This window comes from Ursus americanus, chromosome 26 (genome assembly GCF_024610735.1).
Source record: "Ursus americanus isolate L20-20 chromosome 26, mUrsAme1.1.p, whole genome shotgun sequence".
Classification (NCBI taxonomy): Eukaryota; Metazoa; Chordata; class Mammalia; order Carnivora; family Ursidae; genus Ursus; species Ursus americanus.
In genome coordinates, this window is record NC_142152.1 from 9,061,305 (window position 1) to 9,349,662 (window position 288,358).

The window sequence follows — 288,358 nt, forward strand, 5'->3', positions numbered from 1 at the left end:
GTTTAAGAAAAAGCTGAAAGCAGAGCAGCTTAAAAAATTGAAAGCATTAAAATCAATATTTAAGAGGTTCATTTAACCATAACAAAAACACCTTAGCAACAGACTTTTTTATAGTGCTTTGCAAGGGAAGTGGGGCTCTCTGAGCTAGGATTGGCCTCTCAGTGCAGTGAACCCATGAAAAAGGACTCGATGTTCCATTGAACTGGAAGCAAATTATGTTGCCAGGGAAACCAGTCCCTCTGTGCTTCTCAGGTGAAAGGATGTTTGATCTTTAAAACAACAGAAACAGGAGTTTACATGATGAATATTATCTGTATTGTCCAAAAAGTGCAGTTAGGGGGAAATAAGTGTATTATTGCTGCAATTTACTAAATGATTACAGAGGCAGAAAATTGTTGCAAAGTCATGTACGTACCTTACAAGGGATGCTGGCAAAAATTCAACTGCAAATTCATTAATCTCTGAATATTTTCAGTATGATGATGAGAGTAGTGTGTCTTCAGCCTTAATGATATTTTATAAGTAATCTTTCTCAACCAGACAGTATTTGGTGTTATTTCTCTGGGTGCATGATCCATCCTGGGAGACTGATTCATCAAACCTTGCCTCTAATTTGGAAAGATTTCTCTAAGTACTAAGAAACACAGAATTACATATGAAAAAGGGGGAATAGGTGGACTCTTGAAATTTGGGAATTGGATAGAATTACTAAACTCATTTTCCTTTTGCTTTTGACATCTGGATACTCTTGTCACCCTGACAGTGTCACACAAGTATGACATTGTGTGTACTTATGACCAATGAGTCACTTCTTGGGTGCAATTTTAAGAGTCAGTTTGCATTACCCAGTGCTTGGGAGCTGTTTGAATTATTGAGTTAAGACAAGGTTTATGGCCTTTATATTTGCTGTCTAGCAAAGAGTGTTGAATAATGAACTACATTTTTAATCAAAGATTTCCTTTTACTCGAATCCCTTATTTCCCAGTAGGCCTAACCTGATTTATTATGCTGAGTTCTCTAGGAGGAGTGTGTGTAACTTTGGCTTTCTTCTGAGAGAAGATGAACATTGGGGAAGCAGCAAGGGAACTAATAGTTTTGACTCTTGGAAGTACTTGAGTTTTGGGCTAGCCATCCATTTATCCATCTATTCATCTCTCCATCAGAAGCTTTATACTCCAAAATACAAAGCCCTCAAGGAGCTACAAAGACCTAGTTCTCATCATAGTAATGTCTTGGTAGGGACAGACAGAAACACGATAAGCTAAAGCTGCTATAGAGTTCCAGCAGTAGTGCCTGGGGTGTGGTAGGCACTCAATAAATTGTCAGGAGAATAGAGATATAAAGTGCAATACTAATGAATCATCGAACTTTACATCAAAAACCAGGGATGTACTGTATGGTGACTAACATAATATGATAAAAAATATTTAAAAAAAATAAAGTGCAATAGAAACATGAAATAAGGAGTGATGAATTCTACTGGGGAATCTGGAGTGTTGGTTCTTCCTCATTTCATTCTGGTCTTGGCTCAAATGTGACATCCTTTTAATACTCTCTCCCTGTTGCCACTGTAGATAGCTCAAATCTATTTTTTTTTCTTTACCTCACTATACTTTTCTTCTTATTACTTGTCACTACTTGAAGATATGATGTACATTGGTTTGTTAGTTTTCTATTACTACCACTGGACGGTGAACGGTTGAGTATGGGGATGTTGTCTGGCTTGCTGCTGTATCCCAAGCCTTAGTGCCCAGCACATAGTACATGCTTACCACATATGTGTTGAAAGGGTAAGTTAATGAATGGATGATGGATTCTGGGAATACAATTTACCACCCTGGAAAGATGAGAACTCACTGATTTTATACTTCTGTCTCCAAAGACATAGTCAGTGGTCTTGAGGAGATTAGTGGGCTGGCAAAAAATTTCTTTTTCTTTTAAAATATTGCCATTAAGAAAAACAAATAATGTCACATAGTTAAGAGTAGAGTGGCATGGAATGCTGATATATACTATTAGGTATTATGCAACTACTGCCATTTTTCATGTCTTGAAACAAAACAATTTCCTGTTGTTGGTAATTAAAGAAAATATACTTTCCTGTTATGATTATGGACACTGGACTTGATTTACACTTGATTTAGCCTCAACTGAAGATGACAGAAGAAAATCAGATTATCCTTTTTTTGGGTGGCACCTTTTTTTGTCCAAAGAAAGCTTCCTTACCATGGACTGAAGGGAAGATCTTACATCTGTACACATTGAAAATACCCCAGGCAAAAAAACCAGAAACAAATCTATAAATACAGAGAACAAACTGATGGTTGCTACAGGGGAGGTGCATGGGGGGATGGGCAAATTGAGTGAACAGGAGTGGGAGGTAGAGGCTTCCAGTTATGGAATGAATAAGTCACAAGGATAAAAGTCACAACATAGGGAATATAATCAATGGTATTGTAATAGTGTTGTATGGCGATGGATGGTAGCTACACTTGTCGTGAACATAGCATAACATATAGGGTTGTTGAGTCATTAAGTTGTACACCTGAAACTAATGTAACATTGTCAATTATACTTCAATTAAAAAAACATACAAAGGCAAAATGGATCTTTGTTATGAGAAGAGGGCAAAACTTGGATTTATCCAACATAATAGCTTTGTTTACAAACTTGCTTATTGCAGTGGCAAGGAAAGGAAGCCACACACAATTGGAGAAGTTTCAGATTTACTGGCAAGTCTAATATTTTGAAGCAGCCCTTGGAAAAATCTGTTAGGTCACATCTCTTTAGCATACAAATGGATGAAATTACTCAGATCTCTTGGGATAACCTCTCCTACTTTCCTATTTTGGGCACCTTTTTGGGGCAACTTTATGAGCTATTGATATCTTTGAGACAGTGTAGGGAATTTTGTTCAGTTTGGGAGAGCATTAATCTCTTTGTAATTTTTTTTTGTATCACTTCAGTGTTGGAAAAGCCTCATGACCTCTGAAGCTCAGGCCCAAGCAAAGTTTCTTTGCCAGGCAAAACTCCAGCTGGAAGGAAAAGCTTGGCCTCTGAACCCAGATGAAGCAAGATGAAACACATCTATTTTTGTTGTTTTGATGAAGCAAAAGCTTCACGTATGGTGTTGTTGCTGAATCATGCTGTCTTGTGAAGGCATTTCATTCAGTCCCATGCATACTATTTCAGCACTCTCTTAAGACTCCCCATTTATATCTCCAGTCTTGCCTTGAAATCCAGACTCATTTATCCAAGTGACATCCTCACTAGGATGTCCAGTAAGTATCTCTGATTGAATGTGTGTAAGACAGACTCTTTTTTAAAATTTAAATTCAATTAGCCAACATATACATCATTAGTTTCAGATGCAGTGTTCAACAATTCATCAGTTGCACACAACAGCCAGTGCTCATCACATCACGTGCCCTCCCTAATGCCGATTACCCAGTTGCCCCATCCTCCCACCCACCTCCTCTTCCGCAATCCTCAACCCGTTTCCCAGAGTCAAGAGTCTCTCATGCTTTGTCTCCCTCTCTGATTTCTTCCCATTCAGTTTTTCCCTCCCTTCCCCTATGATCTTCTGCACTATTTCTTATATTCCACATATGAGTGAAACCATATGAAAATTGTCTTTCTCAGATTGACATATTTCACTTAGCATAATACCCTCCAGTTCCATCCACATTGATGGAAATGGTAGATATTCATCCTTTCTGATGGCTGAGTAATATTCCATTGTCTATATGTACCACATCTTCTTTATCCATTGATCTGTCGAGGAACATCTTGGCTCCTTCTACAGTTTGGCTATTGTGGACATTGCTGCTGTGAACTTTGGGGTGCAGGTGCCCCTTCATTTCACTACATGTGTATCTTTGAGGTAAATACTCAGTAGTGCAATTGCTGGGTTATAGGGTAGCTCTATTTTTATTTTTATTTATTTATTTTTTAAAGATTTTATTTATTTATTTATTTGAGAGAGATTGAGAGAGAGAGAGAGCATGAGAAGGGGGAAGGGGCAGAGGGAGAGAGAGAGAAGTAGGCTCCCCACTGAGCAGGGAGCCTGATGTGGGACACAATCCCAGGACCTTCTTGAGGGACCTCTATACTGTTTTCCAGAGTGGCTGTACCAGCTTGCATTCCCACCAACAGTGTAAGGGGATTCCCCTTTCTCCGTATCCTCACCAACATTTGTTGTTTCCTGTCTTGTTAATTTTAGCCTAACTGATGTAGGGTGGTAACTCATGGTAGTTTTGATTTGTATTTCCCTGATGATGAGTGATGTTGAGCATTTTTTCATGTGTCTGTTCACCATTTATATGTCTTCTTTGGAAAAATGTCTGTTCATGTCTTCTGCCCATTTCTTGACTGGATTATTTGTTTTTTTGGGTGTTGAGTTTGATAAGTTCTTTATAGATTTTGGATACTAGCCCTTTATCTGATAGGTTATTTGCAAATATCTTCTCCCATTCCGTAAGTTGCCTCCCATTCTGTAGGCTGACTATTTCCTTTGCTGTGCAGAAGGTTTTTAACCTGATGAAGTCCCAATAGTTCATTTTTGCTTTTATTTCCCTTGCCTTTAAAGACGTGTCTTGTAAGAAATTTCTGTGGCCGAGGTCACAGAGGTTGCTGTATGTATCCTCGACAAGGATTTTGATGGATTCCTGTCTCACATTTAGGTTTTTCATCCATTTTGAGTTTATCTTTGTGTATGGTGTAAGAGAATGGTCCAGTTTCATTCTGGATTAGTTGACCATAGAGTTGAGGGTCCATTTCTGGGTTCTCTATTCTATTCCATTGATCTATGTGTCTGTTTTTGTGCCAGTACCATGCTGTAAGACAGACTCTTGATTCATCTTCACCACCTGTTTCTCCTAAAGTTTTTCCAAGTTGTATAAATGACACCATTTGGTTGCTGGGGCCAAGAACTTGGAGATGTCCTTGACTCTTCCATTTTCTTCACACAGCTCCAATGTACCAGCTGTTTATTTTGGCTTGGCTCCATTTTCAAAAATGTATCTACCTCCGGTGTTGTCACCCAGGTACAAGCCACCATTCTTTCTTTTGAACTACTGAGGGAGCCTGCTAACTAATCTCCCTTTTCCCAAACTTGCCCCTTCTAGCCTCTTCTCTACACAACAGTAAAATGAGCCTGTTAAACTATAAATCTGGCCTTGTTACACTTTGGCTCAAATTCTCTGATGGCTTCCATCATATCTAGAATCAGATCCAAATTCTTACCATTGCCCAGAGGGTCATACATGATCTGACCTAACCTTATTTCCTCCTGTTCTTCTTGCTGTGTTCCTGATAACTTAGTCTGGAGAAAAACCCCTTCACTCTCTATGCCTAAACTTTAATTTTTCTTCATAGATTTGTGGTTTGGGGGAGTTATTAAACAATACTTCTTTTTTTTTAAAGATTTTATTTATTCATTCAACAGAGATAGAGACAGCCAGCAAGAGAGGGAACACAAGCAGGGGGAGTGGGAGAGGAAGAAGCAGGCTCCTAGCGGAGGAGCCTGATGTGGGGCTCGATCCCACAATGCCGGGATCACACCCTGAGCTGAAGGCAGACGCTTAACCGCTGTGCCACCCAGGCGCCCCAATACTTCTTTTTCTTGTCAAGTTCTGAATTTTATAAATAGGACACAAAGGACAGTGAGATGGTGGACAAAATATATACCTTTTTCATGAGAAAACTGGTGGATGAACATGGCTTTAGATCTTTGACCAAGAGGGATATGGCAGTAATGAAAACAAAGACCCTGTTTTCATGTAACTTATATATATCCATATATATATGGATATATATATGTATATCTTTGTTTCATATAACTATGAAATAGCCATGAAATAGGACTACAACATGAAATTCTCTACTACTAGAAATTCAAAGAATTTCTTGACATCAAATTTCTGAAGCACCTGATAGGTACAAATTTAAACTAATGCATTTTGAGAGAAATAAGAAACCGGCTTGGAACCTTTTGTCAAGGAGGAGTTAATTCTTTATTGTTTTTGTAAATGTGTGTGTGTGTATGCACATACACATATATAATGATTAGGTATATATTTTTATTTCCAAGCTCAGCATGATGGATGATTATTTTTGATCAGGTTGCCACTGTAAAGGAAGAAGATACCTATATAAATTCCAGTGCTGGAAAATTGCTCCTATGTCATGGAGTCCAGTGTGACTGTGCCCTGTCAGTTGATCTTCCTATGGGCAGAAATGTACATACCTCTGGGAACACTGTAAAATTTGTTTGAAGGTTGCTTCTAGTTGGAAGGCCTTTATATTAAAGCATGGATTATTAATCCTTTCCATGCTGACATCAGTGCATCAATGACACAGCCTTTGCCAAAGATGATCTCATGGATTTGAGGACAAAGGAAATGGTACAACATGAATTCTTCCAAATCTTTAAGCATTCTTCCTTGAAACAAGCCTGTTTGTCTGTCAAGGTGAAAGATGGGTGCTTTGATTCTTGGCTGCTGCGTGTCATTAATTTTTGTAGGACTAGGTGCTATCAAAATGAAAAGTTGCTTAAATATTATAGATGGCTTGAGTTCTATTTCAAAATCATTTCATAATTTCAAATTCTTATTTAAGTCAAACAATTTCTTTTTTTTTTTTTTTTTTTATTAATAATGATTTTTTATTATATTATGTTAGTCACCATACAGTACATCCCCGGTTTTCGATGTAAGGCTCGATGATTCATTAGTTGTGTATAACACCCAGTGCACCATGCAATATGTGCCCTCCTTACTACCCATCACCGGTCTATCCCATTCCCCCACCCCCCTCCCCTCTGTAGCCCTCAGTTTGTTTCTCATAGTCCATAGTCTCTCATGTTTCATTCCCCCTTCTGATTACCCCCCCTTTCTTTATCCCTTTCTTCCCCTACTGATCATTCTAGTTCTTATGTTCCATAGATGAGAGAAATCATATGATAGTTGTCTTTCTCTGCTTGACTTATTTCACTAAGCATTATCTCCTCCAGTGCTGTCCATGTTGTAGCAAATGTTGAGAACTCATTCTTTCTGATTGCTGAGTAATATTCCATTGTATATATGGACCACAACTTCTTAATCCAGTCATCTGTTGCAGGGCATCTCGGCTCCTTCCACGATTTAGCTATTGTGGACATTGCTGCTATGAACATTGGGGTGCATATGGCCCTTCTCTTCACTACGTCTGTATCTTTGGGGTAAACACCCAGTAGTGCAATGGCTGGATCATAGGGTAGCTCAATTTTTAACTTTTTAAGGGACCTCCACACGGTCTTCCAGAGTGGCTGTACCAACTTGCATTCCCACCAACAATGTAGGAGGGATCCCCTTTCTCCACATCCTCTCCAACAATTGTTGTTTCTTGCCTTGTCTATTTTTGCCATTCTAACTGGCGTAAGGTGGTATCTCAGTGTGGTTTTGATTTGAATTTCCTTGATGGCTAATGATTTTGAACATTTTTTCATGTGTCTGTTAGCCATTTGTATGTCTTCATTGGAAAAGTGTCTGTTCATATCTTCTGCCCATTTTTTGATTTGTTTATTTGTTTCTCGTGTATTGAGTTTGAGAAGTTCTTTGTAGATCTTGGATACCAGTCCTTTATCTGTAGTGTCATTTGCAAATATATTCTCCCATTCCGTGGGCTGCCTCTTAGTTTTTCTGACTGTTTCCTTGGATGTGCAGAAACTTTTAATCTTGATGAAGTCCCATAAATTCATTTTATCTTTTGTTTCTCTTGCCTTTGGGGATGTGTCATGAAAAAGGTTGCTTTGGCCGATGTCGTAGAGGTTGCTGCCTATGTTCTCCTCTAGAATTTTGATGGATTCCTGTCTCACATCGAGGTCTTTCATCCATTTGGAGTTTATTTTTGTGTATGGTGTGAGATAGTGATCAAGTTTCATTCTTTTGCATGTAGCTGTCCAATTTTCTCAGCACCATTTATTGAAGAGACTGTCTTTTTCCCACCGGATGTTTTTTCCTGCTTTATCAAATATTAGTTGCCCAAAGAGCTGAGGGTCCATTTCTGGGCTCTCTATTCTGTTCCATTGGTCTATGTGTCTGTTTTTGTGCCAGTACCATGCTGTCTTTGTGATCACAGCTTTGTAGTACAGCTCGAAATCCGGCATTGTGATGCCTCCAGCTTTGTTTTTCCTTTTCAACAGTTCCTTGGAGATTCGGGGTCTTTTCTGGTTCCATACAAATTTAAGGACTATTTGTTCCAGTTCTTTGAAAAACGTTCTCGGTATTTTGATCGGGATAGCATTGAAAGTGTAGATTGCTCTGGGTAGCATGGACATTTTAACTATGTTAATTCTTCCGATCCATGAGCATGGAATATCTTTCCATCTTTTTATGTCTTCCTCAATGTCTTTTAAGAGTGATTTATAGTTTCTAGAATAAAGGTCCTTTACGTCTCTGGTTAAGTTAATTCCAAGGTAACGTATGGTTTTTGGTGCTATTGTAAATGGGATGGATTCCCTGATTTCTCTTTCTTCGTTCTCGTTATTCGTGTACAGAAATGCGACTGACTTCTGAGCATTGATTTTGTATCCCGCCACATTACTGAATTGCTCTATAACTTCTAATAGTTTGGGAGTGGCTTCTTTTGGGTTTTCCATATAGAGTATCATGTCGTCTGCGAAGAGAGACATTTTGACTTCTTCTTTGCCGATTTGAATACCTTTGATCCCTTTTTGTTGTCTGATTGCTGTTGCAAGGACTTCTAGTACTATGTTGAATAATAGTGGCGAGAGTGGGCATCCTTGTCGTGTTCCTGATCTTAAGGGAAAGGCTTCCAGCTTTTCCCCATTGAGAATAATATTTGCAGTAGGCTTTTCATAGATGGCTTTTATGAGATTGAGAAATGTACCTTCTATTCCTACACTCTGAAGGGTTTTAATCAGGAAAGGATGCTGTATTTTGTCAAATGCTTTTTCGGCATCGATTGAGAGGATCATATGGTTCTTGAGTCTTTTCTTGTTGATATGATGTATCACGCTGATTGATTTGCGAATATTGAACCACGCTTGCATCCCAGGTATGAATCCCACTTGATCGTGGTGGATAATCCTTTTAATGAACTGTTGGATTCTATTAGCAAGTATCTTGTTGAGGATTTTGGCGTCCATATTCATTAGGGAAATCGGTCTGTAATTCTCCTTTTTGAGGGGGTCTTTGCCTGGTTTGGGGATCAAGGTAATATTGGCCTCATAGAATGAGTTTGGTAGCTTTCCTTCTGTTTCTATTTTTTGAAATAGCTTTAGGAGAATAGGTATTATTTCTTCTTTGAATGTTTGGTAGAATTCCCCAGGAAAACCGTCCGGGCCTGGAGTTTTGTTATTTGGAAGGTTGTTTATCACTGACTCAATTTCTTCATAATTAATTGGCCTGTTTAAGAAATCAATTTCTTCCTTTTTCAATCTTGGTAGTTTATAGGTTTCCAGGAAGGATTCCATCTCTTCCAGATTGCTTAGTTTATTGGCATATAGCTGTTGATAAAAATTTCTAATAATCCTTCCAATTTCAATGGTGTTCGTCGTGACCTCTCCTTTTTCATTCATAATTTTAATAATCTGGGTCCTTTCTCTTTTCTTTTGGATAAGTCTTGCCAGTGGTCTGTCAATTTTATTGATTCTCTCCAAGAACCAGCTTCTAGTCCTGTTGATCTGCTCTACTGTACTTCTGGTTTCTGCTTGATTGATTTCAGCTCTAATTTTGGTCAACTGCTTCCTTGTGCGTGGATTAGGCCTGTCCCTCTGTTGCTGTTCCAGCTTCTTGAGGTGAGAATATAAAAACTGCATTTTAGATTTTTCTATTCTTTTGAGTGAGGCTTGGATGGCTATGTATTTCCCCCTTAGGACTGCCTTTGCAGTATCCCATAGGTTTTGGACTGTTGTATTTTCATTCTCATTGGTCTCCATAAATTGTTTAATTTGATTTTTGATTTCCTGGTTTATCGAGTCATTCCTGAGCAGGATGGTTCTTAGTCTCCAAGTGTTTGAGTTTCTTCCAAATTTTTCCTTGTGGTTGAGTTCCAATTTCAGAGCGTTGTGGTCTGAGAATATGCAGGGGATAATTTCAATCTTTTGGTATCGGCTGAGACCTGTTTTGTGTCCCAGAACATGGTCTATTCTTGAAAATGTTCCATGGGCATTAGAATAGAATGAGTATTCTTTGGTTCTGGGGTGCAGTGTTCTATATATATCTAAGAGGTCCAACTCGTCGAGTATGGCATTCAAAGCCTTTGATTCTTTGCTTAGTTTTTGCCAGGGTGTTCTGTCTATTTCTGAGAGTGGAGTGTTGAGGTCCCCTACTATTAATGTATTTTTATCTATATGTCTCTTTATTCTGGTTAAGAGTTGGCTTGTGTATCTTGCTGCTCCCCTGTTGGGGGCATATATATTTATAATTGTCATATCCACTTGTTGAATACTTCCTTTAAGAATAATATAGTGCCCTTCTGCATCTCTAACTATAGTCTGTAGTTTAAAATCCAATTTATCTGATATGAGAATTGCTACCCCAGCTTTCTTTTGAGGTCCATTTGCGTGAAAGATGGTACTCCATCCCCTTACTCTCAGTCTGAATGCATCTTTGGGTTCGAAATGAGTCTCTTGTAGACAGCAAATGGATGGGTCATTTCTTTTTATCCAATCTGCAACCCTGTGGCGTTTGAAACCAGAATTTAAACCATTAATGTTCAGGCTGAGTACTGAGAGATATGCTTTTAATTCTGCCATGTTGTCAGTAAAGTCTTTGTTTGTATTGGCTGTGACTTTCTGTTTTGTATCACTCTTGGGGCCTTTTTACTTTTATAGAACCCCCCGTAATACCTCCTGTAGGGCTGGTTTCGTGGTTACGAAATTGGCTAGTGACTGTCGATTCTGAAATGTCTTTATTTCTCCATCAATTCTGAATGATAGCCTTGCTGGATAAAGGATCCTTGGCTGCATGTTTTTCTCTGAAAGAGCTTTAAAAATGCTCCCCCAACCCTTTCTCTCATTCCAGGTCTGTGTAGACAGGTCTGATGTAATTCTGATGCCTTTGCCTTGGTACGTGAGAAATTTCTTTGCCCTGGCCGCTTTCAATACTGTTTCCTTGGATCTCATATTTGCGAAATGCACTATGACGTGACGTGGTGTAGGTCTGTCATGGTTGAGCTTGGGAGGGGTCCTCTCTGCCTCTTGGACACGAATTTTTGTTTCCCTTGCTAGATTAGGGAAGTTTTCAGCTACAATTTGTTCAAATATCTCTTCTAGACCTCTGTTTTTCTCCACCCCCTCGGGGATGCCGATGATTCTAACATTGGATCGTTTCGTTGAGTCAGTAATCTCCCGTAGCCAACATTCGTGGGCGTGGATTTTTTTAAGACCATCTTCTATTTTTATTTTTTCCTCTATTAACCCATCCTCCAATTCACTAACCCTTTCCTCCGCTTCCGTGACCCTGGCCGTCAGAGCCTCTAGTTTTGCCTGCATTTGGCTCATAGAATTTTTAATTTCTGTCAAATTCGCTCTCATTTCCGCCCTTAGGGATTGTATATTCTCAGTAATATTTTCCTGAATACTTTTTTCAAGTCTACTCATTATCTTGACCATTGTTACTCTGAATTCCATTTCTGATAATTTGGTTACATCCATATCCGTTACTTCTGTGGCAGAGGCCACTGATTCACTGTCTTTTCTTTGCTGGGGGGGGCTTCTCCTTCTTGTCATTCTGATGAAGAGAGGTTGCGGGCTTTCCAGAGCCCAAAATTATTGACTGGGTCCCAGGCCGTGCCCCTTGTTTTATAGGGATCTTAGAGATGTGGGCTTCTTCTTTAAAGATTTTATTTATTTACTTATCTGAGAGAGGGAGACAGACAGTCAGCAAGAACGAAACAGAAGCAGGGGAGTGAGAGAGGAAGAAGCAGGCTCCCAGCGGAGGAGCCCGATGAGGGACTCCTTTCCGGAACGCCGGGATCACGCCCTAAGCCGAAGACAGGCGCTCAATGACTGCGCCACCCAGGCGCCTCCGGTTGTGGGCTTCTTGATTTTTCAGCCTGCCTTCTGTGTTCTGGGGGAGGGGCCTGCCGCGCCGATACTCAGGCAGCCCTGTTTGGGTAGAGTCTCCGTGTCCCCTGCGAGGGAGGATGGGGATGGGCACTCTCTGAGCCGGTATTTCCAGGCTTTTGTTCTCTGGCGGCTTTCCCTGGCGGCCGGCTATGCCTCTTCTGAGGGTCAGAGCAGCAGAGGCTGCATTGTCACAGAACAGAGGGATTGCGGCCCGTTCTCCACTGATGTTCTGGCCACTTTAACTCTGTTACTGTTGGTGCTGCTCAACCCTGCGGCCGTCCCGGGATGTGCGCACCAACTCGGCGACCCTGCCCTCACTTCCAGGGCCGGCGCGTCTCTGTCCTTTGTGTTTCTAATGCCGCCAGCCACCGGCTGCGTCTCTGTCCTTTGTGTTTCTAATGCCTCCAGCCACCGGCTGCCCCGCGCGCTCCCGGGTCTCCCGGTCTCAGTCTATGCCCGGTGAGCACACCTCGATTCCGGAGTTTCGTGAGAAGCCTGGTGGCGCGCGCACCCGGTTCAGGGTCTCAGTCTGCTGTTTCGCGGGTGCCGACCGCGAGTCCGCCCGCTCCCCCGTGCAGGTGGCCCGCCAGCCGCCAGCCGCCCCGCGCGCGCTCCGGGAGTTCCCGGTCTCAGTCTGGATCCCGTGAGCACACCGGGATTCCGGTGTTCCGGGAGATGCCTGGTGGCGCGCGCGTTCACGGCTCACGGTCTCAGTCCGCTCTCTCGCGGGTGCCCTCTGTGTGTCCGCCCGCTCCCCCGTGCAGGTGGCTGCCGCTTCCCGGTGCCCAAACGCGGCGGCTCCCTCCCCCTTCCGTTTATCTTCCGATATCCGTGCACGGTTTACAGCTCCCCTCTTCGTACCTCAATACTCAGCGCTGGAGATGTTCATTTGTAGAGATCCAGATGCATCATCCTGCGTCTCAGGCTGATTCCGTGGTTATATAGGCTGGTCTGGTACCTATCCAGCTCGACTCAGGGGACCGGCTGAAAAAGGGGTCCCCTATTCCTCCGCCATCTTAACTCCCCAGAGATCTAAGTCAAACAATTTCTACCTTCATGGTGAAATTTATGTTTGGACAGATTTTTGGGGGGAGACAAAATTTGGATTTATTTCAATCATTGCTCAGAAAATACCTATTAATTTTTGCATGAAAATGAGAAACATAACTCTATGTAAGCCTGCTTGTATATTCTACCTTTGTGAAGGAAATAAATATCCAGCACACAAATGCATCGTGTCCTAATGTTTGTTTGTGTGTGCTTTTGCTCATTTTCCTCCACAGAGAGCTTAGATTCTCAAAGAGGTTTGTGACCCCAAAAAGTTAAGGTCACTGTCCTAGAGAGTTCTGTTCTTGCATGGAAGTTTATTGTATTGCTTACACAGCATCCATTTACCTCCTTCTGGTAATTGTACCTAATGTTTTTGACCATACTTAGTACATAGTATGGGAAGCCTGTGATTGAGCTCTAATTAAGTCAATGAGCCTAACCATCCCTTTTTTTTTTTTAGATTTTATTTATTTATTTGACAGAGATAGAGACAGCCAGCGAGAGAGGGAACACAAGCAGGGGGAGTGGGAGGGGAAGAAGCAGGCTCACAGCAGAGGAGCCTGATGTGGGGCTCGATCCCATAACGCCGGGATCACGCCCTGAGCCGAAGGCAGACGCTTTAACTGCTGTGCCACCCAGGCGCCCCAAGCCTAACCATCCCTTAAGCCACAGGGACAAATAAATGATCCTAGTGGTCCAATCAGAGACAGTTCCAAGATTTTTTTTTTTTGAGATGTTGAGAAAGAAGCAATCTTCTACTGGACTTGGAATTATAATGATCAGAACCTTGAAGTGCTGCTGTCACTGTAGGGGGAACACCTTTCAATCTGAAAGTAAGGCCAGCACAACTGACAACAGAGACAAGAGTTTGAGAAGGACAGCTTCTTGGTACTGTCTGCGCATCTGGATCTGATAATATCTGATTTTAAGTTATGTGAAACAACTTATTTTTCCACCTAAAGCTACCTGAGTTGACTTTGTCACTTGAAAATAAGAGTCAGGACTACCATGTAGCAAGGTTCTCCTAATTAAAAATAAACACAGAGCTATAAACTATAAGCAATAAAAAAGTCGGGAATTTTGTAGTCTTAGTAACCAAAACTTTGGCACTGAGGAATGTTCAGACTGATATATGTCACTGGTTATTATTAACATTATTGACAAAGGCTGTATTTGTTGTTCTGCTTTAAATACACTTTTGCCTCCATGTTACCTAATCATCCTGGTAAGTCCAGGAGATCTGAGTAGTCAGAAGGGGCAAATATGGCAGCTACCCAGAGCAGTTGTCAGAGTAGAAGCCGTATACTGCAGCAAGGTTAACCTAAGACAACCAGTGGTGATGTCTGATAACACCTGGGTGAAAAGAAGAGGTGGGAACACAGAAGATAGGGTGTAAAGAAAAAACAAAACCAAATGTCCAGTGATAAGGGGATGAGAAAATAATGGCATATTCTTGTGTTGAACTGCCTAGTATCCTTTATAATTATATTTCAAGTATTTGTTTATATTCATAGAAAGATTCATGATATACTGCAAGAAATGCATGAAATTTTATTTTTTAAGTCTATTTTAAAAATTGTAATTCTAGTATAGTTAACATATAGTGTTATATTAATTGCAGGTGTACACTATAATGATTCAATAGTTCTATACATTACTCAGTGCTCATTATGATAAGCATGCTCTTAATCCCCTTCACCTACTTCACCTATCCCCCCTATCCACCTTTCTTCTGGTAACCATCAGTTTGTTCTCTATAGTTAAGAGTCTATTTTTTGGTTTGTCTCTTTTTTCTTTGTTTGTATGTTTTGTTTTTTAAATTTTACATATGAGTGAGATCATATGGTATTTGTCTTTCTCTGACTTGCTTAGCATTATACCCTTCCATGTTGTTGCAAATGGCAAGATTTCATTCTTTTTTATGTAATATTCATATATATATATATATATATATATATCATATCTTCTTTGTCCATTCATCTATCAGTGGACACTTGGGCTACTTCCATAATTTGACTATTGTAAATAATACTGCAATAAACATAGGGATGCATATGTTTTTTAAATTACTGTTTTCATAATCTTTGAGTAAATACTCAGTAGCGGAATTACTGGATTGTATGGTAATTTAATTTTTAATTTTTTGATGAACCTCTACACTATTTTCCACAGTGACTGCACCGGTTTGCATTCCCACCAACAGTGCTTGAGGGTTCCTTTTTGTCCACATCCTTGTCAACACTTGTACCTGTGCTTTTGTCTCTAGCCATCCTGAGAGATGAGAGGTGATATCTCATTGTGGTTATTATTTGCATTTCCTGATGATGAGTAATGTTGAGTATCTCTTCATGTATTTGTTGGCCACCTGTATGTCTTCTTTGGAGAAATGTCTGCTCTTGTCTTCTGTCCATTTTTTAAAATTGAATTATTATTATTATTATTATTATTATTATTATTATTATTATTTGGTTTTGAGTTGTATAAGATCTTTATATATTTTGGATACTAACCCCTTATCATATATATCATTTGTAAATACCTTCTTCCATTCATTAGGTTGTCTTTTAGTTTTGTTGATTGTTTCTTTTGCTGTGCAGAAGCCTTTTTTTTTTATGTATAAATAAGATAGTTTATTTTTGCTTTTATTTCCCTTGCCTTAGGAGACATATCTAGAAAAATGTTGCTATGGCATATGTCAAAAATTATTGCCTGTGCTCTCTTCAAGGACTTTTTTATGGTTGCAGGTCTCACATTTAGGTCTTTAATCCATGAGTTTATTTTTGTGTATGGTGTAAGAAAGTGGTCCAGTTTCATTCTTTTGCATGTAGCTGACCATTTCTCCCAACACCAATTGGTGAAGAGACTCTTTCTCTCATTGCATATTCTTCTCTCCTTTGTTGAAGATTTATTGACCGTATAATTGTGGAAGCATGACATTTTAAAAGAGTATGTTTCCTTTAAAAAAGATTTCTTTTTTTACAAAATACATGAATGTGTATAAATATTAAAACATTTTCAAATATACTTCTGAAAATGCAAAAAATGATTTTCTCAAGGGGGTGGGATTAGAATGATTTACCTTTTTGTCTTCTGCTTTTTTGTGTTCTAAAATGAATATGAATTCCTTGCATTAAAAAAAAGAAGCAGAAGGTAGCTCCTGAGAGATAAAATTACTAGTATTGCAAGCACGTAGGCAAGGAATTTTTAGATGTCAGAGAAATGTAGAGGAGAGAATCAAAAGTTATAAAAAACATTTTTCTAACTTTTGGAAATAATACAAAACCACAACATATGGGGAGGATTCATAGAAGAAAAGGCAGATCTTGGAATGTGGTCTTATAGGTTCAGCATGACTATGGGTGATCACTATTTTAAACTTCCTTTGGTAGTTTCCAATTCAGTTAGGTAAGTTTTTCTTCAGTGGGGGTATATCTTAACTTTGATGAAGTACACATGTTCCATGAAGAGACCTACCTGTCCATCTAATAGAGATGTGTTGATAATAAGAGGTAAGATGTTCAGAGAAGCACCACTCTCTTTCCCACCTTCTTCCTAATTTCTTTAAGACCTTCATCATCTGTCCTCTGCACTAATGCAACAGCTTCCAGTGGTTTTCAGATTTCAATGTTTTTACCTTTCAAGGATATTGTATTACTTTCTTATTGCTGCTTTAACAATTTACCACAAACTCAGTGTCTTAAAAGCACACAAATTTATCATTCACTTCTGTGGTTTAGAAGTCTGAAATGCATGTCACTGGGATAAAATCAAGGTGTAAGCAGGACTAAATTTTTTTCTGGAGGCTTTAAGGGAGAATTTGGGGGGGGGATTTTCCAGGTTCTAGAGGCTATCCACTGTCCACATCCCTTTGTTTGTGGCCCTTTTCCTCCATCTTCAAAGCTAACAACAGTGGGTTGGGTTCTTATGCTACCATCTCTCTGGTTTTCTCTTCTGATTCTTTCACCTTAAAGGACCCTTGTGATTACACTGGACTTGTCTGAAAATTTGGGATAATCTCCCTATTTTAAGGTCATCTGATTAGCAACCTCAATTCCACCTGCAACCTTGATGCCCCTTTGCCACTAACATTCACAGATTTTATGCTAACTAACATTCAGAGATTTTAAGGATTAGGACAAAGGCATCTTTAGGGGGCTATTATTCTGCCTCCCCTAGATGTTATCCACATAGCTATCAGAAAAAGCTCTCTGGTATGCACACCTGGCCAGACCTCTGTCCTGGTTAAAACCTCTTTGAGCCTCTGAATCATCCAAAGTCCTTGACTTCACATAAAAGGTTTGTCACCCTCTGACTTTGCTTTTATCTGTCTTCCATCTTCCCATTGCCTCCCAGTTTATGCTCAGGTGGTACTGAACTCATAGTAATCTGCACTCCCCTCCCAACCTTGCATATGCACACATTGCCATTTCACACTCCTGTGCTTTAGCTGGTGCTGGTCCCTTTGCCTTCATCTGGTTACTGCACCTGATTTTTCACCTACCACCCTATTTCCTTTTGCTGGCTCTTCTTCCTTTCTTGATTTCTTAATGTTGATCTATTCAGAACTTGGTTATAACCTTCCTTTTGGTCCTCTCTCTTTTCTTGAATGATCTCATCCATTTTCATGACTTCAACAACCTGATGATTCTCAAATTTTTATCTCCAGCACCAGATCTGTCTTTAGACTTGCATGTAAAACTGCGTACACCACTAAAAACCTTTACTTGTATGTCCCATAGGCATTGTAGACATTTGACATTCAAAAAAGGCTTCTTCTTGATTTCCCTCACCCCTCCAATTGTTGAATCTGTTCACTTGTTTGTTAAATGAATGTTCATTATTTCATTCAGCAATACAATTAGGTAACTTTTATTGTTTACTGCATATGCCAGACTCTTTTCTAAATTTTGATCTTTTAGACATCCTCATGAAGTGGATACTATTCTTATTTCCATTTTACGGATGAAGAAATTGATGCCCAGAAAGTAGTCTGCCTAATTTACAGAGCAGTGAGGTAGAACCTTTAGAGTCTGACTGAAGATCTTGTACTCTCAGCTACCAGGTTAAACAGCTAAACAGCCCCAGGCTTGTTTCCAGTAAACTCTCCTCAAACCCCCTTGCTGACTTAGGAGCACCTCCTCTGTGTTCCCTCAGTCCTCTGTGCTCATTCGAGCTTTATAATTAACATGTGATGGTTAAATCTGTGTTGGCCTCTTGTCTCCCCCTGGAGAATGTTCACTGCCTAATTCGTCTTTGTTCCCTCAGCATCTAGCACAGAGCCTTGCACAGCAAGCAGTGAACAACTACTTTGTTGAACAAAATAGATGTTCCCATGTTGCTTCATCATTATCACACAACTCACGTTCCTGTAGCAGTGGGTTGTCTTAGAACCTTCTCCTTCTGCTGATTTTGCCCCTTGACTCAGGTCCAGCACCATTGCCCTTTATTACAAAGGTCACAAGACTGCACCTGAAATTCTCCTCTGAGAAGCCATCTGTAACTAATCACAATGAGGAGGCAGTTTTCCTAGTCCCATTCTCTCTACAGGAAACTTCTGTGTTCCTGTTGTATTCATAACCTTTGCTCTGAGGGCTATGTCAATATTTAGTTTTGTGTCAGCCCTATTTATATATCCATTCTTAATTCTTTTCTAGGCAGTCTGCATTCCATATTGAGTTCTGTCACCTGAGGTTATCAGCTGCTTCCCTGAGCCCTAGTAGTTTTATTGACGAGAGTAAGGGGCTCAGAGCCATAGAAGAACCATTTTGCTTGGCCTCTTCCTGTTTCAATATTGTCTAACCCCAACCAGCTACTCTGCAGGTTGTTATTAGTCACATGGGGGGCCCAGCAAGAGAGATACCTGTCTGTCACCTGCGGGGCAACAGCCTCAAAGCACATGTCGTATTGGAAGTGAGATGAAACCGTCAGCACAGTGGTTAAGAAAAAGGACTTCAGAGAAAACAGACCTGGTTTCACATCTTAGCTTCAGTGAAACACTATTTTACCCAAAGCAGGTACTTCTATGAGTTTTTTTCCTTGGCTTTAAAGTGGGCCCAGGGTTCTTATGTCTAAAATGAGACTATCTAGCATGTATTTAATAGGCAGTGCATGGTTTCAAAAGAAAGAGCACACTTAGGACTCAACCCAGTGCTGGGGGAAGAAGTAAAGAAATACTTCATAAATTCTTATTGGTGGTGACAAAACTAACATTAGAAAGAGGTAAAGTGATTGTTTGTTTTCCATTCTTTCAGCTATTCTGACATGCTGGGAGAAAACGGCCCCTGTGATTTTTTAAATTATTTAGAAAGTTATTAGGGTAGCGAAAGAATATTCCAACTAGTTGGGCCAGAAATTATGGGAACTATAGTACAAACTCATCCGTAGGAAGCATAGCAGTAAAATCAACCAGGTACCTCTTTAATCTTTTTCTTTTTAAAAAATGCCATGTGGCTGGAACAGCACTGATCTTGGTGATAAGTTATATTGATTTCTACTGCTCTGGTTTATTGCACAAAGTCAAACAATCATTTCAGGTATCCCAAACCTCTCTTCCCCAAATTTCTTACTTTCTCACCTTACCACTAGATGAGAAACCATTCCTGTGTTTTAGCCAATGAACGAGGGCAAACACTTCAACTTAACTGTTGTGTAGTTGTTTACTATTAGGTGTCCTAGTAAGATCTGAAGGAAAACTTCATTTATATCCTCCGATCATCCTAATGCAATTGTTGGGATGCAGTACAATTAATTATCTATGCCAGACTAATGGAAATGAATTTTCAGCTTAAGTGTTTGACTGTCACAACTTAATTATCTAGTATTTAGTATGTTTTCTAAAGTTCTTGAAAATCATACTATCAATTTTTTTAAACGATTTTATTTATTTTTTCAAGAGAAAGAGCAAGCACGAGCGGGGGTGGGGAGGGGCAGAAGGAGAAGCAGACTCCCTGCTGGCAGGGAGCCTAATGCAGGACTTGATCACAGGACCCTGGGATCATGACCTGAGCTGAAGGCAGATGCTTAACTGACTGAGCCACCCAGATGCCCCACACTGTCATTTCTTTATAAAGATCCAAAATCAACACGTCATTAATAGGAATTTGATCTTCCTTAAAATCCATGTTGACAAAAATGATTGTAAGATCCCATTCATCATTAAGACTACAATTAATATATTTTGAGACTGCTGTCAGACTTTAAAGAAAATATTTTTTTGGTTTGGAGAAATGAAAAGTTTCTCTCAAAAGTTAAATCTCAATCAAGCAAAGTTAATACTTATATACTGTTGTATATGAAAAACCACTCTCCATGCTTAATCAGGGTGCAAGGAAAGGGACATAAAGACATTGAAAGTATTTTGACATTAAAGTTGAAGTAGTGATCTGTGCTTATTATACAATTCCTTCAAATGACTTTTTTTTGATGCCCTTAGTTATATCTATCACTGTGCTTAAGGACCATGGAGAGAGAAAAAGGAAGAATAAAGAAAGAAGATAGAGGGTGGGGTCATTTGGGTGAAGCTTATTTATTGAGATGGTTAAACAAAAGCACCATAAGACCCCTAATAATTTGTGGGTCTTTGAGAATATTTGAGGGTATTTGAGACCTTTAAGCCAAGATAATGTCTGGGTGCCACCATATATATTCTATGTAAAAAGCTTCTTTGACACTCTAGTTAATGCTGGTATGTGTCTTTTGCACCAAGGTGTGCTGTTTGCTTCTCATGTTACCACATTTTCTTTTCATGTATTGTATTCTCTTGCTTATGAGGGACCTAGCAAAAATGTTCTTCAGTTTATTATGGTGCAAAATGGTAATGACCATACCTGCCTAATAGAAATATTGCATGGATTAAATAAGTTTGCCATATGCTAAATTCAGTTATAAGAGACAGGAAACCCCAAATTATGGTGCCTTAAACAAGTTAGAAGTTTATTTCTCTCTCACCTAAACACAGTCCACAGGTAGTTTAGTTTTGTACCATTGTGTTGGCTTCTTGATTATCAGGGACCCATGCTCCTTCTGTCTTCCTGCTTCACCATCCTCAACGCATCTCAAAGTTGATCTTAAGACTTGTGTTTGTATCTCCTTCGCCAGCTCTTAGTCATATGACCTTATGTGCCCTTTGGGGGTGCTGAGAAATGTTGTCTTTATTCTGGGACAGCCATTCTCTCAGTTGCTAATTGGTGGCTCTATTCCTAAGGAAGAAAGAGAGAATAGGTATTGGGGGTAAGTAGCAGTCTCTGGCATGGCAGTCTAGGGTAGTGTCTGATGTGAAATATTCTTCAATTGCTTGTTCTCTTCTCTTCCTCCTTTTCTCTTCTCTCAGCTATTTACACCTGGGATGAGTCTTCTGTGTAGGTTGGAAAGTGTTAAGCCTGAGAAGAGCTTTTTGGCAGTAAAGAAGGAATTCCTGTGGCCAGTTTCAGTTAATTTGTGATTGTGGAAGGAAATCTTGGCATAGATTAGTATCAAATCATGTGTTGTGCAAAGAGTGTTCACTGTGGACATAAACTGATGTATTAGCATTTGCATTTAAGTAGCTAATTATATTCTCAGCATTTAAAATTGTAGAAAACAAACACTTTCCAGAATTACTTCAGAAACTATTTAGCACTGCATAGACCCATTGTAATTAATAGATGAAAAAGAAAGAATTCTTCTGCAGGATTTTTAGGAGCATATAATTATAGTTTTCCTATGCACAGTTTTCCTATGTGTTCTCTTCTTAGGATAATTTCAAGGTTAGGCTTTATGGTGGCTGTCTTTCATGTTTTTGCTTTATTTTCCTCTAATGGTCTATGATGCAATGATTATGTTCCTCTCACTCTTCGCTTGAAGCGAATGAGTCAGAATTTCTCACTTTGAAGGTGAAGTCCTAAAAGAATTATCGGAAGGATCTATGAGGGCTTGCATACAATTGGTGTTTTATCCTCAAGGAAAAGGAGTTGTTTTATTCTCCATTCTTGTGGATATTTCCCAAGAATGGAAAATTAAAGAAACACTTGGAAATTCTAGGACTGGAGTCATGGCTCAAGTTGTGTGAGACCATTGTATATATTTTATGAGGGCAGAAATTTTTCTGCCTCAATATTGACTGTATCTGTAGAATGTGTAGAATATGTCTGATATACTGTAGGCTATCAATAAAAGCATATTGCCCGGGTGAACAAATCGAATAAATGGATCATCAACAGTGGTAGGTGATGTAACTTAGCAGCACATGAGTGAAAGAGATAGGGGTTTTAATTGACTTAGAACTCACTAGGAGTTAAGTTGTGACTTCCAAAAAAATGAGACATTAGATGCTAGAGGGAATTTGCTTACTTGGGGTAAAATAATGTTGATCCTGCCCAAATCAATGTGCACAATCAAAGTAGAATACGTGCTGTGTCTGGTCGAACTTCATGGGAAGCATAGCATTTAGTCTGTAGTGCCACCCTGTGAAAGCCACGGGCAGATAGGCATTGAAGTACAACTTAGTCATGAAATCTCAGATTGGAGTGGACTTCAGAGGTATTTTTTCCAGTTCCTGTTTTGATTCTCAGATCTTCTCTGCCACATCGCTAACAAGTAAGAGTCCATTCTCTGTACCTTCCCAGTGGTGGGCAACTCAATTCAGTTTGAGACATACCATTTCATTTTCCAGAACATTCTGCATCTATGCTTTGGGAAAAGATGAGTGTGACCAGGAAAATAAGGGAGTGTAAAATTAATGTCTGGTGAAGGTCATTTGGAAGGAGAGCATCTTCCACTCTTGAAGAGCTGCAATGTGGAAGAGGAGTGTGTGTGTGTGTGTGTGTGTGTGTGTGTGTGTGTGTGTGTGTGTGTTGGCTTAATAGAAGAAGCAGACTGAGGCATGGGCCAGATATTACCTCTGAAACAAAAATTCTTAACATGGAGTTTGAGGACCTCAGAGGTCTTCATGGGGCTGGATCTTAAGGGAGTGTCAATACATTCTGTAAGTGGATTTACAGAATTTTGCTTGTGTATGTTTATCTTCTGGGAGAGGGTTCAGAGCCTTCATTAATTTCAGAGGGGGTTCTTAGCCCCAGAGATGTGAACCACTGTGGTGAGGTTTCTAACTTTGACTGTCTATGCTTTTTTAAAAAGTATGTATGAAAATAAAATGCCAGTTCTATCATACATAGGGAAAACAGACTAATTAGACATTCTGGAACAGTTTCTTAGCTGTATTTATATGACTCCTCTTGTATGAAGGAGGAATATTTAAAATATGCTACAACTCAGCAATAATGGCCTTTCATGCCACACAACTTGACATTTCTAGTTTTCACGGAGTAACAGCTCAGTTACTGCTCCTGGCTTCAGTTTTGCCTATGACCTTCTGTGACCCTCCAGGTTTTTGTTTTGTTGTTTTGTTTTGTTTTTTTAAAGATTTTTTTTATTTATTTGACAGAGAGAGAGCCAGTGAGAGGGGGAACACAGGCAGGGGGAGTGGGAGAGGAAGAAGCAGGCTCCCAGCGGAGGAGCCTGATGTGGGGCTCCATCCCAGGACTCTGGGATCACGCCCTGAGCCGAAAGGCAGACGCTTAATGACTGAGCCACCCAGGCGCCCCAACCCTCCAGGTTTTAAATTCCAGGAACTGTGGCTTTATCTCAGCCTGAAGCTCTAAGGGCTATTCAGTGAAGAAATGAGTGATTAATATTTGGGAAATAATGTATTTTGATTCCATTGTCTTCATCAAAAATCCCAGCTGTGGTCTTGAACTTGCTTTTCATTGTAGGGGCTGCAGGCACAAATAAGAGGAACAAAGCACTCTTATGATTAACCAAAATATTTATGGCCAGAGTCTGAGTTTAGCTAGGGCAGCAAATTGCATCTGTCCCCTAAAGGGAATAATTACTTACCGTTCAATAGCAAATGAATAAAAATTTGGAGTAAATTTATCAGGAAGATAATTTTGCCCGTAAAGAGAGAACTAATAATGCCACTGAACAGGTGGTTATAGAGTCGAGAAAGAATTATTAAATGATTCAGGCAGAAGGTTCCAATAGCTATCATGGTGAGTCAGACCAGTTTCTCTACCTCCTCTTTAGCAAACATTCCTTTGGTGATTCTCACACTCAAATAAGCAACTAGCTTTCCTTTACCCCTTCTAGATGGGAGCTGCAGTTTTGTGCCGTTGGAGTGTACATGATTGACTCCAAGGAGGGCAAAAAGGCGCTAAGACCTAGAATTAGGAAAAAAATCAATAACCTAGAGTTAGAAGAAAGGGATTTCAAGGAATATTTAGGTAGCCTCGAAGCAGTTACTGAATCAACTCTTTCTCAGGGAAATGCCAGGCCTGGTTTCACCTGCTTTGCAGTTGTGAATGTTCCCCAGAGCCAGGTGAGTTGTTGTGAACAATTCTTGGGCTGACATTGGTGTTCTAAGGGAAGGGGACAGTTTTCTTTGAAAATAGTAGAAGAGCCATAAGATGTATGAAATTGATATTTAATCTATTAAAGTTTTGTCTAATTTTAAATTAATTTGGGAATCTTTCAGGGCTGGGGGTTTGACCCCTGGTAGATCTGTGTCATGTTACTTCATCTGACTGTGGTAAGAAATGGAGAGAGGTTAGGAGTTGGAGCTAGACAGAGGCTGGAGATGGAGGTGTGCCTGAAAAGGAGAGAAGGCAGGTTTGCCTTTGCTTTTCCCTCTCATCACTAGAGATAGGAATGGACATTCAGGGCCCCTGAGGGAAGTAGGTGTTAGAAAATTGTTTGCTGTGCAGAAATTGGCAGGAAAATAGTGTATAGCCAAAATTTCACATCTATGCTTTTGTCAAGTTTCAAGCTAGTTTTGCACTTCGGCATAGCCTATGTACAATCTCCTTTCTGTGTGTCTAAATACCTAGCCAGGTGGGGTTGTATAGGAGGACTAGTGATCTACAGTCTTCAGAAATCCCATGACAACACAGCTTGGCATGTGCGGACACCTGATTCTTTTCCATCTAGGTGAGAAGGCCAATCTTTTGGGGATTGGCAGGAGCAGGTGGTAGCTATCACATTTTGTTCTCATTTGCAGAGCTTGTTTCTTTGCTGTAAGATTGGCTCATGTTTGCAGATACTGGCCACTCCTCCATTCAAAGGTACACTGGGGGCGTCTGTTTATTTTTTAATAACCTGGGTTAAGAACGGAGCATTGCTTCCCTCGGGGGCTAGAGCATAGATAGCACACGGCTTGTTATCAGGAACATGATAATGAGGATAAGTACATAAATAAGGATGAAAGCACATCTCAAAGCACCGTCTCTTGCAGGAATAAAGGTGATTTAATAGACATAAGCCCGACACTTCCTGTGTGCACAGTCCTTACCCACAGCCTGCGAGTGTGGGGAAGTATTTTGTACTGTGGAACGAGGACATTGTTCGATGTCTATGAGACATCCTCACGCTAACCACATTTTTGCCGCTTTGCCTCTTCAGCAGTGGCTTACTGTTGCTTTTCTATCCATTCTGAGGCCCAAAGAACAGTGATCCAGGGACGACTAGTGAAGAAACTTCTGGTTATTATTTATGTAGCCATTTCTCCCAGCGATGCTCAGCATCTCTCCGTAAGAACTGGCGGAGCAGAATCCATGAAGTTTGCAAGTCAAGCCTGCTCACTAACCTCTCAGGGCGGACAGACCAGAGAAACATTGGTGGAGTCCCTGGAGGTTTGAGTGGCGGGTATGAAATGAGGAAGCAAAAGTCTAGGTATCGACAGTATCATACAGTGAGATGGACCAGCGCAGATAAAATGTGTGTGTTGTATGTAGAAGAGAATGTGGACTGGGCGGGCGAAGAGGACAGATTCAGAAAGGGCCACGTGAGGAAAACGAGCCTGGGGGTTGGGCCATCGGGTAAAGTGGTAAAGTGGCCGTGGGCAAGTCCTTAATTCTCTGTTCCTCAGTGGCCTCCTACTGAAGAGGTGGCTGAAGTCACCCTTAGGGTGCCTCTGGATCTAAATACTACCCACTTTCTGGACTTAAATGTTTCAGGGGAGAATATTTGCTTCAGTCATAATTGGACAAAACCCAAACTGACACAAACAATACCTTTTTTCTTTTTTTTTTAAACACTTTTTTTTTCCCCTTTTCCCTTTGGTCCCCGAATTTACAGTGAAGGCACATATGAAATAGATTAGATTTCTGTTAGTACTGCATTGCTAGAGCATTTCTGTCCCTGGACAATATGCGTTATGAGAAGCTTGAATGTGACTTTGGGTGGTCAAATGGGTTTTCTTAGTTTTCTCCGTGAGTGCTTCTAAAATGCATTCCCCAAATTAGCTGTAAGAGTGATTTAAAACTTCTGGTAGCTTAAATGTTTTCAAATGTTGTTTAATTGCCTTTCTTTTCTTTTTTTTTTTTTTTAACTGAGAGAATAGTTAAGACTGCTGGAAATTGTAGAACTCAGTTCACCAGCTTGAATTATATATAAAGCAGTTATGTGGTGCCATTAACTTAAGGGAGTACTTTAGAATTTCTGGAAACAAAAGGCACTTTTTCCTATGGATTTAAATGAGAAAGGGGACAGCTTGGTTAATCCACCTTGGGGATAATCCTAGCCCCGTGTAGCGCTCACCTCTCACATTCTCAGTGTGTGGAAGCTGAGTACAAAATGAGGAGATCCATAAAGAACGGTTTTTCTCTTCTTTCCACGTGATTCGTGCTAGAGCAGACAGCTTGGCCTGCTTGTCTCCTTTGCTTCATCTGGGAGTTTTCTGCGCTGCTGTATCTCACTTCTTTTTATCCAGTCCAGACCTCCTTCCAGACCATCTGCTCACAGAGCCAAACGCTACTGGGAATGTCGACTCACAGTCTCACGAGCCCCCCTCAAGGACCACATGAATCCACATGGCTATCTTTCTCTCTCAGCTGGTCCCTTGCTGTGTTTCCTCTCTCTGTGAGTGGTAACAGCTCCCATCTGCCACTTAGGCTCCAACTCGCTCCCCGTTTCTGATTGGCCACCAAACCCTAGCGGTTTCAACCTCCTATCTCCTGAACTGCCTTCTCCACCCTATCTGCATTGCTGTCGCCAGCCTTGAGGCTTTCATTTGGATCAATGTCATGATTTTTTAATTGGCTTAGTAGGTAGAATAATGCCCGCCTCTCCCCAAGAGGTTCACATCCTAATAATCCCCAGAACCTGTGAGTACGTTAGGTTCCGCGACAAAGGGTAAGTAAAGTTGCTAACCAACTGACCTTAAAATAGACAGAGTAGCCTGGATTATGCCGGTGGGACCAATATAATCATGAGCCTGCACGCAAGTAGAAGAGGGAAGCAGAAGAGGAACTCAGAGTGATGTGACTGGAGGACTTGACCTGCGCTTGCTGGCTCTGCAGGTTCGGGCGCCCACCAAGGAATCTGAGTTGCTTCTGCAAGCAGAAGGCAAGGCAATGAATTCTCCCCTAGAGCCTCCGGAAAGGAAGGCAGCCCTGTTGACACCTTGGTCTTAGCCCAGAGAGACTCGTTATGGACTTCTGACCTACAGAACCAGAAGATATTAATTTGTGTTGTTTTAAGTCACTAAGTTTGTGATACCTTGTTAAAGCAGCAATAGGAAGCTAACACCCTGACCTTTCTACTTCTCTTTTGCCCCCATCTCAATCTATTTGCAGACCTCATGTGACCCCCTTGTCTTTAAAACCATTCGATGGTTGCCCCACCCCCTCATTGTCTTTGTTTACTCAGTGTTTCAACACTTTACACATATGAAGCAATGAATCAATGTTTAATGAATACATGGAAACAGCCCATTTTCAGCATCTTGGTCCAATTCATGATTTTTAATTTGCAGAGATAAAAATAAGGTAACCAACTGATTTTTAGTTTTATATATCCCTTTCTGGGGACAGGATGAAGTAAAAATAAATACTGTCTTTTCTTCTTTTTTAATCTTCTATTGGTTTTAAATTACATGGTAGCATTCTGTTATAGCCAGTTTGATAAATTTTTAAAAATCCACAATGAGGCCACTCAGAGAGGACCACTGTGATTATTTCGATGTGTAGCTTCCTAGTTATTTATACATATGTATCTATTATTTTTTAAAAAGGGTATTTTCAGGGCGCCTGGGTGGCACAGCGGTTAAGCATCTGCCTTCGGCTCAGGGCGTGATCCCCGCGTTATGGGATCGAGCCCCACATCAGGCTCCTCCGCTATGAGCCTGCTTCTCCCTCTCCCACTCCCCCTGCTTGTGTTCCCTCTCTCGCTGGCTCTCTCTCTGTCAAATAAATAAAATCTTTAAAAAATAAAAAATAAAAAAATAAAAAGGGTATTTTATATATTTTAAAACTCTTGACTTAGTGTAGTCTGAACATTTTTCTCTCGACCTCTTAGTGGCTGCACAGAACTCCTTTGTGTGGCTGCACTAAACTTCATTTAACACCTTTCTCATGTTATTGAACTTGGTTTGCAATTCTTCTTGTTTATGGACAGCACTGCAGCTAATACCTTTGCGCTGCCTTCATGCATGTCTGTGATTATTTCCTTGGGATAAATTCCTCAAGAGTAATACCTGGGTCAGAGACTCTGGAATTCTTACGGTATTTGATATGTATCACAAAACTGCCCTCCAGGAAAATTACACCAGTTCTCACTCCCACCAGCGGTGTTCTTTCATCTAGTTGACTTTTGTGCTCTTGCCATCTTTTGGATATATGGCAGGGCTACAGAGTGTGACATCGAAGGTGACAAGATGATAATTTTACATTGAAAGTGAACATTGCTTTAACCAGTTGAACACAGACTGGGTGCTGTGGTCAGCAACCAGCACACCCAGCTCCTTCATACCTGAGATATCCTCCTGTCCTCTCTCCAGAGGACTGGTACCATTGCTAGTTGGAAAAGTGTGTGGGTTGGCCTCTCTTCTCTGCACATCAGCTGCCAGAAACCAAGGATGGAATCATGGCCCCCACTCGTTTGTATAGCCTTCTAGTTTCTGGCAGGAGTCTGTAAAGGAAACTTGCTGTGGGGCATACAGTCCCTCTTGTCTCCCTGAGCTCCCCCGTCCCATCTTTACTCCAGACCTCCTTTGCTCATGAACTCGAGCTACTATCACTCATGTATACAATTGCTGCATGTTATGTAGTATGGAACTCTCCTTATGTGGTGAAATGTGAGTCCCGTAGACGTCTGCTGAGTGGACCAGCCTGACATCTCTGCTCACTCAACATGAACAACAAAAGCCTGCTGCTAGACTTTTCAGCCCAGGCAATTTTGACATGATTGGTAGTTGGCCTTGGCTGTGGCTGTTTCTGGAAACACTGATCTGGCACGTATAGAAGCATTAATAAAATATCAAGTTTATTAGTTGCATTTTCTTTTTTAGTAGTTTTTCCCTGTGAGTTTAGGAAAGCTAGTCTAGTTGCTATGGCAACACAAAAGCTTTCAGTCCCTTGTTTGTTTGTTATATTCCCTCTTCGGTTTATGGAGTGGTCTGTGGAGCCTCTTGAAAGCTGTGCTGCCTGGTGTTTGACAGTTAAATCCCCACGCTGCCTGACAGAGATGAGAGCTGGGTGAAGGTGAAGGGACAAGCCACGAAGCTCCTTTCTCACTGTCTGCTTTCACAAAGATTGTGGCTTTGGAAAGAGGGCACCTGAATCTGGAGCAAGGACTATCATTCAGTGTCCCTGAAATTACAAAGGAAAATCATTGAACGTTGGAAGCATCAAACCTGTCTTTTCCACCCTGTTTTTCCACCTTTCTACCCCCATCCCTAGATGTGGGGACAGATAGTGCAATTACTATCTCTTGAAAGTCTAAGGGGTGAAGACTCTTCCAGCCCGCTTGTGCGCCCTGAAACAAAGGAGATGCTGGGAAAAACAAAGCAAAGTTGGCCTTTTCAGGTGGAAGGTCCCACCATTGCCCTCCTGCCTGTGCTCTGAGGAGGGTGCGTGCTCACAGTGTGGTCCTTCCCCGGCGAAAGCTTCCTCTCCTGTGGAGGGGTCAGCAGTTCCTCAGACTCTGGGGGCCTGGGCTTCTTCCGTGTGGGTGGGCTCTGTGCAGATAGTGAGAGTTAGATGACCAGACACATCTAGGATTGCCTATATGGCCAATCATTTGAGCATTAGAAAAAACTATTTTCAACTTGAGATAAAAGTAAATTTCTATAGTAGAAAAATTATAAAAATACAAAATAAAGGGAAAATTAGAAAAATCACCTATATTTCACACCCTCAACCCCCAAATTAACATTTTGGTACCAATTTTGTGTGTGGTATATACGTGTGTTCACATATGTGTATGTGTATGTCCATTTATATGTGTATGAATAGATGTGCATGCATTCATATGTGTGCATTGCTATTGTTTTTGTAGAAACATGCACTTTTGCATATACTTTCTGTGTATACTTTGTATACATTTTGCATATATTCTGTATAAATTTTTCATTCAACCACGTATCATGAGGTAATTCCGTGCCAATAACTTTAATGATTGTGTAATCTTTTTAAAAATCATATAGATATTATGGGTTTTTTTTAAATAATTTTTATTTTGTTATATTAGTCACCATACAGTACATCCCCAGTTTTTGATGCAATGTTCCATGATTCATTATTTGCATATAACACCCAGTGCACCATGCAATATGTGCCCTCCTTAATACCCATCACCGGCCTATCCCAATCCCCCACCCCCCTCCCCTCTGAAGCCCTCAGTTTGTTTCCCAGAGTCCACAGTCTCTCATGGTTCATTCCCCCTTCTGTTTACCCCTCCCTTCCTTCTTCCCTTCCTTTTCCTACCAATCTTCCTATTTCTTATGATATTATGGTTTGATTCAACCTTTCTTTCAATATTTGACATTAGATAATTCCTGATTTTCTATTTCTTTAAATAATTCTGGGCTTGCCTTCTCATGTACCTGTATGTAAATAGCTTTAAAAAGTACCCAGAAAAGGGGTGCCTGGGTGGCTCAGTCTTTAAGCGTCTGCCTTTGGCTCAGGGCATGATCCCAGCATTCTGGGATCGAGCCCCGCATCAGGCTCCTCCGCTGGGAGCCTGCTTCTTCCTGTCCCACTCCCCCTGCTTGTGTTCCCTCTCTGGCTGGCTGTCTCTCTCTCAAATAAAAAAAAAAATTTTTTTTTTAAACTGGTGAATGAGCCTGAGAAAAACTCTCTAATGACTGAAAACATGGAGTGTTTTATGAACGTTTAAATCCTCAAGCTGCCATGTTAGCTCCGGAATTGAAGCCTGACTATGCGAAGGCACCTTCAGGGAGGGATAGGGTTTGGGACTTCACTGCTGGAGGAATGCCCTGTGGGATGCATTGAGTTGCTTTACACCTGATGCCAAGGAGATGACCCTGCAGCATGTGAAACAGCATCAGGGACGGGGGTCAGCCCGGGACTGGGGCGAGCTCAGTCTTCCTGGTTCTGCCGCTAATTTTTGCTTGTGGAAACGTGTACGGTATTCTCAGTTTCCTTATCTGTAAAGTGATAGAATTGTTCTAATTCATCTCTGAGGTTCCTTTCCGATCTACAACTCAGTGGTTTGAAGCTGACTCTGCTCAATTTAATTCACTGGTGACTAACAGAATGGACTTTCCAATATATCTACTAGAGTTTAAAATTGGGTGGCCTGGGCAAATTACTACAATTTTAAGTGTAGTGAACGCTAATACTGTTTAGTGAAAGAACATTTTTTTAAAGATTTGTATTTATTTATTAGAGAGGGAGAGCGAGCACATATGAGCATGAGTAGGGGGAGGGGCAGACAGAGAGGGACAAGCAAACTCCCTACTGAAAAGAGAGCCTGACACCGGCTTGATCCCAGGACCCTGAGATCATGACCTGAGCTGAAGGCAGCCACTTAATTGACTGAGCCACCCTGGCACTCCAGTGAAAGAGTATTTTTGCTTTCCCACTGTCCATTCCTTCTTTCCTCTGAATTTTGCCCCGGGGGAGTTACCACTCCCCACTGCAGGCAGTTCAGGTGGTACTTCGTATCAGGCAGCAGCTCCAGCTAAGAGGTCTGCCTGCCCCTCCAGCAGACACTCAGGGCCCTGCAATAATCAAAGCTAATTTGTGTTGATAGTAGCTCCCACTCATTGCTCCTGTCCAAACTGCCCTCATTCTGTCTTTCCATCTTATTGTTCCTTTTTCTTTGTAATCTGTGGACTTCACATATCTTTTCATCAAATTCTGGTTTTACCTTTTAACCAGAGTTAGGATTACATTGTTGGATAGAGAAAAACCCTACCCCTTCATTGCTGGTGCTGGCCCAGTGCTGCTTGTCCAGCTGACCAGGGCTTTGTGACCAGCAGGCAGGTCATTCCATCTAAGCCTATGTGTCATGATCTGCGTCACTGATGGTAAGAAAACCAATCTACTAAGGTTGTTGGGGGGGAGGTCAGGTGGAACTGACCATGGGACCCTGTAAGTACTGGGTCGGCACATGTTAGGAGCATGGTGGTTGTTAGTTTCTCTTCAACATGGAGTTTCATTGGGAAGGTGCTTGGCCTGTGAATTTGAAACTTTCCCCTGAATATTTCACATGTGGACCCTAAATCAACAGACTCAGAAGGATGTTTCTGATAATAATTTTGCTTAGTTTATTCTTACTCTTTCTTTGCATTTTGGTAAGCACATAGTAGGTGCTTTCAAATACAAATTCTTTGGAGTGTCTTTTAAAACCCATTAAACAAGGACATAGGAAAAAATTTGTTCTACACATTCTTAGTGTTACACTTTTCATAATCACCAATGTTTTAATAAATTGAGCAAAGGGCACAAATATTCTGACCCTTTGGCCAGAGCTTGGAAACATTTTCGGTGGGAGAGCCTTTATTTAACTCTATTGCTTTAATGGGGTTTGAGATGTACAGGAACGTTTTAATTATCAGAATGTTCCTTAGAAAAAGCCTCTGAGATTTGAGATAAGTTTACATATTATTATATGAATCACAATTTGCTTTAAGAGCTTATCTAAATCCCATCTGTTTGATTGGAAAAGGGAACTCGGAATGAATCCATCTAATTTTCAGTTTTCTTCCTTGGAGAGAATCGTGATGGAAAGTCAGAATGGGGTTATGTGCTGCCTTTTTTGATGGTTTCTAGTGGAAGTTTTAGGGTTGCCATAGTAATGCATGAAGAGTCATCATATTCTGTCATGATTTCCTAGCAAACAGAAGAGCATTGGTATCTATGGTTTAGTAGAAGTGAAAAACTTGACAGCAGATCATTCTAAATTGTTCCGGCTGTTCAGGGACGGGTAGGGCAGAGCATTGTGCTTTCAGCCAAAGGTGACTGACTCCCAGCTCCACAAGGCAGATAATGTGTTTCCTGTTCATCCAGTGGCAATGTCAGAGAAAACGAGGTATTTTGACTAGGCGTGAGATGGGTGGGGTCCTGCCATACTGCCGCTGTGATTCACTGGAGAGTTTGCATTTGAGGAAATCTCTGATGTTGCTGTTCCTCTGTCTTCTCCTTTCCCCTCTCTCTCTCCCTCTCCCTTTCTTCTCTCCCCCTCCCCAACTCCCTCCCACCACCACCCCCAGGCCTTCCCCTCTGCTTCCTGTCCCACCCCTTCCCCTTTCTCTGTTTTGTGGCTGTTCCTGCAGCCACGGTTTCAGCTGTTCAGAAGGCAGAGGACAGTGGCACGGGATGTAGCTGAGTCCCTTGGAGAGTGGGGTCCCCCGTCTGGCCACTGTCTCTGGCACCTTTCCATCACCCTCAGGCTGCTGGGCCTGGCATGTTCCCTTCCTCTCACAGTTTGGGCTGTGTTCAGGTGTCCTAAAAATAGCAGCATTTTACCTCATGTCACAAGGTGTACACGCACGTCTTTGTTTTGTTCAGTCTGAACGAAGTGTTTCCATTGGTGAATTTGGAGGCACTAAAGCCTCCTCAGCAGCTGTCCAGCCGCAGTGGGGATTTGTCTTCGAGACAACAAAGCCGGCAGAAATGAATGTGCCAGGAGCAATGTTTTCACCCACCCTGGTGGTAGTTAGGTGGGATTTCCCAGTGGGCCATGATGTCTCTGAAGAGCTTCGAAGTTTACCTTTGCTTTCACCTAATTTTGCTTTGAAATAGAATTCCCTCATGATTTTCAAAGTTGGTTTTCATTCAGAACCGCTGGGGCCAGCACAGTGTTAATGGTGACCCTATCTGGCAATACGTAGCTTTTTTTCTCTGCTTAGTTAACACAGTTAAGTGATTTAATAAGTTCTAGAAAAGCCAAGGTGATCCTTTACCTCAGGAGAAGACTAACTTCCTTATCTTGCCATTCATGAAAGTCCCCCGAAAGTAAGAGACTTGAGAGCTGTTAAGACTTACATGTTTTTATTTTTTTTATTTATTTTTTTACATAGTAGTAGTGACTTATTTATTAAAATTATATTTTTAAATATTTTTAAAATATTTTTTATTATATTATGTTAGTTAGATTTGATTTAAAAGTTGTCAACTCCTACCTATGCTTTGCCTCTCTTGCTCTTTTGGTTAAAACCACTGAAGCATTTCTTGACGAAGTTGCTGACGACCTCAGGCCTGGTTAAGGTAATTGTCTTGGCACACGGCTACTTTCGATGGTCAGGAAGCCCTCTCTTCCCTTTCATGAGGACTGGGAGACTATTGGCAGAGTTTCCGGTAGAAGTATTGTTCTTTAGATGGCAGACGTGGAGGTTCAGATGAGGTACCAGACTTCCCACATGTGATATGGCTTTCGGTTTTGTTGGTTCAGAGAACCGGAGGATAAAGGAAGAATGGAAACTTCTCCTTGCTGTGACACTGGGAAACTCCAGAATCACATTTATGGGCAAACTTAGAATCCATCTGCTCATGTGACTCCATCCATCACCAGCTTGCACGGGTAGTGGGGTGGGTAAGTGTGACACGTGAGTGTTCGCCTTTGGGAACGTTGCTGTACAGCGAGGAATACCCACTCATATTTTCATCTGATGCCTCTTTTGAGCCTCCTTGCATCCCAGCTACACACACACACACACACACACACACACACACACACACACACACGGTATTAGAGGGAATAAACTTGAAGAGGTCACACACATCTAGCCTATAAGTTTAGTTTAAACTCTCAATTATCTAAAGATAAAGAAGCTTTTAAGAAATAAGAAAATAAGAGTAGGACTGCTACAGACTCTTTACACATTTTCCTCTTACCCCCTTCCCTGGTGTTTAGTGAATGGTACTGTACCCAAACACCATGACAGATGCCTTATGAGACTGGGGGTGGGGCAGGGTACAAGGACTATTAGACATTTACCCTCAAGGTCTTCACAGTGCGGAAACACTTTAGCTGTACAAAGCCACCCAGCTTGCCTCGTACTAAATGTTCATGCAGGTAGGTGGTGTGGAAATGTTATATAGTTCACCTTCATAGTTGGCTGGGAGGAGACGGGTAAAAGAGGACTTGGAGTAGGAAGACATTCTTGCGGAGAGACTGGATTATGGGACCAGGGGCCTAGAAGTGGACAAGCACTGCTCTGCCCAGAGGCCATGAGTTAAGGATGCTAATTTTGTTGAATGATGAGTTTCCCCTGGGGGTCCAGTGGGATAAGCTTGGGGAGACTGCTTGGAGTTAGACCACGTTTGGCCTTAAGAGGAATGTGGGCTTTATCTTGTCACACATGAGTGACCATTAACACCAGTTGAGTAAGAGTGACATGGTACAAATGGTATTTGGTGAGGATGAATTTGGTGTAGTGCCAAGGATGAATTTAGGGGACCACGGGAACATGGAAATAGAATCTAAAGGGACTTCATAGTAGTTCATAAGGGGTATACAAAGGACATGAACTGAGGGGTCCTGGAGCTTGGAAGCGTGGCTGCAGAAGCCTGCAGGACTTCAATCATTTTCTCCTTTGTCCCCACTAGATACACAATCCCCTCCCGGCACTAACGGTCAGTCTATTTTAGGGTCAGTAACAGAAACATGTTTATTCAGTGGGACAGCTAATAGTTCTCTTATGTACACGTGTGGTTCAAGGGAAGACACCTGTATCAGTCTCCTCTGGCTGCCACAAATACCACACACGGGGTTGGCTTCAACAGTGGAAATGTCTTGTCACACAGATCCAGAGGCTGGAAGTCCTGAGCGAGGTGTGTGCAGAGTTGGTTTCATTCTGAGGCATCTGCCCTTGGCTTCTAGATGATTATCTTCTCCCTTTGTCTTCACCTGTTTTTTTCTTTGTGCACACACATGCCTGTGTTCAAATTTTCTGCTCTTATAAGGACTTCAGGGGCTTAGGGGCCAGTCAAAAGACATCATGTTAACTTAATGACCTCTTTAAAGACCCTGTCTCTGAATAATGTCACAGTCTGAGGTACTGGGGGTTAGGACTTCAACATATGAATGTTGGGGGGACACAATGCAATCTATAACAACACCTAAGGAGGAAGAAGTTGAGGAGCAGCAGGAGGACCAAGGCCAAACATCTTCCGTGACCCCTCATCCAGGCTTTTGGCTCCCTGTTCCTTGTGGTAAAATGGCCATCTCCAAACAGAAGTTCCCAAGCCAGCTTTCTGTCATCCTTTTCTAGGACAATGTAGGCTGATGTCATCTGGGGGATTTTCAACTCCCAATTTTAGGATTAGCAGCCTTTCTCCTTTTTTTTTTCTTTTTCCTTTTAACTTCTCTGGCAATGTTAGTTTCTTACCATATTTATTGCAGTCGTCTGTTTATGTGCATGATAATTTTTATAATGGTGGCAGGGAATCTCTGAAGATAAATGGAATGTATAGAATAAACAGATGCACGAAGTTACAGCTACATGGTTTTCGTGAGTGTCCTCCTTTTGGGGCTAGCTCTTGTTTCCGTCTTCACTCACCTCTACCCCTGAGATGACCTCCTCTTTATTTCTAACGTTTTCTCTTCCCATCAGCTGGCTGAGGCTGAGGCCTCAGTCCCTATGTCTTTGCTTCTTTTTTTTTTTTTTAAGATTTAATTTATTTATTTGAGAGAGAGTGAGAAAGACAGAGCATGAGCGGGGGTGGGGGAGCAGAGGGAAAAGCAGGCTCCCCACTGAGCAAGGAGCCCAATGTGGGGTTTGACCCCAGGACCCCGAGATCACAACCTAAGCCAAAGGCAGACGCCCAACCAACTGGGCCACCCAGGTGCCCCATGTATGTCTTTGTTTCTAAATTCTTGTTCCACTCGGGACTTTGGGCCCAGACTGCTTTCTTCACAGTCACCTGAGCCGCTGCTGGGAGTGTTGACTGCGTTCTAGCTGCAGAAAAGCCGTGATGAAGCAGCATGGTGGAGTGATTAAAACTGGGAACTCCAGCCAGACTGCCAGGTTCAAATCCTGGCTCTGACACTTACTCCTCTGCAACTTGGGATAAGTTACTCCCCAAACCTCAGTTCTTCTGTCATCTGTTAAGTGAGGATAATAATAGTCCCAGCCTCAGAGGACTGCGAGTTTTAAATGTGAGTATAAAGTGCCTGGCACATAGTCAATGCTATGTGAGTGTAAACTATAATAATTATTATTTTGCTTGCCTTTGTTCTGAGTAGCTTCCCTGGAGATTCAGAACTTGCTTGGCTCCTTCTGCATTTCCCCCCTACCAGGCTTCCCTTTTGTAACCCATGTGGGAGTAGGCAGGCTGCCCTGGAATCCTCCTCAGACCAGTTGTCTGTTTATTAGACTGATGACTAAAAGCAGTTGACAAGGTCTATAAGTTGTGTTTGTTTTGGGGACAGTTCTGCTGGAACAGTCCCAGACTGCGTGAGCCTTTGCCTTCCACTCAGGCCAGTGCCTGCAGAGCAGTTCCCTACCCAGCCAGCCACCGTGGACCCTTGAAGTTTCCACAGAAAGGAGGGGCTGCTCAGGCTTCAGCAGAGATATTTGCCACTTTCTCTTGCAGAAGTACCACCTTTTTGAGCCGGGAGACTTCAATGATCCAAGAGAAAATTTGGAATGGCCTGTCACAATAGGAAGGGGTAGGACCTCTTCTTGTTCTCTTAGTTGGGACCTATAGGACAAATACATCTCTGTCGGTGTTAAGATAAGGGTCTCTGCCTTCCTAAGTTTAGATGGGCTTCTGCATGGTCACGGTCATGCCATACATACATCAGTTCTTCTTCCTGTACCTGTGGCCTGCCTTGGGCTGGTCACTGCTGGGGACCTTATAAATCCTTAAATCGCCCCTAGTGGGCCCCTTGTGAGACACTCCATCATCACAGGATCCCCAAGAGCTCCGAGATCCACAGCTTCACCATCAAGGCACCAACTCATGTACAAATCAGTACTAATTCAGCTCTATACCGGTGTCTTCATTCTTCAGGTTATTCTTTGCCTTGGGCAAAGGGTGACAGTTTTTGTTTTGTTTTGTTTTGCTTTTAATCTTTGAAATCTGCATTCCTCACCCTGTTCTTTCCTGCAATCTGGGGTTCTTTTGTAATCCTTAGTGACTTTTTGAGAAGTTCTTGATCCTTCTCCCTTCCTCCAGCATGCTCCTGCTTCCACGAGATAGAGCCTCCTGCTTGGCACCTCTCGTTGTATCCTCTCTTGCTCTAGCCTGTAGCTTCCCCCTTACCTACATAAATAGAATCCCTTCTTTCTTCTTAGCTCTTTGGCTCATTTAGTGCGCCCTTCCCAGTCTTCATCTCTTCCCCAGGTAGAGGACACCATTACCAAGGCTATAAATGTGCCCCTTTCCCCGCAGCAAGTGCTGATGCATCTATCTCAATGAAGCATGGGGCAGGCCCTTAATTTCTAGTTTAGACAATTGAAATGATTTATCTTAAAGATAGTATCTAACGACAAGTCAACAAGCATTTCAGAAAATATCTGGAGCCAGATGAAATTCATCCAAGGGCAGAAGAGGTTCCTTGCCTTTGCCAGCCAATGCTTCTTTGGCCATATATACAAAAATATTACTCATCAATCAAACTGATTTGTTTACCAATATTAAAGATGTTCCAAAAATTGGCAGAGCATACTACCTTACTCTAATTTGACAAGGTATATTACGTAAACTACACGTTTCAGATATCAGTCTTATTTTTTATTTTAGAACTGTTAATAAGATAAGGTATTGCTTATAGATGTAGAAAATGGGATGTTTTAAAATCAAGTTGCTGGAGTGTTTCTAGCTAAGTCACTCAACCTCCTTTAAATTTTTTCTCATTTTACAACAATTGGTCTTTATATCCCCTTCTTCAAGTCTTGTTTTGAGCGAAATAAAATTTCCATCTGTGAAGCCTTCCTTGAAAATCTTTATTAAACTTCTTGGAGTTTGGAATCCTGTGCAGTCATGAGTGGGTGCACAGTAAACAGGTTGGTTTTCCATGCGGGAGAACAGGCTCTATTCAATCTTTACTCTCTTCAGTGGAGATATTAGTGGTGTTATCAAAATGGGACTCCACTAGGTTTAAATAATGAAAGTTTAGCTGGGAGAGATGTTAGATAAGCTGAGATATAAATTTCTTCTTCTGTTTTCTACTCACAGTAGGATTCTGAAACAGAATCTCTACAGGAGTTAGGTAGTTGCAATCTTATCAAAGATATGTACAGAATATTTTTGGCTTTGAATTGATATTTCGGTAACTGCTTTCTTAAACTTGGGATGGGAGTTGAAAGGAGAAAAATAGGAGAGAATGTCTGGAAATGTTTAAATGCATTCTGAGATGTTTTCGTCTGATTTGCTTGTGTTCTAGGATAATGGGGACCTAAAGTTTTTTTTCCTAGATACTTGCATAATGCTTATAGTTTATCCTCCTTATGACTCTTCCAAATACAAACTGGTTCGAAGATAGAACATTTTCAGGTTATGTTTTTTGTGGATGGGTCCTGCATATTACTTGTTCAGACATTGTGTAGATCTGAAGGAAATGACAATTTTTGCACTGAGAAAAATAGAGATACAGGCATCAAAGGACATTTTTTCTTTTTTCTTTAATTTTTAATTAATTAATTTTTAATTATGTTCGATTAGCCAGCATATAGTACATCATTAGTTTTTGATGTAGTGTTCAACAATTCATTAGTTGCCTATAACACTCTGTGCTCATCACCACATCTGCCCTCTTAATGCCCACCACCCGGTTACCTGATCCCCCCAATCCCTCCCTTCTGTAACCCTCAGTTTGGTTCCCAGAGTCCAGAGTCTGTCATGGTTTGTCTTCAAAGAACATTTTTTTTCAAAGGCTTTATTTCTGTTCTCTTTCCAAAACCCAAAGCTCTTTAGGGCTAGGTCATATTCTGTGGGGGAAGAAGGCAACAAGTAAAATGGTGAACTCACAACCCTATGTTTCAAGGAATGGTTGAAGAAACTTACAGTTCTTTAGGTTAGAGGAACAGCTGGGGAGGTATAAGTGCTGTCTTCAGCTATTGGCAGGGTCGATACTTGCTTTCTCTGCAAAGAAGAATATCTACCCAGAAGATATGGACAAAGAAGGAATGGGTGGCTTGGCAGAGTATGAGCTTCCCAGCCACGAGAAGTGTTCAAACAGATGCTGCTGGCTGTCACTCAGGGTCATTATATACTGGATTCCTTCACTGAGTGAGATGTAGGAGGTTCTTGGTGGGGAGAAGGGCACTACTGCAAAGGTGCTGTGATCCTACAAGAGGCAGCAGAGAGAGGTGAGATTAGAACTGTCAGAATGCATGGGTAAACCTGGGCTCTGGTCTCAGCTCTGCCACCATATTTTTGGGTGTTTGGGATAGATCTCTTGGCCTTTTTGGACTTTAGCCTTTATTTTTGTAAAATGAAGGTTTGAACTGGTATCCTTCAGGGTTCCTTCTAAATCAACAGTTTTCAGATAATTGTTTTCCCAGCCTGCATACTTGCTAGTTAGTGTACTGCAGGTCCCAAAACACTGATGGGCCTAAACCATAATCAAAGAGTGGCAGAACAATGTGTTTGCTGGAGCCCATAGATCATACCATACACAGAATTTGTTTTTGTAAGGAATCTTCCAGAGACTTACCTCATTCCATACGCTCATTCAGTGATAGTTTATATGCAATAAACCCATCAGTAATTTAATATAAAACATAATCTTGGATGTTACACTTGTTAATTTCATTAACCTAGCATGCATTATGGATCTATTATGAGTGAGGCATCAAGAATATAAAGATGAAAAAGAAGACACCATTTCTGGCTTCAGTAAATTTGCAGTCTAGTGGGGAATCACAGCTGGAATAAACAAACAATGGTGCAACATCCTGAGTTAGATGTAAAGATACGAACACTGTGCAAAGGACACAGTCATATAGTTTGCCTGGTGGGACACGGATGGGCTTTGCAGAGGAGTTGTCTTCCCAGTGGGTGCTTACAAGATGGCCAAGACTTTGCCTGTTGGAAAAGGTCGTTCCAGGGAGAGTGATTACTCTGAGGAAACACACAGAAATTTGAAAGTACAGGACAGGTTTAGAGAACAGTTGAGTATCTATCTGGTAAGGCCAAACATGGTATACCCGGGAGGTATGCTTGGTAACCAGACTGGAAAGGTGGTTTTGGGCTGACTTGGAAGGGGTATCAAATGTTATGATAATAGTTTGAGCTTTAATCTTTAGGTAGTTGAGAGTCCTAGAAAATTTAAGCATGACTGTAGGTCTGTGGTTCATAGGGCTAACTCTGTTAGGGGTTATAGAATGGGTGCTGTGTGGACCCTGGCAGTATCCATCCTAGGTGTGCGTGTGTGTGTAATAATCAGTGTTCAACCATGTTCACGAAATGACCTCAATCTGAACCTCACTATCCTGTAAGTTTAATATTAAAGTAGCTTAGCCCAGGGGTGCCTGGGTGGCTCAGTTAGTTAAGCATCTGCCTTTGGCTCAGGTCACAATCCCAGGGTCCTGGGATCGAGCCCCACATCGAGCCCTGCGTCAGGCTCCCTGCTCATCAGGGAGCCTGCTTTTCCCTCTCCTCCCCCTTGTGCTCTCTGTCACCATCTCTGTTTCTTTATCTCAAATAAATAAATAAATAAATAAAATCTTTAAAAAATATAAAGTAGCTTATAGCCCAGCTAAGTCTTCTTCACCAGAGATCCAAATTATATTTTTAAGAAATTAAATAGTTGAAAACTTGAATTGGGCTTTAATAAAAAATATCAGGAAGGAAGAAGGAAGGAGAGAAGGGAAAAAGGCAGGCAGACAACATCAATTTAGAATCTTTGTAGAGGTTCAGCCTGGTAAAAGTCTGACTCAAGCACTGCACTAAGAATGGAATGGTGAGGACTTTTGAGGTTTAAGAAGGCTTTTGAAAAGGCTAATGAGTTAAGTCCCAGGCTTGGTAATTTTGGGAATGCCTGCAGGACATCCCAGAAGAGATATATGTGTCAGATTAGAATTTTGGCTTATAGACACATACTTGGTAGCCCTCAGTGACAGCTGAAGCCATGTGAATATACAAAATATCTGAAGGAATGGGACACAAACACAGATTCTTGAAGAATAAAAAACACTGAGAGGTGAGCAGAGAAGTGGAGCTCCAAGAGAGTGGGTGAAATGATAAGAAGAGAAGCCTAAATCAGAAAATTCTGGTGATGACTTAAGCGTGTAGAAAGAAAAGTTGAAGAATAAGGATGTGTGATGTAGGTTCCAGTTCTGCCCAGAGGTTTGGGTATTCTGATTTTAAAGGACCATTCTGGGATCTGAGCAAGAGTGTCTTTGGGAGAAGGTACCTAAGTCATTTACCTCATTCAGGAGTGGAAATAGCCCTCAGGAAGATCCCACTTTTTATGCTCACCAGGCAACCCTTTGACCCATAATTTCATCTTACATGGAGACACCCCAGACATAAGTTTGATTATAGTTCTATAGATACAAATTGGTTCTAGTTCCTGGACCAGGAATAACCTTTCTAATAAAAAAGTTGGGGGTCCTGATTTCTCACATATCTTATTGGTGGAAAAGCACATAGATGTCACACAGTCCAGCCCTCAGGACCTCCCCTCACCGGGGTTATAGAGTTAGGTAGTACGGCGCTGGACCTGAACCTCCTAACTCAGGGCCAAAAGCTTTTTTGTACCTACTCTGCCTTTGTGCCATATAACTGGCTGATTTAATTACAATGACCTAATCCCCAAGAGTCTGAGCATCTCGTGGCAAACTTTAAATATCATATTCTTAAACCCTGGAATACCATTTGGACTGTGGTGGCCTCACCAAGATGTACCAATAATTGAGGTTCCGCTGGAACCCATCATCCTATCTCTTTCCTGTTTTATAGCATCAGAATGATCCTGGTTCACCCATGAAAGAAATTTAGCTCCCTGTGACTCTGATCTGGTCCTAAGCAAGTGTGCCTTGAGACACCTGTATCTCCAGAGGGATCATTTTCTGGTAAAAGTGATCAGTACATAGCATGCTATGAAATCAGAGCTTTGTTGCGCAAGGCTTTGCAACATGGTGCCTGCAAAGCAACGGAATAAAAGCACTAATCTTCTGGGCCTCAAAGCCCTACTTTTATACTCCTTGTTTGCTTTGCTAATTAAGAGACTTTCACAACTCCCTCTTGACCTAAATGTGTAAAATGTTGCATGTTGTTTTGGCTCTTCTAATAGCTTTTGTTTGGCACATTCTGAATTTATAAGGTCAAATGTAATTAGCTCCAGATATCCAAGCCTCCATGGGGAATAATGTCAAGGAGCAGTGCATCTCAAAATCTGCGTAAAAGTCTCTGACATTTTTTGCACCTTTCCAAAAATGTTCAAATCTCTAAATTGGCCTTGATTTTGGAAGGGTAAATGGGGAGAAGTTTAAAGGAGTAATTGGCCTGAGTTATGTCCTTCTGCTGAAGGTTGGGGATAAAGGACCCTTTCTAGACAGACCTGTCACACTTGTGTTTTAAGATCAATACTCATGCCTACCATGTGGAGCCAGACCCCTGGCTTTCATGCCTACAACAGTTTGACCCCGTGTGATCTTCCCTTGATATGCAGTAATTACCAAGTGGAATGCTTAGTGCAGATGGCCTCCCGTGCTTCAGTGCACAGCCCTTCTGGGTAGGGACGCTATGCAGCAGAGTGATGTGGGCACGTAAGTGGGTGGAAACTTTCTAATGTGTCACAATAATAACAATGCAGAATCCTTTTGCTGTTCAGCTTCCCCTAGAACTTCAGCCCACGCAGCAGCCTACTTGGTTCACAGTCCTATGTGAATGCTAGACAATTAGCAGCTGATAATGAAGAATGCCATGGGAACCAGTGGGAAAATAATAGCTTACTCCAAGGATATAATGAAATGAAATTAGCAGAGACAGTAAAACAGACAATTTATGCTGGTGGTGTTTTTTTTCTTTTTTCCTTTTTTTTTTTTTTTTTGTAGTGAAAAAAGAACCAGTAAATGCTTCTAGTAGAGAAATATGAGAATTGATTAGAATCCCATCTGTTTTGGAGGGGAGTTTTATTCAGAAATTAATTCCAGATAAATGTCTAAGTTTCTACTATGGAACTAGAATAGGTAAAAGACAGCTATTTTATTTGAATATAATGATAATTTTGTTCACTGTTGTTACCTAAATGGTTGCATGTGGTCTGAAGTTTAGACAGGGATGCTAATGCTGGATAATTGATTTTACTGTTAGAACTATACTTGATGCTCGTAGCTGAAATGTCAGTGGATTTTCAGCCTTCTCAGCAAATTCTTACTAACAGGGTGAACTTGTATCTCTGTGGATGGACAACTTTCTGAAAACACAAAAATGTATCATCTGAGAAATTGGGCATTTAAAGGACCCTTAAATCTTCTTCCTATTTCTGGATGTCCCATATGCTGCTTAGTCTCTGAGCATAAAGCTCTACCTACTACTTTTTGTGGTCAAAAGTTAAACAAACTGAGGGCTTCAGAGGGGAGGGGGGTGGGGCACTGGGATAGGCCGGTGATGGGTATTGAGGAGGGCACGTATTGCATGGTGCACTGGATATTATATGCAAGTAATGAATCATGGAACTTTACATCAAAAACTAGGGATGTACTGTATGGTGACTAACATAATATAATAAAAAAATTATTTAAAATAAATAAATAAACAAGCAAAAAGTTAAAATTTGAAGTCTTTATAATAATCTTTTAAAAAATTAACTGTACTAGACTGCAAGCAAATGGTTGGAGTTTTTTTTGTTTTGTTTTTTTGTGTTTTTTTTGAGGGTATTGAATTGGTAAAAAACATTTTTGTTAAAACTTCAGTCTCACTGTGTGGGCAGTCTTCTGTGAGCTGAAAAATAAAGAAGTTATAAACAAATCAAAATTATATTTCACTCCAAATGCTTTCCAAATGCATTTGTTTTGGAGAGTTGAAGAAAGTTGGATATCTTTCTTCCGATATTTTGTCTGTCTGAAGTAGACTTGTCTCTCAATTTCTCTCATTTATAAAAATATTCTCTTTGTGCTTGAAAGCTAAATTGCCACATTGATTCAATAACCATTCCACCAAAATGATATACATGCATATTCTCTGATGTTTCAACATGACATGCTTTAATTGGACATATGTTCTTAATTTTATCATATAATTATATTAAATTCAATAATGTTGAAGTTATAATGAGTGATATCTATGCTAACTGATTGATTTTATTTGGCAAATGACATAAATTGTACAATGCCCATAAATTACTCAGTTAAATTCAGCAAAATAAGTATGCCATTAAAAATCCAACAATCCAAAAATGTTGACTGTAGCCTTATAAATCATCATTATCTAACCACTTCTGCTTCTTTTGTATCCTCTTCCTTACCTGGGAAAATGTGGGGAAATGGAGAGGTTGGAGACAGTGGAGAATAGCTGAAATGTTCAGGGAAACTCAGATGGGAAAAGTCTCAAAGATTCCCTCCATGGACCTATGGGTGTACTTCATCCACTTTCACCATTAAATGCTGCTTCTGATCTAACCATCTGAGCACTGAGGGAAAGGAGAGCAAGATTGCTGATCATAAGGGATGTGTGTGTGTGTGTGTGTGTGTGTGTGTGTGTGTGTGTGTGTTTGTGTGTGTGTGTGTGTCTGTGTGTTACTGCTAAGGAAGAATTAACATTTTAAACATGTAAAGCAGACAGGTTAGGTTACTTAATCTCAGAAGAAGATGGACATATTTCAACACACATATATTATTATATTAAAGATAGCACCCCGTGTATACCCCCAAATGCTGTGTTCTCAACTGTTTTGAGAAATGATTGGTTGCTAGTGACTCCATATGTTGCTATGTTTTATTTTGGAACATGTTAAAATCTCACTTAGGTTTCATTAAGCCATTTTTTGAAAGGTCTATTTTTTCCTTCCAAAGAATTTGTTTGAATATGTGGTTTAACCTAGCTTGGTTAGCTATTATTGGGAAGAAAATTTAAGTGGAAATACCCATTTTTCTTTAAATATATATATTTTATATAAAATATTTTATATTTCCTAGTCTTAGAAATTTTTAGAAAAATGATTGACTATCCATGAAGGTTGTTGAGGTTATAATAACTAGCCTTAAATTTAGACACTGGAAAAACAATACGCTACGTATCAAAGGCTTTGTTCTTTATTATTATTATGTCTAGTTCTGGAAGCATTACCAAAGGAAAAAAAGGAAAATTAAAGACCTCAGTTTAAGTTGTTCTATGCGAATTTTTAAAAGTGGCTCATTTAGTTTCGTAGTTGATTGTAAAAACACAGCTAACGATATAAATGAGATAAATGAGTCTAATCGTATGGATATTTTGAATTTGCTCACCGAAGTAGCTCTGTATGGAGTTGGCACATCGGTATTCAACTCTGAAAAATTTCCCGTTCCTTACCTTCTGTTCTTTTTGGTAGTTCCAAAGAAAGTCTGAGCATAAACTATAGGTCAAAGGCCTCAACTCTTTAGTGGAGCCCAACTCAGGGTTTGAACTCACAACCCTGAGATGGAGACATGAGCTGAGATCAAGAGTTGGACACTTAATGGACTGAGCCCCCCAGGCACCCCAAGCCTTAACTCTTCATGTCCCCAAATTGCCTTTGAAGACATTTCCTTGTTTTGCCAAAGCCTCTGATATCCAACACAATAGCTTTTATGGTCACCTCCTCACCCTAGGATCCTGGCTTGGGTCCACCTGACTGGAAGACACCTGGGCTGTACTCAGCTTACCTCTGCTCTGACCTCGTTCACTGTCCTTCCTGGGAGGTTTCTCAAATCCTCAAGTGGATGGATCCCTGGAAGAGGATGCAGACATGCCTAGGCAATCCCAAATTCTTTTTTAAATTTACTTTCCTTGAGATACAAATGACATATAACACTGTGTAAGTTTAAGGTGTATAACTCATTGATTTGATACGTTTATATATTGCAATATGATTAGCACCGTACCATTGGCTAACCCATCTATCCCATCTATTATGTCAAATAATTACCATTTTTTTGTGTGGGTGGGAACAATTAAGATCTAGAGTCCTAGCAGCTTTGCAGGTTATTAGTAGTACTGTATTGTCTGTAATCGCTGTGCCGTGCATTAGATTAATCCCAGAATTCTAAGGTGAACAAGCTTAGGCTCAAGTCAGGGACTTCTGCTGCGTAACCATGCTTGAGAACATCATAAAAACAATTTCAAAGTCATACTGTTTTTTACAGGGATGGACAAAATTGAAATTATATCTCTGAAAACAGGACTTACAGGTTGATGGATACTCGAAGATGGTAGGGTTGTATAAGTGAGTGAGTGAGTAGAGTTTTAGTTTTCCCTCAGGCTTTCCTCGTGTTTTTAATGCCTCAAAGTGATGCCAAGAGAGTCTATTCCTGAGAAATTATAACTTTATTTTTCAGTTATTTCTATTGCCATTGCTAATTCTGATCCCCCCTTACCATTTTGTTAAATAAAATTTCAGCTTCCTCTCATCTTATTTCTAGCTCTTGTGAATCAAATGGCTGTAATTGGTGAGCCTTTTTTTTAACCTCTTCAACAACCATGGAATGAAATTTACAAACATCTAGTGACTGTGTGACATGCAGAGACTTCCCTATTTATGTCACTGTATGCTCTGTCTTCTCCTTGAGCCATTGCTTGAAAATCAACAGATGGGGCTATCCAGTGGAAAATGAGAAACATATTTAACTTTAAGGAAGTTTTCAATAGAAACTATGTGACCGAACTTCATAGCCATCTGATTTCCAATTTAGCAATTACTGGAATAATTAGATGAGTTACTTTGCAGATGGCACTTAAGTTTCTTGACATATGTGCCCTTGTCATCTGTAGCAGATGATACATGTAATGCTTGTTCTTCACTATAGCATTTGTATATATGGGATGCAAAATGAGTTTAGGCTTCCCTGCCAAAGTCTCTAATTTTGTTTAGACCCAAATGCAGCATCAAACCCTCCTTGGCTTATACTGGTAGAGCTGTTGGCTTGCTGTGTTCAGTGTTACACGTTGAGGGTAGAGTTGTGCAGACTCCAGTTCTCATAACCTATAATATTTAAACTTTATTTTTAATTCTACATATTGAATAATAAAATTACAGAATGTTTAAACATGAAGAAAGTCACTTTCAAATCAAAGTGAAGAAAATTATTATAATTTTTTTCATATTTCCTTCCAGTCTTTATTAAAATTATAAATTTGCAATTTAAACCTTCTGAGATAAAATCCATATTCCATAAAATTCACACCCTTTTAAAGTGTAGAATTCTGTAGTTTTTAGTGTATTCACAAAGTTGCCCAACCATCATCACTATCTAATTCCAGACTAATTTCATTACCTCAAAAAGAAAACCCGTACCCATTTGTAGATACCCCTCACTTCTCCCTGTCCCCCACTTTCTGGGAACAACTAATATACTTACTGTCTCTATGGATTTGCCTATTCTGGACATTTCGTTTAATGGAATCATACAGTATGTGGCCTTTTGTGTCTGACTTCTTTCACTTAGCATGTTTTCAAGTTTCATCCATGTTGCACCAATGCTTCATTTTTCATTGCAGAATCTTTAACTGTATGGCTATATTACCTTTTGTTTATTTATCAGTTGATGGGCATTTGGGCCATGTCTACCTTTTGGCTATTATGAATAATACTGTTATGAACATTCTACGAGCACATTTTTGTGTGAACATGTATTTTCAATTCTCTTGGTTATATATCTAGAAGTGGAATTGCTAGATTATGGTTGGAATTTTAAACCACTTTTTAAAAGGACAGTTTGTGTGCAACCCCGGTAAAGCAATTGTTACAAGTCTGGGGTCACTGCCAACTTCTTAGCCATTGCTATGATACTCTACTCATATAGAAAGCACATAAGCTAACCTACAGCTTAACATAGCATTTCTCCAGCAGCCCTTCATGCACCTGTTCAGACTTTCCGCTAAGTACCCATGAACACGTAGAAAAAGATGGAATCAGAATTGATAGATTCTAGGAGGAACATGAACTCTGTTGAAATAACCAAACTTGCCAAACTAAGCTTTCTCTCCGCTTTAGCCAGATGTGTATTATTCCTAGAGTTCTCCACCATCCAGCTTGAAAGGAGGGGAAAAGACAATATCTTCCCCCCATCTGTGTGTCACTGATTCAGATACTCAGTTTACAGTAGTGAGTATGGTGTAGTGGTTAAGAGCACACTTTCAACTATTTACTTGAGTGACAATATGTAGTCTGTATTTAAGAAGATCTATCAGAACGCAGAAGAACAAAACAAAGAGGAAAAAAATTAAAGTTGGTAGTCAAAGAAATACCCAGTTTAATATAGAAACAAGAACAGTTGGAATAGAAGAAATTGCCAAAGACATAACTGAAGAAAACTCTCCCAAGCTTTACAAAAGCCATAGATATTTTGGTGGAAAATCTGCGTTCCAGGAAAAAAAAAAATCAACAAAAGATATTCACAAAAAAGACACCTTCTGGTAAAATTTTTGTGTTAAAAGATTCTAGCAACATTTTGACCAAGGCATTCTGTTGCCCATACAAAGAGTAGAAAAAAGTAAGCTGCATCTTCACACTGATTTATAAACATTAAAGATTAAAAGGTAATAGAGCAATATCAACACAGATTTTAGGAGAAAAAAATATTGACACCTACTATAGAATGTTATACCCATCCATAGTTAACTCACTGCCACCAGAATTGTTGCTAACAGAAATATTTTCATCTCCAAAAAACAAAGTTATTTTGAGAAACACAAGGGTTTATTCCCTCATTTTTTTTGCATCTTTGGAGATAATATTGAATAATTTCTTCATGTTTCCATTCTGGAATCTGTGAGTGTTTTTATATTAAATGCATTAATATCAGCATGTAAAATAGTATTTCAGTGATGATAAAGATAGGAAAAAAATTCTAAGAAAAAACAAAAGGTTAACATTGATGAGTGGTAAGATTCCATATAATTTTTTTTTACATTTTTCATTATTATCAAAATATTTTATTACATGAATGGTTTTTTCTTTAACATCTCTAAAAATAATAGAAGTTTTAATCTAATGAATATATTTTATGAACCAAAAAGGTAAAATCAAAACAGACAATTTAGTATTTTTCCAGTAGTCAAAATGACTGGAAGGAAGTACACAAAATCTTAATAATGGTTGTCTTAATTTTTTCTATATTTTGCAGATTTCATGTGATAAGCCTCATGGTTTTTCTTTTTAAGATTATATTTATTTATTTGTCAGAGAGAGAGAGAGAGAGCACAAGCACAAGCAGGGGGAGTGGCAGGCAGAGGGAGAAGCAGGCTCCCTGTTGAGCAAGGAGCCCAATGCGGGACTCGATCCCAGGACACTGGGATCATTACCTGAGCTGAAGGCAGATGCTTAACCGACTGAGCCACCCAGGCATCCCCTCATGTTGCTTTTTAATGGAAAAATATACTTTGCTCAAAAATAACAAATTAGCTTCATTAACGAATGACATTAGGTGCAAATGTTTCTGCTTATGAATGATAGATGAACTCTCCTTTTCCTAAGGCTGAATGTTATGTAAATCATATCCTGTGTTGTTTAGTGTTACTGACCCACTTGAGGTTTATCTTTTCTTTCCAGAAGTTTTCATTGATAGGTCCATTTATCAAATGTATTGAACAAAGAAGAGTTCAACATTTATTCAGGGATCAACTATTTATGGAATGCCTACCCTGTGTTAGCTGCTGAGAGTACAATGTGTGATTGAAGCACAGTCCCTGTTCTTATGAAATTACGTCTTATTTGAAAACTGTTGAAAAAGTTGTCAGGGGTGCAGTGGAGGGGAACACACAGTAGAAGCATCTAGCCTGGTCAGGAGGAGCAAGAAAGGCTTTCAGAAGTACAGTATCAGAATTAGCCAGAATAGAGGTAAGCATTTATCTCACATAGTTGAAATAGCCAAAGGTCTGGAGGTGAGTTACGTTTGGGGGACCAGAAGTAGGTGAGTCCACTGGCAATAAAAAGTTTGGTGTTGAAAAAAAAAAGTTTGAAGTTGGGGGGTGATGAGTGATAAAGACTGAAATCACTAGCTAAGTCATGAATGGCCTTGTAAAACAAGTTAATGAACTTGAATTTTGTCCTATGGGTAATGGGAAACCACCGGAGGGTATATTAGTTTCCTAGCATTACCATGACAAATTCCCAGAAACCTTATGGCTTAAAACATCAGAAATTTATTGTCTTCTAGTTTTTGATGCCAGAAGTCCAAAATCAAGATGTTAGCGGGGTTGGTTCTTCTGGAATCTCTGAGGGAGAATCTGTTCTCTGGCTCTTTCCTAGCTCCTGGTGGCTGCTGGCAGCCCTTCGTGTTCCTCAGTTAGAGGTTTCAGAACTCCAGTCTCTGCTCCTATGTTCCCATGGCTTTCTTCTCTCCATCTTTTCCTACTCTGGCTCTTGTAGGGGCACTTATCATTTAATTTAAGGCCCACCCTTATCCAGGATGATCTCATTTCAAGATTCTATCCTAATTACATCTGCAAAGACCTTTATTTCAAATGAGGTCACATTCCGAAATTTAGGTGGATGTATCTTTTGGGAGGCCACAATTCAACCCATTATAGAAGGTTTTAGGAGGGCCCTTGAGCAAATCAGACTTATATTTCAGAAAGATTTCCCTGGCAACTGTGTAGAGAAGGGCTTTGAGGGGGTAATTCTGGGGACATGGAAATTAGTGGGAGTTTGGGTAAAGGATGCTAGTGGCTTTAGAGGTAAGAAAGCAGAGATGAGTATAAGAAATACTCAGAAGATGGTTGCAAAGGAGAAAAGAGAGAAGGCTATGGTTGAGGAGCATATGGTGCTGAAGAGAGGCTTTGAAAGTTTGGGAGGTATTTGATGCCTTTTTAAAGCAGGTGAGAAAGATGTTGTATTTACAAGGGGAAGTAGCTGAAAATGCACGTATTATGGGCAAAACCAGAGAGAGATAATTGTTTTGATGAAAGGGATGGAGATAGGGTCCAGAGCACAGACTGTGAACAAAGCAGTGCATACATACCGTATTTGACTGCTGCTAGATATTTTATTTTTTATTTATTTTTTCCCTGAGTTATTTAGTACATCATATTATTTTTTTTTATTTTGCTGCTGGATATTTTAAAAAAGATTTTATTTATTTACTTGAGACAGAGAAAGAATGAGAATGAGCAGGGGAAGGGCAGAGGGACAAGAGACTCCTTCTGAACGTGGAATCCAATGTGGGGCTTGATCCCAGGACCCTGAGATCATGACCTAAGGTGAAGTCAGACATTTAACTGACTGAGTCACTCAGGCCCTCCTGCTAGCTATTTTTTTTTAAATTGAAGTTTAGTTAATGTAAATGTTATGTTAGTTTCAGGTGTACAACATTGTGATTCGACAAGTTTATACATTATGTCATGCTCACCACAAGTGTAGCTACCATCTGTCACCATACAATGCTATTATAATACCACCAAATATATTCCTCAGGGTATACCTTTCATCCCCGTGACTTATACATTCCATAACTAGAAGCCTGTACCTCTCACTCCCCTCCACCCATTTTGCCCACCCTGAGCCTCTCCCATCTGGCAACCATCAGTTTCGTCTTTGTATTTATGGGTCTGTTTCTGCTTTTTGTTTTGTTTTATTTTTTAGATTCCATGTATAAGCTGAAATCATATGGTATTTGTCTGTCTTAGTCTGACTTATTTCACTTAGCATAATATCCTTTAGGTCCATCCATGTTGCTGCAGATGCCAAGATCTCATTCTTTTTAATGGCTTAGTAATGTTCCATTGGGTATATATCCCATACCCCCTTTATTCATTTATCAATTGATAGACACTCGGGCTGCTTCCGTATCTTGGATATTGTAGATAATGCTGCAATAAGCATAGAGGTGCCTGTATCTTTTCAAATGACTGTTCCTAGATAACAGCTCTGCAAAGATGATGATGGTGATGTTGGGGAAGATGTTTATTCTTGTTTGAGAACTCACTATATGTCCGGTGACACACAAATTGTTTTCCATGTGTTACCATGTTTAATCTTTGACATAGCTCTATTTATTATTTCCTTTTGTTGCTTAGGAAACTGAAGCACCGAGAGGTTAAATAATTTGCTCAAGGCCACGCAGATAATAAGTGGTAGAGTGCGATTGTCTCTCAGGCAATATAACTGGTGAACCCATGTCCGTAAGCACTACTACCGGGAATAATCAATATGTGCATACTTTTTTTTTCATGGTATATGTTGGCTTTGATAGCAGACACTATGGTCATTTTGCAGACTACCAAGCTACTATCTCGCCTGCTATTTTTTGTTTTGTTTGTTCTTTCATTGGCTTGCCACTGGATTGGTTCTGTAAGGCAGTACCATTTATTTTCTTTATCTTTCCATGGCACTGGAACCAGTTTGATTCATCCTTTGGCCATGTATCTGAATGGTAGGGTGAAGTAAATATTATCCCTTCATATTATCAGTCTACATATTAAACCTGCCCAAGGAGTAAAGCTGCTTTTAGGAGATTCATTTTCATAGCTTTCCATGTATCCAACTCCCTTGAATAACTCTTATTGACACCTGCTCTGTAATTAATTCCTTAATCAGGTTGCTTTCTGGATTTCTTCACCGACTGTTGTCTTGGCTCAAATATCATTTCTTTAGAGGAGTCTTCCCTCAATCCTGAATTAGTTCTGGTCTCCCTGCTGTATGCACCTCATAGCTGCACTCAATGACTGGGACTCTTTCAGGAACACTGGGCAGCACGTAACCAAGGTCAGATAACGCTCAAGATATTTGGATGAGGAGGAGGTAGATGGAATTTCGCTTTCTAGAGTTCTAAAATATTAGCAGTCAAAATAGACTTCTGATTGTTCACATGGATGGCATGGATTAGGAATTTTCTTGTCACCATTGATGATGAAAACCATCATACTGCATAGCTGGATTTGCAAAACTATATCCAAGAAGTGACTTTTTCTCCAGCTGCAAATACTGATAAATGAAGATGTCTGAAAGTTTGTCTCAAGTCATTAGTTTTTAAGCTTTAGGCTTATTTACTTTTAAGGGTCTTACTTTTATAACACTGATCAACCATTTCCAGCTCAGCCCATTTGGCAGGTATCTCTCTTATAGTTTGTGTTTGAAGCTGAATATTAGGCTGAGGAGAGGAAGAAAGCACAAGTGCCTAAGTGTAGAGGTCTGTCATCGGAAGAGCCAGCCTAGCCGGATGTCGCGGGCAACAGTGTTTTTTTTTTTTTCCCTTTCTCCTGCACGCAGTCCTGGGAATGCCAGCAAGTATTAAGACTTGCAGAGCATTTGCCACTCTAATTAATAAACATAACCTTTGATCAGTTGTTAGAACTAAAAGTTGGTTTACTTTCACTGTGATGATTTTTTTTTCTTTTGTGTTCTCTTACCAGTTCCTCCTGAAGCCATTGGCTTCTTATCAGCAGTTGGGGTCTTTATTGTTCTCCTGGTCGTCCTTTTCCTCTTCATCAACAAGAAGATATATTTAGAAAAAATAGGCCTTCCGTGCCTGGAGCAACGAGGAAAAAGGAAGCACTCTAAAGACAAGACTGGGATCCATGAGGGGCTGGGTAAGCATGATGATTTACATTCTCCTGAGCTTGGCAGCTTGCTGTGGTTTGGGTCAGGGGAAGAGTGTCACTGTTCCCATTAAGAAATCACACGTGGGCTGTTTGGCCACTGCTGTGGTAGACACGATGAACTGACATTACCAAAGAATACATTAGCCTTGTGAAAGTAATGCCCTCCGTCGAGTTTGAAGAGCAGATGGGAAAAGGCTGACCGCCACTTCCTGTCGTCTTAGCTTTTTAGATGCCTGGGTTGACTTTCCCTCTGACTAATGCTTGACAAAAAATGGTTTTTCACTGACAAGAGCCTTGGTATGTTTTAATCTCATTATATTGGAGCAGTGTTGGCATTTCACTTCAGTGGCCTGTTTTTGAGATTTTCCTCATTAGGGACCACTCTGTACCTCATACGGCAATACGCACTTTTCCAAAGGGAGATTTTTACTCCTTCAGCTCACTGGGTCTACTACATCATTTACTAACTGCCCTCAATTTGTTGGAGGAAAATAACATACTTCAAGAAATAATTGGCTTCCCCTTCTTAAAGGACATACTTGATTTTCAACTGCTGAAGTGTAGAGCCGTGTGGTACAGAAGGTTACCACAGAGTGACGGTTATCATCACACAGAAGCTGGACATTTAAACATAGTGCTCTTATTGTACAGGTAACAACTTCGTTCTCTCTTTAAAAAAAAAAAAATCAGTCTAATTCTCACTTCCTCTCCCATGTCCCATATGGGACATGATGTCACTGATGGAGAAACAATCTTATTTATTTTTTTAAAGATCTTATCTGTCTGTCTCTCTATCTATTTAGGGAGCATGAGTAGGGGGAGGGGCAGAGGGAGAGAGAGAGAGAGGGAGAATTTTAAGCAGACTCTGCACTGAGCACAGAGCCTGATGTGGGGCTCAATCTCACAACCCTGAGATCATGACCTGAAATGAAAGCAGGAGTGGGATGCCCAACCGACTGAGTCACCCAGGCACCCCGGAACAATCATTTTTTTGAGCAGGGGCAAGGCCTTGAGGAATACACCCTTTACTCATCCTACCTCCTGGGTATGTTTGAGGCGAGCCTGGACCAAGGAATATATTTGGCTTATTGATATGGCAGCTTTTGTATCCATGGTTCAGCTTTATTGCTTTGTTATAAGAAAAAGCATATTTAGGGATAAATGTGTAATTAATTATTTATTGCTTCATAATAAATATCCCCCAATACAAGCGCCTAAAACAACAAATATTTATTATTTTGTAGTTTCTGAAATTCACAAATTTGGGATTGGCTTAATGGGTAATTATAGACCAGGATCTCTCATGAGGTTGCAATTAGAATGTCACCTGCGGTCATTTAAAGGCTTGACCAAGGCTGATGGACTCACTTCCAGGATGGCAGGAGCCCCAAGCTCCTATCCACACAGAACCCTCCATGGGGCTGCTGGACGATATTTATGACATGGCTGCTGGCTTCCCTGAGTAAGAGATCCAAGACAGGAGAGTAAGAAGATGCCACAGTTTCTTTTATAACTGAGTCTGGGAAGGCCTGCATTGTCACTTCCATCATATGCTAGTCATTTTCTGCTTTGTACTTACAGCCTACATTCAAGGGAAGGGAAATTATGTTCCACTTTTGAAGGGAAGAGTATCAAAGAATGTGTGTACATATTTTTAAATAATCACAGGAGATAATATAGGTGGTATAAAATGCACATCTGGTGATCTATTTGGCATTGTAGCCTTATCTTTTGGATCCTGCTTGGGACATCTGACTCATCTTCTGAAAATAGAATGGGATATTTTAAATAGAGTTTGCCAGGTGAAATCGGGGACTTTAGCCACTACTGTCCCAACTGGGACACAGGTGTGTGTGGTGGATAGGCTTCTGCTTGATCATGGGTTGGTTTGAAGGTAAAATTTATAGCGATTCCACTTCTCCCCCCCTCAAGCAGCTGGCTGTCACCAGTTGTGTGACCTTAGCAAATTATGGAACCATGCTAAACTTCAATTTCCTCGTCTGTATTTTGAGATAGTCAATACATCCTCTACAGGGTTGATCTAGATTAATGAATTACCTTTGTAAAGTTACCAGCATGATGCCTATAGTGAAAGTCCTAATAGAACCATAGCTGTGCAGCATTAACAAAATAGCAGTCACAGTAATGGCTTCTAGGAATGCCATCCCCCATGAACACGTTGTATTCAGTACTTAAATTGGGAGATTAAAGTTGGTGATGTTTTCTCCTTTGCAAACTATAATGGGTATAGAGAGCTAAGGTTAGAGCTATTTTAGATTTTTTTGTCTGGTTTGACATGTTATCTGAGTATTTTAGAGACAATTATGAATTATACTTGCAAATAAGTTGAGGTTTGAAGATAATATTGAAACAATAACAATAAAGCATGAACCAGAAGCTGTCAGCTGACGAAACGCTGAAAAATCCATGTCTCAAACTCAGAGTGGGGTCATAGAAAGGGAGCTTTAAAAAGAGTTTAATCAGGAGAATCTCCAAATTATAATGTCTAAGAACCATACACCTTCATTATGACATTTCTCCCTTTAAAAGTTTAATTATCAGTAAAAAAAAGTCTAATTATTACTGATCAAAAGTCTTTTCGAAAAATGTGCTTCTATCCCAGATTTTATCTAAGTCTTGATATTTGCCTTAATTACCATCCTCAGAGTACTGATTTCTCAGTGAAATTGGGATGTTCTTAACAGAATTTGGCAAATGTAAAGAAGTAGGGAAGGCAGCCTGATGTGGCGGAAAGAAGCACGGTGAAGACAGCCAGAGCTTAGTTTTGCCACTAATTAGCTGCGATATTTTGGGAAGCTCACTTCACCTTTTTGGGCCTCAAGTCCTCATTTTCAAAGTATTGAGTCTGGACTAGGTTTCTCCCAATTTCTCTCATGTAGTCCTCTTGGATTCTTAGGGTTACCATAGCAATTTCTTCTTTAGATCTCAGTCTATGAATGGAAGAGACCTAATAAAAATGATTAAAAGTCAACTAGAGCATGCCACTCTTAGATTGAACCATATGAAATGCCATTTTTATAGATCAAAAAAGGGCTGACTATCTGCAAGCAAATAATTATAATCTAATATATGTGAGATTCTGAAGAATAAAAGAATTCATTGGTGTGGTAATATCACAGAGGCAGGAGTGACAATCTATTTTCTGAAGCCATCATGCAAAAACTTACCTGACAAAAATACTTTGCTTTCTTTTAGGCTATAAAGTTTTCAAAGTTCAAAGAACTTACCCATATTGTTCTATTTGGAGTTGGTAAAGGGAGAAAGAAACTGCAACTCTTTCTTCCTAATAATGCAGATAGTAATAATAATTAGGCAGTGACAACTGACAGCTATCACTTATTTAGCATTTAATATTGCTATCACCTGCTAAGTATGTTATATGCATTACTTGATTTCTTTATGCAAAGTATTAGTGTTGTTTCAGGAAAGGGCAGGTACTACTTGTAACAAAGGAGGCATCGTTCAGCTTTGAGAGAAAAACCTGATTAAAAATAAAACTGCCATTGTGAGATAATAGTTTTTAAAGAAGCCTAGCTTTGTGAGAGAGAAAGAGAGAGGAATCTTTTCTGTTCTTTTTTTTCTCCCTCAAAACCTCTCTTTATACATCAAAGACAACATTTAGAAATTGGAGCAAAGACCTTCATTTTAAGAGGCACAATGTAGAAGGGATAGAGGATATGCTGTGTGGACAGTTATTCCAAGACAGGGAGGGGAAGAAGGCCCTTCCGTTGCTAGAAAGGGAAGCCCATGGCTTGGAAAGATGGCAGGGAAAGAGATACAGAGGGCTTGAGACCTTGTCTGGACTCTGAGAAGGGTGGCAGATGTGGGTGGGGTTGGAGTAGTTCTGGTGAGATCAGAAGCCAACATGGCCTGAGGAGGAGGGAGAAAGTAGAGTGCCATGTGCTTCCCATTTAGAACTGTGTCAGGAGATGGCCTCACATGTGTCCCATGTGGACCAAGGGCAGCTACAGCGGGTAGAACACATTGGTGGGAATGGAAGGTGAAAGAAATTGAAAAGACTACCCTGTATTTCTTCAGGTGAGCAGTTGACGTCGCAGGGGATTTAGAAGTTTGTGCAAGGCCCTGTGGGTGGGAGAAGACAGCAGAGAAATGAGAGTCCACGAGCCTTCCAGGGAGTTGTTGCAACTTGGGGTGAGGTGGGCCTGTAGCAAAGGCTAGGGGTGAACTACCTGGAGCCTTCTGGAACCAGGGTCTACTTCATGGGTATGCATCCATGCCTAGAAGGGACCCTGTGCTTGGTTTAATGCTCTGCTGTTGCCGTCTTAAAATTCTTAATGAGTTTTGAACTGTGGTCCCTAAGTTTTCACTTTGCATTGGGTCTTGAAAATTGTGTAGCTCGTGTAGCCAGAAATTATCACCAGGAAGTACTGCAGATAGGAACACTTCACGGGGAAAGCTGTAGGGATAGAGGCCAATTCCTGGGGAGGTCAAGGGAGCCAGAGTGGGAAATGGCACATGGCGAACAAGCTTCCACCTGCGGTCCCTGCTATATCAGAAAAAGAGGGTGAGAATGGAAATTCCAAAGACTGGCTATTTATCCAAAATGAAATTGACTGAATTCCTTTGAGTGGGCAACCTGAAGTTTAGTTTCTCAGCACTGAGCACGGGAAGGGGGGCCACGGAGAAAGAGAAGAGTGCCATGAGACAACATGAAGAAAAGCTTTTGTACGTTTAGGGGAAGCTGGTACTCAGCTAGTGCTCAGCGGGGGCTCAGAAGCAAGGTGGTTAAAATGCAGCAATTTCTCCCCATCAGGTGAAAAGAAGGCCCAGTTGACTGCTGCCTCCCCAGGACCACTCTCACCTCTTTACCTGCAGCTAAATACGTTAGCTTCTGGTCCAGCAGGGGCCTCCATTCTGTGCCATTTCCTTCTGCTCTGGCTATGATGGCTGCCATTGTCAAATATTTTTTATTTCATTTCTGTATTTAGGTCAGAATATGTTCAAATACAACTTTCCCACTAAACAATTCAATAAATAGGTCCTATTATTTCCATTTTGTAGATTAGGAAACTGGAGGTCAGGGAGACATCCCCGCCCCCCCCAACCTATAAAGTAGCAGAGCTGGGACTTACGTCCAAGAGCACCCAAAGCCAGAGGCCCAGACCTTCACACTTTTTTTCTGCCCACCGAATCTTTCCGACTCAGTCTACTACTTCATGCTTTTGAACTTCTGGGATAGGAAAAAATAAGGAAAAGGAGGTTTGGGTTCTTGTGGCTGCCATATAAAATGTCACAAATTTGGTGTCTTATAACAACGTAAATTTATTTTTGGCACAATTCTGGAGACCAGAAGTCTAAAATCAGAGTGTCAGCAGGGCCACAGTCTCTTAGCTCCAAGCTCTGCCTCCATCCTCACAATGCCTTCTCCTATGTGTGCCTATGCTCTCTGTGTCATTTGTCACTGGGTTTTGGTCATATCTTGATAATCCAGGAAGATCCCATCTCAGGATCCTTAACTATATCTGCAAAGACCCTTCCAACATTCATGGGTTCCAGGGATTAGGACATGGGCATATCTTTTTTGGGGGCCACCATTCAGCCATTACAAGGGGGAAAGGAGGTGAAACCATTACCTGGAAGTGGTTTTTAATCATTCCAAATTAGGAGAGTTGATAAAGAATTGGATGCAAAATTCTCTTTTCTCCAATTTCCTCAGTGGTATTCCACATGCCCCATCTGGGGTTAGAATGATTCTTACAAGGAGATGCAACAAAACCTTCTCAAATGTTTGCTATATGGATTGTAATCATCAGTTAACATGCTTTCCAACTGTAAGCCCAGTTGAACTACACTGGGTCTCAATTCTGGGAAACTTAAAAAACAAAACAAAAATGGTGCCCAAATCCTACTGCAAACTGATTAAATCAGAATGGAGAGTGACAGTGGCAGGACAAATCATATGCTTTACAAAGAATACTAGGTGACTTAAAGGTGTGGCCAGGGTGGAGCACCATTGATGGACGTGGGGGTAGGTTCACAGCTAATTCCCCCCTTCAGGTCAAGAACGATAGTGTGCGAACAGATTGTTAACACTGGCCAAATCCACCTTGCTTCTGCTCACAAGGTATCCGTCTGGTGGTTCCCCACATGTTTCCTTCCCTGACTAGTTCAATTCAATTCTGCCTTGGTCATCAAGCAAGCTTTTCTCTTTATGATATTTTCCCTTTCCAAAGCCCTGCACATACCGTGACACAACCAGCAGTTTACTTCTGTACAGGCATTAAAAAAATAAGATATTTAGAGAAAGTACTAAATTTATGAAATTACTCAGAGTTGCCAAATTACAACCAATTCCAATTCATATTCAAGATTCAGAGAGTTTTACAAACTTTTAGTGAATTTGACCCAAACAGAAGAATTTGGCTGTCCCATTAATAAAACTTCCAGTTTTCTGAATGATTTTGACATTATGTTTTCCTTTTATACCCAAATAAGAAAGATCAATGACAAACTTTACAAAATGGTATCAATCATGATCTGAAACAGATATATAAATAAAAATATAAAGGGTACTCACCAGCAGATAAGAATGGTTTCACTTTTTTATTTGTTTTTGGCTCCTTGAAGTGAGAGGGACATTTGGCCATGTGCTCATCTCGTTGTAAGTAACCAGCATCAACTTCTTTGTGTTTTATGTCTGGTATGATTGATGGATTAATTATAGGCAGAAAAGGGTGGGTTTTTTTTTTTTTAAGGGTACTGTAAACTCAGTAGAATCCATACTCTACTGGAAGGTTTTGGATGTCATCTTTAACACTGTATTTTATACCTGTACCCAGAGTCTAGGTTTCTTCACCTGTAGATCTGTACAACTCAGATGAGTTGTAAATGAATCAAATATTTTGGAATTAAAAAAAGTTCAATATTATCTTCCTTCCTTCCTTCCTTCCTTCCTTCCTTCCTTCCTTCCTTCCTTCCTTCCTTCCTTCCTTCCTTCCTTTCACACTCAGCATGGAGCCCAATGTGGGGCTTGAACTTATGACCCTGAGCTGAGATCAAGAGTTGGACAATTAACTGACTGAGCTATCCAGGCGATCCACCCCTATTTCTTTCTAATAGGATAACTGAAAAGTATACACGCCACTGAAATGCTTTTTATACAATTTACACACTTCTGGATTGCATGATAGTTTGTTTTAGAGTTATGGATTGGATAATTTTTAAAACTACTCCTCCATCTTTTTCCCACCTTTTTGCTCTGAAATAGTAGGATAAATGGAATAGCCCCTCTATACTTCTTATGTCATTCTTCCCCAATGAGGACTATGCAAAACAAGACCCAACTTGAAGGGTAGTACCTAGAGTGGAAGATTCAGTTTTTGATAATCTAAATTGAAAAGTAATTTCTCTTTTGAGTTTAAGGCCTTAATTTGCATAAAATATGCATTTCTCTAACTATGTGTTATATTAGGTTGAACTCTATGAAATTACTCTTTTTGTAGATTGGATGTTTCATATGATTCAACATAATACATGAGATGAATAATTGGAATTGAGGTGCTGTAAAAGTTTGAACATTAAGACAAGCCATGGTATGTCTCATTGTGTTGTCTAGGTACTTGTTTTATTGACTTGATTAAGACACAAATAGTTGAGACTACTTCTCAGTGGACCTATCAAAGTATGACTAATTGTACCTTGTTTGGTAGGTGCGAATTCCAAAGAACCCGGTTGAGAAGTTACTGGTTTGAGAGTATTCATTCATCCATTCAGTATTATTTGTTGGGAATCTGTGTTATACTACAGTGTGCTCAGTGTTAGAAATAAAATGGTGAAAAAGAAAGATGTAGTCCTTACTCCCATGGAAATTAGTTGATTAAATTTTTGGATGAAGGGAGACAAAAACAAAATTGAAATTAAAGAGACAAAATATAGATTGTTACAAATACTGTTGGGGATTAAAATAATAATTGATAAGGTGGGAAGATTTACTCTGGATAGGGTTGGACACATCTTGCTCATTGTTGGACACATCTTGCTCAACACACACACACACATGCACACATACCACATAATATTGTTTCTTTTTCTCTGGAGAATCCTTATTAATAAACTCCTAATAGCCACTACGGACTTTTTAGTTATCTTACCCTATATCTAAATTTATCTCTATTGCTACCTATCTAAACCCATACCTATGCCTATATCTAAATAGTTTATATAAATATAAACATCTTTAATAATAGAGATACAGAGCACTCTCCATTTTATGGAGATGGAGAGAAGGAGAGAGATTGAGAGAGAGGGAGAGACTATTTCAAGGAATTAGTTTATACAATTATAGAGACTGGCAAGTCCAAAATCTACAGGGTGGGCTGATAGACTAGAAACCCAGGGAGAAGCTGATGTTGCAGTTGAAATCTGAAGGTTATCTGCTGGTGAAATTCCTTCTTGCTCTTGGGAGGTCAATCTTTGTCCTGTTAAAGTCTTCAACTGATTGGATGAGGCTCACCCACATTATGGAGGGCATTCTGTTTTACACAAAGTCTACCAATTTAAATGTTACTCTCATCCACAAAAATCACCCTCACAGAAATATCCAGAGTAATGTTTGATCAAATAACTGGGCACTGTGGCTCAGTCAAGTTGACCTATGAAGTCAACCATCACAGGTGCTTTCTTAACATCTCTGTTTGTGTTCTTGTTTCCTTCAGTGTATAATGGTAAGGAGGTTGGGAAGATATCACTTTTTATTTTATTTTATTTTTATTTTTTTATTTTTATTTATTTATTTTTTTTAAAGATTTTATTTATTTATTTGACAGAGATAGAGACAGCCAGCGAGAGAGGGAACACAAGCAGGGGCAGTGGGAGAGGAAGAGGCAGGCTCATAGCAGAGGAGCCTGATGTGGGGCTCGATCCCATAACGCCAGGATCACGCCCTGAGCCGAAGGCAGACGCTTAACCGCTGTGCCACCCAGGCGCCCCAAGAGATCACTTTTTAAAAACTTTCTGTTATAGAAATTCTTAGACAGGAAAGTAGAGAAAGAATCATATAATGAACCCCACGTACCCATCACTCAATTTCAACAATTATTAACAAAGACAATTCATTTCTAAATTAAACTCTATTGTGTCCATTTCCTTGTTTTCCTTGGGAAATAGAGGGAATAGATCTGTCCCTTTAAAAGCTCTCATCCTTTACTATTTGTTTTCTTGCAACTTAGATGATGGGTTATTATCCCCTGCTCAAGAATTTGACCCAGTAAATGAACATGTTACACACTAGCTGGTTGCTAGAGATGGGAGACATTAGATTAAGGGTTCAGAGGACCTTTGACAAATCTGGGCACATTTACAATTAGAATATGGGGAGCTCTGCTTTCTGAGCTATTTATAGAAGGGTATATAATGAGTTACCTTAGAAACAGATTCTTGTGGCATTGGAGCTTCCTCTGTGATGCTAGGATATTAATAAAAACAAATCTGAAGGTCTCTGGAAGTATGCTGTGGAAATGTTTAACACCTAAGTGTGAGAACTCCCTAAACACACATCACTATTTCAGAAACTGTAGAAAATGCCTTTCATGAGTTTTCACTTTTCCAATGACTCTATAACATATGGAGGTGTGTGTGTATGTCTATATATCTAACATATATAGTCCTGAGTCTTAATTTTGGCAGAAATTCTGGAGCCTTTTTGCATTAGAAATAGCCATAGCATGGAATTTATGACAGAGTTCTAGGTAGACCTTTGTCAACCTTGGCAGTCCACATAAAGGCACCCACTAAATGTTTATTGCTTGGTGGATTGAAGTTCTTTCTCCCCTCCATCAGCACACATCCTCAGTATTGTATGAGGAGGCCTTAAACATACATCCTTTTGAATGGAGATACTGAAACTAACTCACCAACTTTATGGGTAGCTTTGAGGGATTTTGATGTAGTGGAGATGAACCTGTTACTTTCATTTATAGATCAGGAAATTGCTCGTAAGTTTAGAGCTTGTGCTTTTACAGGTGTGAAAGAATGGCATCATTAACAACAGTTGTTCTCTTTGTGACATCTTCCAGAGATACATAGTGTCTGGAGGATACCACAGGTGGTAAAAGTTACATTTATTGAAGGACATTAGGTTTTTGTGCTTCTCTTGTCAACAAGACAGCAATGCTTATTATACTTTAAAGAGACACGTGCCTTAAATAAAAAGAAAACTTCACTTGATAGGTGGGCGGGAAGGAGAAAGGATTGTTTGTGTAAAATAGTTAGTAGCACAGATCATTTTCTGCACTAAAGTGGGTGTCTGTGAGTTTATATACTTAACTAGCTATTTGAGTAATCAGTTTTTAAGCTAGTTATTGGGGTAACAGATTTAAAATATCATCATTTTCTTTGCCTGACAGATGACAGTAAAAGAAAAGACATGTCTATGGTTACACATTTCCATAAAAATATCTGCATCCCTCTAAAACCCACTTAAAGGAGCAAATACTTTATTCACAAAAAATCTCATAATAATTGCAAGTCTGTGTTATTCTAGGCTTGCTGAGTGAGGTTTAACAACAAGGCGACAGGTATTATTTGAAGTGTGTGAATTTAGGAACTCCAAAAACATTTTGAATCTTGTTGTCTTAGTTTCTATACTCTGGGTCTTCAAAACAGTTCTTAAAACTTAGGAACAATTAATGTCAGTGTTATAGAATGAAATCGCTATCTGCTTTAAAACTTTTCTTTTTTTTTGTTTTTCTCCAGCGAGCATTGACTATAGAGTGGCAATTTACAGTTGTCATCCCACATAAGTGTGGGGCACTTAATGTAAGAGGACGGTGTTGGAGAAAACCTTACCTTTAGGGCATTTGAGTATTTCTTTTAAAATTATTTTGAGCAGGATGGTTCTTAGTCTCCAAGTGTTTGAGTTTCTCCCAAATTTTTCCTTGTGGTTGAGTTCCAGTTTCAAAGCATTGTGGTCTGAGAATATGAAGGGAATAATTTCAGTCCTTTGGTATCGGTTGAGACCTGTTTTGTGACCCAGAACATGGTCTATTCCTGAGAATGTTCCATGGGCATTAGAGTAGAATGAGTATTCTTTGGTTCTGGGGCGTAGCGTTCTATATATAACTATGAGGTCCAACTCGTCTAGTGTGGCTTTCAAAGCTCTTGTTTCTTTGTTGATTTTCTGCTTAGGTGATCTATCTATTGCTGATAGTGGAGTGTTGAGGTCCCCTACTATTAATGTATTTTTATCTATATGTCTCTTTATTCTGGTTAAGAGTTGGCTTGTGTATCTTGCTGCTCCCCTGTTGGGGACATATATATTTATAATTGTCATATCTACTTGTTGGGTACATCCTTTAAGAATAATATAGTGCCCTTCTGTGTCTCTAACTATAGTCTTTAGTTTCAAATCCAATCTGTCTGATATAAGAATTGCTACCCCAGCATTCTTTTGAGGTCCATTAGCATGAAAGATGGTATTCCATCCCTTCACTTTCAGTCTGGATGTATCTTTAGGTTCAAAATGAGTCTCTTGTAGACAGCAAATGGATGGGTCATGTCTTTTTATCCAATCTGCAACCCTGTGGCGTCTTATAGGAGCATTTGCGCCATTTACATTGAGACATATGATTTTAATGATGCCATGTTGCCAGTAAAGTCTTTGTTTCTATAGATTGTGACTTTCTGTTCTGTGTCACTCTTGGGGCCTTTTTACTTTTATAGAACTCCCCTCAATATCTACTGTAGGGCTGGTTTCATGGTTACAAAATTGGTCAGTGACTGGTGATTCTGGAAGGTCTTTATCTCTCCATCAATTCTGAATGACAGCCTTGCTGGATAAAGGATCCTTGGCTGCATTTTTTCTCTGAAAGAGCTTTAAAAATGCCCCCCCCCCAACCCTTTCTCTCATTCCAAGTCTGTGTAGACAGGTCTGACGTAATTCTGATACCTTTTCCTTGGTACGTGAGAAATTTCTTTGCCCTGGCCACTTTCAATACTGTATCCTTGGATCTAATATTTGCGAATTGCATGCACTATGACGTGATGTGGCGTAGGTTTGTTGTGGTTGAGCTTGGGAGGGGTCCTCTCTGCCTCTTGGACATGAATGTTTGTTTCCCTTGCTAGATTAGGGAAGTTTTCTGCTACAATTTGTTCAAATATCTCTTCTAGACCTCTGTTTTTCTCCACCCCCTTGGGGATGCCAATGATTCTGACATTCGAACGTTTCATTGAGTCAGTAATCTCCCATAGCCTACGTTCTTGAGATTGGATTTTTTTTGAGCCAAGTTTCTGTCTTAGCTTTCTCTTCTACTAACCCATCCTCCAATTCGCCGATACGTCCTTCTGCCTCATTCACCCTGGCCGTCAGAGCCTCTAGTTTTGCCTGCATTTGATTCATAGCATTTTTAATTTCTGCCAGACTCACTCTCATTTCTGCCCTTAGAGATTCTATATTGTCATTAATATTTTCATTAATAGTTTTTTCAAGCTTACACATCATCTTGACCATTGTTACTCTGAATTCCATTTCTGATAATTTGGTTATATCCATATCCATCAGTTCTGTGGCAGAGGCCACAGACTCATTATCTTTTCTTTGCTGGGGGGGATTTCTCCTTCTTGTCATTCTGATGAGGAGAGGTTGCGGGGTTGCCCAGAGCCCAAATTATTGACCAGGACACAGGCAGTGTGCACTTGTTTTATAGGAACCTTAGGGATGTGGGCTTCTTGATTTTTCAGCCTGCCTTCTGGGGGAGGGGCCTGCCACGCTGATACTCAGGCAACCCTGTTTGGGTAGAGTCTCCATGTCCCCTGCGAGGGGGAATGGGGATGGGCATCTTGTGAGCCGGTATTTCCAGGCTTTTGTTCTCTGGAGGCTTTCCCTGGTGGTTGAAACAAAATACAAGTCATGGCATTATAAGGCACGTTGTAGAAAGTATGGTGAAATTCTCAATGTTTTACCTGAACTCTTTAGCAGAAAGTTCTCTCCCTTTTTTTAAGTTGTTTTTTTAATCTTCTCAAATCCTTTAATCACTCTTCTGCCCCTAAACAATAATGCTTACTAAAGGTATACTCAGTAGCTCATCATTCTATGTTGGAAAAATGTCAGAGTTTAAAATTTTTTTAATTTTTCTCATGGGTTGGCTTTATAGTCAAAGACCTAAACTGGTATTCATTTTAATAACATTTTAGGGCAAGAGTTCCATTTAGAATTTTCCCCAAAGCATCTCAAACTAACCAGAATGTGTATTTTGTGTGGGACTGTGTTTAGAAATGGTATACCAGTGTGAAATGTCACTTTCCATATGAGTTGGAGGATTTTTCTTTTCATTAGCTGCTCTGTACTAGGACTCACATTTATACCAGTATGCTTTTTGGAACGATAGATTCGTATTTCATTACTAGAAAGTAGAATCTCATTCATTATGGGCGATGGTAGTAAATCCTCGTTGGACTGAACTGTGCTAACAGAGGACTTCAGGGGCATTTGCTAATCCTCAGCCATCAAGCTTTCATATCTTTTAGTGAGAAATTGGAAGGATTGAAAGCGAAAGAGAAGGAAGAAGTAAAAAACAGGCATTGTTGGCTTAAAATAGAAATAAAACTAGCATTTTGATTTAACTAAATATAATCTGTGTGACTATATATAATGTTATAAAATAGGTGACACGTGTATATAGAATTAGTTAAGAACATTTGGATCACTGTTGTGCTGAGAAAGCAGGGCTCCCAGTTCTTATGTGAAATTTCCCACCAGTGGGAAGGGAAATGTGAAAGGAGTGTTTTCAAATGTTCTTTGCTTGGGACCACTTTGGCCAGGCAGGACTGAGAGACGTCATGTACCACCCACCTAACCTCCTTGTGTTTGCAACCACAAAGATCCCATTAAGTCTGCTGCTTCTGATGGGCTCCCAGGGGGAACTGATTATTAATGTTTGCCAGACACAGAAGTATTGATATTGTCATGTTATTAGCATTACTATTCTAAGAGCTGAGTCATCAAGGACCCCAGGAGACCTTATTTTGATAACCACTAATGAAGGAGATAAAATGTGTAGCAATAGTCATTTTTTTAATGAACAATTTTACTATCTGCTTAGTTTGAAGCTTATGTAAACAAATGAAGAGGGAAAACAGAAGGAAAAATACTGAGCACTTGTTAGCATTGATTTAGGTTGAGAGTTCCAACTTAAGAGTATTGATATGTTCATTCATAGACAGAAGGGGGCCAGTATAAATAAGAATATGAGGCCATGTCCTAAGACCTAGCAGAAACTATGTATAATAGATTAATACTTTGTGCTGGAATGGTTTTCTGGCTGTAAACAAAAATTTCATTAGATGTAGGATTCATATTTTCTTCATCACAAACATAGTGGGATCCAAATTAAAATGGTATAATTGTTGGTTGCAGGGTATCTTTCAGATCTCACCAGTCTGTGCTCTTCATAGCAGTGGTGGTGGTAGTGGTGAGGGATCCCTTTGACACTCTGCAAAAGGTATATTCAGATATTTACAACCATTGATTGCCTCTGCTATGGTAGTCACGCAACTAAATGCTGACAGTAGGCAAAGGCAAAACTAACCTGTTACCTGATCTCATAGAGCTTCTAGTATAATGAGGAAGACAGATGTTAAAAGAAATAATTACATAAGTTATCAATAAGCTACAATTATAAACTCTAGACTCCACAAAAAAACTACTAGAACTGATAATTGAATTCAGTAAGGTTGCAGGATACAAAATCAATATACAGAAATCTGTTGCATTCCTATACACTAATAAGGAAGAAGCAGAAAGTGAAATTAAGCAGAAAGTGAAATTAAGAAAATAATCCCATTTACAATTGCAACAAAAACAGTAAAATATCTAGGAATAAACTTAACCAAAGAGGTGAAAGGACTGTACTCTGAAAACTATAAAACACTAATGAAAGAAATTCAAGATGATGCAAAGAACTGGAAAGACAGTCCATGCTCACAAGTTGGAGGAAGAAATATTGCTAAAATGTCTATACTACCCAAAGCAATCTATAGATTTAACGCAATCCCTAACAAAATACCAACAGCATTTTTCACAGAACTGGAATAAGCAATCCTAAAGTTTGTATGGAGCTACGAAGGACTCAAATAGCCAAAGCAATCCTGAAAAAGAAAAACAAAACTGGAGGTATCACAATTCCAGATTTCAAGTCATATTACAAATGGTAGTAATTAAAACAGTATGGTGCTGGCATAAAAATAGACACATAGATCAATAGAACAGAACAGAAAACTCAGAAATAAACCCACAATTATATGGTCAATTAATCTTTGACAAAGGAGGAATGAATATACAATGGGAAAAACTCTCTTCAATAAATGGTGTTGGGGAAACTGGACAGCTACATGCAAAAAGAGGAAACTAGACCACTTTCTTTCACTGTACATAAAACTAAACTCAAAATGGATTAAAGACCTAAGTGTGAGACCTGAAACCACAAAAATCCTTGAAGAGAGCATAGGTAATAATCTCTCTGACATTGGCTGTAGCAACGTTTTTCTAGATATGTGTCCTGCAGCAAGGGAAATAAAAGCAAAAAATAAACTATTGGGACCACATCAAAATAAAAAGTTTCTGTACAGCAAAGGAAACAATTAACAAAACTGAAAGGCAACCTATAGAATGGGAAAAGATATTTGCAAATGACATATCTGATAAATGGTTAGTATCCAAAATATATAAAGAACTGATACAACTTGATATTCAAAAAACAATAATCCAATAAAGAAACAGAAGGCATGAACAGACATTTCTCTGAAGAAGACATACAGATGGCCAACAACCACATGAAAAGATGTTCAATATCACTCAACATCAGGGAAATGCAAATCAAAACTACAGTGAGATATCACCTTACACCTGTCAGAATGGCTAAAATCAAAAACACAAGAAACAACAAGTGTTGGTGAGGACGTGGAGAAAAAGCTATCATCTTGCACTCTTGGTGGGAATGCAAATTGGTGCAGCCACTGTGGAAAATGGTATGGAGGCTCCTCAAAAAATTAAAAATAGAATTACCCTATGATCCAGGAATTGCACAACTGGATATTTACCCCCAAAATATGAAATCGCTAATTCAAAGGGATACATGCACCCTTCTGTTTCTTGCAGCATTATTTATAATAGCCAAACTGTGGAAGCAGCCTGTGTCCATCAACTGATGAATAGATAAAGAAGATGTTATACACACACACACACACACACACACACACACACACACAAAATGGAATATTATTCATCCATAAAAAGAATGAAATCTTGCCATTTGCAACAACATGGGTAGAGTTAGAGAGTAAGAAAAAAAATTAAATAAAATAAAAATAGGCTTTAACAGTCAAAAAAAGAGAAAGTAAGAGAAATAAATCAGTCAGAGAAGGACAAATACCATATGATCTCATTCATATGTGGAATTTAAGAAACAAAACAAGCAAAGGGAAAAAAAAAAAGAGAAAGAGACAAACCAAGAAACAGACTCTTAACTATAGAGAACAAACTGAGGGTTACCAGAGGGGAGGTAGGTGGGGGATTAAAAAAAAACCCTACAATTACAATATAGTAAGTGTTAATAAGAAGGAATAAAAGGTGTTAAGAGAGACTATTTTAGGTGCAAATGGGTGGCTCAGTAGGTTAAGTGGCTTACTCTTGGTTTCAGCTCAGGTCCTGATCTCAGGGTCAAGTGATGGAGCCCTGTGTCAGTTTCCATGCTCAGTGCAGAGTCTGCTTATCCCTCTCCGTCCCCCTCTGCTCCTCTCCCCTCTCTCTCTCTATTAAATAAATATATAAAATAGGTTTTTTTAAAAAAGAGACTGTTTCAGGGAGACATAATTGAGTCTGAATTATGGGGAGCTGGTTGTCAGGCTGAGCCTTGAAAAGAGATGGATGGGCTTTGGGGGACAGGAAGGAAGACTGAAGGGAGGAAGACAGTCTTGGCCAGTGGAACCAGTGGGAGGAGCCTGTAGAAGTAAGTTGCTGAAGGGAGGGGGCAAGATACTGAAGAACAGAGAGCAAATAGAGAGTGGTTAAAGGTAAGAAGGGGTCAAAGCGTGCTTGGCCTCCTAAGTCCTGTGGAGGATTTTGGACTATATCTTAGAAGCAAGAAGAAGTAATTTTAAGTCATTTCAAACATGGAATGACACAATCCAATATGTGTCTTAAAAAAATCATGAAGGCCATCTACCTTGGATATAATAGATGGTCTAAAATCCTGAATAGGTTTAGGAAACTTGGAGAATATCGAAAAGGTGTCATTGTTAAAATGGAAAAAACACTGAGCAACTTAAAGCTCTGGTTGACCCAACCCTAGTCTTTTTTGAGGTTTTCATCCTCAAACACAAAGCTCTCTGTTGGATAGTTTGAAAAATATATTTTAAAATAAATCTTCCTCAACTTAGGCAGTAGTTCAGAATAATTTTTAAAAACTTCATTACAATTATTTTAGAAAAAGAATTCCAACAGTTTTCATTTTTTGAAGAGTTTCATTAGTGAAATAGGCTGAGGTGGAGTGGAAACAAAATGAGAATAGATTTTGGAGTCAGATGAACCAGGATTTGAACGTCACGTTGGCCGCTAATGAAGAAAATACCTTCATATTTTTTATTTCTAAGGTCTTCACTGTCTTATTGGCATTTTATGAAGATTTGGGTTAGTGGTTAAAGCAAGAATTTGGAAATCAAAGGAGAATTGGAATACTAGCTCCGTTCTTTATTATAGATATGAACCCTGGGGGGCAAATCCCCTGTCCTTTCTGAGCCTCAGTTTTTTTTCAACTATAAACTTGGAAGGCTAATATCTTTCATAAAGAGTTTTTATTCATATAAGTTGTCAAGAAGCATTACATGCTGTAAAGTGTTTGGCACATGTTAGCTATAATGATAGTATCATGTTTCTGGGGTCTTAGCACGTTACAAAAAAGACTACAAGAGTTTAATATGTTTTCACCTTTTAAAATGTCACAAGTTTGGGATTAGTAATGAATAACTGATATTCAGGGCCTGTTAAGTAATAGTCTCTGTTCTAGGTGCTTTAGAAACATTGTGTAATCTAATTGCCACTGTGAATTGCAAGACAGGGGTAGTGCTCCCCATATTGCAGATGAAGACATTTAGGTGCAGCCAGGTAATGTGATTTACCCCATGCTGTCCCATAACCAAGAGATTATTCAACACTGAGCTTTGTTTTGTGTGATTCCAAGGCCATTGCTACTGCTTTTCTTCACGCTGTCTCATTTTTCTCAATGTCTACTGATGAAAGTATGTTTTGATTATAAGGCAATTTCACATTTAGCTTTACACTAATTGCCTCCCTCCTCTCCCACCTGAAGCCTGCTGGTGAAGGGTCTGTTGTATTGCACATGACCTAGCAATGAAAATATGGCTGTATTGTATCCATATTGTTGACATAAATAGTCTTCAGTAGTCCGTTTTATATTTAAGATTCCAGCCTTTAGAATGTATTTTGGACAAATGCTACAAAAGATATTTCATCTCAGTGACACATATCCCTACCCACATACATAACAAATTTGCTCTTAACAGAAAACACCTGTAGTCTCTTTTGAATCATGTTAAAGATGGATTACAGCCCATTTTATAGTTCTTATTTTGACTCCGTGAGTTATTCATGTTTCTAAGCCTTCTTGTTCACACCAGGTGATACAAGATGCCTTTCTCTGAAAGGCATGATAATTGTCATAAAAATCATAGACTTAATTAGCCTTATTTTTTTTTTAATGATTTTTTATTGTATTATGTTAGTCACCATACAGTACATCCCCGGTTTCCGATGTAAGGCTCGATGATTCATTAGTTGTGTATAACACCCAGTGCACCATGCAATACGTGCCCTCCTTACTACCCATCACCGGTCTATCCCATTCCCCCACCCCCCTCCCCTCTGAAGTCCTCAGTTTGTTTCTCATAGTCCATAGTCTCTCATGTTTCATTCCCCCTTCTGATTACCCCCCCTTTCTTTATCCCTTTCTTCCCCTACTGATCATCCTAGTTCTTATGTTCCATAGATGAGAGAAATCATATGATAGTTGTCTTTCTCTGCTTGACTTATTTCACTTAGCATTATCTCCTCCAGTGCTGTCCATGTTGTAGCAAATGTTGAGAACTCATTCTTTCTGATAGCTGAGTAATATTCCATTGTATATATGGACCACAACTTCTTAATCCAGTCATCTGTAGAAGGGCATCTCGGCTCCTTCCACGATTTAGCTATTGTGGACATTGCTGCTATGAACATTGGGGTGCATATGGCCCTTCTCTTCACTACGTCTGTATCTTTGGGGTAAATACCCAGTAGTGCAATGGCTGGATCATAGGGTAGCTCAATTTTTAACTTTTTAAGGGACCTCCACACTGTTTTCCAGAGTGGCTGTACCAACTTGCATTCCCACCAACAATGTAGGAGGGATCCCCTTTCTCCACATCCTCTCCAACAATTGTTGTTTCTTGCCTTGTCTATTTTTGCCATTCTAACTGGCGTAAGGTGGTATCTCAGTGTGGTTTTGATTTGAATTTCCTTGATGGCTAATGATTTTGAACATTTTTTCATGTGTCTGTTAGCCATTTGTATGTCTTCATTGGAAAAGTGTCTGTTCATATCTTCTGCCCATTTTTTGATTTGTTTATTTGTTTCTCGTGTATTGAGTTTGAGAAGTTCTTTGTAGATCTTGGATACCAGTCCTTTATCTGTAGTGTCATTTGCAAATATATTCTCCCATTCCGTGGGCTGCCTCTTAGTTTTTCTGACTGTTTCCTTGGATGTGCAGAAACTTTTAATCTTGATGAAGTCCCATAAATTCATTTTATCTTTTGTTTCTCTTGCCTTTGGGGATGTGTCATGAAAAAGGTTGCTTTGGCCGATGTCGTAGAGGTTGTTGCCTATGTTCTCCTCTAGAATTTTGATAGATTCCTGTCTCACATTGAGGTCTTTCATCCATTTGGAGTTTATTTTTGTGTATGGTGTGAGATAGTGGTCAAGTTTCATTCTTTTGCATGTAGCTGTCCAATTTTCCCAGCACCATTTATTGAAGAGACTGTCTTTTTCCCACTGGATGTTTTTTCCTGCTTTATCAAATATTAGTTGCCCAAAGAGCCGAGGGTCCATTTCTGGGCTCTCTATTCTGTTCCATTGGTCTATGTGTCTGTTTTTGTGCCAGTACCATGCTGTCTTTGTGATCACAGCTTTGTAGTACAGCTCGAAATCCGGCATTGTGATGCCCCCAGCTTTGTTTTTCCTTTTCAACAGTTCCTTTGAGATTCGGGGCCTTTTCTGTTTCCATACAAATTTAAGGACTATTTGTTCCAGTTCTTTGAAAAATGTCCTTGGTATTTTGATCGGGATAGCATTGAAAGTGTAGATTGCTCTGGGTAGCATGGACATTTTAACTATGTTAATTCTTCCGATCCATGAGCATGGAATATCTTTCCATCTTTTTATGTCCTCCTCAATGTCTTTCAAGAGTGATTTATAGTTTCTAGAATATAGGTCCTTTACGTCTCTGGTTAAGTTAATTCCAAGGTAACGTATGGTTTTTGGTGCTATTGTAAATGGGATGGATTCCCTAATTTCTCTTTCTTCGGTCTCGTTATTCGTGTATAGAAATGCAACTGATTTCTGAGCATTTATTTTGTATCCTGCCACGTTACTGAATTGCTCTATAACTTCTAATAATTTGGGAGTGGCTTCTTTTGGGTTTTTCATATAGAGTATCATGTCATCTGCAAAGAGAGACATTTTGACTTCTTCTTTGCCAATTTGAATACCTTTGATCCCTTTTTGTCGTCTGATTGCTGTTGCAAGGACTTCTAGTACTATGTTGAATAATAGTGGCGAGAGTGGGCATCCTTGTCGAGTTCCTGATCTTAAGGGAAAGGCTTCCAGCTTTTCTCCATTGAGAATAATATTTGCAGTAGGCTTTTCATAGATGGCTTTTATGAGATTGAGAAATGTACCTTCTATTCCTACACTCTGAAGGGTTTTAATCAGGAAAGGATGCTGTATTTTGTCAAATGCTTTTTCGGCATCGATTGAGAGGATCATATGGTTCCTGAGTCTTTTCTTGTTGATATGATGTATCACGCTGATTGATTTGCGAATATTGAACCACGCTTGCATCCCAGGTATGAATCCCACTTGATCATGATAGATAATCCTTTTAATGTACTGTTGGATTCTATTAGCAAGTATCTTGTTGAGGATTTTGGCGTCCATATTCATTAGGGAAATCGGTCTGTAATTCTCCTTTTTGAGGGGGTCTTTGCCTGGTTTGGGGATCAAGGTAATATTGGCCTCATAGAATGAGTTTGGTAGCTTTCCTTCTGTTTCTATTTTTTGAAATAGCTTTAGGAGAATAGGTATTATTTCTTCTTTGAATGTTTGGTAGAATTCCCCAGGAAAACCGTCCGGGCCTGGAGTTTTGTTATTTGGAAGGTTGTTTATCACTGACTCAATTTCTTCATAATTAATTGGCCTGTTTAAGGAATCAATTTCTTCCGGTTTCAATCTTGGTAATTTATAGGTTTCCAGGAAGGATTCCATCTCTTCCAGATTGCTTAGTTTATTGGCATATAGCTGTTGATAAAAATTTCTAATAATCCTTCCAATTTCAATGGTGCTCGTCGTGACCTCTCCTTTTTCATTCATAATTTTAATAATCTGGGTCCTTTCTCTTTTCTTTTGGATAAGTCTTGCCAGTGGTCTGTCAATTTTATTGATTCTCTCAAAGAACCAGCTTCTAGTCCTGTTGATCTGCTCTACTGTACTTCTAGTTTCTGCTTGATTGATTTCAGCTCTAATTTTGGTCAACTGCTTCCTCCTGCGTGGATTAGGCCTGTCCCTCTGTTGCTGTTCCAGCTTCTTGAGGTGAGAATATAAAAACTGCATTTTAGATTTTTCTATTCTTTTGAGTGAGGCTTGGATGGCTATGTATTTCCCCCTTAGGACTGCCTTTGCAGTATCCCATAGGTTTTGGACTGTTGTATTTTCATTCTCATTGGTCTCCATAAATTGTTTAATTTGATTTTTGATTTCCTGGTTTATCGAGTCATTCCTGAGCAGGATGGTTCCTAGTCTCCAAGTGTTTGAGTTTCTTCCAAATTTTTCCTTGTGGTTGAGTTCCAATTTCAGAGCGTTGTGGTCTGAGAATATGCAGGGGATAATTTCAATCTTTTGGTATCGGTTGAGACCTGTTTTGTGTCCCAGAACATGGTCTATTCTTGAGAATGTTCCATGGGCATTAGAATAGAATGAGTATTCTTTGGTTCTGGGGTGTAGTGTTCTATATATATCTATGAGGTCCAACTCGTCGAGTATGGCATTCAAAGCCTTTGATTCTTTGCTTAGTTTTTGCCAGGGTGTTCTGTCTATTTCTGATAGTGGAGTGTTGAGGTCCCCTACTATTAATGTATTTTCATTTATATGTCTCTTTATTCTGGATAAGAGTTGGCTTGTGTATCTTGCTGCTCCCCTGTTGGGGGCATATATATTTATAATTGTCATATCCACTTGTTGAATACTTCCCTTAAGAATAATATAGTGCCCTTCTGCGTCTCTAACTATAGTCTGTAGTTTAAAATCCAATTTATCTGATATGAGAATTGCTACCCCAGCTTTCTTTTGAGGACCATTTGCGTGAAAGATGGTACTCCATCCCCTTACTCTCAGTCTGAATGCATCTTTGGGTTTGAAATGAGTCTCTTGTAGACAGCAAATGGATGGGTCATGTCTTTTTATCCAATCTGCAACCCTGTGGCGGCTTATGGGATGGTTCAAACCATTTACATTAAGACTGATTACTGATAGATATGATTTTAATGTTGCCATGTTGCCAGTAAAGTCTTTTTTTGTATTGGCTGTGACTTTCTGTTCTGTATCACTCTTGGGGCCTTTTTACTTTTATAGAACCCCCCGTAATATCTCCTGTAGGGCTGGTTTCGTGGTTACAAAATTGGTTAGTGACTGGCGATTCTGAAATGTCTTTATTTCTCCATCAATTCTGAATGACAGTCTTGCTGGATAAAGGATCCTTGGCTGCATGTTTTTCTCTGAAAGAGCTTTAAATATGCTCCCCCAACCCTTTCTCTCATTCCAGGTCTGTGTAGACAGGTCTGACGTAATTCTGATGCTTTTGCCTTGGTACGTGAGAAATTTCTTTGCCCTGGCTGCTTTCAATACTGTATCCTTGCATCTAATATTTGCGAAATGCACTATGACGTGACGTGGCGTAGGTTTGTCGTGGTTGAGCTTGGGAGGGGTCCTCTCTGCCTCTTGGACACGAATGTTTGTTTCCCTTGCTAGATTAGGGAAGTTTTCAGCTACAATTTGTTCAAATATCTCTTCTAGACCTCTGTTTTTCTCCACCCCCTCGGGGATGCCGATGATTCTAACATTGGATCGTTTCATTGAGTCAGTAATCTCCCGTAACCTACATTCGTGGGCGTGGATTTTTTTAAGACCATCTTCTATTTTCATTTTTTCCTCTATTAACCCATCCTCCAATTCACTAACCCGTTCCTCTGCTTCTGCGACCCTGGCTGTCAGAGCCTCTAGTTTTGCCTGCATTTGGCTCATAGAATTTTTAATTTCTGTCAGATTCGCTCTCATTTCTGTCCTTAGGGATTCTATATTCTCAGTAACCTTTTCGTTTATACTTTTTTCAATTCTACTCATCATTTTGACCATCGTTACTCTGAATTCCATTTCTGATAATTTGGTTACATCCATATCCATTATTTCTGTGGCAGAGGCCACAGTCTCACTGTCTTTTCTTTGCTGGGGGGGGCTTCTCCTTCTTGTCATTCTGATGAGGAGAGGTTGCGGGGTTTCCAGAGCCCAAATTATTGACTGGGTCCCAGGCCGTGCCCCTTGTTTTATAGGGATCTTAGGGATGTGGGCTTCTTCTTTAAAGATTTTATTTATTTATTTATGTGGCAGCCAACCAGCGAGAGAGGGAACAGAAGCAGGGGAGTGGGAGAGGAAGAAGCAGGCTCCCAGCGGAGGAGCCCGATGAGGGACTCCTTTCCGGAATGCCGGGATCACGCCCTAAGCCGAAGGCAGGCGCTCAATGACTGCGCCACCCAGGCGCCCGGGTTGTGGGCTTCTTGATTTTTCAGCCTGCCTTCTGGGGGAGGGGCCTGCCGCACCGATACTCAGGCAGCCCTGTTTGGGTAGAGTCTCGGTGTCCCCTGCGAGGGGGGATGGGGATGGGCACTCTCTGAGCCGGTATTTCCAGGCTTTTGTTCTCTGGCGGCTTTCCCTGGCGGTTTGCTGTGCCTCTTCTGAGAGTCAGAGCAGCAGCGGCCGAATTTCAGCCTCTGTCACGGAACAGAAGGATTGCGGCCCGTTCTCTACTAATGTTCTGGCCACTTTAACTCTGTTTCTGTTGGTGCTGCTCAACCCTGCAGCGTCCCGGGATGTGCGCCCCACACCCGGCGTCCCAGCCCTCACTTCCAGGGCCGGCGCGTCTCTGTCCTTTGTGTTTCTAACGCCGCCAGCCGCCCAGCGCCCGCTCCCGGATCTCCCGGTCTCAGTCTGGATCCAGTGAGCGCACCGGGATTCCGGGGTTCCGCGAGATGCCTGGTGGCGCGCGCACCCGGCTCACGGTCTCAGTCTGCTGTTTTGCGGGTGCCGACCGTGAGCCCCGCCCGCTCTCCCGTGCAAGTGGCTACCGCTTCCCGGCGCCCGAACGCGGCGGCTCCCTCCCCCTTCCGTTTATCTTCCGATATCTGTGCACAGTTTCATGGCTCCCCACTTCGTACCTCAATACTCAGCGCTGGAGATGTTCATTTGTAGAGATCCAGATGCGTCTTCCTGCGTCTCAGGCTGGTTCCGTGGTTGTTTAGGCTGGTCTGGTACCTATCCAGCTCGACTCGGGGGACCGGCTGAAAATGGTGTCTCCTACTCCTCCGCCATCTTAACTCCTCCCCCTTAATTAGCCTTATGACCTCTCTAAGAAGTCAGTGATAAGTTACCCACATTTAATAGATGACACAAGGAAGTTAACTGATGGCTATGAGAAGACACTTCAAATTAACCCAGTTTTCTTTTTTTAAATGACTTTTTTATTATTGAAGTATAGTTGACAAACACTGTTATATTAATTTCAGGTATACAACATAGTGATTCAACAATTCTATACATTATGAACTGCTTACCATGGTAGGTGTCATTATTTACCTACATTACCATCTGTCACCATACAACATTATTACAATATTATTGACTGTATTCCCTATGCTGTACTTCTCATCCTCGTGACTTATTCATTGCATAACTGAAAGTTTGTACCTCTTAATCCCCTTCATCTATTTCACCCATCCCCACACCCAGTATTCTTGACTTTTGCTTATGCCCGCCCTGCAGATGTTGGTAGAGAATAAGAACAGATTTTCCAAGGTGATTTCTCCTTTAAAAATTGCTAAACATTAATGCACTTCATTAGATGAACTTGTATAAGATTTTGATTTGGGGCTAGGTTACCTGGGGACCATATTACTGGAAACGTTTTCTTTTCTCTCAGAATGTGTTTGACTCTCTCCAGGAGCTCATAATCCTTTAAAAATCACACAGGCATACAGGCTTCCACTTTATCTTTCACCAAAATAACATCCATTTTTAAGGCATGTCTCCCAGAAGCCAGTATTTCTTCTTAGATGATAACTTTCTTCCCTTCCTCCAAGCATCTGTCATCAGATAGAAAATGGGGTCAGAAAGATTTAACTAACAGCCTTTAAAGGACCATGAGCATTATTATTCTGGGTATGGAACCATATCTTTTCTGTTCACAATTATACTTGGTGAGGATGATCAAAATATGTGATAAAGCATATGGCTCAGGAATTTGGTAGTTCTCCTCCCTACAGAAAAGACTCCTGAGTGTTTACTGTTTAGTCATCTCCTATGTTTAAATTGACTTTAATTGAACACTCTTACAATTAAAATAGAATTCTAATTAAAATGATATTTAAAGAAATGTAATGTAGCCCCTAGGAATATATCAATGGCATTCCTTTCATCTTTATTTGTTGGTTGTTACTAATACTTTAAAAACTTTTTTTTTGAATATAGGTGACACACAGTGTTATTTTAGTTTCAGGTGTGTAACATAGTGATTCAACTTCTCTACATGTTATGCTGTGCTCACCACAAGTGTAGCTACCATCTGTCGCTGTAAAACACTATTATGATATTATTGACTAGATTCCCTATGCTACGCCATTTACTCCTGTGACTTAATGGTTACTAATTCTTTATTAGATTGCTAGTTTATTCTCAGTACTTTGAGAGGTTGTAAACTTTCCTCAGTTGTGTTTATGGTAGGAGCTCTTATGTTAAACATACATGCACCTACCTTTTGCTTTTTTTTTTGTACTTCTTATAATAATGAAATATCATGAAATTTCATTTCAAATAGTGAGCCTTCTCAGCTACCACAGACCTTACATGTATTTTTCCTTCTAATCCAAGGACCTGGACTATCTTTTCTTTACTGTTTTTCTTTTCCTATGCGTTTTTAGAAAGTTATTATTATGATACTAGAAGCTGCTTTGTCATTTCAGCTGTAAGAAAGTTCCTGAAGAACTAGGATGCCAGGTATACCTCTGCTATTACCTTTGGCGTGCTCTACCAACGAAGCTGAAATTTATCTAAGCAACAAAGATATCTCCCTGGTTACTCTGCCAGTACTTAGCTCTTTTGGCTTTAGACTGCTTTAGTATAAAATAGAAGGTCTCCAATGTTGCTAACTAGGTAATTTTTCAGGTTCCAGCCATAGGTTGCCCTTCCTTTTTTAGTATTCTGGAATATAACAATGGGACACTGTTTCATATATAGACTGATATTTGACCTCTTTCCGAAAATTGGTCCATGCAAAGGTTATTGACAAAAGTATAGAACCAATCTGAAAAGGGAACTTAATGTTGAATATATCCAGCCTCAGTGTTACATGCTTTTTGCCCAACACTGGTAAATTCTTGGGTTTTAAACCAGAAAGAGGAGGGAGTTAAGACGGCGGAGGAGTAGGGGACCCCTTTTTCAGCCGATCCCCTGAGTCGAGCTGGATAGGTACCAGACCAGCCTGAACATCCACAGAATCAGCCTGAGACACAGGAAGATACATCTGGATCTCTACAAATGAACATCTCCAGCACTGAGTATTGAGGTACGAAGCGGGGAGCCGTGAAACCGCGCACAGATATCGGAAGATAAATGGAAGGGGAAGGGAGCCGCCACGTTCGGCCCCGGGAAGTGGTAGCCACCTGCACGGGGGAGCAGGTAGACTCGCGGACTGGCACCCATGAGAGAGCAGACTGAGACCGTGAGCCGGGGAGCGCGCGCCACCAGACTGAAAACCAGAGCTCAGGTGTGCTCACTGGAACCAGACTGAGACCGGGAGCTCCGGGAGCGCTCAAGGGTGGCTGGCGGCTGGCAGTGTTAGAAACAAAAAGGACAGAGACGCGCAGGCCCTGGAAGTGAGGGCTGGGACGCCGGGTGTGGGGCGCACATCCCGGGGACGCTGCAGGGTTGAGCAGCACCAACAGAAACAGAGTTAAAGTGGCCAGAACATCAGTGGAGAATGGTCTGCGATCCCTCTGTTCTGAGACAGAGGCTGAGATTCGGCCACTGCTGCTCTGACTCTCAGAAGAGGCACAGCAAATCGCCAGGAAAAGCCGCCAGAGAACAAAAGCCTGGAAATACCGGCTCACAGTGTGCCCATCCCCATCCCCCCTCGCAGGGGACACGGAAACTCTACCCAAACAGGGCTGCCTGAGTATCAGCGCGGCAGGCCCCTCCCCCAGAAGGCAGGCTGAAAAATCAAGAAGCCCACATCCCTAAGATCCCTATAAAACAAGGGCGCACGGCCTGGGTCCCAGTAACTAATTTGGGCTCTGGGCAACCCTGCACCCTCTCCTCATCAGAATGACAAGAAGGAGAAATCCCCCCCAGCAAAGAAAAGATAATGAGTCTGTGGCCTCTGCCACAGAACTGATGGATGTGGATATAACCAAATTACCAGAAATGGAATTCAGAGTAACAATGGTCAAGATGATGTGTAGACTTGAAAAAAGTATTAACGAAAATGTTAATGAGAATATAGAATCTCTAAGGGCTGAAATGAGAGCGAACCTGGCAGAAATTAAAAATTCTATGAGCCAAATGCAGGCAAAACTAGAGGCTCTGACGGCCAGGGTGAATGAGGCAGAAGAACGTATCAGCGAATTGGAGGATGGGTTAGTAGAAGAGAAAGCTAAAATACAATCTGGACTTAAAAAATCCACACTCAGGAATGTAGGTTACGGGAGATTACTGACTCAATGAAACGTTCCAATGTCAGTATAATTGGCATCCCTGAGGGGGTGGAGAAAAACAGAGGTCTAGAAGAGATATTTGAACAAATTGTAGCATAAAACTTCCCTAATCTAGCAAGGGAAACAAACATTCATGTCCAAGAGGCAGAGAGGACCCCTCCCAAGCTCAACCAGGACAAACCTATGCCACGTCACGTCATAGTGCAATTCGCAAATATTAGATCCAAGGATACAGTATTGAAAGTGGCCAGGGCAAAGAAATTTCTCACGTACCAAGGCAAAGGTATCAGAATTACGTCAGACCTGTCTACACAGACCTGGAATGAGAGTAAGGGTTGGGGGGGGCATTTTTAAAGCTCTTTCAGAGAAAAACATGCAGCCAAGGATCCTTTATCCAGCAAGGCTGTCATTCAGAATTGATGGAGAGATAAAGACCTTCCAGAATCGCCAATCACTGACCAATTTTGTAACCTCAAAACCAGCCCTACAGGAAATATTAAGGGGGTTCTATAAAAGTAAAAAAGCCCCAAGAGTGACACAGAACAGAAAGTCACAATCTATAGAAACAAAGACTTTACTGGCAACATGGCATCATTAAAATCATATCTCTCAATAATCAGTCTCAATGTAAATGGCCTAAATCCTCCCATAAGATGCCACAGGGTTGCAGATTGGATAAAAAGACATGACCCAACCATTTGCTGTCTACAAGAGACTCATTTTGAACCTAAAGATACATTCAGACTGAAAGTAAAGGGATGGAATACCATCTTTCACGCCAATGATCAACAGAACTAGAAGCTGGTTCTTTGAGAGAATCAATAAAATTGACAGACCACTGGCAAGACTTATCCAAAAGAATAGAGAAAGGACCCAAATTAATAAAATTATGAATGAAAAAGGAGAGGTCACAACCAACACCACTGAAATTGGAAGGATTATTAGAAGCTTTTACCAACAGCTTTATGCCAATAAATTAAGCAATCTGGAAGAGATGGAGGCCTTCCTGGAAACCTATAAACTACCAAGACTGAAACAGGAAGAAATTGATTTTTTAAACAGGCCATTTATTTATGAAGAGATTGAGCCAGTGATAAACAACCTTCCAAAAAACAAAACTCCAGGCCCGGATGGTTTTCCTAGGGAATTCTACCAAACATTCAAAGAAGAAATAATACCTATTCTCCTAAAGCTATTTCAAAAAATAGAAACAGAAGGAAAGCTACCAAACTCATTCTATGAGGCCAATATTACCTTGATCCCCAAACCAGGCAAAGACCCCATCAAAAAGGAGAATTACAGACCGATTTCCCTGATGAATATGGACGCCAAAATCCTCAACAAGATCCTGGCTAATAGAATCCAACAGTACAGTAAAAGGATTAAACATCATGACCAGTGGGATTCATCCCTGGGATGCAAGGGTGGTTCAACATTCGCAAATCGATTGGTGTCTTAGATTTTATCCAGAAAGAAAAATTCAAAAATCATATGATTCTCTCAATAGATGCAGAAAAAGCATTTGACAAAATACAGCATCCTTCCTTGATTAAAACCCTTCAGAGTGTAGGGGTAGAGGGTACATTCCTCAATCTCATAAAAACCATGTATGAAAAGCCTACAGCAAATATCATTCTGAATGGGGAAAAGCTGGAAGCCTTTCCTTTAAGATCAGGAACACGACAAGGATGCCCACTCTTGCCACTATTATTCAACATAGTACTAGAAGTCCTTGCGACAGCAATCAGACAACAAGAAGGGATAAGAGGTATCCAAATCGGCAAAGAAGAAGTCAAAATGTCTCTCTTCGCAGATGACATGATACTCTATATGGAAAACCCAAAAGAATTCACTCCCAAACTATTAGAAGTTATAGAGCAATTCATTAATGTGGCGGGATGCAAAATCAATGCTCAGAAATCAGTTGCATTTCTATACACGAATAATGAGACTGAAGAAAGAGAAATTAGGGAATCCATCCCATTTACAATAGCACCAAAAACCATACGTTACCTTGGAATTAACCAGAGACATAAAGGGTCTATATTCTAGAAACTATAAATCACTCTTGAAAGACATTGAGGAAGACACAAAAAGATGGAAAAATATTCCATGCTCATGGATCGGAAGAATTGACATAGTTAAAATGTCCGTGCTACCTAGAGCAATCTACACTTTCAATGCTATCCCGATCAAAATACCGATGACATTTTTCAAAGAACTGGAACAAATAGTCCTTAAATTTGTATGGAACCAGAAAAGGCCAAGGAACTGTTGAAAAGGAAAAACAAAGCTGGGGGCATCACAATGCCGGATTTTGAGCTGTACTACAAAGCTGTGATCACAAAGACAGCATGGTACAAAAACAGACACATAGACCAATGGAATAGAATAGAGAACCCAGAAATGGACCCTCGGCTCTTTGGGCAACTAATCTTTGGTAAAGCAAGAAAAAACATCGGGTGGAAAAAACACAGTCTCTTCAATAAATGGTGCTGGGAAAATTGGACAGCTACAGGCAAAAGAATGAAACTTGACCACTCTCTCACACCATACACAAAGATAAACTCCAAATGGATGAAAGACCTCGATGTGAGACAGGAATCCATCAAAATCCTAGAGGAGAACATAGGCAGCAACCTCTACGACATCGGCCAAAGCAACCTTTTTCATGACACATCTCCAAAGGCAAGAGAAACAAAAGATAAAATGAACTTGTGGGACTTCATCAAGATAAAAAGCTTCTGCACAGCCAAGGAAACAGTCAAAAAAACTAAGAGGAAGCCCACGGAATGGGAGAATATATTTGCAAATGATGCTACAGATAAAAGACTGGTATCCAAAATCTACAAAGAACTTCTCAAACTCAATACGCAAGAAACAAATAAACAAATCATAAAATGGGCAGAAGATACGAACAGACACTTTTCCAATGAAGACATACAAATGGCTAACAGACACATGAAAAAATGTTCAAAATCATTAGCCATCAGGGAAATTCAAATCAAAACCACACTAAGATACCACCTCACACCTGTTAGAATGGCAAAAGTAGACAAGGCAAGAAACAACAATTGTTGGAGAGGATGTGGAGAAAGGGGATCCCTCCTACATTGTTGGTGGGAATGCAAGTTGGTACAGCCACTCTGGAAAACAGTGTGGAGGTCCCTTAAAAAGTTAAAAATTGCGCTACCCTATGACTCAGCCGTTGCACTACTGGGTATTTACCCCAAAGATACAGACGTAGTGAAGAGAAGGGCCGTATGCACCCCAATGTTCATAGCAGCATTGTCCACAATAGCTAAATCGTGGAAGGAGCTGAGATGCCCTTCAACAGATGACTGGATTAAGAAGTTGTGGTCCATATATACAATGGAATATTACTCAGCCATCAGAAAGAACGAGTTCTCAACATTTGATGCAACATGGACAGCACTGTAGGAGATAATGCTAAGTGAAATAAGTCAAGCAGAGAAAGACAATTATCATATGGTTTCACCCATTTATGGAACATAAGAACTAGGAAGATCGGTAGGGGGAAAAGGGATAAAGAAAGGGGGGGGGTAATCAGAAGGGGGAATGAAGCATGAGAGACTATGGACTCTGAGAAACAAACTGAGGGCTTCAGAGGGGAGAGGGGTGGGGGAATGGGATGGGCTGGTGATGGGTGTTGAGGAGGGCACGTATTGCATGGTGCACTGGATGTTGTACGCAAGTAATGAATCATGGAACTTTACATCAAAAACTAGGGATGTACTGTATGGTGACTAAGCTAATATAATAAAAAATATTATAAAATTGAAAAAAAAACAGAAAGAAACTATTAGGGGTCATCTAGTGAGTTAACTCCACTTTAAAGATAAAGCAAAATGAAGGGATCAGGGCTACTTAGCTTTAATGTTGTTCATTAGTAACTTCCATTCATTCATCCATCCATTCAACAAACATTAGATAGAGTCCTTACCCTGTGTAGATCCTAGAGTTATTAAGTCTAAACACTATTCACTGGAAGAGGAAGATTGACAAATAATTACCATATCCAGTGAAAACTTATATCATAGAGTACTAGGTGTTATTTGCAACTAATGAATCATTGAACATTATACCAAAAACTAATGGTGTACTATATGTTGGCTAATTTTTTGAATTTAAATTAAAAAAAAATATCATAAAGGCACATTTAAAGCCTTTCTGAGGCCACACCTTTGACTGTAGAAGAGTTGACATAGACAATAGGAGTTTCATTGTAAAGAACTATTAAGTATCTGCAAGGCGAGGGAGGGACAGAAGGCACCTGGGCAGAGCCAACAGAAGTCAGGCACGAGCACATTTGTTATGAAAAATGCTTAGTGTGTTAGTGAGGGTGACAGGTACAGAGGACTTCACATTGAGGGGTGGTGGAGAATGGCCAAGTTGTCACTGTGGGGCAGTGTGATTGGGAACAGCTAATACAGAGCCAGACATTCTGTCAGGACAAGGTTCTGTGAGTTGTGAAAATGTTAAAATAGTTCCAAATTGGTTGATAAATAGCCACTGATCTGAGACCCCCTCCCCACTACTATCCTGTTGCACCTCCCAGAAGTCCTCACACCCAGTGATTCAGCAGTTAAAGAGTTGGCAGCTTGCAGGAGGGCCTTTAGGACCCCTCCAGCACTAAGGTCAGTCAGGCAGTGTTGACTGTTCGCTTTTTAGCATCTCTCCTCTTGTATGCCATAGTAAAGAATGTGAACTTTATCATATAATGTAGAGCTTGAAAAGTCAGATGCTTCCAGGGGTCAGGCAGGCTACACAGAAATGAATGAAGCAAGTGGGTCCATACAACAGAGAGAGATGAGGACTGTAGTGAACTGGAGGCATCAAAATTAATTTTTTAAAAACTATATGTCAAGAAACGTAGGTGAATGGTGATTTTGACAGATGGACTGCCAGTGCTCAAATTCTGCAGTATAAGTAATAGGAAAACCATAGTGGGGTTCTTTTTTGATTTTCTTTTTAAACTAGGGGAGTGATATAAGCTTTATTTTTTAGAAAAATTGCCACGAGGCTTTGATGGACAGAGATGATAGAAGAAGGAGATATGAGACCAAGAACATGAGCTGTTACTAGTTCAAAGTTTGGATAAGAAAACGCTGGCTTAAATTAAAGGGCTTTAGACTGAATGTGGAAACAAAGTTTTCTCTGTATAATAAAATAATAGAAAGGATTATTAAGGAAGATATGCAATTTCTATCTTATAAAGTTTTAAGTACCAGAAGGACAATGGTAGAAGCTAAACCCAATGATTTCTCAGGGAGCTTTCTAGGTCTGCGATCCTGTGAAGCACAACTTAGTAACCGTATTTGTAGAGAAACAAACAAACAAAAAACCTGTGGGTGGTGAAATGGAGCGGAAGAAATGTGGAAAGAGCCCTTTAATATCACCAAGAAGGGGATTGTGTAGTAATGTTAAGATATTTTAACAGTTCTGAGGTCTATTCATCAATTTAGCAAAGTTGAATATATACTATATGCTAGATACTATTCTATGCACAATATTAAATAGCACTCATTATTTCATTTATTGAGCATTGACTGCAAACTTAGCACACGTCTAGGCACTGTGGATAAGCTAGAGAATAAAACAGACAGGCAATAAACCTACTAAAAGGTCAGGTTACGGTGAGCAAACCTAGAGGATGGATTGAGGCTAGGAAAGACTTGAGACAGGAACCAGCTAGGTATGTAATTTCTGGGGAAGTTAGAGTGTTGGAAAGGTGATCACTGTACAAAACACAACAGAAGAGTCTGCATAGACCTAAAAATAGCAGAACTTGGAATGGAAGGAATAGAAGGGGGCGGGGTTGAAGAGAGAAATTCACCATTGTGAGCCTAGAGTGTTGAACACTTGTAGTAGTAAAAGTCATGTGCTAGGTTTTGATGGCCGAATATGCGATTTTGGTGAGACACCCAAGTGCAGCTATTTCCTTAGATGAACATTTCTCAAACTTTGGTGTATATCAGAATCAACTGAGGAGCTCGACAAAAATAAAAAGATGCAGGGCCTATTCCTTCAACCCACCTGAGCCTCTGCTTTTTTATTAGCTTACCAGGTGATTCTCACACAAAGTTTGTGAACCAGTAGCTTAGATAACCAGAGATCCAAGCCTATATAAAGGGATTGAACTATGGGCTGGAGATGTATATTTTGGAGTTAAAAAAGAAGTGTTGAGACTTATGGGTGGGTCAGCTCTCCCAGCTGATGAGTATGAAGGGGCAGGAGGAGTACCCATAGGACAATGAGTGGTTGCATATATGTAGTTGGTGGGAAGACAAGGAAGAGCCTGAAAGACAGACACGTGAATTATTTAGCATAAAGGGAAACTGCAGAGAGCTCATTTCCCTTTAATTGGAATGTGGGCTCCATGGGACAGACCTAAGGTTTACCTTACACCTGGCATTGTGCCTAGCACTTAATAGGTACTTATCAATATTTGTTTATTGATGAATCAATGTATATATGAATGGCTATTACAAGAGCCCCCCCAAAAAAGCTAAAAAGAAATTCTTAGGAAAATGTAGGCAATCCTATCAATTGCAGTAGCTGAAGGACAAGAAGGCTGAAACATCTCGGAGTGCTGGTGAACTGAGTAACAAGGAAGCTAGTGCTATAAACGAGAGGGGGTAATTAAGTGCAAGAGAGAATTTAGGCTCTGTGGTCATTTATAGCATTCATCCTGAGCTGTTGATGAGCATTAATATGTATATAATATGTATATAATAATAATAATATATATACATATCGCCACACTCACACGCAATACACATACACACGCAAAAGCACGTATATGTATATATGTTTGTATGTGGTATACGTATGAAAGTATAGACGTTCAGCTCTAGAATCTTCATTATGCCCTGTTGCTCTGTCGATGTCCTATAGCTGCCTCCTTCGGGTTGTGAACCTTGGGGGAAGAAGGGTCTCTCAGGAGTCTTCCGAGGTTGTGGAGGGTTGTCTTCGGGAGGTTGGAACGCAAACAATGGCAATGGGATGCGAGGGTCACGTCTCCAGTAAGCTGCATACTGCACTTGCCACTCTGTGTTTCAGTGGTTTTGCTCCCCAAGAATAGATATGATTTGTAGAAATTACATAAAAATATAAAATCTTACTTTAAGATCTGTTAAAAGCTTTTGAATTCCAGGCACACATTTCCTTTGAAAGGATAAGTCTTTGTGTCATGAAGCAGAGATGCTTATTAGCCCGCTTGCTGGGATCTGCAGGTTCGTAGATGAAGCATCCAACCTTTCTTGTATTTTGAAATGTCATATCCAACTGCCTCTTAAGGAAGATTCATTTAGCCTTTTCACACTGTTAAGTACGGTCTATGGGGATAGACTTCTCTCAGTCCATATGAATAGAGCCCATCACCGCTGATGGAAGTTTTGCACATGCCTGAGCAGATGAATAGGCATTGAAGTAATCTACATTTAGACTTTCACAGTAATTTTTATTTAGCTACTTTCAGATTTCAATGATGATTTTTTGTCCCCGAACGTTGTTTGACATTGATTGTAGGTATCTGGTAATGGGTCTGAGGTTGTTGTTGTAATAGGTGTAAGTATTTCTTTCCTCTGTTTCAGCCGAGAAGTTTTGAGAGTGAACTATTCACAGCCATTAAGAGACCTCCAATTTAATTTGTCATCATGCTTGTTCTGTAGTTCACATTAAGTCCAGAGTACTGAAGGAGCTGGACAAGTGGACTTGTAGACATCAGATAGCTGGCCATGGTTTTGGCCATGGCATCTCAGGATGCTCAGAACTTCTTCCAGCCTCTGTCTTCCTGGATATCTTGGGTTTATGAAGCTCTCCAGCAAGCAGGAGATACACTATCTGCTTCGCTGGTTAACTTAAGCAAACAAGACTCTAAATTGAGTGACAAGCTAGACCAGGACTTAGATGATACTCAGATTCAGGAAGCTTACTTTGAAGATGAAGAACAAGGCAATGATTGACGTCGAGAGGGTGCAAATCCCTTGTTTCTTGAAGTGAATCATTTCACCTGTTGTGATAGTGATTTGCAGGACTCTGCCCAGAGTTCGAGCCCCAGACTTAGCCAACATGCAAAGGACTCGTGTTCCGTAATGTCCCAGTGGCCCAGTCAGGCCCTTGATGACCAAAAGCTACCACATGTGATTTCTTCTATTGCTGAGGAAGAACACCACCTTGAAAAGCAAAGGAGTGACCTTCAACACAGCTTTGACAGCCAGCTCTCTGGTATTTTAGAAAATGTTAATGGAAAAAAGCAAGGTAAGGTAGCCAGTGATCATTTTCTCTGGGTTCTTCCAAGGGACATTTCTACTAATTACATTTTTTGACTTTAGTTATCATATGAAGTTTATTTTTTTTCTCTCCTATACTTTTCCACATACCTTCTTCTTATTGAGAGATCTACTCCTTAGGAATATTTTCAACATATAAAACTTTGGGAGATCCATATTCGTGGGCTCCATATTTCAGAACAATAATTCAGAGCAAGTAAAATGGTGAAAACAAGTCTGTAGGTTCTGTTTGAGAAGCCATTGTGCATATGTCATCTTTTTAAAAATATCTTTTAAAATGTTCTCTTTTTTCCCACTAGGTTAGGAATCTCTAGATGTTACTATATTATTCAGTGTGAAATCCTGTGCAAAAAGCCATACTTGTTGCAAAATTTTTAGTTGATAACACTCCAAGAACACTTTTCACAGTGTTTCACTGAGACGTGATGTGAGATGACAGTAGATAGGAAATCTTTGAAATAAGAATAGCTTGATTTTCTTTAAGCCTTGAGTGGAAAGGACACATTTAAAACAAACTGTCTTTAGAGCTTTATCCTGTCAGATATCTTGAATTTAGTGAAAATGTAATTAACTCTGTAAAAGTAGCTGTAGTATGTCCTGGCATGAATTTTTCAGGATTCTAATGCTCAAGCCTAAACTAAGGACATTCCATTGGTTGAGGGGACAGAGGTGGCTGATAGGCCAAGAAAGGTGTTGGGTGTGTGTATGTGATGTGTGGTTGTAATGCATCTCTCGCCAAGATTATTGGATCTTTTACATGACATAAAGGTGAAGTCATTAATTCTTTTCTTTTTGAAGGGAGCAGACTTTTCTGAGATACTTCACAGCCTTTTCATGCATTTTCAGTGATTCCTCTTAGCTTTATCTTTTTAGGGAAACATTTTATCCAGATCCCATGAAGCCTTAGAAAATGAGGAAACATAATTTCATTTTCTTTTTATAGTACTTTCTTGATACTCTTACTTAACTTAATGTTGAAATGCTAGAATAATTTGGTAAAAACAGGGTAGGCTGATATTCTCTCTGAATCTGATAAACTTATAAATAAATGCAATTTCAAGTCTTTAAAAATTATGTGTAGAGATAATTCTAGAAATATCTGGGCAACCAATAAGATTTCTTAGATTCAAATCGAAATTTCTATTCCTATTTTAGAAAATTCTTGCTAAAGTTAAAATTATTAACATGAATTTGGTTTTTATAGTTGCTTAACATTGGGTTTTTAAATTTTTTTAAATTGTTGTAATAATCTAATGGCAGTGAAACAATTGTGTTCATTTATTTACTCAGGGGTGGTTTATTCACTTGATTGTAGCTTCTTAGAAGGCAGGGGCCACACTGTAGATTAATTTTTGTGTCCTTAACATCAAGCACAATGTTAGGTATATAACAGGACACCAAATAATAATTAATGATAGAACAACAACAAAGAAAGCTAACACTCTAAGAAGCAGATACTATTATTCTTCTCACTTCACAGTTGAGAAGACCGATGCTTAGAGTATTTGAGAATATACCCAAGACCCATATTTAGAACGAGGCACAGCTCAGGGAGTCTGATTCTAGAGTTTATACATATTCTTTCTTTTTTTCCTCCCCCTTTTCAAGGTATAATTTACATATGGCAAAATTCATTCTTGTTAATATACAGTTCTGTGAGTTTTAATGTGCAGTCATGTCACCAGTGCCACAGTCGAGGTATAAACAGTTCCATCGCCTTATTCCCCCAAGTCCGTTTGTACTAATTTCTCTTCTCTATGTCCAGCTCCTGGCAATTGCTGGTATATTTTCTCTCTATCATTTTGTCTTTTCCAGAATGCTATATAAATGGAAATATGCAGATGATAGCCTTTTGAGTCTGGCTTCTTTTATAATGCACTTACAGTAATGCGTCTAAGATCTATCCATTGCTCTGCGTTTCTGTAGTTCGCTATTTGTTTTGTTTTGTTTTAATTGCTGAGTAGTATTCCATTGCATGAATGGACCATAGTTTGTTGATCCATTCATCAGCTATGGGCTGAATACTTGGGTTGTTTCCAGTTTTTAGCAATGTAAATAAAGCTGCTATAAACATTTGCAAAACAGGCTTTGGTGCAAATGTAAGTTTTCGCTTCAACTCGGTAAGTACCTAGGAGTGGAATTGTTAGGTCATATAGGAGGTATAGGTTTAATTTTATAAAAAAAAAAAAATTCTGCTGTTTTCTGAAGTACTATTTTGCATTCCCCAAAGTAACGTATGAGATTTCTAGTCACTCATATCCTCACCAGCACTTTGCAGTAATGTTATTACAAAAAAATTTTTTTAGCCATTCTCATAGGTGTGTAGAGATAGCTCATGTTGGGAGATAACTCTCCATTGGTCTTTTGCATGTTTGTATGTCCTTGAGCAAAACCACAAACAGCCTTTTATTTTGGACTAGCTTTTCAAGGATGTTTGTATGACAAAGAACCTTGGAAGATAGAGATAGTGTCTCTCTTCGGAGTAGAGAGAAGATTTGTTTGCTACTCAGTCTAATAAAGGTAATGTCTCTCTTCAAGGAGAAACTTAGGCAGATTTGCTTGCACATGATAGAGGTTTTGCAAGCTTGGTGCTCCTTGGCTGTGACATAAACCCCCTACCTGCACAACATCTATCTCCACGTGCCTCTGCATCGCCCCCCATTGTACTTGGACAGTGGAGGACTGACATGAATGTGGTGTTCATGGTGTATGTTGCGCTGGAATAAACGGTCCTTGGTCTCTGACCAGAAGTCTTGCGTCTTCTGCCAACATCTATAAAACAGTGGCAGGCTAACTTGTTGCTGTGCAAGTGAGATAAAATCTCAGGCCTTTCATAGGTTTTAACATCTCGTTTTAATTTTAATTTGTGTTTCCCTAACAGCTAATGGCATTGAGCATCTTTTCATGTGGTTATTTATCATCTGTGTCCCTTCTTAGTAAAGTCTTCAAATCTTTTGTCCACTTTTATTGAATTGCTTTTTTAATTTTGAGATTTGAAAGTTAAGTTTATATTCTGAGTATGAGTTACTTTTCTGTGGTCTTTTCTCTCAGTCTATGATTTACAAATATTTTTTTCCAGTTCTGTGGCTTATCTTTTCATTCTTTTAACAGTGTCCCTCAAAAAACAGATTCTTAATTACATGAAACCCAACTTATCAATTTTTTAAAATGAATTGTGCTTTTGTTAGCATATCTAAGAAATATTCATATAACCTGGGGTCACAAAGATTTTTTCTCATTTTATTCTAGAAATTTTAGAGTTATGGGTTTTACATTTAGGGCTATCCATTTGAATATCCATTTTGATGTAAGTTTTTATATGATGTAAGGTATGGATGGAGGTGTTTCCCTCCCACCCTCAATATAGAGGTTCAATCATTTGTAGAAATGACTACCCTATCTCCATTATGTGCTTTGGTATCTTTGTCAGAAATATATTATCTATATATGCATGGTCTATTGCTAGACTCTGTATTTTCCCTTAATCTATATTTGTATTCTTTCTCCAGTATCACACTGTCTTGATTCCTATAGCTGTATAATAGGTCTTAAAATCAGGTAGTGTGAGCCCTCCAACTTTATTGTTAAAAAAATTTTTTTGACTATTCTAGTTTATTTGGTTTTCTATATAATTTTTAGAATAAGCTTTTGATTAAAAATTATGCTGAGAATTTGATTGGAATTATGTTGAATTCATAGATCAATTTGGAAAGAATGACATGTTAATAATTTTTGTTTTTCAATTCATGAACATGGTATATTGCTTTATTTAGTCTTGAATATCGTCTTTGTGTTTTGTTTTGTAGTTTCCAGCATAAAGGTCTCATATGTATTTTGTTAGATTTCTACCTATTTCCTTTTTTTGGATTCTATTGTAAATAGTACTTTTATAACTTTCAATTCGAAGCTGCTGCTTGCTAGTATATAAAAATACCATTGACTTTTATCTGCAACCAAACATTGTTAATATGTTGTCATTCTATTAAAAACATCTTCTAGTTTCCCTTTGACTTCTTTTTAATTCATGGTTTATTTAAAAGTATATTAGTTATGTTCCAAGTATTAGGAATATTTTAGATAACTTCCTGTAACCAATTTCTAATTTAATCCAGTTATGGGCTAAGCACATATTTTATATGATTTTGGGTTTTTTTAATTTTTTAATTTTTATTTTTTTATAATTTTTTGTATTGTTATATTAGTCACCATACAGTAGATCCCCAGTTTTTGATGCAATGTTCCATGATTCATTATTTGCATATAACACCTAGTGTGATTTTGGGTTTTTTTTAATTAATTGTTTTGTTTTATCACTCTGAATATGTTCTGACTTGTTGGTTATTTCCTGTGTACTTGAAAAATACTGTATTTTGCTGTTGTTGGGCACAGTGTTCTATAAATTACTTCAAGTTTTTTGAGGCTGTTTTTTCAGATTTTTTATATACTTATTTTACTACTAATTTTGCGAAATGATTTTGTTCTGTTGATTACTGAGAGAAAAGTATTACAGTCTCTAATCCTTCTTGTGGATTTGATTATTTCTCTCTCTGGTTCTTTTTTTTTTTTTTTAAGATTTTATTTATTTATTTGACGGAGATAGAGACAGCCAGCGAGAGAGGGAACACAAGCAGGGGGAGTGGGAGAGGAAGAAGCAGGCTCATAGCGGAGGAGCCTGATGTGGGGCTCGATCCCGTAACACCGGGATCACGCCCTGAGCCGAAGGCAGACGCTTAACCGCTGTGCCACCCAGGCGCCCCCTCTCTCTGGTTCTATCAGTTTTTGCTTCATGTAGTTTGAAGCCCTGTTGGTAATTCCATACACATTTTAGAAATATGTGTCTCCTTGATGAATTGACCTCTTTTTCATTATGTTATATACCTTTTTTTTATATACCTTTTTTATCCCTAAAGTCTATTTTGATATTATTATGGCTATTCCAGCTTTCTTTTGATTAGTGTTGGCATGGTATATTCTTTTCTATTCATTAACTTTATTTTTTTTAATTTTAAAATATTTTATTTATTTATTTGAAAGAGAGAGAGAGAGCACAAGCAAGGAGGGGACAGAGGGGGAAGGAGAAGCCGATTCCTCTCTGAACAGGTAGCCTGATGAGGGGCTTCATCCTAGGACCCCAAGATCATGACCTGAGCTGAAGGCAGATGCTTAACTGACTGAGCCACCCAGGTGCCCCTATTCATTAACTTTATTTTATTTTATTTTTTAAAAGATTTTATTTATTTATTTAACACAGATAGAGACAGCCAGCGAGAGAGGGAACACAAGCAGGGGGAGTGGGAGAGGAAGAAGCAGGCTCATAGTGGAGGAGCCTGATGCGGGGCTCGATCCCATAACGCTGGGATCACGCCCTGAGCCGAAGGCAGACACTTAACCGCTGTGCCACCCAGGCTCCCCTGCTATTCATTAACTTTAAATTTGTCTTTATGTGTACAGTGGGATTCTTGTACATGGCATAAAATTGGGTCTTATTTTTTTTTAAATCCAATCTGACAAATTTTCACTGTTAATTGGTCTTAACTTTATAATCAATATAATTATTGATATTGTTGAATTAAAATCTATCATCTTGTTAGATTATTTCCTATTTGTTTTATCTATTCTTTGTCTCTTTTATCCTATTTTTTTCATGTCTTCTTTTGAATTGAGTATTTTTAAGATTCCATTTCATCTCTACTCTGGGTTCATCATTTATATCTCTTTTTAAAAATTTTTTAAAAAATTTATATCTCTTTTAAAAAATGTTTAATGGTCATTCTAGGATTTACAACATGTATCTTTAATTGCAGTCTGTCTTGAAATATTTTATTGCTTTACATATAGTTTGATGATGCTACAACAGTGTATTCCCGATTCTTCCTTCATATCCTTTGTTTTATTGTGATATATTTTACTTTTATACATGCAATAAATACTCAATACATTGATGCTGTTTTGCTTTAGAAGGTTGGTTGTTTCTCTAAATGATTAACATAAGGAAAAAAGAATTTTATATTTACCTCATTTATGCTGTTTGAAGCTCTTTAGCTTGTGCATATATGCTGCTAATGAATTATCTTAGTGGTCTGAAAAATATTTATTTTTGAATCTATTTCAGCAAGGTATGAAATTCTGAATTGAGACTTATTTTTCCCCCAGCACTTTAAGGTTGCCATTTAACTGTCTTATGGCTTGCATCGTTTTCATATGAGAAGTATACTATAATTCTTACTTTTGTTCTTCTGCATGTAATGTATCTTTTTTCTACTGGATACCTTCAAGATTTTGTGCTTATCTGTGGTTTCCAGCAGCTGTATGTAGGGGTGTGTGTGTGTGTGTGTGTGTGTGTGTGTGTGTGGCATGTGTATATATGTGTGTGTGTTCTGGTATTCATTTTTCTTGGTTTTCTCTGATCTTTTTGTGTTTGTGGTTTAGTGAGTTTCATTACTTCTGGAAAATTCTTGGCTATCATCTTTCAAATATTGCTTCTAATACAATTTTTGCTCATCTCTCTAGTATTTGAGTTTTACGAGTATCAGACTATTTGATATCATCCCACAGCTCTTGAGTGTTCTTTTTCCTTCACTCTTTTTTGCTTTTTGTATTTTGGTATAGGTAGCACAATCTAATGTCATATATGCTTCAAGTTTACTAATATTTTCTTTGTATTATTATCAGGTCTGATGATAAGTCCACTGAAAGCATTTTTCATCTCTGTTACCATATTTTTTATTTCTAGCATTTTGATTTGACTTAAAAAATAACTTCAGTCTTCTTTGCCGAAATTTCATATGGGTTTATTATGCATGTTTCCCCCTTTCCTCACTATGGCTTTTAACATATTAATTATAGTTATTTTAAATCTCCTGTCTGATAGTTCCAACATCAGAGTCATCTCTGGGTTTGGCTTTTTTGATTGCTTTGTCTACTGACAGTGTATTTTTCCTTTCTGTTTTTGTTTCTTGTAATTTTTTATTCAAAACCAAACATCATAGTTAGGGAATGTAAATAATATTTCTGTCTGGAAATAGGTTAGCCTTTTCTAAAGCTGGGAGAAAATTGAGTCAATTTAATCAGAATTTGATCTGGGTTTGGGCTTTGTTGTTACATTAATCTCAGTGCTTTACAGGCTTCAAAATTTTCTATTATTACATTGTGTTTGGGGTAGGGGCTTGTTTACTACAGAGTTTTGTCAAAATCTCCATCTTCAACTTTAAGTCTCTACTTTTTGTCTGTTTCTCAGAAAGGGTCTCTCTTTTTAGGCTTTTCTCCCTTTCCTGGAAAGAGCCTGATCTGTATCTATTATTTGGTATTTGCTAATGTGGTGTGGTTGTGTTGGAAGTTTGTTTTCTGCTGTTAGGGATCAGCCTGTTTTAAGTTGGTCTTACATCCCTATGTCTTAGGATTAGGGTCTTCTCAATAATCCTGCCCTCCTCCAATGGTATGACCCCAAGACTTCTTTCTGCCTCTTCCCCAGAGGTGGAAGTTTTTATTTTGTTTTATTCACTCACCTTAATGTGTCTTTATTTGTAGTCTGGGGGTGACGACATTTGCTGCCCTTCCCCAGGTGGCTTAAAGCTTTTGTTCCATAATGGGAAAAGAATAGAGGAATCTTAGTGAGACTTCTTATCTTTCCTATGGCATCTGCTCTTCCCCTCCTCTGGACTATACTATGAGAGAAACTTCCTTCACTCTTGCCCTGCCCTGCTCCCAGTCTTTCTTGTGAGTCTCAGGTGAGTTTTGTGGAGAAGAGCTTCTAAGTGGGCTTCAATTTTCCTTGAGTTTGTGACTGCTTTGGGTTTTGTACTCTTGTGCTGGTCCACACTTGGCCTCAGAAATTTCTTGAAAATATTAACTTAATTCTTCTTAATGTCTTTTGTAAACCCAGCATCTGCCCCTAGCAAGCAAATGCTTGAGTCCTTTATACCTTTGAAAGAAGTTTTCCTTTTTTAGCTTTTGGATTTGTTGGTTGCATTACGATATCAGCTCTCTGATGAGTTTAAGAGAATGTGTCATTTTACAAATTACCTAAATTTTATTGTTGTTGTTGTTGTTGTTGTTTAAAGAGTGGGAACATTATTTCCAATGTTCTACATCCTAAGTGGAAGCCAGAACTTAGATCTTACACACTTAACACTGTACTCTAAAATTGAATTGGACATTCTCATTAATTGGGTAGCATGTTTGGGCTGGGAGATAAATGTGCAAAGAAGATGTTGGTTTTCTTGTAATGAGTTCTGGAATTCCTAAGAAATAGTTATATGTAATAAGTCCTATAACAAAAGTTTGTGTAAAGTTACAACAGTTATGTACATGGTAATTCTTGAGATGATTTTGCCAGAGGTGATCCAAAACAGTTCCGCAAAGCAGATGACGTAGGACTGCAAACTCTGAGCATGAGTCAGAATTTAATGGTAAATGGAGGGAGAAAGGCATTCCTTTCGGGGGAAATGGCATGAACACAGACATGTGGACAAGTGCAACATTTTCAGGGATGGAAAATGAGGCCTAGATTTTAGGTTGCAATTGGGAAGGTCTTTATTTTTCTGTGTTAAGGATTTAGCTTTTATTTTGTAAGCAGTTGGAATCTCAAAAATATTATAATCATGAGCGACACCAATGGAGCCTTGTTTTAGGATACCCCTAGCATCAGTTTGGTGGGTAATTTGGGAGAAAGATTGTATGTTAGGGAGCTGTTGTAGTAACTTATAAGAAGAAATAGTGTCTAAAGCAATAGGAATATATAGAGAGAAATAGTTGTCATTTTTTTTCATGACAAAATAATGTCATCAAAAAGGCATCTCAGAGAGCGTTGACAGGGCTTGGACAGAGCAATGGAGCACTGGCTTATTCCAATGGAGGCAGAAGTCCAGGTTTCCCTCTTGGCCTCCTTCACTTTTTAAGGGGTGGTCCTCATTAATGTTGGATTGGGATGGGAGTTCTATCTTCCCTTGTGATTTCCACTAATGCTGAGTTGAGGGTAGCCTTATTACTGTTAGGTGATGGTGAAAGTTCTGTCTCCACTAGAGCTCCTCTGATAACCCCCAAGTTGGGAGGGGCAGGAATGCCTCAATACTTTCAGGTGGGGGTCCAAGCTCCTCATTGGGCTATTCTGATACTGCAGAGTTGGAGGATGCTCATTATTGGCTATCAAAAATCAAAGTCCTGGATCCCCACTTGGCCTTCTCTGGCACCCTCTGGTGGGGGTCTTGGGGTGCCTCATTACATCCTGGTGAGGATGGAAGTCTAGACTCCCCATTTTGACTTTGCTTGCACGGATGAGGGTAGGGAACAGGTTTTTCTGTGTTGTTTGTCTAGAGTAGAACATTTATTGTATAAGAGTTTTCTGTTTTACTAGACTGACCCTTCCTTGGTCCTTTGCATAAAGAGGGTAGGCTTTTCTTGGGGCCTTTGTTGTCTGTGCTGTTGGAATTTCTAGGTTGCCAGTTTCTTCAGCTTCACTCTGGGATATATGTGGCAAAAAACAAAACAAAACAAAACAAAACAAACCCACCCAGGAAACTCAGCACATGCTGTTCCTTGAATTTCATGGTCCCTGGCCAGTCTGCCATCTTCTCTGTACCTTTGGTCTGCTTACCTTTGTTTCATATATAGTGTCTAGGATTTTTGGTTGTACTCAGGGGAAGAATAGGGAAAAGTACAGCTATTCTATCTTCCTGGAAGTGCAAGTCTTTAAATTAGTCCTTAACAGCATTATGACTAAATCTCATCCACTTCTCTCCATTTCACAGTGAAAATAAGAGCGATAGAAAATAGTAAAGGGAGACATGTATCTATAGGTTGATATGGGGAGAAACGTTTCTCTAAAATGAGAGGTTTTGTATGATGGCTGTTCTCACTTAATAAATGTTTATTGACTGTCTACTATGTACACAGCACTATAGGGAATGGATGAGTATACACAAGCATAAGCCATGGGCCTCTCCTTCAGATTATTGAAAAGCTTATACCATTTGTTTAATATGTTCCAGAAGATGTACGAATGTTTTTAATGTCCCGGCTGTTGGTGGCAGTGGGAGTGGGGATGCAGCAGAGATCCAGAATGAGACGGTCCCATTGGCCCAATTCACTCATAACTTTGTAGGTGTGGGAGCTTTCCTAAGTTGCCTCTCGGGACCACCCATCTTTGTGTTTCTTCCTGATGGGGTATAGCCCACTGATTTACTTCCAATGTCTCACAGCCAGTGAACAAAAGCTCTTATTCCTCTTTTCTCAAAATATTTACCTATCCTGAGCACCCTATGAAACCAGGATAAGGGACTGGATTCTTAGCTGTATGACTATTAAACACTTGTTTTTTTGGGATTCTACCTGCTTGTTAGCAGTCTTAAATTATCATCATATGCTCATTTTTTCTTTTCTCCTAACGGATCACGGCAGCTGCAGTACATGGCTGCTTTGCAGTCTATTAAAGAGATGTATTTGGAGATACACTCGGAAAAGGCGGCATTTTAATCAGTGATTTATATGCACTTTTTAAAAAGCCTTGTCAAGCCTGCTTTTCCCATTTAACCTTGAATTCTTTTCATAACATTGTATCTTGATTTTATGTTCCTTAATGTGCCATATTTTTTCTCCACAATAGATTTTAAGCTAAATTGGCCCAAAACAAGAGGGATGCTGAATGCTTTTTGTAACCATGGAAACATTTCTGGGCACTTACTGAGGATCTGGTTGCCAATAGTAATGTAACAGAGAAAAGAGATACACTTCATTTAGCAGTTGCCTATGATTAAGAGGCAGATAGACTCCTTATAGTGCCATCTCAAGACAGGTTTTTTGGTTTAAAGACCCAAATCCAAAACACCAGCTTCTCAGTCAAGAAGCAGTTATGACACCTTTGATATGTGATGGGAAAGAGTTCTAATTGCATTTAAAAATCATCTTTGTTTTCAGTTTTTCACCTCATACTTTTTTTTGAGGCTGTTTTTTAACCACATGTATTTGTTTCCAAGAAATATGCTCACTATTTCCTGAAATAGCCTGCTAATGGAATTAATGTGTTCCAAGTACCCTGGCATATAGAACTTCAGAAACACTCTTTGGCTAGATGGAATGAATTTAAAAAAAAATAGAACAGCAGTCTTCAGAATCATGGTGATACAATTTGACTTTTCAGTCAGATTATGAGGCTAATATAACATGAAAGGGGAAGTCTTGCAGTGTACTTAGTTGCTGGTTGGTCTCAAGCCTTTATGGATTTGGAGGTATTTTGCACTGTCGATGTTCTTCAAAGTGCTTGTGGCAATTGAGACTAAATGTATCAGGCAATATAATGCAATTGATGTATAAATCATGCAGGCTTCATTTCTTTTCAATAGGACACGTTACTGCACGTGAAATGTTGCATCCTGCCTTTCCTTTATTGCAACACTGGAATTTTGCTTTTGCATTGCACAAGTTCATTCCTGAAAGTACACCAACCTCTTATTGAATTTGTCTTCATTCATCAGTACTTCATTTGATAGCATATGCCATCATGTTCCTTGGTTACCCAGAACTGTCCATGGAAAAAGTTTAGTATTCTGCAAAATCTTCAGAATTTGTTTTCTAAAAGCTTTTTGAAATTAATTTTCTTGATATGTTGACTTGCATATTTTAGAAAAGATAGGCATTAATGAACATGCTAGAAGCGGACAGTTTTCAGAGCCTTGACATTGAAGGCAAGGAGATTGTTATTGCCACTGTTGTTTATTTTGCAATTTTTGTGTCATTTTAAAAAGTTTTAGGCGTGTAACAAAATCCTAAATGAACAGAAATTAGCACATATGACTTACACAAATGGTCAAAATGTGGATTTAATTTTTACTTTGATATCTTGTTGTTACTATAATAGAACACTTGAACACTTCTAAGGAAAGATTTAAAATGAGGAAATACAATTTGTTTTCTCTTTTCCCATTCTTACCATCATTAAGAGTGGATTAGAGGGATTAGAGGTAAATTATACTACAAATAAGCTTAAATTTCATTTTTCTAATTGCCGAGACACCAGAAATTTCATTTTATTTATGTGTTATTTTATTTATTTATTTGAGAGAGAGAGAGAGAGAAAACATGTGCATGCACAAGCAGTGGGGGGAGGGGCAGAGGGAGAGAATCTTCAAGCAGACTCCCCGCTGAGCAGAGAACACCACCCGCTCCCCGCCCCCAATGCGCGGCTAAATCTCAGGACCCTGAGATCAGAGCCTGAGCTGAAACTAAGTATCCCATGCCCAACTGACTGAGCCACCCAGGCGCCCCCAGAAATTTCTCTTTAATAATGGAATTATTTCATAATAAAAACTCTCAGTAACAAGAAAAACTCAGGAATCTTCCTTGCCCTGAGACTCAGGCAATGGTAGAGCTAGGTGAATCTTTTGCAATTATCTAGCCTAATTGGGAGGAAGCCAGAGCCAGGTAGGAACTATAAACTTAGTAAGACCTTTTCTTCACTTACTATCTGTTTCTTCTTGCTGAGGGAGATTCTTATTTGTGGGTATGTGCGTTGTTTTTTCATCTTTTAAAATGCCATAGAGATACTATCTTCTCTCCCTCTTCTATTCTCCTTTCTTTGGTAAATCCCCCTTCTCCCTTTCCCCATACTCTTGTCAGATATCCACCTCTGAGGAGAGAAGGTCTTGTTTCTGAAAAGGAGCCTTATAATGGGGTTTCTGATTTGTGATGATGAGTACTTCTTCCCTTTGAGCTCCTGTTAATTATGCTCAGGGGTGGTCTCGGCCACTGCTAATGGAGTTTTTAGTGTCCTTTACATTTCCTAGTTTTTAAATTTATGAAACATTTCAAAACAGAAAAATATAGCATGATATAACAAACACCCACAAATCCACCACTTAACTTGGCCACGTCTTAAGGCTTTGCCATATTGAACTCAGATTTATTTTAAAGAAGTCATCTAGGACAAATATAATTAGAACTCCCTTTGAACTCTTCTTTGTTTTCTTTCTCCTCTCTCTTCCCTAGGAGTAAAAGCAAATCTAAATTTGGGGGTATGATTCCCAGTGTGTTTTATTCTTTTGCTACAAGTATTTGTATCTGTAAATTTTACACAACATAATTTTGCATGTTTTAAAATGGTACAAACTATGTGATATTAAGCATGTTATTCTACAACTTGTTTTTGCTTCCCACTCAATGCTATGCTTTTGAGTAAATCAGAAACGTAGGTTTGGTTTATTTTAACTGTTATATAGTAGTCCACTATATTAAATAATATGCCATTTATCCATTTGTATGTTGATCTAATTTATCCATTTTTAAAAAATTTAGTTAACATACAGTGCAATATTGGTTTCTGGAATGGAAATTAGTGATTCATCATAATTTATGCATTCTTATGAACATCTACTTTATCTCCAAATTTTCACTATTGTGAATAATTGTGCAATGTAAATATATCTTTGAGCACATATACTGGAGTTTCTTTAGATAGCATTTATGAAGGAGACAGTGCCTTTTTGGGCACCTTCCTTTAACCAGGTGCTTTCTTCCTGGGTTGAGTTCCTTTGAATAGATTTTTGGTCCTCCCCGACTTTTTCTTGAGGTGATTCAGATTGGTTCTGTAATAAAAAGAGTCATAACCAATAGTGTGCTGAAGGCATTAATCTAAGAGTTGTGTGTGTTTTCCATACCAAGTTTAAATATTGAATGAGAACGTGGGCAGTGATGTCAAATTTTAGGGGGCTTACAGGCTTCTTTGAAACTTTAACAAAAGTTATGAACCAAAGTGTTCAAAAAACACACACATGGCATATCAAAATGTTTTTATAATGAAATTTCATGGGTTCATGGACCACCTGAAGTTCATCTGTGATACTCTAAATTCTACAAGGCTTACAAGAAAGAGCTAATATAATAATATAGTCAGGAGTCAACCACTAAACCATTTCATTGGAAATTTGGCTTTTCTCCTAAAAAAATAGAGAAATACATTAGGATCTGTGTTGGTCTTAAGCCGTTATCTCTATGCTCAAATCTATTCTGCTATGTCCTACTTTGGATGTTGGCACTGGAATTCTGCAAGCTATAGTTCTCCTTTGCCAGGGGGTATTCTCCTGTGTTGAGCTGAAAGAAGCAGTGGAGGGATATTGGAAGATGGGAGGAAGGGAGAAAGGACTTACTTTTTCCTGCTTTTCCTCATTTTTCCTGTTACTGGCACCCCAGCAGAGCCCTTCACACTGCTGCTAGCAGTTTGGGTTCTAGCTTCCACCTTCTTTCAGCATTCCAGAACCAGCTTTATGGCACCCCACTCAGAGGTGACAACCCTGTCCAGGCAATTTCCCCTCCCCAAACCCAGACTCGGTGGGGCTCCTCTTCTGAGATCCTGAATGACCAGCAGGAGCCCAGTGATACCCCCACCCTCATACCCTATGTCTGAGTCTCATATCCATTGGGCATTATCTCTGAGCTTCTAGTTTCAGTAACCTTGACTACTTCCCTTTGCTTTCTCCAGCTGCAGGGGTGGTAGCTGCTTCCTACAGTTATAATCTCTGAGCTATTTCTATGTTCTTCTTTCTATTCGTTCAATACCCAATAGCTGTAGAACCAATTCTCTATATTAAATTCCCGCTGTTGAAATACTTATTGTGGTTTTTGTTTTCCCAACTCGACTTTGACTAATATAGTCATTAAAGTGTTGTCCAAGCAGTTGTATAGATTTTAAAGTAGTCCATATTAACTGTGGAAGAGCTAGAATGTGCATGTGAACTGAGACTTTCTGAAGATGATAGATAACTGGTAAAATGAGCATCTAAATCTTACCCATATTTGATATTCACCAGGCAAACAAATGTAACATGGCAGACAGTAAATGCTGTCTAGGAAAATAAATCAGGTTAGGGGTAAAAATTAGTCATGTGAGTGGTATTTTATATAGGATGATCTTATATTTTATGTAGAATGACCTGTATTTTATATTAGTGGTGCTATATTTTATATACTATGACCTCTTCAAGAAGGCAGCAGTTAAGCAGAGCTGTGAAGGAAGGGAGGGAGTGAGCTATGCAAATATCTAAGGAAAGAGCGTTGCCAACCGAGGGAAAGTAGTGGGCAAGCCATAGGGGAGGTTGAGAAGTGTGTTTGGCAGATTGATTGTAAGATGCAGCTTTGCCCAAGCTTATCAGCATCTGGCCATCAGTAATACCGACGAGTGGTTACTCTGGAAGTTGTGTTGTTTGTGAAATTTTCTGATGTTTCATAAATCTTTTGCTTAAATAGGTCAAGTATGAGATTATCATAGGAGACATTCTTATTCATGGAAAGACCAAAAACTTTTATATCATCTCACAAATCGGTTTCTTTATGGGGGAGGGTGTAAGAAGAAACATAAAGTTGAAATTTCAAGCATTACCTTCTTAAGCTATAATGTCAGAGCCTATTTCAAAAGCCAGATTAGAACTCCAGGTTTTGCTGGTTTTTATTCTGTTTTGATCCTTCAAAAAGTAGCCACTGCTAAACTTACGTATGGAAAGTTGGAAAACTATTTTCCTGCATTTAGATCCATAATGACACACAGGTTGTTTTTTTGTTTGTTTGTTTTTGTTTTTTGTTATTTTTTTATGTAAACCTGTGCTAGATCAGTTTGTATATAAACCACTGTTTCTGACTCTCGATACTTCCCTTTGCAAGGCTGAACTTCCTCGTAACCATAAAATGGCATTGAGGCAATATTGCTTGTGTCCCAGAAGCCATGCTATTTTCATAATTGAACCAAATTCAAGTCATACTGGGAATTTCTCAGTTTCTTATAAGCAAAGAAAAAGAGGGAGTGAACTCAAGTAATTGATAAATCTGGAAGTAAATCTGGTTTCCTGAGTTCTCTCCGGGAGTTCAAATGTTATCTTTGGTACCTGTTTTTTCTTCCCTTACTTCCAGTCTTTTCTCTGCTTCTATCTGAGCTGGCTCCATTCTTTGGTTCTGTGTATAGTGAGATGGTTGCCAGAAGCTCCAGGTTTATATCTTCCTAGGTTATAATCCAGTGGAAAAAGAAATGCCAATTTACGACAACTTGAAAAAATAATTCCAGGGTTAGCACTAATTGGTTTTTATTTGCTTGGCTTGGCTTTAATTATGTGGCAAACCTTAGCCATCATTTATAAATCAGGGAAATGTGATGCTCTGATTGGACAGGACTATGTCACATGTCACTCCTGGACTTGGTATAGATAGAGCTTTACCAGAAAAATGGTCTGATCATGGAGGAAAAGTGGTTTACCAGAAGAAAATCAGAATTTCAGAAGTTGGAAGAATAGATGTTGGGTGGCTAAACTGTTCTGAACAATAAATTCACAATAGCCGTGTTCCGGTTTCAAAAAGGAAAGAAAACTTTATTATTATTATTCTAGAAGCCTAATAGAAACAGAAGAGGAAAGGAATCTACACATAGATGAATGTAATAGCAGACAACGAATGAGAAAAAGGCAAAGTTATATCAAATCAGGTACTTACGACATCCAACCTCATCAGCGGAGGAAGACCTGTGGAAAAAGCCAGGCTGGAGTCCTGATCAAGAGGCCCCAGCAGAGCATCCTCCTCTCAGGTGAGACTTCCAAATGGCCATCCCCATAAGGGTCATATTTATAGGGCAAATAACAGGGCTTGAAATTAAACATTTGTTCGCCTTTGTGCAGTTTAGAGCAAACTGCATTTCCATATTATCATGTTTATATTTTCAAGGCACCTCGGCTATGTATGCCTGCCTCCCCTCCCAGATTCCATTCTTGGGGTCCAGCCCAGCCTGGAGTGGGAGGTGATGTGAGACAAGATTTGTAGCTCTTGGTGTCCAGAACAGAAGGTCCAGTTCTGACCTGGAGGCCAGATATTATATTTCAAACAACCAGGCTCCCAAGGTTATTCATATAGCACGAGTCTCACAAACAACATTCCTTAGCCTGCCTGTGTACATGCAGGTCCAGGTGGTCGCTCATGTGGGACCAATCACAAAAACATCTAGCCATACAGAATACAAACAAACAAAAACCCAAGAGCTCCATCAGAGGAGTCAATGTCTTTCATGGATCGTTCTACTGTCTGTATATTGTACACTGATTACAAGCCTGTTCCAACGATGAATCTAGATTCCTTGTGTCACCACATATGCCTTATGTCACCACAGGTGCTATGAACACCTGCTTCTCAGTGTTTAGGGATGCATGTCTGTTTTAAGTCAGGAAAAACAATTTTTCATATGATATTTCTGATTTAGATCATGGCTCCTCACCTGGATGTTAGAAAATCTCCCTAGGGGCACCTGGGTGGCACAGCAGTTAAGCACCTGCCTTCAGCTCAGGGCATGATCCCGGCGATCTGGGATCGAGCCCCACATCAGGCTCCTCCGCTATGAGCCTGCTTCTTCCTCTCCCACTTCCCTTGCTTGTGTTCCCTCTCTCACTGGCTGTCTCTATCTCTGTCAAATAAATAAATAAAATCTTAAAAAGAAAAAAAGAAAATCTCCCTAATTCACCCTTTTATCTATCTATCTATCTATCTATCTATCTATCTATCTATCTATCTATCATCTATCTATTTATCTATCTATCTTAGAGTGGAGGAAGAGCAGAGGGAGAGGGAGAGAGAGAATCCTAAGCAGGCTCCACACCCAGTGCGGAGCCTGACGTGGAGCTCGATCTCACAACCCTGACATCATGACCTGAGCTGAAATCAAGAGTTGATGCTTAACCAAATGAGTCACCAGGAGCCCCTCTAACTCACCCTTTTTAGATTCACTTAACTGCACAACTAACTGTATGGTATCTGTATTAGTTATCCATTGCTACATAACAAATTTTCACAAACTTAGTGGCTTAAAATGACATACATTTATTATTTCAGGTTCTATATTTTAGGAATACAAGCATAGGTTAACTGGGTTCTCTGTTCAGGGTCTGACAAGGCTCAACATATCCGCTAGGCAGCATTCTCATTTGGAGGTTGGACTGCAGAAAAATCCACTTCCAAGTTTCTCAGGTCATTGGCAGAATTGGTTTCCTTGGATATAGGACTGAGGGCCCCAGCTTTATGCTGGCTGTTGGTTGGAGGCTGCCTGTAGGTCATAGAGGCCATTCCTGGTTCTTTGCCACATGGACTTCCTCAGTGTGGTTGCTTACTACATCAAGCTAGCAAGGAGAGCCTGCTGGCAAGGGAATCTTATATTATGTAATGTCATGATGGGTATGACATTCTATCACCTTTGACATACTATACTGGTTAGAAGCACATCACAAGTCCCAGCCATACTGAAGGTGAGGGGATCACACAAAGGTATGCACATTAGGAGGCAGGAATCATGGTAGGGATGACCACCTTGGGGTGTGCCCACTATAGGATCCTGGATTGGTTATTTAAATAAATACACAAAAGGTGGGAGCTACTTACATGCCTTCATTTGAGTTATTTGAATGTAAAGATTTTTTTCAAATGAAGAAATTGTATTTTTATCTCCAAAGGCAACTGTTCCTTTCTCTTGGCTGCTCTGCAAATGGTTCATCCAGGAATTGTTCATAAAAAGATTTTGGTTAGAAGCTAAATCTGTAGACTTGAATTGATTTTGAAATGGTAGTGTGAAGGGAATGAAGACTTCGCAGGAAAACTCGCCACTGGCCCATGCTCTCTCATTGGAAGTGCCCAGGAGACCTTGCCAAGAGTCCTTATTGATTTTGTAGATCACTGCAGGTGAAGAATTTCTTAGTTTGCTAATATCGATAATAAGAGATATAACAGTGATAGGTATTCAATAAGGTATAACCATGACTATGGGCTAGACATTTGATAAACATGATATCACTTAATCATAATTTTGTGAAGTATGTCTGTTGGTGGGTGAATGGATTATTATTTATTTTTAAAGAAACGACAAGAGTTCTAGGGAGGCTCAGTTACTTCTTCAATGTCCTTAGCCTGTAAAGAAGCTGGGATTCCAAACCACATGTGTCTAACTCAGAATACCAAGGTGCTTTCCTCATGTAGCCACTGTCCCAAGGTGGGCTGAAGTGCTCCCACTTCCATCCCACACTTCCAGCTCCACACCAGTTACAGGCAACAAACTACTGCACATCATAACTTCTGACAGTGGACTCCTAAGCTGAGTTTAAGGAATTAATGGGAGAACAGGCTACATTTGCAGTCTCCATTTCCGTAGCTCCTGCTTGCTTCTTTCCTTACCGTGGTCTGGCTTCTCCTCTGCTGCTGCAATGACCACACACCTCATTATATAAGCAGCACCCTGTCCCCATTCTACTGACCTTGCCTGTGAACATTGCTAAATATTCTTCTCTTGAAACTCATTCCTCACCTAAGTTCTGGACTCCATGTGTTCTTAGTTTTCTCCTTGCTTCATCTATTCACTCCTTTCCTTTCACCTTCCTCTGCCTATCCCTTGAATATTGGTTTTCCCACTTAACACACTCCTCTCTGACTTTCACTTCAAATCTGCATCTCTAGCCTGAACCTTCTTCTCTTGAACTCTGGGCTCATGTATCCAACTGCCTTCACTTGAATGGTATCACACATTCCAAATTCAACATGTTGAAAAACATAACTATCATCTTCCTTTGTTATTTCATTTATACAAAGCTAGTCATCAAAGTAAGATAGAAGTTTTTCTCAGCTCTATGTCCCACCCAGCTACCCTACTCCACTTGTATTTTTTCCAATATGTACTAAATCCTCCAGAATCTGTCTCTAATTCCTCTTGTGTCTGTCCGTCCAACTCCTCTTTATCCCTCTACCTTAATTCAGATATATGTCCTCTTCTGCTTGGTCTGTTTCAATAATGTGGTAACTGGCCTTTCTATTTCTATGTTCTTTCCATCTCTCTCCATTCCCAGGGTTCCCCTCAGGATGTTCATTATAAACTCTGCTCAGATTTTATAGCTTCTCATACAAAAAGCCTTCCAGGATGATTTCGTTCCTTTGAAAGATGCACAGCCTTCAATGATTTGGGCCCACCATCTTCCAGCATCTGGAAACACTGAGCCCATTTCACACCTAAACATTTGGTTTCTTTCTGGCTGCTCTTGTGTCTACTTAGTGAAAACTGCTCATCTTTCAAGAGTCATCTCAAGTGCCATTTTCTCTGGGAAGTTCTCTTAGTCCATTCAGGCTGCTATACCAAAAATACTATAGACTGAGCAGCTTAAACAACAGTTATTTCTCACAGTTTCAGATGCTGGGGAGTCCCAGTTTAAGGCACCAGCAGATTCTGTCTGGTGAGAGGCTGCCTTCTGGCTCATAGACAGCCATCTTCTTGCTGTGTCTTCACATGGTAGGCTCTCTGGGGTCTCTTTGCTAAGGGCAGAAATCCCATTCTGAGGGCTCTACCCTCATGAGCTAATCACCTCCCAGTGGCCGTACCTCCTAATACCATCATATTGAAGAGTTGGGATTTCAACAGAAGAATTGAGGGGGACACAAACATTTAGTTCACGAAAGAATCCTTCCCTATATTCTTTCTCCAGCTTCTGTCATAGTCCCCACACTATTCCCTGTGCACCCCATCCCTGCCTTTTTCTGGAAGTTAGCTATTCCTCTTCTGTGTTCCAATAGCTTATTGCACTTTTCAATAATATAGACTTTATACTGTATGTAACTTAAAAAAAAAAGTGTACCCACCCAAGTCTTTAGGCTCTTTGATGGCAAGGCTTTTAAAAATCTTTACATTTCTAGCATTTAGCAAACATCAGTTTCACAAAATGAAAAAAAATGAATGACTTAATGATTGAACATAAATTAATCTTAGCGGTTACTACCACATCTCCTTACTTTCAGGAAAACGATCAGCCTGTAGATATCCTACCATTAACTATAGATTACAGATTGTTGGAAGAGTCTAATCAATGACACCCTCCAGGTTTCTTAACACTTTTGACACTGTGTTGGAAGATACAGGCAAAAAGATAGTATCTCGAGATTTGCCTTGACCTTCTCCATCGAGTGTCAATGAAGGCTTACAAGGCAAGTGAAAATGAATTGCAAATGTTACTGTGTTAGCCTTCACTTGTAGTTGTTTCTTGTTTCTCTGAGATATAAGGCAAGACCCATGAGCCCTGCCTCTGCAGTTGAAGTAGGGAGCTCTGGGGAAGCTACTGTGGCATCATAATGCAGAGCAGCTGTGAATGGACTGGCTCAGACAACTTGGCAGTAGTAAAGCCATTACAGTCGAGAGCCAATTGATAGGTCCTGGCAACATCTCCTGAGCATGCACCAGGGACAGAAGATCAAGGGAGCACTAGCTCTTCTTTGGCACTCCCGCTGTGGAAATGAAGTCATGCTATTTCAGTTCTCAGTGGCATGGTCCCAAGTCGCTTTCACAAGAGGTGTCTTCTTGTCAAAAGATTTTTAGCTAAGATGGGAAAGATGTCATATATATAACATGCATTCAATGTTAGTGCAGAAGAATATTTATTTTGCTGGTTATCATCTGAATCTTTGAAATATTTCAATTATATTTTTGGTTTATAGTTATGGCATTTGTAACAATGGAATTCTTGTTGAACTGTCAGAATTTGACCCCCAAATGTGTTTCTGAAACTGCTATGATTTTATCTACATTAACTTTGGATTGTTATTCTGATGTCCATGTTTAGGCTTCCCCACTAGACTGTAAACTCCTTAGAACTTGGACCACTATATTTAGCACTGTGACTTGCATATGCTAGAGTCACAATAAATGTTTCACAATTAAGTTCATGGAGATGTTAAATCCTATTGGCTCTACAATAAACATATATCTAGAATCAGGTTGTTTCTTTCTACTATCACTGCTATCATGGTGATTTAAGCAACCTTTACCTTTCCCCCATGTTACTGAATTTATATGATGATTTCTCCATATCCACCTCTCTTCTCCCATTGCCCATTTTCAACACAGTGGTCAGTGTTCCTTTCAAAATTTCAGTTAGAACCTGTCATTCCTTTGCTGTGAGTAGTTTCCATCTGATTTAAAGTAAAAGCTTTATCAGTGGCTATGTGGTCCTTCATAATCTTGCCCCATGCTGCCTCTCTGACTTCATTCCACTATTTTCCTCCTTGTTTACTCTGTCCCAGTGGCTCTGGGGCCCTCAAATCTTCTTCTGAAACACCAGCTGTGCTGCTGATTCAGGGCCTTTGCATGAGCTCTTTTCACTACCTGGAAGGCCTGTCCTCTGGGTGTCTTTGGTGTTTGCTCCCTCATTTCACACAGCTCTTTACTCAAATGGCCCTTCTCAGAGGCTTCCCTGACCACATGACTGTAGTCTCTACCCATCCCCTTTGTATACCATTTTTTACAGCACTTTTCAGTATTTGACCTGTTTTACTTTTTTGTGTCCACGAGGGCAAGCATTTTTATGCATTTCATTCACTGATGTATTCCCTGCATCTAGAAGTGCTTGCCTTATGGTAGTAAGAAATAAATACTTGTTGAAAAAAGGAATGAATACTTTTTTTTTTATATTTGGCATATCCTGTTTCCAAATAGTTTATTCTGACAGCATTCACAAATTGAGTGCCAGGATTTGCTTTGAGATGCTTTTAGATTTGTAATAAGAGGAACAATAAGCTTTTGAAATGTAAGGATCACAGTTTTTCTTCACTTTTCACAAGTATTAGAAGTGAGCTAAAACTTTAATAGAGGAAATAACACTGTAGTAATATAAAGACTTTATTTTGAGACTTAGGTTTTAACAGACGATCCAGCAGAATTAGAATCTGCTTATTTCCTTAAAAAATCTGGGAACATGGAAAAACACACAAATGAAGTTTTGTTTTGTTTTGAGAGAGAGAGAGAGCTCTCAAGTAAGCAAGTGGGGGAGGGTTAGAGGGAGAGGGAGAGAGAGAATCTTAAACAGGCTCCATGCAGCATGGAGCCTGACACAGGGGCTCGATCTGACAACCCCAAATCATGACCTGAGCCAAAATCAAGAAGTGGGACACCTAACCGACTGAGGTACCCAGGCACCTCACAAATGTAGATATACCTTTTTCCTCATGAAAAAAAAAATCAGTTCCATTTTCTGAATTATCACAGAGAGCTGTGTGTGAAGACTATGGTCTTTGGAGCCATAGAGGTTCCAATGTCAAATTGCTACTTTCTCAATGTGTAAGCAAGGACAAGTTACTTAACCTAAGGAGGTGCTCTTTTCTCAGCTGCAACAGGGGATAGCAGTATCTAGTTAAATGTGAGAACTTACACAAGACCAGGCACAGGGTTAGCCATGTAACAATTTCCTTTTTCTCAAATATTCCTCCTCTTTTTTTTTTTTTTTTTGGTCTCTCTATGGTCTTTTGTCAAATAGAATCTTGGAGGAGATGCTCCAGGCTCCCAGGTGTTTGTTTTATATGATACATTTGCAAACACAGCGAGTCTTCTTTTGCTATCTGGCTATGTGATCAGGCAGTCGGTGGAGTAGAATTTAAGTCATGAGAAGTGTTGTGGTCTGCTCTGTGGGAGGGTCACACCAGGAGGAGGGGACATCAGCCTTTTTTCCTGGGGCTTCTGTTGAAGATAAACTTCTGATTGCATCATTTCAAAGTGCTAATCCAACACCCTCTTCTAAATGGTGGTCTCATTATAATCCCATCAAAGACTGTTATTGCAGTGTTTGAAACCTTGGAGATGGGATGCAATGGGAATTAGCGAAGGGAATCCTTTTTTATTTTTTTAAATAAAGAAATCCTTATACTTCCTTCACCCCCTAACTTATTAGTTAGAGATACACTTGAATTAGCAAAGCAGTTGATTTTATCTGGATCATTTCATAAATCAGACTTAATGGTTCCTGAAGAAATTGGCCTGTCAATCCTGGCATTCTATTGAATTCTGGAGATTTCTTTATTTTGTGGTTCTTTATTTAATAGGAGGCTGGAAAGAATTTTAGAGATTCTAAAACCCTCACTGCTTTCATTTTCTTAAAGAGTTTTTCCTTCTTCTCCCTAGTAGATAGGTAAAAGTAAATTAACAGATGACTTCGCTCGTTTACTTTTTTTTTCCCCTCTGTCCCTATTACCTTATTTCTCTTTTAGGAGAGTGGCTACAACTCTAGGACCTCCCTCTTTAAAACAAAAACAAAAACACTTTATTCTAGATCTCTTTGGAGAGTTCTGAAATTTACCTACAAATTCATCAAGGAAATGTTGAATTGAATTTGGAGAGTTCACTTTCAAAGTTTTCCACCTTTTATGAGGGGAAAGGGTGGTGCACGGTAATGGAGATTCCACTTCATCTCCCAAAAAGTTTCCATGTTTTTATCTTCCCCTTCACAATTCATTTTCACCAGCCAGCATCTTTGGCTCTCAGCCAGAACCTCGGACCCTGGCCTCCCCAAGCGGTGGGCTCATCCACCCCTAACCAGTCTTTGTTAAGCGCACGGAGTCTCTGCAAAGCTTAGCTAAAATTCCCAGTGAGCGCCAGGAACCTCCCAGGATTAAGGGGACATCATTAAGTGCGTTGGGAATTTGGTCCTTGCAGGTTTAGGAGTGAACAGGGCCTTGCGCTGATTAGGGAACCCCATATCCCCAGAGCTGGTGCGGGCAGTTTCTGCTCTTGGTGGTGGCCACAGGCACAGAAGTTCACACGGATGCGGCCAACATGAGCCTTCTCTGGAAACTCTAGTCCTGAGTTCTCAGGATGCAGGTGGTTTGAGAAAAAGAAAAGTTGTGAAGGTTCACACTCGTGAGAGGCGGAATTTTGTTCTTTCTTGGAGTGTGAACTGTTTGATTTTTTAAAACGTATCTACTGACAGTCCACATGGTGCTCTTTCCCGGTTTTATTCACTGTTGGGGGTTTTCTTCTTAAGCCATCCCCTCATAAGAACTCAGCCCATGTCATTACTGGTAACCTTTTGTCATGTTTTGCAAATATTTGTTTTCCAAATATGCTTTTTAATACAGTGTCAGTTGGTCATTTGTGGGAGGTGACTGTTCACTGCTTTTATGTTCAGAATCACCAAGAGGCAAGAATCAAACCCCAAATCAATTTTATGTAAAGTCCCATTTTTTGAAGGTATCACTCTGAAGTGGCAGTTGCCATGGTGTTTCACCATCTGAATTTGAATTCTCGTCCAACCATTTATTTCTTAGATGACCCTTGCGCAAATTTCTTGGAGACTCTGGACCTCAGTTTTCCAATCTATGTTACCTCCTAATTGTAAGTATTTAGTGTGTGCTGTATGCAAAGCATTCAAGGTGGTGCCTGACCTGCAGCAGTTTCTTAATAAACATTAACCATTTGAAGTTCTGTCAGTTAAATATTCCGCTACATTTTCTTTTAGCCTTTTCGTCCATAGTTGACAGAAAGGAGGTCATTTTACATTTAACTTTGTGTTCCCTTAGTTCACTTTGGTCTATGGTATCAAGTGAAGTTCTCACTTGGAGGTTTTTCTGATGGGCCATATTTTTCAAAGTATAATTTGTTGAGCAATTTCTTCCTTCCCTGTTGATTTTTGTAAAGCTGTAGAGCTTCCTTTATCATTTGTCATGTTTTTCTGTCAATCTGTGTGACTAGATAAGGGAGGCCTTCTCTAGTCCATTGGCTCTTGGTCAACTCTTGTCCTAGTACTTAGGTTTTTAATTTTGTTTATTTTTTGGTCTTTTTATTTATTCTTTTATTGAAGTGTAACTTATACACAATGAAGTGCATGAGTCTTGAGGACTGTTTATGTTTCCACTCTTGTAATTACCATACACATCAAATTAGAGACTCCAGATAGCTCCCTCATGCTTGTCCTCAAGGTAACTACTATTATAATATCTATCGCCATAGATTAAGGAAATTTCTATTTCTACTATGTTTAGGAATAGACCAGGAGATAAATTTTATTGTGTGCTTATTCTGCATCTATTGAAATAACTTTATGATTTTTTTCCTCCCTTTACTTGTTACTGGGTAGATTATATTGGTTGATTTTCAAGTGTTAAACTAACTTTGCATTTTTGGAACAAATCTCACCTGGTTTTGATATATAATTCTTCTTATATATTAAGGGATTTGAATTTCAAATATCTTGGTTATGTTTCTACATCTTTGTTCATGAAAAATATAGCCCTATCATCTTCCTTTCTTATAATATCCTTTTCAGGTTTTAGTATCAAGGTTACGCCTGCATCATCACATGATTTGGGCAATGTTTACCTCTTTTTCTTTTCCCTTATTATGCAGGCTTGGTTTTTTTTCCTTTTTAAAGTTAGGCAGATTTCACCAGTGAAGCCATCTGGGACTGGAGTTTCTTTGTAAAAAGAAATGAAATAATTGATTAAATTTCTTTAATAGATAACGAACCTTTCAGATTTTCTTCTTTTGTCACATCTTTTCAAATATATAACTTTTTTTCTAATATATACATTTAAAGTTGTTGAGTTTCCTTAAAAACACTGCTTTAGCTGCCTCCCACAGGCTTAGTATGTTGTATTTTCCTTATAGTTAAGCTCAACATATTTTCTAATTTGATCCAAAATGCCTCCCTGTTTATCTTTTTTTTTTTAATTTCTAGTTTAACAGCCCAATGGTCAGAGAATATACTCTTGTGATTTCAATCCTTTGAAATTGGAAATTTGTGATATTTTATGGTACAGCGTGTAGTCTTTTTTACCCCATATAGTCCATTTTTGGTAAACATTCCATTTAAACTTGAAAAGAATGCATATCATGAAGGTGTGTGTATCATATGTATATGTATTTTTTCCTATATTAGGGTGATTCAGCTAATCACATTCTATTTTTATATACTTTAATTTATTTTCAGTTTGTTATATCAGTTTGAGAAGAATGTTAAAATCTTGAAATAAGATTACAGACCTTGTTTTTCTCTATAAATTGAAGTTATATTTAGGGTTTTTATGTCTTCCTATTAAATTGACCATCTTATCATGAAATACCGATTCTTAGTTTGAATACTTCTTGCCTTAAATTTTATTCTGTCTGATATTAATATAATTATACGATATTATTTTTGGTTATTATTTGCATGCTACATCTTTTTTCTTTCTAGTTTTATCAAATTTAAAGTGGGCCTTTTGTAAGTGTAGAATATACATATAGTTGGGTTGTAGATATAGTTGGGTTTCCTTCACTTTTATCTAGTATGATGATATTTATAATTTAAGTGAAGTATTCAGTCCATTTACTTTTAGTGTAGTTATTGATAATTGGATTTAAGGCCTCTTACTCTTTGTTTTCTATCTTCATCCTGTCTGTTCTTTGTTCCATTATTTTTCTCCTTGCCTTTGGATTATCAAACACTTATATTAGTCTAGTTTTCCTTAACTTTCTTAGTTGTATATTAGTTTATTCTTTAGATGGTTACCCTAGAGATTATAATAGTCATCACTGACATTTTGAAGTCTACTCTCGATGAATATTTTTATTACTGCCTGAACAATGCAAAAACTTTACATAACATTTTAATTTCATATAAACCTACTTCTGTACTTTTGTGTTTCTGTTGTCCTATCTTTTACTTGTACAAATATTTTAAATTCCCAAGGAATTGTAATTAATTTGGGGGGAGATTGAAGATTTTATTTCTTTATTTGGCAGGGCAGGGAGGAGAAGAGAGGGAATCCCAAGCAGATTCTGTGCTGAGAGCAGAACCCAACATGGGGCTAGAAATCAAGAGTTGGACATTCAATCAGCTGAGCCACCCAGGCACTCTTAATTCTGTTTTTTAAAGTATTATTTAAATGTTCATGTTGTGTAAGGGCCTTACAACAGTATATCCCTATTTACTTCCTCCTATCATTTTTTTTATTATGATATGTTAGTCACCATACAGTACATCATTAGTTTTTGATGTAATGTTCCATGATTCATTGTTTGCGTATAACACCCAGTGCTCCATGCAATACGTGCCCTCCTTAATACCCTTCACCGGGCTAGCCCATCCTCCCACCCTCCCTCTAAAACCCTCAGTTTGTTTCCTGGAGTCCATAGTCTCCTCCTATCATTTGTCATCATACATTTTACTTTAACATACGCCCTGAATACCCAAAATATTGCTGTTATTTTTGATTTAGACAGTTAACTTTTAGAAAAATTAGAAATAAGAAGAAAATGAATTTTTAAATTTCCCTTCGTTAATGTCATTTCCAGTACTCTTCATTTCGTTAAATAAGTTCAAGTTTTTATCTGTGTTAACAGTTCTTCTCTCTGAAGAACTCAGTCTTTAGTACAAGTGTGCAGCAAATGAGTTCTCTGTTTTTGTTTGAAAATACCTGTATTTCTATTTCATTTTTGATAGATATTTTCCTTGTTTCATAGTTTACCCCCCCCCCAACACTTGGATACCATTCCAGTTATCTATGGCTACATAATTTTTAACAAGGGATTTTTATCTGTTCCCCCATATGTAATGTGTCCTTTTCTCTCTGAGAGCTGGCAAGAAATTTGCTTCATCTTGATTTTCAGCAGTTTGAATATGAGATGTGTGTGTATGTTTGTGTGTTTACTTGGATCTGTGTTCTTTAAGGTTCTATAAGTTTTCTTAGATCAGTGGTTGGCTGTTTATTAACTTGGAAGAGTTCTTGGCTGTTATCTCTTTAAACATTTTTTTGCTCTGTTCCCTCTCTCCTCCTAATGGGATTCCAGTATCTCATGTTACATCTTTAAATATTGACCACAGTTCTTGGATATTCTATTCTTAAAAAAGAGATCTCTTTTTTTTTAACTTTTGTGTTTCAGTTGGGATAATTCCTATTGACCTGTTTTAAATTTTACAATGTTTTTTTTTTCTTGACTGTGTTAAGTCTAGTGCTGATTCCATTAAAGGGATTCTTCATCTCTTACAGTGTTTTTTTCCCCTAGCATTTCCATTAGGTTCTTTTTTAAAGTTTCCAACCCTGAAATACCTCATCTGTTAGTGCATGTTATCTTCCTTTCTGTTATTCTTTAATATATTCATTATTGTTGCTTTAATTTCCGAGTCTCATAGTTCTAGCATCTGTGGCACATCTGAGTCTGGTTCTCTTACTTGCTTTGCCTCTTAATAGTGTCTTGTTTGTCTATGCATTTTTTGTGTCTCATAATTTGTTTCTGAAATTTAGACATTTTGTTTAAGACATATAGATTGAGAACTAAGGTAAATAACATTTATGATTAGAAATACTCATACCTTATCTTTTACTATGACTTTAGTGTGAGGAGTTGAGTCTAAACAGCCAAAATTTGAGCTGGCTTTAGGTTTTATTATGGCTATGGTTACCTTCTAGGCACGACAGTCTTCAAATTCTTCTAGTGTTACTTTGGCATTTAGGATGGGGAAGGTTTGCCAGAGGGTTTTCTCTTAATGTTTGTTCCACCTTTAGGTGTAAATGTTCCTTTTAGTCTCCACATCATAGAAGGTCTTGACACACCCCAGCAGGAAACTGGTATCTCTAGTTATTGATACTTGCTAGCCTAGTGGGCAGAGTGGGGTGGTATTCTCTGTTATTCTGTTACTGATTTGGTTTTAGGGGGTGTTATCTCCCAGACTCTCCTGGGTATGGCCTTCTCAGTAATCATGCCTCTTGCCCAGAGCTAGGGGATGGCTAATGGTGGGGATACAGGGTATGCTCCTGCCACCCTCGGTTGATAGAGTTAGAGGATTTTCTCTGTTCCTTTTCTCCAAGATGTCTTCACCTGTGCCCTAAAGCCAACAAGATTTTCTGTCTTCTCTCCGTGGTTTATGTCTCTTGTGCCCTACAGGAGATAGAAGGGAAGAATCTATGTGGACCTTTTCCACAGTGGTTGTTGTTTTCCTCCAACAAGATTGCACCAAGAAAGAGGCTGCCTCCAGTCTTTCTTACAGTACTTGATGAGGACAGTTGAGAAGGGTCTCTGAGTGGGAGTAAATATCTTTTGTGTCTGCAGCTCCTAGAGGTTGTAGGCTCTCATGCTAACTCTTACTTGGTTTTTAGCAATTTTTAAAAAGGTTTAAAAGGTAAGCAAGTTTTGGTGTCTTGAATCTCTTTAGAGGCTCCTGTCTTTCTTTAGTTAGTTGGATTAGTTGGTTGCCCTGAAAGATAAGCTGTCTTTAATGGGTTCAAGAAAAGTTGTACTTTCTCTTTTTTTATTTTTTTTGCAGGAGTAGGAGAGAATCTATTCTGGTGGGAAGAATATTATAATTCCTTTGTTTTTAACTCCTTCTACATGTCCATAATTTCACACGGGATCATTTCTCTTTAGCTTTAAGAATTCTATTTAGTACTTCTTATATTGCCAGTCCACTAGTTATGAACTTCTTGGAATTTATGTGTTTGAAGTATATTTTTGAAGTTTATTTTTATGGATATAAAACTCTAAATTGGTAGTTCTTTTTATTTCAGTACTAAATATGTCATTTTATTGTCAGCTTTCATCTTTTTTTTTTTTTAATATATTTAGGCAGAAGGGGCACCTGGCTGGCTCAGTTGGTAGAGCATGTGACTCTTGATCCTCAGGGTTGTACAATTCAAGCACAAACTTCAGTCTTTTTTTTAAAAGATTTTATTTATATATTTTTCAGAGAGAGGAAAAGAGAGCAAGCACAAGCAGGGGTAGTGGCAGGCAAAGGGAGATGCTGGCTCCCTGCTGAGTAGGGATTCCCCTACCCTGGGATCATGACCAGAGCCAAAGGCAGATGCTTAATTGAGTGAACCACCCAGGTGCTCCCCAGCGTCAGTCTTAATGTTTCTCCTTTGATGCTAACGTGTTTTTCTCTGACTGCATTTGTGAGTTTATTTGCAGTTTTACCATGATATATTTAGTGGTGGCTTGCTTTTTATTTATTCTGCTTAAGGTTCAGAGGGTTTCTTGAATGTGTGGTTTGATGTCTTTCATCCATTTTGGAGGATTTTGACCATTATTTCTTCATTTTTGTTTCTGCCATATTCTTCTCCAGGATTTCAGTTACATATGTGCATACACATACACATATAATGCATGTACTGTGTGTGTGTGTGTGTGTGTGTGTGTGTGTGTGTGTGTGTATTTCATAAGCTATTTAGGCTCTTATTCCATGTTTGCAATCTATTTCTCTATGTGCTTCAGTATAGGTATTTTCAGTTCACTTCTGTTTTGCTTTGTCCAATCTGTTATTGAGCCCATCAGTTGAATTCTTAATTTTAGTTTAAATTTAAGTTCTAGATGTTCCATTTGACTCATTATTTAAAGAAAGAGATTTCAGGTCTCTGTCTAAATATTTAACTTCCAAATTCTCAAACCTCTTAATCTTACACATTTTAAGGTCCTTGTTTGATAATTCCATTATCAGAATCACTTGTGGTTCTATTTCTAGGGACTGATTTTCTCTTTGATTTGATGTCATTTGGTTTTGTATGTTGTATTTTAGTACACCAAATAGTAACTGAATACCAACAGTATGGACCCAAAATTGTAGAGGCTCTGGATGATTTTGTTTTCTTCCAAAAAAGGGAAACTTTTCTGCTGGCAGGCACCTTGATACTTATAAGAATTTATTTTTAGGATTAAGAGGCAGATTTTTTTCAGTCTTAACTTCAGCTTTTGAAATGTTTCTTATTCCTCATCTGTACTGCTTCTAAGGTCTCAACTGAAAGAGTGTTTATCAAATTTACTCTGCCTTCATGGAGCTTGACCTCCAACTTCTGTCTCTCCTAAAACATGAAGCTGATGAAATCTATGTTTAGCTTTTTAGCCTTCCAGCTATAAGCTTTCTTAAGTTCATGTACAGCTTAGGAATTAGTCAACAACTTGAGGGGAATTTTTATTCAGATTCTTCTGAGGCTAGTTTCTCCCTAGGATTTTGTCCCTGAGCCTCAGCTGCTTTTGGCTGCTCTAAACCCTGACCTTTTTCTTTTCTGCTCTAGTTCTCCATCCTGGGATTTTGAAAAATGTTCTCAAGGAGGTAGTAGAGGTAAATGTGTAGTTCACCTTCAGTGCGTTCTTCCTTTTGAGGATCATAGACCCTAATCCTACCCATGTTAGTTCTTTAATAACTTCAAACATTTGTTCGAACAGTTGTTTTATATGTATTTTTGTTCAACTTTTATGGATGGTTTTTCATTAGCACACTGTTCTTTTTCCTTAAGTCTCACATAGTGTGTAAGGGGAGGAGACTCCACTGACTCATGTTTTTGCCGTAATGAAGTACATTTCAAACTGTATTATAATTACCCATTATTTTCTCTTTCTTTCACTAGCTCCGTGAAAGCTCTGTGGAGGCAGGCATTCTATCTGCCTTGTTTACTACTATAACACCAGAACCAGCACACAGCCTGGCCATGTAGTAGGTTCTTGGATTAAACTTGATGAACAAATAACATTTTTTTCCTTCTAGGAATGTATTAGGTTTTTCCTTCTGGACCAAGTATGTGATCTATTATAAGCACTTTACTGACACTTGAAAATAAGATGTCTTCTCTGCTTTGAAGGGATGGTGTTTGATGTACATGTAGTTATTAATTATATTGATATTTTTTGACTACTTTTTGCTTATTTGATCTGTTAGAGACTGGGAAGTATTTTTTTCATGTGTATATTAAAATATTTTGTACACATTTAATTGCTACGTGTTCTCCACAGAATTGTTTGTAATGATTATGTCTTCATTGTGGATTTTCTCTTTTATCATTTGTAAAACTAACTTCTCTGTCCACTTCATGCTCTTTGCCTTAAACTCATCCTTTCCTGAAATTAACCTGTAACTTACTTCATTAAAAAAAATCTGTGGGAAAAATGGGGGAAGTTCCCTAAGAGCATGTTGAGCCTCTTACTTTTCTTGTTTTCTTTTCTAATATATGGGACTTTATCCATTAGATCCAGTATATGGTTTCACATCCCAACTCAGCCTGGCCATGTTACAGCTGTGATAGCAGTGCCTTCCAGAATGAATGTAGACCTAATAGTATCAGTGTTGGACTTGGAATGAGAAATGATTCTAGTCACCTTGAAAGTAGAGCCCAAGAAGGGGGACTGTGGTCTGAACTGGAGAGAGACCTTATTTTTTGGTTGGTGATTCTAGACCTGGGTTTCCTAAGGGTGCATGGCAGGGATGGGTAGACGAGCTTTTACTACTCTGCTTGATTGGTGCCAACATCTTTTTGGCTGTTAAAAATGTTTAAAATCCTTCTCTCGCTGTAATGTTCTGGTTTCTGTTGTTGTTGTTTTGTTTTGCTTTTTTTAGATTGAAGCATGAGTTTGCCATCCATTGTATTTCAATCCAGCCTTACATGTACTGCATTAGTACTCTCTGAGGGGACACTAACCGATCATTATCCTTTGGTTCCTCCAGTGTCATGACCTTGTATGTTTGATGTAATGTTGGGAGTTCAACTGTTCAACCTTCCCGTTGAATCAGGCTTGGGTACTTGATTGGAAACACAACTCAGAAGTCTCAAGGCAGCCATGTTTTGGTCTTCTGTTCCTTCTGTTACCTCCCACAAACCTCATGAAAAGAGTCTTAGTATTTCAGAGGGAATTTTATACTTTGTGCAGTCAGTGCATCCCTGGTGTCAAATGTGGGATACGATTCCTTAGGTTGGAGAAATCTCTGGGATTTTTTTTATACCAGAATGGTTGTAAAATGGTTGTTATCTGTATCCTCATTGCCACCCAAAGCTTTGATGTTCCATCTGAATATCTCTTTGTTCAGGGACTATTCCTGTGCTATTTCTCTGCTCCCTGGGCTTTGAAAGGCAGAATTTGCTCAATTGGATTGTGCCACCATGCTATGCCCTGAATAGTCATTTATATTCTGCCTCTGCCTTCAATCTGTTGTCTTGAAACTGTTTGATCAGAGCCTCAAATAAGTGGATTATGCTCTTATTGGACAGGTGATGATGGTGATTATAAAAGATACTATTTCCCAAAAGCTGTCTGTCAAACATTTCTACATGCTTCGTATCTACAATTCTATAAGTACTATTATTGACTCCATTTGACAAAATGGTAAAGTGAGGCACAGAGGATTTAAACCCAGAGTCACATAACTAGTATACGGCAGAGCAGGATTTGAACACAGGCATTCTGATCCTTAGCCATAATGTTATGCTGCCTCTGTAAATAATTAACCCATAGCATCCCTTTGTTTAAACTTTTAGGTAAGTTGGGGGATATTTTATAGGAATTTTCTTTTTAAAAAAAAAAAAGATTTTATTTATTTATTTGACAGAGATAGAGACAGCCAGCGAGAGGGGGAACACAAGCAGGGGGAGTGGGAGAGGAAGAAGCAGGCCCCAAGCAGAGGAGCCTGATGTGGGGCTCGATCCCATAACGCCGGGATCACGCCCTGAGCCGAAGGCAGACGCTCAACCGCTGTGCCACCCAGGCGCCCCTTTATAGGAATTTTCATGTTAATTATTGTTGTCAAAATAGAATTAAAAATTATTTGAAGGGACTGATTAAGAACAGGTTTTATTATTAAAAGGGAAAAGTCACCGAAGCATAAACATCTGAAAAGCTTAAAGTCTTATGCTATAATTTCAACCAGTGTTGAAATACGTGTGTGTATGTGTTGCAGGGAATTAATATTTTCAGTTGAGTTTAAAAGACAATTTAAAGGGAGCTTGAAAATTAATTTATAAATGCAAACCTGAAAGTACTAAGTATATAGACAGTACCTTGAAGTTGTAATCAAGGAGAAGAAGCAATGGGGAATCTTACTGGAATTTGCTAAGTATAATAAAAAACAAACATAGACATTTCAATATCAAATTCTGGAAATTATTTCTTTAAAGCAAAAGTAGCTATGTCTATTCCACAGTGAAAAATTCAGAGGCCAGAGTTTCAAGCAGTGTGTGATGCTTTACACAATTACCTTTCATCTGAGTGGCTCCCATAGGGCCAGCCTGAATATCACAATTAGGAATGAAGTGGCCCTTTTGGATCAAAATCTTAGGTGACTGTGAGGTAAAAAAGAGACACAAAGAGCATCTATCACAGCACCCAATACCCATGGCAGCCACACATCACACTGGGAACAGATGTCAGGTTTTTCTGCTTCACCTGTGTGGACAAACAGCGATGCCCATTGGTGGTTTTATTGTGATTGTGAAGATTCTTGATGAGTGTGTGGAGATTATGTGGAACTCTAAAAATGATATGTTACACTCCCTTTCGGGAATGCTATTCCCAGAATAGCACAGTTCTTTGAAATCCTCATTTAAATGAGCTTCATGATTTGTGGAAGGTGAGAATGCTCACACCTGCTTTGCAAATTGATAAGCTACGCCATGAGTTCATAACAGGTGGTTTGCTTGAAGTCGGATAGTGAGTCATCAGTGAGACTACCGACAGAATCCAATTGTTCTGTTACCCACTGACTCTCTGATCTCCCTTTTAATTAATGTTAGGGTAATTAGGAAAAAAGCTTAGTAATAGGGAGGGTTGTTGGTTTATCAACTTGAGGGCATTGCATTTCTGTGTGTGTACACACTGGTGTGTTTGTGTGTGTTTCTGTGTTTGCCTGTGTTTTCTGAAACATTTTTGCCAAGTGGTATCTTCTTCCCACTTCCCAGATGGTAGTTGTGATTTTTTTTTTCTTTTGGAAATTGCTCACAAATCAGGAGGCTTCATTTGCCAGTTGACAGATTTTAACAGCAGCTGGTAGGTGACCACCCTCCACCACCCATTCCTCCTACCCTCCTCCATGGCTAGGCATCAGCAGATAGTGTAGAAAAGCTATGGGATATTTAATGCTTTAGGGAAGTTCGGACAGTGGGAAAGTTTGACAATTATTGAAAATATTCAATACAGAGCCAAATTGAAGTGTATCTTTCTGCTCAGATTAAAGACATTTTTGCCAATCTTTCCCTTACTCTTTTTTTTTTTAATCAATTTTCTTAACAATAGAATGGTAGCTTTGTCCACTTTATATTGTGCTGCTGGGGGGAAAAAGCAATTTTGAAAGTGTGATAAACAGAATTTTCTCATAGAATATTGAAGATTCACTCATTGCATAAAGTGATGAACACCTTGTGTAGAAATAATTTTGAAATGTTTTTGAATGATGAGTTGTACTGAGACCAATCTGGCCCTGATTTACCTTAATTTGTTGAAAAATAGAAGATCCATAGAGGCCATCTCCGTAGCAGTTCATGTCCTGTCTAGCTTGGTGTTGTAAATTCAGTTTTTCACTCTTACTTTCTCAGTTGTAGCTGAACTACTTGTTCACTTCCTTGCCAGGAGCAGAATATGGCTTTGATCAGTCTGCAACAAGGTTACAGAGGTTTGTATGTTGCTATTTGTTAGTCAGATTCAAAGGTGGCTTTAACCTTTCTCTCAGGTAGTGAATAGAGTGTTTTCTCAGTGATTGAAGTCAGGCATAGATGAAAGAACATGGATTTTTAGACAGTGGCCTTTTGTATTAAAAAATTGAAAAGCTGCAAAGAAAGAAAATGAAGGCTATGATTTATCTGTTGCATTTGGTTATTAATAAGCATCACAGATGTTATATCATTTGATCACAAGTTGAACATGTGCCATGGAACCAAACTGTCTAGGATTGAAGAGTAGGTGACTTTAGGCAGGTTAACTTACCTCCTCTGTGCCTCAGTTTCCTTATCTATAAAATGGGGGAAACAACCATACCTGCCTCATAGCATTGCTGTGAGAATTACATGAGATACTGAAAAGCACACAAGCTACCCAGAACAGATTTTCTTGAACTATTAAAACCTACTTAGTTTAATATTTTTAAAGTTTGCTTTAAAGCCCCCTTGAAAATGTGTGCAATGTGTTAAAAGATAAAAGGTCACAATGTGCAAATAAATACATGCCTCCTTGTGTTAAACACACCCATGTCCTCAAAACTGACTCCTGTTCAGTTGAGTTCAGAGAAAGAGACTTGCCAATTTGGGTTTCGAGTGAGCTAAAACTGCATTAATTTGCAGGTCTATTCACATCTAGCACAAACACTATAGTTAGAAAAACACTGTGGAGCTATTCAGAAATGGAGATGATGTTCACAGTATATTTTAAAGGTGGAAAAAAATAGTTCAACCTCATTTGAAAGGCAAATAGTTACTAATCTACATGAACAGGTAGTTGAACTTTTGGGCATCTTTTCACTTCTACTAATCATGAAAACAAGAAAGGCAAATGTGAGCCTGGAAGTGAGAAGAATGATAGTGTCTTAGGGCTAAAAGTAACTTAGAAACCAGAAGAGTCCCCTTATGTTACAGTCCAGGAAACAGATCTGGAGGATATAGTGAACTCCCTCTAAATCGCATGAATAGGTTGGTGACAGGGGACACACGTCATGACCCATGCAATGACTTAATATCAAACTCACCTCCCTGGGTAAATTGGAAAACCTTGATCAGTGGTGACTTCTAATTCAGTGATCCTTGACACCAGGGAGTCATGCCTCCTACTGAAGATAAGAGGGTGTCAGATAGTTTTGTGTGGCCCAAAGAGGAAGGCTTTAGATTTATCTGGTACTAAAAGACTGCTGGGACATGAGGAAAGACCTGTACAGGAAAGATGGACTTCATCTGAACCCTAAAAGCAAGAGGCTGCGACCGCTAAAATCTGAAAAAAAGCAGCAGCCTGATTTTCAAACTGTAAAAATGGAAGTGAACTTAATGCAGTGCAGAAAAGCAGGTGAATTACTTTGACAGGGGCTAGATAGGGTAGAAGGGAATTTGGTGGTTTGGATGAATAAAAAGGGAATGATGAGATAGATGACCCAGTAAGTTGGAAGAAAAGTAAGCATGGAAAGGAAAGTCAAGTTACAAAAGAAAGATGGTGGAACCCTAAAAATAAAGAGGGTGAATGTTGGTATTATTGTTAGCAACTGAACCTCTTAATAAAATGGAAAATTTCATAGAAATGTAGGGTACTATTAAGAAAACATCTGTCATTTTCTTCATTATGGGAAAACCATTTAATTTTTCTGGGTTTTAATTACTTTCTCTGTAAGATAAGCATTAAAATGGTATGCCATCCTGAAGGTCCATTATTTTAGGACATTTAGAAGAATCAAGGATCGTTTATTTAAAAATTCCTTTAAATAGTGACAGTTCCAAATCAATTCTTTTGTAATATCCATTAGCTTAAGATGCTTTTGTTTATCCAAACACACAGCAAATTCTTACTTGAGTTCATAAATATTTATGTATTTGAGTTTATAAAAATGAATCCACATAGAGTAATGATACTGAACAATGATAACGATCTTTTGGTTCTAAATTCCTGGTTGGTTGCTCTTATCTAGAAGTTTTGATAGATTGGGGAGCTTCTAAACTTAGTGAAAAAACACTGAGGTATATGTAACAAAAATTTTAAAAACACTTAATTGAGGAGGGTTACAAGCGGGGGTGGTTGATGGTTTTTTCAGGAAAAGAATATTTTGGTAAGCAGAAAGTTTTTAAGTTTACCTAATGGAAGTGTCATTGCAATGGATGAAAGAAATATTTATTGCTGATTATTTCAGGTGTACTCATCCAAATTGGTTTATTTTGAATTCTGTAGTTTTAGGAATACACCAATTAAATATGAATCTAACACTAGATCACAAATGACAGTACAACCTTTGAAAGACATTATATTTCATGAAATTAAAAGTATGTCTGATATAAAGTTAGCATAATAAACTTAAGAAAAATAGTTTTCTGTTAATATTTCATAAAATATAACCTTAGGAAAATATATATAGAAGACTAAGTATTTTATTTAAAAATATTAAGGCAAAAGTACATCTCAAAAACCATAGGACAATTGAGAAGTAGGCGCTCTGAGACATTTTATAAAATCAGAGATAAAAATATATCTTCAGATTTTGTTACTAATGAAATAAGCCAAACTTTTTCCTCCAGCAGGTCAGAAGTAGAAATAAAATGTTTGACAATATGACAAATAAATGCACTAAGTATAAATTTTGGTTGTCAAATCAGAAATATCCCTCCTCCCCTACCCCAATGCACAAAGAATGGAAACTAGCATTGCATACCTCACTTTTCAATTTTCAAAGTAAACACAGATATTCTGGAAGAAATTTAACAATCCTGTGTCAACTGACTTGTTTGACAAGAACAAGTTCATTAGCTATTATGCAGAAAGTGTATTAGAGCATGAGCAAAGTGGAGAGAAGATGGAATGGGTTAGTACCCTGTAGGAAAATGAAAGATATAGAGATACATTATAATTTGTGAATATATAACTAACATCCAACTAAAAAAAAAATCCTTCCCTATAGCACAAGCAAGAATTAACTCAATATGGGTCACAGACATAACTGTAAAGCCCAAACTTATAAAACTCTTAGAAAAAAAACCTGACTCTGAAAAACAAACTGAGGGCTTCAGAGGGGAGGGGGGTGGGGGAATGGGATAGGCTGGTGATGGGTAGTAAGGAGGGCACGTATTGCATGGTGCACTGGGTGTTATACGCAACTAATGAATCATCGAACTTTACATCAAAACCAGGGATGTACTGTATGGTGAATAACATAATATAATAAAAATATTATTATAAAAAAAGATACATAAAAGAAAATAAAGCAAAATAAAAAAAAAAAAAGAAAAAGAAAAAGAGAAAAAACCTGAGAGTAAACCTTATGACCTTGGTTTAGTCAAAGCCATATTAGAAATGATAAAAAAGCACAAGTGGCTCATACACACTAGATGCTTTAGACTTCGTAAAAATAAAAAAAACTTCTGTGCTGCAAATGATACCATCAACAAAATGAAAAGCTAACCTAAGGGGTGGGAGAAAATACTTGCAAATTGTATATCTAGTAAGGGACTTATATTTAGAATACATAAAGAACTCCTACAACTCAATAACAAAATGAAAATAGCCCACTTAAAAATGGGTAAAAACCTGAATAAACATTTCTTCAGAGAGGGTTTACAAATTGCCATCAGCACGTGACAAGATGCTGAATATCATTAGCCATCAGGGAAATGCAAATTTAAAATCTCAAGAAGATACGACCTCACACCAGCTAGAATGGCTATACTAAAAAAGACAGGTAATAACAAGTGTTGGTGAGGATATGGAGAAATTGGAACCCTCACACACGGTTGGTGGGAATGCAAAATTCCCAGAGGCGCAGCCTCTTTGGTAACACGGAGCTGTTAGCATATGACCGAGCAATTCCACTCCTAGGTATATACATCCAAGGGAAACAGAAACATGTCTCCACACAAAGTCTGGCCCTTGAGTTCATAACAGCATTATTTGTACTAGCTAAAAAGTGAAAACAACCTGAATGTCCATCAGCGGAATAGGTAAGCAAATGTGGTATATCCATACAATGGAGTAGTATTTGACCATAATGAAGTACTGATTCATGCTTCCACATAGTTAAACCTGGAAAACCTCATGCTAAAGGCAAAAAGGCAGTCACGAAGGACACACATTATATGACTCCTTTTATAGGTAATGTCCAGTGTAGGCCAATCCGTAGAGATAGAAAGTAAATGAATGGCTGGCTAGGGCTGGGGGGAGTGAGGTGATTGTGGGACCAGGGGATGGGAAAGAGGTGGGAGGCTTTCTCTTGGGATGTTGAAAATGTTCTAAAATTGTGGTAGTTGTTGCAGAGCCCTGTGAACCTCTGAACTGCACCCTTAAAGTTGGTGAATTGTGTATCATATGAATTATATCTTTATAAAGCTGTTTAAAAAATAACCCTCATCACAAACAAAATGAAAACCAGGCCACATAAGCATCTTCTGGCAAATGACAAAAGTTTTACTGTCGACAGTGGGGTTGGCTGAACATCATACCTGCAGACCACAGGTTTTTTCAGGTTGCCTTGAGGTTTTTTTCAGAAATGACACATGCAGTGTGTTTGAAGGATCCTTAAGTATGTGTGTGTGTGTGTGTATCTGTGTGTGTGTGTGCACACATGTGCACGCATAAGATTTCTTGGGGCAGTCAGTGGGTCATTTTTGAATATGGAGGATCAAATATTTTGAGTATGGGGGATTAAATCCTCTAGGGCCCTTGCTCCTAAGGCACTTCTGGCATCCAATTCCCCATGCAGGTTATTAGACATATTGCTGGAGGTGGTCGCTTCCTAAGTCCAGTTTGGATCATGATCAGTTTTAGCATATGTTCTAGACCTCAGCATGAAGTAGTTCTAAGGGCCTCTAGCCCAAATTTGTTAGCATCTTATCTTTGAACATACAAATTCTTTTTGTCTGTGCTGTACACTGCCTTGATTTTTACCTTGTCCTAATTATTTAGTCAGATGATTCTGTCCATTTTTTAAATCATATAATAGCTCCTAACAAGGTTGAATTCATTCAATTTAGAAAAAAAAAACCCCATGAAGATAAAGGGAAGACAGAATACAGGGAGGAAATAATAAGGGGAAATATTTGTAATTCCGTTAAAGAGACAAATAGCTATCCATTGACAGGTTTAGTGAGAAGAAATTAAGATAGGTTAATAGAAGCTAAATTGGATAAAGGTATGTCACTATTATACACTCAGGCCCTTCTTACCAAGGAGTTGTGTTCTGAGTGTGGCTTTCTAAGCTATTTGGAGCTTGAGAGGCAATTTCCTTTAAAAGTCGGGGCTCAAGTCCAGACCACAAGAGTTCATTTAATCTGTGTGTATCTAAAATACAAGACAAAGAGTCCCATAAATGCTAATAAAATATATAACCGATTCATTCAATGCATCTGTTTTAAGCCTGATTCAGTGCCTGATTATGGTGATAGGTGTTTTCCCATGTTAGATGCTTTTGGGGTTCCAACTCCTCCCACTACAGTGGGATGGGGCTACTTAATTACTGCTCTCAACCAATATTTATTGAGCAGTTGTTGTCAGCCGGATGCTACACTGTCTTGGTTCTGAGATGCAGAGATAGGGACTCCGCTCCCCCTTCTGAGGAGCCATCAGTCTGGAGGGAGCATGTACGAGTACATGGAGAGCCTGAAATTATTTTGATTAGTGCTTTCATAGAGGTAAGTACAGAGGGCAGGGGGAGCAAGAATAAGGGAAAGGCTCGGATTTGTCTTTTGGGGGGTGGGGAATAGATCCTGCAGCAAATGAAACCAGAAGCACTTTGGAGAATGAGGTTGAAATGGACATGGAAGTTGGGGGCAGGCAGAGGTCATTCTGCACAAAGAGACAAAAAATTGAGAATAAAGGAAGCAGGTAACAGGTTGGGGAAGACGGGAACAGGATGGGCAAGGTGGGGGTTGTGGAGAAAGCCAGGCCAGAGACAGGTGTTGAGTACAAACATTAGTGTGGAGCTCAGGAAAGAAGGCTGGCAGAGATCCTCTCCCGGTCATCATTGTGGAGGTAGTAGTTGGAGCTGAGGGTGGTTTGCAGGAAGCCCAGGTGTACTGAACATAGCGCTCAGGATGGAACCATAAGGTCTGGTGCCAAGAGATGAGCAGGGAGGACCGGGTGAGGGGTGAAAGGACATGGGGTCACATTGCTGTGGAAGACCAGGGAAGGAATGTCCTCAGTGTGTCACGTTCTGTGAGGTGGTAGTCAAGTAGAACTGAGAATCGTCTGTTGTGTGCAGCAACAAGGGACAAGTCAGTGCGCTTCTTAGACACCTTTGCCTCTGAGCTACAAAGGCAGGTGTCAGATGCTCTGAGAACACTAGTCCCTACAGTAAGTGATTTTCAGGGCTTTTGCCCTTCCGGCCTAGTTATGGCAGGAACCCTGTTCACAAGGTCCTTTCAGTTTTCTAGGATTTTCCTTGTATTTGTGAAATTGCCTCACCTCCTTGTGCTATCTCCAGACTCTAGAACTAGATATTATCCTGCAAATGGACTTCCTTAATATTTCAAAATAAGAATTTTAGAATATTTGAGATTCCTGCATCTTAAAAAATACTAATTTATTAATAAATCTTGTGGGGGAGAAAAGACTTCCATAGTTTATTAATACCAACATATGGCTTGGGATGTCTCTTCTAGAAATCAGATCTGTGAAATTAGCTTTTATCTTCAACTGATATTCTCAACATTAGCCTTAATACAAATGTACAAACCCTTGCCCTAAGTTCTAAAATCCAAAACATTGAAAACTGGAATTATTTCATAAGGTTGACGATGACTTGAACTGAAATGAGGTTATTTAGAGCCTTTACTCATCTCTCGTAGAGTGAATATTCACATTTTAATTATTAATGCATTTTATTACAAGGTGTTTCCCCAGACCACTGGATTGTTAAATAATATGTAGTGTGTAAACCATATTGCCTTTTTAAAATCCAAGAGAACCCAAATTCTGAACCATATCTAGCCCCAAGGGTTCTAGCAATGGAGCTGGCAGTCTCCATACTGACCCATGTCGGCTATTTCTGCTTTGGTAAATGAGCCTACTCTTCCTGCCTGCTTCGTGGACTTCTATGCCAGGTGAGGGCCAAGGTCTATTTTTATGTGCATGTGTGGCTTTTTGAGTTTTTTTTTTAATTCCAGCGAATATACAGTGTTATATTGGTTTCAGGTGAACAATATAGTGATTCAGCAATTCTGTACATCAGCCGACGCTCATTGTTTCAAGTGCAGCCCTTAATCCCCATCACCTGTTTCACCCATCCCTCCACCCTCCTTCCCTCTGGTAGCCACCAGTTCTCTTTGATTAAGCATCTGTTTCTTGATTTCTCTGTCTCTCTGTCTCTCTTTTTCCCCTTTGCTCATTTGTTTTGTTTCTTAAATTCCACATATGAGTGAAATCATATGGTATTTATCTTCCTCTGGCAGACTTATTTCGCTTAACATTCTATTCTCTAGCTCCGTCCATGTTGTTGCAAATGGCAAGATTTCATTTTTTTTGGATGAATAATATTCCATTGTAAATATAGCACACCTTCTTTACCCATTCATCTATCGATGGACGTTACTGTTCACCATTGTAGGCTGACATCAGGCCCTAGGCCTGGCGTGTCATAGGGCCGGTACTGTTAATTAAGCAGATAGATACTTAAGTGAATTTTTTGCATTCTCTCTTTCTTTTCCCTCTCGTGCTTCTAGGTGTGGCTGTAGCTCCACTCTGCCGTCTCTGAACAGGACGTAGGCGGGGTCTTTACAGGGCCCAAGTGTGACCGCGGCGGCGTCTTGCAGGCAGCTCTGCTGAGTGGTTTTTGCTGTTTGGAGTGAGGTTTGCAGGTTCTGAGACCACATCCAAGCTTATTAGGCAGAGTGCCACAGCCAGTGACTATCCTCTGCTTTGGGTAAAGAAGGAAGGTTTGTAATGCCTTGTGTTTCATGATTTTGTCGATCTGACCTACTATAGACAAGTAGGGACTCTGGGTCCTGCTTTGATTTTCATTTGTTCTTTGCCATTTTTGGTTTTGAGGCCCAGATTCAAACTATTTTATAGTTTCCTGGCACCTGGGGAATGGAACACCTGTTATTTGTACATAACTTTGTATTTACCAAGTAAAATAATGTGATGGAGGGAATATGGACTTGGGAGTCAGGGTTTGCACATCACTTAACTGTTGGAGACCTCAGTAACTTCATCTGTCAGGTCAGGATACCATAGCTACGTCCAAGGATATTATAAGTTTTAAAATGAATATTATATGTAATGTAATGAGTACATCAGAATGTTTAATAAATGTTGCTTGGAGTCTTTCCTTGCCAAAAATAATTGTTTTGTTCCTCACAGTAACCTTAAAAAGTAAGGGATCATTGTTTCCATTTGTATAGAAAAAATGGAAGCTCAGAGAAGTTAAGTAACAAATAGCAAGTCACACAGCTAACAAGTGGCAGAACCCAAAACTTAGGTCTTTTGGTTCTAAATGTTTTGCTCTTCACTTATATTCTTCTTCAGTGAAGGAGAATATTTCTGGATGTAAAGGAAAATTTGTATAGAATTCAGTCCAATTCAGCCAATTCTTTCAGTGTGCGGACAGTGTCAGGGGTCTTATGCTCCATTTCGGGGCTGTAGAAGCCTAAGGCAGACTCTGTTTCCAGTAACTAATGGTATTTCAGGAATAAGGCATGGGGCCTCTTGGTCAATATGAGTGATATGCTGCGAAATCAGAAAACAGTCATGGATATTTATGGCCTCTGAATTCTTATAGAATCATAAATTTGTGTTAAATTGAGAGGGCCCTACAAGATGAGCTGACTCATAGTAGGTGTGCTGTATGTGTGTTTGGGTTCAGGGAGCAGCATCAGCTCTGTGTGAGAAGTCAAGGACATATAATCTGATTGGAGAAATAAGACTAAGTGAATAAAATATTAATAAGGATTTAAGTAGCTGGCCAAGAGAGAAGACCTATCACTAAGCAGTACATACTTATTTGCTTAATGAATTATGCAGAGAACATTTATTGTAGGAATTCAGAGGAGAGAGATATAAAGTTCCTTGGCCAGGATTTTATAATTATGTGTCGAAAGAGGCAGATCTGGAATGGCGATCCCTTCACTGTCACCTATAGTACTCTTTACACTTTATTACTATATTAGGCACAAGCCTTCGGAATGTAGGTGACAGAAAATTCAGAAGGGGCTTTAAATACACACACATGCACACAATAGTTTATTGTCTCACATAACTGAAAAGCCCAGTGGGTTATTCTGGATACAGGAATGATTGGCTCCCATTCACAGTGGGTATCAGGAACCTACTGTTCTTGGTTCTTCTTTTTTCGGTGTTGGCTTCCTTCTGAGGCAGGCTACCCTCCAGGTGATGGCAGATACAGGCTTGCATCCAACTAGCTTATCAAGTCCAGCTACAGGAATGGGAATGCTCCTTTTCAGTCTTTCCAGCAAGGGCCCAGGGCTGGCTGCCATTGACCAGATTGGAATGGTTTGCCTACCCTAAAATGAAGGTCAGCCTCACCCAACCTCATGGATTGAAACTTGGAGAGAAGTGGTTTTCTAAAAAGAAAATCAGGATGTCATTACCAAAAGAGAGGGAAAGATTCTAAGAAGGTCAAAACAAGCATCTGTATAGTATAGCACATACATAGAAGTTGGGAAATTTTAAAAAGAAATTTTAATACTAAGAACCCAAGGTTTTATGTATTTACCCACAGAGAAGGTGCTCTGCTCTTCATTTCCTTGTCGATGCAGATTTATAGCCTATCATTTTCTTTTTCTGTTTGAAGGACTTCTTTTAACATTTCTTGTTTTGTCGGTGATGAATTCTTTCTGAAAAGTCTTTATTTTCCCTTTGTTTTTGAAAGATACCTTCTCTGGGTATAGAATTCTGTCACTATTTTTCTTTTAGCGCTTTAAAAATATATCTTCACTGTGGGATTCCACAGTGAGAAAGCTGCTGTTCTTATCTCTACTCCTCTGTTCATAAAATATCTTTTTTTCCTTTGACTACTTTAAAAAAATTAATAGACTATTTTTAGAGAAGTTTTAGGTTTATAGAAAAATTGGGCAAAAAATATGCAGAGTTGGGGCGCCTGGGTAGCGCAGTCGTTAAGCGTCTGCCTTCGGCTCAGGGCGTGATCCCGGTGTTCCGGCATCGAGTCCCACATCGGGCTCCTCCACTGGGAGCCTGCTTCTTCCTCTCCCTCTCCCCTGCTGTGTTCCCTGTCTAGCTGGCTGTCTCTCTGTCACATAAATAAATAAAATCTTTAAAAAAAAAAAAAAAAAAGCAGAGTTGCCACATACTCTCTGTCCTCCTGCCCCGTTTCTCCTATTATTAATACTTCGGATTGGTGTGGTACATTTGTGACACCTGATGAAACAAACTGATACATTACTACTAACAACGGTCCATAGTTCACCTTAGGATTCACTCTGTTGTTTTGTTCCCAGTATTATCTCCCTGGTTTTTAGCTATTTGGTTATGGTATACCTTGGTGTAGTTTTCACCATACTTCTTGGACTTAGGATGTGCTGAGCTTCTTGAATTGGTGGGTTTATTATTTTCATCATACATGGAAAACATTGTCCATGCTTCTTTTCAGATGTTTTTTTTCTTTGCTCCTCTCCTTCCTTCATGGTCTCCAATGACATGTATTTTGTGCTGCCTGAAGTTGTCCCACTGCTCACTGTTCTCTGTTCAGTTTTTTACAGTGATTTTATTTCTCTGTGTCATTTTGGATGGGTTTCTATTGCTATGTTTTCAGGCTCACTAGTCCTTCTTTCTGGAGTGCATAATCTGCCATTAATTCCTATCCATGAAGTTTTTCATTTTAGCGTAGTTTCATTTGAATCTTTCATCTCTATAGTGTTCAGTCTTTCTTTTCGGTTTCTTGAATATATGGGATATAGTGATATTTACTGTTTTAGTGTCCTTGCCTGCAAATTCTGTTCTCTGTGTGTTTTCTTAGACCATTTCAATTGATTGACTTCTTTTTTCTTCTGCTTCTCTGCATGCCTAGAAATGTTGGATCGGATGGCATACATTGTAAATTTTACCTTATTGCATGTTGGGTGTATAACCCTTCTTGAGCTTGGTTCTAGAATGTGGATAAGTTACTTGGAAACTGTTTGATCCTTTCAGGTCTTGGTTTTAAACTTTGTTAGGTAGGGCTGAAGTAATGTTTTATCTCGAGCTAATTGCTCCTTCCTACAGAGGCGAAAACCTCCCCAGTAGTTTAACCAATGCCCCACTAATGAGGGGGTTTTCTGTGTTTGCTAAGTTGAACCAGCAATGTTCCTGGTTCTGTGTGAGCTCCAGGTATTGTTATCTCCAATCGTGTCCATTAATTCTTTCCATGGCTTCAGTATTTTTTCTCACATGCACTAATCAGTATTTGTCTGAAGACTTCAAATACAGCAGATCTCTGAGTTCTCTTTGTAGCTCTCCTCTTCAGTACTGTTTTGGCAAGTTCTCACAGCCTTGGCCCCCTGACTCCATCTCCTCAAATCAGGGAGAACATCAGCTTTGCCTCAAAACTTTTTCCAGGCCATCAGTTTGGGTAAGCCTATATAGAACTTACTTGCTTATTTCTCATCTCTCAGGAATCCCTGTTGTTAGTTGCTTAATGTTCAATATTTTCAGAATCATTGTTTCTGTCCAGGTTTTTAGTTGTTTCACGTGTGAGGCTAAATTTAGTACCTGTCATTCATCTCGATTAGAGGCAGATGGCCCCTTGATGAACCTTAATAATTGGAAGGTTGACCTTGGCTTCTCTTGGATTTTTTTTTTTTTTAACATGGAAAGTTCAGTCTCTTGGCATTTCATTTCTTGCTTTCCAACACATGCCCTTCATTTATTTTTCTTGTCTTAGAGTGCTTTTGAGACCTCCAGTACAGAATTGCGAGGAAGTGATAACATCAAGTGTCCTTCTTGTCTTTTATTGTCTCTAAGGAATGTTGAAGTTTACTTTTGAGTGTGATGCATGGTAGATTTTCTTTTTCAGGTGGAGAAAATTTCTCTTCCAAGTTACTGAGAATCATTGTCATGAATGGGTGTTGAAACCTATTTAATGATTTTCCACATCTGTTGAGATAATTATGTGTTTTTCATCTTTAATCTATTAATGTTGTTAAGTACTTTTAAGAGATTTTCCTGATGCTTAACCTTCTTTGCATGTCCGTTACACATTCTTATCCTCAATGTATTTTCGATATATCATAAATTGTTTGCTGCTTAGTTTACAATATTTGCAACTAGCATTGTAAAAGATTGATCTATATAAATTCCCTTACTTGTGTTTATGCTATCCTTAAAAAGTGATACAAGAAGTCTTTCCTTCTAGAATGGCTTATATAAAAGAGCACTTACCTACTCACTGAAAGTTGGAAAAGGTTATATAAAACCATCTGGATGTGATGTGTCACTTTTTAATTTTTTTTCTACCTGTTACTTCTTTAGTGGTTATCAATCTACATGTTATCTCTTTGTTCTTTTTAAAATTGTTTAAACTTGTTTGTGTTCTCTTGTGATTTTTAAGTGTCCATTATGTCTATAAATGTATTCTTTGTCTTAATCTCGTCAGTGGCTGATCTTTAAGAGACTGTCTTCATCTTCTCTAGTTCTAATGTTTTCTTTGTATTAACATTTTTATTAACATCTACTTTTTATCTTTTTTATTTCTTCCATGTACTTTGTTTTGGTTTAAACTGTTGATCAATAACATCTTGAATTGACCATTTATCATATTAATTTTTCAGTCTTTTTCTTGATTTCTAGTATATACCCTAAATGAATCCATAAATTTCTTTTAAGTACCACTTTAAAGATATCCCACAAGTGTATGATATGTGATGTGTTCATTATTTTTCGGTTATAAATATTTTATCATTCCAATTAGGGTTTCTTCTTTGACCCATCAATTATTTAAAAATGTGGGTTCTGGTTTCCAAAAGGCATTTTTATAATTTTTAAAAAGTCTTTTATTTCTAGCTGCATTGAGATTAGAATGTGGTATAGTTATATTTTTAAGGCTTCTTCTGTGGCCTAATACATGGCTACGTTTTGTAAATCTTCTACTTATTTAAATCACTGTGTGTTCTTAGATTGTTTTCTATCTCACCTCAAGATAGTGTAATACCTCTTGTGGATTATATTCTGTGTGTTCGTGGGTTAGCTTATCTTTAGTAGGGGTATGTTTGTGCTTAGTGAGGGGTGTAATCCTGTGTGCACTGGGTTATGGAAGTGTTCCTACTGCATTTTTGCACTTGCTTCTGTTGCGTCTCCTGGATTTCATAGGTGCTTACCCATTTCCCTTATTAATTTCTTACCTTCAGATGTTTGTGCCGTGCTGTCACTATATCTCGTGAGAGGTAGGCTTGATGTTTTTATTTCTCATGGAATAATTTTTTCTCATTCACATCTGCAATGAGTAGTAACCTTCCTTGCTACTTCTCTAGGTCCAAACTGTTAGCTGAAATTTACTAGACCCTTTTCACAGAAAGATCAGCCTCTATTAAAGAGTGGTAGCTTTACGCTAGGGTCTTAGATCCAGGCTTGCATGAACCCAAGGCCATTAATGTCCTAGATATCAGCCAAACAAGTTGGCTACCCCTCTGGGATAATACCAGCTATCTTTCTAATTTTATCAGCATTTCTATGAGTTTGTAGCAGGAGGGGTTTTATATGACTTTAGACTTCCAGAAGTTGGCATAATTTTTAAAGATGAACAAACTGAAGTTCACCCAAGATCACGCAGTTGGGAAGTGTAAGAGCTGGGATAAAAACCCGTGTATGACTTTCTTCTCTTTGGTATTCTTCCCATTCTGCATTTGCCTTTGTATGATATTTGTGATAGTTAATTTTATATGTCATTTGATTGTGCCACAGGTGCCAAAGTAATGGCTCAAATATTATTCTGGGTGTATCTGGGAGGATGTTTCTGGAGGAGATTAACATTGGAATTGGTAGACTGAGTAAAGCAAACTCCCCTCCCTAATGTGGGTGGGCCTCACCCAATCAATTGAATACCTGAATAGAGCAGAAAAGCTGAGTAAGAGAGAGCTTTGCCTGATTGCTTGAGCAAAAACATTGGTCTTCACCTGGTCTTGGACTAGAATGTACACCATTGGTTCTCCTTGTTCTCAGGTCTTCAGTTGGCCTGGAACTACACCACTGGGTCTCCTGGGTCTCTAGCTTGCCAATTATAGATCTTGGAACTTCTCAGCCTCCATAATCATATGAGCTGATACATTATAATAAATATCTCCCTTATTGGTTCTGTTTCTCTGAATAACCTGGCTAATACACTATTGTACTAATTTTAAATTCATTTGTTTATTCATTATTGAAGGATTCGCTTTATTCCTAACAGTGTGTTAGACACTGAGGGGATAGGGTAGAGAAGAATGCATTAAGGCCACAAATTCCTTGAACATGTTAGAGGAGCCACAGGTACATAAATCCATTTAGAAAATGTAAGTAAGATAAATAACAGAAGGTAAGCTCTACACGGCATTTAAGAATATGGACGCAAACAATGAATCGTGGAACACTACATCAGAAGCGAATGATGTACTGTATAGTGACTAACATAATAAAAAATAAAAAATAAATAAAAATGATATTCAGCTCTTGGCATCTAGTCGGAATAGAATAACGAGCAAAATAAATGACATCACCAAGCAAAAAAAAAAAAAAAAAGGGATGTGGATGGAACAAGCAACATTATTATACCCAGGGCAACATTTCTAATTCAGGGGAGCCTGGCTTGTTCAGGTGGTTCAATGCCAAAAATTGATGTGATTTTTGTGGCACCCCATGCAATTTTCATGTATTTATTTTTATCATGAAGCGGACCTATTTTGCCAGTGGAAAATATGACTGGATGTTGTAAGGATAAAACAGTCATAGCCATGAGTATTGCATCCATGACAAAACAACGAAGAAAAGAAGCACGATTAGCTACTTCATTTCTTTGCTATTTTTTTTTTTTTTAACCTGCTGTGCATGTCAGCATATGGGACAACAGGCACCCAAGAGACAGAAACTTTATGGGAAAAGTCAAACATTTGGAAAATTTTTCATTAACTTTTCTGCAAATGGAGAGAAGTTATTCATTACCTGATGTCAGTGGCATCATTGAGGGCTGCTATTCTAATGAATGCATACCACCACTGAGTGTATGATGTATGAAGTGTGTGCCTTTTCTTGGAATATGGCTGTCATTCTTCTTCTAAAAAAGCCCTTACTTAGCCAAGTGAGCATTTTCAGCCTATTTCTTTTCAGTTATCATGATATATTTGGATATATTTACTGTAGACCTGGTACCGAGGAGCATTTGAGACTGCCTTATAGGAATTATCTCTGTAGCTTGACTGGGCTCTATTGCAAGATAAAACAATAACTTTGGAAACTGCCTTGAGAATGATTTGCAGCATGGGATGGAAAGATGAGTGAATGAACTGAATAGCTAGAATTTAAAAAACTCACAACACCTGCACATCTCAAGCTATGTTTATTATCTCTCTCAGCCTTGGTTACCCATCCCAGGCTCTTCATTTTAGTATCCATGGCAATGGAATTTGGTTTTCTTTTGTCTTCCTAATCAGAACATTTGTAAATTAAAATGTTGATTCACATTTGCTTGTAAGGATTCATTGGAGTGATAGAAAAGTGTTGGGGGTTGGGGAAAAGAAAGCAAGAGCAACCATTCTGGTTTTATGTTTTCTCTGCATGTGCAGAAATTTAATTATCAGGTCACCACAGTTCTCAGCAGAGTAAATTACAGTCTTGGCCATTAATTTGTGTGTAAATGCCACTACAGCAGGAAAACAACACAACACTTGGGTCCTATCAAGAAATTCCCTTGTTGCTGGGGCGCCTGGGTGGTGCAGTCGTTAAGCGTCTGCCTTCGGCTCAGGGCGTGATCCCAGCGTTATGGGATCGAGCCCCACATCAGGCTCCTCCGCTATGAGCCTGCTTCTTCCTCTCCCACTCCCCTTGCTTGTGTTCCCTCTCTCTCTGGCTGTCTATCTCTGTCAAATAAATAAATAAAATCTTAAAAAAAAAAAAAAAGAAATTCCCTTGTTGGAGGCTTACATATTAGAGAGCAGAGCTGAAAAGAGTCAGGGAGGTTAACAGTTTGGCACTTGCTCTTGTCCAGGTGAGCCCTGTTGCAGTGATGCACCTGAAAGTGATTGTCAAAGTCAAGCGTTCAGGAAACATTTGTAGCTGAGAAAGTCAGATAACGAGAAATGAGGGCCTAGTGAGTACAGATACAGGTCTGTTCAGAATACTGCCTATTATAATGCAGCCTTTGTGTGATCCCCATAGTTTGAGCCTATCACCCACCCCTGATGCTTTCAGGATGCTTCCTCTCTTATCTTGGATGAGTTTGGCCTGGTGGGGAAGAGAAGTAAGTTACTTTTTGTTTTGGCACACAATTAAATTGTTAGTTGATTCCTCTGATCTTAAGGAGTATTGGCTTCATACTTTGTTCTGTTGGGTTTGTTTTAGTTTTACTTTTAGTCTTAACTCTAAGGTTGATCTGTCTAGAGTTTTAATGGAATACCTGGGGTCTCTAACTTGGCCAGATTCAAACTCCTGATTCCTGAAGTAGGCTGCAGCCAAAATATCTGCTCAGACTTTAACCCTCTAGCTGTTACTTTTGGGGGTTCCTTGGATTCTTCCCCCTCCATTCATGTTTCAGGTTTCAGTCAAGTGTTTGCCAAGTTCATATGCAGAATTTGGAGCTCTTTTTCTGTGGTTCCCTCCTTTCCAGAATTTCCCCCTATATTTCCAGCTGCCCTGACACCTTAAGTCAATAAGGCTTCTGTGTTTGCCGGAGTCCTAGACGTCCTGTGCTTCATGGACTTGGTGGTACTTTTAGTAGAAAAGCAATGTAACCATGTATCTCTCCCAGGGAAGTTTCCATCTTTCAAAAGTTGGATCCCTTCTAGATCGTCCCTGCTCTTGCTTACTCTCTATGCCTTCAAATAGTTGACTAAAAAAAATTTTTTATGAATTTATAGTTAATCTTAGTTGAGTTCAAATCATTTATTCTGCTGTTATCAGAACTGGAATCTTTGATATTATAACTTTTCCCTAGTATAGTGATCTGCAACTAGTTTTAATAAAAGATTTTCTTTTTGACTCACTCATATCTGTTACAAGTGCCACCTCTTTGTGCATATAGGAAATGGAGTTGTCGAAATATTTCACACAAGGTACAGGGTGACAAAGCAGGTGTGCACAGGAGAACCTGGTGCTAGTCCTTCCTCTGCCATTAATTAGCTATTTAACTGTAGGTGAGCCCTTAAGTAACCTCAGACCCACTTTCTGTTCTGTAGAATGAGGGAGTTGGGTTATATCAATGTTTTTCAAACTTTTAAAAAGTGTCAGGACGCCTTTTTTTTTCCCAACAGAATCTTATAAAAATATCAATAATAGTAGAGCAAAATAGCCCTGACTCTAGAGGGTGTATGGCCCAACCTGCTCAGTGCAACCGCCCATATGTCCACTCTATAAGTGGCCTGGAAGCTTCTTTGTGGAACCCTAGACTTCCACAGAACATAGTCTGAAAAAAAACCCTAAGGCTGGATAATAAAAAAAAAATCTTTTTCTCTCCTGCCTGAATCCAATAATGGCTGGATCATGCTTCTAGGACTGTGGCCACTTGCTTAGGATCTGAAATGGGCAGTTGTCTCATTTGACCTCCCTTCTACTTTTTCATTTTAACCAACTTGCTGTTCTTATTTCCATCCTTATCCAGCCACCCTGGGCAGACATTTGCTGTGGGTATTTGAGAAATCTAGTATGTAAAGGATTTCTTGCAGTAGTAGCTAAAAGTAGCACCCAGGTATGGCACCACTGAGCGCAACCCACCCCCGCCTGTCTCCACTTCCCATGTATAAGATGTGAGCAGTGCTTTCTTCCACCTAATTGCTCCTACGTGGGTGGGAACAAATTAATAAGCTCAGAGCTGCACTGATCATTTATAAATTCGAACTCCATCTGTGAAATAGCAGCAGACAGGCTTAAGAAATCCTCCCTTGTATCACCAGTTGGTGGTTTTATTGCCTTAAAAGAAACAAGAAAATGAGCAGGTGTTGGGCACTGCCCACATCCAGACAGCATTGCCAGCTCTTACAGAGCACTCCACCTCCAGGCTTGGGAAAAAGGATAGTGAGGTAAAGAAGGTAACACAATTCACATTATCAGCTCAATCTCTCCTCTCCCAGCCCTCGTTTCTTCCACCTTTACCCTACAACAACCCTGATGATGAATTTTCAAGTTAGACCCTGCAAGAACAGGCACATTCTTTCCTTTGTATGTAATTGCAAGGTTTCATAAAAGGGTTTCCAACCAGGGCACTGCCATGATGGGGGATAATAATAATAATAATAATGAACATTTTTGAGCATATCATAAACCAGGCATGTGCTAAGTGGTTTATTTCATTTATTTTTAAAAAAGATTTTCTTTATTTGAAAGAGAGAGTGCACAAGCTTGGGGAGTGGCAGAGGGAGAGGGAGAAGCAGGCTCAATCCCAGGCCCCTGGAATCATGACCCAAGCCCAAGGCAGACACTTAACCGACTGAGCCACACAGGTGCTCCAGTTTATTTCATTTAGTTGTCTCAACAACATTACGAAGTAAGGAATCTCAAAATAAGGACTCCAGAGTTCAGGAAGAATAAGGAACTTGCTTAGGTATCAAACTAGCAAATGGAAGATCCCAAATTCAAAGCTGGGCAGCATGGCTCCAGATTCCAGACTCTTAACCACTTCAGTCTTGACCGATGTTGTACCTGACAGGTAGTTTCTGTGGCTCCGGGGCCTCGCCTTCTTTACTTAAATGTGAAGGATAAAGATGGCATTGCTCTGCTCCTTCCTACTTAAACTAGAAAAAAAAATCACTAAAATTTAGAGGGTGGAACTGTCCGACTCCACTGTAGTAGGGATCCAGTATTGATGAGTCTTCAGTCAGCTCGCTCTACCTTTCCGAGACGTGATCTTCCTGCCAGTGCAAGAAGCCCACAGTAGCACCTCGACAGTGTGTGAACAAAGGGGTGAAGCTGGGTGGCCAAGCATCAGAAAGGTTGCAGAAGAGTCTGCCTTCTCTCTGGTGGTGGATACATGGCTGCTATCTATGATCCCTCTGTATTCTGCGTTTGAGTGAAATGAACAATCTCAACTTTAAGATGCATCCACATTCATGGTAATTGTGCAATTTTCCCCTATTATTTTAGCGAGCTAATTGGATGAAGGGGTGAAGACTTCAATACAAATTCCCACTGTACTATTTCCCAGGTACTTAGCTTGAACAGGGTCTAAACTTGGTATTTATAGTGTGTTTCAGGAAGTATTATCTTATCTCTGAAATAAGTGTCACAACTGAGATGAGACTTTGTGATTTTCAGAAATTTAAGTTGAATGAAATCCAGATCAGCTATTTAGTTGTTGACATAGACTCATTACAGGGCAAGTAGCAGGAATCTTTAAAAAAAAAAGATGCTTATAGGGGCAACTGAGTAGCTGAGTCTGTTAAGCATCTGCCTTTGGCTCCGGTCATGATCCCAGGGGATCAAGCCCTGTGTTGGGCTCCTCGCTCATCAGGGAAGCTGCTTCTCCCTCCCCCTCTGCCTGCTGCTCCCACTGCTTGTGCTCTCTCTCCCTCTGTCAAATAAATAAATAAAATCTTTAAAATAAAAAGATGGTTATAAAAATTCTTTCCAACTCAACCTATGTGATTTTGTGTTCTTAGTGATAAAAATTCTTTCCAGCTCAACCTATGTGATTTTGTGTTCTTAGAGTTGTGTAGATTTTGACCAGGATTTTAGAAAGTTTTTTTCTCCCCCTTGAGGCAGCAGATGGTGGAGGGAGCATTATGTTCCTTTGCATTGACTTTGGAGCAGTATAGCCTGGGTTTGAATCTTGGTTCCACTATCTACTAACTGTTATGACTATGGCAAATTACTAACCTCACTTTGTCTCCGTTTTCCCATCCACAGAATGGGAATGATAAAGCACCTATTCTTCAGGAGTAAATAAGTTGAAATATGTCAAGCTCTAGAATAGTGCCTGCACATGATACATGCTGTATATGGAATTGCTTTTATTATTGTAATAGTGCCACTAGTGGCTTAAGTTGCTGCTGAGAGGTTTTCAGGAAGGGTGGCGGGTTTCATTTTTAAATGGAGAATTCCCTGAGATCCTTGGGGAGTGAGGCTTAGAATAGCATGTGCAGTCTTATTTCTAATCCCATGAGAAGCAAGAGGCCAGTTATACTGCAGCCTGCCTGTATATATTCACTCCCACGTGGACTGACTGCTCTTCTCTTCTCACAAGGGAGGCAACCTCCTGGCAGATTTCTGGAAGTGGCAGAGCACCCTCACCTCACTCTGCAGAGTAAGCTAGATATGGCTCTAGTGTCCTCACGTGATAACGTTTGATGATATGCACATTGGCTAAAAACATAGGTTCTGTGTTCAAGTCCTGTTTAGTTATTTTGCTAACTTTGTTGCTTAGGGCAAGTTACTTAACTTTCTGTGCCTCTGTTTTCCATCTCTGCGATGAGAATAATAATGATCCTTACTTCATGGCGTTGCTGTGATGATTAAATGGGATAATATATGTAAAGTCCCGAGAAGATATCTGGAATGTAGTATACGTTTAGTGAAATGGAAATCTTTCCTCTGTGGATGATCAGTGACTCACTGGGAAAAATAAAAAACCTTAGGGATCATATAATGGTAAATTAATGAATTCTAAAACAAATTAATGAATTCCAATTATTGATTTTATAGATGAGGAAATATCCACTCACTCAATTTGAGATTGATGACTATGACTACTTAACATTTTAAAATCTGACCTAGTAATACAAATGGGATGGAATCTCGGAGCTGCAACGAACGCTTCATCCAAACACCCCTCCCATGCATATATCCCCCTAACTCCTTCCCAGGTGCTTAGCTGGTCCTTTGCTCTAATGGTGATGGGAGTTTAATTTTGCTCCATTGGTCTCTGGGTCTCTCCCATATGTGATGGTCTATCCCCCAGGTGCTTTGCACAGCATGTTGAGACGTGGGAGGACTCTTGTGATGGTCTTCTGTGGGGGATGGTGTTTTAGTATTAGCAGATATCTAGTGTCTTCTGACACTTCGCTTTTCAGGTCTTACTGGTGCTGGTCACAGCCAACAGAATTGAGTGAGCTGACAGTGATGTGCTCTTGTATTCTTGGATCAGCTGCCCCATAAAAGAGCAAAACAGATCCAGTGTTGACGTTTGTTGGATAGGAAGTTTGGAGTCAGAAAACTTAGCTCTAGAGAAGACCTGGGGAATGCTCTGGACATTAGAAACGCTCTGGACAGGTCGAGAGATTTGACTGCGGGGGCTGAGCTAGTTGATCTAGCTGATGTGAGCATGCAGAAGGGTTCTTCCCACTGCCTCTCTCGGGTTCTTCAGGATAATAATTAGAAACATGGCCTCTAGAGACAAGCTACCTTGATTCAAATCTCAGTTCTACCCCTTATTATTGGGAGTGTGATCTTCAGCCAGTTGTAGACTTCTCTTTTTCTCGATTTTCTCCCTTGGAAAGTGAGAACAATAATGGGTGTTTCATGTGGATTAAATGAGATATGTGTAAGGCACTGAGGACAGTTCCTGGCACATAAAAAAACAAACAAATAAGTGTTTATTATTATTACTAATCTTCTAAACAAACTCAGGAATAGCAATTCTTTTTTTTTAAGATTTTATTTATTTATTTGATAGAGAGAGACAGCCAGCGAGAGAGGAAATACAAGCACAGAGAGTGGGAGAGGAAGAGGCAGGCTCCCAGCGGAGGAGCCCGATGTGGGGCTCGATCCCAGAACACTGGGATCACGCCCCAAGCCGAAGGCAGACGCTTAATGACTGCGCTACCCAGGCGCCCCAGGAATATCCATTCTTAAATAAGACAGAGAATAGATGTTTTGACCAGGCTGGTATTTAAAGTAGTTTTTCTTAAAAAAAAGTCTTTATAATTTCTTCTTAGCTTCTGATTCAAAAGTGATCTTCAGGACCCATCTGTGAATTAATAACCATACTCTTCCCAAGAATTACTGTATGACTTTTGGATGGGAGGAGCAAAGTTTTAAAAAATAATTTCCCACTGGGGCTCCAGGGTGGTTCAGTCAGTTAAGTGTCTGACTCTTGACTTTGGCTCAGGTCATGATCTCAGGGTCATGAGATCGAGCCCTGTGTCCGGCCCCATGCTGGGCATGGAACCTGCTTAAGATTCTCTCTTCCGCTCTCTCTCCCTCCCTCTCTCCCAACCCCCTCCTGATTCTCTCTCTCTCTCTTTCTTTCTCTATCTCTGAAAAAAAATCTCCATTATTTATCATGTCCAATTCACTTTCAACAAATATTTACAGAGTAGCCTGCCATGTGCCTGGCATGGAGATAGAGCCTGGAGGGATGCGAAAGTGGGTGGTCCACTGTGCCTCTTACTCTCCTGATGTGTACAGGTTAGGTGGAATGGTTGGGAATTAAATAGGTGAATCTGTCACAAAGCTGGAGGGAATACCGATAGGGCAGGGCTGAGAGCTATTTTACAGCTCATGGAAGAAGCCCTGAACCTGATTTAAGGGGTCAGTGAAAGGCTTTCTAGAAGTGATGTCTATACTGAGTCCAGATGATGAGCTAGATTCTTGACTAGTCTAGACAGGGGTTGGGGGACAATATTCCAGGCACAGGGAACCCTGGGTGAGTATATGTTGGTGGGAAGGGTGAGGGGAGCTCAGGCTTGGGAGAAAACACAGGATCTTCACCAATTTCTTCAAGATTTAACAAGCATTTGTTAAGCGCTTACTATGCAACAGGCATTGTTTTACATAATGGAGAGACATCAGGTAACAAAACAGGTATTTTCATGGAAGTCATGGGGGCGAAGAGAGGAATAGAAGCATTTCAAAGAAAATTGCTTAAGGTGGGACAATGAGGAAGGGTTTAGGATGAAGTGACAGTGGAGCTGACACCTCAGTGGTGAGAGGAGCCAGCCAGAAAAACACCGGGGGCAGGAGGGTTCCAGGCAGAAGGAACAACAAAGGCAAATAACTCAAAGGGAAGAACCATCTTGGCTTGTTGAAGAAACCAAAAGGGCCAGGGAGCGGATACGGGGAAAGCGTTACAAATAATTCCAAGGGTGTTTGGGTGGGGTTGTTGGTGCTGAGAAAGACCTCAAAACATTATAATATAAGCTAGTTTTGTTTTGTGTAAATTACATACACTACTGTGGGTGTCTCTTCAAAACTAGGACACTTTTGGAAGTTCTCAGTTGCAAGTATGTCTTCTCTGGAGTGGGGCTTGGCTCTTTGTGTTTTAATAACAGAGATGAGGCTAAGAGCATATTTTCTGTCATCATTGTCAAATGTCCTGTTCCCAGTTATAAGCACATGTCAGCAGCACAACAAATCAGCAGGGCTGCCCTGCTCAGCAAAAGGTCTTATTATGTCAATCAGGGGTGTCCCGATGGTGACTCCTGGGTTCCAGCCATATATTTCTACTTGCCCACATAAACTTTCTTTTCCTGTTTTATTCCTTTGGACTCAAATTTGTGTTTCAAAAAATGCTTTAAAACCTTTCTGTCTGGTTTGGGTCTGCTTTATCCAGACTAATCATTCATATTCTTCCATGTTCTTCCATTTCTCTGGATTATCGATCTCTGTATTCTTGTGAGCCCCACATGAGACTCATGGCTCTTGTTTGCTCCCAGTTAACAGCTTTGGAGATGATGAAGAGCCATGCACATCTTCTGACAGTGACGAAGAGGTGATCAAACAATTTGAGATTTCTGTGTCCCGGTCCCAGAGTTTCCATACAGAAGCATCTGAGAAAGGAAAGCAGGTGGTATTGGAGCAGAAATCAAAATTCAGCCACCTGCTCTCTACCCATGAGGAGGATAACACAGAAGTGTCTGCCTGTGAAGGTATTCTTTGCATGAAACCCTTTCTTTATCTAGAGCAGGGATGGACAATGGTAAGAACACCTTTGAGTCCATCACTATACTTGTATCTGAGAGTCCAGGGAGGAAGAGAAAATGAGGCAAGACCTACAGGCTGGAACAGAGTAAAGGGGTTCTTTCAAACCTCACAGAGGGGGTGTCATGCAAGGAAATGGGAGAAGGAATGGATAAGAAGTACCAAAATCTTGACCCCTGATTTGTGAGACCCTTCCTTCCTTCCTTACAGGTTATCATTTTGTATATTTTGAACACTAATGGCTAGAATTAACATGGTATTTATTAAGCTTTATAAAATCTCAATCTCTTCTGATAAATATAAACATTCTACATACCTCTTTGCTGACACTGAGATTCTGTGCCTTTTCTCTCATTTGGAATCAGAGTCTATTTTCTATCTGTCTACATAGCCTCAGACAATTTTTGAAATCTTTCTTTTAATAGCTCATATTATTAAAGCCACAGGTACATTTTATCTTTCAAGTAAAAATATGTATTACAGTAATACTGAATAACCCTTTTCAAACAGCACGTACCCTGCACATCTGCCCTCATTCCCTGCAGTTTCTGTCCCCTCCCCTGCCCCCGCCTCCATCCCCTGCCCCACAGGAGAATTGCTTGCTGAGCAAGAGCAAGGTCTTCTGCCATTCTCCAGCATCTTCAGACTGAGGACCTTCTGCAGTGCAAGGGGAAATACTCTGAGCTAGAGTAAGCACAGCTTGCGGCTCGTTATGGTAGGTAGGCCTTGTTAAGAGCCCTCCCTCCACACCACTCACACAAAATAACCTGGAAAAAGAGCAGTGAAATATTTCTTAGTGCTTTCCCTAGTGAAGATCCGGCATCTCTCGGACTCTTCTATGCCCGGAACCCTGAGTAGACACAGGGTATTGAAAAGGGAAGGGTCTGTGGATCATATTAGGTAGAAAGCTGGAAGAGATGTCACACTCCCCACTTTAGTGATCTGGTCTAAATGACCTGAGCCCTCTAATCTTTTCCTTCTTTCCTTTGGACACGTGGTCAGTCAAACCAATGGGGGCATAGTTGTAGGTCTTCCATATTTTACAGTCTGAGATTGAGAGAAGATAACAGAGAAGAAACGTCTGGCTTGACAAGGTCTATGAGGCAGCCTGAAAAAGAACAAAGTAAAAATTTTAAAAAGGAGAATATACAGAAAGAACCTTATTTATTTGTCAGCAGAAATGTTACTACGTTTGCTATCTGTCATGTAATCGTACTTGTTGATATGGGCCCACATAACATATTTTATTGCTGTTTCTGTTAGCCTAAGTAAGTGACCACCATATTGTATAGGTAGTTACTGACCTCTGTCATTCACTCACCCCTGTCCTGTTTTCTCTTTTGCTGGTGTTCCGTCACAATTCCAAAGCAGTGATCCTCCCTCTCTGGTGAGGGCAAATGTTAGCTGATGAGAGTTAATAGCGGCTCACTGCATTCTAAAGTTAATGGCCCCATTTCCCCAAAGCCCAAATGTCTAGTTTCTGACTTATACAAATGGCCCATGTTCCAAGAGTTCTGACAACCATTCTAATCCTCTTCCTTTCTGAAATTAGCAATAACTTTATTCATAACTGGTGATTCTGAAAAACTTGACACAGAGTGACAGGAAAGATCACATTTCTTTCTCTGTTGGAGAGAGGAAAAAGCACACTGCACTGGATAAATTACCTGTAGATTTTGAAGAAAATCAGTAGGATTTTCATAGGAGGGGATAACTGCATGCTAAATTTTAGGTTATCAAATGCCATGGAAATGTTAATGTAAATTTTATTGCATGATTTTTTGTTCTGTGTCATTTCTTTTTGTTCATCTTTAGATTTGTGAATTTGTTTTCAGCAGTAAAGAATAAGGAAGTGATTAAGCATGCACCCCAGAGAGAAGTTGTGGGTGTTTTTTTGCCTGTCCCCCATCTACTTAGCTTTTTTTCACTCTACCTTAAATATGATTTTTTAAGATAAAATTTAATTGTAGACAATTCTTCCACTTTAAAAATGCTTGCAAAATGTTGGACCAATGAAAGCAAAGGTCCAAATCCAAGTAAAATCTGAACCATGAATGAGTTATTGGTAGGTTTCATCAAGTGGGATCCTTCATTCTAGATGGAGAGGGGAGGTTAATAGCACCAAGCAAATGCTATCTTCATATCCCTGGCAAGTTCTTTCTTTCTCACTTATCTGACTTAGTGTAGTTGTGCGTTAACTGTCACTGCATCGCAGTGATGTCAGAGAGGGCTTGTGTGAAGTGATCCAGATCAGAGTCTGCATATCAGGTCTTCAGTTCTGCAAAGTGGACTGTAGAATGGTAGTCCACTTATCGGGGCCTTTATTTGTTTGTTTGTTTATTTAATTGTTTTTGAACAAAGCCTTCTTTTTGCTTGTGAAATATGTAGTTCTAAGATGTTTCATTAAAAGCTAGACCCTGGTGTCATTTAAAACAGCTCAGTTATCCCTGGAATCTGTGTTCAGTTTTGTTTGCGGTGGTGTATCAATTAGGATTTCATATATATCAAGGTGACATTGGGGTACCTGTCTGGCTCAGTTGGTAGAGCATGCAACTCTTGATCCTGGGGTCATGAGTTCAAGCCCCATGTTGGGGTAAAGTTTACTTGAATTTTTTTTAAAGGTGATATCAGAGTGATCATATATATATAATCTCAAGAGATTTATTGCAAAGAATTGGCCTATGCTTTTGTTGGAGCTGGCTAGGAAACAGAAATATAGAGCTCTGAAATCCATAGGTGAAATTTCTTTGTGTCAGGGACATCTCAATTCTCCTTTTAAGGCTTTCAATGGACTAATTATGTTGGATAATCTCCTTTACTTGAAGTCAACTGCTTAAGGGCTTTAGTCACATCTACAAAATACCTCCACAGTGTCTCCTCAATTAGTGTTTGATTGACTAATTGAGGCTTATAGTTTGGCCAAGTTGACACATAAAACTGACCGTTGTAGATGGTGGGCAGAAGTATTTGTATGTGGGTGGTGGTTGGAGGGAAGAGTTTGGGAGTGTAAAATAAAGTAACTGGGTAATAGGGTTATACCATGTCAAAGTGGGATATGGACTAAAAAGTGCAAAAATTTTTCTGTTAAAATAAATATGGTGTGTGTGACATAATTATGACCTATAATTCCTAAGAAGCTAGGAGACATTTCTCTGACAACAGGCAATTACATTTCTGTACGTGTTTAAGGTGACACGATCCTCTTTAACTTACAGGATGGGAAGATTGCTTTATGTAATGGTGAATCCCCTTTCTTTTTCCTCTGCCTCGTGACTTGTACCCCAGCTTTGCTTTTCTCATTCTTCCCTTGCTTGTCTGTCAAGGAAAATGGTTTGTTACATTAATATAGTTCTTATGTTTTTCAGTTATGAATAGCTTTTCAAGGCTTAATGTAGCTTTTGAAAATTCCCTTATTACTGATCTAGGTATTATCACGGTAGGAGTTAAAGTCATGAGACAATTTTATGGGGGTAATTTCTTGGCAAAGTTAGATTTTGTGCTGAAATCCTGCTGGGTGCTGCACACGTTGATGGATGACCCACTGTTTAATAGGACATTTTAGTGTTCATGTATATGAGGAATGGATGTGCTAATTAGAGCCTTAGAAGAAAATTCTGCTTTATGTTGTAGGGTTTTGCATATGGAATATCCCTTGTTCTATCACTTTCTGTGGACTTTTTAAAGTGTGTTTGCCAAATAACCGAGTGTGTGAATGTACAAATGTTATTGTGTCCTATGAAAGTGTTTCCAAGGGGCCCAAACTGAATTATTAAGAATAACAAGGCAGTTAGGGGAACTTCTCAGTGGATTGCCATGGTTTTGCAAAATCCCAAATCAGGAGTCTGAAGTTGTGCTCTGAGTACTAAGTGTGCCTAAATATGTTTTTGTGTAGTCTGCATAGGGTGATAATAGGGTGATAATATATATTTTAAGTCTGCATGTTTACTGCAGGTGGGTCATAAACTGCCTGGTAAGCCACTGTCGCCACTACTCCGTATTGCCACACACCTGGCTGCTTCAAGCATTTGTTAACCTGCTTACCCTTGAAAGTTATTGGAGAGTTGTGTGAAACCCACTGGTAGATAGACTAGAAAGCATAGGTATGTGGCTTAGTACCTCCAAGGAGCTTATGTTCTCGCTGAGGCTTTAAGACCAACAGTGGAAGCAGTTGCGACCATACAGTGTGAATAAGAGCTGAGTTCATGATCTACGCTCTGCCATCCCACTCACGCATCCTGTCTCTATCTCTAATTTTCTTTTATCTTGGGATGGTGACTTCTGGAGGAGACTAGAGACCAAAGAGAGAATACATCCTTGCCTACCTGCTGGTTGTGGGAGGAAAGTCAGGGTGAAATCTATTGCTTAGGAAGACCCTGCCAGTTTTTCTTTACTGTCTAAGGGTAACCTAAAAGGAGAGGAAGGAGATGCATAGGTGAGGGAGTGCTGACAGAGAAAGGAGAGAGACACTAAGGTCAGAGAAAAACAGTCCAAGAAGTCAGGGAAGATTCAGAAGTTGTTGGGCTTTGGATGGACAAGAAGGAAAGGGCAGGAGAGGGGGTTTGTGGACCATAGTGAACAGAAATACACAGCTAGTGTGTTCATGAGCCCATGAGACCGCAGGGGACAGCAAGGTGGGAGGCAGTAGAAAATGTGGTTTCCTGGGTTGGATGAGGTCAGTTTGGGCCACACAAGCGAGCAAGGCTAATATTTATGGAAAACGTGGTGACTGCTAGGAGGCTATTATTTCTTGTGTCCACAATGCTTCTCTAATGGCTTTTATCATCATTTTATAGATAAGGAAACAAAGGTTTGGACAGTTCAAATATTGTGTAAATTCTTAATGCAGAGCTAGGATTTAGACCCAAATCATCTGAATCCAAGTCCAGTGTTCCTTCCATGGAACAAGTAGAGAATTTTTACTTGAGAGAACCACTGAACCCTTCCAAGGAGAGGGTAAGATGATGAAAGTGGAAAAGAGAAAGAAGAATGGTAGAGTCAGGATACAATATGATCTCCATAGTAGATTGTGGCTCTTGCTTTCTAGATCTATTCCCAAAGTCTTGTGGCCATTAGTTCCAACAAAATGCTAAAGTGTTCATTTTATCCTTTTAACATTAGCATGCATCCTTCATATTCATATTGTTAGAAGGTATTAAACCTTCTTATGGCCCATGTAATGATGGTATAATAATGGTCTTTTTGGTTATATAGATCAAGTTTATCCATCACGTGGATGCAACTATGTTTCTGCAGGTGTTATTTGATGGGTTTTGCTTTTGAGTTCTTGATTTGTGTTGTTGCTACTGCCCAATTTCTGCAGGTAAAAAGGTGTAAAGTAATAGTACATTTGAAATAGTTTCCTTATTACGAATTTAGATTTGGATGGAGCCAGCCAGCTGAATTATTCTGAGAATCTGTCCTACGGTGAAGATGACCCCATTTCTGCCCATTCACAGTCCCCATGTGAGGTGGGGAACACCAAGCACCATGGTGCATCTCCCCAAGAGACCAGTGTGCCTCGTAGCCTCAGTCGCCAGTCTACAGAAGGCAGCTTGGAATTGGAGACAGCCTTTAATAACCGGGGATTTGAAGATTCCTATGCTACTGACAGCTCCTCCATGTGGAGTCCAGAGGCAAGTTATTTGTTTTCCATTCTTTTCTTGCTTGAGTGTTGTGTGCTTTCTGGTGAGTTCTTGCTTTCCTCTTGCTCCCCATGCCTCAAGAAAAAAAATTTCTCCAAAAAGGAAGCATTGCCTTGAGAAACAAAGACCTTAAGAGCCTTTATTTGAAATAAAATTTTTTTTCAGATGACCAAGTCACTGCCCCTGTGTGTACCAATACAAGGGGGTACACAATAAAAGATTCATAAATAAATTTCTATCAAAATGAGGGAAAAAAGAGTGGTGGTGGAATGGACCCAGCAACAATTACACTTCTTGTTTATATAAAAGAGTTTTTAGTTCTTCAGAGAAGACTGGTTTATTTCCTTCATGGTTTCAATTAAACGGAGTCTATTTTTATTTGCCCCAAATCTTGAGTTATGATTACTTGAATAAAAGAATTATTTGAAAATTAAACTAAAATACAATGGCGCTCCAAATGAAATGATGCAAGATATTATGAGGATCTTGCTGTATATTTGTTGGATTTGAATTGAATTCAAGATCTAGGAGGTGGCTTTAGTTTGTGATGACCCTCTGGCCATTGACCTTGTTTTTTGGAATAAATCTTTGATAAAGGATGATCCTTCTAAATGTATTTCTTGTTTAAAACTTACCCTAGAATATGCCTAACCACCCAGAGGTATGATTGGAGGTGATTATTGTAGACACTACCATTTATTGAACAATTACTATGTGCCAGGCACCGTGATAAAGATTTGCAAACATTACATTATCTAACAGGCATTTTTGGTTATTCTTTATTGGCTAGATCTCTTTTATTATGATTCTGTGACGTTAGGAGATGTTAAGTAATAATGTCTCATGCCTACTTTGAAATTAATTTTGATGAAATATGTAATATAAGTATATAAAATATTAATATGATTTGTGGGGCAAGAGGAAGGAGAAGAGTGAGTGGATTTTGTTAGCATCAGTCTGACTGGGAAAATAAGCCAGCGGAATCTCCCATTAGGACCTAGACTGTCGTACATACCAAATGCTCCTCAAGGAGAAGAAAAAATAATCACAGAAAATCGTGTTCCAAAACCTTGCCGCTGCTGCACTGGGATGTGTAGAGAGAGCATAAGGAGGTGCGCACATGGGGGTGGGTGTGTGCCTGTGTGTTGGTGTTACCGCTGAGGACAAGAAACAGTAACGCGGATACGTGGTTTGTGGCTCCTTGAGAGCAGCTCTGCATATAGAGACACCCAAAGCTATTAACCTTGTAAGTTTCTTTTTTTGTAAATTCTGCTTCCCAGTTGGTTTCCTGCTAAGAAGTCCTATCAGATCCCACACAATAACATTTAACATTTAAAAATATTCTTTTCGGCTTTCTCACCACAAAAAAAAAAAAACAAAACAAAACAAAACTGTTTACCTGCCTCTTGATACTCTGTCCCCTTGATAACTGTTCCCTGAGGCTTGGGATTGCTTTCTTCAGGTAGCCTCCCATCCGCCTGACTCATGGAGCTTTCATAGAAGACTTGGTGTTGAGAGCACTAAATGTTCCCAGACTCCAAAAATACCCAGACATCTCTGTGTGCTCCATTCAACCTCCTATCTATTTTGAGACAAAAACTGTAATTTGGTGCTCCTACGGTAGAACGTCGGCTGCAGCTCGGAGGCAGTCCCTGTAACTGCCTGCTTTGCAGCCTTCGCTTGCCTTTTAAGAATTGATTTATTTGCCTCTTAGCTGTATTAAGAACCCTGTCTTCCCCTGTGTATCTGGCATCGGGAACATATTGCAGGTCTGTTTACTTGGGGCCACACAGATGACATCAACACTATCTTACTAAAACACAAAGGCTTTCAATCTGATAGAAAATCTTTAAACCTCCGAGGGTTTTGACAGCATGGCACAAGTATTCCCATCTTAAAGAAAAATCTGGATATTAGAACTAAAAGAATCATTTATTTTGCCTCAGAAGGAAACCAGCCATGCAGTGTGACTACCTGTTAGGCTGATGGATTTTTGAACGCTGCTCTTCTCTGCTGGAAAAGGCCATCGACTTTCTCCTGCAGACCCAAGGCTTCGCAGGGAAGACAATGGGAGGGTGGCTGGTGATTTTGAGCACACAGGGAGGCAGGTGTCCCACTTTTCATCTCTGTTTTCTACTGATTAACTGGTTGGCCTTGAGAAGTTAATTAAAATCTGCCAAATGGGGATAAAAACGCAGAGATTTTTACCTTGCAGGAAGGTCAGATGGATTAGTGGTGTTAACAGTACCCGCATGAGGAGAGCCTGGTGATGGGCAACGTGTGTGGAAATAATTAATTGCTATAAAAATACCAGCCTTCCCAAATCTTTGTTTCAGATCAATCCAGGAAGGGGCCACAAAGCCCAGCTTCCCTGTGCTTCAGCTTGGATCGGCCCTGTCCAGAGCCTGGCTACGGCCTACAGCTCTGTCTTAGGCAGGGTTCTGAGGAGACTCGTCTCAGACACCTCCAAAGGACTTCCCGCAGATCTGCAGGTGGAGTGAGCATTTGTCTGAATAGATAGCCTGATGGATAAGTGGAGAGAGACTCAGTGACCCAAATATTTTTACCTCGCATTGAAGTTGCTGACAAAACTGGGAACTGTTAACTATCATTAAGAGCAGGGACTTAAAAGGATGTGAAATTCAAAGTAGTATGTATTTCCATCTTTCATCTTACTCCCGCCTCACCCCACACACTTACTACAAAGATAAATAGCTATGGTGAGAGGCTTGGGGAGAAGAAGGGAGACATCATGGTTCAACATAAGGTTTGGGATTTTGAGCATTAATACTGATAAATCCTGCATTGTCCTGGCAGGGCATATGATGTTGGGGGCAGGGAGTGAATTTCTCAATCTTAAGTTTCCTCCCCCATAAAATGAAGATATTAAAATTCCTACCTCATCAGGTTGATGTGAATTTTTTTTTTTACAGATTTTATTTATTCGACAGAGATAGAGACAGCCAGCGAGAGAGGGAACACAAGCAGGGGGAGTGGGAGAGGAAGAAGCAGGCTCATAGCGGAGGAGCCTGATGTGGGGCTCGATCCCATAACGCCGGGATCATGCCCTGAGCCGAAGGCAGACGCTTAACCGCTGTGCTACCCAGGCGCCCCTGATGTGAATATTTTAAAAGATAATATTTCTTAGCTGGATTTCCCAAAAAGCAGAGTCTACTTTGTCAGGATATACAATCCCTGGGAACAAGAGTAAGGGACAAGGGGGCAGTGAGGCAGGGAGGAAGGGAGAGCCGTATGAGAATGTGTAATCAAGTTGGCCACCACAAAGTGTGACTCATGGCTTGATCTTGTGGGCCCATGCTGTAAGAAGCTGTATTAACTGATCTTAGGATACTTGTCCAAGGGGAGACAAGCTTACTGCATGAGGCATGAACCTCACACACACGCTGGACTTTATATACATGAATGCCAGCCAGGATTCTATAACTTTCCACTCATTAACATCAACAGAGAGGCCTGTGGTGGGAGTTGAGAGTCGCATTGCATGGGCAGGAGGTGATATCTCCTTGGGCTGTGTCAGGCCGAAGCTACTTAGAGCCCGACAGGCTACACCTGTAGGGGGAGACGCAACAAAAGGTGAGGCCAAGAAGGTCTAAGTGTATAACAGTGGGCTTTTGCAGTCTGTAAAGGGGTTAGTATGGTACCTGGCACAAGGGAGGGCTTAGTGGATGTTGGCTATCATTACTTCTGATCCAGCAAGCAATATAGAGACGATCAAGAGTAGGCTAAAATAGATGGGCCTTTTAACAGAAGACTGTGACTTGATTTCTGAGTTAGCCTAACTCCTTGGAGACTTGCTTCTAATATTATATCTACACTAGTCAGTTGTACTCAGAAGTCTCTATAGCAACCACTTTTATCACTTGAAACTAAGTACCTCTGAATAGAAACACTCTCACATGAATGCATGCTGAGGAAAGAATATAAGGAGCTTCCCTTATTTTGCAAGAAGCCTAAATTTTCTCGGTAGACTAATGTGAATTTTAAAAGAGAAGGCATTTATTCCATGTCTCCCGTGTGTCAAGTCCTTTCATTTTCACAACAACCCTCTAAGTAGTTTTCATCCCCGTCTTACTGTTGAAGAAAACCGAGAATGGAAAGGATTAGATAACTCATCCAATGCCGTAGGGGGAGGAAGTGGTAGACCTGGGGTCCCCGAGGACGTCTCACTCCAGAGAACCGTGCACTTTCACCTCAGCTCTGCAGGGGATGTCTTGTTGATGAATGTGCATTTTTGAGGTGCTTTATTATATATTTTAAAAGAGTCTTTAAATTAGCAAAGCCTAGTGTTCAATTACATCAATGAGAATGGATTCCAATGTATAATAAGAATCAGGTCAAAGTTTAGTTATGAGTAAGTATCATGCCTTCATAGAAAAAAATCAAATTATGTTGACATTCTTTATAGTTGGTTGGCGAGTACTTCATTATAGTAATGCAGGTCAGCTCAGCTTTCGCAGTGAGGTCATTAGATCTGACTGGCTATGGGTGAATTGTTGTCTAAGGGTGCTATTTTATAATGAAGGGCCCATGTTTGAAAATAGGTAGCATCGGTCCGTTGATGGGGATAGATATTGATGGAGTCTAGTCTGAGCCAGGTATTTTTCCATATCTCATAAAACCTCACCACAGCACTCCCAACGCTCCCTTTGCAGCTAGAGCACAGAGAGGATGGCCTCTTTGGCCAGACCAAAAAGCTAACGCATGGTAGAGTTATGATTTCCACCCAGGGGTTCTGTCTCCGCATCAGTGTTGCTGTTTGCTAAGCGGCTGCTGCAGGTGCCCGCCTAAACCTTTAGGACTCAAAGTGTGGTTTGAGGCCAGCTCTGACAGAGAAATGCAGAGTCTCAGGCCCCACCCTAGTCCTCTGGAATCAGAGACTATGAGTGACTCCAGTCCACGTGAACGCTCGAGAAGCTCTACCCTAAGCCTTTTCTTCCACATAGCTTGGAAATCTACTGAAGGATCATATGTCTGTGAGCCCCAGGATTCTCATCTGCAGGAAGCCCTGACCCTTGGAGCGCAGGCCCAGACTCACCCATTTCTCCCAGGAACTCCAGAAAGTTGTGTTTCTTGGCAGTTGCAGAGTTGACTAATTTTAGACTTAGTATCTCAGTTTCAATGATAGTGGTCAGTTGTGCTTTTTGAGAGTCAGTGTATATGAAAACACTTTGCAAATTATAAAAGCTTTCTTCATTCATTCCAAAAACATTCATGAGGCCTCACCATATGCCAGACATTGTACCCCTAAAGAATTCACAGTCCAAGGGAGACGCAGACCAGTAAACAGACCCTTCTAACATAAAAGGATATGTGCTAGTCATCAAAAAGCACAGGGATCCGAAGGAGCGCAGAGGGGCACCATCTCACCAAAGGGTAGTTGGGCATTATTGTTTCCATTCCTAATCTCTTCCTCTGTCCGCAACAGGAACTGGATGGGGCCAATTTTCAGGTGCCAACTGAGGTCTCGGAGCCCATCTCGAAATGTGGTGACCTGGATGTCATCTTTGAATATAGAGCTTCCAGCCAGAAGCTCACAGTGACCATTGTGAGAGCACAGGGCCTCCCAGATAAGGACCGAAGTGGTGTCAACTCCTGGCAAGTTCACGTAGTGCTGCTGCCCAGTAAGAAACAGAGGGGCAGGACAAGCATACAGAGAAGCCCCCAGCCTGTCTTCAAGGAGAAGGTCACCTTCACCAAGCTGGAGCCCAGGGATGTGGCGGCCTGCGCTATCCGCTTCCGTCTGTATGCTGCCCGCAAGATGACCCGTGAGAGAATGATGGGAGAGAAGCTGTTCCATCTCAGCCATCTGCACCCAGAAGGGGAAATGAAAGTGACTCTGGTTCTGGAGCCAAGAAGTAATATCAGTGTGAGTATGTTAAATGGTGCTGCTAATGATGCGGGTATGTTCAAGGATCTGGAATCGTCAGCCCTTGATTTAGTACATTCAGCCTGTGAATTCAAACACCTTAATTTAATTTTCCATTTGGCTCTCCTCATCCTTACAAGCCATGATTTGCACTTCATGGTACAATGGTTTTTTTCTTCATGCCCATCTTCCCTATAAGCCGATGAATGTATTCCCTGTCCTTTTCTGGAAATGACATCAAGTGTGGGGGGAGGGCTTAGCCTGCTGATTAACTGACCTGTGATCTGACCATCTCCCTCTCCCCACCCTTCCTGTGCACTCTGATGAACCTCAGAGATGGGATTTTCAAGGGCAGCTCTTTAGCGTGTGTGTCTGAGCGGGCTACAACAGCAGCCCTGATCTCCAGCCACTCCTAAGACTTTCCGTGTACGCGACCGGGCTCCTTCCATGTACCTTCTCCCCTGCGTCCCCTGCTGGGGTTTTGAGGAAGGACAGCACAGTTTTTATGTCTCCGAGATGGACAACCCACTGTTGCTGGGGGTTAAATGTCATCTAGTACGAGGGCCTCCATGTGAAAAGATCAGGTAGCTATCCTGGGCTTTTGGGCCAATCAGTCATCCATTCAAAAACATTTATTTTTTTGTGTGCCTGTCATGTCAGATACTGTACAGGCAGATGGGATGTAGGAAAGCACAAAAAGGGTGATCCTCTGCCTTCCAGAGCTTACAGCCTGGTGGAGAAGGGGCAGCAAGAGCAAACCCGGGTTTGCAAGGGGGGAGAGAGAGGTAGAGGCTGCTGTTGGGTTAGAAGGTCAGTGACTGTGTCTTTGAAGTGGTAGTAAAACACAGAACTCCACGAATCAAGGGATGAAGACTGTGGTGTGCAGATGAGCAAGGATTCCAGGGGGAGGGAATGGCACATGCAGGCATCAAGAAGTAGGAAGGAGCTTGTCCTGTCTAGGGGGAGGAAAGGAGCCAGAAAGCCTGGAGTGTAGTTATGGGAGATCCAGCCATTTAAATCTTAAATAGATATCTCAAAATTAATATCTCCAGACTTGTCTTTCTGAATCTATTCTACCTGCAGCCTTCCCAACTTGGCTAAAGGCAGTTCTATCCTTTTAGTTGTTCAGGTCAACCTGAAATCCTATTTGCTCTATCTTCCAACTATAACCAGAACCTAACTCTGCTGGATTACTGAAATGGACTCTTAGTAGTCTTCCTGCTTTTGCCTTTGCCCCTTACAGACTACTCCCAACCTAGAAACCCAAATGAACCTTTTAGGGGCACCTGGTTGGCTTAGTCCATTAAGCATACGACTCTTGATTTTGGCTCATGTCATGATCTCAGGGTCCTGGGATGGAGCCCCACATCGGGCTGTGAGCTCAGTGTGGAATCTGCATAGGATTCTCTCTCCCCTCTGCCCCTCCCCCCACTTGTGCTCTCTACCTCTCTCTAAAACAAATAAATAAAATCTAAAAACAAAACAAAACAAAAACATAGGCCAGATCATGTCCCATTTCTGCCTAAATCCCTCTTTTTTCTTAAGCTCAGAGTAAAGTATACCTGAAATCATGGAAAATCGAAGCCAGAGGCGGTCAGAAGGCATCTTGCATTATAAGGTATAGGAATAGGTATGATCACACCCCTGTTTCTCTGTGACAGGCCCTGTCCTGGGGGCACAGAGTTGAATGGGGAAGATGAGCCAGTGTGAAAGAACTTTGAAGGTAAACATTCTTCATCAGTTATCTGTTGATCATGATTATATGCCAGGCATTGGGCTATGCACTAGACTGAGTGATTTATAAGGATTCAAATGTGATGGGAGAAGCAAGCTCTGTTGTGAGAGGTGCCTTGGTAGATGCTTCTGTAGAAGCACAGGGGAGGAGGGTTCCTTACCCCAGACTGAGCAAATATGTCACTACCGGACTGTCATCATCTAGACAGCAGGGCCTATCTGATACCTGTCAAAACCAGCTCTCCCTATAGTTTACATATTGTGTTCTTAAAAGCCCAGGGCTCTACCATGGCGTGGCAAACAGGATTTTTTTTCTACAGATGTGAAGAATATTTAATTACTTTTAGTATGTTTATTTTGTGGGTTTTTAAAAAAGATTTTATTTATTTTTCAGAGAGCGAGAGGGAGCGAGCACAAGCAGGGGGAGCAGCAGGCAGAGGGAGAAGCAGGCTCCCCACTGAGCGGGGAGCCCGATACGGAGCTCAATCCCAGGACCCTGGGATCATGACCTGAGCCGAAGGCAGGCGCTCAACCGACTGAGCCATCCAGGTGTCCCTTTGTGGGGTTTTGGATAAGAAGTTTTAGGAAATGATTTCAGATGTTGAGAAGAAAGTTTGAGCTAAGTCTGATGCACTTGTTTCTGGTGAAGGAGGTGGTGGTTCTGGGAGGCTTGCTATCTTGCCCCCAGAGGGCCAGTGCCCACTATGCTTCTTGAGTGAGAGTTAACATCCTGACTTACTTTGCTCTCCTCCTCCCAATGTGTCTGGTGTAGAAAGGTGGGAACTTTGGAGAAGCAAGTGTGTGGATAAACAGGACAGAAAGCGTCGTCTCTCTCCTAGGCTCACCTGGTGCGTGCAAAGTCTCTGAGATCCACAGTCCATGCATGGACTTTTTTACCAAACAGTCATACAAGTGCTCATTTCCAGTGTAATTCATTTCCTCAGGGGGAAAAATGTAGCACCTGGCATATTCCTGACAACCCTAGGAAGCAGAACTAGGGGCCAAATGTTCTATGTGGTGGTAGATGGTAGCGGTCATTTCTTCTCTAGTGAAGACAAAGTGCCTCCTGTATTGCTACATTCATCCAGAAGCTGCAGAGAACAGAAACAAAACTCATGCCTAGAGTGGGTGGGTTCCGTAGAAACATTCAAGCGCAAATTACACAGGAGGGAATTCTGCTCTATATTAAATGTATTCTTAGTTCTTCATGTGTCTGAGAGGGTTTGATTTACACCAGCAATAATATCTTTGTCCATTTCGTCTTTAGAGAGGAAATGTTGAATGGAGACAGCTCTCGAAGCAAATATGTCAGCAAAAATGCAGGGCATCTCATTCACGACTGCACGCTGCAGGCCCATTATCATTCACACCAAGCGTGCCCTTGGTCGTCTTTGGCAGCAGTTGACATTGGGCCACCATTTCACCGAACATAATATCGGCTTTCTGTAAGAGAGTAGTGCAGCGTAGACCAATGGATTCTTTGTTGTTCCTCCCCTCCAGAGTGGAGAGTCTCCGCTCAGCCCATCTGCAGTTTCTCACAGTGATAGCGCTTCATCCACGCAGTCGCTGTCGCATGGAGGGGCGCCAGAGCTGCTGGTGGGGCTGTCCTACAATGCCACAACGGGGCGATTATCTGTGGAAATGATCAAAGGCAGCCATTTCCGAAACCTCGCTGTTAATAGAGCGCCTGGTAAGTGCATGTCTGTACCCCCAGCTCTGGGCCTTCCAGGGGCAAGTGGAAGACTGTGTTTGCTTTTTGGTCTTAACGCTTTAACTTTTACAAAGAAATGATCTCGGTATGACTTAGATGTGTGTTTGACAAAGTGATACCTCTGAATATTTAAAATGCCTTTCTATCTAAGTAGATTGCAGTCTTCTTCGATATCTGGATATATCTTGATGCAAAATAGGCTGGCCTCTACAGGTATATGGTTAAAGGGAAAAGAATGATGTCTCTTCAGCAACATAATGTGTATGGGCAATTAAAATCTGCTAACAGGTTCCAGGCCTGCAAACACCTTTCAAGAGGCGGAGCACAGCCTTTGGAGCGAGGCAGATCCAGGGTCAAAGTCCAGCTCTACCCACTTACCCATTAGCTTCGCTCTGATCCACTACAATTTAACTCTCTATTAATCTCAGTAGAATCATCTGGAACAAAGGGATATTAATACTTTCCTTATGGATTTTTGGGGGGGGTAAATAAAATGATTTATATAAAGCATTTAGCCTAATGCCTAACACACAGCATATGAGAAATGTTAGTGGTTATGCTGCTGACAGCGGAGGAGGTGAAAGAGGAGGGTCTGGGGCAATAGAAGCCTGACTTACCAGCAGACCTACCACTTTGGAGATCACCACTGGGAAGAGGGGCTCAAGACACCCCTGGGGCTGCAGTCCCAGTTCAGAAAGCCAGAATAAAAATGCTGCTGCTGGAAACAGCCACACCTGCCTATCAGGACCCAAGAAGTTAGAGACTGAGCTTGGAATAATGCTGCTAAAAATTAGCTTGGCTTTAATGATTGTCTGCAAAAATAGCTCAAAAGGGTACAGGAAGGTGGTTTCTGCCTCACTTCTGCCTTCTGGATCTCATGCAAGTACATACAACCAGAGGAACCTAATTTGAATCTGGAATTCTAGCTGCAAGAGAGTCTAAAAAATGTTGTTGAATTTCCAGCTTTTCAAGTCCAGAAGGTAAACTAGAAAGGGTAGCGTGGAGGGCAAGTAAGCCTGTCCACCCCAGGGACCAGAGTCTTACTGAAAGAAGGGTGAAGTTGATAACAACGTGGTAGGCTAAAGGTGTCAATGGGCTCTGGCTGCACATGTCAGCATCAGGCGAGGAGCCAGCCAAGCTGGTAGAAAAGTGTCAGCTTCTATAGCCAAATCCAGGCTCTCACTCTGCTCAGTCTTTATCTGTGCTGCAACCCACAAAGTCTCTGTTCAGTCACATCTTGTTGGTCAGTCTGTATTAACACCATCAGAGCAAGGTAGTAAGGAAAACCCAGCACTCAGGGTAACAAGAGAGCAGGTACATAAGTCATCTTCTGTGTTGATGCTCATGGCCACGCGAGAGCTATTTAACGTGCATCATGGGTGCTGATTAGTAATCACACAGCTAGTCCCTTTGCTAGCTACGGCTTTGTTTTTTAAAATCGCTCTGGATTTATTAAAGATCTGGATTTATTGCTCTTCCTTTAGAGCCTTTGCCAGTTTCCCCCTATCCTCCTGAAATTTGGTGAGAGCTGGATAACTATTTGGGAAGAACATGGTGGAGCTGCAGAGAATGATGGGGAGGTGAATCACGCAGTCCTGACCCACTCCAATCCCTGCTGGGAAGCTTTAATCTGTACGCTAGGTGGTAATATGGTGGTTAAGAAAATACCGGCTGGAGGCTAACAAACTAAGGTGTGAATTCAGGCTTGCCACTTACTAGCTGGGCATTATTAAACGTTCCTGAATCTCAGTTTCTTCATCTGTAAAATGGAATTGTAATCATATATACTTCTAGGTAGAAATACTAACATAGAAAGCTATGATGTTGAGGATGGTACTAATGTATCATTTTACATTTCTATATAAGAGAAAACATGCCAAAGAGGAAATTCTTGTAACAAATATTTAACACTGAATAGGGGGGAAAAAAGGCAAGTCCTAATTTAGAAATTGATTTTATTCCAGACTTTTAAGTCAGTTTGGCATTTGCTACATGATTTTTTGTAGACATAGTGTTGCAATTTAATTTAAACCCTAACTGACATGCTGTATCTTTGCAACCAAAGTAATAGAAAACAATGTTGCTGTGATGTTGTTCATTAAAACAGAGACCCAGTAGTGAAGACAAAAGTTTTTTGTTTATGTAGAATTCTGGTACTTGAGGAAAAGCCAGTTTAATTAGGAGGGGTTGAGAAAGTAGAAGGTTCCTTTGTGGAACCTTTGTGGAGATTGTAAAAGGGATCTCTTGGTACTTTCAAGGGCTTTAGATGTTGACGACATTGGTTCTTCATTATGTCTCACTTTATTATGCCAGTGGTACTACTTGGCAGTCATCAGGCAAGCTGAAGATGCATTTTTAGTTCCCATATGGAAGAAAATAAGAGACAGAACAAGAGTTTTATGAGATAACTGAGCAGAGTTGGAAGAAAGGGAGGAGGAGAGAGGATGCAGGCTGGGGGATGAATGGGCCTGGGGGTGATGGGTGGCTGAGGGAGTCTGCCAAGTGCACTGTCCCCACGAGGTGCACGGAGAGCAGCAGGTGCTGCCAGAGCCCTGCGTCGTGAGTCAGTCTGCCATGAGGAGCTGCCCGCAAGTGGAGAGGCATGTGTGGGAACAGTCATGTGAGGGTCCTAAAGCCCTCTGCATAAGACTCCAGGCTCGGGGACAGTTCCTCTTCCGTAAGAGGGGACACCAATCCTGCTTTACAGAGTAGCTATGATAATTGAAGAATGGTCCTTAGGGAAGCCTGAAGGAGAATAGGTTGAGCCTGAATATTGGAACTTTTCTTCCCGAGAATATCGAAGTTTCTAAATATTGCCAAAAACTGGTAGAAAGGCTGAGATCTAGATGTGAGAATCTTTTGCCTCAAAATATATCATGAAACAAAAGAGAATTTTGAACTTGCCAACTTGATCCAGTCGGATGACTATTAGGACATTTTTAACTTTTCTTTCTAATAAAGATAGAGGAAAGGTGGGCAGGTAGTAGATGAAATTCCTCTTCTCTATTAGGGCCTTAGAAGAAATAAACCACTGAAATGTAAGCCCCCCTTCTCAAACTTCTGAGGTAAATCCTTGGGGGAGAGGGCTCAATGAGAGACAGGTTTTGCTCTGAAGGGCAGGAGGTGGTGAGAGCTTTCTTAGGCATGAGTCTTCATGACATGCGCCAGAATGACTAAATGTAAGGCTGATTCCACCAACTGTTGGTGAGGATGTGGAGAATATATTCTTGGTTGGAATGGAACAACCACTTGGGAAAAGCCTGGCAGTTTCTTATACAACTAAACTTGCACTGAAAATCCAACAGTTCTATTTTTAGGCATTTACCCATATGTTAAGAAGAAGAAGAAGAAGAAGAAAAGACCTGCACAAGAATGTTCAGAGCAGATTTATTCATAATGGCAAAAACTGCAAAGAGCCCTCATGTCCATATGAATGAAGGAACAAAGATATAATTATAGAGTGGAATACTATTCAACAACCAAAAAGGAGTGAAATTAACATGGGCTCTCAAAAACATACTAAGTCCCTATTACATGACTCCATTTACAGGCTGTTCTCGAACAGGCAACACTCATCTGTAGTGAAAATAAGCAGAAGAGCGGTTGCCTCAGCATTGGTGTCAGTGTCGAGATGAACTGGGTGTGGACAGGAAAGAATATTCTGTGATGATGGACGTGTTCTGTATTTTGATGGGAGTATGAGTTAAACAGATGTTTGCCTCTGTCAAAACATACTGAATGGTACTAGGCTTTGTGCATTTCACTGTGTGTAAATCTTACCTTAAAATAGAAAAGAACCATAAAGTTTTGAACTCTGGTTAATTAAATGCATGCAGAAATGCTTAGGGGTGAAGAGTAAGGATGAAAACAGCTAAGATGGATTGATTGGTAGATAGATATGCAGGTATATGAGAAAGAAAATGGTCTCAGCTTGGGCTACTACGACAAAAATGCCATAGATAAAGTGGCTTCACACACATGTATTTCTCACAGTTCTGGAGGCTGGGAAGTTCAAGATCAAAGTCCAGCTGATATGGTTCCTGGTGAGAACCTTCTTTCTGCGTTGGAGACAGATACCTTCTTGCTGTATCCTCACATGGCAGAGAGAGAAATCATCTCTCTCTTGTCTCTTCTTATAAGGGCACTAATTTCATTCATGAGGGATCTACCCTCATGACCTAATTACCTCCCAAAGGTCACACACCCAAATACCATCACACTGGGGATTAGGGCTTCAACATATAAATTTTGGGAGAATACACACATTCAGTCCATAGCACAAACAAAGCAAAACATAACAAATGAAGACTCTAGGCAGTAAGTATATGGGTATCCACTCTACAATTATTTCAAATTTTCAGTGTATTTGAAAATTCTACTTATACAATATTGGGCAGAAAAAGCTAGTCTGGTCTGAAATAGTTCCACTGGAAAAGATGGGTAAAAATAAAACATGAGCCTCAGCTTCTGTGGCTAGAATTACATTGTTTCTGGTTATGTTGACATCTCAGGGTCCAGCCTTATTCCCCTGACTCAACCTTGGACAGGATAGAGTACCAGGCAACTGAACCTGAGTGCATCTTCTGTAGAACCCTCTCTAAACAACACCCATCCCAAGAGAAAGCATATGACCAGGCACCTCCTGATTTCTAACACTAACCTTTTCTCTGTTCATCCAATGGATGGCTGGCTGGATGGAAGGACAGATAGATGTAGATATAGATAGATAGATTTGTATCTAGATATACATTTGTCTACATATCTTTTTCTTCTTTCTTTTTGGAAAATGCCCGTTATATGTTGTTATGTTTGTTTGTTTGTTTGTTTTTCAAATAATAGGTGGGCTAGGGATGATAAAATAGGCTATTTGAAAACTACTGAAACTAGCCCATTGAACCTATTCAGAGACAACATATAAATGAAGTAACAACATGAGCAAATCTTAGCCCCAGTCACATAACAGCATGCCAAGAACCGTGCCAGGCATTTTCAAGGTAATACCTCATGAATATATGTGGTCAGTGTTCAAAAATATTTTCATTATTGCTGTTAAGGTGCTATAGGCTAGTCTACAAACTGATGGCAAGGAGTAGTCTCCACATCTATACACGGTAGATGGTCCCGGTGAGAAAGCAGCTTATAGCATGTAGTAGACATATGAAATCCCAATATGCATTTACGATGCTTTTGAAAAAGTTTCCACGGAGAATTAGAAACATTTGATTATCCTTCGAATTTGGCTTCATGGGAAAGCAATTCGCTAACAATTTAGCAGCTCTGTTCTGCCTGCCACCCAATTACTGCATGGCCTCGACATTTGATTTAACCTCTCTGAATTTCATTTCCTTCCCTATTAAATGAGGTTAACAAGCTAATGTTACCAATACAAGGGCTAAGTTAAAAAAATATGTATTAGCTATTCTGTTGGCAGGTTCTCTTTCTCCATTTTTATTTTCACTATGTCTCCTTCTACAGCACATTCCTGCATTGTGTGTGTGTGTGTGTGTGTATATACACACATATAATGGTTCTTGTCAAAAACTATCATTAAGATGTCCCCTCCAGTTAAAAACAACAAGTTCCCAGCCTCTCAGCATGTGCAGGATTAGCCACATGTGATAATTACATCCCAAATGATAATACTTATAGCAGCAGCATATTAACCTTGTTAGGCACTCACAATAGCAGAGACTAGAGCAAAGAAAAACAAAAAAAAAAGCATATCGAGCTGCCTCATGTTGAGTGGGAAGAACAGGTGGGATGCAGGGGGTGAGCTGTACAAATGGAGTGCAAGGGAAAAAAGGACTAAATGAAAATGACCAGATATGGGGCATACCACCTTTCAAAATCCTGGTCCAGTTTTCAGCTAAATACAGTGTTTATTAGTAAAAACTGTGTGCTCAGAATTGTGCCAATTCAAATGAAGATTTATATGTGGCACTAATTTACTGAGTGCATAGGTGATAATCTTTTACTTCCATTAGCTCACTTAATTCCCACAAAAATATTAAAGTCAGAAAATCTAGACAGAAAAGCAACAGGGGAAATACGGTTACCACGATACATGAATTATATCTCAATCAAGCTGGTTGGTTGGTTGGTTGGTTGGTTGGCTGGTTGGTTGGTAGCGTTTTGTTTTGTTTTGTTTTTTTTTAACCAAGTTACCTGCAGAAGAATGACAGTAAGACTGAGGACAGACTTCTCAACAGCAATGACAGAAACCAGAGGACAAGGGGACAATATCACCAAAGTCTCGAGAGGAAAACACTCTCAACTTTTAGTGTTCTGTTTGAGTGAAGAAAAAATAAAGATGTTTTCCACAAATTTTGAAAGGGTTTGTCACTGAAAGAACTACTAACTGATACACTTCAGGAAGAAAGAAATTGAATTTAGAAGGAAATAGTGAAGTTCAGGAAGGAATAATGAACAAAAAAACTGGTAAACACGTAGGTGAATATCAGCATGTATAGACTGCATGAAACAAAACAGCAGCAGTAGGAAAAATGACTAATATATTGGGAGTACAACAACAAAGGGAAATAACATGAAGGATGAGAAGGGGAGATGGAAATCAAAGAACTCTGAGATCCTTATGTTGCTTAAGAGGAGAGTGGAGATATTAATTTTAGACAGCAAATCAAGGCACAGGTTAAAATTTTCATCTAACTTTCAAATCTACAGAGGGAATAAATTGGAATAAAGAAAATTCAGTGGATCAACAGAAACCAGGAAAGGGTATTTAAAGGCATAGAAAATGCAGGATAGAAAGCACAAACCAAAACAATAAAAATAAATAAAAGAAACATCAGTGATCATAATAAATGTAAAAGGACTAAAACAGCTATGTAAAAGATAGATATAATGCTAGATTATTTCTCTTGCTCCCAATCTCTCCCTGTCTCCCCTCTCCCACATCCTCCCACCCACACTGTAGTTTATGTTGGCCCACCTAGCTTCATAATATATAAGAAAAAAAAAAAAACACAAAACACTGATTACCAATGAATTGAGCTTAGCCCAGCCATGTAAGAAGGATTTAACATTAGGAAAATCTGCTAGTGTTGTTCACCATATTAACGGATTTATATGAAATCATTATGATTATCTCAACAGACAATTCTCATTTTGAGAAAAAGAACTGACCATTGTTGATAAAGAGAACTTGGCAGATGGATCATAGAAGGTGTGTTAGTATAGGGTAGGCTAAGATGCGGTAACAAACAAGCCCTCGACACAGCAAAGCTTTATTTCTCCCTTGCATCACTGTCTATGGTGAGTCAAGTGACTCCTCTCCACAGGGAATTGAAAGCATACAGGCTCTTTCCATTTAATGAGACAATACTAACATATTCAAAATGTGACCTGCTTTGTTGTGATGGAAGGGGAGGAAACAGCAGGGGAGATTTCTTGCTTGGGTGGGAGTACTTGAATATAGTCATGATTAAAGGTAATTGTTACCATTTCTCATATTCCATTATTCAGAACTCGGGCACAAGGCCCAGTCAACCCAAATCTGGTATGAAGTCTATATCCTTAATTTGATATTTGGCCTGATTCACTATTGCCCTTTTCACCTGAGAAGGTTTGTTGGGCCCCTGTTGTTTAAATTCTTTTAAAATCCATTTCTCACTGTTTGGAGGTCTGGAAGCAGTCAGCTTTTCCAACCACAGAAAGGTCTGAATTTCAGTATTCCTTCTTTTTCCTTTCTGTTTTCCTTGCACACTGGCCAGTTCCTTCCCAAGCTTACCTTTTGCTTCTCTGTGCCCCCAAATGAAGCTGGTAGTACTGAATACACTTTTAACATTCTGTTTTCCAATCTGTATCCCTAGAGCAACAAACTCATTGGGCGTATGCCCTTCCTCTCAGCTTAGATCAGATGGTGATTTTACCATCATATAATATGGAGTATGGGTCTCCACTATCCTAGCCTCTGATCTCTTCATCATCTGGTACCCACCTTCGATGCCAGTGCCCATTCTTAGGGTCTTGCCTTTCCTTTCTTTCTTTCTTTCTTTTTTTTTTTTTACAGCAACATTCCAGTTCAGATGATCACTTAACAATATCAGTCACATTTTGTCAGCGAAATAGAAATAGTCTAGATATTTTGAGTCCGATGTTTTTTATTATAGGGTTGAAGTATTAGAGGACTCCCTCAGGAAATCTAGGAGTACAGACATCACAGGAAAAATGCCAAAATGGTCTGAGCTGTTTGTGCAGGAGACAAGTGATTCTCATAAGGATGTTTGAACACCATGGGCAAAACCCCTACTTTGTCATCTGCTAATGCCTACACACATGCCAGCTACTGAATCTGGAGAGATAAGGCTCCCCTTTTCTTCTACCTTCCAGTCTCAGACAAGTTGCTTTCATTAGTGAGGTCTTACTGGCAGGATATTTAGGGAAATGCAGTTTTAAGTTTTATGCTCCTTTGATACAAGAAATTGTTTAGGAAGGTGAAAATGGTGTTCAATTCAACAACTAATATGAATTACAGAAGGGAATTTGCTTAATCTTGATAGTGGGGATTTAAAGAAAATCTGCACTAACTGTCATTCTTAATCCTGAAATCCTTTTATTAAAGTCAGGAACAAAATAAGGATTCCCACTGGCATCACTCTTTTTTAATTTTTTATGTTCAGTTAGCCAACATATAGTTCATCATTAGTTTTTGATGTAGTGTTCAATGATTCATTAGTTGCGTATAACACCCAGTGCTCATCACAACACGTGCCCTCCTTAATACCCATCACCTGGCTACCCCATCCCTCCTTCCCCCTCCCTTCTGTAACCCTCAGTTTGTTTCCCGGAGTCCAGAGTCTCTCATGGTTTGTCTCCCTCTCTGAGTTCTTCCCGTTCAGTTGTCCCTTCCTTCCTCAGTATTAGACTGGAGGCTCAAGACAAGTCAGTAGGATAAGAAAAAGAAATAAAAATTTAAAGCATCGAGAGGAAGAAACAAAACTGCCATTATTTGTAAAAAAAAAATATGATTGTTTACGTTACAAAGTCTACAAACTTGAACTAATAAGTTTCTCATACAATACCAATTATTTTCTAATACATCAGGAACAGTTAGGAAGTAGAATTTTAAGGGGTGTCTGGATGGATCAGTTGATTAAGTGCCCGACTCTTGAATTCAGTTCAGGTCATGATCTCAGGGTCCTGAGAGTCAGCCTCCAGTCAGGCTCTCTGCTGGGCTTGGAGCCTGCTTAAGATTCTCTCTCACTGGGTGTTATACGCAAACAGTGAATCATGGAACACTACATCAAAAAAAAAAAAATTAAGACTAAATGAGTAAATGAGTAAAATACATCTCGAATATTTTCAGTTCATTCTTGAATGAAAACAATTCATGATATTTTACACATTCACGCAAGACAAACATTTTTATAATGATTAAGGTTAAAATTAAATAATTTGCTATTAAATATATGCAAGTAAGAAGACTCTTTACTTAAATTTCCTGATATGGGAGAAAAAGAAATCATTTTAATAAAATGAATTTATTAAAAAAAAAAGATTCTCTCTCTCCCTCTTCCCTTATCCCCCTAAAAAAGCGGGAGAGGGAAAGAAAGTAGAGTTTTAAAACATTACTATGTACAACAGTAAGAAAATACCTAATGTACCAAAGGACGACATTAATAAAAGATGAGTAAGAAAAGAAAATTATGGAAAAAAATAACAGAACTTTTTAAAAGACACAAAAGAAAACTAAATAGGTAGATAAACCATGCTCATTGGTGAGAATGCTCTATACTGTGAAGACAACAACTTTTCCCAAATTAATCTATATATCCCGTACAACCACAATCAAAACCCCCATAGGGTCTTGTTTTTTTTTTTTTTTTTTGTATATTTTGCTTTTTTTTTTTTTTTTTTTTTATAAAAAGGGATAGAACTTGACAGGCTGATCCTAAGTTCATATGCAACAGCCAGTTAAACCAAGCAAGAACTTAAAATAATGAAAAGTTTTTAAAAAGACAATAGTAGGATTCTCCCTAGCAGGTACAAAGGCATATTATAAAATGATGATAATAACTATTATCAGGTGAGGGAAAGACACTCAAGCCTGGAAAGTTAGTATCTCCCAAATCAGTTGGGAGATAATGGGCTATTTAATGAATAATGCTTCCCATATGGAAAAAAATAAATAGATCCCTACCTCACACCACACATAAAGATCAATTTCAGGTAGATTAAAGATCAAATATGAAAACTAAATTCTTATGACTCATAGAAGAAAATATACGAGACTGAGTTTGGGTAGGATTTCTTAAAGAATTTCTTTTAATGAGGGGTATCTGGTGGCTCAGTCATTGAAGTGGCTGCCTTTGGCTCAGGTCATGTTCCCAGGTTCCTGGGATCTAGCCCCAGGGCCCCACCTTCAGCTCCCTGCTCAGCGGGAAGTTGGTTTCTCTGTCTCCTTCTGCCCCCGCTCTGCTCATGTGCATATGGTCACTCTCTCTCAAATAAAATCTTTAAATTAAAAAAATTTCTTTTAATTCATAAACTGAAAAGGAAAACATTTATAAATCAGATGCCACAAAAATTTAAAGCAGTTATACTATAAAAGTCACTATAAAATAAAAGGATAAGAACAGAGAGAAGAAACTAGCAATAAATATAACAAAGATTTTCTATCTAGAATTTATAAAGAGCCAGCAATCCACTCCTAGATATATATACTGGAGAAATTCTCAAATTTTGGTATAGTATAAAATATAGGAAAATGTTCAGTGATATATTTCCCATTCTTGGTTATTATAAATAAATATCCATTAACTAAGAGAATGGACAAGTGAATTGTGGTTTAGAACACTATACTGCAGTTAAAATAAATGAATCACAGGTGTATATATCAATATAGGTAATATAAAGAAATTTAATGCTGAATGAACAAAGGCAAGTTTCAGGAATACCTACAGTAAAATGCTAAATATTTTTAAATGTGCAAAATTCTGTTAAGTATATTTTGGATATCTTTATTTATGTCTACTTATATAATGAAAATGATGAACTCCAAATCCAGGCTAGTAATTACCTTTAGTGAGAGAAGAAATCAAATAGGATCAAGGAGGGATATTCAATGATCTTCAATTATAATATTTTATTTCCTAAAAAATAAAGAGCAAAAGATCAGTAGTAAATAGGACAAATGCTAAATATCACAAGTCTGTGTGGTGGGTATTTGGGTATGTGTAATATTGTTCTCTACTCTCTTTATGTATGTTTAAAATATCTTGTAATTATTAATAAATTAAAAGGGAAGGGAAGGTTAAATGACCGAAGTCCTTTCCCTTGCCCAATCATGGTGCCCCCAAGACAGAGTCCGTGGTACTATTGGAAGAACATCAAGCTGCAAATGGGTAGTGTTTCGTATGAGCTCCATAAGTAACACTATGGTATTGTGCTGTTTCTTTGGAAAAATGACTTTTGAGTTTCAAATGACATATGTTATGCCATGATAATTGAGGATTGTGAGCTATGATAATATTTTTCTGGTACACATGACATCTTCCTTTATGGAGAAGGAGGCAGTGACTGGTAAAGCAGTTGACACAGCTGAGTCAGAAGAGCAGCATGGACGACTATTAAGGAATTATGACCCCTTCAAACTTTTGATGATGGTTTTGAGTTACTAGAGCCACTGAGGGGCATTCTGAATCATCATCAGAAGATAAAATATTGGTATCGTTTTATAGCGAGTATTATCAATTCCAAAGAATTAAAACAGAATTCAGTGAAGTTGTGTATTTACTTGACCCTTTCTTCATCCATTCTGGCTGGTGCTCATTGGAATAAGTCACCGAACCCCAAAAGACCCCAGGCATACTTGGCACTGTTCCCCAGAGGTCGACTTTTCCTGGGCACAGCCTTGGCTCTGGACACTGAAAAGTCAACACATTATCACTCCTGAGGAAAAGTTCCCTTTGAGCTGAAACAATCAGCAGTGTTTCCCTTCTTTTGGTTAGGTGCCCTCAGACTGGATTGTGTACCAAATAATTATTTTCCCCTCTTGTCATACACATATAATTCAGCTTCAGTGATGGTGGTTTGGTAGTAAATGGCCTTTCTTGTAATTAGAAAGTGATCTGTGACAGGATAAAAATTGAAATTGCACTCCGTGAAATGAGCAGGTCTTTGTTTGCAAGATTAATTCCCACTGCCATAACTGAGGGAAGAATTTGCCAGAACCGTTCAGTGACTGGATTGAACTTCCCCTATAGGAATCATGGAGCTGTACAGCTGTGGAAACACAAATTCACTCTCCTATTGCTGGTTTTCTGACAGCTTTCTCAGTAGAGCAGTTTGAAGAGTGGAGAGGCCTGTTTCTGAGACAGAGAAGTGTTTTCACACCTGAAGTGTAATTTCACACCTTGTGTTTCTCAGCAGATAAGTGAATAAAATAACACATCAAACCGGAATAGAAAAAGATCAACATAGAAAGAAAACTGCAGGTTGTAATTTGTTTCCCATCTTACAATGCTCTTGTAGAGAACAGTAAATTACCGAGATCTGGATTTACACTTTTAAGAGTTTGACTGGTTGTTAGGTGGGAAAGTGAGCAGTAAACACTAATCAGCTTTCAGCCTTCATTGAACAGAATGTACAGAATGATAGAATCTGGGAAACGCCCTAACACTTACATGTTCTTTTTTAAAGGACAGAACACACATAAGTTAGTGGTAAAAGTTGTCATTAAGAGAGGGTCAAAAATTGATGAATTAAGTCATTTTAATAAAAATATGATTGTTTTGGGGGATAATTTTCTTTGTAATTATCTACTCAGGAATTTTAGCAGAAGTAGTAGACTATGTTAGTAAAATTTGGATTATTTTTTTCTTTTCTATAAATTGCTAAACAATATGAGGCTAGTCCCATTTTATAGCATTCCAGTGCAAGGGTAATAAAACCAAGGGGTTTATCTTCATTTTGCAAGTTTGAAAACCCAAGACCAAAAGGAAAAAGAAAGTCAAGCCTGCTGGAGAGTCATGGACATTCATTACAAAATGTTTAATATATATTGAATGTCTACCATGTGTTAGACACCAGGCCAGGAACCAGGGGGTACAGTTGTAAACAAGGCAATTCCTCTTTCAAACTGACAGCCTTGCAGATGAGTAAGGAGGCAGCGCTAATGCTGGGTGCTATGTCCTGGGATAACCTGAAGCTAGATTTTGATGGAGGCCATAGAAGGGTTATCTGAACCAGAGCTGGTCAGGACGGGGGCAAGTGGTCAGCAAAAATTCCTGGATAAAGCTACATCCAGACTGAACTAATGAAAAGAAATCGCGGGAAGTTGGATGTCATTTGTGGTCTCAGAGCACGTACAGTTTGTGCAGAAGTGAAAGGGAAAGAGAAGTGTGGGTCGGAGGGATGAAGGGAGGTCAGTGTAGTGGGAATGCAGCATATAAAGGCCACAGTGGTGCCCCATGAAACTGGAAGGTAAAAGGATCAGAGTATGTCATCTATACCAAGAAATTTTGTTTTTACCCTGAGTTTAGTGGGAAGTATTAAAGGTTTAGTCTTTGTCTATTAGTGAGAGTGACATAAACAGATTTGCATTTTACAGAGCGCCCTCTGACTGTGGGATTGGGCAGCGTGGTGATGGGAGATGGGTGAGGAGACCTGCAGTAATGCAGGTGAGAGAGGCTAGTGACCAGAGCTTGGCCTGAACGCTGAGTTCAGTGGCTTCAGGGATGGAAAGAAGTGGACAGAGTTGGGAGCCATTTAGAACATAGAATCAACAGAACTTGGTGATTGATTGGCCGGACCAGGGGTGATGAGCCAGTCTTACCAAAAATGTCATCTTGACTCCTGATGTGGATAAACTGAGTGGATGATGCTACTGTTTGCAGAGATGGGGAATATTGGAGCAGCAAGTTTTAAGAGTTGGGGACATGATGAGTGAGACATGTGCAGGATGTCCACAGGAAGAAATGTGGTACTGAGCTGGACCTTGGACTTGAAAGAGAAGTCTAGGCAAGAGATGTAGATTTGATACTTGTCATTGAGTGGATAAGATGGTCCAAAGAATATGTAGAGAGTGAGAAGAGAAGATACTCTTTAATCTAGGCATAAAACAGTATTTTGATTATGAAAAGAAAAATGCACATAGAACAAAATGTTTTTATTTATCTTGTTACATAAATAAAATGTGGCTGAGGAACCATGTATGTCCACGTACACCATTGCGTACATGCTTATGCGTGTATACACCTCTGTACGTGCAGAGCTTCTAACGAACGTCAGCAAGGTGCCCGTACTGGGCTGCATGAAACATTAACCATTGAAGGTAATAATCCCTTTCCTTAATAATTCATGGAAAGTAGGTTAGTCCTACAGCAAATACCAGGCCTAAGGATGCTGCTCAGTATATTAAAAAGGAAAAAATTTGGATCCCATGTAAATATTACAACAAAACTAACAACACAGAAAGCTTTGATGTTTTCTCATTTCTGTTGGTTTTTTTTCCTTAGACACATACGGAAAGCTCTTTCTTCTCAATTCTGTGGGTCAAGAGATGTCCCGCTGTAAGACATCCATTCGACGTGGTCAGCCCAATCCAGTCTACAAGGAGACTTTTGTTTTCCAGGTGGCCCTCTTTCAGCTCTCTGATGTCACACTCATGATTTCCGTTTATAACAGGCGTACTATGAAGCGTAAAGAGATGATTGGTTGGATGGCTCTGGGCCAAAACAGTAGCGGAGAAGAGGAGCAAGACCATTGGGATGAAATGAAGGAAACCAAAGGCCAGCAAATCTGCAGATGGCACACCTTGCTCGAATCCTAGTTTTGCCCGCAGGCATTTGCATGTGACATCTGACCTGGTGACCAGTGTTTTGGCCACTGATACCAACTCAGCACATGCTGGTAGGCGTTTTAAAGACAGGCTTACAAATAGGTACTAGCGTCTACTAACCTCTGGCACATTCTGGTCAGGATCTTTGGGTCTTTCAAAGGTTTGACTTGGATTCAGATATTATAATTTAAAAAACCACATACACGGTCAAGTGTACTTTATGGAAAATTAACCATAGTTGAGAACAGTGATGATGAGTTAATTTGTGTTAATAGATTATTGAGTCTGGGTTCAACCTGTGGAATGATGTTTCTCTTGCTGTCTCTGTTTGCTTGAAGAGTAACCTGAGATCGCAAGGGAGCTGTTAAATCTCACTATTTATAACCAGGTATGTGTATGAATCAGAATTTTGTTAATATGGTGCCAACCCCCCCACCACTGGACTACAGAAATGAATCAGATGCCAAGGCTCGTGAGAGAGTGTAACTGTTATCCATAATCCCCTATTTTACATTTTCCTCTCTATGAAGAAATCTCTTCATTTATTTACTTAAAAAATAAGTGTTATAAACTCATAAAACAAATTTGTATTCATTAAATACCTTTCTTTATTTCACTTAATATATTGTGGTTTCCTATGAGATTTGGTTAGATGAATCATTTTGCAGGTAAAAGAGAGTTCAGAAACACTGTTGAAAGACATCTTGTCTCCTTTTAGAATGTAAGATTTCCAACTTGTAATTTTCAAGGTTTTTATGCTATTTTTCTCACCTGATAAATTCTTACAGAATTAGAAGAAAACCAAAACCAAAACAAAACAAAACAAAACTATTCAAGTAAGTCATGGATTTGTTGAATTTCTGAATCGAGAGTTCTCCTTTAGATTATACTTTTTCTATATCCAATGATATATACTCATACATATATTTTGAATGTACACTGCATGGAAACCATATTCTTTTTTTATGCAGTTATTTTCCATCATTAGAGCATAGTAAACTGTACACAATGTGTCCTTAATAAATGTTGATTTAATTGACTCTTAGAAATGAACATGTTATGATACCTGTGAGTGAAAAAATATTTTCAGCTTGTATGAGATGACGCTGAGGTTTTTTTTCTTTTTGAGCATTTAAAGTGCCTATAATTGTCATTTTCCATGGCATTTGCAGCATATATTAGTCACTACTTGCATTCTGGGCATGTGCCATTCAGAACGCTGATCTTGGACGGTGATGAGCATGAAATTGTATCTCCGACTGACTTTAACATACTTGTGCAGTGCATGTTTATTTTCCTTTTGTTTATATGTGAGTCCTTAATTTTAATTACCTGAAATTGTCAGTAAAAAAAAAAAAAAAGAAGGAAGAAACGTGCGTCCATGTAACACCGCGCCTAATGTGCAGCTCTTCCGAGCAAGTGCTCAGTCACTTATTTTTAGCTTTTATGTTTCATTGTTGACTTTTTGCTGTCTGTGGGAAGAGTGATAGCTAGTGATGGATGTATACAGTTAAAAACACAGAACTCCTCCTCAGCGCTACATCTGACAGATTGTAGACGTAGGCTGTAACACTTGAAGGACATATTTATTCCTTACCGTGCAGTGTGGAACGGTTATCCTGACAAGAAGAGACTAGGGCACAGGATAATTCTTCTGTGATTTCCAGTACCCATTTTTGAAAGAAGTGATTTCGTATGGAAGAATCAGAATTAGCAAAATAAATTAATATCTTAATTTCTTTTTAGGTCATGGGAGTTTCATCTATAACACTGCTCAGTTATTGGGAATAAGTAATAAAACCATGCTCCTTTGGGTTTTTACCCTACCTTTCTTTGGAAGACCTCAAAGTGCTTTTCCAACATGATATCCATTAACTGCTGAGTGGTCTTTGCAGTGTGGCTGTGTCATCGAGTAGAACTGAGTGCAATTGATTAAGTAGCAGCACAAAGAATTGGCTTTTCACATCCTTTACTCTCTTTATGCGCTTGTGTTTAAAGGGAAGTAGAGCAGCCTTGTTATGCTTTCCTTTATGCAGTAACATAAAAGCAGCATTCACTTTAAAATTTACATTTGAAAAAAACCTGCATATATTGTACTGACCATCCTGGATCTTTCCGCCCTCATATTTTCCCGCTCTCTGTTCCGCTGCATCCCTTGTCTTATGCAGCTCAATCATCACCTATGCTTTATTTTCTGCTCCCTTGACCCACCCATTTTTAGGGTTTTCTGCTTGTATAGTGAAGCTCTCCTTGTGGGTTTGATCTCTTTTCCAATAGTCTGCTTATGAGACTGTGACAGGAATGTGCAGCATTTTAAGGAACAAGATGCCTGAAAAGCATTTTTACTTTTTGTGATTTTACTATGTGGGTGCTATTCACCACGTAGGATGCATGCACATCTTGAATATACAGCAATCTAACGCTGACTGTATAAATATAAAATGCTAATGACAAGATACGTTAAAATATGAGGCTGAATTTTTTTTACATTGATTTGAAATTCTGGTTTAGTAAGATCTTCTGATTTTGTACATCTCAACTCCCTATTTGCTTGGCAAAGTCTAGACACAATGCACTCAGCATGTTTTTCTTTTCACTGGAGCTCTTACATCTACATTTGCTTTTTAACAGAGTTATGAAAGATAATTAGTTGGTTGAGCGGTGAAAAAGCTCCTTTTGCCTATTTTATCTAGCTAATAATTAACATCGCATAGAGACATTTGAAATTGAAGAAGCAACAGTATTCGTTGCATGAGTAGTTCCTTCCGTGATTTTTCCTGAAGACAGTGCTTTTTAAATAATACTGTAGAGGGTAAATGATGCACTAGGTTTATGGAAATCTGCCTTATAGTGTGTCTTCTTTCAGGGCATTAATTTACACTGAATTGAGAAGTGCTGGTTTCACCAGTCACGGTGGTGGCTCTTGTGCTCCCTGCTCCCCTCTGACTATTGTTGAATTTGTAAATGGGCCATTCACCAGGCAGCCAGGCATCTGCTCTTGCTTCTCTCTCCTTCACTGGCTCCCTGTGTGAGGCGCAGTTGTTTGGGACCCTGTTTTTGCTGATGTAGCAGAGCCGTGGAGGGAAGTCTTGCCTTCCTCAACAGTGGAAGAACTTGTACCGCTGCCGGATGTATTACGCTTGACATCCACCTGTCCAAAGTTTGAGAAAGAGTCCTGACTGTGATTGCAGGGGGCAAAGAGAGTATGCTACTGTGCTGTCGTTCACTTTCGGCACTGGGCCCTCTGCTGCTGCTTCAATGACAGTAACTGATTGAGCTCGAGCCCTGGTGTGCTCCGCCGCGCGAGGTGCTGCGGTGAGAACCCGAGCCTCTGCCTTCGCAGCACAGGGACAGCTCTCGGTCAGTCTCAGTGCTTTACATCGGGGTTGTACTAGATGGTCTTATCTGAGAACCAAGATGCCTTTCTTTTCAAGTAATGCATCGTTTAAGTTGAAACTACTATTAGGTTAAGCGAAAGTGCTCCTCTGATAGCCACTGAATTTATGAAACTGATGGTTCAGCGAGGACATTGGACTGTGGGGCTCCCAAAAGCCTGGCTATCCCGTTGCAGCAGAGAACTTAGTATGTTAAGATCAGAAAAATGATAGAAGAAGGTTATTTGTAGACGACATAAAACCAAATGGAGGCGTATGCTTTAACAGTGAACAGGGCCAGAAAACACGCGCAGTGTCTCCTCTTATTTTGAGGGAATTGTGGCCAGAGCACCTTCTATTTGATCCACAACAAGAACAAATGATAGATAATCCTGAAATAGTAAAAGTATTTTGTCTTAAAAAAATCATTCATTTGTTTCAAAAAAGGAAAGCCTGGCAAAACTATAAAAAAAATCACGTATCATGTGTATGGAAGAATTAAAGAATAAATAAATATTGCTAGATAACTTCAGCCTCCATTGGCATATCTTCAAGAAGAGTAAACTAATAAACCAAAAGACATTTTAGGTTAACTAGCTATCATTTTTTCACAGCTTGTGGAATTCTGGAAAATCCTTAGGATGAGGGAAGTGAGACCCGTCTAGTTCAATGAAGTTGGGGAAGTCTGGAGTCTTCACCTGGGTTTGGATGGAACTCCGCTAGCTGTGTGGCCTTGAGAAAATTACTTAGCCAGTCTGTGTCCCTGATTCTTCGACTGGAAAATGGAAGTGATACCTACCTCATCAGGTTTTTTAAAAGACAGTAACAGCATCAAGCCTGGCATATAATAAGCATTCAATTTCCCCCCACCCCCAACAATACTTACACAAGAATAAAGCCTTTAAGATTTGTTTCTCTGTCTAGTGGAAGTAATAGTAACATTAGAGAAAGGTTATAAACAAATCTCAGATACTTTAAAAAAGGTAGACTCATAAAGCTGGTCTGAATTTATAAAGAAAAGAAGTCTTATGGAGTAACCTAAAAAGAGGTAAGCCTGGTATATTGAGTCTTAATAAATCCCAAAGGAGGTACAGTAACGAAATCTTCATCTTTCATCCCCTTAGTTTGGAGGGGATGCAAAACCTTGGTGCTTGTGCACATGTCTTGCTAAGTCAGACACGAGGCTCTCTTCACCCCCAGCTCTTCTCTACAATTCAGATTACGGACGGAGCAGCATATACCATCCAAGGAGTTGGTAAGGTGACAGCTTGAGTACTTATTTCAACTTTGGTATGAAAAGGGAAAAAAAAAATGGCGTGGCAATTTTCTGATACTCATTTAAAAATGAACAATTTTTTAGCTTATGCTATACATCCATATTATTCTTTCATAGGCAAATTTTTAAAACTGATCTAATGCAGCTATCAAAATTCATCTAACTCTTTAACTGGAAAGTTCTTTTCAGGACCAATTATGTATCACCGTTTCCCTTAGGAGATCACAATGAAAGGAATTCTATTAGGGTTCATAACTCCTTTTTGAAAAGGTTTTTTTTTTCAATTGAAATATGCTTATATTTGGTAACATATTACATTAAGCACAGCTTCTTTTTTAATTTTTACTTTTTATTATTATGTTCAATTAGCCAGCATATAGTACATCATTACTATTCATCAGTTGTGCGTAACACCCAGGGCTCATCACAACATGTCCCCTCCTTAATACCCATCATTCGGTTACCCCATCTCCCTACCTCTCCCCTTCTGTAACCCTCAGTTTGGTTCCCGGAGTCCAGAGTCTCTCATGGTGTGTCTCCCTCTCTGATTTCTTCCCATTCAGTTTTCCCTCCCTTCCCCTGTGGTCCTCCACGCTATTCCTTACGTTCCACATATGAGTGAAACCATATGATAATTGTCTTTCTCTGCTTGGCACTTAGGATAATCCCCCCCAGTTCCATCCATGTTGATGCAAATGGTGGGTATTCATCCTTTCTGATGGCTGAGTAATATTCCATTGTATATATGGACCACATCTTCTTTATGCATTCGTCTGTTGAAGGACATCTTTACCCCAAAGATACATAGTGAAAAGAGTGACTTGCTGTTTTACCCTGCATGGGATTCTGGGATGGGGAAGTCTGAGCCTACATTCCCAATATTGCCAGATCGCCAGAGTGCTAACTCAGGTTCTAGGATTTCTAATTAATGAGAAATGCGGAAACTGGAGAAGAGTCACTCAGCTTAGGGGTTTTTGTCAGGAATAATTCAGCATGTAGGAAAGTTGCAGGGGATGGCTGGGAGTTCAAAGGCTGTAGAGTGATTTCTAGGAACAGTTATCCAGAATGTGAAGAGCTCTTACTGAGGGGACGATGTGTTCCTTCTCATCTTGGTCATGTGGACAGAGTCAGAGCTTCCATCTAAATCAAGTCACAAGAGTTTAACTTAGATGTAAGGATAAGGATATGAAGGTTGTTTTGCATTAATTCAAGATGTGTTCATCGATTTCCTTAGGTGTAGCACCAGGCTATTTGGGATAGTACAGGACTTAAAATCTTTTTTTTTCTTTCAACTTTTTGGAGTGGTGTGATTACACATTGAAGCAATTAGTCATCTTGATAAAAGCAATGTTTATCAACAATTGTTCAGTTGATCCAATCATGTGCCATAAAAAGCAGAGTTCCTTGTTATGGGCTATTGTTGGAAGGAAGTGAGATGTATTGACTGAATGTATTAGAGAGAGTGTCTAAGAAGCTGAGAGCTGGAATGGGCCTTAGTTACATTGGAGGGGGAATCATCCAGGGTGAGTACAGAATCATCTTTGGAAGGCTTTTAAGATAGAAACCTCTGCGTGGAGTGTGGGTTCTGTCTAAAGGAGAACAGGACGGCAGCCAGGAAGATGGTCTTTTTTTTTTTTTAAAGATTTTATTTATTTATTTGACAGAGAGAGACAGCCAGCGAGAGAGGGAACACGAGCAAGGGGAGTGGGAGAGGAAGAAGCAGGCTCATAGCGGAGGAGCCTGATGTGGGGCTCGATCCCAGAATGCCAGGATCACGCCCTGAGCCGAAGGCAGACGCTTAACGACTGCGCCACCCAGGCGCCCCTGGAAGATGGACTTTTTAAAGTTCCTTCTAAGTCTAATATTTTGTATGTACCCTCCAAACAGAATCAACAATAACACTCTAGGCCTGTCCTCTTCCCCTTTGGACACTGTTTCCACACTGATTTTTCTCTGCATCATAGAAGGTCTTCTCTGGGGAGTTCCCATCTGCGTTTTGTTTAGGTGACTTTGGGGATGCCTGCAGGCTCTGGATGAGTTTCCTCTCCTATGGTGTTTTTGTTTCCCCTGGGTCTCAAAGCAGTATCCTAGACACAGACAATAATCCGCTGTATTTATAGCCACTGTGGAACCTGTAAAACAGCTTGAGGCTTTATAGAACAAACTCAGAGGCAGTTATGGAGGCCTGTGGACATTGCTAGAATAAACCACCCCCGAATGTTGCTACCTGCTCGCCCTTGCTCACTAATGCTGCCTTAAGCTGTCTCCATGGGACTTTTTACTTCACGCCTTTGAGGAACAATGCTACCTACCAACTCCACTTTGAGGATAGTGAGAAGGCTCCATGCCCATGGTACTGCCTTATTTATGCATTATTTTTGTCTACTTCTTTTCCCCTTAAAGTATCTTCTTACTGTTTTTTAAAAATTTTTATACAAAATTTATTCATTCAAAAGATATTGAGTATATTTATCCCGGCTCTGGACTAAGTGCTAGAGAAGGGTAGAGGAGTAGAACAGTTTGAGTTCAATAATTGCTTTTATATCTAAATACTCCATTTTTTAGTATATGTGCTGCCGAAGTGAGCACTAAGTATTCCATTCTTTAAAACTAGGTAAATAATAAGATCTTTTATGGCCCTTTAATTTTTGTCAACTGTATTTCCGTAATGACTTCTTTACTCCCCGTTGAAAGGGAGAAGATTTAAGGAAAGTGGAAGTTATTACTCTGCCTCTCGTTAAGAAATAAATGTACTGTTTTTCAGTCTACTTCCTTTCAAATGGATATGTTTTACATCTGAGGGAAGAAATGCAGCATTCCATTCCAGTAATGAAATGAGTTATAACTTGAAATAGACATTGGATATTTAGTATTTTTCACTTTTATAATTGAACATTGATACCTTTTATGAAGCAGTAAGCAGGTCAGAGCCTAGAATGCTAGGTCCATACACATAAAACTGTTGTATACAAACAGTTCTTACAAGCTCCATGTTTTAATAGCTGAAAGGCATTGCTACCTTTTACTTTTTCAAAGAGTGAACTGGAAACAGTAGCTGCCAGATAAAGGGGTAAGGCTGTGAAACAAAGATCCCTGCTTATCAATCCATTTCTTTTGATTCACATTTGTCTTAGATATCATATACTAAACACATTTGGGACATCCCTATAAAATGGGTAAAGGTCAACACTGGGAGTGTCCCTTCCTTGGCAGATGAACCCGTCTCAATCCCACTCTTACTTTCAATTTTATAACAGACAAAGTGGGAGTTTTCCCAATGGATTTATTGCTTGTAATTTTTAACATCATAGAAACTTATCTTAAAGATCACCTAAATATGTCTCAATCCATGATTCCAGGTCAGAATCTTTGATGGCCTAAAAATTCTTACTGAAGACAGTCTTTTAATGTTGCCCAGTTGATGGTCCATAATAAAAAAGTTTACATCTCTTATTTGATGAAGACCTTGAATTTGGGGGAAAGACATTAAAAGGATGTCACTAAAAACTCTGATTGGTGAGGAGCATGTATACTAAAAGAATGATATTTCCATGGAAGCTATTCTGGATACTATGTTCACATTCTAGGGCCACACGTCTCAAGAGTGAGTTTGTTGGGTTCCTTATATGCGGCACCTTGAGCAAAGCTTACTAATTTTGCCATTTCCCTGTGGACCATGATAATCTTTATTAATTCACAACTACACCAAATTATATTGTGGTCTTTTATTATCCCGCCATACTAATGCAGGTATCTTAAAGTTTATTACTATGAAATACAAAATGTTTTCCAGAATTTTAAATTTTAATTTTATTGCAGATTTTAAGTTTGTGAATAAGAAGTTAGTGTTTGTATACTTGAGTATGACCAAGACATCTCTGTAATACTATTTTGAAATAAGATCTGACCTCTATTTCCAGGAAAAAGGCATAATGGTCTTTATGACCTTCTTGCTTTTAAAAAAAAATTAAAATTTTTTTGAGCAATTTTAGGTTTATAGCAAATTTGAGTGGAAAACTACAGAGTTCCTGTGAACGCCCTGCCCCCATCCTTGCACAGCCCCCCCCCCCACTATTGGCCTACCCCTCCCCCCCCCCCTCCGCCAGTGGGTCCGTTCATTGCTGTGACGAGCCTACACTGGCTCACCATTACCGCCCAAATTCCATATTTTGCGTTAGGCTTCACTCCTGGTGTTTCGCTACCTTAAAATTTTTCTGTGTTCCACTGATTCATCCCTCCTTCCTAACCCTTGGCAACCAGCGATCTTTTTACTGTCTCCATAGCTTTGCTTTTTCCAGAATGTCGTATGGTTGGAATCATACAGTATGTAGTCTTTTCAGATTGGCTGCTTTGATGTTGTAATATGCATTTAAGTTTCCTTCCTGTCTTTTCATGGCTTCAAAGTTCCTTTCTTTTTAGCACTGAATAATAATATCCCATTGTCTGAATGTACTGGTCTGTTCGTTATTGACTTTTATTTTTAGTTCTGATTGATACTGTACATTTTGTTACTCTGCATGTTCTCAAGAAAACTGGATTAATCCATATGATGCATCAACTGACATGTAGCAACTGCCAACCCGGCATGAATTTCACCTGTGTGGTACTGGGCTTGTTTCACCTTTGAGGAGGAGAGTCATGGAGAAGATTACGTAATTTCACAGTTGGAATCTAAGCAGAGAAAGTTCTGAAGGCAATAAGGATACGATCCCCAAATTTAGCAGCTCTGTGGTGTTCTCTGTTGTTGAGCACTGATTTAAATATACATTGATAAAAAGTGCTAATTACATTATTACTGATTCATGACAGAAAACCACCTTCTGGTACTAGTGTGTATGACTTTACATTTGCCACTGCTGCCAAGAGAAAGGAAGCTTCGTGATTGTAGCCTGTCGTAGTCAATTGTGCAAATTAGCTGCAGGTGTAAGCATGTGGATCACAAGAGCTCTGCATTATGAACTGGAGGAGGACCCGTGAAAATGCATAGGCTGCAGGACTATTGGAATGATGACACTGATAATCACACTGGGTGAGTGGGAAGACCTGACTGAGGATCAAAATCTAGGAAACATTTTGACATTTCCATGTGCACTGCCTGCCCTTTGCTTTGTAGCTGCAGCAACCTGTGGAACTGGACGCTGTTGGCGGAGACGAAAGTGTGGTTGTGGAAAGAATATCGGATTAGATTAAAATTAATGAGGCCTGTGTTCTATACCCAGTCTTCCCTTAATGAGCTCTAAAATGAATGTCAAGTCACAAGTTCTCTAAGCCTTCAATTTTGCATCTATCAGCTGGGAATAGAAATACTCATTTTACTTGTTTTCACCACATTGTGGTAAGAATAAGATTCATTCATTCCTTCATTAATATCACAAACAGAGTGTCCACTATGGACGAGGGCCACAGGCATGATAAGGTAATAGATGGAAATACGCTTTGCGGAACTGAGAGTTTTTGAGGCTGTGGATACTTTCTTATTTTTATTTTAAGGTTAAATCCGTTCTTTATGTCAATATATCAAAGTAATTGACACTTCTAGATCTCTGCCAATCATCCAGCTATATTCATAGAGTGTCAGTTATTTGACTAAAAGTTACTGTCAGAATGGTCTTTAGCGGTTCCGCCTCTGAGAGGCTAGAAATAAAGAATTAGGCTCGAATTCTTTTGTTCAGACACCCTGACCACAGAACAAATTGCAAATCCATCTTTTCGGCAGGCTTGCCAATCTTTGAGTCGAACACAGACCTTTCTTCTTTAGAACAATTTAACTTTGAGTACAGGGAAAGTATTAAGTTGGATAACATTTTTTTTCACAAAATGGATTTTGAATACAGTATTTGGAATTATGCTTCCCCAATGTTCTTCAGTCTACATTATTATATTTCTCTTGGAGAATTAGACTTCTCCAGCTTTCCCCTCCCAAGTGACTTTCCTCACCCACATAATCATTTTCTTCCTAAATACAATTTATCATCTTCCAGGGAAAAAAAGTAAGGATTAAAAAAAAAAAAACATTTTCAAGGTACATCCAAGATTTCATAGCAATATTTGGTGTTCACAGTACAAGATAAATCTGACTCTCGATTTTTTTTTTTGGTCTTCATATGGCATCCGAAACAGTTGTTCACATTCACACATTTATGTTTCACCATATGCATACTGTGTGCAACTCTGTTGTTTTAAAATATTTTATTGGTTTTCCTTTAAATCTCAACTTTTGATGGGTGTCCTTGAAGAACTTGCATGCAAAAAAAAAAAAAGTAAATGTGAATGATTCATTCATTTTGAACATATGTAACTATTTTGGGGAGATTTTACCCTACATGGAGCACAGTGTTCTCAGCAGGGAGTGTGCTTTGTATTTCTGTTCAACTTACAGCTGGATGCTGGAGGTGTATTAATATTGTTAGCCTGTACCTTTTCTATCTCATGTTTACTTTAACGAGTTATATGTAATCGACTCTCCTGAATTTTTGGTGGTTGTGAATGGTGGTCAATAGTTTTATGGATTTCACTTGCAGGGACTATTTAGCATAATGTGGCTTAAAATCTGGTCTTCCTTTAGATTTCTAAGTCACAAGAAGGTTTCCATGGGCAAATTCATTGCTCCAGGGCAGACTTGTTAGTTGTAAGGTAGGAGCTTCCCCAAACCTGTCCCATTACTTCATGGGCATTTTTAGAACTGGCTGCTGTCATATTTTCTCCTCCAAAGTTTTCCAGCAGAGAAGTAATCCCTGGATGGTTCAGAAGTTCAAGAGAGAAACAAAAAATATTTTCTCCTCCAAAGGGTTGAAGTCTCATGTTAGAAACTCCTGAAATCTTCAGAACATTCCATGTAGGTGTCCCTGTGTTCCTCACAGAATGACTTATTGACTTACAGTGTCTCTCCTTAAGAAGCATGAATGTATCTCCAGCTGTTACCAAAACAAACAGCTACAGAATGTAATGACCCACCCATTTCTGAAATTACTTCTACTGATGAATAGTTAGTGTATAGGAAGAGGTTTGGAAAATTTTTTAATTGCTAAACTTAAAAACTAGAATACCTTTCTACCTTTTGTAATGTTCAAGATTTCATAACAGTGGTTTTAATGTATTACTGCTGTTCTGTTATGTCTTGTGCTTTAACTGGGCAAGCCAGGGAAATGTTTATTAATGTCCGTACTCTTGGGATAGAAACACTCTTGAAAATATGTTAGAAAATATAAAATTGTTTACCTGTGATAGAGAATAAGTTTGTGATTAGAAGAATTACTGTTTCTCTTGTACAAATAATGCTTAAAACAGATGTTCTGTCTTAACAATGATGTTGGAAGCATATTTTATGCAGCCTAAAAACTATTCCTGTATTAGATATTTAAATGCATGAGGATAAATTCGAATTGCTTTTTGTTTAAAGCAGAAACATAGAAGTATTAGCCTCAGTTTGTACAAAATGTCTGCTGCAACTGAACTCACGGTAGTTCAAAACAGAAAATCATTCTAATTTTGTAAAACTGCTGCTACTGGTTTTATCAATAAAGTTTAAGCAGATGGCTTATATGTATACGTGTGAAATTTTTATGCTAAAAAAAGATACAGTTTTGCAGCATCAACATGCAAATTTTATGGGTCTGAATGATATTGCTTATTTTAGTATATACAGAAACCATTAACTGCAAAACCATGCCAATTGCAGACATATATATTAGAATGATTATTATTACATTTATGATCCCTGTAATTTACTTTGATTTTAGGATGCTCGAGGCTTTTATGTTGAACACATGTATGAAACAACATATTTCAACTCAAATGTTAAAGTGTTGAATATTGGGTAAGTCAGGAGCTATATATACGTAAAGATCACCCAAAATAACTAAATTGCATCTGAAGAGGATTCTGAAAAGGCAAAATGTAGGTATTCCTGTACAAAAGGGTAGGTAATTGTTCATCAGAGAGGCTTTTGTCTGGAGTCCTGGCCCCTCTGTGTATACCCAGTTTGAACAGGCTTACAAGGCTCTGATGCAGCAAGCTAGAAATACAAGGGCAGGGCTATTATGGTTGGACTGCCATAGCAGTAAAAATGTCATTGACATCCCCCAAACAAACAAACAAACAAACAACAATTCTCTAGATGTTGCAGGGAAAATCTATTTTTACCATTTTTGCATATGGTATTAGTTGAAATAATTAATGCTACTTGTTATAATAAACAACCCTAAGTGTCAGCGAGTCCACATAAGATAGGTTTGTTTCCTGTTAAGATGTTTTTTGCCCATGCAGCTTTCTTTCTTAGCTGCGTCTCAGGGACTGAGGGCCACCCCAGAGTCCTAGCGCCTCTGAAAGAATATATGGCCATGCAAATTGAGGAAGAAGAAAAAGCAGGAGAATCAAATGTACAGTTAAGGGACCAGGGTTAGAGGTAGTGATCACCACTTCTGTGTCAACTCCTTTGGTCAGAAAGAGTCACGTGGCTCCACCTATATTTAGGAAGGCTGGGAATTGTAGTTTATATGTACAGGAAAATGAATTCATTTGGTGAGAAGCTTCTACACGGTAGCACATTTTTTTTTCCTTTTGAGAAAACTGTCTAATTTCAGATGTTGTAGGAGTGGCAATTATTTAAGGAAACCCTGCTAACTGTAAGCTCATTTGTCGCTTCAGTTCTTCCTAACCCATGGTGGCGCTGGGACATGACGGACTGACTGAGGATCTTAGTTGCTCACCCAGGCATCTCAGGGCACTTCTACACTGTGCAGGGGCGCCTTTGCAAATAAAGATCGCTTGAGTTGACAGTTTCAGAGCCACAGGGCAGAGTTTGAGCTGACAGCCCTGAGTATGGTGGAGCATTTCTACATGTGTATGTGCACTATATACATATGTAACCTGTTAAAAACACCAAGTCATATGAAATTGTGAGCAGAAACAGAATATTGCAGAGGGAATAGAGGTTTCAAGTAAATCATCTGCAGAACCAAACACTTGACAAATGATTGCTGTTCCTGACATTCCTGCAACAAAGATTTACCCATCTTTAAATGTTAAAATAAGTGAGATGGTTATCCACGACTATGGTTCTTAAAGTCCTTTGTAATAATTCAAAAAATATTGAGTATATTGATGAATTATATCACATTATATGTCTTGTAAACTCCATAGCCTCTTTGCGGTTTCTCTAGGGTTCTCCAGGGAAATTCAGAGACATGGCTCAAGAGGAACCTTGGGTAACAGTTTGGAGCTCTGATGAATTCTAATGTGCGTTCTACTACATGATGCAACATCTCATTCTTTTTAGCAAACAGATAAGGAGCAGGAGATGGATTAGCATTGCATCTGTGGTCGTCTGGAGGAGGGACAAGATTCATGGGTTGTCTTGAGGTGAGAAGATGATAATTTAGATGGATTCTAAGGTGGACTGTATGGTATTTAAATATTTAATTTTAAAATCCAAAATATTTAGTGGAAGATGTGCTCTGATCACTAGGCAGGAGAATTGAAGAATTTATAAAATTGTATCTGCAGACATAAATAGTCCAGTAAAGATTAAACTCATACCTGTGCTCTAGTTCTGGCTTTGCCACCAAGCCATTCTGTGATCTTGAGATTACCCTGACCTTTCCATCATGTCTTCCAACATCTGTTATTTTTCTCGAGGTGGTTCCTGGTGAAGAGGGGATTTGGCAATTATTTGGTGAGTTATACTGACAACAGAGAAGAAGGATTCCTGGTCTCTTCTGATCAATATACTAGAAGTGCGATCCATATTGGTCAAGATAATGGAGGCTACTTTTTACCTGACGTAGAGGAGCATTTTAAGGAAAGATGAAACAGAGCAGTTCAGAGGATCGCACTTACTTTGGAGGACACAGAGAGAACACAACTAGGAAAATATATAAAGAACTTTGAGGTAATTTCTCAATGCCAGTAAAATCCAGATAGAGACCTTTATAAGATGCTTTAAGAAGAAAAAGAAGTTGCTCTATCAACATAATGTCTCATTAAGGGCAGAAAACAATTTTCTATGTAACGGGTTTTTCCCCTTTCCTTTACTTAATTAAAAGGACAGCAACTAGTGGCTGCCCTCATGGCTTGTGTGAGTCTAGTAACTTAGAGCTACACAGCTAAGTTAAAAACAAGGGACCTTGAGCCAGGCAGGGTTGCCCCATCCATTCACAAGTCCTCACAATCACCTTTGACGTCCCAGGCCCTGTGTGCTCGGTCCTGGAAACACAGTACCGAGGTGGGACTAGCTGAAAACCTGCTGTGATGACCATTGTGAAATGGGACCAGTAGGATGATTTGGGAATGTAATTAGGAGGCTAACCTAGCCAATGGGAAGCTGTGAGGGAAAGCCACCCTGAGGAAGTGGTATTTAAGCTGAGTAGGAGTAAGTGAAGTAAAAGGGAGGCATCTTAAGGAAGAAGAAAGAGCATGCGCAAAATACCTGAGGCAAGTGAGAACCTTCCCCATTCAAGGAAAAGAAACGTTAGCATGACTGGACCTTGAGGTATAACTGACAAATAAAATCATAAGATATTTCAAGTATACCTGCGATGATTTGATATACATTGCTAAAGGATTCCTATAATCAAGTTCATTATTAACACAAAGTTATCGGCTTTTTACGTCTTTGGGCTAACCAGTTGTTCACTCCAAGTTTGGTCACAGGTGTTCAGTTGGTACAGGGTGCCTGAGGAAGCAGTGGCCAAGATGTGTAGGGCTATTTTGTGTGGCCCCTTTGGCCTTGCAACATGTCTGCCTTTGCAGGAGTCAACATGCTGCATGGCAGCCCTGCCCTGGCTCTGAAGACAGCAATTTTTCTTTTTTAATTGATTCCCAGTGGTGCTCTCTTCCTTCCACGCCCTGGCCTCACCCTGTAGGGAACAAGGGAAGTGGTGTATATCCGTCTTCAATAAGATTCCTTCTCTGAGGGATTCCCTCTCTGCTTTGGACAAATCTTCTGCTAGGTTTGTCATTTTATCTTTCTTTAATTTGACTCACTGGCTACCCGGATTTGTCCACTTTGACCTTCTCATCATCCCTCCCCTCCAAGAATGACAGCCCCATTGAACAACAACAGCAAAAGGCAATGATTAAAAAAAAAAAAAAAGGCATGCCTTGAGTGAGATATCAGAAACAATCAATCCTCAATCCTTTGGGTGAATTTATGCTAAAGAGTAATTGACTGAAACAGGCATGCTTTCTTCAGTTTCCTTTGTGAAAAGTGCCTTCTGTTTAGTATATTTTTAATTTAAAAAACTTACATATTAGCCTGAAGTTTTAACTAGCCACTGGTTCAAAATGAAGACTTCCTCATTTCATAAAGGGAGTATTTGAGCCCACAGGGTCATTTTTCTGAAATCTTTGGCACCATGCTGGCATCCATAGCCAGTAAAGGGATGAGATAGTGGTCGATTTTCATGGATTAGTTTTTCCTTCTTCAAAATCTATCAACTGTGCAAACCTGAAGACACAAACAGGAACACACTGGGGAAGGGAGTCCCAGAAGGCAGAAGTTCCTGTAGTCCTCATCCCACAAGCCTCACCCCAGGGCACACACACACAGTCCTCCATCTCTCCCTTTGCTAGGGTCCTGTCCCAAGGCACAGAGTATCCAAGAGAGTCTGGGTGTTTAAAAGGCACTGACCAAGTTCTGCCTCTTCTTCGGCCGCTGAAAGTGCCGCCCCACTCCCATTCCCAAACCCTATCACCCCAGGGGACACCCAGCTACAGCCGGCCTTTAGCTAGTGACCCTGACTGGGGAGGAGGCTCCCATCACTTGCCCAGGTCCTCGGGAGCAGGGCCCGAAGGCCCGCGCACGAAGCTGCGGCCCTCACCCACCCGCAGCTTCCCAGCTCTTCCGGACCCTACTTAGGCAAGGAAAGGACCCCCTGTTTGGGGCTTTTTGTTCGCTGCCCCTCCTCGTGCTAGTTCTCAAACCTAGCTCCCAGCAGCCCCCGCCAGCGCACCCGACCTACAGGAAAGTTGCTCCCGAGCTGTGGAGGGGCGTCATCGCCTCCTAGCAACGCTCCTAGCAACCGGGTAACATCTGCTCCCTCTGGTCCAATGCGAGCGGAGAACAGCTGCGCGCCCGCCTCGCGTTCCGAACCCGGAGCGAGAGGCGCTTCAGAGACTGGAGGGAAGGACCTGCAGGAGCCAGGGCTGCCCGCCGAGCTGCAGTTGCCGCTGCTGCCGCTGTCGCTGTCGCGCTGCCGCCGCCGCCGCTGTCAGCGCCCCTCTGAAGAGTGACAGCTCCGCAAAAGCGGGAGGGAACACCGAGCCCCGCGCCTCTACGAAACAGGTGCATGCGCCGATCTCCTGGTCAGTGGACCCAGCTCACAAGGTACGTCTGGACTCATCCAGCAATGTGCCTTCCCCTGAGGCTGAGAAAAGACCCGTTTCACTGAGGGTGAGGATAGGGACTGTTCTGGGATCCTACTCCACCCTCAGTGATTGAAAAGCGGCCAGGTGGTGATCCCGAATAACCTGATTTCATTTTTTAAAAATCATGAAATTGGTTCTCGAGGATTCCCCTGCCCGTCGTTACTAGGTTTGTGTTCGGAAGTTTTCAGCCGTCCGTATTTTTCCTTTGACTTCACTGCCCGTGTGGGGCTAGGAGAGCTGGAAGCAGTAAGCACCCATGGAAAGCTTGTGGTTAAGGCTAAAATGACATCGTGTAGTCTGGACTAATTGAATCAACACGTATGGAGAGCAACAATCTTTTTAGGTCCTGCTCTGGAAAGGGTCCATTTGGCCGGGAGCAGCCGTTCACTGTTACTCAATCTCCTGAAAAGTAACCATAGTAACTCACCTCTCTTTTGATGGGATCCTCCTCATTGGCTGCCTATCTTCCTTTGGAAAGCTCATCTCTCTAAATATAGAAGATGATGAGATCTGTAAGCATATATCCTTGTAGAAAAGGTGCAGTTCAGCATGGCCCTTTAAAGAAAAACTATCTTCAAAGAGAAAGTACCATTTGGCTATTTCAAATCCTGTGAGAAGTAGTGTATCTTAAAGGGAATGGTTGAGTTACTGTTTTAACTGCTGGATTGTTACTTTAGAGAGAATATTTCTTGAACTTATACAAAATCTGGCATTTAAAAACATATTAAGTATATCTGCCTCTGATTTTTTTTAAATCAACCTGCTGATGATCTCTCCAAAATAATCTCCCAGTAAATAATTGGTGAAATCACACTTATTTCCAAATTTCTTAGGATAGTTAAGATTCCTTATGTTTAAAATTCAGTCTGAAGAACACTAAAGTAATTGTGTGTGCTTGAAGGTTTATCTATTTATCTATCTGGTCCAGAACAGCCCCACCTCGATCATCTTTGATAGGGTCCTCCCACTGCATGCGGTTCTCCTGACTTGATAACCAGTGCAAGTCAGCGCAGTCCTGACTCTTCCGATGTTACTTGCATCTGTCTCCATGTTTCAAAATCTCAGGTAGCCATTCATGAGCCTGAGGCTGTGAGAAATGCTTGCTGTGCAAAGGGGAACTCTCACCAGATTTTCTGAAGCTGTCCTAGAAATACACTTTTCAGATTGATTCAGCTTTACCAGGTAATCACTAGCTTAAAAGAAATTACTGTTTAAATATGTATCCAGAGAAATAAATGCTAATGTAGCATTACCATAACTTACAAGATCAATATGAGGGGTTGTTTATATAGATGGTTGCTGGGTAGAAGTCAATAGAGGTTTACTGTAGAAAGGACATTTGTGGGCTGGCAGATTTTCCTCTCTAAGACCCATGTGAATAGACTGGGCCAAATCACACAAATTAGGTAGCCTGCCTTGGGGAGCATGTCAAGCAAAAGCGCTATGAGCAAACTGGTGCATGTCTGAATGAAAGAAATGAAGAGAACTCTCCAAGCTGAAAAAGCAGTTCATGGTGCTTTTTGAAAATTTAATTTACGTTAAGGCCATGATGATAGAAACTCACGAGTGTTAAGCATTTTAAACCAAAACAAATTTTCAAGAGGGAATACAGTCATTTGAGTGTTCAGCCCTCCGGTGCTGTGTTTAAGTTTCACATGTGCTGAGCTATCCATGTTCCTGTAGGTAAGCAGCCTAGCAAATTGCAGTCAAATTCATGAAAATAGAGCCTGCTGCATTTCTTCCCTGACTTTACCTCTCTTTGTAAAAATAAATAATTGAACCATTTTATCTAGAAACCTATTTGCAAATTTATTCTGGTCTAGTTGTATAGTTTTTATGATTATCATGAGACTTTAAAAGTCCTGGTCTCCATAGTCACTTATTGAAATATGTTTAGTTTAATAATTTTAAGCATTAAAGATGACCACTTAAGCAATCATTAGCCTTGAGCACCACCACCCTTTTTCCTTCCTCCATTATAACTACTATATTTTATGATAAGAAACAAATCCAAGGAGACCAATAAGATTGATTGTCATCTTCCATGAGAGGTATGTAGAGTTCTAGGCATGCTATCAATCTGAGGAAAGTTTGAATAAAGCAGCCACAGGTATAGGTTCATGCATATGCATTAGTCTTGTGCATTAGTAATTTATACACATCCTATCTCTTATGTAATATGCATAGGAGTTTAAAATCACTCAGTGCCCTTTAATTTACATGAACAGGTCTGCCCTTTCATTGAGACCACTATTGCAATCAAGAAGGTCAAGTGAAAAGGGTTCTTAAATTTTAATTTTGATTCTATCATGAATGTATAATATGCAGAATGTATACTGTGGAATTTTGATGAACATATCTGTTTCAAGTCATTCATCAGAAAATGTTATCATGGCAGTTAGCTTTAAATAAATAAAAATAAATCAAATGGTATCATCATAAGCATTTAATTCTAAAGACATTGGTAGATCCTAAGGAAGAGCGTGGGAAAAAAATTCCACCCATTTGTAGTTAAGGATCTAGTCACTCTTGTCAATGGGAACGCCAGCTGTACTCGTACATACCACGAGTTATAAAGAGGGGTGTACGTGGGGCTACAAGGCTTACATAAGGCTGAGATCAAGCAGGTTACAACTGAAACCGAGTTCTAATTTCAGTTTTTCCTTATATATTCTATATGGAAGTGTTTATGTGTCTATGAACATTCCATGTTTAATTTTATGTCGTGTTGCTTTCCTGGGATTTAGAAGATGCTTTGAAACATGGAGAAATGTTGAAAGGTTTGATCAAGATGCCAAAGCCCTGGGCTCTGCACTGAGGATTCATGCCAGCTGGCTTTAGCTGTCAAAACACCGACAGCCTTACAATAGCTCTAAAGCTGAGGCATAACCAGTTCAGATTGCTCTATTTGTCAGAGCAATATGCTTCAAAAACCTAGAGAAAGGTAAATAAAATAATGATTTCAGAAACAGAGGGGTAAATTGACCATAGACGTTCACCACTAAGACTGAAGAAGAAGCGTACCTGCCATTTTGGGGAGGAGCTGATCCCTGTCAATTCCCCCCCCCCCCGAGCCCCCACCTTTCTAATAAGTTGTTTAACTAGTGTCAATACATTACTTTAATATTTCCCCATTTTAAGTCTAACATAATTGCTTTAAAAATTTTTCCCAATTCCATTTATGTTAACAGGCTAAAAACAGAGCCATCTAGGTCACTGCAGTATTTCTCAGTGGGGGGAGTAAGGGGACATTAATAAAAAGCACTAAGGGTTTGCTAGTGTTATGTTCAGTATTATAATATTATAATTATAGTTAGAATTTTTTAAAGCTTTTTTCACATTATAAAATGCAACAAAAAGTCTTCTTGGCAGGTAGAGATACAAGAGTCTTCTAAACATTGGTGATGCTTAGAAGGGGAGGAGGGACAGGTTTGAAGCCGGGAAATACCCTCTGGGGTCGTGTATCGGGGTATGTGTTATTTTTAAAATGATTATTAAAAGGGAGCATGGGTTACCAACGTCAAGAAAAGTTGGGGATATTGCAAAGAGAATCACAACTCAAGAGCCTGGAGTCTTAATTCTGTCTGCATGTGCTGCTAATTTACAGCTCTCTGGCTCATTGCTCCATATCTGCTGTGGGGGATAAAACCAGCTGTTAACTCAAGTGGAGTGTTTGAGTTGAGCACAATGCAATTTAATGAAGCACCTATAGTCCTTAGAAGAAAGGTATCCCGTGAATGAAAGACATTTCACCACTAGAGCAACCCTGGGTGGTGACACAAATCAGGCCAATGAGTGAGCGCAGAGAATCACCCAACTCCGGGGCAAATTCTCCTATGGGCTTAGTGAGTAAAGGTAATGATTAGCCCAGCTCATGTTTTTCTACAACCCTTCTGGGATACTAGACTAAATGTTTTCAGCAATATACCCAAACCTGATGGTAGTCAAAGTGGAAGGCAATGAGGATGATATAGAGGAAGTATTTTTCAAAAGCTCTCTGCACTCCACTCACAAAGGATTGAAAAACCCTCCTCTCTGAGCAAAAGACCTGAGTATCTAAGGAAGTGATAACATCTCCCTAGACATCATTGGTAAGATATTTCTTGGAACCTATGTCTACAATATGATTGCTTTGACAATGTTCTTCTGAGTTATTCCCACTTTCCAAGGTGAAAGGTGTAGTGAAAGGGAGCATCATCCTTCAAAACAAGAAATGCACGTCTGAGGGGAAGTAAAGTGCGAAGTTCACCTGTGAAACTTACTGTACTTGGCCTCCATCATTCATAGGGCCAGATCACAGCAGAAGTTAGGCTTTGGTGCAGCAACTAAGGTAACTTCATGATTACATGGCTGGTCAGATCCCATTTAATCATGTTCTCTTTGGTTCAGAGGCCATCAGCAGTGGAACAAGATAGGCAGGCTGTGGAAAGTTGTTATTTTATTTAATATTCCATGCCTAAGCTTGGGGCTCTCCTGAGGGACACGGAATCCAGTTCCTGACAGTGCTGCTGGTCTTGGGAAATTCTTCTACTTCCTCTCCTATCAGTATCCCTGGAAACTTCTAAGAAACTTTTCCAGGAGCTACAACTTGTTGGTAATTCTAAACTGCCAGCAGAGTCAATCTTTTGCTTGGAGTGGATGATAAATCTGAAGAAACAGATTGTTCCACTGATTTGGAGCTAAAAACTGGCATGAGTTCTGCTCCATAGAATATGTTATCTAGAAGGGTGCCAAGCAAGGGGTTTTGAGGGATAAAATTGATGGAATCTAGCTATCACAAAGGTAAAGGTCTACAGAAGGAGCAGCTTTATGGCCTTGAATGTTGCTTCTGTCTACCTTCTCGAGTGCACTTGTGAATATTTCATGCTCCTGTGCTTAATACAAAAGAGAGGACAGATGTCCTGCTATAACAAACAGTGCTGCTTCATAGGACACATATTTATAATTTCAAAAACACGATCGCTACACTCACAACACCTAAATTTTATTGTAGAGTAGAAAATGCGTGGAAATGTGAAAGGCACTGAGTATGTGCTTTTAAAACATCATCTCGCTTAATTTACATACAACTCAAAGACTCTGATATTGTTCCACCATTTAATTGAGGAGGAAACTCAGGTTCTTTGAGGTTAACTACTTCACACGAAGTCACTAAGCAAATTGTAGAGCTGGGATTTGAACTAGTGCTGTGGGACAGCACTACAAAATCCTGTTGATGTATTTTAAGCCATGTAGCAAGATTGAAGAATGCAGCTAACAGTGACAGGTGGGATAGCTCTTTCTAAACAAAAGTGGCCCTTAAGGAAGGATGTCTGCAAGCTTTGCGACTAGCGGAGCATTATTTAGTTAGGTAGGGACATGTACTTTTTAAAGCTCAAGCCAGGCTAACTCCATGCAAAGGGAAATCAGTGGGGGACTGGAAGTCGAGGCCCATGATTATTAGTCCACCACACAAGTCAGTTGTGCATCTGAGACTAGACCCCACCTTCTTCTCCCCATTGATCAGACTCTTCTGTTGTCTAGCGCTATGGATGCACACATCTCACTGGAGGATCTCAGCTCAGTTTTTGCAGTTATAAATTGTTGTGGGGGAAGAGAATAGAAATGTTACTCAAATGAAGATATGTTAAACCCATCACTTCTTCACCATCTCTCAGGCTTTTCAATCTCAGACAAAGAATGGATTGCCATGACAGGGCTTGTTCTTTTATTATTGTCTGTTCTCTCAAAGTGTTTGTAAATTAATTTGCTGATGATCTTTCCTTAATGTACTGCCCCTGGGCTGTGTACCTAATGAAATCACTTGTGCAATAATAGGATTTCAGTTGTCTGGAGGCAGGAGCAGAACAATAGGAAGAGCGCTTGTGCAACATTTGTAATTACATTTGAAACATTTATTTTAAAAATGTGTATAAATTGTTCTGCTGGAACTCTAGTGACAGAGGTGGTCATTCTGTTCGGTAACTTCTTGTTCGTTGCTTCTTGGAGTTTTACACTATGAAATACATCGAGCTGGGCACAGATATTTTATGTGTCCCCAGGGGGTTACAGGATTAAAAGCAATTTGAATATCCAAGCCAGCATTAACCATTTTACCTTTTGAGATAAATATAGGCTCAGTCTCAGTTTTATAATTTATATACTGTTCTCAGAACTCAGGACACTGAGAATGAACACATAAAGTCATTTCACTTTTTCTTGTCTATGTCAGGGCTGGGTTGAGTTTGGCTCTTTATTTATGGGAGAATGATATAAACAGATTTGCACCTGTTTACTGGATCATAACAGGCAAATTTCTTTGGATATCTAGAGTAACTTTAATTCTCCAAATGACTATCTGGATGTTTCAAAAACAATTTACATTTCCTTCACCCCAAACATGTGACCAGTGGCAGTAAATCCAGAAACATTTTGTTGGAGTCGTTATAGCACCTGTACTATATTTTTTTCCTTGACCGTTTGAAATATTCTTTTGTAGTCTTTTAATTCTCCAATTACAATCTAGTATCTCTAGGAGGACAGGTGGTGGAAAAAAGTGTTGGGGTCAGAGGTAGGAGGCCAGGCTGGGATTGGTGTCTGTGGGATAGGTCTGTGTCTACTGGCCCTAATAAGAGCTCAGATTTGATTGAGCACTTACTATATGCTAGGCACAGTGCCAGTCATTTTCCATGAATTATTTCAACGGTCCTATGAGCCAGTGTTATTTCTATCCCCACTTTACAAATAAGACTTGCAAAGAGCTTATATAATTTTCTCAAGGCTGCACAACCAAGAAACAGCAGAGCTGGAAATTCAAACCCACTTCAACCTGACTTCAAAACCCAAACTCGCAGCCACACAACTATTGTAAATCATGGAACCCTTCCGAGCTACAGGTTCCTCATCTGTAAACTTTGGAGGCTGACTCAGGTAGTCAATAAATTAGTTTCCAGCTCTGAATTTTTTGAGTTTCAATCCAGCCAAGAAAACAGATGTAGGAACTTATGTTTGCTATATATTTTAGCCTCAAAGTGGCTAAAAGCATCCTCCAAAAACATTTATGCCAAAAACATTGCAAATAGCTAAACAGCCTGCAAGGAGGTAATTGTCAAACCAATACCAGCTGTGAAAGCTTTTCAGCATTTCAACAACCCTTGGGGGTGTTTTTTAAGAGCAATAAACTAAGTGGCTAAGTGTGTTGCCCATGGAGCCGAGACACAAATCTGGACCCCTGAGAATTTACTGTGTTTTCAGGGTCTGATACATTCTATATCTGAGGCTAACGGCTCCAATACAGCCAAACAGGATCTTAATTAATGAACCTTGGAGACATTTAGGATAATTTTTTGGTCTTGATCTATGAATTAAAAACACCTTCCCCAGATAATCACTTGGTTTATTTGACATTCGGTTCTCTAAGCGGCCACCTGTTTTCTCACATTAAAAGGTTTTTATTTGGTCTTAAATGCTATAGACATTGCACTCCTTTGGAAAATAAAATGAGCAGATGTTAAAAGAACAAAACATATATATATGAAAATGTGTGCTATGGTAAAATCATTCTCTCCAAGTCTTTCATCAATCCTTTCCTACTGTGATAAGCCATTGGACCCTATTAAAAAAAACACAGTGACCTGTCCAGCTGTAACGCTAATAACAGTCATTGATACTTCTTAATGTGAATCCAGAATTTATGTTGAAAAGTGACCTCATTCTGCCTTCACTACTTAGTTAAAAGTCAGTCTGGCTTTGTTCATGATGCTACAATATCAAAGCCAATGTAGCCAATGTTGGGATAGCAGCACCACCACCAACAAAAATCAATCCTGCTGATTGCTTGGCATTCTGACGCTAAAGCAATCAGTTGATGGGCTGAATGCTCTGCTTTCCTACTTGCTGTTATAGTGCAACTACCATCCCTGTCTAGAGCTGTAATATAGAGGCTCTCAAAATTCTGTCCCCACACCTGCATTTGTTACAAGTGTAGATTCTCTGCTCCTAGTTCAGGGCTACTGAATTGGAAATTCTGGGGGTAGGACCCAGCAGTTTGTGTTTTAAGGAGCCCTTCTGATGATTCTGATGCTCTCCAACATTTGAGAACCACTGTAGCATCAACTTAATAGTTAAAAAAGAATTCAGTCACAATAATTAATTGTCATCACAGAATAACCCAAAGCTTCACCTATTTGATTAAATTCTTTAAAAATACATGTAAGAAAATGCAGTTTACAAAACAACCCGCTAAAAAACAAAACCCAAAAAACCCAAAACAGCCCCTGAGAAAACTGGATTCAGTAAGGCTTTGTTTTCAATACACTCCGTTTTGTTCTCTTTTTCCCCCAACCTTTCAAAATCTGTGAAAACTCCATATAAACTGAGTCTGCTTATTGAATTCAGAGATTGCATACGTATAGTAGCAACTATTGTCTTTGATTCAGTTGTGAATAATCATCGTACATTTGTCTCTTTGTAGGTCAGACCAACCAGTGCTTTAAAATTCTTCCTGCCCTTACAAATCATGCCAATTCTAACTGAAGATTCCTTTGGGTTTATAGTACACACTGGTATCAATGAAAATTTGGAATGCTTTAGCTGTGATTTATGTAGCTTCTCCTGCTTCAGGAAAACCATCCAGCTCCTAAAAGCTGCAGGAAGTGTTACACAGGTACCACTGAATTGGAAGAAAAACTAGAAAAAACAAGAAAAAGTGACATGCACATTTTTAACATTTAAGATTTGTAAAATTTAAGACATGAGAGGAAAAACATCAAATGTCTTCATCATAAATTTATCTAACATGTTAGTAAACTACTCATTTTGTGAATCAAATAGTTTCCACACCTGGAAATGTTTGAGGTTGTGGATTAAAAGTAAAATCGTTGATGTGTACATATGAGCATTTATTTTGGTTTCGACCCCTGAGGTTGAATGAGTATGTACTAACCAGGACTCAATTTGTATTCTAAATTCATTCAGTGCTTTCACTTGGAAGCTGCTTGTCCTTCGCTTTTCAAATTGAACTTGCCTGTTTTCTGTGATATGAGCACCACCTGCAGTACAAACTAGGAACTCCCTTTAAACCAAATTATTTCTGCAAATGGGCTTTCAGGACACTACTGTCCTTCCTTAAACAAGTCAGAATCCCCAATAGCAATAGTATTTTAAAGCAGAGAACAAAGATTTTCACATTAAGATATTATATACCAAGGTCAAGTTTGCAGAATGTTATTTAAACCTTTCACTTCCATATGATTAACCTCTGTGTTATGAGGATGGTCATACCATGACCATATCATAGGGTTTGTCTATAGACACACATAATTATTTCTTTAGAGTGTAATTGGGTTGCCAACCATTTTACGTCAATTTGATTAACCTAGAAACATCAAATTTTCTTTGTAAATCAGGTAGTTTAAAAGAATGACAAAAAATAACTTACCTCTCTTTCCATTAATTTTGTGACTCAACTTCAACTTTGGGTATATTTTGACCTTACCTGGCATGGAATTAAATAGGGGATTGGTAAGTATTTTATTTCTGAAGAGCTGCATAAGGAAATAAATATAATTCTCCAACCTGGAACATCTATTTTGGGTCTGAATAGTGGCATTTTCTGCAAACAGGCTTTTTTTGGTCACAAGAGAATTGCTCCTGACTACTTTATCATGGTGCTTGGTAAATGAAGATAGAATTTTATTTCCTAGGGTCAACAGTTTCTTTTTATAAGTAGAACTTATATGATAAAATATTCTTTGCCACAATAAAACCTGACTTTTCTCCAATTATTTTATTTTGTTTAGCTTATCCAGCAAAAGTATTAACATATACATTAACAACGTCGAAAGTAGCCTACTTTAAGAGAAAATATGCAGAAGAAGAAGATTTACATCAAGATTACCATGGGTATTTTCCAAAAGTAAGGGTTTACTTATCATTACTTTTTCTTTTTTATGAGTCTTGTTAATAGCGAAAGCTCTGGTTTTCATTTTTCTAAAACGTAGATATGATGTATTTGCTTTCCAGCACCTGATATTGCCTGAGGACAGGACTTGCATTCTCAAACTTTCTCTGGAGAAGCTCAGGTTTCTTGAAGACCCAGAAACCTACTTAAGAAGGTCTGTGTTAATTAACAATTTGCTGAGGAAGATACATCTAGAGACGGAGAAAGAGAGCTATGAATACTTTAAAGAAGCTCCGTGTTATAAGACTGCTTATTCTGATACAAGAAAACGGCTGAAGTTCATGGTACAGGAATGCTGTTCTCAGTCTCTTTATTATGAAGAGCTGCATTCATATCATATTGTGCCTTATGCTTCGGAGAATGCCATTTATGGAATGGGCTACACTAGCAGCCACTTGGAGCAAAATTCTCAGTTGCTTATTTATAAGATGAATTAAAGTAACCGTTAAGTTCATTGATACTTTGTTTCTAAATGCCTGAACTGTTTATAGTGAAGATGTTACAATAAGGCACGAATTACCAGTGCACTTGAGATCACAGATGCCGTGCATGCTGAACTGAGTGGAGAGAACCCTGGTTATTACTCAGCAGTCCTGAGTACCAACCAAATGGAAAATATGTCCACATATTATAAGTGCTTTACAGGCAAAGGTTTTTATGCTCTTTTTTAAGATAAGAGGGTGTGTACAAGGGACCTATGTCAAGTTCTTATACTGATTTAAACTTTCAAGCCCCATTTCCAAATTCTGCCACTCTTAGTGGCAATTAACAAAAAATGGCATTGAACTGATGATGTGGTGTCCTTGAATATTAAGGGTGGAATGAATTTAGTTTTCTGTAAACAATGAGGGGAAGATAGGTTCTTTCTGAAAAGCTTTGGCTTGTCAAGCATTGTGCCAAATACTTGTTTGACACCATTCTCCTCTTACCATTAGTGGCAATTCAAGATGGGGCAAACGTATTGCAACTTAACTGCTGAACGTAACAACCAGATTACTCCAAACTGATCTATTTTATTTTATTTTATTATTTTTTAATTTTATTCTTGGCCTAATAGACATTTCTCTTATAAGTAAAATTTAATAAAATGAGCCTTGCAGATGGGCTTATCTGTAAGTTCTAGAGGTCAGTTAAAATTTGTGGTGGGCCTTCAGTTAAGGGTTTACATTTTATTTATGATGTCATTCTTAGAGGCTATGAAGCTCAGGAAAAGGGTAGGCAGGTCAAATTTTTAATAGGTTAATAATTTTAAAAAGTCTTATCTGCAAAAATTGGTGAAAACAACAAATTCTACATGATGTTATTTCTTCATCGAGAAGTACATTTAAGGCTGCCTGGATGAAACTTTGCACTGATTTTTGTATAGTAGTTGACCATTCACTATTTGACAAAATGTTTCAGAATGCTTTTGGTGGTGAAGTTTAGATAAGTCCCTATATTTTGCAATTTGAAAGATAATTATTTAACAAGTTGGATAGATTCCTGAAATTATTTGAAGTGGTTCTTAATGTTCTTTGAGGTTTGAGTGAGATGTCTGATTTCAGTGTCTGGAGTTATGTTCTATGGAGCATAGCTTTTAAAGAATTGTCATTAACTGATAAAACAGATTGGGAAAACTAGGTGCCAAAGGTATATTCAAGAAAATACCAAAGACCCAAAGATGAGTGTTAGAGAGACTATGATAATGAAGATAAGAATCTAAAATAAGGATTGCACAGGACATAGAAGAACATCGTTAAAGGGTTTTGGAATGAATTGCTTACTAATGTGCTTTCAGAGCACTTTATATGTAATAATGAAAATCAAGGACACTGCTTTAAGTGAAGATATTACAGGCCTTCAGTGATCATACACTTTCACAAATCTAAATATGGTGACTTGTCAACATTGTACCTTCCCTAGTTGAATGCCATCTTGTGACCAAGACGTCTTCTTTTTTATTCAAGAGAATTTTGTTTTTAGTTCCGATTCACTATCTGTCCCCTTTAATGAATCATCAGGTAAGTCACGTGGATGTTTTTGGTATAAATATTGGTGCCCTAATTAGCATGTGTTGTTGTTGAAGATTATATAGATCTATAATTGATACATGAATCAGGTTTGTATTTAATTGCTCAATCAGAATTATTAAAAAATACTTTAGAACAAACTGAAAAATTATAATTGGAGCTAATTTTTAAAGGCAATTTTGTTTGAATGGTGAGATAGCTTTGAAATAAATATAAATATTTAAGAATTAATTTAAGGGCAAAATTTGGCACCAAAGTTCAAAAACTTTATTTCACTGCTTATAGAATATCTTATTTCTAAGAACACTTCTTTTAAAAAGTTAGGTTTCTTAAACAATGGGGATATTAATTGAATAGACTCCAAATTAGATAGGATAATTATACTACATATAATTTAAAAATAGGATTAGCTCTCTAATAGTTTTAACTTTTTTTTTTTTTTCACTGATAGAAACATTTGGTTTGGTTTAGGACAGTGTCTATAAGAAAAACACACCAGTGTGAATTGATGAGACTTACAAAACTGCCATATACTGAAATTGTTTGAGGATAGAAATGCAACTTGGGCATAGAATAGAGAAGGAGAGAAAAAATTACCAAGAAAGTGTGAAATTATATAGTTAGGGTATGTCAGAAATCTTAAACAAAGTAACAACTCTTGGGCAATGAACCTGTAACAGAGGTAAAGTCTGTTTTATTTGATGACGTCATTAACTGAGCTCTCTGATCTATATATTCATATGTAGAAAAGGAACTGTCTTAGAAACAGTGGTATTTGTGAATATGCTTTTTTGAAAAAATGATTTCAAACCAAGTTATTTAAAAATATCTTTAAGAGCATTTAATTTCTTGTCCAATAAACAATTCATAGATAAGGAGTGGACTAATACTATCTTGATTTTTATTTAAATGATGTAAAACTTATCTGAATCAACCAATAAGATTGCTGTCATTTTATCACGGCAAACTGATATATAGAGAGACTCCGTATAGACCTGCTTTGCTAACCCCATCCCAAACGTTCTATTATGGGAGAAGGAAAAGGTGGGAGACCAGTTAAAACTATCTTGAATTTGGACATCCTTTCTTTGGGAACAAAAGCCATCTTTAGAGCAAGAAAGACAGGATGAGAAACCTGAATGCTTTTGGTAATATTGATCACTTTTGTGGGTCCTCAGCCTGAAGGCCTAGTAAAGAAGAAAATTTTAAAAAGAGAGAAGAGGAAAATGAAGAGATGAGGAAGGAAAAACTGTGTGTGTGCTCCGGGGGGGCGGGGAGGTGGTGGTGCAGAGAAATTAAAAAACAGTATTAGTAAGTGAAAGAGAAAGTTGTTTCATTGTGAGGGCAGATTGCTTACTTGCTACACTCATTTTTGACTCCTTGTGTCTGCTGTACACCCCCAAACCTGATATCCATAACATATTGATATTTTCTTTCATTCATCAATGATGCATAAAACTAGATTTTATTCAGCATATGTATTATTTGAAATGTGATGTTACTGTGAAATATCCCCAAAACTGAGCTCCCTGGATAGATGAATAAAGGAAAAAAGAGAAATTAAGTTAGGGGAAAGACTTATGGTAAGCCTGTATATAAATGGATAAGCTCAATCAAACATATGATCAGATTTCAATATACAATCCAAGATTTAATAATTCAGTGCTAGAGGACTCAGAAATAAGTCTAATTCCCTACCATTTATTAAGCAACTACTATAAGCCAGACACTGTGCCAGGGTTGGGGATACAGAGGTGAATGATACACAGTCCCTTTGCTCAAGCAGTTCACTGATGAAGGAGCTCAGAGATGTTTGGTTTTGTTTTTAAAGTATTGAGAGTAGCACCTGCATTTCTCTTTTCTAAATTATGGGTTGGTTATCAAATATGTGTCTCCGAAAGTGCTTACAGCTAAGAAAATGCACAAGGAGAAGGGAAGATCTACTGACCTAGATCTTAGAGGGGAAGCAATGTACGTTCTGCTTTGCAACATATTTTATACTTGGAAAAATAACAGAGAGCCACTATTGTAGATGGCAAGTGTGGCTGGCCTTAGCTCATTCCTGGGGCACAGAGATTGTAGGGGAGGTAGGGAGACAAGTCCAAGTACGGAATTCCTTCCCTCCCACTTCTCCAGCTTTCATCTTCTTTTGTAGGGGAAATCAGGCTAATATTAATGTGAAGGAGAGCCTTGAAGGAGAAGCAGAATCAGGAAATCGCAGCCTTTGAGTCGTCTATAGTGTGGTCAAGGTTAGAAGGGCAACTTTCTTTAATTTGCCTTATGCTAGTGAACTGCTTAAATGAAACTTGGGATTTCTTAACACCAGCTATGGAGCCAGCTCTTCCTTCCCTCCACTCTGAATCACAGCCCAAACCCAGACTTTGCAGTCCACTGTAAGTGGAGGTTTTGGTTCTAATGCTTCACCCTCTCATTTCCCCCAGCATTGATACTAAGTTGTTCAAAGATACTTGGAAGAAAGCAACAATTTGCAGTCCTGGTTGAACTCCACTTTGGGAAAGGGTTTCCAAAGTGTATCAAACTAGAATTCATCAGTTTCTTGATACAGTTCTTTTTAAAACTATTGTACTTAGACATTAAATAATTGACTACTAAGGTAATCTTCCCATTTCTAGGATTCAGTGTAATAGTTATCACTTGTATATGTTTTGCTAAAGAAAATACCTTAAGTTGGAAACAACAAAAGATTGTGTGCAATTAATACAAGCAGTTCTAGACTATTATGTAATATAGAATTTAATTTACATTTTCCCATTCTCAAACTTCATTCTATACATCAGCATGTGACATGTTTCAGGTGTTTTGTTTTTTTTTTAATTAAGTGGATCATGTCTAAAATTTGTTATATTCATGGTTGAACTGTTTGAACAAAATTTTACTATTAGCATAGTTCTCTTTCCCCAGGGATTATTCTATAGTTGGGTAGATAAAGAACATTCCCCTACATTAGCCCTTCTCAAATCTTCCTGTGTATATAAGTCACTGGAGATCTTGTTAAAATACAAATTCCTTTTAGTAGGTCTGGGATGGGGCCTGAGAGTCTGCATTTCTCAAGTCTCCTAGCTGACATGGGTGCTGTAAGTCTACCAATCACACTTTGGGTAGTAAAGCTCTACATCACTTTGAAAATCAAAATATACACTCAAGCCTATATTCTGATTACTTTCAAAGAATATGTGTTCGTGTCCTTTTCTATAGAATTTTTTGATCTAAAGAAATGAAAGATAAAGTTTCCAAATTGGCCACCAATATTATAATATTTTATATAGCAAAATACATAAAAATGATTTCTCATACAAATTTTACCTACATAAAGTGCAAAAAGGAACATGGATGTAGTCATGTACCATTCTTATGAGTCAGGAAATGACACATGGTAAATTTCTCTTCTTGGTTTTTTCTCTTGATTATACCCAGATAAGTGAGCTCTATTTGTTAACACTAGAGCAAAGATGAAATTTTGTTCACAGTTAAGAAGAATTTGGCAAGTTCTTGCTTGGCCGAACCTGAGAAGACCTTATAAAAACATTCCATATCAAATTTGGACTTGTGGGTGAATGCATGGGCTGAACAATTTGATAAACATCAGCTGAAAAATGGCACCTGGATCTTCAACTTCTTGTTTTGAACTCTTTCTTGAGCTTTATTCCATGAGAGATCAGCCCCTTGCTATGGACTTATCGTTTCTCTTTAGTTGTCAGTGTCTAAGTAAGGGGTGGAGGGTTGGTGTAAATGAGGGAGTTGCACAAATTGTCTAATTTGAGCATGCCAAGTGATTTTTGTCAGGCTCTCCTTTGGTCATAAATTGTTGATATAGTTATTGTGAAATATAGTGTCATAAATTTGTCATAAGCCATTAATGAAGGGGGGAAAAAGCAGAAATTTAGTTCTGTGGGAATGCACCCAAATATCAAGCAGATGGTGTTCCACAACATTTATTTGGGAAACTGTGTATCTGTTACATAATCTAAAATATGTCATTTTCACATTTAAAAATATTTGGGTCATGATTTAGAGTTTTTATTGGATTGTTTTTTAAACTGAGAGGAAGAAGAAAGGTAACTGTATTTTAAAACATATTTGACATGTTACTAATAAAATTTTATTTCTGGTGAAATAAAGGTGACTTTATTAAGTGTGGGGGGGGGTCACGAACATTTGGCAGTTGCTTTATGTCCCTTGATTCCAGAGGTCTCATTTTAAAATCATATAGTTATATTTCTTTCAGCAGTTTCTTTTCTTTTTTTTTTTTAAGATTTATTTGAGAAAGAGAGAGAGAAAGAGAGAGAGCGTGCGAGCATGAGCAGCGGGGAGGGGTAGAGGGAGAGGGAGGAGTAGACTCCCTGCTGGGCAGGGAGCCCTCCGAAGGGGATAGATTCTAGGACCCTGGGATCATGACCAGAGCGGAAGGCAGATGCTTAACTGACTGGGCCACCCAGGTGCCCAGCAGTTCACTTTCAACACAAAATTTGGTTAAGTATTTAGAAGATATTCCTAATCCCCTGGCAAATTTTCTTCACTAAAATTGACCTCAAAATGGTTTTTAGGTAGCATGAGCCATAAGAACACATGACAGAACTCATTGTAGTTTAGGCCTTATTCAAACATTATGAGTATGAATCTCAGAGTCAAAGATAATTTCCCATTAGAATAGAGTAGCAGCAGATGTCCCCATTGGTTCTCCAGATTTGTTAGGGGAAGGACAAGTGGAATACAGCAGGAAGGTAGATTTCTTCTTTTTCTACTGGGAGCTGATATTTATCACCAATTTGGAAACCAGTGATTGTGAAGTCCCCTATAATCCATTGACTTATGAGGGACATCAAGGCCCAAATGTAAGGTATTTCCAAGAACACAATATTTTTCTGTGTATACTCAGCATGACAACGGATTGATGAAGTATATAGTTACTTGAGCAACCCAGGAAAAACTACCTCATATAAATAAAAAAGATTTTGGTGTGTGTTAGATACTTAAACACATACAGATGGACACATCTAAGATGGGAACATAAAGAGCCAATTGGTCTCTTCCAGTAGTCAAAAAACCACCCTATATATTATATAAATGCCTTAGACAGTGCCCAGTAGGTATTTGGTGGTAATAAATCATGTTGTCCAAGTGACTCTTAATTTTTCTTTTACAAATAAATGCATTTTTTCCCATTTGCACTCTATTTGTGAGTCCAAAAGTAGGTGGTCATGCTTTGCACTCCTATTTGAGTGTTTACAGAACACACACACACAAACCACAGATTGCAGGTGGATGGGCTTTTAAAAACCTATTATTATTAAGAACTAAAAGAAAGGGTAACTCAGAATGCTTCTCTCAGGAAGCTTGGAATTTCCACAAGAATTTCAAGCCATACTGAGAAGCATAAATATAGTGGAGTTGTTGAGTTGATGGTAATAAGTACAACTTTAACCTCAAAACAAAGATCCACCACCAAAAAAAAAGGATTTTATCATCTTTTTTTCCTGTTCCTGACACTACATGCCCCCATCATTCCACCCTACCTTGGCACATGCCCTCTATTTGTGACCTGATTGTTATCACTGAAGTGAATTAATGCTCATGACAAGCTCAACCAGGACAAGTTTTTATAAAGCCTTGGTTAAATTATCCTGGCCATTTCTTCATATTGTGACAGTTTTCTTAAAATTCTTTGATGTGAGTTCTCTGAGTTAAATACATTCCATGGTATGAGACACACTCCCAAACATTCACTTATCTGGAAGATATTTTACTATTGCCCCACGGATTTTATAGTTAGAATATTTGTAAACAGTGTTGTGTAAACACAAATTATATTGAATAGCCTTGAAAAGAAGATATATCAAATTATTATTAGTTCATATGGACAAGTAGAATCTAGTACCACTTTGACCAACTGTGGCTGTAGTTATTTCTATAGTTTATGAGGAAGCCAAATACAGAAGTTTTATATATACATATACATGTCTCATGTTCCATTCTCATCAGTTTGTGATACAAAATAGTTGCCAATTTTTAATGATCAAATTAAGACTACCTCATCCTCACTTGATCTCATTGGGAGGAGGTTCCAGTCTTTCTCCTGGGAAAACCCATCCTGAGGTGCTCCAGGCCATTTCCACTGGTCACTAGCCAACTGGGGCATGTTGGGAGACAGGGGGACTGCTTAGAGTGGCTCAATTTTCCACCAGAGGCTATACTGGCTCAAGCATCAATGTGGTGTCACCGTGGAAACCAGGACCACCTGGGTCTGTGGTTGCTGTGAATAGGAAAACTGTCTCCTTACCATGGAACCTTATCCTGACTGCCTCATTTTTATAAAAGACACACAGGCTAAACTCCTTCTCATGTCAAACTCTCCAAGGAAATTTTCATCATCAATATTAAATAATTAAGAGATTAAATAAACTAGCAATGGTTGTCTCTGCTTAGCTTTCAAAATAAGCCAACTCTAAAAACTCTTCTTTCTGCTATAGTTGATAGACTATTAGGAACTGGGGAAAAAATCTCAAACACTAAGTAGTTCACTGTCTCTGGTTTGAATTATGCCCACTTTCCTGGATCTCTGCATAATTGAATGGAATTGAACTGATGCGGTCGGCACGGATGGAAAGCTTTCTGCCTGGGGATAAGAACCAGTCATGTTGTGGGGAGGCAGAATCACAGAAACAACCTGGAAAGTGAGTATGAAAGCACCAGGGACTTAAATATCTATTTCCATATTTAGAAGAAAAGGATCCTGGGCATGGGTCCAAAAACTCAGTGCTGTTTTTCCTTCTTTGAATTTGCTCTAAGGGTGTGAGTGTCTTTCAGACAAATGGGCTGAGATGATTGCTGCTCTCACTTATGTACTTAACAATTTATTTCCATTTGATTTCTTTTCAAGAAACTTTTATATTTCTTTACATACTACTGGCCTGCTGCTTTATCAACATGTGTCTTACAAAAAAGAACAAAGACCTAGGCTTAATGGTTCTAGATATACAGTTTGACGTTACCTAGGAGAAGCCAAAATGAAGATTAATGTTCCGAGACAAGGTGAGGAAATGTACGTTTTATATATAAATTACAACATGATAACAGTTCAGTAATGGTTCCAGCCTTTTCTCTCACACCCAGCCTTCTCACAACAGCACTGCTTGTAAAATACATCCCTGTAAGAAAGTTTACAGGCTCAGTATTAACTTTTAATCTTAGCTTACTAGTCCAACTTTATAGGAAAACCCTATCACATTAAATATTTTGTTTTGTGGGTATCTTTTGTTGCCTGAATAATGAGAAGCTATTTCAAAAATTTGGTTTCCCATATTTTTGCTTACTGCCACCAATGGATCTCAGAGATTTGCTTCTCTTAGCTACCTACAGATTAATGAAACCAGTTGAGAGCTATCTGTGATATTAAGATTTTGAAGATACTATCCTGGCCCGCAGGCTAGAATATAGAAGGGTTAAGAAAAATATATGCAAGATTCTAAGTTGAAATGGGTTTGCCTAAATTGCATGAAAAATATAGGATTGTGCTGTGAAAGAATGAGGACATCCCATCCAGTTGGGAAGAACAGGCAAGTATTAATGAAAAAGTAGAGCTCAGTAACAACAATGAAGAAAAGGTAAAATGTTAATAGGCAGAAAAGGGGGGGTCAATGAACAAAGGGACAGAATTGGTAATGTAGGGGTATGACTAGAGGAAAATCCATAGACTGGATTAGCTGAAGCACGGGAAGCAATGAAACATGAGACTGTAAAATGATGAGGGGGTATTTTATGGAGGGTATTGAGCACCAGGCTGAGGCATTTGAATGCTGTTTTGTAAGTAATGGGGAGCCATTGATGTTTTTTTCATAGCACTTTGGGAAAGTTAGTGTTGCAGTAGTTTATTTGATGAATTGGAACAGGAAACAGACTAGATGGGGGGACTTGTGAAGTAATTAAGGTGCTTTATAGATAAAGAAATAATGTGATTAAGTGGAAATGGCAAGACAGTTATGAGAGACGTTGCAGAGACATGGTAAGTGTTCGGATATGGAGGGTGAGAGAATGAGTGAAAGGTAACTATAAGGTCTAGACCTGCATTATCCAATATGGTAGCCACAGCCACATGTAGCTATTAATCAGTTGAACTGTGGCTAGTCTAAATTGAGATGCAGTATAAGTGTAAAATATACTCTGGATTTCTAATAATTTTTCATCAAAGAATGTAAATATCTCATTAATTCTTACAATGACTACATGTTGAAATGCTGATATTTTGCATATTTTGGCTTAAATACAATATTTAAAAATTAACATGTTTCTATAAAACTTTTAATGTGGCTACTAGAAAAGGTAAAATTACATATGCAGCTCACATTATATTTCTATTGGGTAGTGTTTGTTTAGACTCTAGAGAACTAGGAAAATGGTGGACCATCAATGGACACAGAGGAAAGAGGAGCAGGAGCTAGCAGAGAAGCTCCTGTGGTCTGACTCCAGAGACTTCAACAAAGAGGGGCAGTGTATGATAATTCTAAGGAAAATATTTTTCAGAGTGAGACAGAACCAAGGCTGAGTCTTAGTTTGACGACTTAACAGCTGCAGAGATTTGAGGAAGTTCCTCTCCAAGCTTCTTTCAATTTTGGTTTTCTTTTCTTTCTTTCTTTTTTTTTTTTTTTAAGATTTATTTATTTATTTATTTGAAAGAGAGAAAGCGAGCAAGCATGAGTCGAGGGAGAGGCAGAGGGGAAGAATCTCAAGCAGATGCCCTGCTAAGTGTGGGGCTCACTCTCACGACCCTGAGATCATAACCTGAGCCTAATCCAAGATTTGGACACTTAACAACTGAGCCACCCAGGTGCCCCTCAAATTTGGCTGGCTTTCTTTCTTTTTTTCTTTTTTAAAGATGTTTTATTTATTTATTTGACAGAGAGGGAGAGACAGCCTGTGAGAGAGGGAACACAAGCAGGGGGAGTGGAAGAGGAAGAAGCAGGTTCCCAGCGGAGCAGGGAGCCCGATGTGGGGCTCCATCCCAGGACCCTGGGATCACGCCCTGAGCTGAAGGCAGACACTTAACGACTGAGCCACCCAGGTGGCCCTTAACTTTGGTTTTCTTATATCTAGAGTAGGAGAAATGATTTCACGTACCTCTGACACTTACTACGTGAATCACGTGAATTAGTGCATGCCCAGACTTAATGTTTCTGCTCAATAAATTTTAGCTATGTAAAATAAATAACCATGTAAGACAAAAATGCCAAATCACTAACACAGTTAAGTAAATTTGTTACTAATTCAGAAATAATAAGAAATCTTTAGTTTTCCAGTTATCCTGGGTTCCCCACTTCTTCCAAAATGGCCTAGTATAAAATGGTTCCAAATGAATAATTCTGATGCTTCTAATGAGAGTTCCCAAAGCATGAAATATTTCTTCTCTATGAATGATGTTTTGTTCTATGTCAGTGTGTATCTATTAATTATCTGTGGGTGAAAGGGGTGTTCAAATAAGAGCAGGCCTTCTTGCCTTCCAAGGACATGCTGAAGAAATCTAAGAAATGTACACATCCACACCACAAATGAATTGAGAGCAACCAATGCTGTGGAACAAAAGTAAAGCATGGCTACAATATTCCCCCTGTGTATTTCATAGGCCATGTTCCTAAGAGCCAAGCGATATCCACAACCACACAGCCACAACGACAGGCTCTCCAAGCACAAAGCCTCCTCCCAACAAAGGATTCCAATCAGAGAGAGAATCCGACTCAGTACCTGCAGCCAGAAGCCCGAATAAGGGCCCTTCCCCAAGCTTGGCAGTGTTTTCAAACATACTCAAAAGCCAGATGGCTATTGGTCTAATTCACAGGAATTTGGTATGATCACCAATAATGTGTCCAATTTTTAATTCCCACTCTGAAAGTTCAACTGGAGAGGAAATAAACACAGCTAGGCAAGTTGGCAGTGAGTCAGAACTTCAAAGACATGTGTTTAAAAGTACATTATTGACAGGTTGCAGTTTAAACTAGTAGGATAATTTTTTCTACAGCCTTGAGAATCATGGATTTGTAGCATGTGGTAGCCAGGGGGCCATCTTGCTTGGTTTTCTCATTTTATAGAGAGAAGAGAACCCAAGAAGTCAAGTGTTGCAGGATCGAAATGGGATTTGAAACCAGAAATTTCAACTCCTTACCAGACCTGAACATTTGTCTAAATTATAGTCATCTATTTTGCTGTAACATCATCTGTGCTAAAGAATTTAAGGATTAAGCTTCAATATTAAGTTTATTTTATAGCCATGTTACTCTTTGTTGTCATCAGTGATTTTTGTCTTTCTCCTCTATATTGTGAAGTGCCCAAGAGAAAGACTGTTTTTTGTTTTTTTCTTCATCCTCAGGAACTAAATAAATGTTTCTTGAATGAATCAATGAATAGATATGAATCTGTCTGTGAAATTTCCTTCCCAGAGCACTTCACGGACACCCAGGTAGGCCTATACTTAACCATGAGGATAAGAGGGAAAGCAGGTCCTTGGAACAAAAGACACAATACCTATTCACTGAACTTGCAATCAAAGTGAATGAATATTACAAATGAAAAACTAACATGCAAGTGAAACCATCAGGTAGAAGACCCACTCAACAAACGTGGAGGCTAACATGGAACACAATGACAACGCACGCTCTGCCAGAAAAGGGGTTATCGGGGCAAGATAAACAGATCCAATTCCTAATTTCTGTGGGCATCACTATGGAGAACAGCTGGTGCCAAGGTGGTCAGAGCAAATCTTCAAGAAGGAAAATAAGAGACATATTATGCCAAGATCAAATGAGTAAAGGAGGGGAGAGTATTATACACTAATTTTTGAGTATGTTGCAAAACATTATATTAATAGATGGAAGTATTAAGATTAAGACTGTGCTTTTATCTAGAGCTAGGAAAGACTTCAAAGAAAAGAGTTTTAGGTACAATCCATTAAACTAGAATAGCAAAATGATGGATTGCTCAATCTTACATTGAAAGTCAGTTATAAGTAAATATACAATTTGGGATTCTGAATTTCAAACCCAGGACTCAGTTCACTGACCTTACAATTAGACTCTGGTATTGTACACTTGACGTTTGAGGTCAGTGTTCAGCGCATTAAAAAAAAAGCAAAATATGGGTAAGGATTATTTCCCCTCACATGACAGAAACCCAACTAGTTTTGGCAACAGGGGAAAAGCATCAGCCAGGTCTAATTCAGTGTATTTAGAGGGACACTGCTGGATTTAGAGAGCTCTTCTTCCTCCATGCCTGATTCTGGCAACAGAGAAGTACTGTTTCTACTTGTGCTTTTTTATAAAGTCTGCTTTGAAAGTCAATGTTGGACAATTCCTTCATTGTTCTTGGCTGTATCTATCTTTTTTCTGAAGCACTGGATACCTCAGCTTCAGTGTTTGGAGCAAGAATTTTCTGAAAACAAAAAAATACATCTGGTAATATTTCATAAATATTATGTTATTATACTAATTTTTAACAGACTTGGGTTTCTGCTGATTTCCAAGCCCAAATGAAACCAAAATGTTTTGCTAGCAGCAATTAGTATTATTCATAACGTATGAGCAATTTCAGTAACTTCAACTTATATTCATAGTATTTATGTGTATTTAAAATACTAAATGCTGGCTCGGTTCGTGGAGCAAGTAACTCTTGATCCTGAGGTTATGAGTTTGAGCCCCATGATGGGTGTAGAGCTTACTTAAAAAATAAAACCTTTTAAAAAAATTTTAAAAATTGGGCACCTGTATGGCACAGTCAGTTCTATGTCTGACTCTTGGCTTAGGTTCAGGTCATGATCTCAGGGTTGTGAGATCAAGCCACATATGGGCTCAGTGTGGAGTCTGCTTAACATTCTCACTGCCTCTCTCTCTGCCTCTTCCCTCTGCACATGTGTGTCCTCTTCCCCTCTCTCTCTAAAATAAATAAACCTTTAAAAAAATTTTTTAAATAAAAAAATAAAGTATTAAATCTCTCTTTATCCTAGTTGAGGTTGAATTTATCTGTATTTTTCTTTGGGGCATATCAAGTCACTGTCAACTTCAAGAGTTTTTAGATAATGGGTAATCTCAATAATTCCTTGACAGATTTATACAAGCCTATATAAATAATAAAACTGAATTGTAAGGAAACATGGTAAGGTAGAAACTTCTGGGTTGAAATGTACATGTCAAGAATTCCTTGACTTAGTTCCTACTTTCCTCTACATGCCCACTCTAAAGGCCCAGTTACTCCCCATCTCCTTACAATGCCCCTCTCTGCCCCACCTCACCACTACACACACAAAGACCAAGAACTGAAAATACCCTTAGAAGTAAGCTGTGGCATATCTGTTTCAAGCTTCTGGGAAAATTTTCTATTATGTAAGACAAATGTAGCTGAAGTGACTGTTGACATGTATTTTGCTACCTGGAAATTAACCAAACCCATCATCATCCCTGTCTCACTGTCTGCCTTTCTAACTGGGGTCATTATACTCCTGAGTATGTTGCTCTCCCCTTCTATGTCCACCTGCCTCATTAGTACTTGTTTTTACACGATGCTGAAACCTCGAAAGAACAACAAGGCAAGAAATGAGCATTTGGGTATAGGGAGGCAACAGAATTTTGCTTTGTATAATTGGAGATATAGTCCCAATATATAAAAAGACTTTATGGGGGGTCAAAAACAAGGATGACCCTAATACTCTGATGGCTCACAATATCAAAGAATCAAGCAGCATAAATAGGAAGTGATTAATGATTTCACCGAAATCCAGAAGAGCCATAATAGAAGACTATCTCCAAGTCCTGGAAATTGAGTTAAATGTTGTGTATAACAATATGCCTTCCAATTGTAATAAGCTGTACTAAAGCTAAACCACAATCCCAGTGTATTGGCAAACACTGGGTCTAGATGTATCTTTCTTCATTCCATGAGGAGTAAACTGAAAAACAAGAACAGACCTCAATGACAGCTGGGGTGTTGCTCAATATGCAAAACTATTTCAGAATAAAAGTAGTGTTATGTGACTATTATAACTCAGAGGAATAGAAATATCTTTAAATGATTAACTCTTGAGTTAGAAAAAAGTTTTAAAAAATAGTGACTACAATAACATATATAAAGAGATGGCATCTGGGGCACCTAAGTGGCTCAGTCAGTTAAGCGTCTGACTCTTGGTTTCAGCTCAGGTCATGATCTCAGGGTCGTGGGATCGAGCCCTGTTTCAGGCTCGATGCTCAGTGTGGAGTCTGCTTGAAATTCTCTCTCCCTTTCCCTCTGCCCCTCCCCCCTGCTCACTCTCTCTTTCTCTCTCTTTCAAATAAATACATACATCTTTTTTTAAAAAAAAGATGTGGCATCTATAAAACAGGAACAGAAAGATATAAAAAGAGAACAAGTTATAAAGAAAAGATGATCAAATGAACTTAAAAGTTAATAGAGGTGAAGATGGAACTGGATGGGAGGAGAAAAGATTTCACAGCAATTAAAAATGCAGAGCAGACTAAAATCAATATTGGAAAAAGAGAAGATTGTTGATACAAAATCAATAATGGGAATAGTAACTTAAAAAATAAAGAGTTTTAAATATTGTGAAAAAGACTGTTTATAGATGACATACAATAAAGAGAAAGACTTTTAAGTTGTAGATATTTAAGTGAGGAATAAACAGTTGAAACAGAAGTGATACTGAAAGAGGTCACTGAAAAAATAATTCTCAGCATACAGATTAAAAGGGCTCATTATGTCTGAAGAAAAGTTGACAAAATTCCAAATCATGGGAATATGTTTCATTACAAAGATGAATAAAAATATCATAAGCATTTAGACATGAAGTATAAAGACATACAAAGGACTACAAATCAGCAAAGTATAATGCTAGAAGATAGTAAATAAATGTATAGGAGTATTGAGAAAAGAACTCCGTAAGTCAAGAATTTTAAATGTGAGTTAGGTTGATGGTAAGTAATAAAGAGGTATAAACATATTCCATTGTATGTAAAGTCTTAGAAAATGTCGCCCTACTATATTTTGTATCAGTTAGTGACTGATGCTTAATAAATCACCCTAAAATTTGGTGCCTTACTGCCTCAAACGTTGATTATTGCTCATAAGTTTACAGCTCAGCTGGGTAGTTCTGTAGAGTGGGCTTCTCTGTGTTGGTTTTGGTTAGTCTCCTAGTGCATTTGCAGTTGGCTAATGCGCTGGCAGAAGGCTAGGACAGCCTCATACACAGGTCTAATGGTTGGCTGGCTATTAGGTGAGACAACTGTGGTGAGGGAGTCACATACATTTCATCATTTAGCAGGCTACTCCTGGCTTATTCAAGTGGTAGTTTCAGAGTCCCAAGAGTGGAAGCACACAAGACTTTCTGAGACTTACCAGTGAAAAATGGTGCATTTAGTATACATCAGTTCTAGCATGGTCTAGGCAATGTGGCATTGCTCAGTCTGCACATAACTGCCAGTAGTTTTGACTAGCTCTCCACAGAGAATGATAATGGCAGGCTGGTAATTGAGGATGACTTTAGAGTTAGTGGGGCACCAACTTATATTTATGCAAGCTTCAGTTGGTCTTGATGTGACAAAGGCAGCACAGGCATTATTGAGAGTCAGATAATCCAGCACAGCAGACAGCAGAATGTATGTTTACCATGAAGAGGGTGATATTTAACCAATGGAATGAATATCTTATCTGTTAGTGAACTCTGTTATAGTCAATCATTTATGATATAATTGCCCAGGAGTTGTGATGGTGGCATATATGGCCAGAAGGAAGTGGGTATGGGGATTGATTTGGAATTCTGTCAGTCCAATATTCAGGGCATTATCAAATTTGAGGAATTAAGTGAAAGGATACAAAATCTTGCTAATTAGTCTGCCGCTTCTAAAAAAGGAGAGGCTGAGTTAGGATTGAAAATACTATTTCTTTATTTGGGAACACAAACCGAGGGTAGTAAGACTGAGGAAAGAGTGAAATGAGTCAAGGAAGGAAGCAAAGTGAAACAGTGGTTATAGCATCACAAAGAGTAAGATGAGACGTGGCAGGTCATGGAGTAGGAGTGTTAACTCAGCACACAGGTATTGTCTGAAATGTAGGAAAAGAGACTCTGAGTCTCGGATAATTCATTGAGGAAGAAAGGAGGGGGAATTTATCTGCCCAACTTCCTCTCATTCCCTGTTTCCCATTGGCTAAAGTTCACCACCCATTCATCATGCTGTAGGTACTCAGGAAGCTTAGATACCATGCCTATGGCATGTCATTTCATCTGAGTCCAGAAATAGATCACATGAAATGAATACGCTTTAAGAAGGCAAACGGCACCTTTGGAAGAAAGGAAAAAAACGGAGTCTGAGGAGGACTTACAAAGTTTTCATCCATTCAAGTGGTTGGGAATAATGTCATGTGGACACTTAGTACTGAGGTTTCAATTGATCTCATAGATAACCTTCTGGTCTACTCTAACAGCACAATTAGATGATAATGATGGAGTGGTAGGGCTTGACTATATCTATGAGAACCTCAGGGACTGAGAAATAGAAAATTCCTGCTTTGACTTTTTGTCATTATCAATACCATTATTAGAACTAGAACTATTAAGTCAAGCAGAGAAAGACAATTATCATATGGTTTTACTCATTTGTGGAACATAAGGAATAGCAGGGAGATCATTAGAAGGAAGGGAAAAATGAAGGGGGGCGGTAAACAGAGGGGGAAATGAACCAGAAGAGACTATGGACTCTGGGAAACAAACTGAGGGTTTTAGAGGGGAGGGGGGTAGGGGATGGGCTAGCCCAGGGAAGGGTATTAAGGAAGGCACGTATTGCATGGAGCACTGGGTGTTATACGCAAACAATGCATCATGGAACACTACATCAAAAACTAAGGACATACTGTATGGTGACTAACATATCATAATACAAAATGAATTTTAAAAAAAAGAACTAGATCTATCACTTCTACTTGAAAACCAGTAAAACTTTGTAGACCTGTACCCTAGTTAAAGAGTTTTTGAATCCACCCAAGAATAGTTATCAATGATGGGGCACCTGGTGGCTCAGTTGGCTAAACGTCTACCTTTGGCTCAGGTCATGATCTTGGGGTTCTGGGATCCAGCACTGTGTCAGGCCTCCTGCTCAGCGGGGAGTCTGTGTCTCCCTCTGCCCCTCCCCTTGCTCATGCTCTCTCTCTCTCAAATAAATAAATAAAATCTTAAAAAAAAGAAGAATAGTATCAATGATTTCATCACCAGTAGAGCAGTGTCCACAGGCCTAGTTTCTGCCCCATCTTTTTTGCCAGTGGGGAAATGTTACAGATGGAAGGGCTCCTAGGTCTACTATGTTTTTACCAATAACCATGAGTGGCAATCTTGTGTTGGCAGGCAGTATTTTCCTGACAGGACCACCCGTTCCTGGTTCTTACCATAAAGCAGATAAATATATTAAAATATAAATTCCTAAGGATGTATTAAATCCAATTATTTCTCTGAGTCACATGGTTTCAATTCCTACTCAATAAAGTTCTTTAATTCTGGCACTGGAAGATGTTCTTTTTCTGCTTTTAAGTTGAGCTATGCAGAATAAATTACAAAAAATCTGGCTATTCTAATTTTTGGGAGTAAGGTGTGTAGTGGTGGTGAGTTTTCCTTCCTTTGCTTAGTTTGCATTTTCACTAGAAGTTGTTGAAGGCATTCCAATTCTATTGTTTGAAATATAACCTTTACCTTGAATTGAATTCTGGTGTATACTGAATTGTTCCTGAAACCTCTCTTCTGTCTCACTGATGGGCTTCCCTATTCTTGTGCCATTGCTCCACCATTTTATCATAGCTTTAAAGGAAATTTCGATATTCTGCATGTTAATTCACCACTTGTTATTTTCCACATTTTAAAAAACATTCTATATGTTAGTGCTCATATACTTGGGAATCAGCTGTTAGGTTCAGTGATAAGTGTTGACTAACTGGGGAGAAGTTATCATTTTACAATAGCGAACCTTTCCATACAGGGACACTGTTGGAGGAGGTCTTCAGGAGGATGTGATCACCAGTTGACCCTAAGCTGGACCTGGGCAATTAGAGACTCATTACTCCCACCCCTCCTTGGAAAGGGCATTCCACCCACCATTCCAACACTAGGAGTTGTTTCAAGGACATAGCCTTGAGAAAGTGAGGTGTTGTTGAGACCATCTGGACTGACTCATGGTTGAACCTAGTTAAGGTGTCCTCTTTGAGGATTCTAGCAGGTGGGTGTGGAGATCCTGCGGCTGCCCAAGACAAGCCTCATATTAAGTTCCCTTACTTTTGAAATCTGCCACCTACTAATGTGGAGTGGTCTGTCTCTTAGTTTAGTTTCTCCTTGTCCTCTATGCACAGGGGACAATTTGCAAATTAAGAAACACACCATATCTGGGGCGCCTGGGTGGCACAGCGGTTAAGCGTCTGCCTTCGGCTCAGGGCGTGATCCCGGCGTTCTGGGATCGAGCCCCACATCAGGCTCCTCTGCTATGAGCCTGCTTCTTCCTCTCCAGCTCCCCCTGCTTGTGTTCCCTCTCTTGCTGGCTCTCTCTATCTCTGTCAAATAAATAAAATCTTTAAAAAAAAAAAAAAAAACCACACCATATCTTTCTGTTTATTCAAGTTTTCTATTCTCTAGTGGAGTATTACAGTTTATTTCACTAAGGTTTTGCACATTTGTGTTAGCATTATTACTAATTAGCTCATGGGCTTTGTTGCTATAGTGAATTGAATCTTTTTTAAAAAGCTAAATTTGCTAATCCATCATTGTTAGGTTATAGGAAATCTGTTCATTTTTGTTGTTGATCTTATCTGTTTCACTGACTCTAAAAATTTTCCATTTGACAAAATAAAAGCAAATGATTACATTACAGGGAAAAGGTATAAATTATTTGAAAATAACATACTATATATATGTGTATATATGTATATATTTTTATATGTATATATATTATGTATATATGTGTATATGTGTACGTATATGTGTATATATACACATACATATATTAATATAAAATATACATAGTATATGATATATACTTTATAAATATACATAATATATACTATATATTTCATTATATATATGAAGTTATGTGTTATGATGAGGCATGTGCTCTGAGAAAAATATAATCATATTTGTTCTTTTTATAGCAAAACAAACACAAAAAAGCAGAATGGAAATAAATGTGAATTCAGAAGTTAATGAATTATAAAACAGAAACATTTGCAGCATTTTTAAGTAAATTCAAGAGTTCTCAGAAAAACAAAATCATAAAATAGAAACATCATTGCCAACTTGGATTCAGAAAAACAGACAAAAAGAATTAAAGAGTGCTATGACACCATAAATCTATGATTTTTAAAATTAGAAAAAGGAGCTATGTATGGCCATAACTACGAAATCTATTTAAAGTAGAAAATTTTCTGAGAAATTGTAGAAAACCAAAATCAAGGTGAAGCTGGTGAGCTGAATAAATAAATATAAAAAAAAAAACTTTGAAGAGTACAAATAATTGACAACAAACAAAAAGCTGTGGGTCTAGATGTTCTCCACAGCGTGAATTATTTCAAGCTTTGAAGACATTATATCAACTGTCATACAACGTAGAAAGAAATGAAAAGCTCTCCCGTTCACTTTTGAATCTAGAAAAACCCTGATAACAAATCCAGCCAAATGTAACAGAAAGGAAAACAGAGCAGCTTATGGGGATATTAGGATGTTTTGATTATACTACATTACATTAATATACCAAAGGAAGAAAATGGAATATTTTAAGCTTCTGATAGAAGAGTTTTTTAGAAGATGATGATGAATATTATTCTATTAAAAGTCTATATAATGTACTTAATGAAATATCGGAAGCATTTTCACTATAATCAGGACTGAGCTAAGAATGTCTACTATTGATCACTTTTACTTAATGTGGCCCTAGATTTTCTATGTATAGGTAGAGGAAAAAATAGACATTATTATTGTTAGATGATATATACATTTTTAAAAGATTTTATTTATTTATTTGACAGAGAGAGAGACAGCCAGCAAGAGAGGGAACACAAGCAGGGGGAGTGGGAGAGGAAGAAGCAGGTTACCAGCGGAGGAGCCTGATGTGGGGCTCGATCCCAGAACGCCGGGATCATGCCCTGAGCCGAAGGCAGACGCTTAATGACTGAGCCACCCAGGTGCCCCAGATGATATTTTTTTCTTAGACATAATACAAACCGTTAGTAGTAATAAAAAAGTAATTAAGTGCCTGTTAAAAAATAAAGAGAAGAAAATGGCTTTCATATTAACTATTAACTACCTACTAGGAAAAACCCAACAACAATGGAATAAAGATACAGCTCAGAATAGCAATAAAACACAAATATCTAAGATAGTATAAGTTATTGAGTGTATCTTATGTAATGGAGTTATCATAATATAAACAGGACTTGTAAGAGAGCTAAGCCACATTTTTGAATGAGGGTTCATGAATACTATAAACATCAGTTTTTCCCAAATTAATTTATATGTTTAATATAATTTTATTTATTTATTTTTAATATAATTTTAATAAAAACCTACTTTTTAATTTTTTGTTTTATTTTTTTACAAACTTTTATTCTCATAGGAAAAAAATTATTTTCGTTCATGTTTGCAAGATTATTGGAGACTGTACACTGCACTTAGTAACAATTACCAATGCATATTCTATAAGCTCCATACCTGCTGTGACATAGTAGCATGCCTTCTTTTTGCTGTTTATTTCCACAGAGAAGATTGTCTTATACTCTTAAAAGCAGAGCATCTTTTTTTTTTTTTAAGATTTTATTTATTTATGTGACAGAGAGACAGCCAGCGAGAGAGGGGACACAGCAGGGGAGTGGGAGAGGAAGAAGCAGGCTCCCAGCCGAGAAACCCGATGTGGGACTCGATCCCGGAACACCAGGATCATGCCCTGAGCCGAAGGCAGACACTTAACGACTGCGCTACCCAGGCGCCCCAAGAGCAGAGCATCTTAAGCATGAATAGAGACAAAATTTTCCCCATATCCAATCAGTAGCCTGAACTTCAGAAAACTGATTTAATTTCAGTCAATTCTTTTTTCTTTTAAATTGAGGCATAAATGACATATAGCATTATACCTGTTTCAGGTGTACAACATAATGATTTGATATTTGCATAATGCAAATTATGCACAATATTGCAAAATGATCACCACAATAACATCTGATCACATTAATATCTGTCACCATTCATAGTTACAAAATGTTTTTTTTTATGTTGAGAACTTTTAATATCTACTCTCTTAGCAACCTTCAGATATACAATACAGTATTATTACCTATAGTCACCATGCTGTATATTATACCCCCATGATTTATTTATTTTATCACTGGAATTTTGTACCTTTTGACCCCACTCATCCATTCCTCCCATCTCTAGCAACGACCAATCTGTTCTCTGGTATCTATGAGTTCATTTTTTTTTTCTTTTTTAGATTCCACATGTAAACAAGATCATATGGTATCTTTCTTTCTCTGTCTACTTACTTTACTTAGTATAATGCCCTCAAGGTCCAAGGTTGTGGCAAATGGCAAAATTTCATTCTTTTCATGGCTGAATAATAATCCATTGTGTATATATACCACATTTCTTTATACATTCATCCATCAATAGATAGGTTTCTTCCATTTCTTGCCCACTGTAAATAATGCCACAATGATCCTGGAAGTGCATGTATCTTTTCAAATTAGTGTTTTCATTTTCTTCTGTGACTTCTGTTTGGTTCTTTCTTATATTTTCTATCTCTGTAGACGTACTCACTGTATTCATACACTGTTCTCTCAAGCATTGTGGGCATATTTATGAGTACTTTGAACTCTTTATCAGGTAAATTACTTATCTCTGTCTCATTAACGGTTTTCTCTAAGGGTTTAGCTTATTCTTTCATTTAGAACATGTTCCTCTATTTCTTCACTTTGCTTGATTCTCTGTGTTGGTTTCTATGCATTAGATGAAACAGCCACCACTCTCAGTCATGAAGGAATGGCCTTGTGTGAAAGATGGAGCTTATTATTCAAACCTCCCTTGGCTCTTGGTTGCCTCTTAAACCTTTGTGATTGTCCAAGTAGCCTATTTTATTTTATTTTTTTTTCAAGTTTTTAAAATTTATTTGACAGAGAGAGAGAGCACAAACAGGAAGAGCTGTTGGCAGAGGGAGAGGGAGAAGCAGGCTCCTCACGGAACAAGGAGCCCAATGCAGGGCTTGATTCCAGAACCTTGGATCATGACCTGAGCCGAATGCAGCTGCTAAACTGACTGAGCCACCCAGGCATCCCGCCTATTTTACTTTTAATGGATCCCAGTAGTTGAGGGTGTGCCAAGACCTGTCATCGTCCCAAAGAGGACTATCTCAGCACTTAGATTGAGACTGATTAGAATCTAGACTCTCAGGCAGCAGCTTTTAAAATATGCAAATATATACAGTGAAATATATGCAGTCCTGTGGGATGGCAAGTGTAAGCCCTGCTGGCCACCAGTGCCAGGTGATGTAGCGGTGTTCCCTGGGTGGCCGTTGAAAAACCAGGGCTCCAGATGACTGTGTAAGCTTCCTCTGAGAGATACTGTCATTCTGGAGTGAGGTAGAGGGAGCGCATGAAGATAGCACCTACCTGCTGTGGTTCTGGAAAGGATGTCAGCCTAGAAGTTGTGTATAGTTAGAAGGCTGCCCGACAGGCTGCAGCTGTGATGATAAGCAAACGGGCCTCTTTCGCAGAATGAACTTCTGGGTCTGCTGCCTCTTGCCGTGCCCTGGAGGTGGTCGCTGTTTAAGGACTCTTTCTCCATCGGTTACAGTCCTATGGGATCCACAAATGTAAGCCCCACTGGCCACCACAGACAGCTAATGTCCTCGGGTGGCAGCCACAAAAACTGGACGCTAGACATAAAACCAGAGTACCACACATGCGCAAAAGTTGCGCTCCTGCTGATCTTGGCGCCGCACGGCTGGGGAGGGACCGCACTAAGATGGCGCCCACCGCAGAGCGGCGGAGGGTGTGAGGAGATGGTGCTTGCCAGGAATGGGGGAGAAAGCCTAGTGTTAAAAAGAAAAAAAAAAAAATGGTGCCCATCAGCTGAAGAAAGGCAGAGGGAGAGCGGTCGATTGTGCCTTCCAGTGTCCGATTTCTTTTTTCTTTTTTAAAAAAGATTTATTTTAGAGACAGAGAGTGGGGGGTGGGGTGGGAGGGGCAGCAGGAAAGAAAGGATCCCAGCCGGCTGCACGCTGAGCTTGCAACCCGACACAGGGCTGGGTCTTGCGACCCCAAGATCACGACCTCAGCCGAAAGCAAGAGTTGATAGCTTAACTGGTTGAGCCACCCAGGCGCCCCTGGTGTCCGTGCTTGTGGAGCGCCACAGCGGCCCCCAGATGTGCAGGAGACCTGAAGTTGGCCTCTCAGGCCGAGGCTCCAAGATGAACAAATGAGCCCGTCCCACACAAAGTCGGACCTCCATCGGCTGCTGCCCTTACCCTGGGCTCTGTGGCAGGTGAGTCCCAGTGTGAGCTAAGAGCTCTTTCTCAGAGCCTTAAGTCTGGGGGCGGGGGGGGGGGCGGTCTCGTGGCTGGGGCTTGCTGGTTTTCAAAGCGAGATGTTTCTGGGGCTCATCCCTCAGGTACAGGTCTTAATAGTTGGGGTTCAAATTGTTAGTTCCTCAGGGAGAAGCCCTAGGTTTTGAGTTTCTTTCTGACTGTGAGTTTGCTGTGCTGGGCATGAGATTTATGGTGAGATTGTGTCCTGGCCTCTTGTGTCCCAGATAGCCACTTCTGTGTGGATCGTCCGTCTTTCATCTGATGTGATGCCTGGGAGCCACTTAACCAGTTTCTAGGTTTTCGGTTTTTTGTTTTTTTCCAGGGGAAGGAAGATATTCCACATATAGCTGTTGATATCATGTGTTCATGGGCGGAGGTGAATTTAGGATCCTCTTTTTTTAAAATTTAAATTCAATTAGCCAACATATAGTACATCATTAGTGTTTGATACAATGCTCAATGATTCATTAGTTGCATATAAAACCCACTGCTTATCACATTACCTGCCCTCCTTAATGCTCATCGCCCAGTTAACCCCATCCCTCCACCCTCCTCCCTATTCACAATTTTAGGATCCTCTTAAGCCGCCACCTTGAACCAGAACCTAAAACCTACTTTTAAAAAACTTTCAGCATTATGGTTTAATATAGTTATGCATGAATAAAAATGTGGAGATGGATAATAAAATTTTGAAAAGAGGGAGCATGAAAATACTTACTGAAGCAGACACTGAATATTGTTTTAAAGCCATAATAATAAAAAATAGGATGCCACAGGTGGTGAGAGTGATAGCATCTAATATATAACTGTAAATAAGCAAATATATATGTTTATATATATTATGTATTTATATACAACAAATATATACATATATATCATAAATGTACATAAATGTATATATATCATTAAGATGTATGTATATATCATAAATGTATATATCATATACATATATCATGTATATATATGTCATGTATATATATCATATATATATATTATATATATATATATATACAAAGGAAGGTCACTCAATAAATCATATTAAGGAAATAGCACAATATACAATAAATGGTAGCTAAAAAGAAAAGAAAATTAAAACGGGTGGAGGCAATGAATGACCAATATGTGTCGGCACAGAGAAGGGCATGCACTTTTAGGAAGCCCCAGACTGGAAAGGCAAGTACAGAGTCTGGGATTTTAGCACAGATGGGAGAGTTGCTCCACAGTCAGGGGAGGAGGAGTCAGAATTCAGGACCCTAGACCAGGGTTTGGAAATAATAAGAGATAGACCAGTCAGAGCCATGGAAGGATTGGTATTAGGGACTAGAACTTGTTTCTTCATTGCTCTTTGATAAATTCATTAGTATAGTCTCAAGAACCCCTAGTTTAAATCCCTGTTCTGCTATTTACTAGTGATAAAATAGGTTAAGTTACTCAGTCACTCTGAACTTTGGTTTTCTTATGTGTAAGGTAAGAATGATAGTACTTGCTCCATAAAGTTGTGAGGATTAAATACATATATATATAGTCCTTAGAAAATGCCTGGCAAATAGTGAGTTCTATATAAATATTAGTTAATAATGTACATTATTATTACTATTATTAAGCTCTTCCTATGGGGTAGATAAGGAAACTGTGGAGATGCAGTCCTTGAGGGTCTCACAATCCAGTGTGGAAAGATGGATACTTTCAGTTCTATGTAAAGAATATTATAATGTTAGCACTTTGTGGAAGTTTGATGACTACCTGTTTTAGAGGTGACTTTTGACTTGGGTCTTGTGATATGAGGGGAAAACGTGCTGGGGGATGGGGGAGGGGATGGTTTCTACAAGAGGGGTCATTGTGTACACACACTCGTTGTCAAAGAGCAAAGTGAGTTCAAGAGCAGTGAAAAGTTCATTGTTGCAAGGAGCCAGAGGACATAAACTTGGACAGGTTTTGTTTTTGTTTCTTTTTTTGAGGTGCTTAAAGAAAAAGGAGAGGAGTGTATGCTTGCTGTGGCAGATGGCAGAGTCACTGTAGCTTCTTGAGATGAACAGAATGAAAATGATTTTTAAAGGATGCTCAATCTGACAATAATCTGTAGTATGTATTGGGGTGAAGAAAAATGATGGCAAGGGGGAACAAACAGGGCATTTCTTAGCAATCCCAGAGTCGGTGCTAAGGGGAAGGGAGGGAAAGGCACAAGGCCAGGAGGGGTGCTTTGCAGAGGAAGCAACCACTGGGTAAGTGGTTGGATTTCAACAAACAACAAGAATCTAGAATGGCTCCAAAATTGCTACAAGACCAGAACAAGGGTAGATTTTAAGTGAGTTGGGGGTAGTCGGAAGGGCAACTCAACTGGTAACTTGATTTATGTTGTAATCCATAAATGCAGCTTCCCTTCCTTGGCAGTGTTTGTGCTCAGGAAGTTCATCCCCATCCCCAGTGACTTTTCTTTTCTTTTGGGCTCTGGGCATAAAAACATCGAATCACTGTCAATCAGCACTTGATAGCCTCCTTCAACATTGTAGATACTGGAGACATTGCTCAGAGCTGTGAGTGAGCCTCCCAACCTGAAACATCCATATAAAAAGCAAATGTTAGGATTCTGTAGAACCTATATTGTAAATATGAGAAGTTAGATAATTCCAGGGCCAATAAAAAAGATTAGCGATTTTTCTAATACAAAAGGGAATATACAATGTCACTGAGTCTGATATTAAAAATTATGATGACAGCATTAAAAAGGGCAAAAAAGCGCCATGATAGGAACAAAGAGGGACAAGAATTTAGGCAAAATTTGTACATTTTCCTCCAGGATTTGGAGCCTGATATAATCCAACCAATTCCTTAGTCTTTGTAGGCCATGCCGTTGACCTCTTTGATGTTTTCCCTGCTGGCACTGAAGATGTTACCATAGTGCTGGGAGGGACCTGTGCTCCTTTTCATGATCCAGTTCCTTCCCAGTTAGAATGGCTGCCCCTGCTATGTGTCTTAGGAGTTGCCAAGCACTAAAGCCGTATCTGCATGCTGACTGGCCAGTATGTCTGGCATAGAAGGATAGGGGAGAATAAATATTTTCGTTCCAGATATTCAATGAGGATAAAGTGGTGGACAAACTTTCAGAAAGTTATGGTGAGGAGAGGTTTTCCTTGGACTTGGAAGGGGAATAGAGGTCTATGTAACTCAGAAAAGGGTAGTCAGGTGTGTAGTGCTTGGGTGTAGTGTGTGGGAATCAAGACGGCAGCCAAGGGAAGGGAGCTTTTGGCTACCAAATATTGCCACAGCCTGCAACAGCTGGATCTGAAGAGGTCACCCAGGCTGGGACCATGCTCATCTCTGCTATAACCAGAGTGGGTGTCCCCACGTCTTGTTACTACTAGACCCAGGACTACTCTGGCACAACTGTGTGTGTGTGTGTGTGTGTGTGTGTGTGTGTGTGTGTGTTCCCACTGATGATAGAGATTGAATTCTTCTCCCTATAGTGTTGTTTTGAGTATAGATGAATGCTAAGAGTTGCAGTGAACATTAGTGTTCATGAAATCTTTGTCAGATTAGCACTTTTGTTTTTGTTAGAAAAACAGAAACCCCTCAGTGATAACATTACTGTTTATGATAGAAAACCTGAAAATTATAGATAAAGATAAAAGAATAAAATAAAAATCACTTTTAATCCACCAGTGGGAGATAATCGCTCTCTGTATATTGATATAGATTCATTCTCTCTCACTTCTCCCTGTCTGTCCTTGTTTTTCCTCCTCTCTGTCCCTCACTCCCAAGAGTAGGATGATATGGACATCCATCTGGACATCCAGATTTTTTTTTAACTTGGCTTTTACACATAGACACACACTTGCATATACACACACTGTATTCTGTGAAAATGTTTTTAAGTCATTAGTTTTCCGTAATAATATTTTTAGTGAATGAAATATGTTCTACAATTTATTTAACAACACACCGATTGCTGGACATTGTTATTACTTCAGTTCTTTTGCTGTTACAAACACCCCTCTGATAAGAAATGTATTAATCTTTGGGTGCATCTGTTGCTTAATATTTAAGATCATTTCACAAAGTTTAGAATTTATAGGCCTGTGATGTCCCTCATGATTTCTGATGGTTTGTTGATGTCAGCTTGAGAATAAATTCCTTTGAGTAAATTCCTGAAAGGGGGAATTACCAGATCAAAGGGTATCAAAAATGATAAGGCTTTTCATGTTACTCCACAGGGCCACTGCCTCTTTGCTCCCTGCAGGTTAGTGAACTGTGATTCTAGGATTCCGTGGGCAGGTGAGTTTTTGGGTAATGCTCTTCTCCTCTAGATGGCGATGTTGCATCATGTTAAAAAAGCCTGCTCTGCCGCAGGCATGGAATGGATAAAGATGGTTTTCACAATTGTGTTATGGATCTTCTAAAACAAGAGAGACAACAATGGGGAAGTGGTTACATAACTTTTGCCTATAAAGCATTATTTAGCCAAAGCCAAGAAGCCACAAGTTCTTTCTTGGCATTAGCTCTTTGTGACATAACTCTGAAGAAAGGGGTAAATATTTACAAGGGGGAGGTTGTAGATCATGCAACTTAAAAAGATGAAAATATACTTCCATCCACCTAGTTTTTGTTTTAATGCTTATTCTAGCATATTTTCTGTCTATTTCTCAAGGCAACTTGGCAGTGGACCACGTGATTTTTTCTCCTTATGCCCAAATATGATTCTCTAGTAGATCTTATATCTTTGGGTTCTTTCTGATCTGCAGGCATGAAAATCTTCACTTTTCTGAGGACAAGAGTGGTTGTGTGCCCTGCAAGTCAGTTACTTACCTCCCACTCTCTCTCTCTGTGGCCAGCCTGCATAAACAGAACTTGAATTTTAACACAAGAGTTTCTGGATAGATGGCCATCTTCCAGGACCGCCTGAGGCCTCTTTACAGTCATTGAAGAAATGCTTTGGATGGGAGAGATGTGTAAGAATCTTGCCACTCTTTGGGACAATCATGCTGTCCTTGCCCTTGTTCCTATGTTAGTCCTTGTTCACTTAGTAAACTCCTGTGCATCTTCCAAGAGATGACTCTAGTCAAATATCTCATTTTCTGCACAGCTTCTCTTGATCCCTCTAGGTCCAAAGATAGTAGCTACCTCCTTTGTGCTCCCAAACACATCCATTCTTTCTTCTTTCAAAAATGTTTATTGAGTGTTAACTAAATTTGAGGTTCATAGCAAACAAGACACACATGGTTTCTGCTTTTCAGAGCACAGTACTGAATGAAATATCACGTAATTAACAATATTTATTTCTCATAAGAATTACAAGTTAATTCCTAGAGAATTTAAAACAATCTATTTTGGGAAGCCAAGGAAGACTAGGAGTTAGTTTAGTGAAGGGAGAAGGCCGAGGGAAGCAGGCAGGAAGGAAGCAGTGCACAGAACCCTGGAGAGAGGGGCATAATACACTAAGGAGCTGAGAGTGGGTCCAGGATAGCTGGTGTCTGCTGGAGAGTGGCATGGGATGGGGATGGAGAAGCTCTTCCACAGCTTAGAAGCCATACTATGGACTCTGAATATATCTAAAAGCATTGGATATGGATGGAACTGGAGGGTATTATGCTAAGTGAAATAAGTCAATCAGGGAAAGACAATTATCATACGGTTTCACTCATATGTGGAACATAAGGAATAACATAGAGGCTCATAGGGAAAGGGAGGGAAAACTGAATGGGAAGAAATCAGAGAGGGACACAAACCATGAAAGACTCTTGACTCCAGGAAACAAACTGAGGGTTGTGGAAAGGGAGGTGGGTGGGGGGATGGGGTAACTGGGTGATGGGCATTAAGGAGGGCATGTGATGTGATGAGCACTGAGTGTTATAAGCAACTAATGAATCATTGAACACGACATCAGAAACTAATGATGTACTATATGTTGGCGAATTGAATTTAAATAAAAAATAAAAGCATTTAGAAGTCTATGTGAAAGTTTAAGATAAGAAAATAATAAGTAATGGTATCAAACTTGATTTAGAGAAGCTCACTGTCAGATATATGGAGAATGACTCGGTGCATGATTGCTGGGAGACTAGTTGGGAAGCTATTCAGTCTTCCAGCCAAAAGGTTTGGTGGTGGAGATGAAGAGGATGGATTTGAGAGAGATGTAGGGGGTGGAAGAGCCAGGAGTTAGTAATTAATTATATGGGAAGTGAGGGAGAGGGGGTAATCAAGGATGGTGTCCCAGTGTCTGGCTTCAACAAGTAGTTGGGTTTATTAATATGTGGATAACTGGAGGGTAAACAGATGTGGGTACAAGGTTATGAGGTCAGCTTAACCAAGTAGCATCTATAATGCCTGAGAAATATCCAAGCAGTATTGTCGCATATACAGATCGGAAGAGAGTCAGGTAATTCAGTGATCTTCAGAGTATGATCTCTAGACAGCAACATCACCTGGAAACTTAAGAGAAATGCAAATTCTTGCACTCCATTCTGGACCTAGTGAATCAGAAAATCTGGGAGTGGAGTCCAGAAATTTGTTTTAACAAGCTCCTTAGGTGATTCTGATTCATGCTAACGTTTGAGAACTACTGGGATATACCCCCAACGTTTAGAAGTTTTGTAGAAGAGGATGAGTAAGCAAAGGATCCCAGGGAATGGCGAGAGTTGGAGCAGGAAAACTGGGGAAGTGTGGAGTCAGAAGTGAAATGAAGGAAAGGTCAGCTGCATGGAATGCTTCTCAGAAGTCAAAGTGAAGACTGAGATGAGTCCGTTGGTTTAACAACATGAATCTTATTGGTGATTGTACCTGGAACAATTTGAGGGAATGGTGGGGCAACTACCCTGATGCATGTGGGTTAAGGAATGAGTGGGGGTGGCACATTACTCTTTGATAAGCTTGCTTTAAAGCAGGCAGTGAAAGATGGGTAATAGTTGATGGGGAATGTGAGGTTGAGTTTTTTTTTTTTAATTGTGTTTATAGCATACATATAGAAAAGTGCATAAATCACAAGTATATATAGCTCAACTCCCAAACTCAATTGTTTTTACATAATTTTAAATTATTAGAAAAAATTCTATTGAGATATAACTGACATATAGCATAATATTAATTTCAGGGGTACACATAGATTCAATATTTGCATATATTGCGAAATGATTGACACAATAAGTCTAGTTAGTATCTATCGCCATACCAAACTGAATTGTTTTTGATCGTATAAATTGAGAACAACAGGGAATGATAGCCTTTCCTGGGAGCACGGCTGCACTCCACATACAACTGCAGCAGCCCAAGCCTACTCTCCGCAGGGTGTTGTTCATTCACCTGAGCCCTTTGCCTGAGGTATCTATCCTTCCTCAGCGCAGCCTGTAAAACTCAGGAAGCCTGTGAGAATTCAGCTCCAGGGATGGATCCTAATTGGTTTGTATTAATCATAGTGATCTCATTCTTCTTGCCAATGATTGGTTCAGTACCTAGGCCTTGGCCAATCAGAGCAATTTTTACTGGTAAAGGTTTGGACAAGCAAACTAAGTTGATCCAATGAGACAGATGGAAAGGCTTTAATTTCACCATTTGGGCGCTTGAGGTGCACTGGATGGAGCAGGGGGTGTGTTGCTGTTGTAGCTGCTCATGGTCTTCTTTCAGCAGTGGAATAAACCAGCCAGAAGACAAAACCTACACACATTGAAGGGCAGAACAAGAAAACTGTAGAGAAATGGTGTCAAAGCCCTCACTGTACTTCGCTCCCCGTTCTCGAAACCTGTGACTTTCCTACTATAGGAGGTAAGTGTAATTATTAATTTGACCTGTTTGGTTCGGGTTTTCTGTTGCTTAGAGCTGAAGGTGTCCTACAACAGGTAGGTATAGTTGCTCTCTTGACTACTAAATAAGGAAACAGACTCAGAGGTGGAATCACTCGTTTTAGGTCATGCGGCTAGATATTTGAACCCAGATCTGCTAGGTTTGTAAGCTGCTGTTCCAGCTGGTCTCTATTTACCAGGGGCACAGCAGAAAACAGATTGCATCATCAAATGGCATAATTAAGCAGAGTTTAATAAGGAGTCTCTTTACAAAGGTGTGACATGGTTAAATAAAACCAAAAATAGGTAAATGAAGCTCCCTGAGGCTAGCAAGAGTCAAGAGTCATTTATACTCCTAGGTTTAAAGGCGGCAAGGATGAAGCGAGGAGATGGGAGACAATTAGGGGAAACTGGAGAGAGCCGTAGCTCTGGACATAGGAGAGGAGTCAGCCTCTAGGGCTAAGCTCTTCAGTAGAGGATTGCAGCCACGACCCAAACTGGCAAGACAGTGAGAGAGCCTGGGTGACAAATATTCCGATTTCTTTCTTTTTCCACTCTCCAGTCTCCTATTGGCTCCCTTGAGGAGTTAGTGGGCGAGGGCTTGGGTGGCACAGTTCATAGAACAGGGAATAGAGCCGGAAGAGGGTAAGAACAGACTTGGATGAGCAAATGGAAAGTATTCCACAGAAGGAACCTCTCACTTCCCACCAGTTTCTGGTGGGGAATTTGTCCAGTGTTGCAGATTGGTTAACCTGAAAGTGGATTCAGAAGATTGGCTTGCAGGGTATTTACTATGAAGGGGTTTTTGTTTTTGTTTTTTTAATCAACATCCATGGAGGAGGGGCAGAGAGGAGATGAAGTGCAATGCAGTTCTGAAGAAATCCTCAGCTAAACATGGGGCCATGGTGGCACTTCAGAATTCTCCCAGGTTGGGGTAAGGGACCTGGGCCTTCTATAGCCCTGTGATGTTCAGCCACTGGGTGCAGAGTCTGAGTATGCAAAGGTCACTGGCAACTCAGACCCTTTGTCAACAACCCTTACGGTGTTTGGATTTCCCTTTCCCAAGTGTACAGTTTCTAGAATCAAGAGTCTACATCTCTTTAGGGAAGGATTGGGGGGATCATTCCTCGTATACTTGCCATGGTATTGCTGGGTTCTTCCTCCTGGACACCTGGCTTCTTCATTCAGTGGGTTCTGAGTCTGAAACATGGCCCAGGTATGGAGACTGATAAAGGAATCATGACTTTGTATTAGGGCAACTGCCTTCAGACTCCTGACTAACCATCTTGGATTTCTTCTATATAGATTGAAAGCATCCTTGTTGACTGGCCATCTAGTACAGCCCTGTAGAAGCTCTTGTCTATTAACCATCTCTATAACCCCCAGCTGGTCAGGCCTCCTTTTGCCGACACTTCAACCTTGCCACTCGTTATAATATTTTCATCCACCTGCTTCTGGTTAAGTGCTGACATATGGCCTTGGTCTTGGAGATTTAGCATGCCTATTGTTATCAGGCATGACCCTATTTCTGCATCTTTTTTTTTGTGTGTGTGTGTGTCATCCAGGGGTCACTGCCATTTTATTTCCGTTCATTGCCAACAAAAGCCTGGCAAAAGCTTCCCTCTCCACCACTTGCTTCTTTTTTTTTTATAATAATTTTTTATTATGTTATGTTAGTCACCATACAGTATATCCTTAGTTTTTGTTCCATGATTCATTATTTGTGTATAACACCCAGTGCACCATGCAATATGTGCCCTCCTTAATACCCATCACCGGCCTATCCCAGTGCCCCAACCCCCGCCCCTCTGAAGCCCTCAGTTTGTTTCCCAGAGTCCATAGTCTCTCATGGTTCATTCCCCCTTCTGTTTACCCCCTTCTTCATTCTTCCCTTCCTTCTCCTACCGATAATCTCCTCCAGTCCCATCCATGATGCGGCAAATGTTGGGTAATCGTTCTTTCGATGGCTGAGTAATATTCCATTGTATATATGGACCACATCTTCTTAATCCAGTCATCTGTTGAAGGGCTCCTTCTACAATTTAGCTATTGTGATCAATGCTGCTATGAACACTGGGGTGCATATGGCCCTTCTCTTCACTATGTCTGTATCTTTGGGGTAAATACCCAGTAGTGCAATTGCTGGATCATAGGGTAGCTCAATTTTTAACATTTTAAGGGACCTCCACACTGTTTTCCAAAGTGGCTGTACCAACTTGCATTTCCACCAACAGTGTAAGAGGGATCCCCTTTCTCCACATCCTCTCCAACATTTGTTGTTTCCTGCCTTCTCAATTTTTGCCATTCTAACTGGCGTAAGGTGGTATCTCAGTGTGGTTTTGATTTGAATTTCCCTGATGGCTAATGATTTTGAACATTTTTTCATGTGTCTGTTAGCCGTTTGTATGTCTTTATTGGAAAATTGTCTGTTCACATCTTCTGCCCATTTTTTGATTTGATTATTTGTTTTCCGTGTATTGAGTTTGAGAAGTTCTTTAAACGTCTTGGATACTAGTCTTTTATCTGTAGTGTCATTTGCAAATATCTTCTCCCATTCCGTGGGCTGCCTCTTAGTATTTTTGACTGTTTCCTTGGCTGTGCAGAAGCTTTTTATCTTGATGAAGTCCCACAAGTTCATTTTATCTTTTGTTTCCTTGCCTTTGGAGATGTGTCATGAAAAAAGTAGCTGTGGCCGATGTCAAAGAGGTTGCATCCTATGTTCTCCTCTCTGATTCTGATGGATTCCTATCTCACATCGAGGTCTTTCATCTTCATTTGGAGTTTATCTTTGTGTATGGTGTGAGAGAGTGGTCAAGTTTCATTCTTTTGCAGATAGCTGTCCAATTTTCCCAGCACCATTTATTGAAGAGACTGTCTTTCTTCCACTGGATGTTTTTTCCTGCATTGTCAAAGATTAGTTGCCCAAAGAGCTGAGGGCCCACTTCTGGGTTCTCTATTCTGTTCCATTGGTCTATGTGTCTCTTTTTGTGCCAGTACCATGCTGTCATTGTGATCACAGCTTTATAGTATAGCTTGCAACGTGATGCCCCCAGTTTTGTTTTTCCTTTCCAGCGATTCCTTGGCGATTCGGGGCCTTTTCTGCTTCCACACAAATTTAAGGGCTGTTTGTTCCAGTTCTTTGAAAAATGTCATTGGTATTTTGATCAGGATGGCATTGAAACTGTAGATACATGCTCTGGGTAGCATAGACATTTTAACTATGTTTATTCTTCTGATCCATGAGCATGGAATATTTTTCCACCTTTTTGTGTCTTCTTCAATGTCTTTCAAGAGTGATTTGTAGATTCTAGAATATAGATCCTTTACGTCTCTGGTTAATTCCGAGGTAACATATGATATTTGGTGCTATTGTAAATGGAATGGATTCCCTAATTTCTCTTTCTTCAGTCTCATTGTTCGTGTATAGAAATGCAACTGATTTCTGAGCATTGATTTTGTATCCCACCACATTACTGAATTGCTCTATGATTTCTAGTAGTTTGGGGTGGAGTCTTTTGGGTTTTCCATATAGAGTATCATGTCATCTGCGAAGAGTGACAGTTTGACTTCTTCTTTGCCGATTTGGATACCTTTTATCCCTTTTTGTTGTCTGATTGCTGTTGCAAGGACTTCTAGTACTATGTTGAATAATAATGGCGAGAGTGGGCATCCTTGTCGTGTTCCTGATCTTAAGGGAAAGGCTTTCAGCTTTTCCCCACTGAGAATGATATTTGCTGTAGGCTTTTCATAGATGGTTTTTATGAAATTGAGGAATGTACCCTCTGTACTTCACCCTGGAGGGTTTTAATCAGGAAAGGATGCTATATTTTGTCAGATGCTTTTTCTGCATCAATTGAGAGGATCATATGGTTCTTGACTGTTTTCTTGTTGCTATGATCTATCACACTGATTGATTTGTGAATGTTGAGCCACCTTGCATCCCAGGGATGAATCCCACTTGGTCTTGATGGATAATCCTTTAATGCACTGTTGGATCCTATTAGCTAGGATCTTGTTGAGGATTTTGGTGTCCGTATTCATCAGGGATATCGGTCTGTAATTCTCCTTTTTGATGGGGTCTTTGCCTGGTTTGGGGATTAAGGTAAAACTGGCCTCATAGAATGAGTTTGGTAGTTTTCCTTCTGTCTCTTATTTTTTGAAACAGCTTCAGGAGAATAGGTATTATTTCTTCTTTGAATTTTGGTAGAATTCTGCCGGGAATCCGTCAGGCCCTGGACTCTTGTTTTTGGGAGGTTTTTGATCACTGCTTCAATCTCTTCATAATTAATCGGTCTGTTTAAATAATTTCTTCCTCTTTCTTGGTAGTTTATACCTTGTCTTGGTAGTTTATAGGTTTCCAGGAAGGCACCCATTTCCTCCACATTGTTTAATTTATTGGCATAAAGCTGTTGATAAGAGTTTTTAATGATCCTTCCTATTTCATTGGTGTTGGTCGTGATCTCTCCCCTTTCATTCGTAATTTTATTAATTTGGGTCCTTTCTCTATTCTTGTGAATAAGTCTGGCCAGTGGCTTATTGATCTTATTTATTCTTTCAAAGAACCAGCTTCTAGTTCTGTTTATCTGCTCTACTGTGCTCCTGATTTCTAATTCATTCATCTCTGCTCTAATCTTGGTCAACTGCCTTCTCGTGCATGGGTTAGGCCTGTTCTTCTGTCCCAGCTACATCTTCTTGAGGTGAGAATATAGAAACTGCATTTTAGATTTTTCTATTCTTTTGAGTGAGGCTTGGATGGCTATGTATTTTCCCCTCAGGACTGCCTTTGCAGTGTCCCACAGGTTTTGGACTGATGTGTTTTCATTTTCGTTGGTCTCCAAAAATTGTTTAATCTCCTTCTTAATTCCCAGGTTTACCCAATCATTCTTGAGCAGGATGGCTTTTAGTTTCCAAGTGTATGAGTTTTTCCAAATTTTTCCTTGTGATTGAGTTCCAGTTCAAAGCACTGTGGTCTGAGAATATGCAGGGAATAATCTGAGTCTTTTGGTATTGGTTGAGACCTGTTTTGTGACCCAGTATATGGTCTATTCTGGAGAAAGTTCCATGTGCATTCGAAAAGAATGAGTATTCTGTTGTTCTGGGGTGTGGTGTTCTGTATATATCTATGAGGCCCATCTGTTCCAGTATGTCATTCAAAGCTTTTGTTTCTTTGTTGATTTTTCTGCTTAGGTGATCTGTCTGTTGCTGAGAGTGGAGCGTTGAGGTCCCCTGCTATTAACGTATTATTATCTGTATGTCTCCGTATTCTGGTTAAGATTTGGCTTGTGTATCTAGCTGCTCCCCTGTTGGGAGCATAGATATTTACAATTGTCATATCCACTTGTTGGATACATCCTTTAAGAATAATATAGTGTCCTTCTGTATCTCTAACTATAGTCTTTAGTTTAAAATCTAATCTGTCTGATATGAGAATTGCTACCCCATCTTTCTCTTGAGGTCCATTGGCATGAAAAATGGTTTTCCATTTCTTCACTTTCAGTCTGGATGTATCTTTAGGTTCAAAATGAGTCTCTTGTAGGCAGCAAATGGATGGGTCATGTCTTTTTATCCAGTTTGCAACCCTGTGGCATTTTATGGGAGCATTTAGGCCATTCACACTGAGAGTGATTATTGAGAGATATGATTTTAATGATGTCATGTTGCCTGTGAAGTCTTTGTTTCTATAGATTGTAAATTTCTGTCCTGTATCACTCTTGGGGCATGTTTACTTTTATAGAACCCCCCTTAATATCTCATGTAGGGCTGGTTTGGTGGTCACAAATTCCTTCAGTTTCTGCCAATCTTGGAAGGTCCTTATCTCTCCATCAATTCTGAATGACAGCCTTGCTGGATAAAGGATCCTTGGCTGCATGTTCTTCTCAGAGCTTTGAAAATATCTTGCCAACCTTTCCTGGCCTGCCATGTCTCTATAGATAGGTCTGACATTACTCTGATATTCTTCCCTCTGTACGTAAGGAGTTTCTTCCCCCGGCCGCTTTCAATACTGTATCCTTGGATCTAATATTTGCGAATTTCACTATGACGTGACGTGGTGTAGGTCTGTTGTCATTGACCTTGGGAGGGGTCTTCTCTGCCTCTTGGACATGAATGCTTGTTTCCTTTGCCAGATTAGGGAAGTTCTCAGCTACAATTTGTTCAAATATCTCTTCTAGACCTCTTTCTTTCTCCACCCATTTGGGGATGCCGATGATTCTGACATTGGAAAGTTTCATTGAGTCAGTAATCTCCCGTAATCTACATTCTTGAAATTGGATTTTTTTTTGAGCCAAGTTTCTGTTTTTACTTTCTCTTCTGCCATCCCATCTTCCAATTCACTAATTTGTTCTTCTGCCTCATTTTCCCTGGCTGTCAGAGCGTCTAGTTTAGAATGCATTTGATTCATAGCATTTTTAATTTCTGCCAGATTTCTGTCAGTTTATTCACCTCAGCTTTTTGTTTTCTTTATCCAGAGCATCAACAGATGGTAGCAGCAATCCTGTTCTACTGTCCTAACAGTCACTACTTCCTCCATTTTCCCTCCCAGTTGAGCTATTGCATTCCCTTCTACCAGTTCTTGTTTACCACCTGTAAAAGTTTCAACAGTTTCGCTGTTAACCATGTGCCAGGGTCTATCTGTGCTGCTCCCGTCATTAGAGATTGGTCCTCATTGCCAGCAGGTGGGCAGATAATCCAATTTGAAATTGTCATCTTGGCATTTGTTTTCTCTTGATAAAAATTTTTGCCAGTTGCGTTCCTGCAAAGCCGACTGTAAAATAGGGAAAGGAATACAGGAAGCTTGATAGAGAATGTCCTTGACAATGCTCTTGCCATCAGTTTTTCAGGAATCAGAAAGGGAAGTTAAGCCTCAATACTGAGCCAATAAAGACCTCTGCTGACCCCACAGGGACCTCTGAGGCTGACATGTCCCTTGTCCTAAGTTGTAGTTAATCAGTCTTTGGCTTTGGGCTGCCCCAGAAGGAGGTCTGATTTTAGGTGAAGCAGTTTCATTCAGCCAGTTCAAATCTCAGAGTGTTGACAGCTGCACTCAGAGTAGCTGAAGAAATAAGTCCATTATTTGTTTTCAGCTTTGAGTTATAATCAACATATAACATTGGGAAAGTTTAAAGTGTGTGTTGTGTTAATTTGATACACTTATATATTGCAAAATGATTACTACCATAGCATTAGCTAACACCTCCGTCACATCATATAATTACCATTTATTTTTTTTTTTTTGTGGTGAGGACATTTAAGATCTCTTAGCAACTTTCTAGTATATAATACAGTATTATTTACTGTAATCATCATGCTGAACATTAGGTCCCCAGAACTACTTATCTTACCAAGTGGAAGTTTGGACCCTTCGACCATCCTTTCATTCTTTTTTTTTTTTTTTAACTGATGTATAGTTGACATACAATATCCTATGACTTTCAGGTGTACATCATAATTTGATATTTTTATACATTATGAAATGATCCCCAGTGATCAATCTAGTTACCATCTGTCACCATACAAAGTTATCACAATATTATGGACTATATTCCCTATGCTAGGCATTACATTCCATGACTTGTTTACTTTAAAACTGGAAGTTTGTGACTTTTAATCCCCTTCACCTATTTTGCCCCCATATCCCCTGACCTTCTGATAAACAAGTTTGTTACCTGAAATGAGTCTGTTTCTCTTTTGTTTGTTCAATTGTTTTGTATTTAGATTTCACATATAAGTGAAATCTTAGGATATTTCAGTTAGCATAATATCCTCTGTCCATTTGTGTTGTCACAAGTGGCAAGATGTGGCTGAATGATACTCGATTGTATATACCACATCTTTATCCTTTCATCTGTCTATGGACACAGGTTGCTTCCATGTCTTGGCTATTGTAAATAATGCTGCAGTGAACATAGGTGTGCCTATATCTTGTTGGATTAGTGTTTTCATTTTCTTTAGCTAAACACCCAGAAGTAGAATTGATTGATCATATGGTATTTCTGTTTTTTTTGAGGCACTTCCATTCTGTTTTCCATAGTGATTGCACCAATTTACATTCCCACCAATAGTGTATGAGGGTTCTCAGTGTTTCATTCTTGAAGGAGGATGTGGGTGGTCTGTCAGAGCATGCTTCACATTCAAATATGATTAGCTCTCAAGGTAAACAAGCTTAAGCTGGGATAAAAAAGACCTTGAAATGTGAGCAACGTGAGGGCAATAATTTTTGTGCATTTGTGCATTACTCTCTTCCTAGCACTTAGAAAACTGCCTGGCTTGGAGCGTGGGCTCCAGAAATAATTGTTGAACAAACACTTGTCACTTTTTGATTCCAATAGAGATGCAGTGTGTCTTCACAACCCTTTCGTCACAACTATTTCTTCTAAATAAGATACTATGTTTTCATTGCCATAGGCTAGTCATCAGTTTCAATCCATTGTTCACTGATGTTAGTTAATATATATCAACTGACGTTAAAATGGAAAAATCTGGTGTTTTCTCCATTTTCTGAGACGAAGTTGACTGAATCATAGTGTTATTCTTGACTCTCATATTTTTTTTAAGTTACTGGACAACTTAAAATTCATTTGTATTCATTGTAGTTTTCTTTTGTTTCTTAGAGCTAATGATGCACTGACAATTAAAAATCCAGCTTTTGTTTTAGCTTTAAAGTATCTGACTTCTTTAGAATTTTTTATGGGTGATACAGCCAAATAGTAACACTCATTTACCATAAAGAGAGGACAAACACACAAACTGACATGGAGTATCTTTCCCCGTTAGACATTGTCAACAAATAAGGAAAGGTAAAAAGTGAACATTTCTTAGGAAGCAACATTTAAAAAAGAAATCTGGGGTGCTGGTTGGCTCAGTTGGTGAAGCATCTGCCTTTGGCCCAGGTCATGATCCCAGAGTCCTGGGTTTGAGCCCACATCGGGCTCCCTGCTCAGCCAGGAGCCTGCATCTCTGTTTCCCTCTGCCCTTCGTGCACTCTCTCTTTAATAAATAAATAAAACATTTTTTAAAAAAATAAAAAATCTGTTCACAAATATGTCACTTAGCAAGTATCACACCCATTTATCCCCGATTTTTCTTTTATATTAATAATTGCTGCAGATAGAAATATATCTGAATATGAATTATATAAAATATAATTTATAGCCTCTTAATGTTCAGACAGTTTGCAGAAATGTGTAGATTTAAGTTCTTTTGAAATATTGTCAGGTAGTTTCATATTACTCATCTTGTTAACTCATACTCTTGACCTGTAGCTTTAAATGTCTTTAATGGATACCAAAATTCATAAATATCACAGTGTAACTATAGAGTAAACTTCCAAATGACAATTTTAATATAGTAATAGCATCTGATACTTAAGTGTTTCTTATGTGCCACACATTATGCTAAATACAGTGTCATCGTCCTGCATAGTACTTACAGGCATCGCCATTCCAGAGCCCTCATTCCTAGTTCCTGCCCCGTGTCCCCTTCCAAAGGCACAGGTATTTGGTCTTCAGAGATACTGTTCTTCACCATATCAACTCGCTGAATTCAACAATCACCACCAGTAACAGTCATGAAAAGTGCCTTCTAAGTATAAAGGTTTTACTCCTTCACATAAGGTGAATTCAGTTGGCTAATTCTGTGAAACTGGTGGTTGTCCATCAAGATTCACCTGAAGAAGAAATAGGAAAACATTGAAGATGGTCACAGAATTTGTAGTTCCCTGAAGAGCTCTGCTCCCGTATTTTTTTGGATCGCTGAACATGGCTTACCTTGCCCATTCTGTTACTGCAGGTGAGAAGATACTGTCAGGTAGTTTTACTCCAGACATTCCTTCCTCTGTGTGACACCTTTTTCATTTCCCAGGCTGACAGACTTGCCTATGCTCTTGGTAATACCTCCCTCCCTCTCCCCCTTCATACACACACGCACATGCACACGCACGCATGCACACAGGATCTCCATGACAGGAATGATTTTCTTTGTAAAATGGAATTATCTGTGAAGTGTGCATTAGATTATGAACTACTTAAGAGTGTGTTCTGGATCTTTTAACCCTTCCCAGAACTTCAGCAGTAACTTGCACAGTCATTGGTTTATTGAGTAAATGCAAGAACAGATAAAAGCTGAGAATACCAGCACTGAATGGATACTTAGGCAAAAATAGCCATCTCAGGATAAAAATGTAGGGTGTGTGGCTTAGTTATGAGTGCACACAAACTGGATATGCCATCAATAAATCTCCCCATCCCAGGAAGGACTGTTTGCAGCCTTTTAAAAAAAAATTTTTTTTAAGATTTTATTTATTTATTTGACAGAGGGAGAGACAGCCAGCAAGAGAGGGAACACAAGCAGGGGGAGTGGGAGAGGAAGAAGCAGGTTCCCAGCAGAGTAGGGAGCCCGATGCGGGGCTCGATCCCAGGACCATGGAATCACGCCCTGAGCCAAAGGCAGACACTTAACAACTGAGCCACCCAGGCGCCCCTGTTTGCAGCCTTTTGACACTTACTTCTCTGGACTGGAATAGGAATCTTTTCTCTAGTAGTTCACATAAACAACATACCAAACAGCTAGTTTGTCCCTCTGTAATCAGTGATCTCCCCAGTTGTCTGACTGCATTAATGTCACTGTGAGCTTTGAAATGCCACCTCGTTATAGAATTCATTTACCACCAACTGTTGAAGAGAGCAAAAAAGTTCTTACCTGCTTTTTTGTGCCCCTTTAATTCTACTTTTAGGTTCCTGTAAAGTCATATGTATATTCTTTTCCTTCTATTAAACACATGCTCACTAGGAGAAGAAGCAACTTATGCTGACCTTTCAGGCCTTTGAATTATATAGCTCTCAAAGGAAAATCAGTACAGATCCTTTCTCTAATTCCTCATGTGATTAGATTACCCCTACTCTAAAAATTTTTCTGTAAAAGGCAAGAACTGGAAGATGAGAAAGAACAGGACAAGGAGAAGAATTTTTTAAAAATGGATTCAAGTAGAAGAAACCTTAGGGGACCTAACAGGGTCACATCCCCCTCACGGTCAATATGGTGTCACAGTAGGAAGCCTGGCAGGAGGTGATGACTTAGTGGCTCTAATTAATATGATGAAGAGAGAAGTTAAGTTCTTCTTCCTTTGAAATATTCTTCTCCTCCCATCTTTCTTCTGTGTTCTTGGAAAGAAACCATGTTGGATCTGAGATTCTGAGTCTCCCTTTGTCTTAACTTGGAACACCCACACGGTGACATGTGGCATCTCAGTGCTGATGTGTAGGTGCTAAAGGACAGTTCCTGAGTGCTTCATCTGTGATGTGCAGGACAGCCATTCAGGTGATTAACTTAGGCCAGGAAAGAAATGCTAGCCTGAGATTTCTTTGGTCCTGTCACAGGTCAAGAGTATTCACCAACCAGGTTTGATTGAGCAATTATTAGTGGACACTGTCGACCTTATACCATCAAATTGGAAATTCTTGCTCAGTCAAAACTGATCTACCAGATTTTTCCCTTTCCTGCATTAATTTAAATGAACATGAAGTAGGATGACCTGTCCTCTCAATGCCACATCAGCTCCTCTGTATGAGACTCAGAGTCTGGCATTCCTCCCCCCCCCACCCATTTCTAGTAATTGCCTTCATTAGAAACATTGCTAGGGCCATGAAAAATATATTCTAATATGAAATTAAATAAAAATCAAAAATCAGGGTGAAGGCAATACAGTGGTAGGTGACTCTGACAACTATTATGTGGGTAACATCAATATAAATGGTAGTGAAAAATTTGTCATCCTGTTTCCAGTGAGCTGAGAAGGGGCTTAGCTGAGAAGGGGCTTAGGCCTTTATTTTGTATCAAAAGCAGCATCTGCACAAATTGTTAAGCCATTAATATGGAGTCTGAAACTATGGAGTTGATGTTTTTAGGCACCACTTTTAATCTTTGTCATTCTGATCAATTTCTAGGACGCTCACTGGGTCAGAATTCCACAGTTTCTTACTGGGTCATTAAGGTTTGTTTATCAGTCTCATGGCTAAAAATTGCATTTGGGGCATTAAAATAACCAACAAAAAGCAAGTGTAACAAACCACATACCCAAACAGGAATGGACTTGTTTTAGGTATCTTTTTAAAGATTATTTTAAACTTGGGATCTTACGAAGACCAAGTGATGGATTGATATTGAAAAAGACCTCGGAAAGATTAGTGTTCATTTTGCTTAACAGGTTTAAATACACCCAGAAGGGACCTTATAAATCACACAGCTACAACTGCAATATGGTCCTTCCTCATTAAGCTCTGGGAAAACCCTGGTCCAGGGGAACTGTCTCATTCCTGGTCCTATGTGCAGCCCTTCCTATCGTGTCATGGCCATTCTGGTGCTGCCCTGATTCTGTCCTGCTTTGCCTTCTGATCTGTGATCACTCACATTCAACAGGTTACCTGCTGGGATCACTGCAGCTTACCAATTCCAGAGTGTTCTTAGTTCAAGGCTTAAACTTTAAATTTAAACTAAAAATTTAAATTTTTTACTGACTGCATTTTTTGGGGTCTGTATTGGAACATAAAGCTGGGGATTTCAAGGTACCTCCTCTCCGATTATATAAAATGCTTATTGTAGCTGCTACGGGTTATAAAATACATATGTTGCAGAAGTGGACAGGCTTTATAAGCCTCTGTTTTCTTGGAAAAGGAGGAGATGACTTTCAGCCAGAGTACCTCTCAAATGATCTCTTTCCACTGCCGAAAGCCTGACACTGGAGTTTGTTTGACTCTATCGGTTTCCCCATCTGACATCAGTAGTTAAAGTGAATCATTTGCTACTCCATGGGGTTTTGCTTTTTAACCAGTTTATGTATCCTATGTTTGTGATTCACCAGCTCTCAAGATAAAGATGTGCTAAGAGGACAGTGGTAGACAGTAGTGTGGAAGTTAGTCTATAGACTGAGCTACACTGACAGCTATTGTGGGTTCCAGGCTCCACCCGCTCAATGGTTAAGATAAAGTCCTTGAACCCTCAGTAGAAGTTGTAGTTCCTTCCCTGGTTATGTGATTATAGGTACATGACAGAATGGGTATAATGGAAACACAAGCATGTGGGCGTGTACATGCACAATTTGAGTGCTTGCTGTGTACCAGACACTTCTAACTGCTTGAGCTATTTTAATTCCTCTGATTCTCTGATTACTTCCTTTGGAATAATAACAGTATTAATTCAGCCGCCTTACACTTTTTTCTTGGCAGGGGGGAGGGCAGAGGGAGACAGAATCTTAAGTAGGCTCCATGCCCAGCACAGAGCGTCCAGCATGGGACTCAATCTCACAACCCTGAGATCATGACCTGAGCTGAAATCAAGAGTGGTACGCTTAACCAGCTGAACCACCCAGGTACCCCACGCCCCCGACACTTTCAAAGTGTCCTTCACTCTGTGGTAGGTTATAACTTTACAAGAAAGGAAGAAAGAAAGAAACAGGCACAGAGAAGTTGAATCATTTGTCTAAAGCTATGTAATTACTAAAAGGTGAAGCCCAAATAATCAAATTCAAGTTCATGCCTTAAAGACTACATGGGTCATCTATACAGAACAATTTGGGAAGCCTAATTTTGTTCCAGCATCAACAGTTGAGGTCAAAACAAAACAAAATCACCAACAAAACCCAAAAACTGAAGCCTTATTTGGTACCTCATTCTGCTGTTTAGTTCAAATACTGTGTTCACTTCGTGCTTCTGGTGGTTCTCCCTCCTCCTCTAAGTCCTTTAATATAAACACTTGGAAAGAATTTGATATTATAATTTAGAAATAACTTTAGAAGTTCAATTTCGCCCTCTTATTCTGACACCATGGCATATGTAGCAATGATAGAAATAGTAGAAAAGGTAGAGCTCATAAGGAGAGTAGAAGCAAGAAGCAGGAGTAATAAGCCCTACTTTCTATATGTTTCTAGGATTATTTCCTGTGTGCTGCATTCATTGTTTTGTAATCAAAATGGACAGAGAAGTTACTAGAATGTGCATCTTCCTTGGGAAATACTCATTTCAACCTTTAAAAAAAAAATCTTTTTGAAGCTACGGAGATGTTTGAGATAATCTTTGCTTCTGTCCCTTAGTGAAATAGTTAATCTCATCAAGGGCAAGAGTCTCATCTTAATCATCTTTCTGTCTCCCCTCTGGCTTAGGGTGCAGAAGGTTCACAGTTAATAGTTGTTGAATAAATGCTTAAGATGATAGCCCTATGGATCACCTCTGCTCTGAGTAAGTTGAGTCTGGGTTCCTGGAGACATCCTGAAGCAATTCTGTGTCTTGAGCCCCGCTGCTGTCCTCCTGTTAGCAGGGACTCACGTTCACCAGCAGGTGGCAGCAAACCTTTGCTTTTGCTCCTCTCCTGGGCGGGATGAAGTGTCTCACCCAAATTCTATGGCTTGCATGTTGTCCTGCCTTTTCCATTTGATGCCTTTTGGATCTAGTTTACTAAGAAATTCACCTCCATAAAAATTATCCTCAACTGGTTCCCCTTTCAGAAGAAACTAGATTGTGGTAGAAGGAATCAAATCTGAAAAGGAGCCAACCTGCCTTGTCCTAGGTTCTGTGTGCTGGGGATAGCAGACACCTAAGGAGATGCCACAGAGGAAGAAACTGTGGACAGAATCCTCACTGGGAAACCACCGCTTCTGCAAATGGGCCACTGCCTCCACTGCCCATTAAAAACCTACCTTTCAGGGAGGGCAAATGGGAAATTAGGATAGTGTGACCATTCACTGAGGTGATCTAGGACAGTTTTATAGCTGATGTGCCATCATATTAATGCCCCCTCTGTGCTGTCTAAGCGTCCTCATTTGAATGGTAAGTTTTATGGTCATAAGTGGCATAATGTCTCCAGCAAGGTCGTCAGCTAAGAGTGATATGGGAGTCAGGCTCCAGGACGTGAGAGGCCGGTAAAGAGAGGTTGGGCAGGAAGCTGGGATTCCTGAATAGACGAGAACTTTGGGGCTTGGGAAAACTGTGTTTCTTTCCTTGCCTTCCAACGTTGGACTGGTTTATAGCAAAATTGTGAAGGAGGTAGTATTTTTGCCCTATCCTCCAACATGCTCTACAGCTCCTGTTTGTTTCTACTGAAGACATCCTAGGTAGCTACATTTCAAATTTAAGGAATGTGCTTTCTGATGGGAGAGATCCAGCCATCGAGTGGCCTTAAGGCAAGGACTCTGCTGACCCTGATTAGACCACGCACACTGCTTTCCGATGGTAAACTGACAGTGCCTCCTGCAGATGGGCATCTGTGTGTGTGTGTGGTGGGTCACATGGACAGGGATCTATTTTTAGCAGGACCCTGAGCTAGCTTTAACACTCCAGTCATCCATGGAGGGTGATGTGGTTCTAAGAGGTGCTGAAGCATTGTGGTTAAGAGGGTCCACTTTGCATACGGAGAAGAGTGACCTGAATTTAGACCCTGCCACTTGCTAGTTTATGAATATGGATAAGTAACTCTTTAGTGTCTTAATTTCTAGAATGGGGTTAGCAATATTCGTATTCTGAACACAGTGCTTCACACTTGATAATATTGAATAAATTAGTTATCGTTAAAGCTGATTACATAGGAAACCTAAAATAAATGATGAAATGTGATTATTTTGTGTGTGATATCAAGGGTTTTTATACATATTAAAACTTTCAATTTTAAAGGCCTATAGTCCTTAATTCCATAATTAAAGAGTCTTTTTTCCAGTTGTGAGAGATAATGGACATACAGCACAGTATAAGTTTAAGGAGTATAACATAATGATTTGACTTAAATTTTAAAATGAATACCACAATAAGTTTAGTTAACATCCATAATCTTATTATAGATACAAAAAAACCCCTTTTTTTCTCCTTGTGATGAGAACTCAGGATTTACTGTCAACACTGCTAGAAGGTATATATGAAAGTCAACTGTAGTCATCGTGGAGTACATTACACCTCCGTACTTAATTACCATACAACTGTAAGTGTGTACCTTTCATCTACTTTCATCCATTCCTCCCGTCCTCTGCCAGCCACAAATCTGATCTCTTTTCTATGCATTTTTTTTCTTTTTTCTCGTATTATTTTAAGATTCTACTTATAAGTGAGATCATATAGTATTTCTGACTTACTTCAATTAGCATAATGCCCTCAGTGTCCACCCATATTATAAGTGATAGGGTTTCCCTTTTTTATGGCTGAATAATATTCCTCTGTGTGTGTGTGTGTCTCTGTGTGTGTGTGTACACCACAACTTATTTATCCATTCATCTGTTGTTGAACACTTAGGATGTTTTCATGTCTCAGCTGTTGTAAATAGTGCTATGAACTTGGGCCTGCACCTTTTCCTGTATCTGTTGGCTATACAAGCTTTCTTTGAAAAAATGTCTATTCAGGTCCTTTGCCCATTTTTAAATTGGATTTTTGGGTTTTGGCTGTTGAATTATAGGAGGTTTTTAAAAAATATATTTTGCATATTAACCCCTTATCAGACAGATGGTTTGCAAACATTTTTTTTTCTATTCTGTAAGTCCTTTTTTGTTTTTGTTTTTGTTTTTTTCTGTGCAAAAGCTTTTTAGTTTGTAGTCCCACTTTTTTTTTTTTATTCTGTTGCTTGTCCTTTTGGTGTCATATCCAAAAAAATCAATGCCAAGACTCAAGTCATGGAACTTTAGTCACATGTCTTTTTGGAGTTTTATGGTTTCTGACCTTAAATTTAAGTCTTTAATCCATTTTGAGGTAATTTTTGTTAGTGGTAAAAGAGAGGTGTCTAGTTCTTTTACATGTGAACATCCAGCTATCAAAGAGACTGTCTCCATTGAGTATTCTTGGTTCCCTTGTCAAATAATATAAACATGGGTTTATATCTGGGCTCTTGATTCTGTTCCATTGGTCTGTGTGTTTTTATGCCAGTACCGTACTGTTTTGATTAACTTTATAATATAGCTTGAAATCAAGAAATAGGATTCCATCTGCTTCGTTACTCTGAGAAGGAGATAGTTTAAACCTAGGAACTAGAACCTGGACATTGGTCCTGGCTCTACCATTAACTAGATGTATTCTCTTTCAGAAGTGCCTGAACTTGAGGCTTTAGTACTTTACCTGCAGGGGAAAAGTGTGGGGTCTGACTGTTGCTTCTGTACCTTTGGTGCTAACAGTGGCTATTTCTCATGAGATGCCTCCATGCAGTGCAGTATGGTGCTCTCTGCACCCTGTATTCGCTGGCGGGTTGAGTGTATTAGAGGTTGGCATCGTTGACTTGATTGTCCTGGAGCCCAGTTAGTTCCCTTGTGTTTCAGATTGGCCTCAGCTCCTGTGTTCTATGAGCACAGAGAAGGGTACTTCCACAGTGTGGGGTATTGAGCCATGTCATCATGACTGTTAGAGGGGGACAGAAAGATGAAAAAAAGGGGGGTTACCTGAGGCTAAGGGTTTTGACAGTATTAAGTGCCCAGGACTGAAAAGGAGAGTGCTCTTTCTCAGGGATGCTAACAGTGGTCAACTCTTGCTAATCATTGTCTGTTTCTTAGTAATCTGGTCAACTAAGTAATGGGGCAATTTGATTAAATCTTGGGATTCTGAATTGGCTCAGAATAATTCTTTCATTAATGGTGAGGCATGAAGAAACAAAACACATCAGATAGGATTTTTGACCACTTAGGAAATCTCCTTTTTTGTTGTTGTTGTTGTTGTTTTTATTGTTTTTATTTAAATTCCAGTTAACATACAGTGTAATGTTAGTTTCAGGTGTACAATTTAGTGATTCAACAACTTAACTACAATACCTAGTGCTCATCATAGCAAGTGCACTCCTTAATCCCCACTTTAAAATTAAGAAAACAAAAAGGGGATGGATTGTGGGTGGGAACTTCAGCTCTTAGTGTGATTTGCATATTAGAATGCAGAGATGGTGAATCAGGTCCTGGACCTGGGCTCCCCGCAGTTCAAGGCAGGCAGACTTTTACCTAGCACTAGAATCTAGTCCTTGAATAGCTACTTTCTGTAGATAGGAAGTTGTTTGCCCAAGGTATTGATTTCTTATGCTGTGATGTTGACCAGCCAGCCCTCTAAAGTCTCTGCAAGAGAGATTTAAACTTGGGTGTTTAATGAGCTGAAGAACTTTTGCCAGATACGCTTTTCTACTAGAAGATCCATCTTCCTCTAAAAACAGTAATTTTCCCCCCCATTTTACCAGGGAGATCTGATTTGCCAAAACCCAGTAAATTGAGGCAGAAAGGTGAGACTTTCTGCCTTCAAGATTAATGAACCTAGAGGTTGGTGGGTGTGCATATCCTTCTGATAACAGTAGCCTACAGAATAAGATCGAGCAGCCTCTGTATTTGAGGCAGTATTTTAATTCTCACCCAGAGCCAGAATGAGACCTTTAGAGACAGAAAGGTCTGAAAAGAATTACAGTACCCAGTCTTGTAATTCCATAACAATAGAAAACAAATTCTAAATCAAAATGTGGGGGTAAGAAAGTTAGGATAAACAATTACAATCTCCTGTGACGATTTTGATAATTTTTTTGAAATGTCAAATCAAATTCTTTAATTCTTCATCTTCCTTTTTCTCCTTTTGTCCCTCCTTTGCTATTTTACTGCCTCGTGGTTGTTTCTAGTCTGCCTATTGGGTAACTCTTTACTTCCTGTCCAGAGAATGGCATTTGTCCTGTATGGTACTTGGGTCACCTGCATCAGATCCCGTGGGGAGCTCAATAAAGATTCCCGGGGACCTCACACCCCTTCCAGACCTAAGTCATCAAAATATCTGGGGGTGGACTCTGTTTCTTAATGAGGTCCTCACGTGGTGATTGAAACTGAAATAAAACTGAAACACACTTAGAACTTAGTGTCATAATTCTATGGCTTATAATTAATTGGGGATGTTCTTTAAAAAAAAAAAAAAGGTGAGTGGTTACCCAAGAGAAAGGTCATGACTGGGAAGGACATGAAAGGGGATTTTGTGGTGCTGTTAATGTTTTGTCAATTGGCTACTGATTTTAGGACCAATTACAGATGAAATTTTCATCTGTAACATTCATCAAGCTGTAATACTTATGATGCATTCACCTTTCTGTATGTGTGTGAAACATCAGTAAAAAGCAACATGAAACAAAAATACAGATGGTGCCTCACAGCTTCTGCTTATTTAAGTAGCTTGGGGGAGAGAGACTTCCGGAATGTCTTGATGGAAAGCTCCATTATCATTCTGTTGAGAATTACATGCTAGACCAGTGCAGTTCAATAGGAAGATAATGTAATCCACATCTATATTTTATTTTTTTTCTAGTGGCCGCATTAAAATAGTAAAGTGAAACAGGTGAAATTAGTTAAAAAATTTAACTCAGTGTCTAAATGTCATTTAAACACATAAGAACTATAAAAATTGAGATACTTTCTATTTTTTTCCACATTGGATCTTTGAAATTTAGTGTATAGTTTACACTTGCAGCACACCTCAGTTTGGGCTAGCTACATTTCAAGGGCTCAGTAGTCACATGTGGCCAGTGATGACTGTATTGCATAACAAAGTTTAGACAGTCTCTCCCTTAATCTGGAAATGCTGGAACTAAGATGTTTCAAGCAACCTATTTTGCTTGTAACTTCAGTCGCCATTGATTCCTAGATCTCTCTCATAAAACTCTTCCTTCATGAATTCTTTTGTCCCTCCCTTACTCCCTTCCCCATTGCTCCCACTTAATTCAGGATTCCCCAACGCATGACTCCATCGTAGGTATTAAGAAATTTCTTCCTACTTCCACCTTCTCTCCTCCAAACCAACTTGCTCTAAATGTTCCGTTGTTAGAACATAATTTTCACCATGACACACTCCTCTGGACCATAGCACTTCCAGGATGTAACCAAGAAGTTGCAGATTAGAAGGGAGTTTAACGTTCATGAATATTAACTATAACATGTATTATACTTTTACAAAGTAGAATGCCACAGTGCATGTACTTTGAATATCTGCTGGCCCTGTGAGGTAGGTACTGTTCTCATTTTACAGATGATAAAATGAAGCTTGTGATAACCACACGATAATAAAAGCAGTAAGAGGCAGAGCTGATCTCAAATCCAGCTCTTTGTCTCTACATTCCAGGCTCCTCTGCATCAGGCTCTCCTGGACCGTCTGCTCCTGTATTCCACAACACAGAGCAGAAAACCTCTAATTGCTCACCCGGAACAGAGCTAGTGTTAGCTGATACACCACTAATAATGGACACTGTGTTAGGAGCAGTCCATTCTACTGTGATAGGTGATTTTTAGAGAGCTGTGTCGTTAATGTTCAAATCCTGCAGCCTGATTCTCAAGGTTCTCCATAATCTGGCACTAAGCTGCGTTTTCAGTTGTATCTCCCACTTCTCCTCCAGCCACATGGCATATTTTACACTCTCGTCCACATTCTGTCATTCCCTGGCCAAAACCATTCACTTTGGTTTGTTGCTGCTTAGCACAAAATTCTACCCATCTCCCGAAGACCAGCTGTGAGCCCTGTCTACAGAAAGGCACTTTTTTCCTCTGAATCTGGTACCATGTTGGCTCTTCCCCATTACTGGTTACATGAATTGCTCTTGGATTTTTTTTTTTTATCCTCATTGAGGATATAATTCTTCCAAGTTTTAATGATAAGCCCCTTCATGTCTACCTACAGGCTGAGACCTTAGATAAAATTTTGGCAAGCTAGTAATATTTATTTAAGTATTCTCATTAATGTGTCTACATTTGTTCCCTAAAGGAGGCCACCCCAAACTGCCTGAATCATTGCTCTGCGGGTGAGCAATGGAGTTGAGATTAAAAGCGTCTGAGGAGATTGGGACCTGACACAGATTTTGGTGTTGGATACCTGCATGCTGACGAGTCATTGTGCACCATGAGTAGTGTGTTACACAAGGGTGCTTGCTGAATGATTGTCATGGGTAACCAAACCAGGTTTGATGGGATCAATAAGTGTGCTCCAGGAATAGCTCCTTTGTCTGAGGGAATCTTCATCACAGCAATTAGAAACAGGGTTTGCCCTAGCTCTTCAGGGAATGTATAGCAACCATGAGGTTTGTTATACCTGAGCAGACAACTGGTTCACTTGACACAGAGGCCTCTGGAAATAGTGCTTTTATTTCAGAGGGAAGTGGGAATCACTCAACCAGGAGTTTCAAAGACAAAAATTGAGAACCTTCTTTTATTAGTTGTCTATGCTCTCTTTCTCTCCATGTAACTGAAACAAATTAAACCTTAACTCTGCACTGGTTATGAGGAACCTTCATGGGATATACTGAAAATATATGTAGATGTGGAAACTGAATCTTAGAAGGATTCACGGAAGACTCATTTACCTTCCAAGTAACTCATTTGAGTTTCAGAGGAGGACCTTGAGATAGAGTGAGAGAAGGTGGCAAGAGGGGTGGGTGTACTTACCCTGTCTGGAGACAACAGAAAAAAAGTGAGAATAACTAGAGCTTGAACATTCTTTTCCTGGCTTCCCTGCCTGGTAGAGCAAGAACAAAGGAGGACTTTCACTCCTCTTAGGGCCTTTGTGTGAATCACAAAGGCTGGAGCACATTCTTCCAGGTGGAGAAGCTACCTCTGTTCTCTCTGACAATCTGCTTTAATCTGGAAAGGTATTACATTTCCCTGTTTTATTGCACACAAAATCTGCAATTTGAGTCCAGCAATGAAAACTATACCCACAAGCATTTTGCAGTTGCTGTTCTCGTTGATGCCCCTAATCCTTCCCAGTATTTCAGTCTGGAAATTCTACACTCAATTCTTAAGGGAGGAAGTCCGGAATGATGGCATCCACGTGGGTGATGAGGGTAAAGAATCTTGTATGGTGGCATGATAGCAAGGCATTCTTGGTGTGTTTGCATCTACAGATTCCCTGCCCCACAAATTCATATAAAAATTTCTTAGGTTTCTAGAGCAGCACTTTTGCCTCTGAATTGGGTCCTAGGCAACTGGATAAATTCCATGGACTGGAAATTATTCTTCTTGTGTTACCTTTTCTGAAAATCCTGAGTCAAAAGTCGTCTCCTTTACCATACCCTACCAGGCATTCCTCTGAAAGAAAACCATTGCTTCTCTAAACTCCATAACATTTTATGGAGAATCACAGTTGTGAGTAAGACCATTTAGATTTTCATGGCAACGCCTGTTTTCTCTCTCTTCTGGTCACTCCTGAAAAGTAGGTTGCCTGTTTCTTTTTTGGTTTCTAGAGTGCCTGGTACAACTTCTTTTCATCCAGAGAAACCACAGGGAAGTTGAAAGAACTGTGGGCAAGCCATCAGGATATGAGTTCTTCTGACCGTTATACCACAAAGCATTCTGAACTCAGGTGAGTTATACCATGTATCCATCTGTGCATGTTTTCCTGGTAAGTTGCTACTGACCATTTCTGCTGTGAAATTCTGTCATGTTGTGTAAGCACTTTGACACCTATTCCAGTATGATTTTAGATGCTGGTAACATGGAAATAATAAGTGGCATAATGGGATTAAAAATAGGGTCATGACAGACAGTTAAATACAGGATTTAGGAACGCAGGCTCTGGAGTCAGACTTCCTGGGTTCAGATTCTGTTATTGTCACTGACTTGGTGTGTAACTTCTCTATTTAAGTCCTTCAATTTTCATCATCCAGAAAATGGGGATAATACTACTACTTGTATCAGAGTTGTTGCAAGATTTAAGCAAGTTAATTTGGGTAATGTCTTGTATGGTGTTTGGCACATGATGTGTCCAATGAATGTTAGCTCTTACAATTGTGGTTATGGTGATTCTCCCAGAGTTTGAGTTCTTAGTCTGTGCAATGGAAAATTTGAGAAGAGTTAACACCTTCAAGATGTAGCATGACTTTTATTTTCCCAGGCATACCTATGAGTTGCCTGTCTTGGTGGTAAGTACATTGTATGCTCATTAGTGTTTTCCAGTTGGTTTGTGAGTCTTTCCTCTTTCAACAGCAAGGTGGATGCTGCAAACTCCCAAGGTTTGTATTAGCACACAGAAGAGCCTCCCATCTCTTGGTGGCTCCTGGCTCATTTATAAGTCTACAAACAGCAATTCTTATGTAAGCTGCATATTCTGTTTGCATATACAGATTTCCCTTTCCCCTTCTTCATGATGCTTTTTGCCTGAGGAGGCTGATCTCCTTGGATCCCTGGGCTCCCATGTCTTCTTTCTTCTGGTTAGGTTCAGCCAAAGGGAGAGGCACAGGGAGGCAATCAGAAGGCAGAGGGTGAGAGAGAAGCTACAGTATTTATCCTCCCTGCCCCTCTTGGCTGGACTGCAGTCTGGCTGGAGGTGCATTCCTGTATGAAATGCCACAACTCCTCTCAAGTGGCTCTTCTACAACTTCTTGCTGCAGTCCAATGGCACCTTCAGATCTAAAGGACTTCTCAGTGTTGCTTGTTCTATGTACTGTCCCCTGCTTGTTCCCTTAAATCTTGTCACATCTTGGTATGGTCCCTTGATTGAATGAGCTTTAACTCCTATTGAGTACACTCTTTCCTAGTCGTTGCACATTAATAGGGTTGATGTCTCCCTGCCAACTTACTGGTGGGAAGTCTCTGAAACATTTTTACCTGATCCTACAACTCTGAGGTTCAGATTTAGCCCTTTCTAAGTCTAGCTCCACAGCATATGGAGAGCACTACTTGAAGAGCAAGACAGAAATTTACTAGATGGGGTTTTACACTGAAGATAGTAGTGTTTAACCAATAGGGAAAAAGAGAAGGGATTGGTTGAACCTAATGGATTTGGTTGAACAAATGACTTTTAGAACACTCTGGGTTATAAAGGAACTTTTCAACATGAATTCTGGTGTATTGAGGAAATGCTCAGTGACCTTGGATGAGAGGGCCTGGAGTGAAATATCTGAATTGGGCTAATGGTGGTGTCATGGTGCTCATAGTGAGGCCATTGAGCTCATGGCTGAGGGAAGGGTTGGAGGGAGAGGCATGGCAATGGTCTACCACTGGGAGGGATGGGGACATAAGTGCTCTAGAAGTGACTGATTTAGATAATTCTTTGCAGAAACTTCCTCTTGCTGATTGAGAAAGTTTAAAAGGCTTGAGGGCTTTAATTAGAGGTAACATTTACCAGAATGCAATGTATAACATGGGTACCCATAGAAAAGGAGGCAAGGATTTGTAAGAACTTGACTTTGGCTGGCACTTGAGAGATAAGGAAACATAAATCCTTCAGTCAGATGCTTTGGATTAGTTTATGTAAAAAGCTCCAGTGAAGAATAGCATTAGAAATGTCTGCCTGAGTTTGATTTTACTGTTAGAATTTTATTAACTGGTTCAGGGGTGAACTGGTCCAAGCAAGATGTACTTGTGAGGTTGAAGTTATATGTGGTTTATTCAACTTCTTCAGCTTTCCAACTTGGGGTCCGCATTTCAGACCCTGAGATTAATTCTCTCTTCCTCTGTTTATAGATGTCTCTGGACTCCACCACTAGAATTTGCATCATGGTTCCCATGGCAACTAATGTACTTGTAAGATGGGGAGAAAGGAAACGGACTAAATAAAAAATAACAGGGCTACACCTGAAAAACAGGAATTAATTATGGACGTGAACATAGGGTCATAAAATGAGTGGTTGGGGAGAAGGGTATTAAACATATAAGGTCTTTGGTTTAAGACTTGTGTGACTCATCCACTACAGTATTACTTTTGGTTGACTCAGCTGCCTCAAACTCACTGTTACATCTTCTCTTTCCTCCCCTGCCCCTCTCTTCTCAGCTTCAATGGAGAACATTATCAAGGCTAGGAAGGCTTATAGTCCAGGAAAGCAGTTACCGCTTCAGAGTGCTTTGTATAAGATCTCCCCAAAGTCATATGGGCCCTCTGTTACCTTCTGAATAGGAGCTCTGGACTTAGTTCATAGTCTGTATCTGGTTTCTTACAACTTTATATTGTCTCCTTCAGGAGTAGAAAAAGGAGGGTTCTGTTCAGAGCAAGGTTTTTGTATTTATTAAATTTTGCCAGCTTCTTTCTCCCTTACTCTTATCCGAAACATATGTGAGGACCAGACAGTAAGAGCTGACCACTACTGATAAGGGCATTCTGAAAAAAAAATATATCCTGCATCCCAAAGATTCTGTGATACGATCAGGTCTTAACCCAGGCTTGAGAATAGGGAGAGCTGACTCAATGATTTTGCACTTCTTCTTCGTCAACCTGTTTTTCCTACTATGTCAACATCTATTAATCTGAGATTTAACAGCTCCCCTTTTCTTCTAAGGTGTATTAACATCTTCTGACTCAGCCTGTACATTTTCCTCAGTCTTTCTAGAATAAAATTCCCAAACTTTTAGTAATCAATAACAAGTAAAATGTCCAGTATAATTTGGGGACTGTCATAGGGTTGCTAGCTTTTCAGTTGGCAAAATAAGGACATCAAAATGAAAATCAATCACTTACTAATTGCACATGTTATGAAAACCTTTTTTATACCAAAGAAATTGGAAGGACTATTCTTAGACCAAAGAATAATTCTTCTGAGGGGGCCGTGTTCCTGGCGCATGCACATGCATACTCTCACATGCATGTGCTCACACATACGCATTGGTTTTTTTCCCCCATTTTGTTTTGGGCCTGGGAAGCCTTGTCATGAATAGGCCAGATTATTCTGTTTGGAATACTTCATCATGCCTTCTTAACCATGGCCCTACTTAAAATAATTCACTTTCTTTCAATCAGTTTTGAAAATGCCTTATTTGGGAGAAAATCCAAAATCCAAAATAACTCAGTTCTATTTATTACCATAACCCCTAATTCTTTTTTAAAATGTAATTCCAGCATAATTAAAGTAATATATTTGTTTCATTTGTACAATATAGGGATCCAATAATTCTGTACATTACTCAGTGCTCATCATGGTAAATGTACTCTTAATCCCCTTCACCTAGTTCACCCATCCCCTCACCCACTCTGACAACCATCTGTTTTCTATAGTTTAGAGTCTGTTTTTTTGTCCCTTTGATTATTTGTTTTCTTAAATTCCAGACTGACTGATATTATACGGTATGTCTTTCTCTGACTTATTTCACTTAATATTATACCCTCTAGATCTATACATGCTGTTGCAAATGGAAAGATTTCATTTTTTATGCCTGAGTAATATTCCATGGTGTCCACACACTAGTCACATCTTATTTATATCTTCATCTATCAATGGACCCTTGGGTTGCTTTCATATTTTGGTTATTGTAAATAATGATGCAATAAACATAGAGGTACGTATGTCTTTTTAAATTAGTGTTTTTATTTTTTTTGGTAAATAATGGAATTATGGGATCATATGGTAATTTCACTTTTAATTTTTTGAGGAATTTCCATTCTGCTTTTCACAGTGGCTGCAATAGTTTGCATTCCCACTAACTGCACAAGGGGTCCTTTTTCTCCATATCCTTGCCAGCACTAGTTTCTTATGTTGTTGATTTTAGCCATTCTGACAGGTGTGAGGTGATAGGTCATTGTAGTTTTGATTTGCATTTCCCTGACGATGAAGGATGCTGAGCATCTTTTCATGTGTCTGGTGACCATCTGGATATCTTCTTTGGAGAAATGTCTGTTTGTGTCTTCTGCCTATTTATTAATTGGATTATTGGGTTGTTTTTTGTTTGTTTGTTTGTTTTTTGGTGTTGTGTAAGCTCTTGATATATTTTGGATACTAACCCTTTATCAGATATGTCATCTGCAAATATCTTCTCCCATTCCGTAGGTTGTCCTTTAGTTTTGTTGATTGTTTGCTTTGATGTGCACAAGCTTTTTTATTTGATGTAGTCCCAATAATTTATTTTTGCTTTTGTTTTCCTTACCTCAGGAGACGTACCTAGACAAATGTTGATATAGCTGATGTCGGAGAAATTACTGCCTGTGCTCTTTAAAGATTTTTATGGTTTCAGGTCTCACATTTAGATTTTTCACCCATTTTGAGTTTATTTTTGTGTGTGGTTTAAGAAAGTGGTCTAGTCTTATTCTTTTGCATGTAGCTGTCCAGTGTTCTCAGCATCGTTTGTTGAAGAGACTGTCCTTTGCCCATGACATATTCTTGTCATCTTTGTTCTAGACTAACTGACCATATAATCATGGATTTATTTAAGTGCTCTCTGTTGTGTTGCTCTGTGTATCTGTTTTTTGTGCCAATACCATACTGATTGATTACTATAGCTTCGTAGAATATCTTGATATCTGGGACTGTGATACCTCAAGTTTGGTTCTTCTTTTTTCTAGATTACCTTGGCTATTTGGTAATTGGCTATTACCAAATTGGCTATTACCAAATTGGCTATTTGGCTTTTGTGTTTCTATACAAATGCTAGGGTGATTTGTTCTAGTTCTGTGAAAAATGCTGCTGGCATTTTAATAGGGATTACATTAAATCCATAGATTGCTTTGGGTAGTATGGACATTTTATTTGTTCTTCCAATCCATGAGCATGGAATATATTTCCATATGTGTCATCTTCAATTTCTTTCATCATTGTTTTATAGTTTTCAGAGTACAGGTCTTTCACCTTCTTGGTTAAATTTATTTCTAGGTATTATTTTTGGTGCAATTGTCGATGGCATTGTTAATTCTTAATTTCTTTTTTTGCTACTTCATTATTAGTATATAGAAATGCAGCCGATTTCTGCACATTGATTTCGTTTCCTATGACATTACTGAATTCATGTTATTCTAGTAGTTTTTTGGTGGAGTCTTTAGGGTTTTCTATATATAGTGTCAGTCATCTGCAAGTTTTACTACTACTTTACCAATTTAGATGCCTAGTATTTCTTGTCTGATTGCTGTGGCTAGGAATTCCAGTACTGTGTTGCATAAAAGTGGTGAGATTGGACATCCTTGTCTTCTTCCTGATCTTGGGGAAAAGCTCTGTTTTTCATCACTGAGTGTGATGTCAATTGTGGGTTTTTCATATATGGCCTTTATTATGTTGAGGTATGTTCCCTCTAACCCCATTTGTTGAGGGTTGTTTTTTTTTTTTTTTAATCATGAATGGATGTTGTCCTCTGTCAAATGCTTTCTCTGCATCTATTGAAATGATCATATATAACTTTTAATTCCTAACACAGTAAATGCCTGGCACATACTAGGGACTCAAAAAACTCTTGTTGAATATGTGAATGACTAAAGGCTAAGCCTTGTCCTGTTCCTTCTCCCTAACTTTGTTTGGCCAGTTTGTGACTAGGTGCTTTGATTTATCTGTGGTTTCCTCTGGGCCCATATCGACACAGGCAAACAAAGCAGATTAAGAAATGAATTTTCTCCTTCAGTCAAGGACCGTGCTGTATCTTGTGTTAATGGTGTCTTAGTCTCTTTGGGCTGCTATAACAACATAGCACAGACTGGGTGGTTTATAAACAACAGAATTTTATTTCTCACAGTTCTGGAGGCTTAGAAGTCTGAGATCAGGCACTAGCATGTTTGGATGAGGGCCCTCTTGTGGGTCACAGATGTCTTGTATACTTACATGGTAGAAGGGGTTAGGGACCTCTCTGGAGCAGTTTTTTGGTACATGTACCAAATGGTATGAGTACCATATGTGAGGACTCCACTCTCTTAACCTAATCACCCACAAAGGCCCCATCTACTAACACCATTACATTGGGCATTAAGATTCCAGCATGTGAATTTGGGGATGGGGGGAACACATGTATTCAGACCATAGCAATTGGAAATGAATTCATTTGGCAGATTCAAGCTGCTGCAGGTAATACCCACACTTCACGACCATCTCTGTTTGGCACATATCCAGAATTGGGCTCCAAATTTGGCAGCTAATCTGGGTTTTGTTTATTTATATTCTCTCCCACATGACTCAAATTTCAAAGTGAATAATCCATTACAGTCATAGATATGAGCGAATTGCATGATATGGATAAAAATGCTGAGCCATCTTCTAGCCCACTGTGTTTTCAGAGAAGAAAATTATAAATCCAGCTTAATATTGCTCTTACTTGGATGTTCAACTTTTACAAAGGATTTAGCATTTAGCTTTTCAGAGTTGTTTTTTTCACCTTGGGTTAATGATTCTAAATTGCTCTAACATGTTTTAGCCCATTTTTAAATCCTATTCATATTTTTTTTGTTTTAACATCATGTTTGCTTAACATATGTAGTGGGTTGTAATGCCTCAGAAAGAAATGAAAAACTTCCAGACTTGGAAGAAACCAGAGGTATTGAATTGACTGTTTCCCAAGCCACCTGAACATGGGCAGAGCCTTCCCTGATGATTACAACAGGATCAGCCTTACTAGGTTATCACTAATTTGGACCAGGATTCCCTTATAAGTATAAGGTCATGGAGGTTGAGTTTCTTCATTAGGCAGCCCCCTCTTTACCAACTTTAGAGGTAGCTATGTTACTGAGCAGTAGAATGCAGGTAAGACCAAACTACAGGTGTGCAGTGTATTCTCTTGTACTCTATCTTATCTTCTATCAAGGGATTTATTTTCTCTCACACTTGGCCCCTCTCCCAGCCCTCCTCACATACTACTTCTGTTAGTGGTTTGGCAAGTTGAGAAAAGGAGCTAGGTATATTCAAGGGGCCTTACCTCCCTCTTTTGTTCTGTACCAGGGATCAGCCTGCATGTAGAAGCAAGCAGTCTGATGTGTTCTTCCATTCTATAGATTTTAGGGGTGCCTCCAACATATACAGACCTCTAATTCTAGTACCGCCCATGTCTGCATGTGCAGAGCTGTCAAATTTGGGAGTTCAGTGTCAGGAAGCTCAATATTGCCATGCCTAAGCCATGTCCTCTAATAGTTCTATCAAAAACAAAGCTGACATCTTGATTTTCAACTTTTCAGCTTCTCTGTCATTCTAGATTTTTAAACTCAGGCAAGAAAACACAATATGATTTCCTGGATCTCCACAAACCCTAACTTAACAGGCTGTCTTACAGAGGTGCAGTAATCCTCAGCATGTTGGCTATAGGAGGATCCCAGACTTACTGCCCCAAATGCCAGCATCTGAGGATTGAGTAGAGACCTCTGGGATCATTTTTCTCATTATTCTGCTTCTGGACAGCTTCGTGGCCTGCAGTATGCTAAGGAGAGATCCCTGGTTTGAAAGCTCTGGGTTCATATAATGCTCTATTGTAGCATGCAGTCAGATGGGCAATTTGGAGTGGGTACTAGATAAAACACCCCCGTACTCCCCCACCCATCTTAGGTTTGTTGCCATCCCGCTGAGGCTCCTGGGAGAGTTGATTTGCTTCGACTATAACCCTTGACCACTGGACCTTTTAGAGAAGATATTATGCACATCTGCCCACATGTACACTTACAGTTTGTCTACAGCGATAATGAACTCTGGCCTAGTTGACATGCTGTTCAATTATTGACGTCACATGTCTCCCATTCATTTCTTCTTAGAAACTCAATCAGAAAACCAGAAAGTAGACTAATTTCAAATAAACAATTCCAGCAATCCCATGAATCAGAATTAGAAAATGGTAGAGTATCATATCTGCCAATTCCAAAATAAGGATGTTTCAGAGTTATTTCTGAAGTTAGGAGGCATCCCCAATCATCTTTTAAAAATTCCTTAACTCTGAAGTAACACTGATATATTTAAAATATTTATTTTGTGAATTAAAGAAGCAATGTATGTAAACTGAAATCAGAAAACGCATTAGTATGAAGCAAGCAGAGAATCAGCAGTCCCACCACAGACAGTCACTGATAGTATCGAAGCATTTTTCTGTACTACTTTGCTATGTACACACCTACTCATTTTGAAGGGCTCATTCCATACAGTTTTGTAACCTGTTTTTTCTGTGACCTAATTTTAATGCTTATCCTGATAGACAACCTCAAGCACATTTTTGTGTATCAAGATAAAGCTGGAAATAGGCAGCCTCAGAATTAACGTTTTCCTGAAAAGAGGCTCAGCCTCTGGTGTTTTGATGAAGCCCACTCACAGTGTGCGGGTGACAGGGGAGCTAAGTCTTGGGATGAGAATCACTGAAGCAAATACCAATTTGGACAAGATAGATAAAGGGATGCTGTCAGAGGGACTGCCCTCGCAAAGGTAATTAAATCTTTCCAGAGGTTAATCTGGCCAACCAGCATAATACCTGGAGATAGAAAACCTTTCTTTCATTGTCACCGAACAGCTGTCAAACACAAGTGATAAGAAGGTGGAGAAAATGAGTGATAATTGGAGCTTGAGGATCTGTGTTGTAAGTTTCAGCGACAGTGTTGGCATTACCTTAGAACTCCCTTGTCAGGAAATGAGATCTTCCTGTGCACGCGGCAATCAGCTTGCTTCCTGAAGCCCTCATCCCAAGCAGGGCCATAGCACAAGGCTAAAAGCACACAGTTCTGGCTGCTTCAGAACCCTGCCTAAAGTGTACAGTAGCGTAAGAAGTACCAGTTAGACACAATCCAAGGCAGAGGAGGATTTCCATGAATAGACCATGGTTTCTTTTCTTAACTACTAATTGATGTAGTAAAAGCAAGAATATACAATTGTTTTGTGAAAACAGTATCACTCGTGTTTGTTCTGATTCTTTAGAAGTATAAAAAATAACTGGGGGCTTGGCTGAAATTTGTTTTCTAAAAGCCTCCCTTATATCTGGAAGTAAATGAAATCATTGCTCTTAATTAACATTTTAACTATAAATATAACATATGCACATGGTAAAAATTCAAACAGTATGAAGAGTATAAAATGAAAAGTAATTCTCCCTTACCTTCCTCTGCGATTACAAGGCATCCTCCATAGGTAAGCACTGTTTTATCATGTAACTTTAAAACAACAACTCTCTCGCATTATTTTGTATCTTTAATACCTTAATACCACTTTAAATGGTTTCCTTTAGCTCTAATCAGTATCATTTTGTCAAATATTGCTTTATATTTTGAAATGTACTTGTTTGGGGAAATCATATTGGACATATTCCCCCTCCCACGTACACACTGTATTTTAACTTATCTCTGTTGTCTCTCTTTTCTGATGATACTTCAAGCAAATGTTGTAGTTTTGACCCTTTTAATTGTGAGAATGGTCTCTTGGCAAATATCACTTGGTTTGAAACATTAGAATTCTTCCTAAGGGGGGTGCCTGGGTGGCTCAGTCATTAAGCATCTGCCTTTGCTAAGGGCGTGATCCCAGGGTACTGGGATCGAGCCCCGCATTGGGCTCCCTGCTCCGCTGGGAACCTGCTTCTTCCTCTCCCACTCCCCCTGCTTGTGTTCCCTCTCTTGCTGTCTGTCTCTCTCTCTGTCAAATAAATAAAATCTTTAAAAAATAATAATAAAATAAAATTCCTCCTAAGTCTGAATAAAAACTTGCCTCACATCTAATGCCTACCTTATTTCCTCCCTACCAGTCATGAGCCATACCCATACCTGGAAGGGGGTATGAAAGGGAGGCAGTCATAGTCTCTAGTTTTCCTCTATGTCCTTTACTTCTGATTCCAGTACTTGGAGGGGAGTGGAGATTTGATAAGCAGCAAAATCTTTTTTTTTTTTTTCTTTAGTCTTATCATTAAGGTTCTCTCTCGACTAATACTGGCTGAACAAAGTCCTCTGTGGCTGGTTCTTTGTAAGATGCATGTGTGTGCTGGGGTTTTGGAATATAGGTAAAGTTTGGTGGGGTGAGCCTGGAGCTGACAGCCAAGAAAGAATTCTTGAGATGTCTTTGGTGCACAATGGTGGTTTATTAAAGCACGGAGACAGGACCCATGGGCATAAAGAGCTGCTGCACCAGGGTTGTGAGGGGTAGCTGATTATATGCTATGAGGTTTGGGGAAGGTAAGGAAAAAGAGAGGTTTCCAGAAGGAACTTTCTTATGTTAAAGAAGACTCACAGGATGCCAGAGGCTTACCATTGTCAAGTTAAGGTTGTTTATCCCTCTAGTAAGGCATGGACAGTAAGATAGTTGGGAGCTTCCTGGAGGAACATTACACTCTGCCCACTTCAAGTATCTGTCAATGGGCTGAAGGTTATAAGGACATTTAATTGTATCTACGTTTCCTTCTGGAAGCTAAGCCATTGATAGAAATGCTTTGTTTTTGTAAATTGCTAAGACATTTGTAAACTAGGGAGACTCAGGTCCTGCAAGATTGTGGTCTCTATTAGTTAACTATTTTTCCTTTAGGGCAGCCAGGAGTGCCTGAGGAATGTCACATATATCTCATGGTGGGGGGTGTGGGGTTGTGGGGTGTCAGCTTCTGTTTTGTCCTCAGCTTGCCTTCTGTTCCCTCATCATGTGGACCCCCACTGTGGACCCGTGATATGGGTGAGGCATATTCTGGCAGAGATTACCTTTGTCCCTCCTCCTTGCCCTATATCTGCTCTTGCCTCTGATGGTACCCACATAGTAATTCTCTTTTCCAATATTCAGCCTTCTGTCAGTTGTGGGTGGGTGAATGAGGTGATGGTCTCTGCAGAATTTTATTAGTTCTGCAGAAATATGTTTATTAATTCTTCCTTAGAATATACTAATTGACTGTTGCCTTCAATATGAGGTCTTCAGCAAAACTGTTAGACGGTAAGAAAAGTCCTATTCAAATATTAAGTTTAAAAAGTGCCTTCGAGACAGATAAACCCGAGTTCCTATTAGATCTCTATACCAGCGTGGGCAAGTGACTTATCTCTCTGAATCTGTTTTCTCATAAAATGGAACAATGAAATGCCTGATACTTAGTGGGAATGCACCAAAATGTGCTTGTGATTTTAATTATTATGTAAAAGATGCAAGTGATAAAGAACAATTGAGTAATTTGAGATGGGAATAGTCGTGAAAAAATGTTATCACACTGATAAATACAAACATATTTGGAGAAAAACAGAAAAAGCAATGGTTCAGATCCCCAAATAACTCAGCTCTGGGAGATTCTCCAGTTTCCTTTCCAGCAACTGATACTCAGATGAAATTACAGAATCTTTTTCCTTGGGATTAGGAGGTAGCATAGAGGATCACATGTGGTTTTCTTTTTAATTTACATAATGAAAACTTTAAAAGTTAGAATGACCTTTCTATCCTAGGCTGTGATATAAATAGCTTCTTGATACATTTGTGTAAGGGATATAATGTGACCGACTTTGAGGGGAGAGAGAAGAAAACAGAGGGTTAGCGGAAGTCAGACGGTGGGTGGTAGTCTTTTTTCTGATTTACACAGTGTCTTAGAACAGTGTTGGAAGTGCTTAGCCTGAGATAACCCACATCCCAAACACCCATCTTTGTTCTAAGAGGTCTCCCTGGAAAGAAGGGAATCCTGTACTCCCTCTGGAAAAAGTGACTGAACAAACCATCGGCAGTGTTATTTAACTCTTCAGTTTATCTACTGGAAGACAAAAATACAGTTTGAGTTGTCACCTACAGTTTTGCTCCGCTCTGTGCCTGAATGATTTGACTCTGCAAGCGGCAATTGTTAGAATAAAAGAAAGGCTAAAAGAGATTATCTTCAGTAAAGCTTTCCTTGATCTCACCTTACCACACCCACCTCCTCCAGCTGTTACCTCTCCTGTAGTCATTCCCTCTCAAGGTACTTAAATACGCAAGATAGACTATAATTCTTTGTCCTTTGCTAAGCCCTTGAAGGCAGGTTATTTGTCTAACTCATTTTCTTTTTTGTAATCTGTATGTTCCAGGTCTCACTGCATCTGTCTACAAAATAAGGTCAGAGTTTTGTTTTCCCACAGAGCAAAACTTGGTGGTTTTTTTGTTCCACTGTGTTTATGAACAAAACTGAAGAATTCAGCAAGCTAAATTATTCTAGCAGATTCTTATTGGAAAGGAAAGGAGTGTCTTTAGTGATACAATTGAGAACAGGGTAGTTGAAGTATATTCTTGAGACGTGGGAGACATCCTTGCTTTTGAAAGAATGGATTGTGCACGGAGGTAAGATTATACTACAAGGACCAGTGGGCCACTTTTTTCCCTCGCTGGAATTGGTGGGAGAGCCTGGTCAATGTGTCCATAAAAATGCCTCAGCATCCCTATCTCATTCCTCATTGACTCCATCCAGTATACAGTTTTTGTGGATTCATATGTTCCGTCTCTTAAGCTGCTCCTGTTTCATCCCTAAGTGGGCATGGCAAACTCTTGCTCACATTCACAGTGATCTTTGATTGCAGGAGGGGAGGTATGGATCCTCCTTTTCTTCCTCTTAACATTAACCGTTCAGTACTGATAAGGCATCGTGGGTTAAATGTGGTAGATTCTGTTGCCAGTGAGCCATTGCCTGGCTGCTGCATGTAGCATTTGTTAGCTATTTAGTTCCATTAATATTTACTGAGAACAATGCCCGAGTCTGAGAATGGTAATTCAAAGCTGAGTAAGACATGGGTTGAGTCTCTGGCATCAGACTGTGTGTGTGGGTGAAATCTATTGTCTTCCTCACTTCCATTAGACTTTGGGCCCTTGGAGACCTGTCTGTGTATTTGTAAGTTTTATTTTTTAAGTGAACATTCAGTAAAACTGACTTTTTTGGGATATACAGTCCTATGAATTTGAGTACATGTGTAGATGTATGTAAATCCCATGGCAGTCATGATACAGAAAAGTTCCTTCATCTCCAAGACATTCTTGTGCTGTCCCGTTGTAGTCAAACCCATTTCTCACCCCTCGTCCCTGGCAACCACTGATCTGTTCTCTATATGAAGTTTTTTTTTCCAGAATGTTCTATATACAGAATCATATAATATGCAAATTTTGAAACTTCTTTCAGCATAATGCCATTAGGGTTCATCCACACTGTTGCATGTATCCATTATTCATTCCTTTTCCTGGCTGAATAGTGTTGCATTGTATGGTCATGACATGTTGTGTTTATCCATTTGACCATTGAAAAGCATTTGTTTATTTTAATTTTTTGGTGATTGTGGCCAAAGTTGTTATAAACACTCATGTGCAGGTTTTTGTGAGAACATAAGTTTTGATTTTTGTATGGTAAATAAGTAGGAATGAACTGCTCAGTCATATGTAGTTGTATGTTTAACTTTATAAGAAATTACCAAACTTTCCCAGAGCATCAGTAACATTTCGTATTTCCTCAGGTAGTGTACAAGGGTTCCAGCTGCTCTGTATTCTTGTTGGCACCTGGTGTTGTTGGTAATGTTCATTTTAGCCATTCTGATTAGTATATAGTGGTATCTTATGGATCCTGGTTTTAATTTGACTTCCCAGAATGGTTAATGATAATTATCTTTTCATGGGGTTATTGGCCTTTGTACATTATCGTTCATGAAGTCTTTTGCCCATGTTTATTTTTCATTTTTTTAAAGATTTTATAAGTATTTTCTACACCCAGTGTAGGGCTCAAACTTATAACCCCAAGATAAAGAGTTGCATGCTCTGCTGACTGAGCCAGCCAGGCACCCCTTGTCCACTTTTAAATTGGGTTGTTTTCTTACTATTGATCTGAGTTTTTTATGTATTAAGGTACAGAGCTTTCATTGAATATGTGATTTACAAAATTTTCCATTAGTTTGTACCTTTTTATTTTCTTAATGGTCATTTTAATAACAAGAGTTTTAAATTTTGATGAAGTCTAATTTGTTTCTTTCTTGGGTTGTGGTTTTGGTTTCATGTCTGTAATTTATTTTCCTAACATTACTTGCCCTCCTTAATGCCTGTCACCCAGTTGCCCCATCCCCCATCCACCTCCCCTCTAGCCCTCAGTTTCTTTCCCATAGTTCAGAGTCTCTCATGGTTTGTCTCCCTCTTAGATTTCTTCCCATTTTGTTTTCTGTACCATCCCCTGTGATACTTTGTGCTGTTTCTTATATTTCACATATGAATGAAACCATATGATAATTGTCTTTCTCGGATTGACTTATTTCCCTCAGCATAATACCCTCCAGTTCCATCCATGTAGATGTAAATGGTAAGATTACATCCTTTCTGATGGCTGAGTAGTATTCCATTGTATATATATCACATCTTCTTTATCCATTCAAAAGTCAATGGACATTTGGGCTTTTTCCATAGTTTGGGTATTGTGGACATTGCTGCTATAAACAGTGGGGTGCAGGTGCCCCTTCGGATCACTACGTTTGTGTTTTTAGGGTAAATACCTAGGGGTGCAATTGCTGGGTCATAGAGTAGCTCTATTTTCAGCTTTTTGAGGAACCTCTATACTGTTTTTCAGAGTGGCTGCACCAGCTTGCTTTCCCACCAATAGTGTAGGAGGGTTCCCCTTTCTCTGCATCCTCTCTAACATCTGTCTTTTCCTGACTTGTTAATTTTAGCCATTCTGACTGGTGTGAGGTGATATCTTGTTGTGGTTTTGATTTGTATTTCCCTGATGCCAAGTGATGTTGAGCATTTTTTCATGGGTGTCTTGGCCATTTGGATTTTCTCTTTGGAGAAATGTCTGTTCAAGTCTTCTGCCCATTTCTTGATTGGATTATTCTTTGGATGTTGAGTTTGATAAATTCTTTATAGATTTTGGGTACTAGCCCTTTATCTGATAAGACTTTTGCAAATACCTTCTCCCATTCTGTTGGTTGTCTTTTGGTTTTGTTGACTGTTTCCTTTGCTGTGCAAAAGCTTTTTATCTTGATGAAGTCCCAATAGTTCATTTTTGCTTTTGTTTCCTTTGCCTCAGTAGAAATAATGGAGGCCGGAAAGAACTAGAACATTACTAAAGTTAACAAAAGTAACTGTCAACCCAGAATTTGATATCCAGCATACTACCTATTAAGATTATATAATAAAGTTAAAATAATCAAGACAGTGTGATACTGGTCAAAGGATAGATGCATAGATCAATGAAATAGAAAACTCCCAGAAATATAGCTAACTTTTAATAGGTATAAAGAAAATGCAATGGAGAAAGGATAGTCTTTTTAAATTGTTCCAAAGGCATCTTAACATTGTCTTGATTATTGTAACTTTATTTTATAATCTTAATAGGTAGTATGCTGGATATCAAATTCTCAGTTGACAGTTACTTTTGTTAACTTTAGTAATGTTCTAGTTCTTTCTGGCTTCCATTACTTCTACTGAGAAGTCTGTACCCTTTCAATTTGTTGTTTCTTGTAGATTATATATAATTTTGGGGGGGCATTCATTACTCTTTTTTTCTTTGTGTTTAAATTTTAGCAGTTTATGATTTTTTGAGTGGAAATTTCTTTGGGTTTCTGTTTTTGGGGTTTGATGAATGTTAAATGCTCTTGATAGTATCCCCCAACCCCTGAAACTTTGTTAATGTTCATCTTGTGTCCATTATTTAGATTAGATAATTTCTCTGTCCAGTCATCAAGCTCAATGATTCTTTTTTTTTTAAGCTCAATGATTCTTTTTTTTTTTTTTAAAGATTTTATTTATTTATTTGACAAAGAGACAGCCAGCGAGAGAGGGAACACAAGCAGGGGGAGTGGTAGAGGAAGAAGCAGACTCCCAGTGGAGGAGCCTGATGTGGGGCTCAATCCCAGAACACCAGGATCACACCCTGAGCCGAAGGCAGATGCCTAATGACTGAGCCACCCAGGCGCCCCGTAAGCTCCATGACTCTTTACTTGGTTATCATTCTGCTATTGAACCTACCCAGTGGCTTAAAAAAAAACTAGTTTTAAAAATTTTTCAATTTTCATTTGGTTCTCATGTATACATTTTGTTATGAGACTATATCTTTTCATCCATTTTGAGTTTTTGCCCTTACTTTTTGGAATGTTTTTATAATTGCTGCATTAACAGTCTTCGCTTGATATTTACAACACATTTATCATCTCAGTGATGGCATCTGTTGATTGTCTTTTTCCATGTAAGTTGAGATTTTCCTGGTTCTTCATACGCCAAGTAAATTTGGATTGTATCCAGGACATTTTGCTACTATGTGATAAGACTCTGGGCCTTTTTTAAATCCCATGAAAAATGTTTGTTTTTGTGTCAGCATCCAGCTGACCTAGTTAATTTCAGACAGATCTTCTGTGTCTTGTAGTTTTAATGGTAGTTCTGTTTTTTAATCCCTTGCTGTGCTATTCTGATCTGTCCCATGTGGATATCACCCACTGGCCAGTACGGGACCCATGTTGTAGTCTGTCACTTAGGTTAGGTCACTTCTTAAAGCCTTGGAGTGCTTTTAAGGATCAGACCCATGCATATACTGATCAGAATTGAGTCCTGGAATCAATAGATAATTTTATGGCGTACAGCATCAGGCATATAGCCTGATCTCTTCCCTTCCGTGAGCTCTCAGATACTTTCCAACCTGGTCTAGTCTTTCGTATCCTCTGGACAGAATACTGGGGCTCTATGTACCATGGTCTACTATATAGACAGAGATTTACTCCATCCTCTTGGGGCCACAGCTCCTTTGATCAGATTGGAACATTTCCCTACTTCAGAGTTTTAGGCACCTGCATGCCTCTACTTTTCTCATTGTCCGTGGTGCTCCTCCCATGGGATTGCCTTGGACCAGAGGTAAGAGGATGGAGGGGAAAAAACAAAAACACAAAACAGCTCCTCCATGCTTTCTTTCTCCTTCCTCTAGGCAGAACTAGAGGGCTTCAGGAGCTTTCTGTCTGTGCCCATGCTCATTTCTGGGGTTTGCGCTGCTTTCAAATCTAGGCTGGGGGATCCTGGAGGGAAAGTTGGTAAACTCAGTTTATTGGTACTTCAAATTTTGGTGTTCTGTTTCAGTCTGTCTATTATTTACTTTTTAAAAAAGAGACTTTATTTTTAGAGCAGTTTGAGATTCACCACAAAATTGGGAAATCTGTACCATTCTCTCATATGCTTCCTGCCACACATGCATGGCCTTCCCCATTATCAGTGTCACTCACTAGAATGGTACATTTGTCAAAATTGATGAGCATACGTAGACGCATCATAATCTCCTAAAACCCATAGTTTATCTTAGGGTTTACTTCTGGTGTTGCACATTCTATGGTTTTGGACAAATTTATATGACATGTATCCATCATTATGTTATCATACAGAGTATTTTCAGCATCTTAAAAATCCATTGTGCCTTATTTATTCATTCTTCCCCATCTCCTAACAAATACTGATCTTTCTACTGTTTCCACAGTTTTGCCTTTTCAGAATGTCATGTAGTTGGAATCATACAGTGTGTAGTCTTTTAAGAATGGCTGCTTTCATTTACTACTTTGCATTCAGGATTCCTGTCTTTTCATGGCCTGATAGCTCATTTCTTTTCAGTGCTAAATAATAATCCATTGTCTGGATGTACCACAGATCATTTACCCATTTACCTATTGAAGGATATTTTGGTTGCTCCCAAGTTTTGGTCATTCTGAATAAAGCTGCTATAAATATCTTTGTATAGGTTTTTATGTGGACACAGATTTCAGCTTCTTTGGGTAAATGCCAAGGAGTGTGATTGCTGGATCATCTTGTAAGAGTATGTTTAATTTTGTAAGAAACCACCAAACTGTCTTCCAAAGTAGCTGAATCATTTTGCATTCCCACCAGCAATGTGTGAGAGTTCCTGTTGCTCCACATTATCACCAGTATTTGGTGTTGTCAGTATCTGGATTTTGGCCCTTCTAAAATGTGTGTAGTGGTATCTTGTTTTAATTTGCATTTCCCTGGTCACATCTCTGGAACGTCTTTTCATATGCTTATTTTCCATCTGAATATCTTCTTTGATAAGATATCTGTTAAGGTCTTTGGCCCATTTTTTAATTGGATTGCTTGTTTTCTTACTGAATTTTAAGTTTGTTGTGTATTTTGAATAGTGAACCTTCATCAGATTAGTGTTCTGTAAAATATTTTTTTCCAGTGTGTGGCATGCCTTCTCATTCTGTCTTCTCATTGACTTTTGTAGAATAAAAGTTTTTAATTTTAATGAAACCTAGCTTATCAATGATTTCTTTAATGAATCATGGCTTTGGTGTTTATCTAAAAGTTATTGCCATACCCACAGTCATCTAGGTTTTATGTTATCTCCCAGGAAGTTTTATAGTTTTGTGTCTTATATTGATGACACCCATGATCCATTTTGCGTTAGTTTGTGTGAAGTGTGTAAGATCTGTGCCTAGATTAATTTTTTCACATGTGGATGTCCAGTTGTTCCAGCACCACTTGTTGAAAAGACCATCTTTGCCCCATTGTATTGCTTTTGTGCCTTTGTCAAGTAGCTGTCAGCTGTATTTATGGGGGCCTGTTTCTGGGCTCTCTAGTCTGTTCCATTCATCTATGTTTATTCCTTCGTCAGTACCACATTGTTTCGATTACTGTAGCTTTATAATCAGGTAGTATCAGTCCACCAATTTTGTTCTATTCCTTCAATATTGTGTTGGCTGAGTCTTTTACCTCTCCACATAAACTTTAGCATCAGTTTGTTGATATCCAGAAAGTAACTTGATGGGATTTTGATTGTGTCATTCACCTTTTAGAGTCCTCAAATAGCTGCCTTATACATTTTTTAGGGGTCCAATGCATGATTCAGTGGAAAAGACAGAGTAAACATACCCTATTATTCCCAGAATCCTATTTCAGTCATACAAAAAAAGATGGGAAGAATAGAGGAAACAAATGTATACCCACTTCCTGTGTGAAGAAATAAAATATGAATATTGATGCCCACTTAACTTGTTATACTTGAATTATATATGCTTACATCTCTACTGTCAGAAGTTAGCCATCATGCAAAGTATTTCCCTATCCTTTTTTCTTTTAAAAACATTTCTGTTGAGATATATCACATACCCTAAAATTCACCTAATGAAAGTATGTAACAGTTTTTAGTATGTTCACAGGTGCAAGTAACCATCACCACAGTCAATTTTAGAACATTTCATCACCCCCAAAGAAATACTATCCTTCAGCTATCACGCCCTATCCCCATCTTCCTCACAGCCATAAGAAACCACTAAACTACTTTCTGTCTCTAGGAATTAGCCTAGTCTGGGCTTTGGTGTGAACAAACTCATATAATCTGTGGTGTTTTGCGACTGACTTCTTTCGCTTAGCATAATGTTTCATGGTTCATCCAAACTGTAGTATGTGTCTTTTCTTTTTATGGCTGAATAATGTTACATTGTATGAATACCACATTTGGTTTATCCGTTCTTCCATTGGTGGATATTTGGGTTGTTTCCACCTTCTGGTTGTTTTCCTTAATAATGCTGCTATAAACAGTTGTGTACAAGTTTTTGTGTAGACCTACATTTTCATGTCTCGGGTATATATCTAGAAGTGGATTTGCTGTCTAATATGGTAACTTTGTATGACGGGAATTGCCAAACTGTTTCCCAAAGCAGCTGCACCATTTTACATGGCCATGAGCAGTTTAGGAGGATTCCTCTTTCTCAACATCCTCACTGATATTTGTTATCTAACTTTTTTGATTCTAACCATTTAGGTGGGGTGAAGTAGTATCTCATTGTAGTTTTTATTTGCATTTTCTGGTGACTAAATGATATCAAGTATCTTTTTGTGTGCTCATTGGCTGTTTGTATATATTCCTTGTAGAAATGTCTATTTAGTTTTTTTTCATTTTTAAATTTTTTTATTTAGTTGTGGGATTTCTTTGTATATTTACCTATATTTTAGATACAAGTCCCTTATCAGATTTATGATTTACAAATATTTTCTCCCATTCTGTGGGTTGTCTTTTCGTATTTTGGTGCTGTCCTTTGTAGCCTGAAAGTTTTAATTTTGATGAAGTCAAAGTTAAATCCAAAGTCATATGGATTTACTACAAAGAATTTTATAGTTTTAGCTTTTAAAATTAGGTTATTGATTCATTTTGAGTTAAATTTTATATATGGCTTGAAGTAAAATCTAATTTCATTCTTTGGCATCTGAAAATCTAGATATCCCAGTACCATTTGTTGAAAAGTCTATTCTCTCTCGATTGAATGGCATTGCCAGCCCTGTCAAAAATTCGTTGACCATAAATGTACGGTTTTACTTCTGAACTCTCAATTCTATTACGTTAATCTTACTTCTGAGCATGTACTTGGGTAGTGCATCACATGTACTAAAAAAAAAAAATGTTCCTTTGGCTAACCTACTCTGGTTTCTTTGTTTTTCTTTTCTACTCCATCCTTGACTGTAACATGTCCTACTGAAATGGCAGCTCCTTTGGCATTGCTGTTATTAATGACTGACTGTTCCTCCTAACCTATCACTCTGGCTTACACCTTGAAATGACTACCCTACTCAGACCCAATCCCAGGTTCTTACTAGGATGATTTCTTTTTTTCCTTCAAGATAATTTCCAGAGTGGATATATGTTCCCACTTCATGGAGAGCATCCCATCTCCAAATACAGTGGGGTGGCCTCATCCTGTAGTCCTATTAAATCAATCACTAGGGGCGCCTGGGTGGCTCAGTCAGTTAAGCATCTGCCTTCGGCTCAGGTCATGATCCCAGGGTCCTGGGACCAAGCCCCACATCAGGCCTTGCTCAGCTGGGAGCCTGCTTCTCCCTCTTCCTCTGCCCTCCCCCTGCTTGTGCACGCTTTCTCTCTCTCTGTATCAAATAAATAAGATCATCAAAAAAAAAATCACTAAATGGTCTGATATTATTTGTTCTGTGGCACATAATACCTAAGAAGCACATTTCCTGTCTTTTGTAAAAATCATCCTTTCATAAAAGGCATCCTGGAAAAGGAACTTAGAGGGATTTGGAGTAGTTATTTTCAAATCCAAGTTGACACTTGTCAAGTGGGCTCAGGATGGAGAAGCAGCTTACCCCACAAGTTCTGTTATTGATATAATATTTAGATAGGCTGTCTTGATTTGTCCTGCGCTATGTTGCTCTGTACTTTATACATGGGTGTTATTGATACTCATTCCACTACTAGAGGGCAGCTTTCCAGCAGTTGGTCCTTAGCTGCAGAACCATAATCTCCAATAGTGGTCAGCTCCATATTTCAACTCCTTGCATTGCATCCAGGCATTATATTGGGACTTGCACATTTTGTCATTGCACCATGAGCTGGGCGGTGACTGATAAGCTTCCTCCCTTGAGTCTCTTAGTTTGGCTGCACACTGAGCAAGGCCTTCAAATCTTCACTCCCTTCAATTTTCTGATATGGAAATAATTGTCATTACTCATACCCAAATGCTTAAATGTGGTGAGTTTTGTGTCGTGCAGCTAACAGGTTCATCCCCAGTTGCATTTTAGGAGTGAGGCAAAAATGTAACATGTTATTAATTAACTCTTGTGCACAGAGCATTCTATATCACATTTAATAATATTTGGTTGATTGAGGGTTGGGTCTCTCTGGGAGTAAGTCTAGACTTTGAGTCCCAACTAATTGAATATCACAAGCAACTCCAGTCTTTCTCTGGGAATATACTAGTGGGAAATCTCTACACTGAGCCATGTTTCTTCCATAACACCTGGGTGATTTTGAATGACTGTGATCCTTGGTGGGGTAAGTTTGTGTACCGAGGGTGAAGAGATCTGTTACCACTGACAGGTTTCTCGTTTTTGTTACCCAGTCCAGGACCAGAGTTGTATAGACACTGATTCTGAGGGCTTGTCATTTTAGTTTCCAGATAAGTTGCCTGATTGACCAAGGTTTTCTGGGAAAAAATATGTGCTGTTATTCATTTTAGCACCCTTTTCCCAGAAAAAAAGGTTACTTAGGCTCTCAGGAGCAAACCCAGAATTTACATTGGACTTTGCATCCCCCTGCATGATATGGTGTTTATAGTTCTCATTCATGTCAGTCTCCATTCTTGAAGACCTTACTGCCTCTGGGAAGCTCAGCACCTTGCCATTGCCTTCCTTCCTGTACTCATCTCCTAAGTTCAGGGTCCCAACATTGACAGACCACTCTCTGTTCCTTCTTCCATCTTTAAATCTCTAAATCCTGGATTTCCTCCAGATCTCTGTTTAAATCCCTAAAGCTCAGTTTTTCCATCAAGAATGCCCTTACTGGTCTCGGGCACTGTGTGAATCTAAGCAAAGGAGAATGCCCATCAGAACTATTCTTAACCCTCTGCTTTGTTTGATCTGTACCTCAAATCCACTTAGCATTATTTCCCTTAAATCTGAGGAGAAACTAGAAGTAGTATGAACTATAATAACTCATCTGTATTTCCATTATAATTTTTTCTCCACTAGACAATAAGCTCCCCAAAAGTGTTCATCTTCAGTTCCTTGAAACAACTTGTTCAAGCAGCTCCCATGCCCAAATACTTAATGTTCATTTTCTTATGTGAGTGAAGATGGAGTTTGGATAAAATATCCCAAATTGGCTTAGAAATCATGATTCTGGGTATTTCATGAAGAACCAGATGTACTTAGTAAAATAAGTTTAAACTCAGTGAATATTTGTGGAATGAAAACAATAAGCAGACATTATTCCAAATGACATGGATAAATACAGAACAAGTCACATTTTCACACTTATGTCTGATGGCCGTGCTTTGTGGTCTTTCATCTTGTGAATCATCCTCAGATGATTAGCTTTTGGAATCATCTATAGTTGGATAAACAAGGGAATGGTGTACTGTAATTTTTGGATTTTATTAGAAGATTTTCCTTTTGTTAACTATTAAGAACTTAATTGAGATAAGAGTCCGTTTCTTGATAAATAAAATATTTTATAATTCTCCTTGGGGCATTTTCTTTGTAGTGCATTTTTTTTTAAGATTTATTTCTTTTTAGAGAGCAAGAGTTGGGGGGGGCAAAGAGAGAAGGAGAGAGAATCTCAAGCAAACTTCATGGAGCCCCACATGGGGCCTGAGATCACAACCCCAGCCAAAACCAAGAGTCAGATGCTCAACCGACTGTGGCACCCAGGTGCCCCTGTAGTGCATTTTCAATGAACAATTTGTATTAATCAGTATTAATAAACTAGATGAATAAAAATATTAGTCTTTGCACTGTGTTCACATAAATGAACTGTGGCAAAATTTACAGGGATGAAGTTATTTCTGTATAATTAGGTAGTTTATTAAGATGTTGCCATAGTGACTTCAAATGATTCTTATAAGCTTTCAGATAATAAAATTTTGAAGTTCTGTGCAGCTCTTTTGGACATCCTCTAATTTAACAAGGAAGTTCAATATATATAATTTACACAAATAGATTTTGGGTGAAAATGGGAGGCTTCATAATTCTGAGCAATTTAACCCTTTAGTGTCACATTTAAATTCGAAATTCAATGTAGAAATTATGGGATGGTTCAAAATTTGTGCCTTACTATCTTCCAGCAAAATATAAAGGTTTGTAGCAATTTTTAAAAATGGGGTAAAAGAGGTATACCTCTTTTTTTCATGTGGTCAATAATTCCAACCTTCTGGAAAGGTCAGTTGATTTAAAATTTAATTGAGTTTTCTACTCACTATGTAAAATTTGTAAGTGAGTGCTGCCAGCAAATGTGTGCTGTCTTTAGTGCTGACTTGACAACCTGCATCTGCTTCTGGATACATGAAAACAATAACACAACTGCACAATTTTACCAAGGCTTTGAAGTTGGGCAATATAGACAAGTGTAAATATGTAGTTTGCAGATAATGATAATTATCCTGAGCTATGTGAGAAGCATCTAATGCCTTTCCTTCTCAGGGCTCGATGTTCTGTAGGGAATCTAATAGAAAAAGTAGCACAAGATGGGTGAGGGAGTGATGGGGAGAGAAAAAGAGTTTCAGAATTTGATACCTTTCCTGGTGAGGAAACTAAGTTTGCTTTTCATTAATACCCCTTACTGTCTCTCCAACAAAATTTAACTGTTACACATTGAGTTTTCCTACAAAAGAACTAACAAAACAGGTAGATCAGTGAACATAAATTTGGCGGCAGCCAAAATATACTTGAATTCCAGCTTAATCACTAGTGTGATCTTTAATTAGATCTTTAGCCATTTGAGACTCACTTTCCTTAAATGTAGGATGAGTATGGACTCATCATTTCCCCTACTCTCAAATTTGCTCTGTAGGCCCGATCTGGGATATTGGCATTGTCATTCATCTGTTAAGCCAAGACTTTTCTACCCTTCCTCCTTACATCCATTTGGCCACCATGAACTCTTGGTTCACATTGCCAATGTCTTCATTCTGCTTTTTTTTTTTTTTTTTTAAGATTTTATTTATTTATTCGACAGAGAGAGAGACAGCCAACGAGAGAGGGAACACAAGCAGGAGGAGGGGGAGAGGAAGAAGCAGGCTCATAGCGGAGGAGCCTGATGTGGGGCTCGATCCCATAATGCCGGGATCACGCCCTGAGCCGAAGGCAGGCGCTTAACCGCTGTGCCACCCAGGCGCCCCTTCATTCTGCTTCTAATCACTCGGTGCTTGGACTTTTGCAGTAGTTTCCTTCTTGTCAGGCTGCCTCCTCAAGGAAGCCCTTTCTGATCTCCCCTGATAGTTTATCACCTTCCTCTGCAACTCACATGAGCATCTTTTATGGTACACTTTATTCTCCTCATCAAGGTCTGTGTCTTAATCGCCTTTGCACCCTGGGTCTTAGCTCAGTGCCTGGAACACAATAAGAGTCCAGGAAATCTGTGTTGAATGAGTAAATGACTAATTTTGCATGTTTTTTTTTT

General features: G+C 39.4%; 1 protein-coding gene and 1 long non-coding RNA gene across 2 annotated transcripts; both read left to right on the forward strand.

Annotated features, from left to right (window-relative positions):
* Nucleotides 1-91,106: 91,106 nt before the first annotated feature.
* Nucleotides 91,107-193,810, forward strand: SYT16 (synaptotagmin 16). Its single transcript, XM_045810562.2, is given in 6 exon segments — nucleotides 91,107-91,629; nucleotides 151,584-151,796; nucleotides 157,225-157,481; nucleotides 162,937-163,377; nucleotides 166,612-166,801; nucleotides 181,300-193,810. Coding segments are annotated over 6 exon segments (1,938 nt in total). The 3' UTR covers nucleotides 181,614-193,810.
* A 4,688-nt stretch (nucleotides 193,811-198,498) lies between these two features.
* On the forward strand, nucleotides 198,499-209,659 carry LOC148107680 (uncharacterized). The gene is made up of 3 exons (XR_015721781.1): nucleotides 198,499-198,597; nucleotides 208,418-208,533; nucleotides 208,641-209,659. It is a non-coding gene; the product is annotated as an uncharacterized LOC148107680 (long non-coding RNA).
* The last annotated feature ends 78,699 nt before the right edge of the window (nucleotides 209,660-288,358 follow it).